The sequence below is a fragment of the Ammospiza caudacuta genome, chromosome 8, assembly GCF_027887145.1.
Source record: "Ammospiza caudacuta isolate bAmmCau1 chromosome 8, bAmmCau1.pri, whole genome shotgun sequence".
Taxonomy (NCBI): Eukaryota; Metazoa; Chordata; class Aves; order Passeriformes; family Passerellidae; genus Ammospiza; species Ammospiza caudacuta.
The window spans coordinates 41574025-41862382 of NC_080600.1; positions in this window are offsets into that span (position 1 = coordinate 41574025).

Here is a 288358-nt window from a genome sequence, read left to right on the forward strand (position 1 = left end):
CTGGAATTGGACTTTATTTAGGATATTTCTTCCCTCTTCAGGATTCCTCACTTGTTCCCTCATTTATAGTCTTGTTTTCTGCAACAGGGATCTTGATAGGGATTTTTTTTCCTCATTTCTTCACTTGATGACCACATAATTATCTGCCTGTTTGGTTAAATTCCTGAATTTGGGATCAAATAAACTCCTTGCATATAAATGAGCATATCAAGTACAAGGAACATATCAATTCCAAATCAGTGATTTGTCTTCTTGCATTACAGGCTGCTTTCTCCAAAGGCATCACTTTACATTTTGCACTTCACCAAGTGCAAGACTGAGATTGCAGATCTGGGCATTTCTGAAGCCTCCTGCTCTCCCTCAAATCCTGCAGGATTTGCTGAAACAATCCTTGTGGAGGACAACTGTGGTTGCCTAAGGAAATGCAGAATACAGAAATTTACAGCTTATCAGCAAGTCCTGATTACAGTTTGTTCTTTATTATCAAAAAGGGATCAGAGATTTCCTTGTCTCTTTCTGCTTCTGTTTTCTTAATTTTTACTCTTTTTTCTTTCTTTTCCACTTTTCTCCATTTTCTTTGTCATTTAAGCTTTCTGTAACTTCACCACTGTCATTCAAACTACTGGCAAAATGTCTCCAGAGAGTGTTCACATGTTCATAAAAAACATATTTTAAATCCATATAACTCTTCTTGACCAGCAATCTCATTTTATATCAGGGAGAGAGAGGGAGAGCGAGAATTTCCCATTTACAAAACAAATGCTCCACATTTTTCTCTATTCCTTCAAATCAGCCTTTCCATAATACATTTATGGTGTTGGTGTTGTAACATGATTTTTCAGGCAGGAGTTTCCTTCCAGGTCCATAACACAGCCCACTAAATCTTGTGGCGGGGCGATGCCGAGCGAGGAGAGCGAACAACGCCGGGCTGACAATTCTCAAAAGCAGGAGCACTTTTCTGCCAATAAAACCACTCACAGCTGCCTCCTCATTTCCTGGGGAAGTCAAGGTGTTCCTCTGGATCCTCTGGTGATCACGCCAGTGGTGTGGTGTTGTTTTGTAATCCATGCAGATCAATCCAGCCTCGTTAGCATCGCCCCGGCCTCCTTCCTGCAGCCTGGTGCCTGCCTCATCTGCCAGGGTGGGCAGCTCTGGGGGCTGCAAGTGCCAGCAGCCACAGCTGCTCTGCCTCTGCTCCTTCCCGCAGCAGGGCACTCCTTCTCCAGGGCTGGTGCTGCTCTCCAGGTGTTGGAACCCAGGGCATTCCTCTGACTGCCCTGGATGGCTCAAGACCCTGGTAAGGAGCTCAGAGACCTCGGCGCGGAGTCAAAGACACCTGTGCCTTTGATTTAGCCCATGGAAACAATTAGCAACTTTGTGTGAAGATTTAAAAGCCACAAAAAATTTGAGTAGAACGGTAGTGAATTTGTCACAGGGTGAAAAAGTAGAATTTTGGAGTTTTTAGAATGGGTGTTCAAGAGGCAAGATGGAGGAATGTGGGCTTGTCCTGTCCTTCTTCTTCTTCTTGTCCATCTTCTGCTGGGATGGTGGCACTTCTGGATTGGTTTAGGGTAGAGACAGACTGTCAAACATAGATGATGGGTATTGCAAAATTATTGTAAATAAAGAACACGTAGTTTTTAGCCAACACCATCCTGAAGACAGTCAGTGTGCCGCAACCCGACCCGCTGGACAGATCTCAGCAGGTCAGAGAAAGAATGGAATAGGTAAGAGAAAATAAACAACCTTGAGAACCAGAGCTGGAGAATCCAGACTTCTTCTTTGAGCACAAAGCTAAGAAAAAGGACTTTGTAATACCTTGAGAGCCTTTTCAACAACGACAAACCCGGGATCCAGGTGCGCTCCTTCTCCAGGGCTGGTGCTGCTCTCCAGGCGCCCATGCCTGTCGCTGCTGAGATGGGCACAACCCTCAGAAAAACACCATGAGGTTGAGAAGGCTTCTTGCTGTTTATTTTAACAGCATGCTGCCTTTTATACCTTTTTACTAAGTTTATACCTATTCATTGGCTACAGTAAATCAGCATAATGTTCATTGGTGGAGGGTGGTCTCCACCGCTGTTTTCCACACACTTCCAACTGCAAGGCCTCCTCGTTTATCTTTTATTCTCTACTGTTTCCATGCCAACAGCCCTGGTAGAGCTCCTTTCAGGGGCAAAGACAACTCTTCTCTTCTTCAACAAACTCTGTCTGGCTAACAGGCCAGCTGTCAGCCTCTTCCACACATGCCTTCCCAAATTCCAGCCCCGTTGGGACATGGGGACATCGGCCACCGGCTCTCCCGCTCCGCGTTCCTTGCTCTTTCCCAAAGTGTTTGCCTCTCTGCTGTCATGCTGCTCCTGATTGATGAGCTCCTCCCCACCTGAATTTCCAGCTTTATCTCTTTGCCCATACTCCAAAATGCACCCTGGAGTGTCCAATGGCTCTGAAGCCGTCCTGGCTTTGGTACTTTGAGCACCAGCTCAGACCTGCAAAGAGCTGCAGTCTGAATATTGCAACTTCCAGCAGGATTCAGGCACTGAGGTGATACCAGATCTCAAATTAAACACCCTCATGCTGCCAAAACCTTCTCTTGGCTTTTTGTCTGGCCCTGGTCTTACCTTGATGTACAGGGAGTTCACATCCATCATTATTCCATCTTCAGAAGAATCTGGCAGGAAAATGTGTCCTCTTCTGTCCCTCCATCTGCTGCTTGGAGGTGACAAACCTGGGAAAGGTTTGGAAAGGTGTTTGTTGGAAAGGACACTTTTTGAAGTTTTTTTCTCTCAGGAATTGCCTTGCTAAACTAAATCCTTAATTATCTCCTGCAAAGGTTAAACTGTGGCAAATTTGAAAGTTCAGTCACTATTAGAGAAATGGTACAAATTGGTAAATAAAAATGCACTCAAATCCGGAGCAGAAACACAACAGTTTTCTAATAACTAATCACAGGAATAATTCATATGCATCACCTTCACTTCAGGACTTTAAATCAAATTTAACACTATTTTTCTAAGAGATTATGTTTTATTTCAGCAGGAGGTGATGCACGATGCAGAAATGGGTGAGACCTACATCTTGATGCTACAGAAAATCAGCCTGGAGTTTTACAAAAGCTAATTTTGTTAATACAAATATATTCTCTGCACATGAAAATATCTTAATCTTCAAAGCTATACTGAGCTTCACACCATCAGCATGAGGGGTGGTTGATACACCTGGAATGTAATTTTCTTATATCTCAAGTAATATTTTAAGAAAAATATGGGGATGGACTCAGAATGTTAGTCTGAATGAGTGATTTCTGTTATCAGTAATCACAATTTTGATGGAATATGAGTCATTTACCTAAAACCTGTAGGAAAAATACATATGAATAACTGCTTCATTGCATGTTTAGCTGTCTGAAAATAGAGCCAACATTTACCAGAAATTGTTTCAATGACTGAATCTGGTGACAGTGGGTCAAACCATCACAGAGCAGAAGAGAATTCAGCCTGAGAATATTTCAGCTGAATTTGACCACTGTATTTTCTTCCCAGCTGCAAATCTTTTGCTCGCCCACAAATTTGGGGATGATTGCAACCACATTTCTCTTCCTCCAGCTGTAGAAAACCCTCAGTGTAATTCATCCTCACTGGGTCCCAGAGTAACTTCTCTGTTTTCTCATGCCTTGTGTGAAGCACAAACTTTTCAGTCTGAAAGGTGCAAATTTTGTATCAGACCAAAGTGCAATTAAAAAAAAAAATTCTCTGTTTCAGTATCAAAACTGTGAAAACTGGTAATTAGTCAAAATCCAAACAATTTGTATATTTTGGGGTCAGTAGGGATTATAACCACAACCTTTCTAACCCAAAAAAATTGTGCAGACAAAAGCATTTTATTCAAGACTGGATTCTCCTTATACACTTCATAATTTCCCAGGAAAATATTTACTTAAAAACTCCCAGGGAAAATATATTTCATGGGGAAAAGGCTGTTGAATTTAAGTAGCATTGCAAAATACAATGTTTTGACTGGCTTTCTACAGTTATTTTTTCATAACTTTTAATAATGTGTTTCACTTCTGGTTTATTCAATAAACAGCTCAATCACTTGATACTGAAATCACTCTCAAAATTTATTTCCTTCTATCAGGCATACGAACCATTTTGTTATTTATAGGATGAATGTTATTATTGTAGGGTTTTCCATGGATGTTGACTGCCCACTACTGACTGATTGCCTGACCTTGGGAAAAACAAGATTACCACCACTCATTTTAAGAGAGTTTTACCAAGAAATTAATAGAATTTATAGAGAAAAAGTGAGAAAAAAATCTAAATTAGTGGATTGCACTTGAGAATTCATTTCAGCCTACTCAATGGGGCTTGGAGGGTGGGGGTTGGTTTGCTTTGGTGGTTTTTAGGCATCAGAAGTATTTAAAAAATATGAAATTTGATTGTTTCTCTCTGCCCATGTCTACGAATGCCCTCTGACAAAAGATCTCTGGAGATCAGTGTCTGACCTGCAGCCCTGGGTCTTTCAGCACTCCCAAATTAATTCCTCTGGGTCCAAGCCAAGGTCAAACATTTCTCCTGCTGCCCAGGAGATGCTGGTCAGGATCTCCTCAATGCAAACTTTTCCCTCATCAGGAAAAATTCCCTTTTAGAGATCCTTCACTGGAGGATGCACCCAGCTGCTGCCAGGAGCTTTCCCTGGAAGAGTTCACATCACAAAACAGCTCTAAGCCTTCATTTCAGCTCCAGCAGCCAAAGGCAAAAACAGAAAAAAAAATAAAATAAATAAAAAGCAGAAGTTTGGTTTGTTTTCATCCAGGGAAAATCAGGACATGCCCCTGACATTGAGATGTCTGCCTGACATTCCAGAGAAATCCAGAGACTGTCACGTTTCCACTTGGAGCAAAAGCTTTGTCTTTGCATAACCACTCTTGGATTGGAGGGGTTATTTCAGATCCCTAATTTTATTTTTAGGACCTGTGAACTTCCACATGTCATAAGCTATAATCACTCCGAGTGTGCTCACAGTAAATTCATGCCGAAGAATGGATGCAATAAGGGAAACTGATCCCACAGAACCCAGGGGAAAAAAAAAGAAAGAAATTACAAGAAAATTAAACAAAGACACTGTTAGAGAGAGAAAAATAAATTACAAAAGCCTTGTAGAATTATATTATCTTTCCTGCTGGAAATATCTCTGCTCGTGTCTAATCTTTTTCATTATAGTTTTGTATTGGTAGATCTCAATCATTTGTTAACACTCTGGTGCAATCAAATCCTTTTTTCCCCCCTCTGTTGTTCTGTGTTGAGAAATTCCAGTTCCTAGGAAATTTCTTCCTCTGGCAGCTAAATTTCAGTAGTATTAAATTTAATTGCATGCATACTGGTTCAGCATGATCTACTTATTTCTGTAAATCTCAAATTTGAACTGATGATGTTATCAAATTCAGTGTGTAAAAAAGAAAAAAAAAAGTTTTGTTTTGTTTTAGAAAGGTCATTAATGAAAATATTACATAAAAGAAGTTCTAAGTCTGATATTTAATAATCTCCTTGAATTTTCTTCCAGCCTGTGTGTTCTTTTATTGCACTCCAGCTTATATTTGCTACAGCTGGTCCTACAGATATACCATAATTCTCACAATTTTTCTATCAATTTCTAAATTATACCACTTGAGAATTATTCATTTAAATAGTTCAAGCTGTAAATATTAGATTTTACCTTAGAGCTTTCAGTTCCTGAAAAACATAACTGTTAGACCACAAAGTCCAGACTATATATATATATGTATATACTGTAAATAAACTAAAAAGATACAAGCAAATGCACAAATTCTTAATAATTAACATCTGAATTAATTTAATCAGAGTTTTCTAAGAGGTTATAAAATTCCCGGAGGAAAATATTGACATTTTTTTGGGCCAAGCTCCCAAAGGTACAGAACCACAGTGAACTGTATTAGAAACACTTTGTGTCCGTTGTACAGATCTTTTGCAGTCTGAGTGATGCAGACTGATATATAAAAATGTAAATACTCCCTTGTTATATAAATATCAAGGAGATCTAAAACCATTCCTGATCTCCAAAGCTGAACCCCATTTTAATCCCATCCCTGGATAGACACTGTTGGAATATGTCACTAAAAATTCTTAAAATCACTGCAGTTCATCACCGGATTCTGTGCCCCCAGTTTACTCTGGAATTCTGAAAATATACATAGATTTACCATATACAAGGATTTTATTTTATTACCATTTTAATTCTGTTCTTTGGATCATTATTGTAGAACCAGCCTGCAGCTAATGATGTTGCAACTGCAGAGGGAGAATTCCAGGTAAAGATCTGGAATATTTCCCTTTTCCCCTGAGAAAAGGATGGAGCCTCTTTCCACCAGTGCCATTGCAGTTGCAGGCGGTTACAAGACATTGACTCATAAAATAAACTTTTGGTAAATTTTTTACAAAATTAAAAAAAAATATTGACCTTTTCTGCTTCGGAAAATGACAGTTTCTGACACTGGTGGAAATCCTCCAATCTTCTCATGCAAATAGGAAAAGCATCCTGTAAATTAAAAAAAAAAAATTATTCCCATTTGGGCAAGTTTGTCTTGCTAGTTCCAATTGCAGAGAGAAGCACGGTGCCTCATCTTTGGCTGTGCACGAGCATCACAAACTGCCCGGGGGACTGGCAGGAAGGGGCAGGAAAAACAACAGCTACAGCCATTTTCACATCAGAACACAGCTGTAAGGAGAGATAATAACGATGCCCTCCTTATGCATTGCATCCCTGTGCTTGGAGCTCTTGGGAAAGGTTTTATTCCTCTCTGGAGAGCGGCTGCCCACAAATCAAGCTGCGGATTATGTTGGGAAAGGGTTGTCTGCTCTTCCAAACTGGGCATCTCCCTCTTGCAGGTGAACAATGTGCAGAAAGGAAGCGCAGAGCAAGAGGAAATCAAGATTTGGATCTTAAAGCTGAGGGCAGCAAATGTGAAGGATGAAAAGTGAGTTTTTTTCTATTTTGTTTTTTTTTCTGGTTTCTCTCTAGTGAGTGAGCAGTGAAGTGGCTGAATCCCACTCTGGAAGCACAACCCCACTGCTCTGACACAGGACACATCCAGTATCCCAAACCCAACATCCAATGTTTGTCTGTTTGCCTTGCAGGAATTACAAACTCCTTATCAATAACATCAAGCTGTTCCGTTCCATATTAAAATTAAATTTTCACTAAAAGCACGCCCAGTCTGTCAATGCTGGCAGTTAGTTTTTTAAATTGAAACCAAGAAATTGCAAGATAAAACTAAAAAATTATTTTATATATCAGCCAGGCAGCTCTTTTCTTAGCAGAAAGTGCTGAATCCATACACAGAACACTTCACTTCAGGAAACACTTTGGGATTTTGGAGTCAGAAAAGCCAGAAAAGCCAGAAATCATGTTCATCCTGGATGGATCCAGTGGTCCACCATACTGAACCACTTTCCCTCAGCCCAGGGCCTTCACACCCTCCCATGGTGGTGTCAGATTTCCAGAAATACAAGTTTTCCCAAAAGTTCTTGCAGGTGAAGTGCCCTTGTTGAGCAGCACTGTCAGGAAATTCTGAGTCCCTCATAAAATTGCACTTTACAGGCAGGATGGGAACTCCCTCAGTCCCTAATTGCACACCTTGGATAACTGGTGCCATTTCAAGACTCCCAGTGGAAATTCTTGTGGTACTTTTATTTTTTCCCAACAATGAATACATTTTTCATTAATCATTTGGATGCATTTGGCATCCACACCAAGATGACTCTGTCAAAGAAAATAGAAGCCATTTATGTCCTGGATTTCCTCAGTTCCTTATTTAATTGTTGGTTGTGTTTCCTCTCATGCAACTGTTGTTGGTTTGCAGAGCAAAGCTGGTCTCTGCATTTTGCATTGAGTAAACACAAGTCTGTCTGCTGGTTCAAAAATCCTGGAGATTTATTAAAAAATAAATTAATTAATTAAAAACCCCACCAAGTTTAGCTTCATTTTTTTTAATAAAACTCAGTTTCTTCTGATCTTCATATGATAATAAACTTTCCTAATATTTTCCATTGAAGATTAATACACTTCTCTAGAAAGTTATATCTAATTTATGTGACTTTAAGGGTCATGCTTTAATAACAATGATGAAACACGATTATTACTTCCTAATGCTGAAATTACAGTTTTTACATTGTAAATTTTTCCTGCTATGCGCCCTGTGGCACTAACATTTTTATCACTCCATGTGTTTCTAGTTTTAAAACCTTTACCCCTGCTGTTTGAAAAATATTTCTCATTTTCGTCCCCTATGGAGTACAGAAATCCCTAAAGGCAAACCATTAGTGATCTTTCTGCCTTTTCCCAAACACTTATTATGATCACCAGTGTTGCTTCCACTGCCTCATTGGCTTTTGGTAAAGTATGCAAATGAGATGTTCAAAATACACACTTTTTGCAACTGTGCAAGTTCATACTGATTTATAAAATGGGAAGGCTATTAAAGTGACTGAAAATGTCAGCAAGATTTATGCATGGGTGACAAATTGTATTGGAAATGCTCATTTTTAATGTGCTGGCCTGGGTTCCTTCTCTTTTTTAAAAAGTATTGGATGTGATACACTTGCTTTAAGGCCATTTGCCCCTCCCATCTCCCCATTTGTTTTAAATAGACTCTGACAGTGGCTTTTTGACCAGGAAAATAAACAAAACTCTTCACATCGATTGTTTTGATCGTGGAAAGCAGAAATCATTTCTCTTTTTGCTTGTGTTTATCCATGGAAATATTTAGGAAAACACTTTCACCCCTCCTTTGGGATGAGACACTCATGGCCCAGACAGATCCTTCCAGGGAAAAATACCATATGCAAATACCGTAAAGATCATTAAAAAAAATCAACATGTGCCATCTACAAATAGAACAGCCACTAAATTTGCCAAACATGGATAAGGCAGACGCAGAACTATAAGAAAACCAGCAAAGAACCCCTGTGCTACAGTTGCAGGATAAAAAAGAAATATGTTATAAATCAATGAAAACACTGCAGAGCATTTCACAATAGCAAGGAAATGATGGAGGAATTTATGAGGGTTCATTTCAATTTCGGCACCGAAGGCAAAAGGAACCTTGTCCCTGATGTTAAAGAGAAAAGGTTTAGGCCCATAATCACACATCATATTATCAAATATGAGCAGTCAGAAACGGCATAAAGAAAGAAAATCAACAAACTATTGAATGTCTTGAAACACCCATACATAATCTCAGAGGTGTAATGAGAAATCCTGCTCTGATACCAACATATTTATAACCTCTGTCAACATGAACTACATTATGTGAGGGTTTAAACAAGTTAAAGCATAGCATGTGCTAACTACACCAATATTAAGGGACAGAAGCTGTGCTTTTGTGACTATTTTCTTCTGTTCCTGTGCACTGGGTTTGGTGCAAATCCCACTCCTGTGACAGCTCAGAGCAGGGCCTGGGTTTATTCAGAAATCCCAGGGCACAGGGTTTGAGCCACCCAACCCCAAGCTCAAGGTATTTAAGAGCCTCCTGCCAACAGACACCAGAGTTTCAACAGCATTTAGGGGCACATAAATGCAAGCAGAGCTTTTAATGAGCTGTTCCTCACTTGTTTTTGTTTTTAAAGCTGCACAGGAGTGAACGTAACCCGAGAGTTCAGGGCTGTGATCATTTGGGTACCCACAGCCACCACAGATGCAGTCTCCCTCTTCCCAAACTCAGAATGCTTTAAAAGTTATTCTGCAATCCTGTGCATTGAAAAATTCAATGCTGAGAACTTAATTCTACTTTTTATATTCAGATCAGTCAGTACCAGTACCATTATTGCTCTGATTTTCCTAATTAGTTCATTAAGTTGCATAATAATTGGTTTACTGCCACCCACTTTTTATGATGCTAGAACTGTGAAAATAAAATTGATTTAGGGCCTTATTCTGATCTATTATGCTTATTCACTCCCATATCCTGGTGCTTGCTGCAGGTTTTTTTCCCCCTTCATCTCTCAAAGTCTGCATATTTTTCCCTGGTTTCACTTAAAATGCAGCCCATATTCCAGTTTTATATAGGTGGGTTTCAGATGTGCATTTGACAAGTATAAACAAATAACCAAAGCATTTCCAATGGAAAACATCTGTCTCTCACCTTAGGAGGTCAAGATAAAACTCAGTGTGTGACATGCAACGTATGAATTTGAATTTATTTCCATTGTGCTAATGACATATATCAATGCCTTGACAGAAGTAGCTGGCATATTATATTAATGGGGCTCTGTCCTAAAAGTGACACTGGAATATCCAGACAAAAGCAAGAAATGGGTGGGAAGAGAGCAACTCTTTGTTGCTAGAGTGAGTAGTAGTTCAGTGTGTGAAACCCTGCCCTCCTACTACACAACCACATAGTCGTAAAAATGCCCATTCAATGCAGATGCCAGGTGCAATAGGAGAGAGAGAAATAGAATTCAGGCTTGGATTTGGGAAAAAATTGACATGATCCAAGATTTCCCCAGAGCTGGATTTATAGGGATGGCTGGAAGAACACTCATTTCTTTCTGGTCCATGATATATCCATACCCAGGTCCTTGTCCTGAGTAGTCACAGCCAGACCAGAGCAACCACACAAAGGATACAGGAGGTGTGTTTAGATAAAATTAAAATTGTTTGTGGACATCAGGAATGGAATGGAATGGAATGGAATGGAATGGAATGGAATGGAATGGAATGGAATGGAATGGAATGGAATGGAATGGAATGGGAGAGAAGATGAAAAGCAGAGGAATCAACAGGTGAAATAAATTGCTCTTCCATTATTTCTGTTGCTTCCCCAAGAGTAGAAATGCAACAAAGAATGCTTCATTTCTTCATCCATAGAAGCCCAGAATAGTTTGGGTTGGAAAGGACATTAAAGTTCATCTCATTCCACCCCCTGCCATGGCAGGGACACTTTTCACTATCCCAGGGTGCTTCAAGCCCTGTCCAGCCTGGCCTGGGACACTTTGAGGGATCCAGGGGCAGCCACAGCTTCTCTGGGCTAGGGCCTGCCCACCCTCACAGTAAAAAATCCGCTGAGTGGAAAATACACAGCAACAGCCAAAAAAAAAAAATTTAAAATGAAAAGAGAAAAAATAATGAAAAAATTTATATATTTGCTTAGTGCCTACACATTGGAGAAACTTCTGCATACTCCCAAAACCAAAGTTTCCCAAAAAAACCTCCTCCCATCTCCTCCTGTGGAGAAAACCATGGAGTTCCACACCTTGCAGCTCCCAGTGGCCCAATCCATCAGCCCAGCCCCAAGCTGTAGTGGTAGGATGAATAAAACAGAATTGGAAAGCAGCTACCAGAGGTTTTCATGAGGTTTTTGCTGCTCTTGGCCTGCTTTTTTATTTTTGGCTGTCGACTTTGCAGCTTTTGGAAAGGCGACCCTGATTTTCCCTCCAACAGCAGCGAGGAAGGGAAATCAGGTTCACGCAGTGGCTGAGTGCACCCCTGTGCATGTGCTTCAAAAGTTAAAAGTTTATTGAGATTGCAAACAGTTTAAATGTTATTGGGGATGCAATATGGTGCATTATACTCCCGTGCTGACCAGATGGCTGCCTTAAACAAACGCCACCAACGCTTCCAAGGGAAGCGACACCGGTTTGGAGGTGGCCGAGCCTTCCCTGCCAGAAATGCCATTTTCCTCCCAGGTTCCAATCCACAATCACTGCATTAACTGCTCTGGAACATCGACTCCCAAAACTTTTCTGCCAATTGTCTGCTGTCCACCCACCCTGAAAATTTCTTGCAGGCAGCAAAGCGCTGTTTTCACCAGGAATTTTGGTAAAAGCTCTTGTGGAGACACAGTTGGCTCATTTTGATAGGAAGCAGTTCTTAAAGTATCTCAGTGATGATGACTTCAGACTATACTTTGAGAACACTTAATTAGTGTTAAATAGAGGTTAAAAATAGATTAATAGGAAGGAATTCTGCCCTGTGAGGGTGGGCAGGCCCTGGCACAGGGTGCCCAGAGCAGCTGTGGCTGCCCCTGGATCCCTGGAAGTGCCTGAGGTTGGACACTGGGGCTTGGAGCACCCTGGGATGGTGGAAGGTGTCCCTGCCCATGGAACTGATCTTCAAGGTCCCTTCAACCCCAAACTTTTCTGGGATTCCATGAACCACCATCAAAACCATTTTATACACTCATGACAAACCTGAAGCACAATTTTCAAGAGAAATATTCATCTAGTGGCTCTGTGCTGCAGACCAAGGTCTGGAACTCCTCTCCATGCTGAGTGATACTCATCATACGGTATAAATACCATTTTCCAGAAAAAGGTTGTGGAAGTAAAGACCAGTTCTCACCATTCCCCTTCCCTTAATCCATTTTCCCTGTTCTCCCAGAACATGACCTCATTTGATGAACGTTTTGTCTCGATGTAAATATTTTCTAATACTGCAATAAAGACTCCATTATAAAAGTGATTGAGATGTTTCATGTAGTTTTGCTAAAAAGAGATGATTTGCACTTTTTTTTTTTTAACTGTACACTTGAAGGGAACTGATGTGATGTTAGTGCTATAATAAAAATGTAAATAAAATTCATTATAGTTCATAGATTTCCTGATACCATCTTTATTGACTCAATATTACTGAAATACGCAAAAATAAATATAAAAATTATTTTGAGAGTACATCAGAACACCTTATTTTATCATCATAAAATAATAATGGAAAATCCCTTCAGGAGAAAAAAAAATATGACATTTACAATACATGAATTTTCTTATGTTTTCCACAAGTTACATAAAATTAAATGTATATAATTAATGTTCCACTGTTTATGAGCAGCACTGCTTTGCTCTTACTGCATACAATGTCTCAAAGCCAAGACATAAAATAGACCCATTGGAGCCAATTTCCCTGCAGGATCACAACATTTTTTTATGGTTTCTTGTAACCATCTAAATCTCACCACTCGAACGGTGTTTGTCAATGAATCTTTTAGCTTAATTACAAGATGTCACACGTGCTCTGTGACCTGTGTTTGAGGTCAAGGAACATTTATATCTCACTGGAGCAAATGGAGCTGTTAGCACTGAAATGCAGCATTCCTTGTGCTCCAACTGGAGCTGACAGACGTCAGGGATCGTTTGGAATCCTCATTACAAATTGTAATTTACTCCTGGGGTGTAAGTCAGAACGGATAAGCGTGTCTCAGATTTGGGGATTGAGAGGTTTTTTTTATCATCACATCTGTGGGATCACAGAAAAAATTAGGAGGACTCGGCCTGAGCAGGGTCAGCTCTGTGGTCCAACCCAGTTGCTGAGTACTCGACCCACTCTTGCCTGGCAAACATCCAGGGGTAGAAGTGGCTCCTCTGGAAAAACTCCTGCCCTGCTTGATACCCTCGTGGGGAGAAAGTTCTTCCACCTGTGCAGTGTGAAACTCCAGCTTTCCAGGTACTGCTGGTTGTCCCTCATCCCCCTGCCCAACACAAAGTTCTGAGCTAAGGGAGGTGGTCACAGGTCACATCCTGCCCAGGATCACAGAGGTGAGGAACTGAATGGTTTTTTTGGAAGGGACCTTAAAACTCATCTCTTCCCACAGGCAGGGATGCCTCTCACGATCCCAGGGTGCTCCAAGCCCCATCCAGCCTGGCCTTGGGCACTTCCAGGGATCCAGGGGCAGCCACAGCTTCTCTGGACAACTGGGCCTCACCACCCTCATAATAAAAAACGAAGATGCAGCAAGTTCTGCAAACATATTGAGAATTCCCCCTGTGGCATCCTCAGGTCACTGATAAAGATGTTATCACCAAAAAAGCCTCAGAGAGCCCTGCAGGTTCAATCACTTCTCACAGACATCCTGGGCTTACAGCTCCATCCTCCCATGAAGTGCTGCCCTCTCTGAGCCTGCTCATCCAGACAGGTTTGGGTGGGTTGTGTTGGTTTGGTCCCAGCTCCAGCTGAAAACACACCAACTCCTTTCTTGTCCATATTTGTTGAATACTGACCCACGTTCTAAACTCTTATAGGACAACAAATTTCAGGAAATTTCAGTGAGAAATTAAAACTTTGACTTTTCTCTCTTCTTAAATAGAATAAGAAGCTGCTACTGCCTGGATAAGTTTAAGGCTGTGACTACAAACATTGTAAACTCCAGCAGTCATTCCATGGGTTACATCATATGGGAAAAGCGTGATCCTGTGGGCACCAACTTAGCCCAGGTTTGGAAACTGGGGAATTGAATCCCAGTTCTATTTTGAACATGAATTAGTCATTGTGGGGTCAGCTGAGGAATTAATCTCTGACCAGGCTCTGAGGACATAATCATGGAATTATTTAGGTTGGAAAAGCCCTCCAAGACCATGGAGTCCAAGCTGTGGCCAATCCCCACCTTGTCCCCAGCCCAGAGCACTGAGCCATGCCAGGATGGGGACTCCAAACCTCCCTGAGCAGCTCCTTCCAATGCTCAGCCTCTCCCTCATTAACACAGGCTCTGATTGAGAACAAAGTGACATTCCCAGGTAGCCTGGGCTTGGCCACCACCACTGTCCATGGTCACATCCCTCTGCTTCCCTGCACATCACAAAACAAGGCACCAAAAGTCACCGCTCTGGATTGGCAGCCAAGAATCAGAATAATTTTCTTCGGAATTATTCCAAATAAGCTCCAAAAGTCAAGAACAACACTCTCCCCATTGCTAAAACCTCAGTACAGCTGTAACATTTAACCCAGCCCTGTAATTAGCTCTGGGTACAACTGAAAGAGTCTGACACCAAATCCAGGAAAAAAACATTTTGCTTTTCTACAATGCATAAACAGGCATCTTTCTCTGTGCATTCCTCACTGGATCTTCAAGCCTCTGCCAACTTGATTACACAATTCTTAACTAAATATTTGCCAATTGCAGCTGCGATACTAAGTGGTGCTGCTTGAAAATTCCTTTAGCAAAAAGAAGAAAAACATCATTACAGCATTTTTATTTTTAGCGGCTTTTCTTTTAATAAAAAAAAATCCCTTTAAGTGTATTAGATAGCGTGCTGTAATGAATAAGAACTTAAAAAATATATATCTACCAATAATTTTATATTTATTGCACTTAATTTAACAAATTATCGCACAAACTACATAGGCAGCAGTTTTGCTGTGAAATTATTATACTTAAATGAACTTTTGACAATGTATTAATTACAAGGACATGACCACATTTATTCTGCTGATCCGGTAATTACATGCATTAAAGAAATATTTATTCAGAAACCATGTTGTGTACTTCAAAACGGGCTTTTATTGCCAGGCTACATTTCTTGTATACAAACTGCCTTCTTGCCATTTATGAGCGCTTTTCAAACTTTTACAGGGGGCCAGAAACACTGAGTAAACTCTGGGCTGAAACTTCCCCTGCACGTTTGAAAGGACCAGAACTCTCCATCAGACACAGACCTCAGGCTGGATGGAGAGGTTGGGGCAAATCTGCACAGATTTTGTCCTCCCTCAGCTTTATTGTGCTTTTTTATGGGGAGAAGAGAAAAAATAGGTTCAATAATCTGCATTTGAGTTGGCACAAATTAATTTTTGTTTCCTAGATATGAAGCTCATGCAACCCAACACAGCTGTCATTGTGAGCCTAAAAGTGCACAACATTTTCCTTGCTGGATGTGGGGATATCCCTGATAATAGAAGAGCTCTGTCATCATCACATTCCTGAGCACCTAATGAGCACCAGGTGAAATGGAAAAGCCAAATTGATCCCCAGGTTTTGTTTGCAGCTTGTGGTGCAGCCCTTTGAGCTCCACTCAACATCAAAACCTGTGAATGACTAAAATAAGAAAACCAAAGACTGAACACCAAAGGTCTTCTCTCCAAAACTGAATCAAATTTTCCTTAGCCAGTGCACATAAGCACTCAAATTTACAATTATTTTTTATTAACTTTTACTGCTACCCAGTTCTGTTGTATTTGACAGCCAGTGCAAAAATTTGAAAGATTCTCACTTGCATTACAATCTTTCCATTAAGAAACAGAGAACATCTTCTCAAAAGGAGAATGTTTCTCAAAATAAAACCAACACATTTCTGTCCTTTTCTCTCAATGGATGTTTCATAATGCCAGGAAACATTTATGGAGCCCTCAAGTGATGAGCTGCTCTTGACAGTGAGCAACAGCCAAAGGTTAGAGTTACCTGATAAAAACCTCTGCATGTTAAAACAATCTAATTTTGCTCTATAGTTGTTGTTAACTCTTATTCTATAAGCCTGGATTGGTTTTAGCCTGTCATTGCTTTCATTTTTAATGGGAACTTACAGTGCATGTGAGGAAAGGGAAAAATTTGGAATTCTGAATGAACAGCCTTAATTTTCATAACCACCCTAGCCAAAAGAAACAGTTTGTCATAAAGAAAGGGATGTAACCCATTATAATTTGTCTCCCACTATGAAAATAACAAAGCAAAGCTCTAAGGGCAACAGGCACAGCATCCCAAACATTTTTAAATGTGGGTTTAAGTTCATTCATGGTCTAAATCACTAAATTAATACATGGAGACCTTTCCTACCCACATGAAAAGATTTACTCTTGCAAATTGGAATTGTCCAAGGAAAACTGGATGTGACCAAGGTGGGGTTTGGTCACAGGCTGGACTCAAAGACCTTGGAGGGCTTTTCCAGCCTCAATGATTTACTGATTCTGAAACTAGCTCGTGCCACTTTTTCCCAGTTTTTTTGGATATTTAGAGTGGCTGCCATGTACCTGGAATGTCTGATATCTAAGGATGAGGTCAGTCCTTGTTCCTCATCACTTTACAACAACAACCACCATGGCTGACAAATTGGACACACTTTTTTTTTCACTCTTAAAAGGAATCAACCAAGTCAATCAGGCAACCATGTTTGGTTTGAGGGCAACCGCAGCCCCTCGGACAGGAAAACAAAGTCATGGTGTGATTTCAGACCTTTTCACTGCTGTAACAAACAGCAATTTTGGGTACAGGATAACTGCAGCAAGGTGGAAGCTGTGAAAGGTTATGCAAATGCAGGGAATTAGAATTCTATCTCAATGTCATTACATGTGTCTACTTAGATGCACATTTTCTGCTATGTTTAAGTTAAACAAAACACTAAATGACTGTGTAGTATGACATCTCATTAATATGTTTCTATTCACATCTGTGCCTTTAGTATTAAAAAAAATAGGCTGTTCCAGTGATAAGAGATTAAGTCCTTTAATTAGAAACAAATGACAAATCACTGTTAACCCCATGTGATGCTTTCTCAAACTTCCATCAAATATTCCCCTTAAAACATTATTAAGCACAAGTTCAGCAGATCTACTTCCTAGAAAGTGCTATTTAACAAAACCCAGGCAGGATGTTAATACTGAGGCTGAATTACAGGTTGCCAGAGCATTTCCTGCAAGGGGATTGACAGGGGATCATTTTGTTATGGGGCCACCTCCAGCGTGTTGTGACAACCAGTCATTACACCTCTGAGCACAGCACTCAGCTGTAGGTTTCTACAGGATGCAAATAGCTCCAAATGGGTTCAATTTAGAGACAGCAGATAATGTATCATTCACTTCTTTAAGGTAGAAGCTTTTAATTTTCAAGGAAAAAGAAAGAGGAGTACATTTCAGTCTCTGGGAATAAAGATCTGCTTAACAAAGCCCGCCAGAAACAAACAAAAAAAATAAAAATAAAGGAGAGTAGCAATAACTATTATAAAAATAAAAAGCTTAACTTGCTTTTCCCACTTGTCTCGGAGCCCCACAGGCTGTGTTAGCCCAGCATCCCTATTTACTTAGGATGCCACACAACTGCTCATTCCAAATCTGTGCTTTGCAACTGGTGACAAATACTGGGGAGTAAGATTTCCTATTTGCATAGCAACCCTTTCATCTCGAGTAGTCCCTACAGATTTTGCCAAGTACCCACACAGAAGATCAAAATGGAGAGCAATAATTATTGACGACAACTAATTCACGGTACAGGCACGGCAAGAGTTGAAAAAATCAGATCTATCAAAACAACAGCAAAATAAGGAGACAAAATATGTCCAACCTGCTAAGAAATGACCATATTTAGGACTCACAAGAAAAAAATTGCTAGTTTAAACCACAAACATAGCCCCAAGTATTGCAAGATTACCCATTTTTGGAAGTGCTGACTATGTTGGAAACAAAGACAAAACTCCAGGTATGTAAAAAGCAACAGGTTCACAAAGGTTTGTATGAATCTTATGGCCTTCTGTCATCTTGTTCTTGCCTGGAAGTTCCAAACACAAAATTTAAACAGTGCTATTCTCAAAGTCCACTTCTTTAGGGTAAAACGTTTTATATATAATATATATACAATAACAGGACAAGTTATTTTGTTTAATGTTGATTTTTTGAAAATATCTACATAAAGAGAGGTCAGTGGCAAATAAAATCCATTTTCTATAACTACCTGTCCATCACAGCCTTTAGCCAGTACTCCATGCAACTTTAAGGATTTCTCTGTGTGTTATTTGGATTTGGTTTGAGGGGTTTTTTTTTCTCATCCACAACACTGTGATTTAACAAAAAATCAACATCTGGAAAAGTCAGACAGAAAAAGTTTGTGCACTAACTAAAAATGGCCCAATAGGCAAATATGGGTGTTCTTGCGCAATCTTACTGTAAATACAGTGCAAAAGAGAGGTAATTGCTAATATATCATAATATGTGATGTATTTGAGAGCTGGAAATTTGGTATCGAGTGTATTTTTCTTTGTCTTCAAAGTAAAGGAAGGAATATGCAAATCAAAAGCCAGAGCGAATTAAAGGTACTTTGTAATTGACATTTTAATTATCTTGTTTGGATATTATTCATTTTATTTATTCTCCTAAATGCAAACAATTCTGGACCACTGTATAAATATTATCTCCACTGGAAGCCGTCAGTACCTCTAATAAAAACGTACACTTGCTTGGCTACCAAATCCAATTAAACTTATTTTAAACATACTGTGCTCATTGTAACAATGTATTCCTGAATAGCACACAAAAGACTTTGGAAAGAGGGGACAGTTTAACCCAGGCCAGTGAAAAGACATAATTAGAGCTGTGTGGGCTTGGCAAAACCATCGCAACAAATGAGCCCGAGGTTACTTTTGCCAAAGCCCTCCAGGCTCACTGAGGTTTTATTACAGCGAGGAGAGCTTAATTCTGGTGAGTATCAGATATAATAGGATGTAATCAAATATAAAATAACAATGATTTAAAATAAAAGGACAAGTGGGAAAGAAGAAACTGAGCCCTCCTCAATGAGAGTTAAAATACAAGCGTGTGTATTCGCTGGCTGTGTTACAAGTGGGTTCAGCCAGTGCAGGTTTGTTTGGGAAGAAGAAAACCTGGAGATGAATTGGTAGGATTAACACAAGCAATTTATTTTCTGGAAACTCTTTGTCTGGGCTTGGGCTTTGCCCACAAACCTCACAGGGATTTCTGTATCTCCTGATTACCAAACACACGCTCAGGATTTGCTCACAGGGCAGTCGAAGTTACTCAGGGTGGTTTCATCTTCAAGGGGGGTGAACTGCTCTAAAAAGGGGCACGTAAACAACTCCTCCAGCTTTGATTACCCTTGGACAAGAGACTAGAGAATGCTTTAGAAGGGTTGCAAAAGATTTAGAGCTTCAGAGGGAAGCGAGAAGCTCTTGGTGACCTTCCTGTCCTGCACTGAGCAGGAGCACTCCCACCTGTGTGCAAGCAACGTCCCCAACACTGAGCAACAAAATCCTGGAAACTGGATTGGCCTGGTGAAATCTGGAATCTTTCAGTTCAATCTGCTGAAATTAGGCTCAAAACCTGATATTCTGAGCGTGAGACAGGAGCTGGAAAGGTGGAATGTTCTCTCACACCCCCTCGTTTCGGTGGGTGCTGTGTGAAGCCCATTGAGGGTGCATGGGGAGCATCACACCCCTTCGATTTGGATGCCTAAATATAGACATGGCAACCTCAATTTAGCTCAGTTTTGGCTTTAGGCTTCAGTTGGGAGTGAAAGAGCTAAACCAGTTGTTAAACCACATCATCACAAATAAGTAAATTGGGGCGGAAATAAAAGGAAAAAAAGAAAATAAAAAAAATTAGAATCCTGTGTGATGCTATTGCAGGAATCGGGAAATCAGGAATCGGTGGGTTTGTAGCAATTTCCTTGATTCATTCCACATTTCCTCACTGGAGGGAGGATCAAGCAGCCACTGGTGTGAAGGTGAGAACAGTGCCACAGCCCTGACAAAGGATGGACATTTGGGGGGGACAAATGTGCCAGATACCTCCATCCTCCCAAAAACCACCAGGATGAGCAGGTCTGAAGCCATGCCAGCATCAACTACTGCCCAAATTGTGATCCTTATACACATTCCTGTGGGACAGAGGAATTGCTCCCAAACCTTCAGAGCCCACAGGATATTTTGCCATGAGGGACATGGCAGAGAGGCACTCTGTGATCACAGCAATCACTGTGGACAGCCATAATAATAAATAAATTAATTAAATAAATTAAATAATAAAATAATAATAATGTTTATATATTTTCATTTTCAAAGCACTTTTAAACCATCTGCTAGCAGATGTCCCCAGCAGCTGGTTAAAGAAGACAATAATTATAGCCCTGCTGACACTCAGGGTGGCAGGGATTCCTGGGGGGATAACCATGCCATTCCAGCTACACCCAGGCCTCATGGCTGCCATGGGACATTTCCACTGCCAGGTTCCATGGAAGCAAGTGGTTCTTCCCATCATACCCAGAAGAAGCACAGGAACCAAATTTTCGTGCTCTCAGACCTCCCTAATCCTCCATCCCAGCAAGAAACACTGCACTGGGAAAATGTCATAATTTTGAGGGACCCAGAGGAGAATTCAGGAATGGATTTTTGGATTTTTAATGTAGTTTTTCTTTAAATTTGAATTAGGCTTTGCAATATGCCAGGACGTCTTTTCCCATGCAGCCTCACCTAGGATCCAGGTGGAATGTTGAATTGAAATCAGAGGCATGAGCTACCCCTCACCACCTCTTTACCTCTCATCAATGAGCCCATGGATGGGAAATTTTCAAATTAAAGTCATGACCTTCCTGTGAACGCTTTTTAAATTTTATTATCACAGCTCCATGCAACTCTAGCCTTCCCTTTGAAGTTAATTAATAGTTTAGGGTTTACAAACTCCTTCACTTGCCTATTTCGAAACCAGCCACTTATTTTTGGGGAAACCAGTGCCACTGGAAATCTGGACAGCCCTTCCACCTGCAAGGAATACAAGGATGTCTCCCAAGCATTCTGTGCCAAGGGAAGGCCCACAAATTGCTGTGAGAGCACACATTTGTGAACAGAAATGTTGATTTTGGTTCTAAACACTATTTTTTGGACCTGACTCTTAAGCCTCTTGAATTCCGATGATCTCCCTGGAAGCCAACTCTCCAACAAGGAGATTGCTTCCCAACCATCACCTTTCTCCAGCCCTGATGTGGCTCCACCACCTCCCCTCACATTCAATTCCCATCCTGGCATGTAAAATAACCTGATCTTTAGAAAAAATAATTATTAAATTAATATCAATAAATAAAATTGTTCAAATTACTTGCATTCTGGAGATGCTTTGCTTTTTAGAAGGTTGTAGTCCAAACCCACAGCCTGATAAGAACCTGAAATCCCAGGGGGGAAACTCTATTTAACCCCCAGTTCAACTCCTAATGAAAGGAAACATAGAAATGTAGCTATAATTCAAGATATCGTATGGAAGTCTGTTCAAAGTTTTTTCAAAAATATAAATTACAAGAGATTATTGATTTTTAAAAAGCTTACTTCAACAATCAGCTTTCTATCTCATTCTATTCCACTCTCTCTCGTTTATTCATTTCCTTATGTAAAAGAATTTAACCAAAGGAAACTAGCATTATAATTCAATTTCTCCTATAAAATATATAATTTTATTTTGTCATAATGGCTGCTTTTATTTCCAGAGTCAGATTTTATTTAAATTTCAGTCCATTAGGAACAAAACTTGCCATTTTCTGATAAACAAAATCAGCAGGGAAGCCTCTTCAAACTAGGAATGTATTTTCTATCAACCTTTGTTCTAGCTGGTCTAAATGACAGGTATATTCCACTTTTCCTGCATTTAGTTTTAAAGATTCTATGGGGAGAAGGGTGAATAAAGAGAGTGACATTTTTAACAACAAAACTAGCAATCAGAAAAGCAGCCCAATGACAGGCATGTGGAAGAAATGGGGGGAAAAAAAAGAAAAATAAAAAAATATCTGATCCATTGCTTCGGACCACCAAATAGGACTAATATGAGTCATTAACAGAAAACCGTTAATTTTCCTCCCTGTGACTGTTGTTTGTAGAAGTGCTCAAACCTTTGAGGTTCAGTCATTTAACTGTTTCTTGGAAGGCTGGAAAAAAGACACCAAGGAATTCTTTAAAGGGAAAAGAAGGCAAAAACCTCTAAAAAAATAAATGTACATGCAGAATTGACTAAAATATACAGATTGCGGCTTAAAGCTGCTCTTAGCTCAGCCAGAAATCCAACAGGGAGATGACAGCATTCCCAACATTGTGCCATGTTGGGTTTGAGTCGCCCCACCATGGCCAAAACCATCTCACTTCCCTCTGAAGCTCTAAATTCTGAGGGAAATCCAGCCAGGAATTGGACCAGCGATCTAAATTTCTCCCAAAGGGTGGGAATTTAGATCCCTGGCCCATTCCCTGGCTGGATTTCCCTCAGAATTCCCTCCCAGTTCAGTGCTTGGCCCGGAAGGAGGTGACAATCTTGAGGGCAGAGCGAGGAGCCACCGTCTGTGCACGTGGAGCTGCCTCTCCAACCAGAGATCTGAAGTCAACATCAAAATGTTTGTTGGGTCCATGGCATTCCTCAGCCAAGCCTGGAGTCACACCACAACTGCTTTTCAACTGCTTTTGGGGGCTTTTAAAAGTTGTTTTCCATGTGTGACGGTGTTCACAGGGGTTGTAGGAGGAGGGAAGAGATGAGGCTCTGACTCCATGTTTCAGAAGGCTTGATTTATTATTTTATAATATATATTATATTAAAACTATATTAAAAGAATAGGAGAAAGGATTTCATCAGAAGGCTGGCTAAGAATAGAATAGCAAAGAATGATAACAAAGGTTTGTGGCTCGGCTCTCTGTCCCAGCCAGCTGACTGTGATTGGCTATTAATTACAAACATCCAACACGGGCCAATCAAAGATCTACCTGTTGCATCCCACAGCAGCAGATAACCATTGTTTACATTTTGCTCCTGAGGCCTCTCAGCTTCTCAGGAGGAAAAATCTTAAGGAAAGGATTTTTCATGAAAAGGTATCTGTGGCATCCTCACAACACAGCACAAGTGACCCTCTGGCCACCAGAAAACAGCAAATACCATGGATGGAAGAGTGGCACAAGTTCTTTAATGCCAAAATGGGATTTGGGAGGTTCTTCCAAGGCCTTTGCTGAAGAGAAATGCCACAATCCCATGCAGGGAATGGCTGGATGCTGTGATCCTGGGTCCAGCATTCCTGTTCCACAGTGACAAGCCAGCTTGGGGCAGTGACTCAACAGACACTGGATGGTTCCACAGCAGAGGCTGGGCAAAGGAGATGCAGGAAATGAGAAAACAAAAGAAACGAGGTTGTTTCCAGCAGAAATCCCCACTCTGGCCTAATGACTGCAGTTCTGAAGTCTTCAATCCAGTGTTGGGGAAGAAAATAACTTATACCCATTCTGAGCAGATCTGGGAAGTTGGATGCTGCAGGCAGGACCTTCTCACTGCAAACCAGCAGCGCACAGCCTTAGGATCATTTAGGTTGGAAAAGACCTCTAAGATCATTGAACCCAACCATGATTTCCCACAATCTCTAAGGCTGGAAAACACCTCTAAAATCACGATTTGCTGCAGGAGCCAAGGAGAGCAGGAATTAGCAGGTATTTTGCTAACCTAAAATGTTTCCAGACCTCCAAGCAATGTTTCTCCTGGGAAATATTAACAAGCAAAAATTACAGATTGAGCCTGTGGCCTCTAAACCAGTTTCCTTCAGGCTTTGGGAGGTGGTCGAGCCCCTCTGCAGGGCATCACTCCACATTCTCACTGTGGGAAGGGAGAAAGGCAGCTGGATAAATCCATGCTAGCACCTGGAGAATTCCCAAAATCCCAGGTGTGGCTGTGGAGGGGGGCTCCTTTGGTAGCTCCTGGAACATTTTCTAAAATCTCTTCTCTAGCACTGACCTTTCTGGTTGAAAAAGTCCAGATTCCTCTGAGCTTTGTTTTGTTTGTTCCTAATTCTGACGTGAGGATTCACAGGGTATTCCGAAAGGGGAGTGAAACGAAGGAGTTATTGCAGCCCTAAGAGACTTAAAGGATTATTTCCTTGTAAAATACAAATGACAGTTTTCCTGTAATGTTTCTCCTCCGTAATGCACATGTTAATCCGTAATTTCCTTTGCCAGATGCAGCGTAATCCTCGTCCTGCAGACACCACAGCACAACTGCTGTTGAGAAAACAGCAGCAAGAGGAGTTCATCCGTTCTGAGATGGTAAAAAACAACTTCACCAAACAAATTTTTGGGTACTCCTTGCAGCAGAAACCCAGCCTGATACAGAAGGAAGCAGCTCTTCATTCAGAGTTCATTTATCTATTAAAAAAATAGCTAAATTGGTACCTGATTTCAACCAAACTCCTTCTTCGAGGTGTGGTAGGAGTCACCCAAAATGCTGTTTTACAACAAACCCTAAATCAATGTATGGAAATTACCATGAATGGGTCACAATTCACTCATTTTGCCAGTTGCTTTTTTGCCACTTTTTAAGGATTCCTCATGCAAAGAGGAATTTTTTAATCTTATGCAGGCTCGGTAAATTAGTTTAGGAACAACATCTTAAAAGTCTTTAAGTAGAAAAGCAAATCCAGCGTGTTAAGGAACAAATCTACCACACCCCATTAATAAGTAAATAAAGGATCTGGATGGATTTGTGGAAAGGAGTGGGGGGAAAAGCTATAAAAACACACAAAACTCCATTATCAATGCATTGGGGTTTGTTTTCATTAAGCTTCGGTAGAAGATTTGGTATTATTTCCTCAAAATTATTTTTCCTCATTGTGCTATGTTGAGTTCCGCCCCTGCTATGAGAGAAGGAATAATTACCTTCCTCATTAGTTCTACCTACAGCATGAGTGCCAATTAATCTGGTGATGATATTGAGAGTGGAATCAGTTTGGGGCATTACAGAGCATGGACCCCTCCAGGAATTCTGAAGCTGGCCTGGGGTCCCCCACATCCTCACTGTGCAGGATTTTCAGTGGAATTCACCCTTTTCCAACTGTACTGAAAAAGACTTAAATCCTGCTTTTTCTAAACATTTCCAGAGAGATCCAACAGTGACACTTCAAATTCTGCTTTCTCCTGCTCCATTCTCTTTCCCTCCCTGTAGAAATTTGTGCATGAGCTGATCAGCAAACACTGAGTGATAGCAGAGCCAAGTACTGCAAAGTTCAGTAAAGTCATCCAGGTGTTTGTACCCACTCAGGTAAGGAGTGAAGGATGCAGCAACATCAATTACACCACATTTCAGTGCCATCCACGTGCCAAGTCCAGCAGTTCCTGTCCCATTTCTCCAACCACAACACCACAAAAACTGTAGAAAGAAACCCTGGCAGTATTTTGTTGTATTCAGTCTTTGAAAATCATTCCTCCCCAAAACCTCAGATTCCTCCCAGGTGAGGGAGAGACTGTCACAGACATCTTTTCATGAAAAATCCTTTCCTTGGGATTTTTCCTCCTGAGAGGCCTCAGGAGCAAAATGTAAACAATGATTATCTGCTGCTGTGGAATGCAACAGGTGCATCTGTGATTGGGCTCATGTGGTTGTTTCTAATTAATGGCCAATCACAGTCAGCTGGCTGGGACAGAGAGTCCAAGCCACAAGCTTTTGTTATCATTCTCTCTTTGCCTTTGTATTCTTAGGTTAGCCAACCTTCTGATGAAACCTTTTCTTCTATTCTTTTAGTATAGTTTTAATGTAATATATATCATAATAAATCAGGCTTCTGAAACATGGAGTCAGATCCTCATCTCTTCCCTCATCCAAGAACCCCTGTGAACACGGTCACAAGAGACCAGAGGGACACTCAGATTTTAGATTTAATTAATTGAGGAATGGGAAATAGTTGCAGGAGGAGGAATGTGGTACCAAGCCCACACTCAGCATCTCCCTCTCCCCCAAGTGTGGGACTGGCAGGACCCCACACACACCCTCGGATCTGGGGGCAAAACCAGGGAGATCTGGACAGGAATTTGTTGCATTTCCTACACCCAACAGCTGAAGGTGATATAAATAATGTAGCTTTGTGCCTATACTCAGTTTACAGCTATCCAAGAGATCCTGGAAATCTCAATATTCCCACTCCATCTCCACCAAATACGCTCAAGTAATGCACGCTGCAAAACCCTCATCTCCAGTAATTAAAGTGTAAGAAGGAATGTGAAGACACTGCATTGTCTAAAGCACCAAATTCCACAGTTCTCCAAGATTAATGCCCCATTCCTGTAACTTGGTTGTTCTTGGCTTAAGTATTCAACATAATGCTGCTCATTACAGGGAGCAGTGACATCTCTATCCAAGGGGGAAATACGGTTCAAGTCAGCTTTCGTGTTTAAATATTAGTAGTAAATTCAAATTCAATTTCACATGATCAGTGTATGTGACACTAACTACATCAAGGTAGACTTGGGGATTTCTCAGCTCCGTATTGAAGAGAATTACATGACTGAAAACTAATTAGGGAAGCACATAAAGTGAATTTATTTAGTATTCTCTTGTATGTAGTTAACTTCAAGTAATGTATCAAATTTCCCACAGAAAAGAAAAAAATGTGGCTACATAGCACTGAACAAAATGCATCAGAAATCAGATCTAGCAAATTATCCTTATTTTTCCTCCTCTTTTAAAACTGAAAATGTTTAAGCTGTAATGAAAAAATTATAATAGTGGGGATTTTTCCTCTGGAGGAGAGCTTTGGTACCCTGTCTTATGTAGGGAATTTAGAAACAGCTGCCGTGGAAGAAGAGCAAGCAGTCCAAAGTTATTTGTCTCTCTGACCAAACAGCACCTGAATTTTGCTTCCTGAGGCTCTGGGATGCATTTCTGGCAGCAGTGCCCTGCCCAGAGCCCAGCAGCTGCTCCACAAGCAGGGCTGTGGCACTGGCACCCACACAGAGCAGGATGGTTCCAGCACTGCTCAGAGCTAATGCGTGCCAAAAACCACTCCTAAATCTGTCCTCTCATCCCTCACACTTTCCTGCTGGTTATAAAAACCTTTAGGATGATCTCAGTTCCTCCGTCTCCCCTCGATGCCGTGCTGGCACACTCAGAGTCTCCATCTTCTCCCTCTCCTCTCAAAGGGTATAGAAAGGAAATAGATAAAAAAAATAGTTACCTTAAAAAAGGTAAACTAAAAACCTTTCCCTCCTCTGATCCCTGCACCCAGCAGGTCTCCTGGCAGCCAGGCTGAGCCCAGCCCTGCCTCCAGCCAGGGTGGCACTGGTGACAACACTCTACCTCCAAACACCCTATAAATGCTCCAGCAGGCTTTTGCTGCGTGTTATAAATGATAAATATGACAATAGATGTCTTATCAAGTGTTTATCTCCCATTGTCTGGCTTTGAGCTGAGCATTAAGTCTAAGTGCTGCTGGGGCTGGGCATTAACAAAGCCATTTGTGATAAATGGAGCAGCCTTGGAGGGTCACTGACACTGACAAGCTTTCCATAGGCACTTTTCCCCGTGATGTTTTTGCTCTTTTGTTTTTTACCACTCAATTGAAGTAATTGCATTGTTAGAACAATAATAAAATCTGTTATTAATTGGGAATAAACAAATAAAGCTGGGTCTCCTGAAGGCACTGAAATAAGAGGGTGATGTGGCTGCAGTGGCAAAGGGATCCATTCCTTCCACTACCTGCAGGGCTGTCCTGAAAAGCAGAGCAAATAACAATATTGCAGAGTCATGTGATGAATTATTGATGAATGATAGGTGATTAAGTTCAAAGAAACTTTAGGGATCACGACTGGAACCAGGTAGTTCCTTCAGCTTCAGCCTGGGTTTGTGGTCCTCTCCCTAGGGCCATCATATCTCAAAATAACAATATCTCAAATAGGAGCCTGACTGAACTCTACTTATTGACACATTCTGGTGAGATCTGTGGCTAAAAGCTGCCTTTTATTCCCCATTTTCCTATTTATCATCCTATGCACAGGAAATGGAATATTGAACTCATCTTTTGGGTGGAAAACCTCCAACGCACAGCCACTGCCTCCTGCATCAACATCACCCCAAATTTGAGCTCTGCTTCCACATTCATGCTCAACCATCAACCCCAGCTGGAAAATGAGGGAGCAAAGAGGGATCTCCTGATGCTGGAACCAGAGCTGGGAGCAGGAGAGGGAAGCTCAGCTCCAGGGCTGCCCATGGTTCTCCCAGGGCAGCTCCAGCTCTGCCTCCAAACACCACGAGTCACATCAGGCAAATCCTGGCCTGGGGGAGAATCTATTTCTGACTTAGGCACGCTCAGGGAAGGCTAAAGTGATGAGCAAACAGATTTTTGTGGCTGCAGTTCTAAGCTGTGTTGACTGTGGAGCGGGGGGGACCATCCTCTGGCATCAGGAGAGGATTTTGCCCACAGTTGGGAAGTCAAACTCTGCCCCTGCCAGCCTGGGAATGTCCTTCAGGGCCTTGGTGTCCCAAAAAGCTGAGCTTCCTTACTCAACTAGCACATTTCCTGAGGGACAGAAGGCTGAAGTTTGAAAAAATATAAAGGAGAACTTTCCAGCTTTTTCTTTACATGACTTTTGGTACATGGATTGCTGCTAAATGCCCAGGACTTTCCAAAATGGGACCCTACTTCCACCCTTTTGTACAAGACACAGTGATACAACTGTTATATCCAATAAAAATAGCAAAATTTAAAGTTAAATAGAAAAATATTAAAGTAAACATTTATCAATATGACACACAAGGGCCAAAAATAGGTGGGGAACAAAACAGGGGAGTTTGATTATAAAACCAAAACAAACCCCTGATTTTAATACAAACATTTCACAAATCTCTCAAAGAGAGCTCAACAGCTAATTGTTGATCTGGTGACTTAAATGTATGAATTTGTGCATTATATAAACACAAAATCAAAAGGACCTAATTTTCTTCCTAACACTGGAAATGTGCATGAGGGATTTTTTTCTCTGCTTCACAAATTAATTTTCCTGGGATTAATATAAGTGAAATAATATTCAACCAATATTTTTCTTTGGGCAAGCAAAACATTTGGCAAGAATTTGGGAGGGGGTTTTTGGTTGTTTGTTTTATTTTCTTTTACATTCATAGTCTGTGTCTTAGATATGAAAGAGCAATATGAATTTTCTGCCATGGACAACAATTTTGGGATATAATGGGATGGTTGGGGGTCTCAGTGCAGGGCCTGGAGCTGGACTTCCATGATCCTTGTGGGGTCCTTCCAGTTCAGGATACTTTATGATTCTCTGCTTTCATTAAAAAAAAAAAAAAAAAAAGTTAAATCCTAAAAACTTCAGCCTCCCAAAGCCTGATCTCAGTCGCTAGTGATGGTTCCATGCACAAAGTGTCAGGAGAAGGGGAAGGAAGGGAAAGTTCCTGCATCCCACACCCTTCCAAGCCAAAGACCAAGCTCTGCTCTGAAGGCCATTTTTCCTTCTGCAAAACCAATTTAAATTTTTTAAAAAATGTTTTTAAAATGTCTTCATGAAGATGTTTCAAATGCCACCTGACTCAGTATTGAGTTTTTTGATAGAAACAACAGATTTAGGATAAAAGGCTGTTCACAGCTTCAAAATTGTTCTTTCCACATAAGCACAGAGAGAGGGGGTATGATGTTGGACCCTATTATTCATGGCAAAGCCTAAAAAAAATAAATAACCACAACCACAGAAACCAGCCACAAATATCAGAACTCATTTCTAATTATTATATTGGATTTTGGCTAGAATATTCAACCCAGCTCAAATACTGGGTGAAAATATTAAAGTATTTTTTACAAAATATTTTATCCAGTAATTATTCCCTTGCCTAAACTCTCAAAATAAGGAACAAAAGGCTGGAAAACATGATCTGTATAAAAGTGATGCTAAGCGAGCTGGGTGACCCCAAAGGGAAGGATCAGCAGTGATAAGTTTGTACATAGATGGGTGGGAGCTGCAAAGAATTTGCTCCCTGTGTCCGCTTCAAAAAGGATAAATAGGAGCAGGCTGGAACTGCTGAGGAGGAGATTTTGATTAGACATTAACAAAAAAAAAAAGAGGCTATAGAGATTGTGGAAAGTCCATCAGTGGTGATGTAAAGAGCCAGTTAGACAAGGATCTGTCACGAAGGATTTGGGCACAGCTGATCCTGCCTCCAAGCCCTATTTCCTATAATATCTGTGCTCTTCCCTCTCTACTTGCACTGTTAATTCAGATTTTGTTCTCCCCATGTGAGAATATTGTCCTGTTTTTACTTCATTTGTAAACGAAGCATGTTCAATACTCCTATTTTTCACTTTTCTTTTTCCTGGAACTTCAGGCATCTAGAATTCACTAAGTATTTTAAAATACAAGTACAGCCTTCAGGAAATCAAAATTGTGGTTTCTCTTTATGTCTATTTTCGTTTAACAAATAGCACACATTAAAGTAAACATTCATCAATATGACACACAAGTGACAAATTAAAAACTTGATGAAAACTAAATAGAATGAGTAAATTACACTAAAACACTGAACCAAACTGGCACCAGGCATCTCAATGCCTGAAGAGTAAACTTTCTGTCCTCTGATATCTCAGATCATGATAGGGGAAAAAATAAAAAAAAATCTTGCTAAGAAACATTCCTCCTGTCCTGATTTAAACCAAAGATTAAAATGAAGATGAGAAGATGTAGACAAAGTCATTTTGGTCAAAGAACAAACAACCCATAATTCTCACAAAGATTAAATGTGGATTTATCTCCAGGATCTGTTGCTTTTCATCAGAGACGTCTTGGAAGGAAGAGACAAGAGGAACTTCAATGCAAACTGAAAACCACCCAGGAAATTTTCCTGAGCTTTGAAATAGTTTGAATGACGTTCTTGGGGCGTTTCCAGAAATAGAAATGCCCAGTGCTCAAGTACAGCAAGGAAAGCAAATATCCCTGCTGCAGCAAAATCCAAAATAGGCCTGGAGCTCCCAAACCCTCCCATCATCATTCCTTTAACCTTGTCCCTCTTGCCCGTGCCAGCTCTGGGTTCCTGTGACCCACCCAAGGTGTTGGCACCAGGAGGAACTCATGGCACCTCCGTTCATGGCCCTCCCTCAGAGCAGCCTCTCCATCCTTCCTCTCCAAAGCATTTCTTTCTCTGAGATTTTTTCCTGTTTGCCCCACACTTTCCGTTTTTCACTCGGTCCTTATACTTCCAAGTCTTTCTCACCCATTAATAATTTTTTTAAAATTTAAAACCTTCAAAATTTAAAACCTTTAAAAAATTTTAAAGGTTATTTTCTATTATATTTAGATTTCCTCTGTTATTTCTATACACACACACCATATAATCTGCCTTCTTTCTACCTTCCTCAAACCAACTTCTTACTGCAAACACTCCAATCTGCTGGAAATTTTAGCAAGAAATCAAGGCAGATTCTTGCCTTTCATAACATGCTCAACAAAAAAAGTGACGCATTAAAACTGATTACCCGAATCAAAATCTAATGGATAAATCAGAAAAATTTTGTAGATTTTAATCCCTTTCTTTACTTCCCATTGCAGCCTTTGCTTCAGGAGCTGCTCCTTGGAGTCCACTACCAATGGGATGTAAAATTCCGTCAATTAAGCTGAAGTTTAGAAAAAGTTAAGCTGCTAATTTGGTCTCTAATCACCTAACACAAAAATCCCAGTGTTTTGTAATGACATCATGCATAATCATAAGGCAGAATGGGATGCCATCTGTTTTGCACCATTTCCCTTTGTCTTATTAATCAGAACTTATTTCTGTATCTCACTTTTTCTACTCCATATAGATAGTTCAATATATTCAATACCTTTTATTTTTTAATTCAGGATTTATCTGACCCTCAGGTTCCCACAATTCCATCAGCTCACCAATAAAGTCATAATGAAATTAGTTCTCCTTTCCTCTTGCATTATTTTAGGTATGTGATTAAGTAGCAAATGATTCCTACTACCCACAAAAAAGTCATAAAAGTAAAAAAAGCATTTTTTGACATTCTTCCTCAAAAATTTTAAGGATCAAAATGATTCTCATGAGCAAAATTAGTTTAATACTTATGTAGAGAAGCTATTTCACCATTCACTGTTAGTGTTGCTTTGCTTCAACCTTTCATAATAACAAATATTCCAGATCCTGCATGTTTCTAGGAAGAAAAATACCTGATTTCAGGCAAGCCCAGAGTGTTTTTAGGATATTTGGGGTGACCACCTTTTCCTCAGCTCCTTCAGAACTCTCAGAACCCCAAAACAGCACCTGTAGAGACTCAATCCTTCCTGGGAAATGGGCACTGACTGAAAAAATACCCAATATGATGTTCCTAAACTAAAATACTGTTACAGCTTGAAAAATAAACTGATTTATTATCAATTTTCCTCTGTGGAATGTGTCCCCACCCTCAAACAGGAATATCTCCCGCAGCACAAACTCTTTCTGTGCCCACACCTCTATTGGAAATTACCGCGCGCATTGCAGCATTTCCCCAGAACAAAATAACAACATGAAGGCTGCAGAATGTGCTTCTCCAGCATAAAGCATCTGCTTTCACAGTTCATCAGGAGTTCCTTTTTTCCTCTTATGGCTTTGTGGATAACTTTTTACGTCCTGTTTAGAGGCAGCAGTAAACTGGCATTTCCAAAGCCATGGTTTGAGCAAAGCTGCAGCAGCCACAGGTCTGGTGGCTTTATCAGCCTCAGCCCCTCTCTCCTGCTTCTCCTGACAGTTTCCTGCATGGAATGCTTGCATGGAACTCGGGGGGTTGTTTTTAGTTTACCTTTTTTAACCATTTCCTTTTTATCCCCTTTACGGGCTGCTCAGCTTGCTGTACTGAGCTAGGAATTCCTGGAGTCTCATCCCTTCTCTCCTTTATTTAGGGATAAGTAGTGCAGAGAATCAGAGAATAATTTGGGTTGGAAGGGATCTTAATGCTCATTTAGTTCTAACCCTCCTTTAGAACAGGACTGTCCCCCACTTATCCCCTTTCACATGTAATTTAAATTAATCAATTGTTGTGGGGATAAATTCCAGGCTGGGAGTTTCACTGAAAGCAGCATAAGCACAGCCTCCTACCCCAAAGTCTCCTGTTTGACTCTGGCAGAGGCAGAATTGATCTGAATCTTTCAACAAATTCCGCACAACCTTTGCCAAAGTGTGGATTTTAAACCAGGCTTTAACACAGAACACCTTAGAATGTAAAATCCCCCCAACATCCTGGCAGGGCGTCGGGGATGCCGAGCACATGGACCAACTTGGAATGAGCAGAAATTCCCTGAGCATCCCCAATCCAAGCCCTGCTGCCCCAGGCCAGAGCCTCTCACTACCCTGGAAAACCAGGGTGGGTAAATTCTTGCTCTTCAACAAAGATCAGAGAGCGATTTTGTCCTGGGTTTGTAGCACTGTCCCTTCCCCACCAGTTCCTTGGGGCTTCCTGGTGGAGGAACACCACCTCTAAACACTTCTATTATTACAAAAAATAAAAATTACAATTTCACACAAAAACACAAACAAACAAAAAAAAACAGTTCACAAAATACAACTAAACTATATATAAAAAAAAAAATTTATTTCCTCCAAACACCAAAAACTCTTCAAATTCTAAGTCAAATACTCATTCAAAAAACCAATCCTACAAATCCAACCTATAAAAATCACCCTTGAAGCTCTCTCTGCCCCTACTTCCGAAATAATCTGGATTTAACACAGATTACCATCCCCTTCCCTTATTTATCACTCCCCCAGTTCTTGTGTGATCTGCAAGCATTAAAAGTTTGGTTTTTTTCAGGTCATTACTCATTCCATGGAAACGCTTTATGCCATGGCTGGGTCTCCATGAGATGTTGCTGAAAACATCCCCATTACTTTTTTGCAATTAGTTTACCACTTTTAAATCTGCTTAATAGGGGCCACGGTCATTTTTTTATGCCCTAATTTCTTTTACTGAAATGTTGTGTAGCACTAAGTCAAGGATAGGATTTTCAGTACATTATGGCATCTCCAGAAGTTTTATCAACCCCTTTAGCTCAGATCTTTGCTCCCAAAGCCTGGAATCTTGGAGCCAGCTGGCAGCCAAACTTTCTCTTAATTCTGTAATTTTAGTTAAATTAATTCTATCTACATTAATATCTGTAATTTTTACCATGACCAGTGCCAAGGCCTAACCTTTCATGAAAGCAGTTCAGCCAGTGTCTTAAACACAAATAAAATGGGAATTTTTTTATAGAAAAAGAAATTAAAATGGAAAAAGAAATCTAAATGGAAAAAGAAATCTAAATGGAAAAAGAAATATAAATGGAAAAAGAAATATAAATGGAAAAAGAAATATAAATGGAAAAAGAAATATAAATGGAAAAAGTTAAGATTTATCAAAATAAGCAATATTTATCAAAATAAGTCATATTTAGCCAGATTCAAATGTGGGGTAGACTGTTGATTTGGGTTTTTATTTTCCTGTTTCATTTGGCTTGGTTTGGGTGTTGTGGTTTTGTTTTGGTTTTTTTTATGCACTCCCCTGGCAGAAATTTTTTTTTGGGGGGGGGGGGGGAATTTATCTTTCCCAAAGAAAATAATTTAAGCTCTTTTCTTACAACAAAACCACTGTAAGTTCATCTTTGGAAAGGGTGTCTTCAAGTTAATAACAATTTCTGACTTAAAGAGTAAAAGGTCCCTTCCAGGCAGATTTTTTAATTCAATCAGACAATTCAAGGTAAGATTTCTCCCTTTGAGGATTCTCTAAAGGGTTTGGGTGTTTAATTCATTTCAACAGGTCCCTGAGCAGCAAGGAAAGCCTTTTTGCTGTGATTTATTGGCTTGTCTAGCAGCAGACCTCCCAATAAAAGCTGGAGGAAGGATGGAGCAGGGAACATCAACCAGGCAGTGTCTCCTAAGCACAGCTTCCTATTTCTTCTTTCAATTATTTATATTATTAATTACATACCAAAGCTGCCCAAGACTCAGAAGATGCTTTAAGCAGAGATGCTGCAGCCTGAGAGTCTGGTGATGGTGAATATTCCCTGGGGAATTAGGTGGATCCATGGCAGGGACACTTGGGAATAGCTAAAATTTACATTCTCTCGTGTATTTAAATGGCTTTGTCTGAATTTACGAGCTCCAGTTTCCAGTCTTTGAGAGCTGCACCTCAGTTTTGGTGGTGCATGATTTACAGGAAGACTTAGATGTGTCCATACATATTTTTATGGATACTAAATGTGTGTATATGCAAATAAAACAGCTTCATGCACCAGTTTCCATAGTTATTCTGGTTTCCCCCCATTTTTCTACGAGTGTATTTTTCTCTATTAAGAAAAAAAATAATCACATGTTGTAACTAAGAAAAGTAAATTATTTTCACCCAAAATCTCTATGTCTGATCCATATTCCCAAAAGGCAAGATGTGTCCCCAGCTACTCCAGTTCAGAATTCCATAATTCCATCCATCCTCCCCAATATTTGTGTGGCTTCTGCACCTGAGTCAGTTCTCTCTCCTTGCTCAGCCAAGGATGGATCATTACGCTCACAGCAATTAGATTTTACTTTAAATCAGCAAAAAGGAGACTTCTACCAATCCCATTTACAACATTGTTGGAGAAAATAGGTACAATTTCCAATCTCAGCCTCCCTTCTGCTCCATTGTTATACAAAATGGGCACCAAAAGCTACACATAACTATAAAATGATTATGATTTATCTGGGTATTTTGTTCCTTTAATCTATTAGGCCAATTGTCCTAATTTAACTAAGTAATTCTGTTAATTCAACTTTGGGGTTAATCTTGCTTTAAGAACACTTTTTGCTGAACAGGAAGACTGTGCTCAGCTGGTGCATTTTCTTTTCCAGACCTGAAAGTAACCCTTTTAAAAAAAATAACCAAAAAACAACAAAAGTTTCTAGAATATCATGTGATCAATAGATACAAGTACCTTCATTTTTTAAATTAGTCCACGGCTATTTTCCTTTTACTGTTGTATAAACAGGGAATTGAAGGGTAAAATAGTTAAAACTTAATGCTATAGTGCTAATGTGGCTTTTAAATCACGTCAGCAGCAATCACTGCATTATAATTAACAATTTATTGAACCAGCAATAAAATGAACATCACATTACTTCTTAAAGCAGCAGAATAAAATGGCTAATAAATAGCATAAGCCAGACAAATTGCAGAGTAATAGAAATTTTCTTAAGATTTATAGTGTGCAGAAAGATGGATGTGCTATTAGTAGGAGCTCCAATACTTGACAAAATTCTTTTTGCAAAGACATAGTTACCAGGCATGTCAGAGTTCACAAGTCTAAGTGGTTTATCCAAATTTCAGCTCGCTGCTATTACAGTGGGGAAATACTCATTACAAGGTTTTGTAACTGCAAGCAATGTGTACATTTGCCAACATTCAAACTGCTACTGCCAAAAAGACACTAAAATATTTTATAAACTGTCAAATAACAAGTCTGCTCGCTTAATCTGAGTCTATTTTCTACTTCCCAGGCAGGAAAACCTCCCAGGCCTGATCCTGGGGTCTCCGTTCAGGCAGAACATCCCTCGGACTCAGAATTCCTGAGTTCCCACCGATTTCCCGCTATGGGAAGGGCTGGGTTGGGCCTGCAGAGAGGGGGAAGAGCCATTGGGGAGGGAATGTGGATGGAGTGGAGCTGGGAGCTCTGTGAAATAGTGAAATACCTCGTTTCTCCCAGGGCTGGGGTTAGGGGAGGCAGCGCCGCGCTCTCAGCGCTCCTGCTGCTCACTCGTGTTGTGATTCCTCATGTCAAGAGCGTCTCTCTTATGTTCTGGTTTCAGCATAACAGATGCAGTTTTACATGACGTGTCACAACATGGAGCATCAACTGGAAGGAGCCTAAAAGAGCTTCATTGCCTTTTTTTTTTTTTTTTTTCCAATTTTCTTTGGGGGGAAAAAAAAAAAAAAATCCCTGCTCTGTTTTTCGCTGAAAAGTGGTGAGGGAGTTTCCTTTCCTGTAAGGAAAGGGCTTTCACTCTTTTAAATTGAGATATATCCAGCAATTAATGTCCAAATTTCAGGTTTATTTGATGTACAAATCTTGATGTAAAGTGGAATTAATCCCAGCAGCAACAATGGGGGCTGATGCACATCTTCAATAATGCAGCACTCCCTGAACCTTGAAGATTAATTAACATCCACTGACTGGTGGAAGGTGGTGTTGATTATGTGGTGAAATTGTTATTCTACCATTTTTCAAAAAAAAAAAAAAATCTAATTTCCTAATGAATGTGTTTTTCCAGCATGGAATCCTGCTAGGAACATCTTCAACCTCTTCTCTAGGAGACCACAAGGGAAGAGGAGCACCTCAGTTTTGGTGAATCCAGGAAGGGAATTTCTGGATTTCCATCACCCCACAGTCATGGCTGGGCTTCCAGCTCCATGAGGGGTTGGGAACAGATGGATTTTACCCAACTCAAGCCATTCTGTGGTGCCCATGGGTTTTAAATACACTAAAATAATAATAAAAATAAAGCTCTGCATAAATGGGTGAGCACCAGCCTGGCTGCACTGGAGTCACTATTGAAACAGTTTGAGATGGGGAGTTTAGTCTCCACAGACCAAGCAGGATTTTCCTAAGCTGAATTCAACAAAACTGGATATTTTTGCCTTTATTAATGAACTCCTCTAAAGAAAATCCCCAAGAAACACCAACAATTGCATCTTTGAGACCTCCTTACCCCTGCCCTGAGTTTCCTGTTCATCCCACACCCACATCTTGGCTCTGAAGAGGTTGGAGGACTTTGAACAGCAAACCTGCCCTGAAGATCAGGAAAACCCAGGAGAACACAAAAACCCAAATATGCAGATTCAGCCTCAGGTACCAACGTTAGAGCATTAAACTGATCCCAGACCTGCTGGGGTTTCATCCCCAGGATAAATGCCACAGCACAAAGTTCAGGAGGATGTGTTAAATATTCTTCATTTCTGCACAGTGATGGGGTGGAAAGAGGAGAGGGTATTGCCAGCCCCAACTGAAAATTCACATTTTGCAGAGTGCTGAAAAGCAAAAAGAGGTACAACCCCCTTGGACAGCAGACAGGAATAAACCAGAGCCATAGAGATGGGGTTTTCCCTAATATTATTCCAGCTGTTACTCATTGATTTTTGCAGAAAAATACAAATACTTCGTATCAGCCAAGGGAGCTACCAAGGCACCCAGTGAACACTTTTAAAAATTCTTAAGAATGTATTAAGTTGAACACCTTCCCCTTGCTTATACCTAAAGCATTTGTGATCAAGGTACAATTTCTGAAACAACAAAACTGATATGGTAAAATAAATGGTAAAAATAATGGTAAAAATAAAATAATAATGGTATAAGGAATTGAAAATATTTCAAAAGAAAGCCTTTTCTCTTATTTCAAAGTCCTCCTTCTCTTATGCCACTTCCTGATATTTTGAGGACATTAAAATTACTCTTATTAAAACCTACTGAGAAACTCTCACAAGACTTTTATTCTATGTAGATCCCATCCTTCTCTATTGGTTCTGAATAAAACTCTAAACTTCAGATAAATGTCAGACTTGAATTAAGGAAATAAAAAATACACCATAAACCACTTTAAAATGTCCACAATTACACCATATGAATCAGTGTCTGTGTTTTTCATCATGCTGAAGAAATAACTGGTGGACAAAATGGATTTTTGCTGTAAGGTCCTAAAAACATCAAATATCCACAAGCCAAGTCTGGTGCAGTTTTGCTGAAGGTGGGAACTGGAAATTCACTATATGAAAATAAATCTCTCTGAAATCCAGGTGCTGCCTCCCTTTAATTGCACCAACACTGCAAAAAACAAAGTATTTCACCATAGGAAATGGAAATCAGCATGGAAATGAATTAATTAATTCCTTCCATTAATTCCTTCCAATTAATTGGACCACACCAAATTCTGTATTATACTCAGCTTGATTCAGTTTTCAGTGAATGATTCAACAGCTCAGCCTTCTCAGAGATTGAAAGTATTTTAGAAATTTTAGCTATGCAGAGACATCATTTTATATGTATAAACACATGTATTTTTTGGAGGCAAACAGGTGAAAAAAAAAAACTGGTAATACTTAAAGTGTAGGAAATAATTGGTACAAAAAATTGCCAAGGCTCATATCTGATTCCCTTCACTGTTCCAGCTGTGGCTGTGCTGCTGGAACCCAACTAAATCCAAGGGATTCATGCCTCAAATTTGGGGAGAAACAAAAAACAAAAAAAAAAAAAAAAAACAAAAAAAAAAACAAAACAAAAAAAAAAAAATTAAAACCAAATGTGGGGTAAAAAAAAGTGAAAAATCAATGAGACACCGACCATCAGAACTCTTGCAGGAGAGGCCAACAATGATTCCCCAAAATTATATCCTCAGCAGAAAAACCTGCAGGCTTATCACAGGTAATGCAGAGCTGGAAGGGACCCTCAGGAGGATGGAATCCAATCCAGTAAAACGCCAGTGCAACCCTTCTGCAGCAGGCAGAGGAAAATATCTGTGTTTGTCTAAAAATTCATGGAAAAGTATAGGGATAACAGGGTCTGACTTCTTCCAAGATTTCCATTATTACCTGGAGAAGTTCATTAATGTCTATTTGTTGGCAAACCAGGAGGCAACAGGAATTAAAGGGTGCCCAGGAGCACCCCAAGCCTGTTAAAACATAGGAAAAATCCATCTTTAGAAGAGAAAATTAAAAATACTTGAGTGTTGTATAAATGAATGGGTGACCTCTATTTTTTTTATTATTATTTTTTGGATTTTCTTTGTAGAAAAACTTTCATGTGGAACAAAACTTCAGCCTAACAAGGCATGTAGATTTTGGAGGCATGTAAAGGTGCAGTAAATTTCTGTATTTTAGATATAGCTTAAAGGAATTAATTGAAACAAGCATTTATAATAAAGAACTTTGCTACCCTCGAATATATTCCATAAAACTCTCATAAACTGGTTAAACCAATACTTCAAGTGTCACAAGTGCTTCCTAACAGCACCAAATTTTTACACATGTGGCCCTCAGTGGCCAAGCCCATGGCCAGAGCTGTGCCTTGGCCATCACATATTTAACTTTTGGGCCACTGCAGATGGACACAGGGGAGTAAAAATAAAGGAAATGCAGAGTTTTTGTGTCTGACTTTCACATTTTTGCCACAACTGCATGGATGGGCATCAGGGAAAACACACACAGGGTTTCCAAAGATTCTCCCTACAATCTGTGGCATTTGTTGGTCAGTTCCAGAAAGAAAAGTTGAAGATCAATCATCTCCCCAAGGGCAGCACACCTCAGAAATTCACTTTAAAATGGTTTTTGCTAGGTGAGCATGTCCAGGAAAACCTTGTGGAGTGCACAATAAATGAATGTACAGAGCATCAGCTCTCCAAAGCGCCGAATAGCAAACATCACATATCAGGAAATTGTCCCACAAAGTATCAGGATCATGAAGCCAAATCAAGGAGAACCCTGGGGAGATAAAGGTAAAATCTCAGTGAGATTTTCCAGCTTTCACTGGAATACCAAAACACCCAAAATGTGTAAAATATTCCACATTTCAGGATCTAAAAACCTACATTTATTTTCCCAGTGAAGTCAAATGCTCTACCAAAGCTGCAATTTCTAGTAAAAGTTAATTCAGGGATTAGAATTTCCAAATTCAGCATGGAAGGGTTTAATTTATTATAAATTTGCTTTGGTTTTGGAACAACACACACTGGCTTGACAAGAACCTACTAAAGGGTCACACACAGGATTTTGGGACAAAAAAAAAGCTATTGAACAACTGCCTTAAAAATTCTTAGTTTCCTCTTGATGACAGTAAATAAGTGGCACAGGAGGGAAAGAGAGAAATCAACTAAAATATTTATTAAAAAAAAAAGTTTGAGCTAAAAAAGCTTTTATTTAGTTGGTTTTTTTTTTTTTTTTAAGAATCACCAAGTCTTTGGGAGGATTTTTTAGCTGCTCAAGTGATGCTGTCTCACAAGAAGTTTCATGAAATGTGCTGAAATAATTTTAATTACTTGAGCAAGGCCTGTCAGATTTTTGCAGTTTACACAAACCAGGTGTTTCTGGTGGGAGCAAATTTTCCTTCTGCTGCCCCAGAATCTCAGCCTATCTTGAAAAAGGAAAAGGGGAAAAAAAAGGAAAAGGGAAAAAAAAAAAAGGAAAAGGGGAAAAAAAAAAAGGAAAAGGCGGAAAAAAAAAAAGGAAAAGGCGGAAAAAAAAAAAGGAAAAGGCGGAAAAAAAAAAAGGAAAAGGCGGAAAAAAAAGGAAAAGGGGGAAAAAAAAGGAAAAGGGGGAAAAAAAAGGAAAAGGGGGAAAAAAAAGGAAAAGGGGGAAAAAAAAGGAAAAGGGGGAAAAAAAAGGAAAAGGGGGAAAAAAAGGAAAAGGGGAAAAAAAGGAAAAGGGGAATAAAAGGAAAAGGGGAAAATAAAGGAAAGGGGGAAAATAAAGGAAAAGGGGGAAAATAAAGGAAAAGGGGGAAAATAAAGGAAAAGGGGGAAAATAAAGGAAAAGGGGGAAGAAAAAGGAAAAGGGGAAAAAAAAGGAAAACCAACCTTTATTAAGTTTCCCCACCCACTTCAGGAAGGTGGGAAAAGCCCTGTTTTAAGGGAGGATTTGAAGGCAAATACTGAGATAAGAGTTTGACAGATAAGGGAGGCTCCTCCCAGGTTAATTCCTTATGGGCAGGAACAGCACCAGGCCTCAGAGCAATAAAAAATCTGCCCTGATTTGGGGACAGCACCAAACTGTGACCAGAGGACTCTAACATGGCACTGATGATCAGACTGAGCAGAAAAAGTCTCTTTCCTATCTCTGTCCTGGCAGATTCGATATAAAATCAGCATCTCCTGTGAAAGGAATATTGTGTTTTTAGCCACTTTTTTCCAAAAACCTAAAATCTTCCAAATGCTCCATGCTTAGAGCCTAAACCATCTGATTTTGGGGAGACCATAAGGATGGATCACATCCCAGAGGAATCTCCATGCACCTGATGTGAACCTAGATTCCGTGTAGGTGTCAGAGTTCTCACAACTCTTCCCTGTGCTCTTGATTAATAAAATCAGAGAAAAAAAACCAGAATGTTTCCAGCACTGAAAATGGTTTGGGTTGAAGGAACTTTAAAATCCTTCTTGTTCCACCCTTTTCTATGGGCAGGGACACCTTCCACTATCACAGATTGCTCCAAACCCTGACCAAACTTGAACATTTCCAGGGATTTAATGTCTACCATAGATGCTCTTAAAGAAAAACCAAGCAAAGAAAAAGATGCTACAAAACTCCCTCATTTCCAAATAAAACTTGGAAAGAAATGCATGAAGTAGACACAGAGCCACAAAGTTTTCCCAGACACTTGGAAAAACCCCATTGCCTAGGAAAAACCCCATTGCCTAGGAAAAACCCTAATCTCTGACCCTCAGAGCACAGATTTTTGGTGCAGAATGAAGTTGAACCAACAGAGCTAAAACACAAACTCTTTATTTTTTAAAAGTTTAAACAGAAGAGATGCTTTGAGCACTGCTCTTCCTGAGAGGGGTTTTAGTCCACTCTAAACCCCCAACATTTTATCATTGGTTTGAAAAGCCAGAAACAGCTGAATATTTACTAACCCAAATCATTTTATTAAGAATGTAAAGAGCTTTGTGTGTCTGAGCCCCAGTTATGGTACAGAAATATCAAACTTCAAAATCTCATCCAGACTTCCCATCCCAAAGGTTTCTTGCTGGAGCCAAGAATGGATAAAGTCCCTGAGAGAACACACCCATCCCACCAGAACTCCAAATCACTTTTCTCTACTGCCTACACATATATATGACATAAAAGGAAAAATTAAACCTTGCCCTAGATTAAAAACATTACTTTTTATATCAATTTAAATTATTGAACAGTGGGTCTAGCGCCAAAAACAAGAAATGTAGCTTTCCATGGGATTTCACAGAAAACTGACTTGCAAGGCTCAGGGATTTTTCATTGAGGAACTTCAGAGAACTACAGCAGGAAAGGGTTCTGGGCAGTGGAAAGGAACACAACACAGAAATAAAGAATTTAGCAAGGTTATTCAAAGCAAAAATATCCAGAATTCAGAAGTGAAAAAGGAATAGCAACAACAAAGCGACAAAGGCATTGCAAACACCCATAATTGTTCAGCACTGGGGAACAACTTGAAAATTCCAGGGGGGAAAATACAAGGAAGCATAAAAATAAACACAAAACCCTCAATATTATCCTCATTTCTGCCTCTGATTGCACCTACCTCTGGGAGGACAAATCCTCATAGCCAACAGCAGCAGCAGAGCAGTCGCACACCTTAATCCAAAAAAAGCCTCTGGGCAAAGGGGCTCACCTAAAAGCAGAGGCACTGATTCCTCCCAGGTGAGCTCAGCAGGTGAAACCAGCACAGCTCCCAGCTGGGGCTGTGGGACGGGTGGTGCCTGAAAAAGGGATGAAATTGGGGGGAAATGACATAAACACTCACAGCTGGGGGCTCAGAAAACTGCAACACCTCAGGTATATTTTGTCACTGATATTTCATTACGAAGTCAGAGGTTCTCACGCTCATCAAAGAATCCTGCCCAGTGTCTACGTCTTGGATTCGGGATTTTCGTTTATTTTAAATATCTGTCTGGAATTTTTTGTCAGTGATATTTCATTATGAAGTCAGAAGTTCCCACCCTCATCAAAGAATCAAGGCTAGTTGCTGCATTTTGGATTCAGGGTTTTCATTTATTTTAATTATCTGGCCGCCTTATATCCTGTTTACTGGGCACACTACCTTGAGAGGTGACATTTCTGTAAAGAAAGGAAGCAGCAGCTCATGGATTTGGATATTTCTTGCAGTTTATACCACATTAAAAATGTCCCAATTTCCTCAGCTGGACAGAGCTGGGGAGCAGGAACAGTTTAGGGCTAACTTTGGGATCTTCTGAGCCACTCCTGCAGGCTGTGGGGTACAGGTGAGCCCATCCCAGGTGGGATCCACTTGGGGCTGCTCTCACAGGTTTGGAGGTCATGGAATGGGTTGGGATGGAGGAGAGCTCAAAGCTCATCCAGTGCCACCCCCACCATGGCAGGGACATTTCCACTGCCCCAGGCTGCTCCAGCCTGGCCTTGGGCACTGCCAGGGACCCAGGGGCAGCCACAGCTGCTCTGGGAATTCCCAGTTCCCAGTGTCCCACCCATCCCTGCCCTCTGGCACTGGGAGCCATTCCCTGGCTCCTGTCCCTCCATCCCTTGTCCCCAGCCCCTCTCAGCTCTCCTGGAGCCCCTCCAGGCCCTGCCAGGGGCTCTGAGCTCTGCCTGGAGCCTTCCCTGCTCCAGACTCATCCACAGTTCCATGTGCTGCTCTGGTCCAGCATCAGGATTTGGGAGACACCATGGGGACAAGGCAGGGAAGGGTAAGAAAAGGAGATCTTTGGAACAATTATTTTGCTGCGTTTTGTCCCCAGAGAGAATCTCCAGTTCTTGGAGCATCTCTGGGGCCTCCTCAGGACCCACGCCAGAGCTTCTCTGTGCCAGGGCCTGCCCACCCTCCCAGGGAACAATTCCCAGTTCCCAGTGTCCCATCCATGCCTGCCCTCTGGCACTGGGAGCCATTCCCTGGCTCCTGTCCCTCCATCCCTTGTCCCCAGCCCCTCTCAGCTCTCCTGGAGCCCCTTCAGGCCCTGCCAGGGGCCTGGATCCTCCCTGGATCCTTCTCCTCTCCAGGGGAACATTCCCAGCTCTCCCAGCCTGGCTCCTCTGGACTCTCTCCACATCTCCACTAAAAAAGGGTGAGCAGTAAAACAAAAATTCTGAGTTGAAATTGATTCCACTGATTTCAGTGGACGCAGGGCAGGAAAATGCAGCACTTTGTGTCCAGGCTCTGCTCCTCTCAGCATCCCACAGTCCCATCCATCCATCCTGGAACCCATCTGGGAACACACTGATGCTTCAGGAGGGTGTCCCTGAGCATTTTAATTCTGTTAAGACCAAAATAATGATAAACAAGGATAATAGTTACAAAAATTCGCCCTCCCAAAAGAGTCCTAGAAATCCTAATTTACTGGCTGGTAGCTGGAAAAACAGAAATAGAGTAACTTAATAATCTGAGCATAGCAGTTTTCAGGAAGGAAAATTAACTAATTCATTATCACTTCTAATTTGCTGAGACATAGCTGCCATATTTGTAAAATCAGCAGGTTCAGAAAAAAAGCAAGTTTTTAATGAATGTTCTTTTTCTCCCCTTCCCAGATCCATAAATGATACAATTACTTAGCTCCCTCTAGTGCCAATTCCTAAAATAAATTTCCCGCTAATGACTGCACTCACCAATGTAATCATCGGAGCAAATTAAAAATTCACTTGGCAATAATTAACTAGTGAACTCTCAAAGGATGGAGTAAATTGCCATGAACCAAAGCAGAATTCAACTGGTGTCACAATTACAAAGAAAGGTCAAACGTAGGCTTTCTGCAATAACAAAAATCTGCCAGCCACGGGCACACTTTGTGGGCTTTGAACAACCCAGGCACACGTGCCAGGGAGGAGCAGCAGGCAGGGAACAGGGACAGCACCCAGAGCAAACCTCTGACATTTCCAGTCCCATTATTAAAGATTTTATTTTCAATTTCGTATTGTTATATTGAATTTATTGTTCATTTCCAGGGTTTTGTAATGTGACATTCAGAAGATGCTGTGTGCTGAAATAAGACACCTACAGTTATGTTTAAATTATTAATATTATTTTATTTATTATATTTCATTTCTATAAATTACTAAGATTTAAATTAAATAATTAAAAACTTTTAAATCTAATAATAATAAATATTATATATTATATATTAAATATTATATATCATATATTATATATTATATATTATATATTATATATTATATATTATATATTATATATTATATATCATATATTATATATTATATATTATATATTATATATTATATATTATATATTATATATTATATATATTTCTACATAAATATACATATTATATATAAATATTCCTATTATATAATTATATAACTATAATATATTAATATAGTTTTAATAGTTAAAATTATATTAATATATTATTACAAACTATTATAAATTTAATTAAAATTAATTATTATTGTAGTTTATATTACTGTGTATTACACTAATCTATAACTATAATATATATTAATGTAATTTAAAATAATTATATTAATTATGATATGATGATATGATATTATATTACATTACATTATTATATTATATTATATTATATTATATTATATTATATTATATTATATTATATTATATTATATTATATTATATTATATTATATTATATTATATTATATATATCTAAAATCATATATCTAATAATAAAACCAACAAATATGTATCAATAATAATAACAGTACACCCAGAGGAATTCCTGTGGTCATCCAGATGCTGGAGGAAAAAGGCTCAACAAGGACAGGAAGGTTCCTCATCTTTTATTTCTGCTGTGCTTACACTCTAAGTTAAAATAACCCCCAAAAAAACCCTAAAAACAGATTATTTGTAAGAATGTTTGAGGGTTTCTTATCATTGTGGGCTGGATGTTCTGTTCCCTGTTTCTGGATTTCTTTCCTTTGTTTCCACACACAAGACACTTCAAGAGAAAGGATTTTCTGAGCAGGATAAAGTTGCTGTCACCTTTTATTTGGAGTTTTAATGTTGTGGCCATTCTGCAAACACAGGGGTGTGAGGCAGGTCAGGCTCACCTTGGAAGAGGTGTCATCTGAGAAGGGGTGCAAAAATTCCCATTTGATGGGCACCTTTTGGAAAAAGCATCTCAGGAAACTTCCACAGGGCTGGGATGGGTGGGATATTGGCAGGAATTTTAGGGTGAGGGTGGGGAAGCCCTGGGATGGAATTCCCAGAGAAATGGTGGCTGCTCCTGGGGGTGTCCAAAGCCAGGCTGGATGGGGCTTGGAGCAGCCTGGGATGGCGGGAGGTGTCCGTGCCCACAGAAGGGGCGGAATGGGAATGAACTTTAAGGTCCCTTCCAACCCATCCTGGGCTTTTGTGCTGATCAAAACCTTTCCAGCCATCACCTCCTGCGCCTTTCCAGGCTGTTCCAGCTGCATTGCTCTGCTGTTTTGGGAAAATTTTCACCACATGACAGTTTCTAAAAGGACACTCAGCCCCCTGGGAACACCACCCTCGGGCTGTGCTGTGGAAACTGAACCAAACATTTATATTTTAAAAACCCCAAACGAAGCTTTTTCTTAGGATGTGAAGGACAGGGGAGTCCACACTGCCAAGTGATCTGATCCAGATTTCAGTCTCCCTTCTGCAGGAAAAATGAGTCTCTGGTAACAGAAATTGATTTAAACGTCCCAGTCATACAAGCTATCTCAAAATATTTTTAAAACTATGTGAATTATCTGGAAATATTTATGCCAGGGTAGAATGGAAGAGGAAAGGAAAGGAAAGGAAAGGAAAGGAAAGGAAAGGAAAGGAAAGGAAAGGAAAGGAAAGGAAAGGAAAGGAAAGGAAAGGAAAGGAAAGGAAAGGAAAGGAAAGGAAAGGAAAGGAAAGGAAAGGAAAGGAAAGGAAAGGAAAGGAAAGGAAAGGAAAGGAAAGGAAAGGAAAGGAAAGGAAAGGAAAGGGAAAGGAAAAGAGGAAGGAAAAGGAAAGGAAAAGGAAAGGAAAAGGAAAGGAGAAGATAATCCATAGCAAAACATGTAAACTTGATTCAGAACAAAATTTTAGATAAATTCCATTTCCTTGAAAACCCACAGAATTACATTTTCAACCTCCAGAGCAATATCTCACACCAAATAGCCTGTAGGTGCTACTGACAAATGATAATTATTTTAATCATGTGTTTTCCACATTGTATTTTTATTTGTGTGACCACAATACTTAATGCGCCAATATTTACAATAATTATTACATTAAATTATAGTATTAGGTATTAAATATTAAATCTTTTATTTTCCAAGTGTTTAAGGCAAGGCTGGACAGAGTTTGGAGCAACCTGAGATAGTGGAAAATGTGCCTGCCCTTGCAGGGGTGGGATGGGATGGACTTTGAGGTGCCTTCCAACCCCAACCAGTTGGGATTCTGTGATTCAATAATCCTATATATGATTATTTTTATATTTATAGTCCTTATGTTATAAATAGTATATTTTCATATATTATCATAACTTTTATATATTATAATACTTTCATATATAATAAGTCGCACATTTCAATGGCTCCTTTCCCTGGACAATACTTCCATAAAATAAAAAAGCAAATTAAATCAACAACAAAAAGCCATCAGTGCTATTAAACCACTGATAAATCCACCACATCCCTGCCAAGGGATCAGTGCTCCCAAAAACCCAACCTGAGGGACTGTTGAACATAATTCTGTTTAAAAGGAAGGCGCTTTGGAGATAAATCATCCAGCGGGAACTTCTAAATTCTAAATTTCTAAATTCTCAATTCCTAAATGCTGCTGAAGCAGCACCTGCAGCTCAGTACAAAGATGCTCAGCCCCAAATTAACCCACCACAGAATTATTGGGATTTATTTGCATGAGGAAGGAATAATGGGGATTGTGCAAACTGCAGCAGGCAACCAACCTCCAGCACCCAGAGCAAAACCTAAACGGGACTCAGCTGTGGGAGAGCAGCACAGGTTTGAATTTATTTCCAAATTGCTGATTATTTCAAGACTTGCAGCACATGTTTCTCTTTCCCATGATTACAAGACAAGTGGCCCAGTATCATTTTTAAAGGCATTACAAAATTTTCCATGGATTTTAGTGGCTTTACAGGCAGCATAACTCTGGTGCTGTGTGTAGTAAACACACATCAAAGGTGCTTTTAGGAATTATCATCATCTGATGAGAGGAGCTGTTTTAAAAGCTCTGCCTCCACTCAGAGGTTCCCACTCCCACTGCTCCTGCTGCTGTCCCATCCCTGGGTTGGGATAAACTTCCTGAGATTCCTGGGATCCTTTGCCTGCCAAACTTCAGCACTATCCTTGAGAGTCAGCAGCACAAGGGGGTCCTAAGGCTGCCCAAACCAAATCATTCAATCATTCAAATCATTAAATATTCCTTGATTTAATAGATTTAATAGAGCTCTGTCTGCACTTTGTTCCACTTGAAGCCATCCCCTAAAAAGGACTGCTTAGGAGCACTACAAATCAGTAGCTGGCGATCTCTGCATGTAGGACTACCTAAAAAAGCACTGGAATTATTTATTTTTTTTAAAGGCAGCTTCTTCAGGCAAAGGGAAGTGGCTGCAGGATTTAATTTGCTCTGCTTTGATTTCTTGTTTCTTTAAACTTTTGCCAAAGGTGATGGGAATGCCAGATGCACATTTTTTTGGTGCACTGTAAAATCCAAATAAATACAAGTAGCATATGCTTGGGTTTGGTGTTTCCCCTATGAATTTTTTTTTCTTCCTGTGGAAAAAGCAGTCAGTAGGAAAATAGGTATTTCCAGTCAGTCATGAGAGCAGCCACAATGAGGATTCAGTAAATCTCTCTTAAAACATCACTTACAGAGGGACTGGGAGATGAAGAGATATTTTCCTGCACATGAAGAGATTTGCAATCAGTGGTTTTCTTTTGTGCTGCAATTGATGCTTCCAAAATTACATTTACTGGAGCACCGGTGTTTAATGTTTCAGACTGAAAAAAACAAATAGGAATGAGCAAAAACAAACAGAGTGGAATTCTCAGATGTTCAGATTTCATACGAAGGTTCTCTATGGCTCACTGAATTCACAAAGTACTCAAAAATAACTCCTAAAATATTTGTTACAGTGGTCTGAAGGTTTGACATTCATTCACTATATAGGAAACTGAGATTATTCTAATATAAACTTCATTAAAACTGTCCAGGATACCTTAAATCAACATTTGCAAAGCAGAATATTTAAAAACCAGCAGTTATAATTAGAGCATCAGTTCATTATATCTGCATGTACAGCTTAAATTCCTTAAATTCTTGGAATATTTTTAAGCATAGCCTGAAGTACTCAAAGTTTTACACCACAAGAAATTTCTACTTACTGGAAAGGAAATCAAATGTGGGTTTGATTAATTGATGTAGTCACATATTAAAAACTTTTGCTTTCTTATCCATTAAAAGTAACACTAATGAGCAATGGCTGTGACCTTCAAGGGGAGAAGCCACGTGTGCTCCAACCCCTCAATATTCACCACCCAAATTTAATCTTTATAATGGACACCTTAAAAGGAATCTGATAGGAAATACTAAGAGCTGCTCCAAAAGTAAAACACTTAAGGAAGATTTTGATTAATGCCTCGTGATTAATCAATTGATTAATACAGTTTTCAATACAGATGTGAGGACAGTGTCTACTTTAATCAACCCTCCTGAACACGGTGAAGACAAATGATGCATTTTTTTTTAATGTCGATTGAAAAAACAAAAGGCCATTTTAGCAGTTATGTAAATTACAAGGCAAACCTTCCTTACAATGCCCAGATTTTCCCTTTTACAAAAAAACCTTCCACACAGGAACTGTTAATTAGGTAATTGTCATCCTTTTGGGAAGGAACTCGCTATGAACCTAAAAGTAGTCCCACTTTCAGCCAAATGAGTGCACTTCTTTAAAGAAATCGTTTTAGAATTGCACTATAATCCATATTTAAAGTCCCTCTCCCTGATATTTCTTTAGTTCTGAGACTGTTTCTAATTTGTGATTATGCTTTCCACCATACTAAAACTGAAGTCTTTATTCCAGTCAAAAATAATCACCCGTAATTACTGTGACAAAGTGCCCAAGCTGTATCATTGTGGCCATTCCGACTAATGATATTGTATTAGAATGCCGAGCAATAGACTTCAAATGGAAAATATAATTATGTGCATTAGTTTGTCTAAGCATTTATAAGATCACATATCCATCAGTTATCAGGTCTCATAAAAAAAGCCATATATCACTGTCACTGCTGGTTTTGTTATTGGAAATGGGGGCTGTTGTGGACTCGGCTGAGGATGTGTGCCTCAAATTCCACTTTTTCTCTTGTCCAGTAAATCCTTTAGAGCTGAACTCCTGTAAAATGAGCAGAATTTTCAGCTGGTGGCACGGGAGCAGATTACTTGACAATTTCACCACAGCTTAACTCAATGTTTAAGGTGCCAAATAATCCTGGGGATGTGTTTGGCTGTACCGTGCATAAAGTGGTTCACAGAATCACAGGATCTTTAAGGTTGGAAAAGCCCTCCCAGAACATAAACTCCAAGCTGTGCCTACCTTGTCCCCATTCCAGAGCACTGAGTGCCACCTCCAGGAATTCCTGGGACACCTCCAGGGATGGGCACTGCAAACCTCCCTGGGCAGATCCTTCCAAGGCCTGACCACTCTTTCCATGGAAAAATTCCTGCTGATGTCCAACCTGAGCCTCCCTCAGGAATTCTCCAGCCCCTTCCCCAGCTCTATTCCCTTCTCTGGACACATTCCGTCCCCTCAATGTCTCTTCTCTTGTCAGGAGGGGCCCAGAAATGACGCCAAGATTGGAAGTGCCCCAACAGTGGACAAATCTTGCCGAACATCTTCATTTCTCCTGTTTTCAGAGTTAAGGAATCACCTGAGCACCCTCTACACCCTCTAAGCATCCTGAACAAGCTGAGCACCAGCCCAACTGCACCTTGGCAGATCTGCAGTTCAATTCCACTCAGCTCTTACTCAGCATGGTTTCCTTTGCTTTGGAAAACTAAACTGTTTAGGAGACTGTTAGGGAGAATCCTTTCCAACCTAAACAATTGCATGATTCCATGTCAAGGAGGACACATGGAATAATGGAACAACAGGATGGTTTGGGTTGGAAAGAATTTTAAAATTCATCTTGTTCTTCCCCAACCCCTTCCATTGTCCCAAAACCTTCCCAACCTGGTCTTGGACATTTCCAGGGATCCAGGGGCAGCCACAGTTTCTCTTCTGTGCCAGGGCCTCCCCACGTATCATCACACAACAAAGTTATTACATCACCTATTTCTACACAACAGTGATGAGTTACTCTCAGAAAAACATAAATAACATTTTTTTCTCCCTCTTTTTTTGGGTCATCTGAGCTGCATCTCTGTGGTTTTGACACCCTGCTGAAATAACACCGCGCTGCGTTTGGTGCCAGTATAAATTTCAGCCATCCAAACCAGGCTGTGTATTTGAACTGACAAAGAATAAATTATTTGCATCTGGCATAACTGATGGCTGTGTCAAAGCCCTGGCATATAATTCTTAATCTTATAGATGCCTGTTTACTTGTGCATAAGATAGCAGTGCTGAGTCTCTTCCCAGAACAATATCAAGTTATTGCTACGGGCGAGCCTGGAACTTGCAGGGAGAGCCACGTGAAAATTCAGCCATGCTGGAGCAGCCTGAGAGGGATGTTGTGGATCAGAGCTCACTGCTCTGCTCTCCCCCTCTGTGCTCCCAGGAAAATGGGAATCAGAGCGTGCCAGGCGGGCACGGAGCCGCAAGGGTTTAAACTTTGGCTGTTTAACTTTGCTTCCATGGGCTTCCAGGACAAGGAGAATGTCATTCACACTCCTCCATGGGCTGAGAATCTTCTGGGATAATCTACATGCTGTAATACAAGATAATTTTTAATATGGAAGCTATCTTTCAAATGAGCAAGGATTTGGTTTTTGGGGGGTTTTCTTTACAGTTAGGTTTTAATTGATAATGGTTTTATATGTTCAGAAAGAAAATCCACCAATGCAGACCTGGAGATGTTTAGGATACGTTGGTTTTCAATGAGAATTTTCACTGATTTTTATTAATCCTGTAGTTTGTGATGGCTGGGTTTATCTGATGTTGCGTGGTTTATGTTTATATCTATCTATATCTATATCTATATCTATATCTATATCTATATACATTTATAATTTTATTTATATTTATATTTATATTTGTGTGATTATATTTTTATTTATATATTTATATTTAGTAGCCTATTGTATTTGATACTCAAATATGTAACAAAAACCACGAGAACTACAAGTTCTCAAAGGAATCTTCATTGCACCCCACCTGATTTTACCCCAATAAAGACCTGGGTCATGATTTGGGAAGATGAATAGGCCCTGAAATTCCTGCCTCTTTATTAGCAGAATTAATTTTAAAGGGTCAATGTACATCCTAGAAAATTTGTCTCCTATTAAGATGTCCAGATGTTTTTGGTCTCTCTGTCTGACATTCCCACCATCAGAATAAATTGTATTTCCAGCCTAATGCAATAGATAAGAGAGAGGAATAAATCTCATCCAGTTCAGTTGATAAAATTAACATGCTGATGATATTTTAATGTTTCCATATAATCAAGGGGAGCATGGATCATGCCTCCACCAGTTCCAGTGTAATTCTCTTCTTTAATCTTTTCTCTCAAGGAAGGAAAAATGGAGCATTAGAGAGGATTATGCAGCCAACAGTGCCCCAGTCTTGGGGCGAGTCGTTCGTGGTGCGTTCGAGCGGCTTTGCCCCAAGAGATGGGGACAGCGCCAGCCTCATGTGGTGCCACCGTGTCCCTCACCCGTCCTGGCTGCTCCTGGGGAAGCTCCACTGAGCTGGAGAATGGCATGAACACCCCAGAGCCACTCAGCCCCCAGGTGACCCCAAGCACAGAATCGTCCTTGGCGCACGCGGAGGGAACGGGAGCGGCTCCGGAGATGGAACCCAAAACCGCTGGGGGAGGAAACCGGTACGGGAAATAAAACTGACTTCTGTGATCAAGGGCAGAATAAAGACAGCAAAGGGAAAGGAGATGGGCATGAGAAAGGAAAAGGAGAAAGGAGAGAGAAAAGGAGGGGAAGAAGAGAGGAAGGAAAGGGAAAAAATGGAAATGGAAATGCGCAACAGAGAAAGGGGAAAGAGGAAAAAGGGAAGGGAAGGGAAGGCGAAGGTAAGGGAAGAGGAAGGAAGGGAAGGGAAGGGAAGGAAGGGAAGGAAGGAAGGGAAGGGAAGGGAAGGGAAGGGAAGGGAAGGGAAGGAAGGGAAGGGAAGGGAAGGGAAGGGAAGGGAAGGGAAGGGAAGGGAAGGGAAGGGAAGGGAAGGGAAGGGAAGGGAAGGGAAGGGAGAAGGAGAAGGAAGAAGAGAGAAGGGAAAAAAGGAAAAGGGAGAAAGGAAAAGGGAAAAGGGAAAAGGAAAGGGAAAGAGAAAAGGGAAAAAGAGAAAAGGGAAAAGGGAAAAGGGAAAAGGAAAAGGGAAAAGGAAAGGAAAAGGAAAAGGAAAAGGAAAGGAAAGGAAAAGGGAAAAGGAAAGAAGAAAGGAAAAAGGAAAAGGAAAGGAAAAGGAAAAGGGAAAAGGAAAGGAAAGGAAAAGGAAAAGGAAAGGAAAGGAAAAAGGAAAGAAAGGAAAGGAAAGGAAGGAAGGAAAGGAAAGGAAAGGAAAAGGAAAGGAAGGAAAGGAAAGGAAAGGAAAGGAAAGGAAAGGAAGGAAAAGGAAAGAAAGGAAAGGAAGGAAAGGAAAGGAAGAAAGGAAAGGAAAGGAAAGGAAGAAGGAAAGGAAAGGAAAGGAAAGGAAAGGAAAGGAAAGGAAAGGAAAGGAAAGGAAAGGAAAGGAAAGGAAAGGAAAGGAAAGGAAAGAGTGGAAAGTGGAAAAGAATGAAAAGAAAAAGGAAAATAATTAAAAGGAAAAAGTAAAATAAATGAAAAGGAACACTCTGAAAGGAATCTCTTGAATTTAAGTCCTACTTTGTAGAAATATGGTTTGTGGTGGAATTCTTCAGGCAGAAGAATGTATTTGAAGGGGTTTGAAGACCCAATTTCCACTACATTTGATGCTGTCTGGGGATTTCACTGAATCACAGAGCCTTAAACTCCTGGCTTTAGTCTGTACTGTTAGAAACATCAAAAATGCATTCCCTTCACATATTTGCAAGGGAAACATTCATCAAGTCCAGGAATAAATGGGACACATCAACAATCAGAATATATTCATATAATCTCCCTACTGTGTGTACTCAACTTCCTTTGGCATGGTTAAAAATAGAAATGTTAATGAGGAAATTAGTGTAACATTGTTATAAGTTATTGCAACAATTGTATCATTGCTACAATTACTGTACACATGGTTAAAAACTAATTTAGAGACAAAAACAAAGAGAGACTGTCCAAAACTGAAAAATAGGGAAACTTCTTTTTAATAATATGAAAAACTTGATTCCAAAATAATTCTTGTTTCTTAGCAGGTGGTCTGTGAGCTGGGCAGAAACTTGCTCAAGAGGAAGGGAAAGGCAGAGGCGACACAGAAATGGTCCTGCTGAGGACACAGCTTTGCTTTAGCCAGTGCAAGATCCAGAGACAACCCAGAGCAATTGCTTCAAACCACCTCCAGAAGGAATTTCTACAAGGAAGGATTGTTAAACATTGGAAAGAGCTGCTCAGGAGGTTTGGAATGCCCATCCCTGGAGGTGTCCAAGGAATTCCTGGATGTGGCACTCAGTGCTCTGGGCTGGGAACAAGGTGGGGGATTGGGCACAGCTTGGATTACATGGGTTTGCAGGTCTTTTCCAACCTCAATGATCCTGGGATTTCCACATCAGAAAAATGAGACAGCAGAGACATGTTTTGGGGGTGTAGAAGGATGAGACAGAGGATACACGTTTGAATCTCACATCCTATAAACCCTAAAAAATCACTCCTATTTTCCTCGTGGTGAGCAATACATTTGCAATTCCATCCTCCAACTCAGAAATTAGTTCTTTTTCCCATGGAGAATGGTCTCCATTTGCAGCCACTCACACTGGCCAATAGCAGGGTGCCAATGTCAAAATTTGCAAACTTTACAGGATTTCACCCAAACCAAACTTCCAGCAACTAGAACACAGCATGCTCTTAGAGCCCTAAATGCCACCTCTGGGCTGATACCCCAGACCCTGGGAAATGAGTTCTTTATCCTGTGGAAATGGTCTCCACTGGATACCATTTGCAGCTGCTCACACTGGCTGACAGTGGAGTGCTATCAACAAAATTTGCAAACTTTGCAGGATTTCTCCCAAACAAAACTCCAGGAACTAGAACACAGCATGCTCTTAGAGCCCTAAATGCCACCTCTGAGCTGATACCCAGACCCTGGGAAATAATGTTTTTTCCCTATGGAAAATGGTCTCCATTTGCAGCCACTCACACTGGCCAATAGCAGGGTGCCAACGTCAAAATTTGAAAACTTTACAGGATTTCACCCAAACCAAACTTCCAGCCTAAATGCCCTTAGAGCCCTAAATACCACCTCTGAGCTGATTACCAGATCCTGTGGAAATAACTTATTTTTCCCATGGAATATAGTCTCTATTTCCAGCCTCTCCACTGGCCAACAGTGGGGTACCAATGTCAAACCCAAAAATTTGCAAACTTTGCACGATTTCTCCCAAACCAAAGCTGCCAGCAACAAGAACACAGCATGCTCTTAGAGCCCTAAATGCCACCTCTGAGCTGATACCCAGACCCTGGGGAAATAATGTTTTTTCCCTATGGAAAATGGTCCCCATTTGCAACCACTCATACTGGCCAATAGTGGCGCGCCGATGTTGAAATTTACAAACTTTGCAGGATTTCTCCCAAACCAAACTTCCAGCAACAAGAACACAGCATGCCCTTAGAGCCCTAAATGCACCTCTGAGCTGATACCCAGACCCTGGGGAAAATAGTTCTTTATCCAATGGAAATGGTTTCCATTTACAGTCACTCGCACTGGCCGACAGTGAGGTGCCAACCAAAAATTTTGCAAACTTTGCAGGATTTCTCCCAAACCAAATTTCCAACAAATAGAACACAGCATTCCCTAATTATCACCTCTGAGCTGATACCCACACCCTGGGGAAATGACTTTTTTCCCCATGGAGAATGGTCTCCATTTGCAGCCCCTCGCACTGGCCAATAGCAGCACGTCAATGTCGAAATTTGCAAAGTTTGCAAGATTCCTCCCAAACCAAAGCTGGAATTTCCCCAGCTTTGGGCAGAGGAGGAGACGCACCAAAGCCGTGCCTGTCCCCCGGAGCTCTCCCACGTGCCCAGAGGTGCCCAACACGTGTGCTCAGAGCTGCGGGGGCAGAGTGCTCACCCCGAGCTCGTCAGTCACGGCTCCGGCGGTGATCTCAGCGCTCCTGGAGCGGCTCAGACGCCGCGGAACCGCTCGGAGCTGTCAGCACATTTCCAGCAGATTGATGGCTCCGAGGACCTCCAGTGTGGAGGGTAATGTTAAGGATCTGCAGTTACTCAGCTGAGGCTGAGATGAGGGATGCCTCCTTTCCAGGCCTGGTTATTGAATTTGAAAACCCTCATAGGTTTTGCTGTCACTGGTGTTGCTGGAAAGGGACTATTATAGGGATGAGTTAAAAAGGAATGACTGGGAGAAGAAGCTTAAAGGAAAACGAAGATGTATCTTTATGGTTTTCAGGTTAAGGCAGCGACAAAAAGATGAAGTTTCACTCTAAAGTAAAAAAAAAAAAAAAAATCATTGTGTTAGATTCTGGTCCTTAGAACAGCTTTTTTTTACAGCCAAAACCTGGAGAAGATCAGAGTGGAGAAGATCAGAGCCAAAACATATTTTGTACAAAAGTTTACCCTAAGCAGAGGCTCACCATGAACTGAAATGCAATTTCCATATTCTGTTTCACTGACTTTATTCTATTTCATAATGAGTAGCCTTCAACACTAGGTAAAAAATAATTAAAGATAGAAAGCAGGCTGTAAATAAGTGCCAAGTCATAGAAACATTAAAAACCAGACCAACCCCAAAAAAAAAAAAAGAAAATCCACCAGTTTTTTTTAACTTGTTACATTTGAAAGGAAAAGAACTATAGTTTATCATACAATTACCCTTCATTTTCTGTATAAAATCATTTCTATTCCTGAAATAAGATATAATATTAACCCTCTACCTTCCCAATCCCACACATTCCTTTACTTACCTACCTACAGGTCCTTGAACTGATCATGCTGCACATGTTCAACGTATCTTGGTATAATTAACACTTTGTGCACCTTAATGATTATGAAATGTCAAAAAAATCAGAATGAGAACTTATGAAAATCTTGGAACAGCAAATTTAATTCTTAAGTGGTGAACCTGGCTGTACATCTGCAAGTTTGTGAGAAATGTGGTTCTAAAAAATAATATAATCCCGAATACGTATCTCTCACACCTGGGACTGGTTTCTTTGCACCAGCAAGAAACATATTTGTTAAATTACAAGTACATTTTTCGTTAAGCAGTGGGAAGTAGCCAAAATAGTCTGGTATAGGTGGAAGGGAAAGCTTCCCCCTAAAAAGAATAGTTTTGGAAAGCAATCTTTTCTGAACTTTCATCTGTGACGTAAAACCGAGGGTTTTCAGCTCATTTTGATGTTGCTGACTGGGAGGTCCATGGGAAAAGCAGGATTTAGTGAATTTTGTTGGGAATTGGATGTTTAAATTTCTCCTCCAGAGGTAGGAAGAAGGCTGCCCCTCTCTTCTTCCAACTTCTTGGAGATATTTTATTTCTTCACCCTTTATCAGGCTCCCAGTACCTTAGATTAAACCACTGGCAGGATTTTGGTAGTTCCAGCAGGGCACTAATTATCCACAAAATGGACTCATAAATTCAGGGAGTGATTTATTGCTCTGGGATCCCTCCTTCCCTCTCCAGCACTCCTGGAGCACAACCCACTCCTGTTTTCATCTGGTTTTTCAGCCAACCAAGACCCTTTGCAGAACTTTAACTTCTTCAGTGAACCAGTGATATAAAACCTCCCCTGTAAAACAAAAGGTAAAGCTGCTCACGAGGATTTTTTTCCTCTTCTTTTCATCTGTCAATGAAATATTTAATGAATCAATCAATGGAAAGTCTCTAGGCAGGAGGGTTCTAAACTCACTGCCATAAGTAGGCATTTAATTTTGATTTACTGAGGTGGTTATTGCTTATTAATCAGATAACATTATGAAAGCTGAGTACGTGTGTGTCAGTTGTACATTAATTAGTTACTAAAGTAAGAGAAGCTAAAGAGCACCAGGAGCTGCTTCCATGTCCCCTGAATTAATTTAATTACAAGGAAAAAGTTCCAGAGCACATTCTTCCACTTGGGTAACCATTCATATGAAAACAAATTGCAACAAATAGTGAGGTCTTCAGAAAAAAGAATCAGCTTCTGGAAGTCACATAAGCAGCAGATAAATGTAAAAAACTTCATTGAAAAAAAAGTCAAGTAATTTCTTTGTCAACAGGTTTATCAAGTGTATGCAGAAAAACCAGACGTTCCTTATTTTTCAGAATTATCCACGCTGTGACCTAGGAAAGTTTGATTGTAAAGGACATCCCATGCTAAGGACGGATCACCTCACAAATTCCCAATTCCCAATAATTCTCAGTGGCCCATCATATCTCGATACATTTTCACTTTCTCTTTAAATATTTTTTCTGAAATATTCATTGGGCACCGCTCACCAATGGAAAATACCCAATATTGTCAGTGCTTTGCTCTGCCAGCCAGCCCTCACTGCTCCTGCTGCAGGGAAATGTTCTGGGATCCATGGATTTATTCCCAGGGGTGAGATTCATCCCCTCGCTTTCCTCCCTTTCCCCACCACTCTGGTTTATGTTCCCTCTCCAGCATGGGATGAAACAAACTTTCTAAATTTAATAATAGTTCTGTAAGTTTTGGAAATCTGGCTGTTGTGAGAAGAGTATTTCTTAGAAAGCACACACATATTTACACTTAGCATTATTTAAATAATAATTATTTAAATAACTTGCTGCAGCTGAGTGTTAATCCCAAGGAGTAATTCCAGTTTTTTCCTGGTGCTATCCCAATGCAGGCAGGTGAGGAGTTTGCCAGGTTGGTGTTTGTCCTCCTCTGTCACCTCCTGCCCATCTGGGCCCTTTCCCAGTGCCAAAGCCAGCACCTTTCCACGTCCTGGGAATGTAAAAACAAAAAACAAGCAACAGCCTGGGTCATGTGGTGACAAACACAGTTCAAAGTGCCATTATCACTCCTTCTCGTAGTGATAATTAATCCCATCATCGTTATCATAATGAGAAGCCACGTTTGGAAAATGCTGATAGAAAACCTTCAATGTAACAAATACAGTCACTCACTGCCCCTTCAGCCTGAGGGATTCTTGCATTTGCTGTTGATTAGCACAGAGTCTTCCAAAGAATTTTTATGCCCCAATCCAAACTTTTCTAGTGTCCTTATGTCTCACATCATGATTTTTTAAAATGTTCCATTCTAGCATGAAGTGCCAGGATTGCACTTTCGTTCATTAATTTGTGATGGATCTTTAATCAAATTATTTTTTTCCTGATTTCTCTCCTCTCCCAGTGACAAAGGAAGACAAAAAAAAAAAAAAAAAAAAAAAAGAGAGATATTGTCATGGTTTAACTTCAGCCAGCAGCTAAATCCCACACAGGCCACCTGCTCCCTCCCTCTCCATGGGATGGGGAGGAAAACTGGAGTAACCTGAATGTTAGACAGGACCAGATTAATAATTGAAATAAATTATGTTAATGATTTTATTATTAATAATAATAATGAAGAGGGAGATGGGATGGGAAGGGAAGGGAAGGGAAGGGAAGGGAAGGGAAGGGAAGGGAAGGGAAGGGAAGGGAAGGGAAGGGAAGGGAAGGGAAGGGAAGGGAAGGGAAGGGAAGGGAAGGGAAGGGAAGGGAAGGGAAGGGAAGGGAAGGGAAGGGAAGGGAAGGGAAGGGAAGGGAAGGGAAGGGAGAAAAAAGGGGAGAAGAAAAGGGAGAAAAAAGGGGGGAATGGGGAGGGGAAGGAGGGGAAAAATGAGGGAGGAAAAAAAGGGAAAAAATAGGGAAAATGGAAAAAGGGGAAAAGGGAAAAAAGAAAAAAGAGGAAAATAAATGGGAAAAATGGCAAAAAGGAAGAGTGAGCTCTGAATTGCCATAATTATAAAAAAAAGAGGTGGCTTAGGGAGGTGACCCCATGTAATGCCATGGACTGGCCCTTGATTCCAAGCCTTCCCACTCTAGCCCCTCCTGCAGCTGCTGAAGACAGACTCCCCTTAGCACAGACTCTCCTTTCAACTTTTCAGACATCTTTATGAACATTTGAAGCTGATAAATAACCCGAGCCTGTCCCACAGACACTCCTCTTCTGCAAGGCTGATAAGGAAAATCTAAAGTACATTAGATAAGCTCTGCATTTTTAGAGGCCTCAGATTTGTCTCCAGTTTTCAGCTCACCATTGGGCTGTGCACACTCAAAATGAGGTGTGTGAAATCCAAAACTCCCTGTAAATGACCCAGTGAATCCTGAATTTCAAAAATATTTGTGAGATCTGTCCTGCACATACCATATTTCCATAATCTATAGATCTAGAGATAGGGAATGACCTGATACGGGTGAAATTTAAGCCTTGCACAGTAAACAAAGGTAAATTGGTTGATCAGAGGGGCTTCTCCCAGTGCTTTTATCTCTTCTGGATATATTAATTGGCTGTACACATATGCACAATCATTACATGACAAATTAAAAAGGGGCACATAATAAGCTTGTCACCATAAATCATACAATAAACATCTGAATGAGAAGATTTAATAAACAATATGTCCCCACAACAGCCTCATCCCCTTCCATTAAATCCATAATTCCCCTAGGACTGTTCTATATTCCCAATTCCTGATTGGGAATATAGCTATGCATTATCTACTAAAAGAAGCAGAAAAAAAATAAAAAAACACCACTCACCATGCCTGGATATGTCTCTTTCTCTCACATTTTGGTCAGGCAGTTTGCTTTCTGTGGCAAGAATTCCAGCCTGTGGCTATTTCGGATGGAAAATGGTATTCTCCTACATGAAAATTCCCTTCATTTTAAAAATGTTTCTAATTTGCATCAAGAAACTCAGTGAATGGGTGAATGGGATGTTCCCAGGGGATGATCTCCTTGTAGACGGTTACTCTGCCTTTTTAAGGCCGACAGCTTGGATTTGGGATTCCTGCACCCCATAGGAACAGGGATCATTCCCAACCAGCTTCTCCAACAAGGACTGGTGCACATATTGCAAAATGAAGTTTCTTTTTCTGCAAATATTTTGCTGCAACAAGTTCTGTCTTTTCTGGAAATAAACCACTTTTCCCAGCCTAAAATTCCCCAGTACATGTTTTCCTTTAGAAAGAAAGTGGATGTTCCTCTGGAGAACACAGTGGGATTTAGACCTTTTCCTTCACAGCACTCCAAAGTGACTTTGGACAAATGGCTGTTAATCCTACGCTGCTCAGGTGTCAGAACTGATCCCATTGAACAATTTTGATAATTAATTTGACAGAGGATGCGACTAAAGCAATTAAATTGTTTTTCCTGACATGAATTTGGAAGGCAGCAGCAGCTCTGAGGAATTTCAGACGACAGGTAAGTGAAATGATCTGGGGACTTCAATGACAGACATAGGATAACATTTAGGAGCACAAAACTTCCAGTTCAGGAGTTTAGGAATGAATAATTGGTGGTTTTGAGGTTGTTTTTGGAAATGGAAGAAGAAGATTTCATGATGTGCTGAATATAAATAACTGATGCAACAGCCCCATGAGCTCAAATGGTGGGTTGCATCTTATGATGGGGAAGGAATAATATTCTCATTAAAAATAGGAGAATATTCCCATTATTCTACAAGCACCATGTTGGAGTGGCCTAGTGCTGCAGACTGTCCACAAAAAGGAGGAAAATTCATCAAAATATGGTAAAGGGATACTTGGGAAAAAGTCCAACCTCTCTTAAGGGATGAGAAGGAAAAAATGTCTTTTATTTAAGCCAGTAAAATGAATGAAGATTTGGCTACAAGTAGTTTAAATCACTAGACAAGGTTGGTGCAAACATGAACTGGCTACAGATAAATTCAGGGTATTAAGAGAATATTTCTGAAGGACATCTTAAGTAAGGAGAAAGGTTTTCCCTTGGTAGTCAAACAAATGACTTTAAATGACAGTGGTCACTTTATAAACCCAATTCCATTGTATACTTCCCTGGAAAATCTGGGAAATTTTGTAGCCTTTGCTGTCACTGTGCTGTCATTGAGTATGTTGAGCATTTCTTGTCTATTCCATGACATTGGAATTCTATTCCTGACATATTTGAATAGATATCTCAAAGTGAAGTGTAAATGCAGTTTTGAGATTCATATTATTATCACATTAAACAATAAATATGTGTTAAACAGCCTGTTTTGTTATTCCCACTCATTCTAAACACAGGGTGCAGCCCCCCCCCCCCCACATCCAGACAAACTGCAGAGACAGTCCAGGCTCTTAAACCACATTTTCTTATGCTAAAACCCTCCATCTTTTGCAAATAACTCATCTGATTTCCATGATCAAAAAGAACTGGATAACACTAAATTATAACAACAGCAATCAGGGGCATGGGGAGCAAGAGGATCCTCAATTGCAGCCCATGCATCACTCAACAGCCCCATAGAAGAAGAGATTGAAAAGCACATCAATTCACGTAACTTCCTCCAGTGCCCATTGTCCTTTTCAGTTCCTAATGATGCTGAAGTGTCTCCATGATTAAAATTTAAAGGTTTCCCGGTAACCAAGTAATTTGCCCAAAACTCCTTATCTAGCACTCACCACGAAGACTCTGATTTTAATATATCATTAATCAAGCTCCAGCCAAGTTTACTACTGATACTTTCAATTACAGAGGAACTAACTTCATTCTTCTCAGTGTGGCAGTGAGAGACCACTTCTCTGATTAGCCACAGCCCCTAAAAACAGATGGATAACAGGGCCGGGCTGGATGCACTTTCCTGAAGGAACTATTTGTTGGGAATTACGATTCAGCAAACAAAATTGGATCACTCTGCTGCAAGATAATCTTGAGCCAAATTTTGAGCCTAATTGTAATAAAAGCCGTGAGGCGGTTTCGAGTGTTACGGTGTAACAATAACGTGGGGCTTGATGGAATGGAAATTGACACCACAGCGAACCAGGCTCCAAATACCCGCAGATTTCCCACCACAAACACCCCCACAAATGGCCGTGGTGCCTGTTTAATTGAGGCACATGAATAGATCCACCATCTTCAGCAGGACATCTCGTGCTCTAAAGCGACGCACGTGCGTGAGTGATTGCAGGATCGGTTATCAGAAAATGATCCCCGGTACAGTTTATAAGAATTCCAACAGATTGCAAATAGCTATGGTTTGTCACACAACATCTGGTCTCTTCTCTCCACAATCAAATGGACAAATGGAAATAACAATACAGGCTGGGAAATCGCAGCTTGGAAAGAACAATTAGAGGGAGAGGGACCCCTACCTTACCCTGCGCAGTGATGGAATTTGCACGGGGCTGCCTGGCTCAGCTAATGAAGAGTCAGAGCTCGTTTGAGCTCCAGTGTGACTGCCACAAAAGAAATATTTAATACTGAACTTGTTCCGACAGCTGCAGTCAAAATTTCAGGCAGAATGGGATGGTCCTGCTAATGCCCCAAGAAAAACTTTACCTGTTCTGAAGGATCGATGTCCAGTCAAGATGGGTGACGAGATGGACAAAATTGTCATGTTTTATATTACATAATATAAATTTAAATAATAATTTAAATATATCAGCTATTTTCATTATTTATATACCTATATATTATTACTACATTGACTATATGGTTCTGAATGCAGCTGGCCATTAATTCTATTTAATTCACCTAGAGAACATTATAGCACATACCTTTCAAAATTGCAGGACCTGTCTCAGCAGCAAAATGAGAGGGACAGGTAACAATTAACTTGGCTGTAATTTAGGAATATCCAGATTTGTGTAATACAATTTAAACTGAAAGTATATATGTAAAAATGTTGAGAAAAAAAAAAATAAAAGAGGGTGTTTACAATAAAAGCAACTGAGACAGATTTCCATTGACAGCACTACTCAGAGTGTCTGGATGGCACCGTCTGCTGGTAAGTTTGATTATCTGGTGAAAAAATCAGTTTGATAGTTAAGAAAAGAGCAATGAAACATCTGAGTTTCCTGTCATTCAAACCCAGCCTCCACAGAGGAGTTGAGATTCTTCACATTAGTTAAATAAAAGTTTGAGCTCTAATGTAGAAGCCTCTTTTACTTAGAGGAGAGACATTTCCATGAGGTAACACACTTCCTCTATGTCGCTGTGCAAAGAAGTGAGATTTGGGTGTTTTATCAAATAATGAGTAAATCTGCTCTTTTTGGAGTGACCTCAGCACCAACCTCCTCTCTGTAGAACATCAGCACATCTCTGAGAGCAGTGAAGTCAATGCAACATCCAGGCACGGAACTTCACGTTTTTTGGTATTCATCCAAAAGTTCCCACATTTCTGCTGCTTCTACTCTTCTTTCAGAATTTTTTCTTCCCCAGAAGTAAGTGGAATAGATAAGGCATACAAAAGGAAAATAAAACCACTAAGATTGTTCCTGAAGCTCTCCTTCATCCCAAACACAGTAATACCTTTTTGGAAGATTTACAACGTTAACCAATTCTTTTCTGTCAAGTAGCAATTTTTTGGCAGATCCCTTTTGCATGATTCATGAAGGACCAGTAAAAGGCTAATTGTTCAAATTAATTTGCGTAAATGACTAAGCAAGAGATAACAAAATTACATCTGCACTTGTTTGGCAAAGATTCAATAGCAGTGGCCCTGTACTGCCAGCTGCTTCCAGACAACACTCTCGCAGAAATTAAAAGCTACAAATATTAATTAATACACTTTTTTGGTACGTTAATTTGCACTGAAAGGTTCCGGAGTACAAAACTGCTGAGAAGATGAACCATGATAATTAGAATTAATGGGATGGATGCATGTTTTTTGCAGCTGAAGTTTTAAAAACCCATGAATGGAACTGGGAACTTGGAACTGACATTCTCATAAATCTCTATGATAATGCTGCTATTAGTATTAGAGGGATTAAGCGCCGTGGCTCCGGCGTTATCCATCACATGACACGTTGTATCCCATCTGTCACCGCCACCGCGCCCCAGACGTGAGCGCTGTCCTTGAGGAAGCCGCCAGAAAAAAGCTCTGGGAGCCCAAGGAATTGCAGGATGGATGGATGGCTCAGCCCCCTGACTCCCCAGCAGGAATAATGGCCGGTGCTCTGTTCCTGTCAGCTCAGGGCTTGAGCAAATACTCCGGCTGTGCTTAAGTTAAGTTAAGCTAAGCAGCCTGAATTGGAGATAAATCAGCAACAGATGAATGTCACCGATTTTTATTGGTCACTCCTTCCCCTCATTGGGAGTTGGGTGGCTCTGGAACTGGTTCACCCCAACAATTTGGCATTTTTGGGGCAGCCGGCACCAAGGGGGCTCCACTCATTGGGCATCGAAACAACAAATAATTTTACATGAAATCACTAATTAGTTCCTTATCACTTGAGCAAATACTCCGGCTGTGCTTAAGGTAAGCTAAGCAGCCTGAATTGGAGATAAATCAGCAACAGCCAAAATGTCATCGATTTTCATCGGTCACTCCTTCCCCTCGTTGGGAGTTGGGAGTTGGATGCCTCTGGAAAGTGTTATTACTGGGGTTCACCCCAATAATTTGGCATTTTTAGTTCAGCGCCACTGGGGCTCCACTCATTGGGCATTTAAACAACAAATAATTTTACATGAAATCACTAATTAGTTCCTTATGAGTTGAACAAATACTCTGGCTTTGCTTAAGTTAACTTAAACTAAGCAGCCTGAATTGGAGATAAATCAGCCAAATTTCACCAATTTTTATTGGTCACTCCTTCCTCTCATTGGGACTTGGGTGCCTCTGGAACTGGTTCACCCCAATAATTTGGGGTTTTTTGGGGGCAGCCAGCACCAATGGGGCTCCACTCAGGGCATTGAAACAATAAATAATTTTACATGAAATCACTCATTAGTTCCTTTACCTGCTTCACGATGTTATCTCCTTATTTGCACAACGCAAATCCCCTTCTCCATGTACAGTATTTGCAGGGACCCTCGTGGCAGGGAGGAATGATGAGGAGGACTCCATCTTATCAGAAGGCTAATTAATTACTTAATTATACTATATTATTCTAGATTATATTACAGTATGTTATATTACATCTCAACTGAATCTGCCAAGCACCCAACTCTGCACACACTGCACAGAATCTGGTGACTCTCAGCCAACAGTCCCAACACACACAAACACCTGGCCCTGATATGCCAAGGAAACAAAACACCATCACTCTGGGTAAATCTCCATCTCGCATTCTACTTTTGCACAAACACAGGCACAGCAAATTATAAGAATTGTTTTTCCTTTCTCTGAGGTCCAGAGAATGTGAAACTCAGAAATATTCTTGGGAAGTCGTGCCTTGCTTTTCGCTGTGAAGAGAAATGTGGCTACATCCATGGAAATACTGTTTTAAGAAAACAAATTTTTAAATGTGCCCTGTCTTTAAATTTTGCCTGGAAAACTAACTTCAAATTTTATCTTGGGGCTTTCCAAACTTGTAAAAAATTATTGTATTTTAGATCCTAAAAATACTTCACAGGGACACAGATATGAGACTACTCTTCCCATCTCACTAATTACTTTCAATGCTAACGAAGGTTGTACAGAAGGAAGTTCCAAGCTTTCAAAGGTAAGAAGTTCTTAAATAACATTTCTCCTTCTATTTTGAATGTTGCCTGTGCACACAGGCAATAGAACCGGTGAGAAAGGCTGGACCAGAAGGGGGGTCTGAGAAAGACCAGGCAGAGGAGATTATCCTGGGAAGGAGCACCATCCTCACCCTTCCCAAAAAACACCCCATAGTGTTCAAAGCCTCCCAAAAAAGCCAACACTAAGGAACAGCTAATAGAGAATAGGATCCGGAATATCTTCCCCTTGAGTATTTTGGTAGGAAAACCCTCAAAATTATGTGATCATAATTTATTAGAATTATTAGAACTTATTGTTGGTGGAATTCTTGGGGGGATGCCTTGTGCAGGGCCAGGAGTTGGAATTCCATGATCCTGAAGAGTCCCTTCAAACTCAGCATATTCTATGATTCTGCTCATATTTTTATTCCTTTATTCTGAATTATTGGACCATATAGAATTATTGGATCTTTCTAAATTATTGGATCCTTTTCCTTTTGTACAACAACTCGGCTTCTATTCACCTACATGGTTTAAAAAAAAAAATTAAATAACAACTTGTTATGTCCCTTCTCTGATGACATCATGGAATAAAATAAAAAACTCTCCTTGCCCCTGACCCCGAGCATGTGGGTTGTTAATTTTGTGCCGTCAGACTGCTCATGGTCTCACAGCTCATGAGAACTCAACCCAAATCTTCCATTCCTTGGATCAATCACAGAGCACAGCAGCAAGGGTTGGTGCCCAGCTCTCCAAAACCAGATTTCACTGCCCCATGCGGCAAAAAAAAAGGCTGAAAACCACAAATTTTATTAATCTATCAGAGCTTATATTTAGAGCAATAATAAAAATGTATTATAATTTATTATTGACTGTGAATTATAGAGCATGTGAATATTTTTCCTCAACAGCTGCATTATGCTTATGCTCCAAAATATTCATCCAGGTGGGCAGAAACCATTCAGCCTCAGAAATTAACACATTTCAATTAATAACATGAATTAAGATCTTTTTCCTTTCTGTATCCTTTTTACCCCTACACAGAGATGTGAGACAGAATTCACAGAATGTGCTCTGTGAATCATGTGGGGTAAATACACAAAGAGGCTTGGATACAACTTAAATCAGGGATTAAAGAGAAAACCAAATAACCACAACTCCTAAATAACACAGGAAGAGAAAACAAGATCATAGAGAAAACAGGGTGCAACACCAAGCCATTCCTAATCATTTAAATTGTTAAAAAGAAAATAAAATCTGAGGGAAAAAAAATATAACATCAACAAAATTTTGCATTTCTGTAGCAGAAAATCCAAAGCACTTCATCGACGTTTCTGTGGGTTATGATCCTGATTTTCCCAGTGGGATAATCATCATCACAACAGCTTGGAAAAAGGGACAGGAAGGGGTTAAACTTTACCCAGAGCACAAGAAAATCCAGTTTCAGAGGGAGGCAGAGCCCCAGCTGGATCACAGGGCTGGTCCAGAACGTTCCATTGGTGGAGGGCAGGGAGGACCTGGGAACAGGGTTTTAATTCTCATTGCAGCACGTGGAGTTTGTGGAATTGGGGAGCCTGCCAAAGATCAGCTGGTGCTATCAGGAGCTTGGTAGGCATGGAATTTCTCTGAAATATAATTATCACCTCTGTGCTGTCCCATTGAAGCAAAGAGAAACTGTGGTGGCTGTCATGGACTTTGCTTTTTCTGTCCTTAATCAGCACACTGGGCTTGCTGAGACTTCCCAAAACTCTGGATTTTGGGTTTATTTTTTGGTGTGTGACTGGTATTTTTGGTATTTTATTCTGGCTTTTTTTGGTGTATAATTTTGGGAAAACTTTCACCTTTTTTATGCTGCTGTCACTTCTCCCTCAGAGTCACATCATAAAACCAATTCCTGGCCATTCCTGACACTAAAATTCATGCTAAGAGTAACTTGAATAGCTTAATTATTAATTAAATGAACTTCCTTTAGGCTGTAATAATAGACCAGCATTACTAGAAAGAGTACTTAAATTTGCATTTATGGCCCTTTACTGAAACCATTTGCTTCCCTCGAGACAATTCTTCTTTCTTCCATCTCATCAGTCTCATGGCCCAGCACAGGGCATCAAACCTGTCATTATCAGTCTGGGTCTGATTGATACAGAAGATTTTGGGAATATTTGGTATTTTCAGGGATCCAATAGCAGTAAGTAGGCAGCTACCACCCAAAGTTAGGGGAATTTTGTGCCACAGGGCAGATAGGAAAAGTGGTCACTGAAAACATATCATACTACCCTCACCCATAAAGCTCTTGCAATTCTGAGCAGATTGATAAATCAAATTTGAGGAGAAGGTTGACAACCATCAACCATAAATAAAATAATAAAAATTAAAATATGCAATAAACCACGCCCAAATGAGAATATGCTGGGCATCAATCTCATTTCCTGGAAGTCTTTCAGTGACCCTCAGAAACAGCTCCTGGTGGCAAAGGGACAGTGCCAACCTGAATTCCTATGTGGAGAATTCAGACAGGGAGAGTAGGAAGCATCTTAGAAATCCATTCAGTTTTCCAATTTTGCAGTGCCTCCACAAGAGCACTAAAGGAGCATGTGCAGGTTCCTTTGAGGACAATTCCCCCTGGACATGGCACTGAACTCACCCAGGGCTGGTTTTCTTTCTCCACATTCCTTCATTTTCCCCCTAGGAAGTGGAATTACAACAAAAGAGCTGCAAACCTGCACCACAGCCATGCTCCCCTCCTTCCTGCTATCCAGCAGAGCTTGTTCTCTGCTCCTTTACTGGGATTTTATGGGGCACCCTGGTGACTCTGTAGCACACCCTGTTTGTCATAAATAAAACCAGGTGGGATCTGCAGGACCCAACACCCTGTTGCACAAAGGATTTCCACAGAAAGTCTGGGCTTGGCATCCAGGTGGAGGCTTAGATCATGGAATCCCAGGATGGTTTGGGTTGAAGGTTGGAGACCACCTGTCACCCTGGTTTTCTAGGATTTTCTAAGCCTTCTGATGTTGACATTCTTGTAGTGAACTTTCCCACACACTTTTTCTGTAAACAACTCATTGTTTTTCATTCCTTTTGGAGGAAGAGAGATTTGATGGACTGTTGGTTTGATCTGTGGCATTGCAGAGGTGGTACTGTCACCTTCCAATCCACTGTCACCCTTGTAAAACTATAAATAGTGGAGTCAGAGAATAAAACTTCCCTTTTTTTTCCTTTCACCTGAAAGCGGTGTGTGCCTGTGTCCTTTCGTGTCGATCTGCGACAACCACCCCATTCCACCCCTCTGCCATGGGCAGGGATGTGGGATCTCAGCACCTCAGGACGGAGGTGCAGAGGGACCGAGACCACCCTTGGGGGGCTCGGGAGTCCTGGAATGTTGCCAGAAGTGTCTGGTGGCTGCACTTTGATCCTACACAGGAGACAACACCTGTATGAGGATGGGAGGATTTCACTGGGTGAATGGTGAAGGGATAAGTTAGTTAAAGTGTAAAACACAGGGTTTAGGATTTCTGTACAGGGTGTCTAAAGAAGTAAGATGGAGGAATTGGGGCGTGTCCTCTTCTTCTTCTTCTTCTTCTTCTTGGCCTCCATCTTCTGTGGTGATGGTGGCACTTTGGGATTGGTTATTACTAAAAGTGCGCCGGTTAATAAGGGTAGAAGGTATTGGGGAAAAATGATAAATATTGTACACGTAACTTCGGGTATAAAGATAAGTGACCACCCCGGGGGCTTGCGGAGTGTGCCCATGGCTGACTTGCTGTGCAGACCTCTGTCGGGCTGAAAGAAAATCTTTTAGATAAACAATTAATAAACACCAAGACCAAGACAAGATCAGAAGTCTCTCCTCGTCCTTTGAAGTGCCGGGCTCTTCAAGGCCACCTAAACAGCCTAGACAGCACAGAAAACTTACAAGTGGCATCCCTGAGATATCGCCGAACATAAATCAGCAAAGAGAAGAAAAACCTGAAAGTTACACAGGGACACCTTCCACTGTCCCGGGCTGCTCCTGACCAACCCGGCCTTGGAAACTCTCAGGGAACCTGTCCCTGGACTTTTTAAAGGGATAAGAGTTGGTGTTTCATCATGTTTTAGCACAAATATCTCTGTCTCAAACACGTTGCTCTTCAAAGAGAAACCCCACAATGTCACTGAGCAATAAACGAACGTTCCAGGTCAACGGTCTCACACAAAATTTGCACGTGCATTTCTGCTTGCGTTCCTTTCCCTCTAAATGTCCCTGCCTTGCTTGGGATATTTCCACAAAGGAAACAGGAGAAAAGCTGCAGGAAATGAAGCCCTGTGTTTCTCCAGGGAGCAGCTGTGGGTGTCAGAGGGGCTGCTTGATCCGAGCAGCTTACACCATATCAGCCCCGTCCTGCAGGACCCTGTCAGGGGGTGGCGAGGAGAAAGTGATTTATATTTGTGCCTCAGACATCCTAATTCCCTCATGCGCAGTTTCAATGGAGAGAGAGACACCGAGAGCTTTAGAAATGTGTGGCTAATTATACATCTCATCAAATGCTCAACACTTAAACTCGTGATGAGCACAAAGCACTTGTCTGCTCCGCCACCTATCCCCTTCCTGGGATGTCCTTTTTAATGGTCTCTTATGTAAAGAGAGTTGGCTGCTTAAATATTTGAAGTCTGCCAGTTTAAAAGATTTAAAGTATTTTTAAAATGCAGAATAGATTTGGGTTTTGTGCGCTCTTATCGTTCAAGAAAAACCTTCGCTGATACTTTTTTTTAATTAAAAAAATCCCTTTGGGCTATGAATGCCAAGTTTGAGCCTGGAGGGAATTTTTATTGCAGATATAAACCCCTGGAAATCAGAGTATGTACACATCTACCACCGAGCCTGATAAACCCTTGACTGTGACACTGCTACTGAGGGCTGCTATAATATCTGATGACAAAACTGACAGATTACTTCTGATGAGAATGTGGAACCCTTTTTGTTTTTAACTTGACCCTGAAGACATGTCATAACATTTGTAATATCTGCAATAAAGTGTCAACCATACTGCTCTAAGACTGCTGGAGCTTGGAGTTAAGCATTCAGTTTAGTGCTCCTACAGCTTTCAATCTCAAATAAAAAAGGACTCTTAATTTCCTTTTGGACAGTCCAAGCCCAGTAGAACTGCACTAATTTGTCTTGGCAAATATGAAGTGGTAGTGGGGAGCATGACTGCTGGAGAGGAAATCCAGAGGAACAGAACAAAATAAAACAAACCTATCCATCATCTCCACATAAACGGGGGATTTACAGTTCAGCAGGAACGATCTTGAGAGGGGATGGCAATAAAAGGAGTGTCAGTGACCACCTCAGTGGCAGGGCTGGCTGGATTTCAGGCTAGCATTTCACTGTGACCCCCCAGCTGCACAAGGTTCAAGTATTTTGAGGCTAAAATAAAAATTAAAATATCAGGGGTATCTCCCATCCCATGCGGTCAGAGGTGATGCTTTGGTTGTTCAATTAGGAGACAGGAACTCCCTGGATGGGTCTCCCCAACCCCATTATCTCCCAGGATTTGGCCTCCTCTTGACCCACATTGGGACCAGAGCCCCACCAGGGTTTGGAAAGACCCCTGAGATCACAGAGCCTCACCACAAAGGATGGCCATAAGAAAACCCAACCTTGCTGTGGATGCCACATCTCCTCCTTGGCTCAGAGACTGCATTTCTAAAGGTGCTCTGGACCAGAGAATCCCCACTTCTCTGATAATCTGGTCCCAAAATTAATAGCTTGATAAAAAAGTAAGCACCAGGCACAGGGCTGTGAAAGACAATATTTTGCTGCCACTAACAAGGGTTGATTTCTTTGTCTAAGTGTACAATATAGTCAAACTGAGCTTTATTTCCCAAGAGACGAGATCCTTCATTTATTTGTGCAACTTCCTCAGACTTTATATTCTTGTGTGTTTCAGGACTTCAGCAGTTGCCTCCTTGTAATATTTCAGCTTTTAAGCTGTTTTCTTGCCTCACTGAACTCACATAAGATACATCTGAAAGCTTTAGTACAAATTTACTTCGAATAAAGTCTTCAATTCATTTTCATGGCACCAAAAAGACAGCTTTAATAACTGCAATGACAAATAAACTGGAAATCATTCCAGGCCTTTTCACTTAACTGACAAGTAGAACGCTCTCATAATGAGCCGCAGGTTTTACGTTTTCTCTTTGACCATAATAGCTTCATTTAAGAGCGTCAGACCCTGACACTTCATCATTTATCTACATTATTTCTCATCTTCTTTCAAATAAATTATGGAATACTAGACTGAGCACATAAAAACAAAGTGACTTGTTATCTGTAAACAGCAAGATAAATTGTCCAGAAGTTCCTCATTTAGTTCCTTTTAAATTTAAGGGCAAGTTATTGGATGTACCTTTTTTTTTTTTTTCCCCCATCCCAATTTTTTGCATTTTTTTACAGCCATCTTATTCTGTTGCCAGTGGCCTTTGTGCAGCCATCCAAAGCCTGATGATAGTGCAAAAGGCATAAAATAATTCCATTATCCCAAGGTTGGACAGGGTAGCGCGGAAAAGAAAAAATAAATAATAAAAATATTGAAAAACCAAATCAAATAAACAACTTCCATGGATATTTCTCTCCATCTGCAAAACTCCTCATCTGTAATACATCTTGTCAGCCTGGCAAATGTGACACATCCAAAGTAATGAACAGTGGGGCTGTGAGTGTCCTCGCCCTCAGAAGGAGCTGATGTTTCCCGCCAGCCAAGCCCCCCTTCCCGCCTGGAATACATTAATTCCTGCCCCTGAGCTCACATTCCCTCCATTTCCCAACCACACTGTCCTCAACACAATTAGCAACCTTGCTTTTGTGTTTTAATTAGCGGTGACAGAGGAAATCTAGAGAGGTTGGGTTTAAGGACGCCCCGTGTGTCCCCAGCGCACTCTTCCTGTGGAAATGACATTTTCCCAATTTTGCCGTTTTCCCAAATCACTTTTTCCCAACATTCCAGGGTGGGGAGAACCCCCAGAGACCGAGCTCAGTCCTCAACTGGAATTTTTAGAGTCCTCAGCACATTTAACCCTGCCGGGGGGGGGATTCTTTGGACAATTCCTGGTTTAGGGACAGGGAAATGGGCACATAGGGCATCTCCAGCAGAATTCCCATGGATAATGTCACCATGATGTTTTCTGAAAAATCCCTTCTGAAAATTCCCCAGGATTTCTTCTCCTGGCAAGATGAGAAGCCTCACCTTCTCCATGTTTTGCTCCTCTGGAATCTGATTTGGAGAATTGTTTACCCCGCAGGTGAAATGTTTTAATTTAATGTCCAATCACAGCCAGCTGTGTCAGACTCTGAGTCTGTCACAAGTTTTTATTATTCATTCTTGTCAAGCCTTCTGATGTCTCCTTTCTCTTTCTTTAGAACAGTTTTAATATATAATTTCTTTTAATATAATATAATATAGTATCATAAAATAATAAATCAACCTTCTGAGAACTTGGAGTCAGATTCTCATCTCTCACCTCATCCTGGGGACCCTCACAACACCACAACAGATAAATCCAACAGCCTCACTTCCAGCTGGTTTAAGCCTTATGTTTCTAGACAAAGTGAAAAACAAAAAAGCAAAATGTAGGTAGGAAGGCTTCACAGACTTGTCCCCCTTTTTTTTTCCTTGAAGGATTTCTTTAAAAAGAACAAAATTACAGTGGGAATGGATTCCCTGAGTGTTCCTCATCCCCAGGAGAGATTCTGTCACTCACCACTGTCCTTGGGAAGACAAATTATTGGAAAGGGGATGAAAAACTGCAAAGGACGCCCCACCCAAAATGGTGCAGCTCTTTGGACTTTGGGTTTTGGTGGCAATTTTAGACAAAACCTTCACTGAGCTGAGACATGAGGACATTCCTTGGGCTGGAGCCAACATCCCAAGGTTTGGGGACAAACTGAGCAGTGGAATCACAAGGGTTATTAACAGGTGAAAAAATTCATTAACAGGTGAATAATTCACACATGAGATCCTCCAACCCCACAGAACAGAAAGGCACCTACATCAGGAAATTAGGGGACTCTAATTTTCTGATTTTTGAGGCACCATCAGGTGGAACTGGCACCGTCCCTTTGCCACCAGGAGCTGTTTCTGAGAGTCACCAAAAGACTGCCAGGAAATGAGATTGGTGCCCAGGATATTCTCATTTGGGGGTGGTTTATTGCATAGTTTAATTTTTAATATTTTATTTATGGCTGATGGTCGTCATCCTCCTCCTCAAATTTGATATATCCATGTGTCCAGAATGCCAAAAGTCTTTGTGGGCACTGGGTGTGGGTGAGGGTAGTTTGGTATATTTTCATTTCCTACCTGCCATTCCCACCATGGAGCTGTGGAATTCTGAGATTCCCAACCCCACAGACACAGCCAGAATTACAGAAAATAAATTGGCATGATCAGAGAAGGGTTTTCATGGGACTCCTCTGCCATTTAAGGTCATATCTTAACCTGTTTGAATTTCCAGGTAATTTTCCTGCCAAGGTTTTTTCCTTTCCCTCTCCAAATCCTGGCACTGTGGGCACCCAGCCATCCTGCAATTCAATCATGTTCTCTGTGCAGAGCAGGCAATAATCAAATAAAGACAAAAAATAAGAGTTTAAGCTGAGGTTCCCATCAGCTGCAATTCCATATACATAACATTTTAATTATATCTCATCTCCAGTGTAATAGTTAGAGATGCCATTTGATACAGCTTTTTTTTTTTATTATTATTATTTTATTTGAAAAATTAACTCTAACTAAATTAGCAAAAATAAAGTAGTAAAAGTTAATTGGGAATTATCTACTCCAAAATAACTCTTACTGGTAAATGCTTTGTGTGGTTATAAAAGGCTGATAAATATAATTGTATTTATGTTATGAGTATCATGTTTAATTTACTGTACTTGGTTGTTAGACAGCATTTTATGCAGGCCTCATAAGTGAGCTTCACATTATTGCTTGTACTGCTTTTAAAACAATAAAATCACCATCAGATGCAGCACATGGGAAATGCCCAGACTGGAAACAAGGTGATCCAGAGAAATATTTGGGATGAGCTGCATCTGCCTGAGCTAAAAATCAGAGTTTTTAGGATGGGTTGTGCCCAGTGCCCATGGTTTAAGGACTGGGATGATTTTTGAGATCCATGGGCAGTTATAGCCCAGTGCACAACAGGAGGAAAAATGGGCAATTTCTCCTTTTTTAAAAGATTTATTCTTCAGTTAATGCAATTTTGGTCAGATGTTTTTACATTCCAGCATGCACAAGTCAGGGCAGTTTATTTTGTGGGTTTCTCTGTTTGCTCTGGTTTAGGAGCAGACTTGAGGCCGTGCCACTTTTCTGTTGCTGTTATTAAAAATTATCCACAAAAAGCATTGGCAAACTTGGGAAGACTGGAAATCTGCACCTACTCTGTGCTTTTTCATACCATTTACACTGGAATCCTGTGCCTACTCTGTGCTCTTTCATACCATTTAAAATAAAGAGAAACCCTAAAAAGAAGGTAGAATTTCTCTTTAATAAAGTTAAGACTTAAAAAAAACCCCCCAAAAATCAAAAAAAAATGGTCTCTGAAAAAATAAAAGTGAAATCCAGGCCCTGATCTCTATGGAGCAAATCAGTCCCAATCTCAATACTCTTAGTGACATCCTCAAAGTAGACAAATAAAGAGGGAAAACAGTGCTGATTTTTGTTACAATCTTAAGATTTTCCCCATTATTTTTCTCATTTCTAAATAAATATCTTTGAATGCAGAGTCCTTGCAATTCCCAGTGACCATGAAACTCTTTAATTTCCATCATTGATGGGTGACATATGGAATGGATAAATTAATCCATCCCTTGATTATTTGGGAGAAATGTCACAGGGCACCACGCTTTACACTCTCCTCTTGGTCACCATTTACTGCATCCTCCCTCTGGACAAATTTCCAACATTTAAAAAAAAAAACTCTCAAAAATTAGTATTATTATAAAAATAATTCATATTTAATGTTCATATTTCCTTTTAAACCAAAAATAATTCAAATTGAATGCTTGTATTTCTTTTTAAACCACTGCAGCCCACAAAAAGCAAAATCTGAGATTCTCATGCAATTACAGCAGTGGGGCCAGAACACAAACTCTACAAAATGAATATTGAAAATTCCAAAGCACATGTGGATCTGGAAGATTTTAGGCAAAGAATCCAACCAAAAATCCTCTCTTTGGAGCAAAGCCATTGGCAGCAACTACTTTTTTTACTCTGGAATACCAGAAAATCACCATACATTTTTAATTAAAGAAGGAGAATGTTTCTCTTCAACTCCCCCAAATCTCCTCCAGCTTGGCCTGGTTTCTGTTATTTCTGTTCTGGATACATGGCTGCAAGATTTATTGTATCAGATTAAAAGTAAAGGCTATTAATGTCAGATTCCACAGGGATTTTTCGTTAAGGCTTCTTGGTTTTACTTTATTTATAAATTATCATCTTGAGGCTTGTAAAAAGGGCTTTCCCCCCTCTTATCCCAATGACATTGTAATTTATATTGCTGCTAGTTTCATAGGAGAATTCAATTAAGAATTACAATTTGTTTCCTTATAACAGCAGCTAAACAGGGGCTGTGTCTCTACACGCAGGCTATTAACAGATTTTACACTGTTAAGAGTGCCAAAAAAATAATACACTGTGCACCAAAACCTTTAAAAAAAAAGTTCAGCCATTTAGTTTGGGTGGACACAAATGTGATTGTGCAGCTTGCATGATATTTACCCAACTTCACGGCCCAGAATCTTGTACTGAGATTTTTGACTGCTCTAGAAGAAAGATAGAAAAAGTTCTGTAGAGTTCACCTCCCTCTGCTCTCATTTGAGGTGACCTGCTTGGATATTGGGATGTAATTCTTCCCTGGAATGGAATTTGGAATTCCCAGAGCAGCTGTGGCTGTCCCTGGATCCCTCAAAGTGTCCAAGGCCAGGTTGGACAGGGCTTGGAGCACCTTGGGACAGTGGAAGTGTCCCTGCCCATGGCTGGGGTGGCACAGGATGAGCTTTAAGCCCCTTCCAACCCAAACCATTCCATGATTCCGTCATGTCTCGAGCCTTGCAATGCCATTTTCCCAAAGCCTGGGTTCACAAACCCTGCTGGTGTTCCCTTGACTTTCTGCATCAGCAACCCTGAGATATCTCAAGGCATAAATTTACTACTTGATACAAACAAAGAGGATAATAATTAACCAAGAGCAAAAATTCCAGGGAAAAGAGAAAGGAAACTCTTGTCCCATCCAGTCCCAGCACGAGGCTGTAAGATCTCAGGTCCCAGCCAAGGCCAGAGAACACAGAAATTATAGACACATCTGCTCCAGATGTTTGAGTTGCACTGTGCACCAGCATTTTTCACAATAGCCTGCAAAAGTTTGCATTCCTTCCCTACAGCAGGTTGGTTATTATTCTTATCATTTCTGCTGAAATTAATGTTCATTACAGGGACTAGATGACAGCTGCAAAGATTGAGAGCCTTCATTTGCTGCCAGACAAATGATGCTGGAGCAGCAGCAGCAGAGCAGGTTTTCCTCAGTGCTGTGCACATCTGCACAAAATTAGGGAATCCTCAGCGTGGGAAGTTTTCATGGGCATGGTTGGAGCCCTGGAATGGCCACACCAACCCATGGCTGCACTCAAGGACTGGGGAGGGTACAACCAAATGTTGTCTGACATGGAGCACACAGAAAGGAACATCCTGATCACCCAAATTCTACAGTAAACCCAGGGACTGGAGAGAAAATTATGGTTTTATATGGCTTTAAAGTCATTTGGGAACACAGCATTTTATAGAATCATGGAGACATTTGGGTTGGAAGAGCCCTCCAAGACCATGGAGCCCCAGCTGTGCCCCATCCCCAGCCCAGAGCTCTGAGTGCCACCTCCAGAATTCCTTGGGCACCTCCAGGGATGAGGATTCCAAACCTCCCTGGGCAGCTCATTCTTGTGTTCAACTGTCAGAACCCAGGAAATTCCTCTGAGCCCCTGACCAGGGGTCTCCGAGACTTTGGCACAGAGCCCAAGCCCCCTGTGCCTTTGATTTAGCCCTTGGAAAAAACAATTACCAACCTTATATGAAGGATTAAAAGCCTCGAAAGTTCAAGTAGAATGAAAGTTAATTTATCACGGGGTGAAAAAGTAGATTTTTGGGGTTTCTAGAATGGGGGTTCAGGGGGAAAGATGGAGGAATCTGGGCATGTCCAGCCTTTCCAGCCTTTCTCCTTCTTCTTCTTGGCCTCCATCTCCTGCTGTGATGGTGGCACTTTGGGATTGGTTTGGAGTAGAAGCTCACTGTCTCACACAGGTGATGGGTATTGGGCAGTAATTGTAAATATTGTACATGTAGTTTTTAGTATAAAAAGTAACACAAACCTAGGGGCAGGCAGAGTGCCTCTGTCTGTGCTGCTGAGCAGAGCTGGGCTGGACAGGAGAAAGAATTTTATAGATAAGGAACAATGAACAGCCTTGAGACTGAGAAATGAAGAGCTCTGACTCCTTCTTCGACCCCTGGGCTGGGAAAAGAGAATTTCTGACATATCTTGGGGTCACTCTGACCAGCAGAGATTCTGAGATTTAACAACACTTCCAGTGAAGAAATTCCTCCTGATGCCCAAGCTGAACCTCCCCTTGTGCAGCTCGAGGCACAAACCCTCTTTACCTGTCACTGCCTGGGAAAAGAGTCCAACCCCTCCTTCCTACAACAAACATTTACCACAAAATTCACAAACCTCTTCTCACACGCCATAAAAACACTGATTTTTTTTTCCTGTTCTGACACAGCCAAAGGTGCCTCAGACACGGGAATAAGGCAGTGACAAATGAAGTGATTGAGTCAGGATGAGCTTGGCAAGGTAAGAGAGCATCAGTTTCCCTTTCCCTGTTCAAGCTGTCACTTTGCTCCTGCTCCCTGTGTTTGCAGCATGAAGGATCCCTGTGCTTCCCCGAGACAAAGGATGGGCTGGGAAGCTCTGTCTTCTGAAGTGATGAGTTAAAGAACACCGCAGGAGTACTTGCCAAATCATACCACCATTATTAATTCAGGCATGATGAAAGTGTTCATTTTAGCTATAATCATGTAATTCATCAAAATACTACTAGAGCATATCATTGGGAACTATTACACTGATAGAGCACCTTATTGCACCTTCCCCCAAAGCAGGAAATGGAGTTTTTGATGCTTATCTGCTGAAAAGCAATTCAGTTTGGGATTTTGGAAGTGCTATCTTATGGTACAATAAAAAAAATAAACAACGTTTCAAACATATTTTCTTGTACTTGGATGATGTTGTTATTATGTTTGGGGGTGATTATCTCCAACGATGAAGTTTAAAAATGGTGCAGCACTGAAATGTTGCATTTACCCGGTGCTGAAGGAACTACTGGGTTATGAATATACAAAATGTGAAATTTAAATGCAAATTTTTCAATCTGCCCACTTTTAAAACAACCTCAGAGGCCAGAATCTGGCTGCCACAAGATAGGGGAGGTTTTGGAATTTTTTTTAATGACAAACAATACTTGTAAAAAAACTGTATCCTATGATAATTCTCAGGATGTTCAAAGGAACTTGGGCTCTGAGGCAATGGCAGATCCTGATCCCATCATGATTACCCTCATGCTCTGACTCCTGAATTACAGGAAAAAAAACCAAATAATTATTCAGGGATTTTTTTGGTTTTTTTTTTCTTCAAAGAAATGTGAGATTCAGTTGATTTTATGGATTACCTGTGGGTGCCACAGCTATGCTGATTGAGGCACCTCAGCAATTTCCAAAGAACAATTAACAAGGTGTTAATTGGTAATAACATTAATGTTATTAAGGTTAACATTATGTTACTATATACTGAGTCCACAGAAAAAGCATAATAGTGAGCAGGACATGAGTAAGCGATACCCAATGTAAAGCAAATATCTCACCAATCCATAATCTGATGAAAGAGATTATTTTCATGGATTTCATATAGAGCAATAAAAAATTAGGATGGGAGTCAGTTTTAGGGCTTTTCCCTTCTTAAATTTTTTAAAGGAAAAATAAATAGACAACTTTCATGGCATGGCAAGGTCCTTAACTGGATACATCATTGTAAATTAATTCCATTGTCAGCTAATTCCAATGAGAAAAAGCACAGAGGAAGCTGAACTGCCTCACTTCCTTGGACCTAACTGTGGAGAAAGCTCAAACAATTAAAAAAATTATAATTGTCCATATGAAGAAGGCTCCACTACTGCAAACTTCCTTCAAGAAAAAAGATGGGGTCTCAAGTCATTTGCAGAGGGCAGAGATGTGTAAAAACTCTCCCAAGATGAAGATGAATACAAGGATTAATGTAATGAATGAATAATGGGGATAATTCTAATATATTAGAATATAAATTAGGCCTCTGTATCTGGAAATCAGAACCACAGTTACACATCCAGCTCCTGTTTTTCCTCTTGGTGTGGGGATTTTGATTTGTCTTTTAGTGCCTAAATCTGCTTCTACACTAAATGGATGAGTATTTTAACTCCAATATGAACCTTAATTCCACTGGCCTATAGTGTACAGGTCTCCTCCACAGAACCCTCAGAATAATTTCATTTATTACAAATGTTTATGAAGCAGCCCACTTTTACATGTGTTTATATTAAAGCTGAAGAAACAGTAAATTATTGTTGGAAGCAATGTTTTATGTTGAATATTCAAGTAAGCTAATAACATTTACAATTCTATTCAGTAATTATTTGAGAGTAATTAGGAGTTAATGGCTACCAGTTTATAGCTATTATAGCACTCCAACTTGGCTTTTATGTGATCCTTTTTGTTTATTTTCATTGTAATTGTCTCTGCAACCCCCTTCTCCTCCACTCCTCAAAGAACTCAAAATCCAGGGAAATTAGTTGGCCACAGGAAAAAAAAAAAATTCTTTCCCCTTCAAGGAAGCTCTTTCAATTCTCCAGCTGCAAAAGTGATTAAATTTAAGCATATGAGTAATTATATGGAGTGATTTATTGGGATGAGCAGGAGTGGAAGGTGCATCCACACATACCTGGCTCCTCCAGGATTTTACATTTCGTGGAAAAAGGGACTAAAAAGGGGCTAAAATGGGACTTCTGTCCCATTTTCCAGTAGGAAATGGAGATTCCATTGCTGCAGCAATCCCACACCAGGAGGATGAAGGAATTTCACAGGAACGTGGATGCAAAATGAGGTTTTCACAAGATTCCCTTTGAGCAAACTCCTAAATTCTGCAGTGGATCCAATGAGGTTTTCACAAGATTCCCTTTGAGGAAGTTCCTAAATGTTGCAGTGGATCCAATGAGGTTTTCACAAGATTCCCTTTGAGTAAACTCCTAAATTCTGCAGTGGATCCAATGAGGTTTTCACAAGATTCCCTTTGAGTAAACTCCTAAATTCTGCAGTGGATCCAAGGTTTTCCACGGCTCAAGGAGTGCCCAGGAGTGGCAGCTCTGCTGGAGCAGCACATCTGGGCTCGGGACAAAGGAGCTTTGCAGCCCAGGCACAGCTCCACAGACACACCCGTGTGGCACCAGCTTGGCAGCAGGAAAAAAAAATACAAAATAAATGTATAATTACTAATTTCATGCTAAAAAAGAAGCTTTATATGTCAAACAGCAAAATCCCCATGGAGCAAAATATAAAGCCAGGCCTAAATTAATTACACTTGGAACCAGAGAGTGGGTTGGGATGGAAGAGACCTTAAAGCTCATCCCATTCCACCCTTGCCATGGCAGGGACACCTTCCACTGTCCCACTGGCCTTGGACACTTCCAGGGATCCCAGCCACCACAAATCTGGGAATCCCAGCCCAGGCAGGAATTCCCAGTTCCCAATGTCCCATCCATGCCTGCCTTCTGGCACTGGGAGCCATTCCCTGGCTCCTGTCCCTCCATCCCTTGTCCCCAGCCCCTCTCAGCTCTCCTGGAGCCCCTTCAGGCCCTGCCAGGGGCTCTGAGCTCTGCCTGGAGCCTTCCCTGCTCCAGACTCATCCACAGTTCCATGTGCTGCTCTGGTCCAGCATCAGGATTTGGGAGACACCATGGGGACAAGGCAGGGAAGGGTAAGAAAAGGAGATTTTTGGAACAATTATTTTGCTGCGTTTTGTCCCCAGAGAGAATCTCCAGTTCTTGGAGCATCTCTGGGGCCTCCTCAGGACCCACGCCAGAGCTTCTCTGTGCCAGGGCCTGCCCACCCTCCCAGGGAACAATTCCCAGTTCCCAGTTCCCAGTGTCCCATCCATCCCTGCCCTCTGGCACTGGGAGCCATTCCCTGGCTCCTGTCCCTCCATCCCTTGTCCCCAGTCCCTCTCAGCTCTCCTGGAGCCCCTTCAGGCCCTGCCAGGGGCTCTGAGCTCTGCCTGGAGCCTTCCCTGCTCCAGGGAACATTCCCAGCTCTCCCAGCCTGGCTCCAGAGCAGAGTTCCAGCTCTCAGAGCTTCTCCATGGCCTCCTGTGGGGCCATTGAGTGGACCAGGCTCCTGACACAAAACGTCCTGCACTGCACATCTCCTACAAGTTGAAGCAAACCCTAAAACTTGAGGATTTGGGGCCAGACATTTTTAACCAGGAAATTTTCATTCCATTCAAGGAAAACTTTCAGAAAAGGGGAAGAAAAAAAAACCAGCAGAAAAAAGCTGAAGGAACCACATTTAAAAAACTTAGAGGAAAGCCAATATTTAGCTCCAAAACTCTGTTTTGTTGCACTGAACTTTTGGAGGCAAAAACTCTGCTCTGCAACCCAAGCTTCTCCATATCTGTATCTGGGAAAGGAGCCTCAGGAAACAGAGCTGCACCTTCAGTCAGCAGAAAATACTCTGGATAAAAGCCCAAATTACAAAAAACAATCAAATAAGGTGTGGCAAGAGTGACCCCAAAGCATCACTGCACTGAGGGGGACAGGGGACAACAAAGTGACAGGAATAACCATGGGTTTAACTACTCCTGAACTTTATCACTAGGCTACATTTTGCTGTAAAATAAGCTCACTTGTGTGGGGGTTTTTTTTTTAAATCATTATCTAAGCTCATAAGCAATATTTCTGAAAGAAGAGACTGGTAGATATAACAAAATAATGATGAAAATCTCATTTGCTTAATAAAATTCCTTTGATTTTAAATCAAAAATGATCTCCATCCATTTGAACTTTAACTACCTAATTTTGTCTTGCATTTCAGATAACACACAGTAAATGCAATTTGTCATCATAAACGTATTATTATTTAATCATATGAAACTTTTGGTTTATCTCGAGAAAATATTTATGGTAGTTTTAATACAGGGGATCCATTCTTGACAGAAATGATGAAACAGATTTATCACCCTTGACAAATTATATTGCAAAACCTCCTCTCCTGGCTGCTTACAACAAGAATATTAACGACACATACAACTGGAAAACCACCTGTGATCCTCATTTTTTTAGGCTCAAATCCCCTTTTTCATGGGCACTCCACACTACTTGGAATGTGAGTTACTTAGAAGAGTAATTCTCTGAGTGACTGAAACCTGTAGCCCTTTAAATCAAACTAAGCAGTGTTTTATTAAAGTGCCCAGCAAATCAATCTAAATCCAGGGATAATAAAGCCCTAATCAGGTGGTAGAAAAAATAATAGGTTGTCATGCATGAGGAAAAATAGGCAATCATGGAATGTTTTCTTTAATTAGGTTGTGTAAAGTGGAAGGACTGAGTAGGAACTGGCAAGACATTCATCATGAGCAAGGTGGGAAATTATTGAGATTACTGAGGAAGGAGAATTGAGTGTGAAATGCTGAGATCTGACTGGACAGAAAATTAAAACTGGTTTGCTGCTCGTGTCACTTGCATCCCCTTGGCAGGTATGGCTTTTCCAAGGAGTGGGAATCCAGAGACTTCTGCACTTTAAAGGCCCCAAATAACTCCTTCTAACTTTTAATTGTATTAAAAGTTCTGTCTGTGTCTCCCAGAGTGGAAATTCATGTCCAAGGAGTTTTAGATGGAAAAAATCACGTGGAAAAATCAATGGCTACTCCAAAATAAAGTGGTTACTCCTCCTATCCCTGGTCACTCAGACATTGTCATGTATTGGAGCCACTTTAAAAATCACAAACACCGTGAAGGAGATTATTTAGGCAAGCAACAGAATTTCCTAAGTTAAGGGAAATGTTTTAGCCCATTAAATAACTATTACCATCATTGTTATTACAAAACTGTTTCTGAGCCATCCAGTGCTGAATTCACAACTGTCATGCATAAAAATATCAATAGAATTAAGGCAAAGTTATTAATAAGCTGAAAAATAATATCCTGGAGCCTTCTAGAGACTTTCTAATTAAGAAATTTATAATGCACTTTCATTTAGGCAATACTTTTAATACCTGTCCTAAGTTTTAGGCAGCACAGGATACACAGAGAACTCCTGACTTCTTCCCAGCTGGGACAACTTTTCAGTATCACCAAGACAAGGGGTGTCTGTCCTCTCTCATATAATTTAGAAAATTATAATTTTGAAATTCCATATTTATAAATGTTATCCAAACAGGTTTGGGTTTTTTTTTTTTTTTATTATTGGCTTATGAGGGAGGGAACCTTGACTCTTGCCGCTCCTTTCTCTCACCATTCTGTTTGGTGGAGTTTTCCATGACACAAATGCAGAGAAAATTCCTAAACACCTTTAATTTTGACTTTACTATCAAAAGCTGCCTCCTCCTAAAATCACTATAAGAGCAGAAAACATTTTAAACTTAGGCTGATTTCAAACCTGTCTTCTTTAAGGCAAACTTTTCTTCTTCTAGGTTCTTCAACCCTCTCTTCTGTTTCATGACAATTGCATCACTGTCTAACACCTCCAAACATTTTGCTCAGCTGAGATCTCTCTATTTCCTTGTAAAAACTGCAGATGAGGGGCATCCACTAATGAATTACACTCTACAGATTTTCTTGGAGTTCTGGAAACTGGGAGCTCCTCAGCAAAAGGCAACAGAGATGTTCTCCCACTTCTGAGCCAGCAACTCCAGAAAAACAAACACGAGGAAGGGCAGGAGTTGACAAATCAAAACGTGATGTTCTTGTCAGATTTGTACACAAAGTTTGTTCAGAGAAAGTCTTCAGGAAAATAACTGAGTTTGAGCTTAAAATTTGGGATTGTTCCTCTCCAAAGGAGCATTCCCTGTTTTCCCACCGGAGTGCTAAAATGGTGGAATAATTGACGAATGGAGCTGTGTTCCCTTCTCCGTTATTTTAAGAGTAAATAAAAACGCTTCATAGAAGAATTTTCACATCAAAAAGAAGCTCCAAGATCATTCTCTCCTTATTAACCAGGCTGACCTCGGGGCTGGCATTGAGGATTTTCTTGGGAGGCTGCTCAGGTTAGGGATGTGAGAGACCGCCGGGTTTGGGATCACGGACCCGTTCAGGGTGGGAAAGACCTCCAGGACCATCAAACCCAAGCCAGTGCCACCTCCAGCAGCACAGAGCCACAAATCACTTGTCACCAACTTTGATCCACCTTGTTTCAGGTGGTTTCCCCCTCTGTGTCTATTATTTCTGCCAAGAGACCCGTGAAAATTAAATACAGCCCCCATCCTTGCTCGAGTGACCCGGCGCTCCATCATGCCAGGGCGTAATGGCAATAAATCATTTCAGCTTTAATCTATTGTTATTGATGAACCTACAATTATTTGTCATCTAATATGCTGAAAATGATGACTAAAGAAATAGATCAAGTTTTTTTTTTTTTCTCTTCTCCCAAGTACGGCATTGATGGATTGTATCCCTAAACTGTTATTACACTTATAATGTACTCCTCTGCTATGACAGCACAGCTAGTTTTTTAATCATTCCATAGTAATCAACTTAAGACAACACAGCAAGACTCATAACTCATGTTCTTTTCATTTTTGGCAGTGATGGGAAATGAAAATGTTTTTATTCTTTTGAAATAATTCTTACCTGACTGGGCTGAAGATTGCTTTAAAATTGTAAATAAATGGTTGTTTATTGGGCTGGAACTGAAAAGTGACACATTAAAATGCCCGTTTCTGAAGAAAAAATAATAATTTAGGCCTGAGTGGAGCTAGAGTTGGTTAAAGAAATACTTTGTTTTCCTTTTAACTGGTTCAGTGCTAACTGAAATCTCATTTACTGGTTAAGTGATACAAGCAAAGCTTTAATTTTCCCGTTTAGGAGCAGAGATAGTCTGCAAACACAGACTGGCTCAGGAAAGAAATCTCAGGGTGCATTTTCCAAAACTCCCTTTGAAAATCTGTGGGCTTGGGAGCCACTTTGCACTTCCAGTAACAACTCAGAGGTAGGACACAATCTAGAAATTGTCATAACCAAAGTCTGGCAGATTGACTGGAACATGTAAAAATCTCCTGGAAGAGGAAAACCTCAGTCATTCCTCCAGGAATTGTGAGGAGGGGAAGATCAGATGCTGCTTTCTGGGCGTTACCTTGTTCTGCAAAATGCATGCAATGTACAAGAGGAGAAAACACTTCAGGAAACTCTTTCTTGATTTAAAAAAAAAGGTCTGGAAAAACCTGGCAACCCTACCAAAAACATACACTAATAACAACAAATATTTTAAAATAAACCAATGGTAACTCTGTCCTGATTGGTTTATATATAATTATATATATATTTATATATTTATATATATATATATATAAATGGAATTAGTCCAATTAAATTGATTAATGAAAACCTTTTGAACTACTTTCTTGCCCAACAGCCTCTGCATTCTTCACAGCACCTTTCCTTCACTCCACATTTATCTCCATACATTTCTAACTATTTCTGTGGCATTTTCAACCACTTTGCCGTGTCATATCCTTGGCTGAGCAAAATCCAAACTCCTTGCTCGCTCAAATGAAACCACATCCAAATTTTCCTGACAACCATCATGACCAACTGTTTCCTTCTTGACCTTTGGCAGAACCAGAAGCAAACCCTGCCAGCCCAGCTCTTCCTCTGCGCCTTGTCCATCTTTGGGGGTGATTAAGGTGCGCTCTGCAATCTGTGTGTGAACTTCCTGGTGGAGACACAGCACAAAAAAACACCATAAAATAATAATTTTTAAAAGTATTGTAAGGGGAAAGTAGAGCAACATTTGCCACACACAGGGGAGAGCTGCAGGCAGCAAGTCCAAGCTCTGGAATGGCTCCAGCCTCACACCTCGCCCAGGGATCAGCTCTATCCATGAGGAATTGGGATAAATTCCTTCCTGTTCAACAGCTTTTCACCAATCCTTTGCATGGCCTTGATGAAAAAAGAGAAAAAGGTCCGGAAAAATTTGGCATTGCAACCCTACCAAAAATCATCCACTAATAACAACAAAAAAGTCAAAATAAATCAATGGTAATTCTGTTCTGATGCATTTATATATAATTACATATGTATAAATGATGGGATTAGTCCCATTAAATTGACTAATGAGAACTTTTTAGATTACTTTATTGCCCAGCAATTCCTATACAGCCCTGTGATATAAAAGACCTCTTCCTAGAATGAGGAACATTTTCTTTTCCCTTAGGAGCCCTCATTTCCCTGCCTGTTCTGGTTGGATTTCTCAGCCCTCACTTGTTGCAAATGCCTGCAGCAATTTCCATCACTTCACCTCTGGTGCTCACTACAAAACATTTATTTATCGGTGCACAGCAGTGGGGCAGCAGAGATCCACTCCACACCTCCTTACCAACAAAAATAACCAATTCTGGAGCATCAATTATCACATCTGCACCAAAAGCAGGCAGCACTCAACTCCAGAAATCGGCTTTGGTGACTGAACGTGGGGAAAACCATCAATCATGCCTGTTTTAATGGGAAATGACTAACAAATAATTAATGGGGAATGTTACACTTAAAACAACAGCAGAAAGACCCAACAAACAACACCTAAAGTGCTGCCTGTTTAGCCACCCTTCACACTGAGCTCTATTTGCTTTTCCCCTGAATTTACTTAGGGAATTATGGATGTTGCTAACTTGCTCGGATCCCCTTGCCTTCAGCCATCATTATCAGTTATCTTTAGGGCTAATAATTTTTCTTAAAATCATGACCCATTTGATATCTTAAAAACAGCAGCATTAATTTTCATTTGTCACAGAGCAGGGTATAAATTGGCTAAATGATAATAGCATTCTTCTCAAGTAATCAGTTCTGCATGATTAACCTAAAGATTGCCAAAATATTGTTTACCATTCATTTGTATCCCAGGCAAAGGGGAGCCACGATCCATGAGTTAGAGAAGGATTAATTTAGGGCCTGATCTGTATTAAAACTTGCCATAATGATTCATAATCATCTGACTGGATATTTATCCTGACAAAACCCTTTCATTTGAGGAACTCCTCATCACATGACGCCCAAAAGCCTCATTGCTTCCTCGGGCTTGATACACCACAGAAAGGCAAATATGGGTTTGGGGTTGGATTTGGGTTTTTTTATGGACTCCTAACTTTTTTCACTTCTTCATTTTATTTTCTTGCTGCAGGAGGATGAAGTCGATGGTCTTTACCACCATCTAGTGGATTTAGTGATTTACAACAAGCCACAATTATATCCAAAAAATAGGAATAAAAATATTTAATCTCTAATATATATGGAATTTGTCCATTTTATGGTAAATATGACATTATTTCTCACATTGTGTGCATTCATGTGTACTGTGGCTTGTAATACAACACTATAAAAATGGACAAGAATTCTGAATCAGTGTCTCACTGATAGAACAGGAAAAAATTATCTCAACAGGAGATTTAGTTTGGATATTGGGGAAAATTCCTTCATGGACGGGTTGTCCAGCCCTGGCACAGCTGCCCAGGGCACTGGTGGAGTCTCCATCCCTGGAGGGGTTTAAGAGCCCTGTGGATGTGGCACTTGGGGACATGGGGCAGTGCTGGGGAATGGTTGGACTGGACGATCTGAAAGGGTTTTTCCACCCTAAACCTTTCCCTGATTCCACTTTCTCCTTTTTAAAATGCCTGGTCACTTTGTCCCTCAAGCAGGAAAACCATCTACACCTAAACCACACCTTTTAATGACATTTTTTCCCCCTATTTTATCAAAATAGATTCCAATCCCACAAAAAAAAAAAAAAAAAAAAAAAAAAAGACTTTTCATGTGGACACTGCTGCCCATTAGCTGGATGTGGGAAAGAGGAGGGAGTTCTCCATGCTGGATTTAGCAATGAAGGTTTGGATGTTCTTTGTGTTACAGGATCCAGAGATGATTTTTGAGACAGCATTTTTGGATTATATTCCTTTATCTGCATATTGGAGAAAATACCTCCATTAGATAAGGAGATCCTTCCATGGTGGAAAAAGTAGAGGAGGTTTGACCGATTAATAATATTTTTTAATTAAAGAATAATTGTTCGGCAGTTATATAAACCTGTTTTTCTTTCTCCACATGCAGCAGGATGGATCTAAATTGATTCCTATGCTTTTAATGACACCACAAAACATGGACCAATATTTCATCCCTGAAGAACCAAATGGCCCAAGGACTTGTCAGATTTCTTCCCTCAGCAAAGGGATGGGCAGCACCATCTGCACTTCCCTCTGACAGGGTGTTTTGTGATACCTGAGAGGTCAAAAATGCACCACAAAACCAAATTAACTGAAGATTTCCTTCCAGGTTGCTCCAAGCCCCATCCAACCTGGCTTGGACACTTTAAGGAATGGGACATTCTCCACCTTTCTGGAAAACTTTTGCCAGTGTTTCACCACCCTCACTGTAAAACCTTTCACATTCATATCTAACCTAAACCAACCCTCTTTTCATTCAAAATGCTTAATTCAGCATTTTAAATTTTAAGATGCCGAGTTACCAGCAACGACCCAGCGCTTTATTTTAAACTCTGGCCTTAAAAAAAAAAAAAAAAAAAAAAAAAAAAAAAAAAATCTAAGTGAAGCAAAAGCCCAGAAGCAGCCTCTCTCATCGACAGCCAGCAGAGGACTGTGTCCTTCCTGGAGGGAGCTCCTTGGATTTTGCACCTGAGTGAGCCCCAGCTCAGGGTCAGAGTCACTCAGCTCTGGGTGACTCAGTGCTCTGCCTGACTGCCTGGCAATCTCCACAGGGTACAGGCCCATCCACTTGTGTGCCCCAATTAGCACTGCTAATTGGGGCACAAAATCTCTGTAAATCTTTTTTTTCTCTTTTTATTTTCTTTGGTTTTTTAAATCAACCACCATTCTGGGAATGGCAAGTGGAGGGGCCTGCTCTGCCCTGCCCTCAAACGTGGCACAGAGAGAGGGGAAAGTTAAAGAGTTGGGAGAATCATGGAATTCCAGGGTGGTTTAGGTAGGAGGGACTTCAAAGATCAATTTTCCACTCCCTGCCATGAGCAGGGACAGCTTCCACCATCCCAGGCTGCTCCAAGCCCTGTCCAGCCTGGCCCTGGACACTTTTAGGGATCCAGGAACCACCACAGCTGCTCTGGACACCCTGTGCCAGGGCCTGCCCTCCCTCCCAGCCAAGAATTCCTTCCTAAAATCCAATCTAAATCTAATTTTTTTCAGCTAAAATCCATAGCATGCGGATAAAGGCAGAACTTTTCTGATAATATCAAGTTTCATTCGTTTTTCTTCAACAATCCAGAAGTGTTTTTGATGAAAATGTGCAGGGGAGGGCAGAGGTTTAAATACAACTACTGCAGCTGTGTGCCAGATTCCACAGGTACTGAGTGATACAGTGACTCTTTCAGCATCAACATTCTGATATTTTCACACAGAAATAGCCCTTCAGATGCCATTAGCATGCATTAATATTTGTTTTTAACCCAGACTTGTAAGTTTGCTTGTATAAAATCAGGCAGAAAAACCTTTGCACACACAAAAATCACCTCACTCAGAATCAAGTGGTACTCACTGGATCATTGTTGTGGCTTCACTCCAAAGACAATCCCAGATTGAAATATAAATATTTATCAATTCAAAAAGGATATGCAAAAGAAACAGCCTAGAAAATGACATGCATTTTGCTTTTCTATGATGCCATTTGGTAACACTGTAAAGGAATTATTGTGCACTCCTCCAGCTAATACACTGCCCATTGCAGAAGTGTAAACTGAGTTTATTGTGAAATATTATTATAATAAAAGAACAATTACCTCTTCCCCAGAAGCTTCAAGCCTAAATCACCTCTTGTGCTTAATTCAGGATGATGTGAAAAAAACCTCAATATTTAGAAAGGATCATGTCCCACTGCTCCAGTCAGGAGCTGAAGGTACAAAACCAGGATATTGACAACTTGAACTTGTTATTTGTGGGTGTTATTTCAGGGTGACTGAAGCAGCACAAGGAAAAGCACTTTATCTATGGAAAGTTTGTAAACATCCTGCTCCAAAGGTTTCATCCCAACTGGACAAGATGAGACAGGGAGAAAGGGTTGGTCCTGAGAGTTCAACCTTAAAAACCTCCTCTGTTCCACTTTCCATGAGCTTTTTACCTTGAAATAAAAAATTATATATATTTTTTTTAATCTTTATATATAAAGATATAAAATCAATTAAAAATAAAAATAAATTATATACAATAAATATATTATATATATTATATATTATATATTATATATTATATATTATATATTATATATTATATATTATATATATGTATAATAGATATAATATTTATATAAAGATTATATTGAAAATTATATATTTAAAGGCTTTTTAAAATCTTTATATATAAAGACATAAAATCAATTAAAAATAAAAATTAAATAAAACTATCTGCTTTTATGGCTCTATCCTAAATGACAAGAAGAAAAAAAGTTTGCTTCTATTTTATTGGGACTTTATTTGTCCATTCCGTTACACTTTGAATAATCAGGCTCACATACACGGCTATGATGCCAGAGGAACAAATGCTGAGCCAAAACACACAGCCAAATAATTTTCCAAATCCCACTTTGCAGGTGGCGCCTCTGGAGCATTTCTCCATGGCACCAGGTCCTGCTGCAGCCAAAGTGCAGGAGGGATTTTCTGCCCTCTCTGAATGATCACTCCTGGGAAAAGCTGAATCCAGAGTAGGTATGGAGGCTCCTGGCCCTTGAGATGAGCCAAAATCCCTTTGCCATGGATTTGGGAACAAGAGATTGACTCCCCATCCTCCCCTGAGCAGGCACATCCATCCCCACCAGGGTCCATGGATTTGTCCCCTTTTCAATCCCACACAAACACAGCCAAATGCTTCGGGAGATGCTCAGCAACAGGAGGACAACAAAATCCCAAGAAAAGGTGGATGGAAGGCATTGCAGGGCTGCTTTGGTCCCAGGAAATACCTGTGGCTTCCTCTGGATCACACCCAGAGCTCCAAGTTTGTGACACTGGCGTTGCCGTCCTTTGTCACCCACCCCTTCAGCACCCAGAACTGCACAATGACATTTTTTATGCAGCTTGGGTGAATTATTCCCACATCCTCGACTGTGAAATAATTACCACGTTGCTGCTGCTGCAGTCCTTGTGTCACTTATTCCAGAGGGATAACAGGGACCCCCAGCTCCAATTCCTTACTCAGGATTCATTTCCCAACCACGCCAGGTTGGGATGCTTGGGAAGTGGGAAGGTGTGGGAATAATTCACCCTGAGGTCAGAGGGGTCCAGAGACACAAGGAGGTCTCCCAGGAGCCATCCAGCAGATTTTCACAAAAATCTATCTCATTTTATCTCTCAAATTGCCCCAAGCCCCATCCAAACTGGCCTTTACCACTTCCAGGGATGGGGCAGCCAAAACTAAAACTCTGAACTGAACTTCAGAACTCAATTCCATATTCTGAAATAATTTTTTTTTAATTTATATGGAGAACAATTCTTTCAGTAAAGCAAAATTTAAACCTTTTTTTTCCCACAGAAAGAAAAAAATCTCAAAATGGTTGGAGTGTGATACAAAGGAAGGAGCTGCAGGAACTGGGTGCAACTGAGAAGGAAAAACTTTTGGAACAGTAATTAGTATGGAAATAATCTTCACCCACCCTATGGAAAGCCTGACATATGCTAAGGTCAGGCTCGTGCTAACTCAGAAAATCTTTTCTAAGCTGAATCCTTAGAGGAGGATGATTTAAATTAATAGGTACAAATACCCCCAGCTCCCAGTGACTCCAATCAAAGGGAGAGGTCAGAGGAGAAGAAAGAAGATTGGAAAAGGCACAGTTTGACCCGACAGCATCCTCCTGATGTGTGATTTTGGGGTTGCCCTGTGCAGGGCCAGGAGCTGGATTTGATGATCCTTGAGGGTCCCTTCTGACCCACAACATTCAATGAGAGGGATAAAGAAAGGGTGCTCCTTGAAAATCCAATTTCTGGGCACACAGATGGAGGTGAGGAACCGTAAAATCAGCATTTCTATGCCAGATATTCCTGGCACGGGATATTTGGGAAAAACAGAGAGGAGTTCCAGGGCTCACACCCTCACAGCAGGCTGGCAATGCCCTTTCTCCAAAGTGACCTCCAGCCAGCACCACCGAGGGCACAGACAATCCCAAGGGAGCTGCACAGGTCAGTCTGTCCTGGTGACTCCAGCCCAGCCCCTGTTCCTCCTGGCAATGCCAAACCCTCTGCCTTCCACACAAACCAGGATTTCCTATGCAAATCCTGGGAATGCCAAACCCTCTGCCCAGCCCCTGTTCCTCCTGGCAATGCCAAACCCTCTGCCTTCCGCACAAACCAGGATTTCCTATGCCAATCACATGGGCAAGAACGGATCCAACAGGACAGAGCTGATCAATGACAGCACTTCTGTGGAGGAACCCTCCTTGGGGAAACTCTGGGCCACAAATAATTCATCTCCCCTTTATTAAATAATTAGATATTAAGAGAGAAGCACTGATTAGGCTGCACTGCTGTGATAATGTGTATTTTCCCTCTTGACTTTGTCACCGAGGTCACCAAAGCACCCAAAGCCAAGGAGGAGAGAGGGAGACAGAGCATGGGCATGGCTGGAGAGAGAAGCCTTTCATTAACCTCCCTGATCCCCCATAATTTCACGTGTCAGCAGCTAATCAGCCACTCACTGACATCATCAAGGGACAGGGAGAAAAGATGTCCCCAGGGACCGATCACTTCTCACAGGAGAAAATCTACGCTTGCACCAGGAGTGTGAGTGGATTTTGCAGATAAATAAAGTGGGTTTGCATTATAATCACTGCCTCAATTTATGTTTATGCTGTTGGCAACAGTGATTTACATCCAGCATGATGGAGATCGTAGTTAAGGGAGACAGCCCTTGATACCCAACCCTTTCAGACTTTGCCTCATACTTTGTCACTTAAAAAACACAAGAAAATCATCTCCTTGCATAGCTTTATTAGTGCCACTGCTTTGCCAGGCAGAAGAGGAAATTTAAGGGATGCTGCATTTTTCAGAGCTGGATTCTAATCATTCTGTATTTCCTTAATACTTTTATCCTGAAAGATTTTGTAAATCTAATCAACACAGCAGTTAATTCATCTCCAGCCAACAGGAAGTCCCCTCTTAGGCAGGGTAGAGATGTGTCTTTAACAGTACCACCAAAGGGCAGGGACATGGGGGGGGACACCAGGGCACAGCAAATGATGCTGGCCAGGGGCTCTGGGGTTACAGACCTGAATTTCCAGGATTACCTGGGATCTACAGATAGACAAACAGATTCTGTGTCCTTGAAAATGTTTCCCAAAGGAATGTGGTGCTGAGGGAGAAGGGAATGTCCTGCTGAGCATCCCTGGCTCTGCCCAGGAGCAGTGGCAGCTTGTCTGTCTCTCTGTCCAGCCTGGATGGGATTTTATGGGGTCCCAATGTGATGCCTCAGGTTTGAGATTTTATATTTTTCAGATTGTGTTCTGCTTTAGTGAGCAGCTCTGAGCTTCACATTCAGCGTTGCTGAGCTCTGTGCACAGAGCAGGGAGACAAAACAATTCCTGCTCCAGCTGGGCACCAAGGACAAATGAGCCAAATCTCAGCCCAGGAGCACAAACCCCGTGGGCTGCAGAGAGAAAAACAAGCAGGGTGGGACTGCAGGGGCTAAAGCTGCAATGGGACAATGAACTGCAAGGTGCAAATGGAGCAGAGCTGATCCCAGGGACAGACCCCGGCAGCGCTCGTGCATTTTGGGGCCATTTTGGTTCATCTTGGGCGCAGCCCTGGCTGGGCTCTGGTGCTGCCCAAGGTGGATCCATGGAGGAGATGCTGTGAGTGAATCCCTGCTTTATTCTTTAAATCTGCCCAGCCCCTGCTCCAGGGCAGCCTGGACAAGGCATCACCTGGAGCTGCAGGAGTCTTCAACAAGGAAGAGGAAGAAGCAGGGACTGAGGTGCCTCAAACCCCAAAAAGCAGCCTTAAACCCTGCACCACTTTCCATGGGGATAAATGTTATATTTGGAAATACAAAATATATTCATCCATGTCTTTCCATGCTCTAGGCATCAATTTAACAAAACCCACTCTTGATCATAAAAGTCTTTTCCATCCCAGATGATTCCACGACCCATTTGGAAAGCCAGAGGACATTCCCTCACATTTCCCTTCTTGTAGCACCCTCAAGTCCAGCTCAGCACCATGCTGCACAAACACGAGGCAATAAACCAACAATAATCTCAGATATCTGTTCCTTGGTCGTCATTATCTCATGGATTAATGGATTTGTGGAGCTGGACCTGATTTTGCAGGATGCTGGAATTCCTAAATCCTGTTAGCTGATGCCCACGTTTTTGGTCTCTCATTAACCATCCAGAAGGAGAAATCCCATGTCCCCATATGGAAAAATGCCTCCTACCCCAACTAGGCATCATAAATTCATAACTAACACATCACTATCAACAATCTCAATAAAGACTTTCCATATAGCCAGGTTGGCTTGGATGTGGGAGATTGATTTGCTTCCAAAAGAATATCTAAAATTTAATTAAAATATTGCTTAATCATGGTTTAAGTGCAGAAGAACCTCAACTTGCAGTCCTTCAAAATGGGAAAACAGAGATTCCTGCCCTGTACTAGCAAAGAACTTGGAAGAAATATAGAAAATATATTATGGTATGGGGGAAAAAATGTGGAAAAAAATACGGAAAAAATGGCTTTGGAGTGTGAGGAATACTACTGCAGAATTCTACTTGGAATTGGCCATTATTTACCACTGGAATAGATGGTGCCCTTACAATAACCAAACAGATCTTACAGAGTAGATTTCTCTTGGTTTTTCTGATTTTCGGAGAGTTATAAGCTAAAAAATAACTCATTGAGTCACATAACAGAACTGCTTAACAGTAATAAACCAATGACAGCCCACATCACTGAATTAAGTAACTTTACAAACACACTCAGGTGATAACACAAAACATATGCACTTATAACAACTGCAAAACAGTAGTGGAAAATGTTATTTTTGTAAAGAGCTGCACCTCCTTTTTTTTGGACTGTAATTATATTTTTCCAAATATATTGATATGGAAATATAACTATTCCAAACTCCATTTTTAGTAGCACCTCTGCTCTTGGCACTGACAGATTCTGCACCTACTCATGTTTCTCACCACACAGTCCTAACCTGGAACTGAAAATGCTGGGAATTCAGAATTCCTCCTTGGAATCTTCATTCCAGTTGCTTTGTTGGTCACAAATATTGGAATTGTTGGGGAGCTGTGCCTAAATCTCTCTGTTCTAGCTCAAATCATGAGCACTAGATTGTAACACAGACAAATCAACACCAGAGCCAGGAAATTACCTCTGAGGATCAGCTGCCACCAATACGTTCAAACCACCCCAAAATCAAAGGGGAAAGAGATTTTTCCTAATATTGAGAATATTTCCTCTTTAATTTTGAATGGTTTTTGTGAAGCAGAACATCACTAAGAGAAAAACTTTTGCATCTCTCCCACGATTTTCATTTACTAATGCATCCATTTCTTCATTTTTAACTCCAACTATGCTGCAGAATTCAAATTTGAAATAAAACAAATAAACAAAAAGTTATATTGCTTTAATTTTTTTTTCTAGCATGGTATTGATTTATCCTGTCCTAGAGCTAATCTCTACTTATTAGGAGGGGGTTTTTGCTCATATTTATTTCTCCTACAAGGTTCATTTATAAATGAAAAGCTGCATTTAGCCCAGTTTTACTTTAATTAAAATGGTTCATAATTGAGAATAAGGATTTTTGAACCCCATTTTTTCTCTGTGGTGTGGGTATCATCTTTAGGCATAAAAACAATTTTAAACGATCACATCCTTAAACAAAACTTACACAGAAAGAGAAATGAGCGATAAATAGAGCAAGGTGAAAATGGGATTTTCCAAGAGTCATTTTTACCACGGGTCCATGAAAATGAATTTGCCAAATGCAGCCCAAGGTTCCCCAGGCTTCTGAGGTTGCCATGGGATAGGAAATTTGGTAAATTTAAATATAAACAATATATAAATTCTCCTCATATGCAGAAGCTGCCTCTGACACAGCCTCATTATACAGTTTGTTCTTCTGGGGAGAGAATAACTTTCACACCTAAAAATATGCACCTTCAGGTACTAAATGTTAAATATCTCCATTCCCACCTACCCCAGCATCACCAAAATCTCTCTTTTTGCTGTTATCCACCTACCCTGAACTTACCAAAAAGCTCTTTTTTTGCTGTTAGTGCTGAGAAGAGAACACAGCCAACATTGTAATTTTAATTTTCTCGAAGAATCCCCGGAAAGATGTGGAAATTATTTCTTTCAAGGCACTGAGAGCTTTGTTTGGCTTTAAACCCAAAATCTGGGCTTCAAGAACTCCTGAATGTCAGCACATCTCTGATTCCCAAAATATGTGGTTTAGGGAGGGACGTGGAGCCTGTTTCCCACTCCAGGATAATTCCAGCATTAATTTTCACCTCTAATTGTTTCCTCCTCCAACAGCCCCACGGAGAGGGACTCCCAGCCCTTCATTGCACATAACTTAGCACAGCATTAAATTTGCCTAAATTGTGCTCCAGCTCTGCCACACTGCTGACCCGTCAGTCTGTAAACAAATACATTTGTTCTCCGTGTATTTATGTTTTTGTCTTCTAAATGGTGAGAAAATGAGCCTGGAATCTTCATATTGTAATTGTATCATCAAAGCCTGTTGAGAATACGATAAAGTAACCAGAAGTTAAATTATCAATAAGAGTCATTTATTTTGCATTTTTATTTTAAAGAATACTTATGAGAATTGTGATAAATTAGCGGTGACAAACTACTTCTTGCAGGCTGATTTTGTGTGGAGAGTTTAATTAAACATTGCAGCTGTTTATCTCTATGGTGATTAAATTTTCATATGTAAATTACATGTATTAAGATCAAGATACTTATGTAAATGTCACTTGCCTTAATGTTTTGTGTTACTGTTATTAACTTCTCACCATCAGCTTGTAATCTTCTTGTATTGCATTACGCCGCCGTGCACGACATGACTAAAATAAGTAGATTTATATCTTAATAACAAACAAGTTTTTAAAAAGAACATCTCGCTATGTAATTGAGATGTAGATTAAAAAAAAATAAAATAAAATAAATAAGTGAGGGGGAGCTGCTGGAAATTTGATTGGCTTGAGTTGTGTTTGTGGCACTTTGGGATGAGGTTTGGGGATGGGCCCGATGGCCTTGGAGGGGCTCTCCAAGCAGAGCAATTCCATGGGTGCCTCCCAAATATTGTCTGCAAACAAGATTTGAACTGGGAAGCAGAATTTTTACACACAGGAGCGATTGTGTTACTTCCACTGTAGGGGAGAACAGGATAATTTCACTGCATCTGCCTGAGAGCAAAAACTTCAGCTGGACACCAGAAAACCCACTCAGAATAACTCTCCCATCTGCTTAGAGCAGCTGAGGGCATCATGTCTTATTCTGTGTTGCCCCCACCAATTAAAAAGTAGGATTCTATTGTAAAACTGATATGCACACTTTCTAAACAACAGCAAACCAGATCTATATTTCAAGCAGAGGAAAAATCTTAAGATCCACCCACATTCATTTCCAACAGTCATTTCCAACCCCTAAGAGGTCACAAGTATTTCTTTAGCAACAGAACTTAAAACTCCTGGATCTTACAGTCAAAAGAAAAAAATTACTGAGATTTGCCATTTACTAATTTTTCTACCTATTTTTTCTACTCTTGCTGTACCCTGATGAGTATCATTCTTATTCCCTTTGATGATAAATATTAACTACAACTTGGAATAGAGCTATAGGAAGATCTGATCTTTGTTATCAGACAGAGGGAAGTTCTGAATACACAAAGTTCCAACTCTAATGCAAGGAAGACTTTTCATTATGCCAGTCATGCTTGGAGCCTTCAGACAGGCAGACACTCATTGATAGCAGGAAATCAAATTCATCGTTTGCAAAAACAAATTAAGAGCCCAAATTGCAGTAGGCAATACACAGAAAATGAGATAAAACCACTTGGGATTAATTTCTGTTGAGGAATCCATAGGTTCTGTGGGATCTCAGAGTCAGCTCTGGCTTCTGTGATGGGCAGGAAGAAAGGGAAAAATCACTGGGATGCGGGGGCTTCATCTTCCCCCACTGCCATCCAGAGGGCACATCATCCCCAGGATCTATTGCAAAGCACTGAAACACTTTGAAGTTGCCCCAAATTTAGGCTGGATTTTAGGAAAAAGTTTTTTATGGAAAGAGTGATAAAGTACTGAAATGTCTGCTGGGGGAGGTGGTGGAGTCACCATCCCTGGATGTGTTTAAAAAAAGCCTGGATGTGGCACTGGGTGCCAGGGTTTAGTTGAGGTGATAGGGCTGGGTTGGACTTGATGATCTTGAAGGTCTCTTCCTGCTGGAACCCTGGCTCTGAGAATTTCAGATTTCTGTGCTGGCAGGCACTGACCCCCAGGAGAACACTGCACTGACCTGAGGCCGTGGAGAAGCTTCCAGAATGGAATGATGGAACTGGGATTGTGGGTGTGGGGTTTGGATAGAAGTGTGTGATAGCACAGGGTGGGAAACTCAGAGTTTAAGGGTTTAGAATATAGCAATGTATATAGAGCAAGATGGAGGGTTTGGGAAGGAAGCCGCTCCTTCTCCTTGGTTTGGGTGGTTTTGTGTAATTGGATAAAAAGTCCTCATTGCAGGACATGAGTGATTGGTTATTGGGTTAAATTGAAAATAATTGAGATGTCATTTCTTAATTGGACAGTTTATCCTTAAAAGGTCCTGTAGAGAGAGAGATGGGGCTTCATTTTTAGAGTCTCAGAGTGAAGTGCTGCAGAACTCAGGGTTTGTGAGACTGTGACAGAGATAAGAACTGATAAACACCTGAGTCCCAACAAGAAATACCATCTCACACATTTAATCCTGACCCTGGCAAAAAAAGAAACAAAAGATCTGCATCTTCCAATCTGGTGATGCTGTGAAATATCTGTGTGGATGTTCTGATGGGCAAATCAAAGCTGAGGCTCAGAAGGAGTTCAGTGACTCTCTCAGTGCAGTGTGCTTTGAAGGAAGGGCAGCTGGCACAGGGAATTAGCAGATACTTTAATGGGCACTGTCCCTCAGTGCCAAAAATTCCATCTGATGAGAGCCTGATTTGTACTCTTAGGGCGTCCCAAACAGATCTCCCCCAACAGCTGCAATTCCTAAACCCACCCTGAGTTGCCCTTTTATTTTAGAATCTTCAATTACACCCCAAACACATTTTGGGGATTAAATCCATTTCCTTACAGAATTTTCTATTTCCAAATTTAAAATAAACAGTATCTGTGCTTTAAATCCACTCACATGTTTAACTGCTGGAAAAGTGGCTTTTTTTTCTTTTCCCAGCACCAGATTTCAGGTCTTGCCAGAGGATGTTTGCAATGTTTAGACTGTCCTAAAGTCCTTATCCATGGCTTGAAGCTCCCACAAACCCCAACTCTGTTCTGCCTCTAACACATTATTCCAGCCTTCATATGTTCAGCTAAAAAGATGAGGGCAACATTTGGGAGATTACCAACCTTCCACCAAGGAATAGGATGGATTCTTGAAAGTGAGTTGTTCTGGAAGGAATTGTTGCTGAGTCCCACTCGCTCTACTCTGAAGAGGCACAAGAACAATCTACCCTGAAGACCATTGAAAATTTACCTTTGAAATTTCTTTTTCAAGTTAAAAGTTTTGTGGGGTTTTGTTTCAGTGGGATAAATGCCTGTGTTTGCACCTTTTTCCTTCTCATGCAGAAACTGCTGTGGCAGAAGAATGAACCTTTCCAATTTTCATAGGTAGCAACAACTTCAATCAACTGGGAGTTGGATAGCACAGCATGTTGGGGTTTTCTCTCCTGCACAGTGCAAGTCTTTGATGGGAAACTCCAACCTGTGACATTTTCCCATCTGAAACGGGGCAGGACTTTTACAGCTGCAGAAAGACCTAATCCAGACATGGAAAACTGGTTCTGAGTGCCTTTTCCAATGTGGGAGAAGCCACCCAGGCTACCAAGGGGAAAGACAATCACAATATTTTCATTTCACAGATCCTCCTTCACCAGCAGCTCCATACTCAATGGATTTCTTGGACATTAAAGTGTTTTTCAAATAAGTGAAGGATTTGTCCTTGCATCCACCAATGGATTCATTTTCTATCTCTGTTTGCAGCAGTTCAGGCTGGAGTGCCCTGGTTTATCACCACCACAACCACGGCATGAAAAACGGGGTGTGGGACCATAAGGAGACAGAGACAAGAGGAGCAGGCTAATTGTGTGAGGAAAGCTCCTGCTTCCCCACACAAATCTCACTCATCATCCCCATTCGAGGAGAAAGGGTGAAATATTGTTTATGGGGGCTTTGGAAATTACTGCATTATCCTAAAGATTGCCTGGATCTCTGCACAGCTCTTAAACACAGACAGCTCGTGATGGAGTTCACCACCAGGCATTTTTCTTCAACAAGAAAACCTACTTGTGCTATTTAAGTTTAGTTTGCCCTAAAATTTCCTCTATTCACTGGCTGGCTGTCTACAGAAAATAATAACCCTGAGTAATGATCATAGCCAGGACAGCTGGCAGCAGGTCCACCACAATTACCAGAAGTAAATTAGAATTATTAAAATAACAAACACGGGGCCACCGATGTTATACGTCTACATTTAATAATGGAACTCAACGGTGCATCTGATTCATGAACTACATTTATTATTTTAAAGCCTTTTCTTTCTTACCAAATTAAATATTGATGGATTATCCTCTCCAAATCAGTCGGTGGATTGGATTCTATTTATACAGGTCCTAAAAATTCAGCTTTAGAGCAGAACTATAAAGAGTCTCCTGTCTCCCCGAACAGTAAAACAACTTGCAGTTCATTTTTGCTTGTTGCTGCCCTCTCCACAGCGCTCTGTTTGGAAAATGAAATTCCAGACTTAAAACCAATTTGCCAGACAATTTCATCAAACACGGTTTCACCTCCTGTTGCTGATTTAATCCAAATTTATTTAAGGCCACACTTGCAAGAAATTTCAAGTTCAAGTTGTCAACATCTTTGCACCCACGTGAACCCTAATAATTTTAACATGCACAGCCTCCCACAGTTTTAATTTTCAAGGGCATTTCAACACCTCTCTGCTCCCTGACATGCTGGGCTGTGCCCCTCCTGCCTCCTCCCTTCACACCATGATTATTTTAATCAGACAACTCAGAACAGATTGAACACGTGTTTACTCCACTCCAGCATGTGCACAGTGTTGTAACGAGCCTGGCTTTATTTTTAGATCCTAAAAGTGAATTATGCAGTACATGGGATCAGGAGAGAATTTTTAAGCTCTTACATTGGGTGGGTTTGAGGAGGAATTGCTGACACACATCACGCTGCCTTACACAGGCAAGCATTGTCAGGGCCATGCATCATCACATTTTCTGTTCATTTTTTTTTTAACCAAATCAACCCATTTTCGGGCCACTGTTCTCCTCAGTCATTTGGCAAAAGGCAAATATCAGTTTAATTGCAATAATTGAAAATATATGGAGATCCCTGAGCTGCTCAGAAGGTTTTCTTTAGAGGTACAAGAAAAAGTTCAATTCTCCTTTACCTATCCAGCTACTTGGTCATCAGCCTTCCTCTATCCTTTATGTATGACAGAAAATACATATAAATACTTTAACGTTTTATGCCTACATATATAAAAATTATAGTTTCTCAATATTTTAAAGAAAACAATTCCTAAACGAAATTGGTAACAAAAGCAAAAAAAAAAAAAAAAGTAAAGCTATCTATTCAAACACCAAAAATTACAAGTCAGGTACTCAATTTGCATCCACTCTCCTTTCAATTGATTATTCTGGTTTCAAATGACCCCAAGTAATTAAGGAAGAAGGAATATAAAATTCAAGAGAACCCTAAAAAAAGCTGAGAGATCTTCAGGCTATAAATTGCTTTTCCAAACTTCACAAGAGCAAAAGGGATGAAGAGGAAGGAAATGCATCTCCTCTAAAATGATTCAAAAATAAGGATTTACACTTCCTGTAAAAGAAAGTGTCTCCAGATTATTTTCACTGTGAGAAAAACCCTTCCAACCCAAACTATCCTAGGATTCTACAAAAGTTTAAAATTAATAGAGGAAGGGAAGAGCGGTCCCTGCAGCTGGAACTTGAACCCAATTTTGGTGTCAAATATTGTGGGACCAATCAATCCAAGGAGCTGGTAGAACAAAACACACCAAAGAGCTGAGCTGAGCTTCCAGAAAAAGGTTCTGCACAAATTCTGGGGGAAACACTGTGAGTCTGGGAAACAGCTTGCTGCGAGAACAAGTTAGAGACTCTCAGTCTAAAAATAAGAGTTCAACAACAACTTGCCACCGTGTAAGAGCACTAATAAAGCCCAGCCTTTAAATACCAGCTCTCCAAAACGGGCCACACACAGCAGGTCCAACAGGATCCAGCCTACCAGGGAACACAACTTGGCTTTTTCCTCCCTCCTTCAGCAGCAATATAAGGCCATGGAGACTCCCACACTCCCTCCTTGACCACTTCAACACCTCCAGCCTGCTCCTCTGCGCTTCCCAGAATATCTGGGGATTTTCCTTAATTAAATGGTTTCACACCATATTATCTGTGGTTAACACAAAACCAAGCTTTGCTAATTTGATCTCCACACGTCTGGCACCATTTGCTCAGGCTCTGGCACCAGCTCTGAACATGGCCTGAGCTTGACTTCTTAGGGTCAGTCCTAAATCTTTCACAGGAGCCTCAACTGTCCCTAGACAGGGGTTGAACAAAGCCCAGCATTAGGACTCAGAAAGCATCCAGCTGAATTGTAGATTAATTAGATAATCATTAGTTTTTCATAAATAGGCATCATTTCTCAAGAAAGTTTGTCCTTCCAGTGAGGCACTGGAGAAGCAGCAAATTTGGGACTTGATTACCCTCTTTTTCCCCTCTTCCATGCTCGCCATTCCCTTCTTTGTTTCAATCCTTGGCCATTGTATGTGAACAGTTCTTTTGGTCTTCAAACATTTTTTTATTGCCATTCCATCATGAATTTTTCCCACTTTCCTGCTGCCCATGTTGAGCCCCATGCCCTGAATGGCGTGAGGCTGTGCACATCCAATGTGGGCTCCCCCAAACATGAGGAAAAATCCAATTTGTCCAACTTTTACTTCAGGTGGAGACCTGGATTCCCTCTCTTTGACTTTTAATCTCTCCCTTTTGTAAATTTTCAAGTGTTGATGCCAGGTTTGCTGGTTAGAGCAAGAGGAAGCAACCTCAAGTTTTGCCAGGGGAGATTAAGTTGGATATCAGGAAAATTTCTTCCCTCAAAGGGTTGTCCAGCCCATGGCAGTGCTGGAGTCTCCTTGCCTGGAGGGATTTAAAATCCATGTGGATGTGGCACTTGAGGACAGGAGTGACCTTGGCAGTGCTGGGCAATGTTTGGATTCTATGGTCCAAGAGGGTTTTTCCAACATGAATGGTTCTGTGATCCTCATTCCCTGAGGATGCTAAACCCAATTTTACTGGTTTTGCATTTCTCCAGTCCAAACAGCCACTCTGCATTCCCATGAGAGCTGCTCCCTGTCAGAAAACAACCCAATGACACTTGAAACTCGTCCAAACTCTGGTTTGAACAGCTGAGAAGTTTCAGGAGTCGGATCCTTCACCAAAACCTCCCCAGCGAGTTGTGCGAGCACCCAAAATAACAAATCACTGAAACTTTGAGCTGGGGGTGTCATTCCTGACTGCTGGGGCTGAGTCAAAGGGAGCCTTGTCACCGACTCCCAAGCTCCCATGAAGCCAGCCCTTTGTGCCCCAGCTCCCCAATCAAAATTCCACCCAGCAAAAGTGTGAAAATATTTTCAGTGTATTTATTAGCACCTCCTCTCGCTCAGAAGGCAAACAGAACGACGAGATCTCAGGAGAGTGAAAGACAGAATATTAGCCCCCTGTGCTGCCAGTGCTCCCAAATTTCTGCCAATTCTTGTCACTCCCGACCCCGGGCGGCCTCACGCGGTTTTATTTAATCAGCCCATTTCCAAATCCTTCAGAAAAAACAAATGAAGTTAAATAACAAATAGCATAAATATTTTAATAGGCCTTCACATTACCAACTGCCAGACCAGCTGTCTAAACTGCAAGAGTTTTGGTGGTGTGGGTTTTTTTTGGGTTTTTTTTTTGTTTTGTAATATACTTTAATTTATTTTTTTTACAAAGCAGAAACACATACGTCTGTGCCTCCAAAGGCATCTGTCTCTGCAGTGATCCCTGGCCTTGGGCACTATGGCACAGATGCTCTGTGGGGACACTTGGAGGGTGCTGGATCACAGCTCTGCAGCCTCTCCACGCTCCCATGGGAAGAGGAAAGAGGAAAAAATTACTCCTGAGCTCAGTGTTAAAAGCTCAGATTCCTCCCTGAATAATTCTTGTCAGAAAAGAAGATGGAAAACAATTCCAATATTGTGTATTTACCTGCAAACCAATAAAAAGCAGCTTTGCTGTGTGTGGAAAGCCTGGTTTTCCACAGCCATGATCCCAAAGAGCAGGTCTGACTTCATCCAGACAGTATTTTGGGAATTTGGGCTTTTGTGACAGCCTGTCCCTGACCCTGGCAGGGGTTGGAGTGAGATGAGCTTTAAGGTCCCTTCCAACCCAAACCACTCTGGAATTCTAAACATGAGGAAGAGGAGGCTTGGAATCCCACATCCCAAAAGGACCGGGCTCAGGGAGAAGGGGGTTGAGTACCTACAGCTCAGTATTTAATAAAATGTTCATAGAGAGAAAGGGGCTTTGAATCTGTCAGTGAAACACCTGCTACTGAATTAAAAATAAAAATGGACAATCTTAATAAAATGCTCCCAAGCCCAACGTCTTCCTAGGCAAATCTAATTTTAAATATTGTGAAAATAGGAGAGAGGAAACAGTAATTTCCCAAAAGAAGCAAAATAACCACAATTTAAGAAACATAATTGATGATACAAGTTTTGGCTATGAAATCTGAAAAGAAACAGTCTCACCCCCTTATGACACTAAAACAGTGAGAGGAGGATGAAAATTCCTTCTTCCTTTTGTATCTTATCTAGGCTAAACTCCATGAAAATTCAGTTTTTAAAGACAGGGCTAATTCCCACTGACTGCAGAAGAGAGAAGCGCTCACCAGCTGAATTTTAAGGAAAAAAGTTCCACTACAGAAACTGGAAATGTCCCATGGAATGGACACCAAGCAGACCCAGGTTCCACACCATGAAAGTGCACAGGGATAACCATGGCCAAATTCTCAATCTAAACAGAAAATTCTGAAAATACATTTTAGATATCTATATTTATATAAATATCTAAAAATATTATAGATATCTATCTATACAGATATCTATATATAGATATTTAAATATACTTTTAGATAGTTATTTATTTTAATTATTATAAACATATAACATTATTTTACTTTTACATATTTACCATATCATCAGTTCATATATAGTGTGTCTATATATGACTTATAGACACACTATATATACTGCTGTAATTTAATTAATATTCAGGAAGCAGCAGGAGTTGATTGCCGAATTTTGTCCTATTCTGAGCACACCGATTTCCATTAGGAACACTGATTTTCCTAAAACACCATATTAATAACCTGCTGCCTGTTTGCTACAAGTTTAAGTCAAAAACTTATTTGGAGCCTTGGGAATAGTTTAAATTCACCAAAAAAATTCTTTGAACACTTACTATTGCTTAGCTTGAAGTTCTCTAGAATTCTGCATAATAGAAATATTGTGATTTTTTTGGGATTAGATTCCCGGAATGGTTTGGGTTGGAGGGAATAGAAGAGCTCAGCAATGTTTTCTCAGCCCTTCCAGCAGTGCAAAGGTCCCTACACAACCGTGTGAAAACTGCTGGTTTTGGGAGGAAAAAAGGGAATTTGGGGTTTTTCTTGCAGAGGAAGAGGATGAAGTTTGTGTGATGCCACCACGCGAGGGAGCCCTGTCCTCAAAAATTCACACATTTAGGGGCGACAAAACAAAGCGGGAGCGAACCTGCATCTCCAGGGGGATGCCAAAAACCAGAGCCCCTGGTCCTTCACAAACCCCAAAATCATCCCAACCAGGCCATGCGAGAGTTGGGAGAAAGGAAACCCTCAAATGGAGAGAAAAAAGGACATTTTTATGCTATTCTCGTTTATATTTGAACAGAGAAAAAGTTTAGAGTTAAAACAGTGAGGTGCATTATATCTGTCTGAAAACCAAGATAAGCTTATAATATCAATCAATCTTTGCCTCTTTCACAGGCAAAGAGCAAGGCAAAACTGAGCCTGCAAATATGACAGGCATAAAACTTCTATATTTTTCCCCATAAATTATGTTGCTGTCCCCCAGTGAGTATTTTGAAATATCCACACAAGAGGGTTTAAGCACACAGCCCAAACATCTCCCACCAACCTAATCTGACATAATTCTTTACCAAGAAGGGGCTAAAGCAGCCAAGGTGGTTTTCCACCACACAGCAATGTTTACAATATTTAAATCACAACCTAAATGAGTCAAATTGAGCTTGCCGTGGCATCGTGATCCTCCTGTCCCTGCTGCTGTCATGTGCACTGAACATGACCTGGGGTTCCCATGGAAAAGGGAATTGTAATCACAGCCTAAAACGCCATCAGCAGTGAAGGGAGCTGGATGGGCTTCCCACAGCCCTAAATGCACTCCTTCCTGATGTCAAATATTCAATTAAAAACCTATACAAAAATTTCCTGCAAAACAACATTTCCTGCAACCCTGCGCCAGTTGTGTGGCAGAAAACCCCACAGTCAACTTGTGAATGCCCATCCACCACCACAGAGATGTGGCTGAAGGGCTGGCAGTAAGTCATGAAGTTGAAGATGGTTGAAGGTTTGGCACAAAGTCACGAAGCCAAGGGTTGCCAGCAGCACTCAGCCCTCACAATCCTGCTGGACACAATGGGGTGCAGAGCCAGCACCTCGCCAAATGTCAGAGCCCCAAGGCTGGGAAAGACAAGGCCCAGCAACAAGAGGAATTCCTGTATTGGAAGATGCCACAGAATCATGGAATGGTTTGGGTTGGAAGGGACCTTAAGGATCATCCAGTTCCACCCCTGACACCTTTCACTACCCCAGGTTGCTCCAAGCCCCATCCAACCTGGCCTTGGACACTTCCAGGGATCCAGGGCCTGCCCACCCTCACAGGGAAGAATTCCTTTCCAATATCCCTTTAACCCACTCTGTGTCATTCTGAATTAATTCCCCCTTGTCCTGTCCCTCCATCCCTTGTCCAAAGTCCCTCTGCAGTCTCTTGGAGCCCCTTCAGGCACTGAACCCTGCTCCACCCTGGCTCCTCTCAGAGACATAAGAACAGATTTTACTGAACAAATTTGAAAAAGAAAATTACCAATAACTAAACCCATAATTTATCAAGATTCTTCCTGAAATGCTAAAATACAAGACTATTTCTCCTACCTCACATCCCTCCACGGCACCTTTGTATCACTCCAGATGTTTTGCAAACTCTAATTATAACAATTACTTTCAGGAGGTGTTTTCGCACCGCAAGCCAAAACATCAGGGAACATTATTACACACCTGTCCCCAGTCTCTCACCTCTTTTACAAGGGCCACATGATCCAAAAGCTTCAAGACAAAACATCTGAGACTCAGCCTCCACCCACACCGGGCTCCTGTGCTCCCTGACTGCAATCCACGCGTGCCGACACAGGCAGTGGAACGGGAGACGAACCAGGGTCTCCCACCCAATAATTGCCAGGAAATGGGAGAGCCTTTGAGCATCCTCCTCACAAGGGGTCTCATTTTATCTCTTAGCTTATATTAACTAACTTAGTCTGGAATTAGAAGGGCTGCAATCCCTCTGATAAAGCAACACAACTGCGTTGCTCTTCCCTTCTTGGCTCCCTGTGTTGTACCACCCATGTCCCAACGATGCCTCAGGTTTGGCTTTTCTATTTTTCAGGCTCTGTGCTGCTTTAGTGTGCAGCTCTGAGCTTCACATTCAGCCTTGCTAAGCTCTGGGCACAGAGCAGGGAGACAAAACAATTCCTGCTCCAGCTGGGCACCAAGGACAAATGAGCCAAATCTCAGCCCAGGAGCACAAACCCCGTGGGCTGCAGAGAGAAAAACAAGCAGGGTGGGACTGCAGGGGCTAAAGCTGCAATGGGACAATGAACTGCAAGGTGCAAATGGAGCAGAACTGATCCCAGGGACAGACCCCGGCAGCGCTCGTGCATTTTGGGGCCATTTTGGTTCATCTTGGGCGCAGCCCTGGCTGGGCTCTGGTGCTGCCCAAGGGGGATCCATGGAGGAGATGCTGTGAATAAATCTCTGCTTTACTCTGGAACACTGTCTAATCTCTGTTCTAGGTCATCCTTAACAAGACATCAACAAGGATCCTTTGGGACATTTAGGATGTCTACAGATGTTCAGGTGTTAATATGAGTTTAGCACCTTGTGAAGGCAGCACTGCATGCCCAGGAAAGAATGGAAGGTAAAACCTTCCTTGGATCAGCCATGCACATTTCCTCCTCACACACATTGGATTAAGCCCTCAGCGCCTTTTGCTCCTTTTCTCCTAAAATATGATTTGGAAGAACTAAAAACTCGACAAAGAAACATCCTCATGGTTCCCTAAAATCCTGTTTCCCATTTTTCTGAATTAACCATTAAGAACATCAGCAGCACATCAAGCCCTCCATCCCTTGCCAGACCCTCAGTGCCCCAGGAGCTCTGCAGGGAGCTGTCCCCACACTGCCCATCCCTGACCACAGGGTTGGGAAGGGATGCTGCTCCCACCATCCCACTGAATTCCCGTGGTTTCATCCTGGCCAGGAGTCATTTCCTTGGATGGCAACAGGGGACTGAGCAGATTTATACAGGTCTGGGTGGATGTGCACACAAATCCCAGGCTGTGTTTCCCTCCCTATGGCCATCCCACTGCCTTAATTCAGGACCCGAGGGAAGATGGGCAGCAGGACTGGCAACACCTCATAAATCAAAATTCCATGAAGTGACATCATATCACCGACGTATTTTATGAAAAATTCTTTTTTGCTAGGATTTTTTCTCCTGAGAAGCTGAGGGGCCTCAGGAACAAAATGTAACCAATGATTATCTGCTGCTGTGGGATGCAACAGGTGCATCTGTGATTGGTCTCATGTGAATGTTTCTAATTAATGGCCAATCACACTCAGCTGGCTCAGACTCTCTGGTCAGTCACAAGATTTTATTATCATTCCATTTTTTTTGATGAAATCCTTTCTTCTATTCTTTTAGTGTAGTTTTAATATATCATTTTCTTTTAATACAATATATCATAAAATAATAAATCATCCTTCTGAAACATGGAGTCAAGATTCTCATCTCTTCCCTCATCCTGGGCCCCCTGTGAACTCCACCACAACATCAAACTGCCATCAGTACCTGGAGCTCCTTCCCAGAGGAGCAGTAAAAGTAGGAGTAACAGGCCTCATGGACAGGGATCTTTTCTTAATTCCATCCTTTCTTAATTTCTCCACATCTTTGGAACTGTCCCAGGCCAGGTTGGACAGGGCTTGGAGAACTCTGGGACAGTGGAAGGAGTCCCTGCCCATGGCAAAGTGGAATGGGATGAGCTTTAAGGTCCCCTCCAACCCAAACCAGTCTAGGATTTTAAGACTTTCTGATTCTACTGCTCTCCCAACACACCAGCCAAGTATTTCTCTAAGTATTCGCTTAGCATAAGGCCCAGGAATTCACATCTCACAGCTAGGAATGGGAAGCCAAGGTTGGAGACCTCTCAGATAATCGATAAATATCAGTGAAATCTGTCCCTCACGACAAGGTCATTTATGTAGATATTGAAATACTAATTAAAAGCCTCCAGAAATTTCATTTACACATCTATCCAGAGCTCCTGTTTGTCTGGGAGCTAAAAATAAATAGATTTGTTGACATTTGTAGATAATGACTGCTTGAATAAAAGAATTTCAGATCTGAAACATCTCAACTTTACTGAGAGGGTCCTGGTACCATCACCTGCCACAGTTTACATGGATTTATCATTTATCTCTCAGAAACAAAAATTACACTTGGTAAAATCAGTAGAAAGTAAACAAAATATAGCCCATGCTTTAAAAAACCCACATAATTACACAAAGCATTATTCAATTTTTAGTAAAACATAAGGGCTGCTATTGCAGCAGATTTTGCAAAGCATATGAAGCATAATCATTTAGCATTAGGTTAAGTTGGATTTTTACATATCTTAAGAAACAACACCAAGAGAAAAAAAACTTAGGAGTGAAACACCCTCATTCATGCTGAACCAAAACTTTCAGATGTCTAAAACATTATTTTAAATAATTTTTTCTTCACTTATTAATGGAGTTGCCAGGTCTTCCATCTCCTTACAATAAACCTTAATTCTGGTTAGGTTGGAATTGAAGGTAAAGTGTTCAGCACTGCCATGGATCAGATTAAAAGTGGCTTCTCTTAACCAATTCTACTCCTTCCAGAAATGACCCTTTTGGAGAATATCTTTTTGTTTTGTTTTTTTTTTTTTTTTTTTTTTTTTATTAACTGCTGTCTGAATAGCCTGCTCAGACTACAAAAGACAAACAACCCTTCCCTCTCCCTGTAACAATTAGCAGCCATGATAAAGCTCCAATTTCCAACTCAGTTAATTTAGCATGTCAAAAAGCAATCTTTGCCTGGTAATTTCAATGCACTGAATGTCACAGAAAGGCCAAGTGACAGATTGCTGCATTTCAGTCAGAACACTCATCCTACTAAAAATGTAATCGCTGATGTTCAGATCTCATTTGATATGCACTGTACAATATTTGGGTTGGGGGCAGCCTTTGGCATCTTTTTTGCCCCCCTCTTGTACAATAAAAAAAATTGAATTCATGTTGCATTCCGAGTTCTACCATCAGTTTTGATAATCACGCAGACAGGCAAGCCTAGACCACAACACTTCAATGGAATTCTGAGTTTACCTTGAATAATCTGGAATTGACTCCTCACAGAGCAATTCTGACTTCAGGCTCAATAACGCTGGTGAGAACTGAAAGTCTGATTCCCAGCCACACTCAGGAGGCTGCAAAGTCCATCAAAAATAAATTAAAACCCTTTACCAACCATTAGCATGCCCCGTGTTTAATCACACTCCTCAAACTCCATCACTGCAGGATGGAGAGGCTCCAGCTGGAAGCTGAATTTCAGGGCTCTGTCATGTGCCTCGTGCCCCATTTCCAGCAAGCTTTCCATGAATCTATTTGTTACAAATTATTTTGATGTACCAGCAATTCATTTGTCTTCCTTCCCAAGAATAGCTTCATAAGCTCTCCACATTCCAAATCTAAATAACACATATGCTCCATGTTTAACAAACTCCAGTTGGTGCCTCATATGTGTACTTTTCCTTTTTATTCCAAGGAAAGGGCTGCAGAGCACTGGGGATCAGGCACCAGCGTGGGTGAACTCCCTGAATCCCTGCTTCTCAATTGTCAGGAAGCAATTGACTGAAATTGGGAGGAAAAAATGATTTTTGTGACAGGCTTTGAGAAGTCAGAGGCTCCAAAACTTTTCTCTTCCAAGTCTCCTGTGTCTATCAGATGCTCAATCAGGCATGTGGCATCTCCTCTTTGCAGTGCCCATCATGGGTGTCCCATGGCACTCTGAGGCTGGTGACTTTAATTTACACTTCAGGTGTGAAGGAATTTGGATAAATGATTGATTTTTTTGCCCAAACTGGATAAATTTGGATTGGATAAAATCGGATAAATGATTGATTTTGGTGGTGAGAAAAGGAGCTACGCTGGGGTTGAGTTACAAGAGTGAGATCTAAGGCACAGCCATTTATGCAGCAGCTTGTTCTGACTCTTTTTAATATTTACACTAAATTCTGGGTCAGCTGGAGTGGTGGGCAGGAGATCAAGCCCTTGATGAGGCATTAACAGCATGTCCACACCCGTCCATGGGAAAGCAGCAGAGATTATAGAGATTATCTCACTTCAGGCTCTGCTTTTCCCCTTCCCAGCTCCCCCACCTGACCTGGCACACCTGGAAAGCCCCACCAGCAAATTAATTAAGGATTAAGATGAGTCCTGGATGGAGACAGGACCCCTCTGAGCCTCTAGACACCGATGTATGGAAAGCAGCATTGGAAACACAGGTGTTTCCACCCCAGCCCTTATGAATCCCCTAAGGAAGTGCCTCCTGCACAGTATCAGATCATAAACAGTAATGAGCACTTTAATTAATATCACCCCACTGCCAGGGAGAGATATCATATGTAAATTCAATAAATCATGGCTCTTCACAGGCAGCATGGATGCAACCTAAAAGGGTGGTCTCAATCCCTAAAATTACCTCAAATTCCCTGAGTGTAAACACAAATCTGCATCCAAATTCCCTTCCCAACTGGCTTCTTAATACAGATCTCCTCATTTAGAATAATTTCTATTCATACTAAAAAGTTTAAGGTTCAGGGAGAAACAGTAAGAAAAAAGAAGAGTGGAGGAATTCCCATAACACCCCAAGATTCACAGGGAAATGTTCTTTAAGCAAGTTATTTCCAAGAGATGGCAGCCAGAAATGCCCATTATGTTTTGTATTCTTTCTGGATGGGTAAAAAGAACTGCACCTCTAAGTAATAAGAAAAACTTTAGTTCATTAAACAAACCTTAAGGGGAAGAGCAAATGAGAAGTGTTTTATATTCAGTGTCATCAATTCAGCTGAAAACATGTTTGTACCACTCCATGAAATGAATGCTTTTTATAGCGCCGTTCCTGCCAACGTTTGCCTCATGAACATAATAAAATTAAACATGTAAAACCAGCTCTGGAGATGGCAACAAATAAATTCCAGAGAAGCACAAAGTAACACACATTCCTAAACAAACTGTTTGTGGAATAAAAGGAGAAAAAATAGGTGAAGTGAGGAAACAATCATACAGGGGGTGACTGAATTCATACAGAGGTCAGGGAAAGGGATTTTTCAGCCTTTCTTTTTCAATGTGTTTCTGAAGCCCCAACATTACAGCATCGGCAGCACCACCCCAGACCACAAAAGTGATTCATTACAGACATTTCTGCACTTGATCCACTGGTGGAAGTCACCATGGAACAAGGCTCAGCTCCATCCCCCAAATGTGGCCTCACACCACCGCTAATCCTGGTGGCCATGGAATCATGGATTCAAATGGAAAAGATCTTTAAACCACCTTTAAATCCACATCCACACAGATTTTAAACCCCTCCAGAAATGAGAACTCCACCACTGCCCTGGGCAGATGATCCTTTTGGGAATAAAGTACTCCAAATACCCAGCCTGAGGCCTTTCCCTCTCCTCCTGTCCCTGGAATCCTGGGAGCAGGGCCTAACCCCCTTGGCTGTGTCCTCCTGTCAGGGACTTGTGCAGAGCCACAAGGTCATCCCTGAGCCTCCTTTTCTCCCTCAGTCACTCCTGAAATTCCAGCTGGAGCTTCCCTGGACAGGGATCCTTGTCCCAAGGGACAATGAGCACCAACCACAGCAGGATCACCCCAAGGACTCAGCCCCAGCTGCTGCTGCCCGTGAGGAAAGTCAGGACCCTTCCCAAAGTCTGCCAGAAATTCAGACAAATGCTCATATTTCTATTTTCTATTCTTCAGCAAAACAAAAATAATCCAGGTTAAAAGGAGGATGAAGGAGGCAGTTTCATTTTGGGCTTTTCTGTAGGTTGTTTTTGGGCTAGAACAAGCCCATCCCTCCCTCCACAGGCAGCAGGGACAAGGACTCTCCCTGACTGCCACCCAGGAGAGCTGAAAGGAGGCACACAAAGCACACAAAGCCCTCCAAAGTTATGCCACAGTCATCAAATACCAGAGGAGTTTGGAAACCACTATTGTGGCCCCGAGTAGGAGCAAACCTCTCCAAATAAGGCAGCATTTCTCCTCCAACGTGCAGGAATTGGCAGCTCCCCTGCTGGAGTTTATGTAAGATTTCTCAAACAGATCAGCCAACTAACAAATGTCAAAGAGCCTGCCTGCCTTTGGAGGGACTTTCATTGCAGGAGGGGATTCTGGAGAGGTTTGGAGTTGGGAAATGAATTTCCACGCTGCCTGGATGGAGGTGAAGGAGGATTCCAAATAATGAGTGGTGAACTGATGAGGAATGGCCATGTTGCCACCTCAAAGTGTCCCCTTCATGTCCCCATATGGGTAATTTGCAGAAAAACGGGCATTTCTAGAAAAATGGGGGTTCAGGATTGCATTACAGCAAAGGATCAAAAAGCAACATGGCCTGACAAATATGAGATACTACTGGGACAATCTTAATACGGAAACAAAATATTCCAGAAGGGTCTCAGGTCAGTATTTTAAATACTTAGCTATGTTTACTTACCTCAGAAGATTGACAGAGAAAATTCAGCTTCACTTTCCAGCAAAAGCCTGCAGGACAATTACTTAAACCTTACTGGAAAGGAGCTCTTAAAACCAGGCTATCCTGGTTAACCAAGACATGATATGGCAAGTGCTTAGCAACACTCTTTCCCAATTTTTTTAACCTCCACCAGCCTCCCACGGAGAATGACAAGGAGTTATTACCTGCTGACAATGAGCTCTTTCTTCTGCTCCTTGTCCCATTAGGCCCTGATCTCTGCTGCTTCTGCACAGAAGGTATTTTGAATATCTAAAAACCTAAAAGACGTGATTGTATGCACAAAAGGCTCCTCAGAGCAGGGAGGGTTTGGGGCTCCTGTACACAAAAAAAAACTCAGAATAAAAGGACCCAGCTTGTTTTGCCCCTAAAGTGTTCAGCATTCCAGATGCAATTTCAGATTTCAGCAGACTTCAGAGCAATGGTTGCAAAATTTATTTAATGAAATATTTAGGGTTTAGTGAAATATTTAGGGTTTATTATTTTATTGTTTATTAAGCTGCCTATCAGAATTAGTGAAGTTGATACTTGCATTCACTTAGGTATTTTCACTTTCTGAAGAGCAAATCAAAATAAGCAACAAACCACTGGCACAGTCCAATAAGACAGAAAGAAAATCCACATCTGTGGGATTGGAAGGCTCCAGGCACACCTATGGCTTTTTTACCTTAATATACAGAGCAAGAAAGTCAGAGTCCAGATCAGCATCTGTTTCACTGCCACATCTCAATCCTAAAATATACTTACACACAGCAAATTAAAAAGGAGCCAGAGGAAATCAGTTGTTTAGGGCAGAGGCTTTGATTCATGGTCGCAGAGGAAAGGTAAGATGGACTTTCAGCAGGGTTTGAAGGGACTAAACACAGCAAAACAAGGAATATGTTTAATTCCACTTTTCCCACTTGAAAGCTTTTCTCACACCACACATAAAGACAAACAGCTGATGGCAGGAGAGAGAAGGGCAAAACACATCTGGGAACACACAAGAAAAGGGTTTTATTCCTTGCCTCCTTCTCTGCAAACTCCACTCTGGTTTGATCATCCCTTCCAGCAGCATGAGGTCAGGCCCCAGCTCTTTTATGGGGACAATTAATAACTCTTATCATCACTTGATTTATCTCTCTCTAACATGTGTGCATCACATGGAGATGGACTGGGTGAGTTATTACCTTGTGGAGCCAAGCAAAGAATTTTGGTTTTACTGTCCTGAAGTTCTGTTTCCCAACTTGAATATGAAATACCACAGATCTATATTTCAAGAGGGACACAAGCGATGTCTTTGCCTAAACACATGCCTGATTTATTATTCAGATTTATAACTGTACTCTCCTCATTGTTTGAGTTACACAATTTTTCTCTGCTGAAAAACAAGGATTAAATCTTAACCACAATGCCTTGAGATTTAAGCCTAATTTCCCCATGCACCACTCTCCTGCCTCCTGCAGCCCTGGGGTTCCATGACTAAGTTCTTCCTGCTGCCACAAACTGACTTTTCAAACAGGAGATTTCTCTTGTTTGGCACATGCACAGAATACCACAGAATCCAATCATAGTGTCTGCACTGAGTAAATCTTTGTTGAAGCCCAACTCCAGAGGCTCAGGGCACCCTTTTCCTGCCCAGCTCTGAGGGAGGCAGAGAACAGCAGGATTCCTCCCAGGACATCTCTGAACCAGCCCCAGAAAAGGGCCGCTGAGCCAACAGCCTTTCATGATTCAGCATTCAGCTCCTGAGTTACATTTGATGGAAAATAACTCCCAATATAACACAATCAATCATTGCATTGCACAGAGGAGTTTTCAGCCCAAAAGTGTCTTTTCTGTACAACTGGCAAGGATAAATGGGAGAAAATTTCTGATACCTTTTCACTTTCATGACCCTGAATATTCCCCTTTGTCTTCAAGTCCAGAGCCAGCTGAAGACAGAGAAATTAAGCCAAGGAGAGCTGAGCCATAACTCCCCTTCCATGGCTGTGGTAAATACACCAACTCTGGTTTATTGATTCAAAGCCATTAATGAATGTCAGTGGACAAACCATGAAGATTTCTGCAGGTCTACATCTAAACTGGAGTTTGGCATCCCAAGATCAAATAAAAATGCAAGAGTAGGAGCCCTCCATTGAATTTATCAGAGTTATTCTCTATCTTGACAGCAGCAGCTGTAGCCAGCAGCAGTTCCATCCCAATCTCCATCCAGGAGGTATCAGTATTTCAGTCACCCTGACATCCTGGGAAACCTTCACTGCCAGGTAAAACTCAGATAAAACTGAGAATATCACAGCAGAAACACCCAGGCATCTCTGAAGTTGAATAATTTTTAAAGTTGGAGGAGTCAGGCTCTCCCTGAGGGTCCCAGAATAAACTCATTTTCCCCAGCCCACACAAAGCCAAACCCATCCTCAATGGAAACTCTGCCTCCTTCCAGACCAAGGTCCCCTCTCAAGCTGCGCCAGGAGAGGTTTACATTGGATACCAGGAAAAAACTGTTCTCTGAAATCGTGGTCAGGCATGGAGGGCATTGGCCAAAGCTGTACTTGGTGATCCTGGGGGTCTTTTCTTTTCTACCCTCAATGATTCTGTCATCCTGACAGCTTCCAGAAAATCACCAAATTAAACCTCAGCCTGAAGGAGCCTGAGGAAAGGCACTCAAGTTATTGATTACACTGAGCTGCAGAACCCTCTCCTTCTGCCAGAATTTCTCTGTGAGAGGGCAGAAGACAAAAGCTTTTGAGAAACCCTCCTTGCTGAATTAAATCTATTCCCTCTGGGCATTTGCTCCATCATAAAGATATATTTTCATTGCAGTCAAGATTCAGCCTTTTCCAGACTTTATTTTCCATCCAGTCAAACTCATCTGCAATGATTAATAAGCAGTAAAATAATTTAAGAACAAAGAATAAAAGCGTATTTAAAGTTAAGCCAAAATGTAAAGCTAGAGATGGTGCTTGTGTCTGTTAACTCAGAAATTAATCTGAGCCTAAAGAAAAGCCCATGGCAAGTTTAATACTTCAATTACAGTTTCAGAGAAGCAGAAATAGCTAATCCAACATATTCCATGGTGCTTTTCTGCTATGGACACAGCTTCCAACATGAACCTGATACACAAATGGGGCAATTACAGCAGACTGGATTTTCCTTATGAGTATTTCTCGACCAAGTTACTTTTAAATGAGATGTTTTGATGTTTCCCACAGACCTGAACCATATGGGAATCAAGAAAGCATTAAAAAATGAACAGAAACCCTGCTAATCAAAGGTACAAAACATATAAAGCTCCTCTGAGCTACAATAACCCTGTGGCTGCATGAGCTGCTGGATAAACAGAACAACCCAGATAAAGAAGAACTGGAAAAGGGATTAATTAAATCAGAAGCAATCAAGACATATTAAAAAGATTTCTAGAAAGAATAAATCAAATCACAAATACATTATTATGGGGTCAGCAGTGCTATTATGGGAAGGATTGGTCCCTTCGTGCTCATTCCCCAGGTAATCAGATGGGTCACAGGACTGAAACATCCCAGTGACTCCCAGGCTGGTCCTTCCTAAAGCCCTTCTAGATGAAAAACTGATATTTTTCAGGGATTAAAAGCACACAATATCCCATTAAAAGACCAGAATCTTTCCTAAGCAAGAGCGAAGCCCCAAGCGATGCCTAAGACAGGTGGATATTATCACAGCATCCTCCCTGCAAACCTTCATTTGCTTGCAAGTCAAAGTCCTGAAAGGATTTCTGACATTCCCAGGGAAAAGATCTCAAGTCAAGACTTGGCTCAGCAATTTAATTCAGCTTGTTTTTGTTGTCTCAGTTGTTTGTTCAGTATTTATTGCCAGGCTTTGTTTTCCTGCCACCTCTATACCCACTCCACTGCCCTTGTTTATCACGTGGCTCTCCACACTCTCATAATCCTCTGAGCTTCCTTTCAAGTAGATTGGGGGAAAAAAAAAATTTAAAAAAAATCACAGTATGAGTTCATGAAACAATGTATGAATAAGTCATTTCCTCCTTTAAATACACCTCTGAGTAAATGATCCAGAGACTTTTCAAGAACCATTTACATAACAGTCGCTGATACAGGCTTCAAATTTTCATGTCAATCTCAGGATGGCATTTTAAATCACCCCATTTTCCTAAATGAGGTGAAAGAATTTTAAGAGCAGATTTTTGCCAACTTCTAGACCCCTTCTTTTAGACCCAAATCTTTAAATGGTGAATTCTCCTCATCCCTCCCCGTTTGGGGTAGAGCAGAAATGTCAGCAGTGCTCTGGGTGTGTAACCTATAATCCAAACACAGTTGGGTGCTACTTCAAATACATTTTCTTTTACGACTACAAATGCCATAAATTTCAGCAACTGTCAATCCCACTTCACAGCCTGCAGCTTGAAAATAAAATTTGGAGGCTTTGCTAGATGTGAGTAACCATCTACTGCAGTACTACTGGGAAGACACCTATGAATCACAAGATGCTCAACTAGTTGCAAATAAATTTAGGTAATTTCCAGGCAATATTCATAGACAAGTAAACAAGAGAGTGGAATTGGATTTCTGAGGTGTTGTGAGCACACCCATCCTTCCTTGGGCTCAGAAACCAAGAACAGGCCCAAAGGTGAATCTGTCCCCCAAATCTTGATGGAGTTGGAAGAGCGGTGAGGAATGTGGGGGGCAGCTCTGCTCCCAGGGAACAAGGGACAGGAAGACAAAACAACCTCAAGTTATGCCAGGGGAGGTTTAGGTTGGATATTAGGGATTTTTTCCCAAAAGAGACACCTGAGCAGGGCAGTGGTGGAGTCCCCATCCCTGGAGAGATTTCAAGGCCATGTGGATGTGGCACTTGGGGCAGTGCCTGGGAGTGGTTGGACTCTGATCTAAAAGGAGTTTTCCCATGTGACTGCGATCCAGAGAAGTTTCTGGATGTGGTTCCTGCAGCAGCAGGATTGCTCTGAAGGCACCAAGGGCCACATGGGAATCCATCAACCCCATGGGAATCCATCAAGGGGATCATCACAAGCTCCATGTGCTGCTCCAGGGCTCTGGTGGGAATTTTTCCTTGGCCTTGGGATGCTGTAGGAATTCCCTGGGATTTCACAGATGGAGCCAAGGACCACTCTGCCAGCCTGAGAACAGGAAGCCAGTGCTCAGATGGGCTTCTCTTGGAATGTCTTGGCTCTCAGAGGTCTTGGGGCACAAAGGGAAGGGCAGAGATGGAGATTGGGATCTCTGACACAGTGGGAATCTCTTTGGGGGCTGGCCTCTACATCCACAACACTCCTGATTAATTTTTGTGCTGAGGCAGGAGTTTGGGCAATGGAGACATAAAAGAGCTCATCCACAGCAGCTGGCACTTTTGTTTGAGTGCCCTGAAAGAACCCAGGGGTTGGGAGCCATAAATTCCCAAAGGTACCGCCACATTTCTTTTTTTGGCACCAAGTCCAAATGCCCAAAATGAGAACAGTTGACTTTGATGTGCCCCATGAGCAGAGGCAGCACTTGTGACCCTGAGAGACTCCCAGCCCCAGAAAAGCCCATTCTTCAAGCTCACTGGAAAGGTCACAGCCTTGGAGGTGTGGAATCCAAAAACACAACGTGATTTAGAGCAGAGCTGGAGGAGAAACAAAGCAGCCAAGGGAAGTGGCAGGAAGGCTGAACTCCAGGAATAAAGGACACGGAAAAGGCAAAGGGAGCTCACAAAGGGAATCTGCAAAGAGTCAGGGGGTGAGGATCTGTGACCCTGAGCACTGGGGCACCCCAGCTGCTCTGAGAGGAGCCCAGCAAGAGCTGAACTCCATCCCTTTTACCAGCAGAATTCCATTCAGAGCTCACCCCCACGCTGGGCAGCAAACCCTGGGAGGATTTCTCAGACAACCTACAAGCACCAGGCTGAGAAAAAGGACAGCACTGCCAGAGGAGAGGCAATGCAGAGAGACGATGTGAAAAATCAGGGAATAGAAAAAGCCGGTGTCAAAACCAGCAGAAATCAGAGCCCAAGTGCCTTTTTCTGGTAGAAATCATGGTTTTAGCCAATTTCAACAGGTAGTGGTGCCAACTGTGCTGCACAATAAACACTGGAGAAGAGGCTTTGGAGAACATACCCGTCACCACGGCGTGACATGTTAGTGCTGCCTGCTTCCCAGAGTGAGAACAAACAGCAAAATCCAACTCCTAATGAAGTCAAACAACCCAAAAAGGAAAAGAGCAAAAGGAAATGCTCAGTCTGTCTCTCTCCCCCATCACCAAACACATTAGCAAAATGGAGTGTTCATGATTAATTCACATTCTTTTCCCACCGTCTCTCCTGCTGGAGCAGCACAAAACCCAAGCTCATTGTTCCTGCTCTCTGAGGATGCAGGAGCTTCGTGGCATCTCTAGCAGAGCTCTGGAATTTTTCCCAGCAAGCTCCAGGATGTCTGCAGGGATTTCACCTGTTTGGTGACGATTCCAGGGTGCCAGTGCCAGGAGGGGATTTGTCAGAGCTCTGCAGAGGGCCCGGCACTTGCTGCCCCTCGACCGGCACAAAACCCTACAGCATCGCTGTAGCCATGGTATTTTCTGAAAAATCCTTTCCTCAGGATTTTTCCTCCTGAAAAGCTGAAAGGCCTCAGGAACAAAATGCAAACAATGATTATCTGCTGCTGTGGGATGCAACAGGTGCATCTGGGATTGGTCTCATGTGGTTGTTTGTAATTAATGGCCAATCACAGTCAGCTGGCTCAGATTCTCTGTCCAAGCCACAAACCTTTGTTATCATTCATTCCTTTCTATTCTTAGCCAGCCTTCTGATGAAATCCTTTCTTCTATTCTTTTAGTATAGTTTTAATACAATATATATAGTAAAATAATCAATCAGCCTTCTGAAACATGGAGTCAGATCCTCATCTCTTCCCTCATCCTGGGACCTCTGCGAACACCACCACACATCACATTATTTTAGGGCTCAAGGCACCAAAATTAGGCCATAAAAACTCAGAGAGTGCAGATCTTTACAGCACTGAGATGGGCGCCATGGCTGGATAGAGAGATAATTAGAAGTTAGTGACAATTTGCACAATGTAAAAGGAGAAAAAGGCTTTTCTTTTAAAAAGAAGAAAGCTAAAAACGCTTCGACTCTACTACACTCCATAAAAGCCAGCTTTTTGAAGCTATTTCAATTAAGCCCAGCAAACTCTTCAAAAATCTTTCAGATTGTTCCAGATCTCACCTGACTCTGTTCTACATTTTCAGGCAAGGGGAATAAAAAAAAAAAAAAAAGTTATTTTACTTTGAAAATCTACATAATTAAAACCAGCACTGTCTTCTGATTGATAAAGTTTCAAGTGACAGCTTTGCAGCAAGCTGCCTCCCACACAGAAGCAATTTGTAAAAGCCTTTCAGAGTTTTATGTAACTGAAAAATCCGAGTTGCTTTCATCCAGGTCTTTCTTTCCAGCCCCAGTTTAAATGCGGCTGCAAGGAACTAACTGCAACAAAGAGATGCCTGAATATAAGATTAATTTAGGGAGCAAACATTTTGTCTAATGATCAGGCACCAACCGACAGCAAAAGCTTTTTCTTGTTGTTCTTTTGTATTTGGCAAATTTTGAAACAATTTTATCTTTAAAGCCCAACTTAACCCGAATTTTTCAAGCACAACTGGTCACAAAACACTTTTGCCACCAGGTCAAATGGGCTTTTAAGTTTCCCTGAGAGCAAAACCCAAATGAACTGAAACAACAAAGGAATAAAAGACGACATTAATTCCTTCCCTGGGCTGGTGAACACAAACCTGTGTTTGTTTTTTCAGCCATGCAGCACCTCCAGCACTAGAGGGAGTACCCAAAAAAGCTGAATATTTCCTTCAGCAAAACCTGAGCATGGGTTATAAAACTCGTCTGAATCCACATATTCTCTGAGATATTGAAAGCTGGTAGGGATTACACAATTAATTGCTTATAAATTCACCTAGTGGCTTTTAAGAATTGAAGCTCTTAGGAAATAATCTAAGCCTCAAACCCCTCAAGGGTTTGAGTATCAAGGGTATCAGCCCCACCAAGCATATCAAGAGTTTTTAAGGTAAAAAAAAAGTAAAGGTAATACACAGTAAAAACAAAAAAAAATTAAAATAAAGTAGTCGAATCAATGTTGACCCAATACAATTCAGGAAAACAAATTTTTGTTAAATGCAAATATCACTAGTGGGGTTTTTTTCCCTAAAAAACTGATCTAGCTCTTATAACCAAATTACTGTAACATTTACAGGCCAAGCACTGTAATGTCCCACATGCAGTAGAAAGTGAGTGAAAACACTGAGTACTGAAAAACAAGAGAAGAAAGGCATCAAAAAGAGTAAAATACTGAGAAAATGTGAAGATATTTCTATTTTAGCACTGTAGAAAATGGGGAAAACTTGTAAAAAACTTTGTAAAACACTGGAAACGATGAGAGGTTTATTTTATGTGGCCCACATCTTTGTCCTGTGGGTTTGTTTGGCTATTTGCTGGTTTTTGGTTTGTTTCTTTTTTCCTTACCCTTCCTTGTATGTTGTGACTGTGACTCTCCTGGAGCCCCTTTAGGGCACTGCAAGGTCTCAAACTTTATTCCCAAATACCTGAACCACTGTAAGAATTCAGTGTAATACAACAAACCAGCCCATCCACCCACAAATTCCTGGCCAGAAGAGACTCAGACCTTCCCTCTGGTTCCCTGCCCTGGTGAGAAGACAATCTCAAGCTGTTTCCTGCAAATCTGAAGGGTTTTGTTTCCCACAGCCAGCGACAGCAGCCTGAGTGATGGGTGAAAACCCCCAAGACAGCAAACCCCGAGCACCCTTTGCCGGGCACATTTCAGTGATTTGCTGCTTCAGTCAGACTTCTCTCTTTTGTTCCAGCTCTGTTGTGATCTCTCAACACATCCAAGTATTACTTAATTCAGGAGTTTGTCACATAAAAGCCATTTTTGTTCTTCTTCAGAGGAGGTTTTCATGAGACATTTGTTCTTGCTGGGGAGCATTCTTAAGAGGAAAAAAAAAAACCCTATATTAATGGTATTTTGCAAACCAGAGTGCTAAATACTTATTAAACCTCTTTTTTTCTTTTTTTGCATGTTACTTGCTAATGGAACTTGCTTTATCAACCTTCCCATTAAAAGAGAAAGTAACCACTGCCAAAAAAAAGGGAGAAATTTGGAAATTCTGCCTTTCCTCCTTGTGTAATTTTTTCTCATTGTGTGTGACCCCTTCAAAGGGCGAGCGTGGAAAAAGAAAATATTTGTGTGGCAGCAATGGCCCCATGTCTCTGAGGCACTTGCCACACTAGCTGCAGGGATCAATCTCCTGTTACAGAGAGGCCGTGCCTGCAGAGCAGCCAAAATGGAATTTTAATTCAGGCTCAGCCATGCTAAAGCCAGGCAGGGCTGGGGCATTCCTGGGGAAAAACAAGGGCTCCACAAAAACCCTGCTCTGAGAACGGCCTTGGCAAAGTATTTTACATTTCTAATTTCTCTGGTTAGCTTGAGTCTGAGAGAAAACATCATCCTTGGAAAACGCTTCTCACTATTTCGTCTGTGTTTCCTGTTACCTTTTGCCACCTGCTGGCTCAGACTTTGGAGTTTCCCAGAAAAAAACTCATTCCCTGTCCCCTTCCATTGCCTTTATCTCCTCCAAGAGTTCTTCCAAGCCAAGCAAAGATATTTTCCCTTTATTCAGATTCCTGCCCATCCATCTGTGGGATTACGGGGATAGAGCAAAGACAGGATCTCCCACATCCAATAATTTAAGTACAAACCACCACACATCCAGCCCAGCACTGTTTTTTTTTCTTGGATTCAAGCATGGAAGCAAATTTCTATGGGTTTAGTACCCAAAGTAAGTCCCTGAAGGGTTTTTGGCCAAACTGAAGATGAAAATATAATAACATGAAGTACCTGAGCCCTCAGAAGTCATGAAAATTATTCCAAATTAAGCCAAAAATAAAAGGGAGAACTACTTAATCAACAGTTTGGTTTATTTCAGTTGATGCACTGAAAAGCCCAGAACCTTTCTGAGAAAGAATCTTTACAATCAAGGAAATTTTGTGCTTAATCAACAGCTCCAAAAAGAAATCCAGTGTCAAAATAAACTCCTGATGTCCTCCTGACACCCAACATCTGGGGGGAAAAAGGCGGGGAAAAGCAAAGTCAGCTCAGCCTCAATATTTTCACTGCTGGTGCTTCCCAACAGTTCTGAGCTGTTCTCTGGGAAGATTTTGCATCTCCCACCGCACTTCCAGGTGCACAAGGCTGGGCCAAGCCTGTTCCAGGAGATCATTTCTCATCTTTTTATCAATTTTCATGCACAAACCAAAGCAACTGTTCCTTGTTCACCAGGACAGGCGGCCAGAGAAAGCTCAGGGCATGTCCATGACTCCAAACCATCAGGAAAAAAAATCATTGAACTTCCTTTGCTGTCCTCCACATTCTGCCCTGAGCTCCTTTGCTCTTGGAAACCTCTCTGCAATCAGGGATTTCAGCAGCAGAGATAAAACTGCCTCTGATTTTCCATCAGATGCTTTTCAAAACCTTGTATTCATCAAAAACCTGGAAAACTTAATCCACCTGAGGTTGTGCTGAGATGAAAAAGTGATTTTTTTTTTTTTCTAGACTAATGAGATAATTTACATTTTTGGTAAATTTAGAGAGTGTAAGGACTAAGCCTATATGGAGCTCAGAAATTATTCACTTCTCCTATCAGAAGTCAGGACCAAAACCACTATAAATTTATGTTCTCCGTGAGTTTTCCAGGATAAATGGGATGAGTCTGACCAGTTGCATCAAAGCCTGAGATGGGCTCTGAGCTGCACCACAATATCTGAGCACCGAACACTGTGAGGAACAAGAGGAAAAATCCAAAGCAAAACAAAAATGTTTTTAAATCACTTGCATCAAAAGGAGCCTTTGCTCTCAGGTTATAGACACAGAACATCCTTGTTGTCACTCAGCTGTTACACAACTTCAACTAAGCACTGTTAATTATCTAATACTGAGCCACTTCTCCTACTTCAAAGTCATTTTCCATCCTATTAGTTTTTATATCAGAAGTCATGCAGAACTGAGTCTATTTATCTTTTGCTCTCTGGTAGAAGTTGGAGTTTCTTAAAGCTCAGACCTGAATAAAATCTTAATACCCCTCTTAATTTGTCACCCATCTGAAAACTGAACTTGAAATAGTTTGTAGAAGCTCTTCCACACAGGTCTTTTGTTTTAATTGAACTTTTCTTTTTCCCACAGGAAAGCTAATTTAGTATGACTTGCCACTATGAAAATTGAAATTCTTGGGCTAATTAATTTTTGTACCTGAAAGTGAATATTACTTTTCTTTTTTTTTTTTTTTCTCAGTTTTTAACACCTCCCTCTAAAAAGTACAATCCTTGCCACGTAAAAGCAAAGGAGAGATAGAAAATTTCCAGGAATTTGAAAACTTCACAGGAATTAGAAGGTTTTTCAGGAATTACTTTATAGGATGATAGAAGTTTTTCATCTCTACAAGCGGCTGAAATATATATATATAATATATATATTATTATGTAATATATATTATATATCTAAAATCTGGAGGCAGTGGGAGTTTCCATTATAGAACTTTGGCATGGTGGGACAGGAACACATCAACTTTCCAACCTTATTTCCATGAGTAAAAAGCAGAAGACCCATTAAAAGGAATTTTTAGAGGCAGAGATGAGATATACTGGCTGCATTTCTTGATAAATCCCTAAGAGCTGAAAAAAATCATTTTCCCATTTGGCACATCAAAGGGATGAAGTTCATCCCAGGAGGACCAAGGAGATGACTTCAAGCACATTGGGCTTTGTCACCAGAATGATTTTATTGCATCATCTGGCCCTTAGATATTTTGCTGTTCTTTTCTTTCATCTACAACTTCCTATATAAGCATTTCTCCACCAAAATAACCCTGTATTTTATACCAAACACCACAGACCTTCCTGTTGTCCATCTCTGCAGCCATTCCTCACTCTGGATTTTTCCCCTAATCACAAAACAACACCTCACTCACTTATATTTGCCAAGAGCAACTTCAATAATTACAGTAAGCCCAGAAATAAATTGAAATCGCTTACATCACCCATACAGATGGCTCTGTGCAGTGTCCTGGATACAGAAGAGGTGACATTCCACAGCCAGGTGGGACATGGGACTTCCTGAAGGAGCAGGGCTGGAGGATGTTCCCCACATGCTGTTCCCAGCAGGATTTGCCTCCCCACTTTGTTTTCCCCAACAAAGCACCCAAAAATCTTACCAAGGCTATTTAGGAGTGGGACAGAGCCCAGGGTGGAGGGTAATTGGAGCAAAGCCTGATGAGGAGCAGCTGAGGCTGGGGAAAATGAGGCTCAGGTGGGACTTTATTGCTCCCACCAACACCTGACGGGAGGGTGCAGCCAGCTGGGGATCAGGCTCTGCTCCCAGGGAACAAGGGACAGAACAAGAGGAAATGGTCCTGAGTTGCCCCAGAGGAGATTTATGTTCAATATTGGGAAAATTTCTTCACTGAAAGAGTGACCAAACCTTGTCACAGCCACCCAGGGCAGTGGGGGAGTCCCCATCCCTGGAGGGATTTCACAGCCCTGTGGATGTGGCACTTGGGGACATGGGGCAGAGGTGAGGAATGGTTGGGCTGGATGGGCTCAGAGGCTTTTCCAGCCTGTGTGATCCCAGGACTCTGGGAAACGCACGCAGAGTTTCCCCACATCCCAGCTGCGCCGTGTCCCTCAGGGATGGATGCACACCATAAGCTGCAGAACAGTTGTTTTCTTTCCCGTGCACACCCTGGAAGCACAAAACCACTGTTTTCTGTGCTCCCTTTCCCTCTGCCCTTGCTCATCTTTCCACACCACGCATGGTCTGGCTGAAAGCTTTCACAGAATTAATCTGAGACTCCAGAACAGACAAAGCAGCACCTGCTGAACGTGTGACAGCAGCACTGGGCTGGGGATCAGCTCATTGCCCTGCCTCTCATTCCTCAGGGCTTTCCAACCACCAAACCTCCATCCCGCAGGTGTTGAGAGTATTTGTGGAAACCCAGACTGTGAAATGGGCACAAGCAACACCCCACGGCTCAGACACCGCAGTCATTCGGGTCCAGTCTCACACAGATTTCCAAGGATAAAAGTTTCAGCCTCATATTTTCTGAAAAAGAAAAAAAAAAAAAATAGGTTCAAGCAGCCTGAGGAATCAAGGCTGCTGTGAGCCAGGGGGGTAGCATTGTATTTGTGGGGTGTTCAGATGAAGGAAGGAAGGAGTGATGAATCTGACTCCATGTTTTCAGAAGGCTAATTTATTATTTTATGTTACTATATTATATTAAAGAATACTAAACTATACTAAAGAATACAGAATGGACACTTACAGAAGGATAAAAAGGTAATAATGAAAACTCCTGACTCTTTCCAGAGTCCTGACACAGCTTGGCCCTGATTGCTCATTAAGTTAAAACAATTCACATGAAACCAATGTAACAACCACCTGTGGATAAACAATGTCCAAACACCTTCCACATGTGAGCAAAACAGAGAAGAAGCAAATGAGTTGTTTCCCTTTTTTTCTCTGAGGCTTCTCAGCTTCGCAGGAGAAAAATCCTTCACCCAGAATTTGCTCCTGGGAAGCTGAGAAGCCTCAGAGAATAAGAGAAAACAATATTATCTCATTTTTCTCTCCTGTGTTTTGCTGCTTTGGAATGTGGTTGGAGATTGTTTATCCAACAGGTGATTGTTTCATTGGTTTCATGTGAATTGTTTTAACTTAGTGACCAATCACTGTCCAGCTGTGTCAGGGCTCTGGAGAGTGACGAGATTTTAATTAGTATCTTGTTAAGCCTTCTGATGTATCCTTTCTCTATTCTTTAGTATAGTTTTAGTATAATATAATATAATATAATATAATATAATATAATATAATATAATTATAGCTTGCTAGAACATGGAGTCAGATTCTCAATTTCTCCTTCATCCTGGGGACCCCAAAAATACCACATACCATCACAAACCACTCCCCAAACCCATTTTTCAAACATTTTTCCCAGCTTGGGAGCTGCACTTTTGCGTTGGAACACAAACCTGGCAAACACACCCAAGCAGGGTATTTATGCAGCTCAGGATGTCTGAGGCAGCAACAGATAAATATGACTTTTTCAACTCCAATCTTCATGTTATAAAATGAACTTTTCACACATTCAGGTTTTAGGGAAAGAAACACCATGTTTTATCAGTGCATCCTATAAATGGAGATGCACATGGAGCACCTCATCAGCTGAACATTCCAACAAATCTTCACTGGCTCTCCTTCCATTTGAACCATTCACCCATAAATTATCATCTTCCCCAGTCATTTTTCCTGTGGTAGGAAACATCTTTCTGAATCCAAGTATGGCAAACACAATGGCAAATGCATGAACTAATGAGGTTTACACTTATTAAATTAATCAGAATTCACAATACATCAATGTCCAGGCCAAAAACAACTTTTGAGACATGACAGGAAATGCAGATATTTAATAAAAATGGGCAGGGAAGTTTTTGAGGACATTTTCTTTTCTGTTAATTTCTTTTCTGAATTTTTTTCTGTTAATTTCTCTTTTTCTATTTTTTTTTCTGTTCTAACCCTCTCCAGCACCAGGGGAACCTCACAGGAACAGTGAGCTCACTCTGGAGCACATCCATAACAAAACCTGCAGCTGTTTTCCTGGATTCTGTTGTGAAAACAGACTTTTGGCAAAACATTATTATTTTGGAACTCTGCAAGGACATTTCATGTTGCACACTGCAGGTATTTTTAATCTTACAAAAAACGTAATATTTTAATCTTAAATCTTACAAAAAAAGGTGTCTTTGTCTTGGAGATTCAGTTTTCCAGAGACATCCATCAAGCATCATGTCAGCTGCCAAGCATAAATCAATTAACCTCTGCTGAGTAATTCTTTTTAATTACTTGAAAAACAAAACCCTTTAGAGGTAAGCCTGTGACTTTTTTAGGGTTTTTAATAAGACATTATTTTTCTGTTTATGTTGGTCTGGAACCTGGTGGTTTGTAAGTGTGTTTTCAGCCCTTATAAATAATCAGTAATAAATAGACACCCATAATTCAAGGGCAGCCCGGGATCTGTCACTGCTCTGCCTGAGCAATGTTTTAAAATGCACCAGAGAGATGCTTCTGTTCTTTTCCAACCCTGCAAGGGGAAGAAGTGACACCTAAGGCTATGTCTACATTATTTATACCACTTTGATAGATTAAATCTTCACCACAATGCTTGAGATTTTCAAACATGCCTGAAAATGTTTAAAGATTCCACAGGTGCTCTTCCCGAGTGCAAACAAAGGCTTCTCTTTGTAGTGCAGAAAACAAAATTAAAATGGAACAAAACCCTGGGAGCTGTAGGTAGTGCTTCCAACAAAATCCTTGACTGGACATGTTGGATTCGTTTATTTTTAACTCAAATATTTTTGGAACTCAGCAGAGCAATGCCTGTATGAATGTGGGGTGTGGTGGGATGCAAGGGCCACATCCAGCACCTGCTGAGCACTTCCAGAGGTGCTGACTCCACCACCTCCCTGGGCAGATGATTCCAGGGTCTCACCACACCTGCAGGGAATATTTTGTACCCTGATATCTCATCTGAACCTCCCCTGGTGGAACCTAAGGCCATTTCCTCCTGTCCTTTCACTTGGGAGACAAGAGAAGAGCCCAACCCCAGCCCACTCCACCTTCCTGCCAGGGCTCACTGAGGTTCCTCCTCCTCTCCAGAAAACCACTGACATTGATTTGGTTTCTATTTCTTAAACTTAAATAGATTTCCAAATCTGGAGGCAACCAAGAATTAAAATATTAAAAACCTCTAACCCACACCTGAGTCACCATTAGGGTTCGAACAGTCTGAAATGAATTCTCTGCTAAACTCAAAATACAACAGAATTAATGGAACAGTTTGGTCCTTGACTTTGCAGCTGAAGTTCCTTTAAGATCTGTAACATCTCAAGTGGAAGAAGATGTCAAAATATTCTTTCTTTTGATCACTGTAAGCTAACAATGACCACTGGATTTTCATTCCCTATGTCTTCGCGACCAAAACAAAAGGCCGGAATTTGAAGCCTCACTTCAGCCTAAAATTGCTTTAAACTGTGCCTTCTGAAATAGATGTCTTCCTTCTAATTCCCAAGGAGTTCACAATCATATTTTTAGAAAGGCAATTTGGAATTTAGCAAATACAGATACTTAGAAATGTCTCTGTACTTTCCTACTTTCACAAAAAGACATTAAGGTCATATATTTTTTTTCTGGAGTGGAGATGACTTTGGCGTGGATGTAACCATGGCTACCCCACTCGAAATCAAACCAATCTGCTGAATTTGGAAGTCACAGAAATGTAGAGAATGCACATGATTTGATCCACAATAATTGTGACTCAGATTTTTGGAAAACCTTCTCAGTCGCTATTCCCAAATAGCGAAAGAGGAGAGACCAAATCCATCCATGGATCTCTTCGCTCATTTTGTAGCATCCACTCCAAGATTGCCATCACCCTCAACCCTAATTTTTCTTTGAATTGAGGTTTTACCAATCTTTCCTACCTCAAACTGTGCCAGGGGAGGTCCAGGTTGGACATCAGGAGGAATTTCTTCATGGAAAGCGTTGGGAGGTTTGGAGTCTCCATCCATGGTGGTGGCCAAGAAAAATCTGGAAGTGGCACTCAGTGCTCAGGGCTGGTGACAATTTGGGGATTGGGCACAGCTTGGACTTGGTGACCCTCAAGGTCTTTTCCAAAATCAGCAATCCTGAGATTCCCTGACCAGTCTCTAGCCAAAGGTCTTTATTTTGTTATTTATTTTGGTTTTTGTTTGCTTCTCGCCTCACCAGAGACACCGTGAACTTCAAGAATCAGAAATCTGCCCCCCTCCTTTCAAACTAAATAAGCAGAAATGAGAAAAAACAGATGTCATCCGAATTATTCAGGTTAGAAAAGCACACAGCCCTACTCTGTGCTTTGTTCAGTCAGCTCTGCTCTTATTTCAAAAAGGTCTTACTACAGAAACCGGGGCTCTTCAAAATCTGAGACTAATAGGGGTGAGTGACAGGTATATTCATTTCTGAGGAGTGATGACACTGTTTTAAATATTTAATGCACTGAAAAACATATGGAAAGAAAATAATATGAAGTTGGCTTTTGCACAATAACACCATATTTCCTGTCTCTTTCCATGTTGCAGCCACATTATAGAGAGCTGTAAAAGAAGGAAAATGGCAGATTGCAAATCAGTTATCCTGGTGCTACCAGCTTTCAAAAAAAATAATTTTTCCCCTTTTTTTTTCATTTTTCTAGTGCAATCAATAAACAGGCCATGGCCATCAATCTCCCCACCACAGAGCAATATTTCATTTCCAAACTGATGGCTCCCCATGATGAATTACAGTCATTAGGAAGCATGACAGCCTGTTAGAGTGCCTTCAGCACATGTGCAAGTGGTGCTGACAGAAGAAAGTGGTTGTATTATTATTATTATTATTATTATTATTATTACTATTATGTACTATTATTATCTTCATTTGGGGTCACCACAGAATCCCCAAATGGTTTGGGTTGAAGGGACCTTAAAGCTCATCTCATTCCAACCCCTTCCAAGAGCAGCAGTGCCACCCACACAAAGATGTAAATATTACCCTGAGCATGGATCATTCTGGACAGCCCATCAGAAACAAATTTAACTTTTTCCAAACATTTAAAATGACATTTCAAGGGTTTTTTTTTTTTTTCCCTGATAGATATTTTGTGTTTGCAACAGCTGGATTTGGCAACCTTCAAACGCAGTTTTGTGGTCACGTATTTGGATAGGTCACCACTTAGCTTACTAAAACATGAAAATCAATCAAAAATAAAAGTATCTGCAGAATTTATCTCCTCTCCAGATACACTGGAACGTCCACAAATACAGGATTATGACTGCAAATGGAATTGGAGCTTGGCATCTGTGACTTAGCAAGACAAAGAATACTCTTAGCAAATAATTACACACGTAATACAACTGAGCTCAGCAACGCTGAGCTTAACAGGCTGCCAGGAGTCTGAGCTGAGCTCAGTGGAAGTGGCTCCCTGTGCCAGGGAAGCAGAACAGCTTTCCCAGCTTTTGAGACCTTTCTTCTCAATCTTTTCCTGCGTAAAAGCTTTTATTTTTATTTTTTTGCTCCTGCACTGGGAGCAGCACACGTAAAAGCGAGGCGTCTTCAGATGGGAATGAAAATAGGTGCCTGTAATGCCTTTAATGTCACAAAAATCCACCCTGGCAGGAGGCACAGGCAGAGGACAGACAGTGCAAATGGGGATTGGGGCTGGAGGATTCATCCTCTGGAGCAGTGGGGTCAGCAGGAGGGAGAGGTGAGGTGGGAGAGGGAGCAGAAACGGAGAAAAGCCCTGGGAGAAAATTTAGTGAAGGCACAAGAAATGGTGGAAGGGAAGTGAGGGAAGAAAAGCTCCCCATCCTCCCTTTTCATTCTGAGCCATCCAAAGCTGAGATTAGAGCTAAAAGCATCCACTGACAAATTTAATGGTCTTCAGAGCCGAAATGCACCTGGACACCCTGTGGTGCTCCTGGATCTGGGAATAAATACCAGCTCCAAAGGAGCTGCAGGTGATGGCACAAAATGGGAGCACACAAACCCCAGGTAATGATTAACATAATTATCATTGTTTTCTGTGCTGTCATCTGCAGGGGATCATGAACCTTGAAAAATTCCAGAAACATCTGAAAGTAGGAAAGGAAGTTGAATTTTAAGAAGGGAATGAAGTTGAAATTTTTTTGAGAAATGGGAAAAATATGCCAAACCCAGAAAGCAAAACAGAAGAGGGAGGAAATATGAATGATAAATTTGTGCTGAAAAAAAAAAAAAAATGAGGAGGCCATAGCTAATTATCAGAATTTAGAATAGTATTTTTCTCACTGGATGCTGGGAGGGGCTCCAGGATTGCAATCGAATGATGAATTCCAGGTGGGATGTTCAGAAGTAATCAAAGAGGAGCTTCTGACAAATTAATAGGGACTAAATTGTTTATTTTGTAAAATCTTGGAGCGAACACGAGTTTTGAAGTTCTCACCTATATTTTGCTCAAGTTTGTTAAATCCAGAATAGTTGCTTTGGGGGGGAACTTCCCACTGGAAGAGCAAACAAGCAGCATGCTCAAAGGAATGGAGAGTAAAGAATAATTTGGGTTGTGGTGGGCACAACTCCGGGACCAGATCGGCTGTGAGCATAAATAAATACATTTTAAAAATAAAAAAATAAATAAAAAAATTAAAAATAAAGAAATAAAAATTATTTTTAAAGGATTAAATAAATAAATAAAATAGGGATGGGTACAACTGGAGTGCTCAAAAATCAAAGTTTAATAAAGGAAAACAAAGGGCACACAACAATAAATGTGCAGCAACATTACAAACAGTAGGGAGCTACTCCAGAAAACAATGAAATGAGGCAAACCCGAACTTATATAGAGGGCAGGGAACCAATGAACAAACAGAAACAGAAACCACACCTTATATAGAACACAAGACTAACCAATCAGGAAGCAGGGCTCTTGACATGACTTTATATGGGATAACTTAATCTGCATAACTGCTCCCATCATTCCTTTCTTGTTACCTGACCTGTGGGGAATGGGGCACCCTTGCAGGGCATGGTCCTGCTGGGCTCATGGCAGATGTCACAAGGAGATAGCCCTGGCAGTGTCCCAGGCCAGGCTGGAGGGGACTTGCAGCAACCTGGGACAGTGGGAGGTGTCCCTGCCCATTGGGTGATCTTTAAGGCCCCTTCAACGCAAACCGTTCCATGATTTGCTGAATTTCATCCGCCCCTACCGAAATGACTTTGCTCCATGCATGTCCAAACCTATCAGAACCCAGGACATCCCTCTGGCTGTCCTGAGCAGCCAAGACCCCTGCCAGGGAGGTCAGAGACCCTGGCACAGAGCCCAGGATGCCTGTGGGTTTGATTATGACCCATGGAGCAAGTTACCAACCTTAGATGAAGAGCTTCAAATTACGTAGAATGATAGTGAATTTATCACGGGGTGAAAAAGTAGATTTTTGGGGTTTTTGGAATGGGGGTTCAAGGAGCAAGATGGAGGAATCTGGGCATGTCCAGCCTTTCTCCTTCTTCTTCTTACCCTCCATCTTCTGGGTGATGTTGGCACTTTTGGATTGGTTTAGAGTAAAAGCTCACTGTCTAATATAGGTGATAGGTATTGGGCAGTAATTGTAAATATTGCACATTTAGTTTTTAGTATAAAGACATAACACAGCCCTGGGGCCAGGCAGAGTGCCTGGGCTGTCCTGCTGAAAGGACCTCAACTGGACAAGAGAAAATATTGTATAGATAAGGAACAATGAACAACCTTGAGACCGAGAACTGAAGAGCTCTGACTCCTTCTTTGAGCACCGGGCAGGGAAAAGAGAAATTCTGGCATTTCTCAGGGTCACTGTGAGCAGCTAAAGCCCTGAGACACAAACCCTGCTGAAGAGAAATTCTGGCATTTCTCAGGGTCACTGTGAGCAGCTAAAGCCCTGAGACACAAACCCTGCTGAAGAGAAATTCTGGCATTTCTCAGGGTCACTGTGAGCAGCTAAAGCCCTGAGACACAAACCCTGCTGAATTCCCCCACTCCACCTGCACTGACTGACACCAGGAAGCCCAGCCCGGGGCAGGCTGCAGATCCCAGCACAGAGCTCTGTACTTTTCTCTCTGGTTCAGCAAGAACCTCCTTGGAAAGACAGGAATAACACAGCAGCTGTCAGCCATTGCAAGTGCCTCGTCTCCTTCATTCCTTTCCATTTTCCAGCTGGATGCAGTGACCCACTGGTCTGCAGCAAGAACCTGCTCTGGGCACTTCTACATCTGCAGCACCCAAACCTGGAGATTTCCATGGCCTGAAGAGCAGATTCAGCCCCATCCAGGCCAATATTTCCTCCTGTTCCAGAACCTTCCTGCTTTTACACTGCGACGGATCCGAGCCTATTGCACTTTTTTTTTTTTTTTTTTCATCCCATGCAAGCTGCCATCTTGTGAGGAAGGAGGAATAAACATATGGATTCGAAATATGTTGGAATAATCACTTTCTGCACTGATACTTGTCTGTCTGTGTAGACATCAGAGAACACATAATAGTAGCTTTGTGCATGCTGTGTTATTTCACACCGCCTCCCATTTCACACGGAAAAGGCATTTGACTTTGTCTAATACAGCCTGGATTTCTCATGGATTTACCACCCAGAAGAATCCAACTGTCTTAAGCAGCCTGGTTTATCTCAGCAAAAAGACTGGAAATTGAAAGTATGGAGTGGTAAAAGAGCATCAGTGACCAATGGCCAATGAACATAAAGGTCACAGACTGTGCCTGAGGGCACACTTCACTATTTTTTCAGGAAAAAGGGAAAAGAATCTTGCTAAAGAGTTATTGATCACTTATGCCCTTAAAACTTACACTGTTCAGACTTAAAATGATATAAATTTAGAAATACCACTGACATAACTTTATTAGAAGCCACGAAAAATCCATAGAATAACTAAGCATGACATTTAAGGAGCTCATTTAGCTTTCTTAAAGACCACATGGAGCAAATTGCACATGGAACAACAATGCAGGGATTTATATCCTAAAGTGATTTGGATATTCAGACAAGAAAGAATTTGAGGAGAGGGAGAGAAGTAAATGAGGAGCAGAGACATTCCTCTGTCTGTTCTCCTGCATGATTAATAAGCAAATTACATCTCCTCTCTTCCTTCTCCAACATTTTCTGAAGCGTATCTGGTCTTTTTGGGAATCTATCTTAGTATGCCAAGTAGCTGCCAAGACTTCCACACTCTCCATGCAGATGATTAAACTGGTCAAAATATTGTTGTGTGAAAAAATGAGTAAGAGGATAATGAATCCTTGGATTTGGAGTCGTCTGTGAAACCTCAGAAGAAATCTGGCAGCAGTGGGGAACATGCTCAGGATGGAAGGGAGAAGGGAAGGGAGACAGGAGGTCTCAAAAACAAGCCCTGCATCAGAACTGCTCAGGGCTCTGTGCCTCTTTGTAGCTGAATTTATGCAATTGTGTTCCTGTTTTTCATGTGCCCATTGAATAAATGTGGATATGAAGGAACGCAACAATTTTCTCACGAAAATCTACCCCTGAAGTGACCAGGTTCACCATCAAGAGTTTGAATTAATTTGTGCTGTGTTCCCTCTCTGGAAGGACAATGCCATGAATTTCCATCAGTGTTTTTCCAGAGCCTCTGGTACGAGCATGGCACACCCACACCACTTCTCACCTCACCTTTCCTCACCTGAAAAATGGGAAAGACCTGCTGGCATCACAAGGGCTTTGCTTTAATTAATTAAATCTTCCCCCAGCAGAGCATTCAGCTCGCAGTGCTATTATTAACATTATTGAGGTGCAGATCCTCCACACTAATGAGGATCCTGGCAGGATGAGCAACTCCATGGCTACACATGGAAAATATAAAAGTTTTGGGTTGGGCTTTGATCTGGGTGTGCTCTCATTAATTAGAGCAAAATATTTCGGCACCTGAAGGGGGGACAATAAAAGAGCTGGAGAGGGGCTTTTTGCAAAGGAATGGAATGACAGGACAAGGGGGAATGAATTCACAATGACAGAGGGCAGGGTAAGGTGGGATTTTTGGAAGGAATTGTTCCCTGGGACAGAGGGGAGGCCCTGAGAACCTGTGGCTGGCTGCCCCTGGATCCCTGGAAGTGCCCAAGGCCATGGACAGATGTGTCATATTGGAAATAAAAGCAGAAAAATTCACCTTTCCCTGGCGTGTTTAGAGGAGCTCAGGTGTGATGAGGAGCAGATGGGGGAGCTGGGAAGGGGCTCAGCCTGGAGAAAAGGGGGATCAGGGGGGCCCTTCTGGCTCTGGACAATTCACAGGGGTCTTAGGATGAGGGAAGAGATGAGGATCTGACTCCATGTTTCTGAAGGCTTGATTTATTATTTTATGATATATATTACATTAAAACTATACTAAAAGAATAGAAGAAAGGGTTTCATCAGAAGGCTGGCTAAGAATAGAAAAGGAAAGAATGATAATAAAATCTTGTGTCTCGGACAGAGAGTCCGAGCCAGCTGGCTGTGATTGGCCATTAATTAGAAACAACCACATGAGACCAATCCCAGATGCACCTGTTGCATCCCACAGCAGCATATAATCAATGTTTACATTTTGTTCCCGAGGCCTCCCAGCTTCTCAGGAGAAGAAATCCTAGCAAAAGGATTTTTCATAAAATGCGTCTGCGACAACTCTCAGCCAACAGCCCCGACACACACACACACACCTGGCCCTGACAGGCCAAGGAAACAAAACACCCTCACTCTGGGTGAACAATCTCCATATTGCATTCCACTTTTGCACAAACACAGGCACAGCAAATGAGGTAAGAATCGTTTCCATTCTCTGAGATTCAGAGGATGCGAATCTCAGAAATACTCCTGGGAAGAATCGTGCCTCGCTTTTCTCTGCGAAGAGAAACACGGTGACACTTGGCAGGGAATGCTTGGACTCTCTGCTCTGAGAGGGCTTTTCCACCCTCATCCGTTCCAGAGCGAATCCCAGATTCTCTCCCCTGTGCCTTTCCAGGGGTCCAAGGCCAGGGAAAGCCCTGTGATCTGTAAATGCTCCCCTCACAGCCACGCTCCCAGCCTGATTTCCATGCTGACAGTTTCGCTCCATTTGTTGAATTGTAAACCATGGAAAGCTCAGCAATAAAACGTCTGCAATCTGGAGCAGTAATGGGAGGAATGTCTCATAAACAAGATAAGTTGTTTCTTGCCAATATTGTTACACTTCATAAATACGAACTCGAGTCTGTTTTGCGTCTCCTAGATCAGTAGCAGACTTTTATTTTAATTAAACACAACATATAAAATATTCATTTAAAAAACAAACATCATTGTTTTAAAGACATTGTGCTAAATTAAATTACAGAGCTTTTGCCATCAAGTTCTTGCACAAAAGAACAATTTGGAATTGAGTGGATTGAGACAGCACAAGTGTCCATCAAGAACCTGGTAGCTGCCCCATGAATAAATAAACTATTTCTATTTCCTGATAAGTGCTTGTATGAACCCAGTCCAATTCCCAGAGACTTCTCATTCCAACTGGGGCTGTAATTAAGGAAGTTTATCACCTGGCAGCGAGGAAGATGCTGCAGCACAACTCCTGAGTTTTCACTTCCCACAGACATAATTTATGGTCTCATTTCATTAAATTAATGCTGGGTGTCTTTGACAGAGCCATTTTCAACAGTCTCTGCCCCAAAAGTACTTTAATTTTGAGATTTACCCCTGCAGTTTGAGGGTCTCAAATAAAACCACAATAGGTTAGTTCAAGCCTTATTCAATACAAATGTGATTTCTCGTTTAGTAACACGAATCCAGCTCCTGGGTTTAGCTCAGAATCCAAACACATTTCTTCCGACACAAGCCTCAGTGATGACATAAATTACAGAAAGCAAGTTTTTAAACTGGCAGCAAGGAAGAATTTTGGGAATTGAGAAGAAATTAGCCAGAAACAGCTGAATACTGAATTTTCAGTAGAACCAGCAGCCCCCAGCCATGGCCTGGAAGGCACCAGCCACACATTTCCTTCATGGTCAACGAGGAAAATTGTGTCCCTCAGTCATAAATCTACCAAAACAGGAATAGAGAAGGCAGGACTTTATTCAGAAACTCCATAGCTGAGAGCAAAACTCAGCAGCATCACACCACCATTCTGTGCCCTTAAATAAAAGTTTAAAATAACTGAATCTGCTCAATTATGGCTTTTTCTGTGTGACACCAGGGTGCAACACAGACCAGTAGCCAGAGGCAGACTGGCCAAAGCTTTATGTTGATTTAATTCCATCCTTGATCCAGGAGGAAAATGGAAGGAATAGGAAAAAAGAAGAAGCAGCAATTATGTCCTGCTATAATGTCTGGCTTGTGTGGAATTTCAGCAGAGAATAAATGGTAAATATGAAAGTGCTCAAGTTTTGAGATGCACCCGTGTCTTGGGTCACTAAAAAACAAGATGTGATTTAAATACTTACTGCTCAAGTTATTTTCCAGAAGGGAAGTCCTCAATCAGAGCCAGCTTCAGGAAGATGAAGAAGAGATGAAATAAAATCTCTGTCCTGTCAGGCTCAACAACCTGGAGCAGTCTCAGGGTCCTCCAAATCTGGGACAAGGGAGGGAAACTCTTTTTTATATATTTTGAATTTTTTTAAATTAAAAACAAACAAAACAATCCATGGGCTGATTGGGGATCACATTCTCAAAAGGGACTTTCACACCCTTCCTTCCTCAGGGATCCTTCTCTGGGATTAGCCTTATTTTAAGCCTTAAATCCACCTTTTTCCCAAGGGAAATAAAAAAAAAGAAAGAAGAAGAAAGGATGAACAAGATAGATTTAAGGCTTGAAATTTTCTGGAGAAATATAATTTTCACCAGAAAAAAGATGAATAAGAAAATGCACAAACCTCAGCCATCACCTTTACTCCAGGTCTGATGTCTGATAAATTACATCATTTACCAGGGAATAAATGCAAAAAGAGCACAAAACACCCTGTTCTTCACATGCTCATCTACTGCAGGAGTCAGCTTATTTATTTTCAGTTTGCAATTTCTAAACTTCAATAACTGGTTCTAATAAGCAAGAATGTAGTTTTTAAATTTTTTTTAAGACCCTATTCAATTTCCTGTTATTTCCTGCGAATGAATTGTTTTTATTAAAAGTAGAGCTGGTTTTGGCAACAGGCTGGATGCTTTTAACTCCTAATAGAGACTTTCCCCAATCTCTTAATTTGGCAGAGCCCATACTTGCATTCCAAATTGCTTTTAGTACCTCTACTGATCCATTACACACCGCTATGGTGAAAGAGTGAAGTCACTTTAGCTTATTTTATAATACTGTAGAATTTCTACATTAAATAGTTTTTAAAACACAAACCACACTGGGAATATTTCTATTCCGGGTCAGTTTATATTAAGAAAAAAAAAAAAACAGCACAGGAATAAATTACAGGAATAAAAAAGTGGCACTGATCAGACCAAGTATTGGATGCAGTGGAGATGGAGAAAAGGGATTTTTTTTAATTCCAGATTGAGGAGGAATCTATAAATTAGGATTCCTTCCTGATTTGTTTTTTCGGTTTTGTTTGTTTTGTTGGTTGGGTTTTGGTTTGGTTTTTATTTGGTTTTTTTGGTTTTTTTTTTTTTTTTTAAAATTCAAGCTTACCAAAATGTAAATTCAAGCCTGGAACAAAAGCTTCAAACTCCTCATGGGAGATCAGGGTGAGTATTGAGTGAACTAATTCAGGCTCTGCTTCCTGTAAGCCTGAGACACAACACTCGGTGCTTTAATCACACAGCCATTTATTTTTATAAAATGCAAAATTACTAAATTGGGCTGATAGTCAATCCATCACCAAACTGGGCAGTAAATGCTCTTCATATGGATTCCTAGTCTGGGCTGTTTCCTGATCAGTATTTCCCTCTAATGAAAAACTTTTAATGCTTTCAGATTTCAAGAAAACAGAGCGATAAAAGTTGTCAGTTGAGTTCCCTTTGTAGCCCATGAGATGTGAAATCACCAGGTGGATCCTCTCTGATTTCCTTAAAACCTGGGTGAGATTTATTCAGAATAAATCCTCAGCTGTAGTGGCTCAGAAAGAATGGAGACACATCAATTACCATTGCTCCTAAGTGGGCTCTAAGCAAATTCAGCTTTTCCTCTCCTTTTTCCAAGCTGTGCTGGGGTTGCTGATGGACAATCCCACTGCCTGGGGAGTGATGCCTTGTCCAGGCTGCCCTGGAGCAGAGGCTGGGCAGAGTCCCAGAATAAAGCAGGGATTCACTCACAGCATCTCCTCCATGGATCCACCTTGGGCAGCACCAGAGCCCAGCCAGGGCTGCACCCAAGATGAACCAAAATGGCCCCAAAATGCACGAGCGCTGCCGGGGTCTGTCCCTGGGATCAGCTCTGCTCCATTTGCACCTTGCAGTTCATTGTCCCATTGCAGCTTTAGCCCCTGCAGTCCCACCCTGCTTGTTTTTCTCTCTGCAGCCCACGGGGTTTGTGCTCCTGGGCTGAGATTTGGCTCATTTGTCCTTGGTCCCTGTGGCACTCACATTCTCTGAAAAAATTCCTTCGCCCAGAATTTCTCTCCCGGAAAGCTGAGAGGCCTCAGAGAAAAGGGAGACAATAATTATCTCATTTGCTTCTCCTGTTTTTTGCTCGCATGTGGAACGTGGTTGGAGATTGTTTACCCACAGGTGATTGTTTCATTGGTCTCTGGTGTGAATTGTTTTGACTCTTTGGCCAATCTGGGCCAAGCTGTGTCAAGACTCTGGAAAGAGTCGCAAGTTTTCATTATTATCTTTTCAGCATTGAGTAAAGTAAGTATCCTTTCTGTATTCTTTAGTACAATATAGTATAGTATTTTTTTAATATAATGCAGTATCATAAAGTAATAAATTAGCATTCTGAGAATGTGGAGTCAGATGCATCATTCCTGCCTTCATTGGGGCTTTCCCTTCAAATACAAGAGATCCCCAGCTGGAGCAGGAATTGTTTTGTCTCCCTGCTCTGTGCACAGAGCTCAGCAACGCTGGATGTGAAGCTCAGAGCTGCTCACTAAAGCAGCACAGAGCCTGAAACATTGAAAAGCCAAACCTGAGGCAGTTGGAATTCCAGGGGCAGGAGATGTGCACTTCTCCCAGGACCACAGATCCATCAGCAAGGCACCACTAAACTCCTCTTTGGCTGACGAACACAGAATTCCAGGCTCGGTAGCCCCAAAAAGGGACTAAAATGTCTCAGTGCTAACAGGCCTGTCCAGACCCCTTCCACTTCTGCACATTTTTATCGTCCCACAGAGCTTTAGGGAGTCACCACCTTCTCTAATAAAAGTCTGAACAAAAGCTGGGCTTCTGAAGGATTTGTTTCAAAGGGTTGGCTTTGTATGACCCAAGCCTCTCTGTTCTCCTGAGCAAACACCACCAGCCAGCCCCTCACTCTCACATCTCTCCTTTTCCACGCTGACCAGGGAAGTCTGAGCCTCCCTTGGATATCATATTCCTCACAAATCATAAATATTTGCATTGTGTGAAAGAAGTGACTTGCTGGATGGATTTCATTTCAGCGTAAACCCCAAGGATTATTACTGGCGTTGCCAAACAAATTCATATGCAAATCTTTGCCACCTTAATTCAGCACAGCAAGAGCTTGCCCAGGCTGAGATCCCTGAGGAGTGGCACAGAATCATGGAATTATGGAATCATTAAGGTTGGAAGAGACCTTCACGATCATTAAGCTCAAGCATCAACTGACACCACCACGCCAAATAAACCTGTGCTGGTGTTTAACCAATTTTCTGTGGAGAAATTGTCCCTAATACTCAACCTGGACCTGCCCTGGTGCAGCTTGAGGCTGTTTCCTCCTCTGTCCCTTGTTCCTTGGGAGAAGAAAGGCAGGAACCTGCAGGAAATGCTGATAAACCCAGGGAGATGTTCCAGCCTTGGATCTGAGCTGTGCTACCGAGCCTGCAATTTCCCCTCCTCACTGCAGCAGCCTTGTGCTGATAAAATCCAATTGGAATAAATCACTCCTTTTTTTCCTGATTGTTATTTATCTGGAGTGGCTGAGAACTGTGTTTTTGCTGATCTGAATGAATTGCTATTCTAAATAACAACTAAATTAACTTTGGTGTTTCCATTAGCATAGTGAGAGCCTTGAGCTGGTTATTTTATAATCACTCAAAACTGCATTTTTATTCAGCAGCTTTATCATAACATTTTCCTAAACTAGAACTTGCACAGCATTTAGCAAACTGAGGGAAGTTATGAATGTCAATATCAGTGGTAGAACACAAGCAGAAAAATTAAAATCTAACAATTATTAAGGTTGGGAAAGACCTCCAAGATCATCATGGCCAACCTTCAACTGGATACCAACTTGTCAACTAAACCACAGCACAAAATTCTGCTCATTTTTGAGTCTCTACTCATTTTTTGGAACACTTAAATTCTGTCCCATTTTTTTGGGAAAATTTTTAAAACTTTTTTGGGAAAACTGATAACCCAAAGTTATCAGCAGGTTGTGCTGACAAATTATTGCTGTAAAAGTTCCGTTCACCAGGGAATGTGTGAAGCATCCAGGTGGAATGAAGCGTGTTGGGAATTCCTCATGGAACGTTCCAGCAGGTGTGTGAGCATGGCCAAACCTCCTGAGCAGTGGTGGGAACATGGAATTTTATTATCACACCACTTAGGCAAAACAGACCTTTAGAAAAATATATCCCCAAGCTTTCTGCCAATTTAAACGCTTTCTCACACGTTATAACTGTTATTAAAAATGCTTCAGCAAGTCCCCAGGTATCCTTATTTTTCCCAGATGTGCCAAATATTCCTCAAATATGCACAATCCTAATAAACAGCCACGTTTCTGGTGTAAATTCATGGAAACCTCTCACGGTGCTCAGATGGGATCCCTGGAGCTGGTAATTCCCAGCATCATGAAATTAAGGAGCAACCCTGATATTTTTCAGCTGGACCAAAGTCCAGCTCAGCACCATTTCCCAAAGTTAACAAAATTTACTTCCATCAATTCTAAATATATGTGGGGCTAAATATAGCAAAGCTCAAGTTGAAAAATCACGGCTAAAGCAACATACACTGAGTCTCAGTCTGTGCACCAGCTGTGGGGAAAAATGTGCTGAAAAGTAGAACATTTCGTCTCTTTTCATTTATCAAACATTCAGTTGCAAACACACAGTCATCTGTTTAAGAAGAGCTGAGAATCTGTTAAAATTATTCATTTGATGGTCTTCTGAATTTAAATCGCAATTTTCTCTGGAATTCACATTCTCAGGTAACTCTTTCTGGATAAATGCTTTCAATCAAAAAAAAAAGTCTTTTTTTTAAATGTACTTTTATATTTCAGCAACAATTTTTCATCTATTTGTTAATGTATAATTTATTTGTTAACATGAGCAATGACACTTTTCTAGACAGTTGTACAACACGTACCTACATCAGGATACAGATTAATGAACCAACCTAGGTGCTGGGATAAATTCAGATATCCATTTATTTCTTTTTTCCCGTGTTACCATAGATAAGGGGGTTGCTAATGCCATGTCAAATTTGACATTTCCATCTCTCCCAAAGAAGGATTTTGTTGTTTTTCCAATTCACCATGCATGGATCTGTGTGAGGAGGAATAAGCACCCAGGTAGAGTCCAGATGAAAGATTTTGGGCAGACCTAGGATTTTATCATTTCTTTCCTTTTAAAACCTGCAAGGATAGCAAAGGATGGTTGGAAATGGTGGCTCTCTGTGAGCCAAATCAAACTTTCACTCTCTAGAACAGTTGTCTGGATTGAACTGATACTGTGCAGTCTCTAAAGCCAAGACTAAGAGAGGTTTTTGCTTTTTCTCCTCACACACTCCCATTCCTTCAGTGGCTGTGTCCTGTTTGAGCCCCACTTCTAATCCTCCTCATGATCCCTCCTTCCTTTCTTCCTTGCACATTTTGCTCTCCTTTCCCTCAATAGTACAGACCTGTGGTTGTCCTCTTTCATCTTTAAAATGCCTGATGCTACCATTGACGCTCCCCCCGTTGCCCTTTTGTTTTTCCATAATTTTCCACCTTTTTTTCTATTTTTTTTCCCTCATTTTATCTCCTCTCCTTCCTTTTTTCCAGAGATCTCTGCTGCTGCTGCTTTGCCATCTCCCTCTGCCATCCTCCTCCAGGTTCCCTCCCTGCAGCTCTCCTGAAGAACCTCCCAAGGACCACAGCAAATCTCCTTCACTTCTCCAACTCAAAACCACGATTCCACCCATTTTTTTTTCAAACCACGAATCACCTAATTTCCTTGCCAGCTTTTTTTTTTTTTTTTTTTTTTTGTTTTCCCCTGACCTAATCCTCCAAGTCTCCATCTCCTTTCTTCCCCCCCCTCCCTGCTCCCAGGAGGGGAGGATGTTCCTTGCAGACACCCCTACATCGCATCTCTCATCAGCAGCTTTGACGTCTCTTCACATTTGAGGACACCCTCCCACTCCGCTGCCTCCTCATCCTCTGTCAGATGCTTCCCAAAAAGCCGCGGCGTTCCTGGTGACAGGAAAAGGGTTCAGCAAAGTGCTGGCACCCGAGGGCTCTGCCAGTGAACCTCCCACAGCCCCGGGACAAAAATAAACAACAACAGGCAGAGATATGGCTCAGCAACCATATGCTTGGGGTTTTTGGCTATCACCAAAAAGAATGGGAGGCTCTGGCTCCTTGAGAATCAAACCACCCATAAAGCAAAAAAAAAAAAAAAATAATTATCATCCATCGTGCAGATAAGCTCGAAGCCCAGACAATCTGATGAAGTGCATTGGCTCGTGTTTGTTAATTCTTGGAGAACTATTTTTGATTGTTAAATTGTCTGTTAGGTTGTTTTTCCTCCCAGCTCCCAGCCCCAGACAGCTGGAGGTGTTTAAAGGAAAAGTAATGTGCATTTTTTTTCCACAATATGGAGAATTCCTATTCTTATATTAGTTTTTATTCTTAGAAGCTTGAGCTGAAATTTGAGTTCCACTGCAATGCTTCCACTAATTGCCTTGAATAATTCAAATTTTACCACTCTCAAGGGCACAACTGGAGCCAGACTGTTCTAAGCCATATTTGTTACTCTGGAGCCAACAAAATAAGTCCGTTTTATGTTGTAGAGCATGCTGAGCTTAAGTTACATTATTTTGTTTGCTTCAAATTTAGACAAGTGAAAAGAAAAAAAAAATCACAGTGGGTCGACTTTGCCAAGGAGCCCACCAAGAAACCCAAAAGAAGCCCAGTTCTACTTTGAAAGCAGCAGGAACACGTCAAAAACCGCAGCATAACACTGAAAATTGTCCTTTGTGGAAGAAAATTAGCAAAGGCCTGAACTGTGGGATCTCTCTATTTTTGGCTCAAGAGAGAAATTCTGAAGCTGCTGATGATTTGAAATGGGTCCTGAAGAGAAGGAAGGAAGGAAATTAGATTTTTTTTTAACTTACAAAATTGTCTTGCCTGTGTAATAACACTGAGCATGACTGTCACTCCGAAGACATATTAGCTCATTTAGGTAATTAGTGTGAGCAGCATGTTTCCCTGCTTATTCCATTCAATTATAGGGTGCTCACTTTGTCATTACTGGAGTATCTTAATGTGACTTGTAATTAGTGTAATTACAATCCAATGTTAATTATATCTGCCACTTAGACATAATTTTATATAGTAATGGTCTTATTCTCAATAACCTTATTATGTTGTTTATTCAAACAGGAATTTAGCCTTCTTTCATGCGTCAAATATAGAGATTACAAAAAGTACTGCCTGTCATTTTTGTAGTTATGACTCGGGGAGCTTCGCCTTGCAAAATCATATTTGGGGCAATCAATGAATGGAGCAAACCAAATTATAGGCCCTGGTTATTAGAGACATGCTGAACTCACAGAAATGATTTGCACAGGAGGCACATGAAGTCATCCCGTGGTTCGTGAGAGCCTCACAGAGAGGTCAGGGGCTGTAAATTAACCAGGGAACAAGAGATGGGACACACAAAGTCTGGGTGCTGCTGATGGTGCTGCTCTTATTAGCAGGGTAATAAACTAGCAGGAGTAGAAGTGGCCAAAAAAAAAAAAATCCTGGGAAGATTCCCAGTGTAGGGACACCTTTTTGTACAGGGATTACACATCTGATGAGCAGTTTTGATTTTTCACAGGTTTCCCCTCTCTGATCAACAGCATTTTTGGGGTACAGCCACACTCTGGGTTTAGTTCCCAGGAAAGGAGTTTTGAAGGGTCTTTGCTGATTCCTGAGCTTTGCTTCCCAGTGTGGGAATGGATTTCTGCTTCTTTTCCTATAAGGAAGTGCTGGGAGAGCTGGGAATGTTCCCTGGAGCAGGGAAGGCTCCAGGCAGAGCTCAGAGCCCCTGGCAGGGCCTGAAGGGGCACCAGGAGAGCTGAGAGGGACTGGGGACAAGGGATGGAGGGACAGGAGCCAGGGAATGGCTCCCAGTGCCAGAGGGCAGGGATGGGTGGGACACTGGGAACTGGGAATTCCTGGCTGGGCTGGGATTGCCAGAGCAGCTGGGGCTGCCCCTGGATCCCTGGCAGTGCCCAAGGCCAGCCTGGATGGAACTCTGGGACAAGGAAAATGTTCCTGCCCATGGGACAACCCAAACCATTCTGGAATTTTATAAGGAAAAACTGAAAGACGTGTCCCAGGAAAATCCTTGGTGCCCTGGCACTGGGTGCTCTCCCACAGCACCAGGCAAAATGGGATTAAAATGCAGGAAATGCAGCCAGAGGGGTCTCAGCACCTCCTTGCTCTTACCCCACCACTGGCCACCACGGCCAGTCAGCAAAGACAGATTCCTTCTGTAAAATGAGTTTTTTTAGGAATTAACCCCAGCCTGGAATTAACTCTCTGGAAGCAAAGTGCTCTCCAGGCCAAATCCCACTCTGCCCCACGCTGCCTTACTGCTACCTCAAATGGCCACAGTGAAATATATTTGGATTAAAAAGCCCTAAAAGAGCCACGCCAAACAAAGCAGATATTTGTGCCTCCAGAGAGGCCCACCAGGACAAGTCCCACATGACAAACATCAGTCCTGCTATTTAATGCACAGTGCTGAAATGTTCCATAAGAGCCCCAGAGCAGAGAAGGGAATTTGGCAGCTCTCCGGGAGATGGAAACCAAGATCCTCCTAATCCCCCTCTTTTACTGAGCCTGAAAGGGGTTTCAAGCTTTGAGCTCTCTCTTTGGAGGCAAATGAATCGCGCAGATTTCCGTGGCTCACGGTGATGTCCCAAGACAGCTGCCAGCTCCCAGGAAAATCATGGAGTTTCACAATGAAAGCGGAGAGTCAGTGAAAATAAAAGCAAATCGGGGTATGGACACCAGGGATTGATGCTTAACCCAGCTGGAAAAGCAGGAGACCAGGAGACGTTCTGCAGTCCTGAGGGAGCCTTAGGGAGAAAATCCCATGGGGAGCTGAGCCCCCTCCTCTGGATGATCCTTCCATCCTAAACCACTCTGTAATTCCATGATTTTGTGAACTATTTGATCACTCTTCCATGCAAGATTTTCCTTAGTCCCTTTATGTTTCTTCCACATAAAATGAGATTTTTTTTTACCACTAAATCTTGCGTTTGGTGGGTATGAAACCTGCTTGGATTCTCTTTCTTTAAAACTATCAGGGACCCCAGAATAGTCACTTTTAATGATCCAAAGGAAAAGTAAAAATACTTCTTTTTGTTGTTTTTGAGGAGTCACACAGAACATATCAGGATTAACAGAGTTCTGAAATTTTATGGTTATTTTAACCTTATTTGGTAATTTCATATGTGAAAATACCTCAAATCTAACACCAGCTTCATGCATAGCATTGCTTACTTAGATATTGCAGCATTAGGTGATCAAATATATCAGTTGGTTATACAGTAACTGTAATTTATTGTTCCTGCAATACAAATCTTAATGGCACTTCTGCATAAATAGTGTTTTCCCACTGGCTGCCAAGTAAATCCTATTTCTGCCAGTAACACTCAGTAAGCTGACATTTCTACCTGTTTCACTTGCTTTTTTTTTCCTGATTTCTTAACTCAAAGCCCATCTCCTCAGAGCAGGCAGTGGATTTAGAACTCCCCAGTCACCAAGTCACTCATTCCTCACCTTGTGCACTGTGCCACCACACCAGGGCTGCAGCAATCACCATTTGGATTTTATTGCTGAAATACATCAGCAAAGGCATCTCTGGAATGTGCATTCAGACCCAGGAATTAACCATTAACCAGCAGTTTTCCTAACAAAGCTCTCCCAGTCTTTCGGTAGCCGAAAGGCCACGGCAGGAGGAGCAGATCTGCAGTGTAGGAAATGTCTTTTCTCTCTTCCTAAACCAGAGCAAAGTCACCTGTCAGAACAGGTTGTTCCCTACATTTTACTGGGGTTTGTGGTCAAAATAACATCCCTTCCCTCTGCAGCCAGAGGAAAATTCTATCTTGGAAATGAATTCAAGACAATTGATCCAGGCCAGGCTGGGCAGGGCTTGGAGCACCCTGGGACAGTGGAGGTGTCCCTGCTCATGGCAGGGGTGGCACTGGATGAGCTTTGAGCTCCTTTCCAACCCAAACCAGTCTGAGTTTTTAAGTCTTTCATTTCCAAGCAGAATTTTCCTCTGGCTGGACAGTGCAGGGATGTTGTTTTGTCCAGAAATCCTAGTATAATTTAGGGAACAGCCTCTTCTGAGATGTAACTTTGCTCTGGTTTAGGGCAGCAGGTGGGAAGAGAGAAAAGACATTTCTCACACTGCAGATCTGCTCCTCCTGCTGTGGCCTTTCAGCTACCAAAGGAGTGGGAGAGCTTTGTTAGGAACACTGCTGGTTAATGGCACACCTATTTTCAGTCCCAGAAAAGACTGGGAGCTGGTTCCCCCATCCATCTCCTCCCTGGATTTGTTTCCCTTTGAGAGGTCACTCTTGAGCCCATTTGTGCTTTTCCACTACCTGACCAGGAAAGACACCCCAGGCAGCCCCAGGATGGATTTCTGCCCTCCACAAACCTCCCCAAACTGTGGGATTTGTCCACCCTGGAGTCCATCTGAGAGAGGCCAAAGATACCAAGGCCCATCCACCTCATCCAAGGATGGAGCAGGCTCCACCATGGTGCTCCTCAGGAAGGTTTCCTCACCTGCTGCCATGAGATCTCCACAGAAGAACTTTTCACTCCAGAGGGACTTAATTCCAGTAATTAACTACCTTAATATTAAAATCAGTTTCCTCATTTTTAACCAACTCTTCCCTGCTGTGATTTTTTGCTGTCATTACTCATGTTCTATCAACAAGGGGCATGGAGAAAAAATTGTTTCTTTCCTCTTCCCAGATCTGAGGATTTATTGTAATTGGGCATCCTGAATGAGAGCGCAGAGCAAGGACTAAATCTGTGAAGTTTGAATGGCCTCTTGCTTCTTAGGGTCTCCCTATTCATTCCTGCAGGTTTCCCTCTGCACCTTCTCCACCCTAAAGTCCACTTTTCACAGAATCACCAAATCATCCTTAGGGCTGGAAAAGATCTTTTAAGATGGAGTCCAATCAGCATTGCCAAGGTCCCCAAGTGCCACGTGGCTTGGGAATCCCTTCAGGGATTTCACAAGGGATTTCCTTGGTGGAAAAAAAAATTAAATTAAATCCAGGGATTTCATTTCCATTTTTTTCACCAGGGAAATCCAGGGATTTCATTTCCAGGGACTCCACCACTGCCCTAGGCAGCTGTGCCAAGGATGGACAACCCTTTCCATGAAGGAATTTTTCCTAATAACCAACCTAAACCTGTCACCCTGTTTTTTTAAGATTTTCTAAGCCTTCTGATGTTGACATTCTTGTAGTGAACTTTCTCACACACTTTCTGTAAATAACTCATTGTTTTGCATTTTTTTATGGAGGAGGAGAAAGTTGATGCACTGTTAGTTTGTCCAGTGTCATTGGAGAGGTGGCACTGCCACCCTCCAACCCACTGTCACTTTTGAAAAACTATAAATGTTGGAGTCAGAAAATAAACTTCCCTTTTTCCTTCACCTTGAGAGCAGCGCCGTGCACTTGTGTTCTTTCGTGTCCTGTATTGACAAAACCTTTGCTGGTTTAACTTGAAGCCATTTCCTACATCCTCTCCTTCCCAAACCTCTTCCTGTCACTCAGACACCCCATCCAACAGCCTCACCCCATCCCTGCCTCCCCATGCAGCCTCTCCATACCCAGGATGTCAAGGCTGAAGCACCTGATGGATTGGGGCAATTACTGTATCTCAGACATACAAGTCACACTAATGCACAGCAAATGCAGCTCGCCCCTAATTACAGCTGCAGACATGGACATTTGTTTTTCTTAGTAATTAAAATGTTCTATTGTGCTTAATACTGTTATCTGTATTCTTTGGTTAAGTGCAATTTAATTTGCTTTAAGAAAGCTGGGTATAATTTAAAATGAAAAATGTTTCCCTTCTGCTATTTTTTCCCCCCACTAATGCTATTGTTTGCCATGACTGCAGATCTGGAACAAAGAAACTTCTGAATTTGTTCTCCAAGTTTCTGGAAGGCGATGCTGTTCCAAAACCAAAATAAAAACCATTTATTTGTGACTGATTCTGGAGATTTCCTGGTTGCTAAAGCACTTGGTGGGATGAAGGAGGTCCCTGAGGCATTTCCAGGGCAAAGGAACTTTCACAAGAGGGGCAGAGGCTGCACTGGGGTCCCTGGGGTCCCCTGGTCATGGCTGAGGTGCTGTAAGGAGAAACATGGGCTAGAATCATGGATGGGTTGGACCAATGGATGTGTTGTGTTGGGTGGGATCTTGCAGATCCTCTCATTCCAAATCTCTGTAATGAGAAACATGGATTAGAATCATGGATTGGGTTGGATGGGACCAATGGATGGGTTGGATTTTGGATTGGGTGGGACCTTGCAGATCCTCTCATTCCAAATCTCCTGCCATGTGCAGGGTCACCTCCCATGTGTCCCCATTCCATCCCAACTGTCCCAGCCCCATCCAACCTGGCCGTGGCCACTTCCAGCCACAGCTTTCCTAACCAGCCTGTGCCAGGCCTCACCACCCTCACAGGGAAGCATCAATTATTATTAATTAATTCAAGAACAGCTGACAGAACTTCCCTTAAGCCCTCTAAGTTTCCCTGCAAAAGGGGAAACGTTCTTGGATGCTCCACATCTGAGAAATAAAAAATCCCAGTGGTGCTGGAAGCGGCTCGGTCCCACATCCACCTGCACAAGCAACCAGAAAACTTCTCACTCATCATTTTTTAACCCAAAAAACAGGTGGGAAGGTCTGCAGGCATAAATTTGCTCTGTCATTAAGGTTGCTGCTGTTATTATTTGGCTTGTCAGGGCTCAGAAGGAATTCCTTCCCTGCAGGAAGTGGTTGTGTTTCTTCTGTCCCCTCTGGAATCATCTCCCCCAGGAGGATCCAGGACAGGAGTCACAGGAAGGAAGGAGCAGTGTTCCAGCAGCAGCAGCAGCTCAGGTGTTGAGAGTTTTTTGCAGATTGAGGAGTTTTTGTTAGACAAGGGCCATATTCAGCCGATGCACAATCCAGCCTGCTTGTACTGATGGACAGTGGTCACGTACACAAACAATGAATAATGGACATATTCAGAAATGGGGTCGGTATATCCTTGAAAGGGATACAACAAGAAGAATCATCAGGACTCAGCAAGTTTGGGAAAGTCAGAAAAAAGTAAACCATGAGTAGGCCTGACGAGCACAGCAAGACATGTGAAAAATTAGGTGATCCAATCAGCATTCTAATTTAGACACGTGAACAGCCAAGATTAACCAATCATGTATTAGCCAGAGACGCGTGGACAGTAGAGATTTATTATAAATATAATCTTTTTAGAGATAATAAATTTGGCTTCAGTGGATCACGTTGGTCGTGGTGTGTTGTCCCTGAACGTGCGCGTCCTGCACTCAGGGATGAAGCGCTGCAGCCTGTGGGACTGGCTGCCCTCTGTCCCGCACTCCCCAGGAAGGGATCCAGCCCCAGGGCTCCAAACCACACTCTGGCTCGCTCTGTTTCTGGAGAAAAGGGTTTTTGTAAACACCACGGGGCTCTCGAAGAACGTCCTGGCCGGGCTGTGCTGCGCAAACAAAGCCCTTTCCAAAGCTCCCTGCTCAGCCTCGTGCCAGCAGCTGACTTTCCCCATCTCACAGGGTCACAGGAACTGGGAAATTGTGAAATCGCCCCGCACAGATGACCTGCTTTAATCCCAGCTGTCATTTCACACACTCTAGGAAGGATGGAGCAATGTTTGAACATCATCCACTCCCTTCCTGTAAATTCCTCTGCTGTTTCTGCTCCTTATCTCAAGCTGGAGGATCTCAAACTGAATCCGAGCTCCTGCTCTCCCTGAATGACTCATTAGGAGAGCACAGAAATAATGGTGCCAATGCTCACTCAAAAGAGGTCACAAAGTTCTGCTCCAGAACTTTGGTTCTTTAGCTCGAGATCTGAGTCTTCCCCAGCCCACCTTCCACACACAGGTTTGGTGTTGTCAGGCTGTAAAATATTTTGAATTTCAAAGCAGAATTTTGTTCAACATGAAATACAATCCTATTCAAACCCAAATTTCAGTATCAACATTATTGTTAAATGTTATACTATACTATATTATACTATATTATATTATACTTTATTATATTACACTATACTATATTACACTATATAACACTATATAACACTATATATTATATTATATTATATTATATTATATTATATTATATTATATTATATTATATTATATTACATTACATTATATTACATTATATTACATTATATTACATTATATTATATTTATGAAAGAGGTTGCCCATTCCTGGAAATAATCAAGGCCATATTGGATGTTGTTGCCTGCACGTTTTTTCTCAAATTTAGGGAGACCCAAACCTTGCAAAATAATAAACATCACAAAACCTCATGGCACAGAAACAGAAAATTGAGGGAGGAGAGTGGTGGTGTTAATTCAGAATAAACCTTCTTCCTCCCCCAGAGAGCATCCCGAAACCCACACGGTTAATGAATGAAGTGTGCATTAGTAATGAGGATAAACCAAGCAACTTTGGGTCATTGCTGTGAATATTTCACACTATTTAATGGCAAAAAGGTCAACTTTCAAACAGAGAATTTTAAAATGCTGTAAGAATCTGTAAAATCAATTAATGAATTTACATTAATTCAATGCCAATTAAGTACATTAATTAGTACAAATTAATTACATTAATTAATGTAATTAATAACTGTAATTTCAGGGATCTCAGTGTAGTATAAGCCTTTCACCAGGGTCTCTTTTTGGCTGTTTTTCTTTGCCACTCTCCTGTGACTGTAGCTCCTTGCACCCCAGCACCCTGAACCCATCCCACAGCTGAGAATTTGCTCCACTTGCCACTCTTAAATCCTAAACCACAAAGGCACAAACAGAATTCATTTCTTTTCCTGCTTTTTGGTTATTTTTTTCCCCTCCTGGCAGACAAACCCTTGCCAGAATTCTGCATTGCTGCACTGCCCTGGCCTGGGGTTTCACTCAGCCAGCTGACAAACGCTAAAATCACAACTTGTGCTCTCAGAATTTAACATGTGCTGTTAAACTCTGTTCAAAATCCCCATTTTCCCTTGGGGCATGCAGCCATGGAATGCAGAAGCCCTCCTGGTCTGCATCCACCTGAACACCTCTCTTTGTCCTAAGAGAAACAGATAATACAATTAATATATACACAATTAAGCATAATTAATAACCCAGCCAAAGCTCACTCCTCTAAAACCAAGTCAGATAACCCAGCTCTGCGTCAGGCCCCATAAAATACTTTGAAAAGCAATATGTACAATTGCAATTTTCCAGCAGAGACCCAAACAAATTAGCAGCTTGTACTCCTCTGTGCTTTGCTAATAATTTGTTTGCAGTGCTGTAATGAGGGGCAGGAAATAGTAACAGCCTAATTAAACTGGGGTGGGTGGGGAGCAAACCATCAATCCTGCTTAGCTGCAGCTCGGTGGGCTGCACGCCCCCTGTGCTGGCAAGAAATTATTTTTGAAAAAATAATAATAAATTAGAGGGCTAAGTAGAAGCAGAGTGAAAATGGCTTTGACCTGGATTGTATTTACACGAGTTATTTATCAAAATCTTTATTAAGATTTTGATTTAACTGCCTGATGTTCCATCCCACCACAGAGAACAGTGGATTCACCCCCAAACTTACTGATCTAAATGCTGCGTGGAGGACCAGGGCACAGAACAGAGATGTTAAAAATTAAAATTTAAAATTGCAAAAAAATTTAATTTAAAATTAAAATTGCATTAAACCAGTATCTCCTTCCACAGAAAGAGTTTTGGGGACCTGCAGAGAACATTAAGGCTTCTTTCAGCTGGACTCAATAACCCCCATTTGAGGTGAGAGCTGCACCTGAGGATCTCCGTGCCCATCCTGTCTCCCAGCCACAAATGGTTTCACTTATCAAGGAACAAAAAAGGGTTAAAGCTTTGGAAGCTACTTGAACATGAAGTGAGCCAAGCGTATTTCACTAAACACAAACCCAGAAGAACTCTGCAATGAGATTCCAGAAGCCCAGTGTGTCACGAGACTGGTGACACAAAATACCCCTGAAGATACCCCTGAATTAACATTAAAAATAAATAAAATATCCCTGAATTAAATTAAATCTCCAGCAGAGCATTTGCCCTGATCTCCCCAGGAGCCAGGCTGAACTTATCTATCATTTATCTGATATTAACATCTATTTATTTCCAAACTGAGCTTGCAGCTTTGCTCATTACACAGAATTTCTTCCAAATAAATAGATCTGGTGCTAATAAATCCCCTGGCTTGCAGTCACTGGCACAGCAGGTCTAATATCTGATGTAAATAATGTATTCAAGATGTTCCCTTAAATCAAGAGTTAGACCACGGTGCTGAGACTCCTGCCTGAGGGCTCTAAACCCCTGTGTAATATTAATTATAATTACCTCATTAAGCTGCTGCTTTAGCACCTTTACACCAAAGCAGTGCCACTGAGGGAATTTGAAGGAATCCCCTAATTCCTAAAGTAAATCATGGCAAGGTTGGGATCTCTGCTCCTGAAGCATCCCATAAGATGTCCTTCAGAACCTGTTAGAGACAGACACCAATACCAAAGAGCTGAAAACTGTGGGGAAAAAACAGTAAAAAAAGCAGAGTTTATTATGAGGACAGTATTAACAGGGATTATTATGTTTTCTTTTCACTGTTTTGTCCCCAAATTTTTATTTTTAAGCCAATATCTTCTTGGGATCATCTTAGATCTGCGGCGAAGCTGACACCATCTGTCAAAAATGGCATCAATTTTAGGGCAGTAGGTCCAAAAGGACCAGATAATCCTAGAATTCCTAGAATTCCTAAACTGCCTGCTGTCAGGGAGGTTGTGGCATTCCCAAAAGTGGGGCAGGGAGCAGTGGAGGGCTGACCACGTGTGGCCACTCAGCCGCCACACTGCACAACATCAGCTCTCCCAGCTGAACCTGGAACTCAGCATCATCCAAGTTTTGTGCTCAGATGCCTCAAAAACTCTCTAGAACGATGTTTCATGGAGAGTCTTGTGTTTGTGACATTTTTTCCCATTTTATGCCAGTTCAGTCCCATTCACACAAGGATTCTCCAGTGGGAAATGCCCTGACAATCAAGAAGTTTCCACCATCAAAATACAGGAATTAAAATGCAGCTCTCATCATTCTTCTACTCCCAGTATTAAAATGGAGAGGGAAAAGGTGCTGCCAGGAGAATCTGGAACACTACACACATCCTTACACCCAAAAACTGCCTGAGAACATTGGTTGGGAGAGGACATGTGAGTGTCTCATTGACACATTAATCACCAGTTGTGGGTCTCAGCAGGTTTAGCCTTCAGTTGAAGATGTAAAGCTTTCCATAAGAAATACCAGGAGCTACCTGCTTAATCTGCTTAAACTCTCCATAAGAGGCCTTATTTCCATATTTAAGTGGGTTTTTTTTAAATACAGAACTCTTATTTTGCCATGGTCAGGATAAAGCACTTCAGGGCCCCACACTTAATTTATAGACCAGAATGTGAACATTTCCCTGTGGTTGTGTCTCATTTGGGGTGAAAACACAGCAGGAAGGCCCTCTACAATATAGGATTTTATATCCATTATCTATATTGTTTTCCATTTCAGTCTTTGCTTTTCCCAGCCCTGGTTTCAGGAAGGAATTGTGCTGGCATGGGATGGGATGAGGTGAAAGCCAGAACCATCCACAGCCCCAGGGCTCATACCAAGACACAAACCCAGCCTGAAAAGCCACAGGGATATTTGAGAAGCCACCAGGTAAAGGCTGAACAAAGAGCCCTTCTCAGAGCTCTCCCCACAAAGAGGCCAGACCTAAAGGGATCTGTTCTCACACGAGGCAGACGCTCACAAAAATACACATTTTCATTCTCTTTCAACACCATGCTCTTCTTCACAGCTCTGTTTTTAGGGTATTTGTGGTGTTTCTTGAGTTATCACACACCTATCAGAGATGCACCTCTTCAGGTCTGGCACATATTCCAGCCTCGAGCTGGAAAACTTTTCATACTTCCCAATCTCTCCACATAAAACGCAGGCAGGCACAAGAACACAAATAAATACAATTAAATTCTGGTTTGATAAATGAACTCTTTGTCTTCTGAGCATCTTTTTGAGCGATGATTTGGGGGTAAAAATGTGAAATACTCAGCTCTGAACCTAGCTGTGTCAAACTTATTGCCAAGTGTAACAAAAGGCTCCTGTGAAACATAACTCTTCTGTGGAATATACTGTAATTGTACTTTCTGAAAGCAATGTCAAATCATTGACATCGACTTGGTGTTCCACGGGAAAAGTTACAATATATAGAAGCTGTAAATTAGACCCTAATCCAAACTTATCATTATGATAGTTGCTAGACAGACTATTTGGGTGCCTATTTAGCTCTGTGATTTTCCCCATTCCTTTTCCAAGCTGTTGTCTTTCCCTCAGATTTTCCAAACTGGATTTTCCAATAACCTGCACCATAAATGTATGTTTATGTACAGCACAGTAAAGTCAAACTCAAGCCAAATCACAAAATGCAAAGTCTCCCAAGGATTTATGAAGAGAAAAATCAGGGTCTGGCAGATGAAATCCAGGTTGCAGGAATTTGGGCTGCAAGTTGCAAAGCATCTTCCTGAAAAACAAAAGCCCATATAAGTTCCAAACTGAGCACTTGTCCCATTTATCATATACATTAGCAAATCTTTTTAAAATTCATCTTGTCTAATTCATGTTTTTTTTCAAATACAAGGAATAGCCCGATCTGTGTTTGCATTAGTGAGTGCTGACACCCAACAGCAGCATCTCAATGAAGCAAAATATTGGTGCTGAGTGTCTCCAAGGTGCCTCCCCAAGACCAAAACCATGGACATGACGCTTCCAACCCAACCTAAAACACTCCTTGGAAAGCTGGAGGAATCCTGAAAGGTTCAGGCTGAGCAGATGCTGGTGTGGAATGGATTTACAGGCAGAAATTCCTGCAGTGAGGGAGCAGGATCTGGAGTTCTCCTGGTTAATCGTTGCAGACATTTTTCACAGAAATCCTTTCTTTCAGATTTCTGTATCTTCTGGGAAGCAAGGGCCCCCAGAGGGAGAATGTAAACAATTGTTATCAGCTGCTGTGGAATGCAATAGGATGCATTTGTGATTGGTTCATGTTCCATGTTTATGGTTAAGAGCCAATCACAGGCCAAGCTCTCTGGGACACAGGGACAGAGAATTCTCTTGTTTTTGGATTCTTTCTTGCTATTCTTAGCCTAGGAAGCCTCTGCAACTTCTCTCTTTATTCCTATTAGTATAGTTATAATGTATTATATATCATATATCAATAAATCCAACCTTCTGATCAAGAAACAAGATTCACTGTCCATCTCTCACCCTCAGCGACCCCATGCAGGGCGCTGTAATAGTTAATCACCATCAGATGTTGAATGTGCTCATGATCAGCTCCTTTGGTGCTGTTTCATACAGCCACCACAGAGATTGCAGAGGGAGATTGTGCCTTCCAGATTTTAAAAGGATGATTGTGCCTTCCAGATGGGAATGAAAACACAGCAACACTCATGAGCAAACAGAGGACCAAAAAATAAAGAAAAGCATATTTCCCAGAGAAAACAAGTTCTTGTTCTCTTGAGGAGCCTCCCTCAACTGCCATGGCTATGACAACAAAGCCAACTTTGGAGATAGATTTAAGGGAGATTTTTAATATGATGGTTTGGGGGCGTTTTTCTTGTTTTACTCTTCCTAACACAGTCCCGTGGCCTAATTAGCACAGGCCAAACACAGGCAGGAGATGAACCCCACCTCCAATTCCTGATATCTGAGAACTTCCCAAGTTGGAGACACATTTACACAGCAGATTTAAGACTGCAAATTCACAGAGAGCATTTACTGAGGAGAGAACATTTATTTCACAGAGTCTGAGGGACATGCTGACAGCGCTGTGCCTGCTGACATCTCCCTAGAATGCATAGGTCCTTTCGGTGGAAGCTGAAGATGTCCTCCTTCAGATATTCCAGAGAATATCTGGCTTCCTTCAAGATCCCTGGAAGCGTCCAAGGCCAGGTTGGACAGGGCTTGGAAGGATCTGGGATAGTGGAAGGTGTTCCTACCCATGGAAGGGGTGGCACTGGGTGATCTTTAAGGTCTTTTCCAGCCCAAACCATTCCATGATCCCTGCTAGAAAACAGTTTTTCCATCCCACCCTCTGGTAAAACCTCTCTCAGCACTTTTCCACCTCAATTGCAGTGTTTTCCATTGGGTCTCTGCTGGGACCATCAGGACAGAATTTCAAACCAAGAAGCTGCAAATGTTCTCACACCTTGGCTGTATTTTAACAGTTGAAGTTTTGAGGTTGGCTCAGTGCATGAAATCCAGAATCCGGAGGGAAATACAACAAGGGACACGAGTCCATGTGCCCAACAAACCCATTTACCACAGTTTTGCCTAATGTGGACTCTTTGCTTCTTTTTTGCCAGGGTCAGGATTAAATGTGTGAGATGGATTTCTTGTTGGGACTCAGGTGTTTATCGGTTCTTATCTCTGTCACAGTCTCACAAACCCTGAGTTCTGCAGCGCTTCACTCTGACACACTAAAAATGGAGCTGTGTCTCTCTCTCTACAAGGCCTTTTAAGGATAAACTGTCCAATTAAGAAATGACACCTCAATTATTTTAATGTTTAATCCAATAACCAACCACCCATGCTCACAATGTGGACTTTTTTATCAATTACACAAAATCAACCAAACTCATGGAGAAGGAGAAAAAGGAGAAGGAGAAGGAGGAGGAGGAGGAGGAGGAGGAGAAGGAGAAGGAGAAGGAGAAGGAGAAGGAGAAGGAGAAGGAGAAGGAGAAGGAGAAGGAGAAGGAGAAGGAGAAGGAGAAGGAGAAGGAGAAGGAGAAGGAGAAGGAGAAGGAGAAGGAGAAGGAGAAGGAGAAGGAGAAGGAGAAGGAGAAGGAGAAGGAGAAGGAGGAAAAGAAGAAGGTGAAGGAGAAGGACAAACCTCTGCCCTAAAACCTCCATCTTGCTCTATATACATTACTATATTCTAAAACCCCAAAATCAAAGTTTTCCCCCCTATGATATCACACACTTCTATCCAAACTCAATACCCACAATCCCAGTTCCATCATTCCATTCTGGAAGCTTCTCCACGGCCTCAGGTCAGTGCAGTGTTCTGCTGGGGGTCAGTGCCTGCCTATTACAGCGGCCTGAGTGGGTCGCTGCTGGTGAGAGAGAGACGGTGAATCTTGTTTCTTGAATCAGAAGGCTTGATTTATTAATATATGATATAATACATTATAGTTATACTAAAAAGAATATAGAGAGAGGTTTGCAGAGCTGCTAGCTAAGCTAAGAATAGATAGAAAAGAATCCACAACAAAGTTGTGTCCAGGGACTCAGTCCCCTGGCTTGCACTGGTGATTGGCCCTTAATTATAAACATAGAAAATGAGCCAATCAAGGTGAATCCTGTTGCATTCCACAGCAGCTGATAATAATTGTTTACCTTCTCTTCGGGGGCCCCTGGCCTCCCGAAGACGCAGAAATCTGAAAGAAAGGATTTCTGTGGAGAAATGTCTGCGACACCTGCCAGCACAGAAACTCTGAAATTCCCAGCACAGAAACTCTGAAATTCCCAGCACAGAAAGTCTGAAATCCCCAGCACCCAGGGTTCCACCAGAACCCCTCCATAAGTGACAGTGGTGGCTGAGCCCCAGATCTCTGCCACACCTTCACAGCCCACGATGCTCCTCTCACTGCTCCCCGAGCCTCCCAGCTGCATCCTCCCCACTCCTAACATTTAGAACAGCTGAAAAGCCGCCAATTTTTTCTTTTTTTTTTTTGAAGGCAACCTATTTCCAGAACTGTTTCTCTACCTCAAGATGTGTAATTTCTCCCAAAACACCCCTCTGGAGCAGAGCCCAGGACTGGCAATATGTTCCCCAGGAGCAGGGAAAGGTTTACGTTTCAATACCTATTGCACCTGTCACCATAATACCAGGCATTTTCCACCCACAGCGCAGGAGAGAATCCAAACTTCCTGTGGGATGTGCAAAACTCGCTCTCAGCCTTGGGAGCCGTCCAGGCATGGTTATCAGGAAGAGAAAAGCTATTTCTGCTGGCTTGCAGGAATTGATGGCACCATTTAATGTCTTGTCTTTATATGCAAGTGTGTCTAACCCAGTTTCTCCACAGCTGCTGTGACGTAAATAAATTCAGTATTATCTCCATTTTACATTGTAGGGTGGAATATAAATAGTCCTGGAACTTGTGCCGGGCATAATTCAGTGTTTAAGACATTGAGGACAATTCACCCATAGAGCTGCCTAACACAACACAAAATATTTGACCTGCTTCAGGTACAGCAGGACAAAAATATTGTCTGTGATCTGTAGATCTCCCAAAGTAGGATGGTATTTCTGGGGAAAAAATGTCTTTGGGTTGATCGTTTTTTTATCATTGTAAAATGAGGCTTCAAAGGCTCGTTTAGAACAGTAAATCCCTACTGCAGTGATCAGGAAATATTAGTATATGTTATACACCAAGAAGTCCTAAAATATCTACACTTGCTTTACAGAATTAGCTCCACTTGAATGGTAACTACGTGTAAAATCCTGATTTTTTTTTTTATTTCTGCACATCCTATTACCTAATCAGACAAAATCATTTGCTCCACAGCTGAATTTACTAGAGGAAAATATCTCTTGGTACCTATAATTTTACCTCAGGCTCTCCCTCTTAAGGTAGCAGTGTTTCAGCTGTGGGCTGGAGTGAAACTCCATCATTCCCAGGAAAACCCAATCCACCCTTAGAAATACCTAACCCAGAAAAGGAGATCCAAATCGAGAGGGTTTTTTAACCATAAATACAGCTTTGGGCAGCAAAACACCTCCTATTTTGTTTCAGCAATAAATCACTTCCCTGACTTGCGTTAGTAATGAGATTTTTAATCATGTGGATTGAACATATCCTGGAGTTAATAAAAAAGTATGGCTTCCTCTTTATCTTTAATAAAAGATTTGTACACTGCTCAAATGATCAGTATTACGTTTTTAAAGAACCTGAGATTGATGTTTTCAATTCTCCTTCCTATTTTTCCAGGCTTTTATAATTCAAAGGTAATACAGGGAAGAGTTAATAATTCATGAGGTAATTTTAAGGCTTTTATTCAGAACCCTTTTGCCTATTGACTTAAGGATGTGCCATAAAATATCCAGGTATTACTATCCCAGCAATTTGCAGCTCTGCACAGATGAAATCTCTGAATTTATGCAAGTCAGGATTTGTGTTTAAGAATCAGAGCACATCATTCCAGCCTTGGAAGGGTACAGGGGGAGGAAATAGCTTTCCAGCACTATTTAAACGAGAGTATTTCATGTCTTCACACAGTTCTGCTTTTTCGCCCTTGTTTGCAGGTTTATTCTTGATGGAGTTATTTTTGCAGTTGCCAAGAGACAAAGGAGCTGGGGGAATATTTTAAAAAAGGTAAATTCTGCTGCACGAGTCCTGGGCTCCCACCTGCACGAGCTCCACACCGAGCCCTCCGCTCTGGGAGAGCTCAGCTGGACAAAAAACACAACAACAACAACAAAAATGGGCTTGTTTGAGATGAAAACGTCAAAAGTGGCTCCCAGTTAATACAATCCAAGAATATCCCACGTCAGTCACTAATGGATGCAAAGCTGGTGGTGCTGGGATGAGGCAGGGAGGGACAGCAGTGTCCCCACAGCCTCTCTTGGCACAGAGCAGCCACCTCTGAATGCCATTCCACGAGCTGGCTGCAGAATTCATCCAAAAATTCCTCAGAAAAGTGGAATTTTAGATTGTGCCTGTCACTCGTTTGCAATGAAGAATGGAAGTGAAAGTGGGGTTTGGGGGTGCAGTATTTGATTCTTGCAAATTAATTTTTTTTATTAAGAAAAACCAAAACCCAAACCTCACTTAATTTGTTATTTAATCTTTTCCTCTCAGAGTTGCTCATCAGAGTGTGTGTGATAACCTCTACAAAATACTGGATTAATAATAGCCAGGCTTCAATGCAAAATTTGATATTGGGCAGGAATCGTTCCCTGTGAGGGTGGGCAGGCCCTGGCACAGGGTGCCCAGAGAAGCTGTGGCTGCCCCTGGATCCCTGGAAATGTCCAAAGCCAGGCTGGATGGGGCTTGGAGCAGCCTGGGATGGTGGAAGGTGTCCCTGCCATGGCAGGGGTGGAATTGTATGGGCTTTAAGGTCCTTTCCAACCCAAACCTCTCCATGATTCCATGATATTTATACAAGGCCTTTTTACCTACTTTAAATAACCAAGGCATTTTTACCACTGCGTGTTCTACTTCCAGCTACTGCAAAGGAATCACCCATCTCCCACAAGGCTTCAGGGAATGCTAAGAAACAAGAGTAGAGAGTAATGAAAATTGGTGTTAGTTAATAATTCTACCTCTAAGATAGAACACAGAGCTCAGGTGAGCACTGAGCCATCATTCACTGCCATGAGAAATCATCAGCCCCACCTTTGTCAGCATTTCCCTACATGGACAAACAGGAGATCCCGTGGCTGCTCCTTTAAGTTTGCCAAACGGACCCAAATTTCAGCATCCCAAGGAAAACGATGTCTTCATGAATTTATAGTGACATCAGCTGGATTATATTTCATTTCAGGCCATCTCTGTGCTCCAGCCTCTGTTCTCCATCCAGTTCCTGTCTCTCTCTGAACTCCTCTTCTTGGTTTGACCTCAGAGTCCCAAAAACTCCTGCCTAAAGTTTCCTGCATCTCTTCTGCAGCTCCAAAAATGCAAATTGCTGTCAGGTTCTTCAGCTCCCTCTGAGAGACAGGCAGCATATGTCATGTGCATTATTCAGAGCTTTCCATGGCTGCTTTTCCAGGGAGGTTTAAAAAGGAACAGCAAGGCGTGTGTCAAACCCAAAGCCTTTGCCACAATCAAGATAATCATGAAGTGACATAAAGCCTAAAGCTGGGCTAGCACAGGGGTTTGTTTCTAATGAAACAGGAGAGCAATGCAATAAATTTAATGTTATTTTAGCCAGACAGGACTGAAGGTGCACTTTACACAGCTGAGGTCTTTTGTACATGAAACTCAGAGGAAATAGTTCAAGAGGAACGTGGAAAATGTAGTTTTTGTCGTCCTGAGGAGCAGGAAAACCATGGCAGTGAAGCACAATGAGAGCAGTTTCTTTGCGCTCCGCTAAAAAACAAACACATTTTCCCTGTAATGAGTGGCCTTCAAAATCCTGAGAGCATCTCCCACTCTAGAGAGGAGCAGAGGAATTTCACAGTGGGCTCACAAATCCTGGGAGCTGCTGACATTATTCCTCTTGGTCACACAACCATATCTCCAAAAAAAATATCCTGGGAAAACCCAGACTCACAGAAACACCCCAAGGAGATCCCTCCTTACAGAGCCCCCTGGAGATTCTGTCACCTGCATTTCCACAGCAAACAGAGATAAATAAATTGCTCAGAATCATGCAAAGCCATGGATAAAATTCAGTGCACAACAGCAAACAAGCTGTGTGAGTGGAAGTGTAAATTCTGTGATCCTTGTTCATGCTCCCAAAGATTCAGTTTCTGTGCATTTGTTGAGCATTATTAGGAACAGCCCAGCCAACAAAGCAAACCTCAAATCCTGCCCTAACTAAGGTTAAAAAAAAAAAATCCCAAACCTTTGAGTGACTCCTAGCACTCAGCCTAGAAGTGCCTGCCAGGAAAAAAGGGAATTTTGGAGATGGCATCTCATCAATTTTCTTCATTTGTGTCAGAAGTTGAGCAGCTGTCTCCTTACCAGACTGAAGTGGAGCCAAAAACTTTGTCAGGCAGCCGAGGAAAAAAGCACTTCAGAGGAGCTCATCTCCAAGACCCCAAAGGGTATCACATTTTGGAGCGGGCATGTGTTAATATTCCTGCCCCAGTATCAATTGGCAGAGTTCTGCAGCAGGAGGGGGGAAAAAAAGGCTGCTTTGTTTGTTTACACTGCCTGCTCAGGGAAAGCAGGATGCCACACATACTTGAACGGCCGAGCTTGTTTGTTTATTTATTTACTTATGGCCAGCAAAAGGATTTGAGCTTTATCTTCCCTGAGCTGGGGAGGAAAGTGAAATATGATGCAGCTCCATGGATGCACCTGGACTTTGTGAAAAGTCCAGAAAAAGACGGGGAGAGAAAAAGGGAAAAATTTTTCAGCACCAGCATCTCTGTTACCAAAAAGGAGGAAAATTTCTCTGTTAACATCACAAAGCAAGCAGAGGTTTTGTTTTTTAATTAGGCTTTATTTTAAATGCAATGCACTTTTTTCTTCCATTAGTTGTCACCGAGTTAAGGTATAGAAATAAATATATAAAAGTGAGCTCTCAGCATTATGCACTTCTCACAATGGCAAAGTCATGGACTGGAAAATTTCCTAAAAATTCTTTTAGGGGGCACAGCACACAGAGTGGCAAGCAGAGATTTCAGTATGGAATGAATAATCCCAGTGAAATCCAGTGCCTGAATCATCTCCCAGCCCCACAGCCTGGGATGGTGAGAGACTGGGAAAGCCCAGCTGTAAATTTGTGCTTTCCTCAGCCCGTGCTGGGCTGAGGCTCCTCCAGGGCAGCCCTCAGAGGAGCTCTGTGCACCCCAGCAGGGCGGGTGTGCCGAAGGCAGCCATCAAATTCCAGCAGTTATTGCACCAGGAGCTCTGCCAAGTGGGATCCAGCAGGGGAAGGCACAGTTTGATCAAAGTGAGAGGAGTTATTGATCTTACTTAATTCAAGCCAGAGCAGCAGCCAGGGAATTCACAGAACTCACAGAATCACCAGATTGGAAGAGACCTTAAAGATCATGGAGTCCAACCCAGCCCCAACTATCCAGGCACAATAACCTCAGCTAAACCCTGGCACCCAGTGCCACATCCAGGCTTTGTTAAACACACCCAGGGATGGGGACTGCACCACCTCCCTGGGCAGCCACTCCAGAACTTCATCACTTTTTCCTAAAATCCAACCTGTATTTCCCTTGAGGCTGTGTGCTCTGGTTGTGTCAGTTCCTGCAGACAGAGCCCAGCCCCAGCTGAGCACAGGCACCTTTCAGGAGCTGCAGAGTGATGGGGGCACCCCTGAGTCTCCTTTTCTCCAGGCTAAACAACAAAGGAGGTCCTGGCACCCTCCTTTTGTCATCAGAATCCCAAATGTCCACAGAGCATGGCAGATAGAGGGGTCTGACTTCTCTCAAGACATGTTTTTGTGATCCTTTTAACATAAAAAGGTTTTGTCCCCTTTGTGTGTGACAGTTCCACTCCTGAGCAGATCCCACTCAGCAGGTTCTGGGTGCCAGGAGGAGACAACAACCAGGATTTGCTGCTCTCTCCCTGTGGGATGAGGTTCCCTCAGACCACAATTCAGAGCAGGTGGAGTCTGCACCTGCAGCCATGGCACCACATCGGTTAATCTGATTTTGATAGAATGGTTTGGATCAGAAGGGACTGCAAATCTCATCCAGTCCCACCCCTGGACACTTCCACTACCCCATCCAACCTGGCCTTGGACACTCACAGGGATCCAGGAGGATGAACCCGTCACTTATCCACCACACAGATAGAGGTGCCACACACAAGGTCAGAATTAATGAGAATAAATCAAGGAATAAGCAGACATTCAGATCCTCCTTCACCAACCATCTTCTCTCAGCCAGCTTTTCCCCAAAATGTTTATTTACTACACAGCCAGGCTTTTGGCAGCCTTCCCACTGCAAAATGTGCTTCCCAGATATTACAAAGTGAACTCCAAACGAAAAAAGGCTTTTTTGTTCTTAGGCCTCCCTTTCTTCCACACAGATACCGGTTCAGAGCTTTGCCTTTAAGGCACGATTTTACCCAGAATTTCTCAAATACTCAGTTAAAGAGAGATCAGTCCACAGACCATTGCTCAAAACGAGATTTCCTACGTGGTCTTCAGCAAACTACTTTAAACAGACATTCTGCTTCCTCTATTTATCGAAGCAATGCTTCCTTACTTTTCACAGGTCCAGAAATACAAAGAAAAAAGGAAATAATGTACATGAGAAATCCTTGTATTTCTTGCATGTTCAAATAACATTTTTAAAAATCAATTGAACAAAGGTCAACAAGTTTTGGCATCCAAGTATTGCATGATGGCAAATAAAAGATGTTTAGAGCTAGGCCGAAAAAAGCAAAGAATAGAAAATAATGGTGATGTGAGTGGATGATGTTCCCCTATTTCTGTGTAGAATCATCAGAGAACCATGGAATGGTTATGTTGGAAGGGACTTTAAAGCTCATCTCATCCCAGGGCATGGGCAGGGACATTCTCCACTATTCCAGGTTGTCCAATCTGGCCCTGGACTAGAAATGCATATCTATTTTATTATATTTAGTACAGCTTATCCAATCTGGCCTTGGACTATATATATATATTTATATATACATACATCCAACTATTTTTAATATTATTTATATTGATATTATCTATGTTATTGTTTATATTAATATTATCTATTTTATTACATTTAGTCCAGCTTGGCCACTCTGGCCTTGGACACTTCCAGGGATATATATATATATATATATATATATATATATATATATACATACATATCTGGCCTTGGAATATATATATCCAAGTATTTTTAATACTATTTATATTCATATTATATACTTTATTATTTATATTCATATTATCTATTTTATTATATTTAGTCAAGCTTGGCCAATCTGGCCTTGGACTAAAGCTATCTATATGTATACACACATCCAACTATTTCTATTATTATTTATATTAAAATTATATATTTTATTATTCATACCAATATGATATATTTTGTTATATTTGTTCCAGGTTGTCCAATCTGGCCTTGGACACTTCCAGGAATATATATATATGCACATATCCAACTTTTGTTAATTATAATTTATATTCATATTATCTATTTTATTATATTTAGTCCAGGTTGTCCAAACTGGCCTTAGACTATATCTATCGATATATAAACACATATCCAACTATTTCTATTATTATATTAAAATTATATATTTTATTATTCATATCAATATGATATACTTTGTTATATTTATTCCAAGTTGTCCAATCTGGCCTTGGACTATATAGATACATATATGTATATATATATATATATATATATATATATATATATATACACACATGTCCAACTATTTTTAATATTATTTGCATTAATTTTATCTATTTTATTATTTATGTTAATATAATATATTTTATTATGTTAATATATTAATTTATGTTAATATAATATATTTTATTGTATTTAGTCCAGCTTGTGCAATCTGGCCTTGGACTATATATATACATATATGTGTATATATATATATATATATATATACACACACACACACATATCCAACTATTTTTAATATTATTTGCATTAATATTATCTATTTATGTTAATATATTTTATTGTATTTAGTCCAGCTTGTGCAATCTGGCCTTGCAGACTTTCAGAGAAATATATATATATATATATATATATACACACACATATATATATACATATCCAACTCTTTTTCTCAATGAAGTTCCAGTCACAATCAAGATACTTATTTTAACATTTCATTTTGTTTTATTTTATTTTATTTTATTTTATTTTATTTTATTTTATTTTATTTTATTTTATTTTATTTTATTTTATTTTTTCTAAGCCCTCTCAGAAACCCAGCTATAAAAGCAGACCAGTAAGGAAATACTGTGGTTTATCTCCTTTCCCTGCAGCCCAGCAGAGCCTGTGAGAGCCTGGACTCTGCACAGCCGCTGCTGGGCTGGGAGCTCCTGCTGACAGATTCCCGGGCTGCCAGCGCTCGGTGATGAAATGCAGGAGCCTCCAGCTGCACTCCTGGGGCCGGTGAGGGCAGGGCAATGTGAGGACTGGCAGCAGGCTCTGGCAGATGAGCTCCTGTGCAGATGACACCAGGATTCTGCCAGGCTGACGTGGAAGTCTCCTCTTGATTTGTTGTTGTTGTTGTCGTCATCCCAAAGCTCCTGCTCGGAGCTCTGCTGGGCTCCCAGTGCCTGCTCTCCCGAGTCTCCTGTTTGCTTCTCTGACTCTGCAAAGTGCTGGGATGGCTCAGCTCTGCTTATATGGAATTGACATGGATCAGGGTTTGTTCTGGAGAAATTCCCCCTTTCTCTTCAGTATTTCAGTGCACTATCCTGTGATGGTGTTTGCAGGGTCTCAGCACAAGGGAAGAGATGAGAATGTTGACTCCATGTTTCAGAAGGCTGATTTATTATTTTATGATATATATATTATATTAAAACTATAGTAAAAGAATAGAAGAAAGGATTAATCAGAAGGCTTGCAAGGAATAGAAAGGAAAACAGAATGATAATAAAATCTTGTGACTGACCAGAGTGTCCAAGACAGCTGACTGTAATTGGCCATTAATTAGAAACAACCACATGAGCCAATCACAGACGGACCTGTTGCATTCCACAGCAGCAGATAATCATTGTATACATTTTGTTCCTGAGGCCTCTCAGCTTCTCAGGAGGAAAAATCCTGGCAAAGGGATTTGTCAGAAAATATCATGGCTACACTATCCCATAGATGTGCCCTAGATCATTTCCCTGTTCAAAATAGCCTGGAATTCACTGCAAGGGATCCCCTCTAGAAACAGCTTAGGTTATTGTGCCTGGATAGTTGGGATCTTGCAGACCACTCAGAGAGAAGGAAAAATTCCTTACTGAAGACAAAAGGAGCTGATGTGCAGTTCCAGCACTGAGTGCTGAGCTGGCCTGACTCCATCCAAAGCTGGGTGATGTGGGAGGCTCTCAAAGAAATCACAGGAATAAAACCCCAGACTGGTTTGGGTTGGAAGGTCACCTGGATCCACCCCCTTGCCATGGGCAGGGACATTTCCACTGTCCCAGGGTGCTCCAGCCTGGCCTTGGGCACTGTCGGGGATCCAGGGGCAGCCTCAGCCCAGGAATTCCCTCAAAGTATTGCATCCATCCCTGCCCTCTGGCACTGGGAGCCATTCCCTGGCTCCTGTCCCTCCATCCCTTGTCCCCAGTCCCTCTCAGCTCTCCTGGAGCCCCTTCAGGCCCTGGAAAGATCTCCTGGATCCTTCCTTTCTCCAGGGGAACATTCCCAGCTCTCCCAGCCTGGCTCCAGAGAGGCTCCAGCCCTGCAGCAGCTCTGTGGCCTCCTCTGGATTTCCTCCAGCAGCTCCGGGTCCTTCTCATGCTGGAGATCCCAGGCCTGGACAGGATACTCAATTAGAATTTGAATTATTATTTATAATTTTTCTCCCCCTTGAGCTCTTTGCCACCACCACTGAAATGTTCAGCTGAAATCTGTACCCCAATTTAAATAAGACACAGAATCAGGTGACAAAAAAACTCAGCTTAATTTCTCATGGTTGTTTTTCTGATGCTGCTCCTGTATTTAAGAAGATCCCTTATTTGGATTTATTTAAAAAATATATAATATATTATATTAATTGTATTTATTATATTATATATGCAATATAATAAATCCAATCAAACAGCATAGGATATCACAGGCATTTTAACAAAGGTTAATTGTGGTATTAACTGTTCTCCCTGTACAGACTTCTAATGTGAGAAATGTTTCACACATTTAAAGCTGCCTTTAATCACCAGACCTCAAGGCCACACTTCTCATTCCCAGCCTAGTAGCTTCCACTAGGATAAAATACTGATTTTTTCCTGAGAAAAGCTCAGTCTTTTTATGAACAATGAAATACTATTCATTGAACAGACACAATTTTAAAAAAATTGAATTTCTGGGAGGTTCTATAATACCTTTAAGAGTAGGAATCATCCACCAAAAATTTTCAAGGGAAGCCTTCAGGTTATTGCTCACAGTAAGAAATGGAGAGAAAGCAAAATTCTCTGGACTCCCAAAATAACCCTCCCTCTCTCTTTTGCTGTCTCTGATTTTTGAGGGAGAAAGCAAACTGCTTTGCAATAGATTTGCATGAATCACAGCACCAAATGCACAGGGAGCTGTGATTAGGGGTGAATTCCTGCAGGAGGGAACGGGGAATCACCTGCACTGAGCCTGTGCCATGAGAAATCCAGGGGGAAAACAAGGAGGTGCTTCCCTGAGCCCTGCTCTCTGTGCCAGAAACAAGGACAGGCCAGGGACTTCAGAAAAGTTAATAATTAAACTGAAATTATTCTCAATATTTCACTTGATTTCAAATTCACAGCATCTTCCTCACCCTTCTTTGGGATCTTGATGCCCTTGTGTAGGATGGGAAAATGTCTCTTGAAAGTGGGATGAAAATATCCAGGAGAAGGGTTTGTTTAACAAGAGCCCGAAGCAGGGAACAGTTCATTCCCAGCCTGTTTCTCAAGACAGCAAACACACAGAATCATTTCTGATCCCCCTCCTTTTTTTATCTTTTTGAGAACTCTTGCACAATCTGCTGTTCCCCAGCAAGAATTCACCACTCTCAAGCCTTGTTTTTCTATTCATCCCAAAGCTGCAAGTTTCAAACTCTGCACGTCATCCTCATCAAATCCTACACAGAAATGGGCATTAAGTGTTTTGTTTACTCATAAATTGGCCGAGCCACAACAAAGAACAGAATGTAAAGAATGAACTCCCTTTGCAAAAGTCATTCAGAGCCAAACAAAAGCCTTTACCTTCCCCAAAACAGATTTTTCCAAGTGGGCCTCCTCTCTTTCTGAATTGCTCAGCATTACAGGGAGCTCTCAGATAACTCAGAAACATTTGAGAGCCAAGCTGAAAACAGAAGGAATGAGAAAGTTCTCCTGCATCTGATTTTTTTTTTTTTTTTCATTAAAAAGGCATTAAGAAAAGATGGACTTTTCACCAGTGCACTGTGAACAAGCAGCCTCTTTGCCCATGACGTGCAGGGACCTGCGGGATGCAGGCTCCTTCCAACTTCCCCTGGGCTGTGGCAGCTGGATGGATCTGTTTCCACCTGCTCTCCCCATTTGTCATTCCTGAGGTATGCTGCAAAAAGCCAGGTTAGCTCCAAACTGTCAGCCTGGCTGCAGCCAGAACTCTTCATTTTTATTATCTGATCACATCCCTCCGAGTGCTCCTTTCATTCCTATCCCCACACCTCTCCACCCATGGAGAACAGCTGGGGTTTGGGGTTTTTTTCAAATGAAAATGCTCATTTTTAAAGCCCTTAAAGGAAAGCCACATGTGGCCAATCCTATGGATCTGCTCCTTCCCCACTGCTTGCTCCAGGACTTACAAACTCTTGTGGTCCCTGAGGAAGGGATTGTCCAAACATAACTGCAGAGACCAAAATGCTTCTGAAAGAGATTAAAACCTCATTTAAAATGTGAAAAACCCAATCTCATTAAAAATGTTAAAAATCTATGTCCCCAAACCCTTTGGAAGACTGGCTGCCTCCATCTCCTGTGGTGGTATTGGAAATAAAGCTGCCAGAGAGATCTTCTCCCATTCCTCCCGAATTTCAGGGGGCTAGGAGAGAGTGGGTGTGGGGAGGGAAGGTATCTCGAGTACAAGAAAGGATGATTATCAAGTCTAAAGAGAGCACGTCATAAAATGAAGAAATATAAGGCTATTTTTAAAGCAATTATTTTGTTTTCAAGCTGGAAACGTGCTGCAGTATTCCCCCTCTGCTTGGCATTCCAGAGGAGGTGTTGCATTTAGCTACAGCAAAATCAATTCCCTGGAAGAGGAGAAAACTGAAACACTGGCAGCAACATAGGAAAGCAGAAGAGGAGAGTTTTGTTTCTTCTGTTTTGATAGGGAATTATGTTTTCCAAACTTGATCAGCTCCCAGGCCCAGCTCTGCAGTGACAAGCACAGCGATTCCCTGCGAGGGTTTGTGCAGAAGGCACCCCTGGTACCTCAGAAAAGCGTCAGTTCAGAGCAATCCCTTCACCCCTCATCCTGCATAATTTATCCAGGCATATTCTGGAAGTTGAGAAACCTCTCCAAAAAGTTAGAAAGATTTAGGAACTTTTGGGGAGAAAGAAAAAAAAAATAAATAAAAAATGTGACCTGTTACGTAAACCTGTATTTTAAGAAGTGAACTAGAGACAGGAGGAAGGATCACAGGGGTTGGACACATACCCAGCTGTCCCAATTTGGCGGAGCTGTTTTAGCTGTCAGCGTGTGAATTCTTAATGTGTGATGATTATAAAGTAAGGAGAGAGAGCTCTGCTCCCTCATTGGAATTATTTTGCCTTTTTCTCCAAGGAACAGACCCAGAATTTCTGCCCCAGCTCAGACCCGCACCTCGAAACCCCTTCCAAACATTAAACCTTGAATATTGATTTATTAAGATCCAAAGTGATAAAATCCTGCTTATCCCAGGCTCAAATTTTCCTGACACCTCCACTAATTACACACCATAATGAAATCCCAGAAGCACTGAAATAATTGTTCCAGCAGGAACTCAGCCAGCAGAACACCTATGGAAGCTTCTTTCCCTTCACTCATCACTGTGGGAAGCAATCTCAGAGTCCTCTCCAAAAACCCCCTCAAACAGATGTCTTGCAGCACAGCAAGACATGATCAAATTCAGACTTGGAGAGAGCATGTTCCAAAATCCCTCGGAGAGAGAGTTTTGCCAGGCACACCTTATCACCCACAGGAGAGGGAGGGGGTGCAGGGAGTGCACCTTCGCAGGCACAGGGGGCACACACAGGGAAAAGCAGCTCTGTGACCTGTCCACATCCAGGTATGACCAAAACACTCCTTAACCCTGAGAAATACCCTTATCTCTGCCTGGAGATAGAATCTTGGGATCATGGAATTGCTCAGGCTGGAAAAGACCTCCAAGATCATCCAGTCCAACTCTTCCCAGCACTGCCGAGGCCACTCTGCCTCATGTCCACAAGCACCACATCCACAGGGCTCTGAAATCCCTCCAGGAATGGGGAATACACCTCTGCCCTGGGGTGCACAACCCTTTCTGTGAAGAATTTCTCCTCATGACCCCCCTGAGCTGCCCTGGGCCAGCCTGAGGCCGTTCCCTCTGCTCCTGTCCCTGTTCCCTGCGAGCAGAGCCCGACCCCCCGGCTGTGCCCTCCTGGCAGGGAATTCCAGAGAGGGAAAAGATCCCTGGGGATCCTCCTGTGCTCCAGGTGAGCCCTGCCCGGCTCCCTCAGGGATTCTGCAGCCCCTGCCCGGCTCCCTCAGGGATTCTGCAGCCCCGGCCCGGCTCCCTCAGGGATTCTGCAGCCCCTGCCCGGCTCCCTCAGGGATTCTGCAGCCCCGGCCCGGCTCCCTCAGGGATTCTGCAGCCCCTGCCTAGCTCTGTTCCCTTTCCTGGCCCCGCTCCAGCTGCTCAGCCCCTTGCTGTGAGGGGAAAATCAAAAAGTGGGAGAAAACATGAGGGGAGGAAAAAGTGAGGGGAAAAAGAAGTGATGCAGAGCTTTTCCCTCCTGGATCCTCTTTTTCTCTAGGCCAAGGCCTTCCCAGCTCCCTCAGGAATTCTCCAGCTTCTTCCCCAGCTGGGTTCCCTTTAGGGTCTGTCCTGTCATCAGGGGACAATCAAGAAGTGAGAGAAAATGTGAGGGGAAAAAAAAGTGAGGGGAGTTTGGGGAAGATTCTGCTGCAGAGATTTTCCCTTCTAGATACTCCTTTGCTCCAGGCTGAGCCCTTCCCAGCTCCCTTAGGAATTCTCCAGCCCCTTTCCAGCTCTGTTCCCTTCAGGGTCTCTCCTGCCATGAAGACAAAATCAAAAAGTGGGAGAAAACATAAGGGGAAAAAGAAGTGAGGGGAGTCTGAGGAAGGATTTGATGCAGAGCTTTTCCCTTCTGGATCCTCCTCTTCCCCAGGTTGAGCCCCTTCCGAGCTCCCTCAGGGATTCTCCAGCCCTTCCCCAGCTGGGTTCCCTGCCCTGGACGCACTCAGAAGGAGCTCAGGGTAATCTCCAGCCCAGGTTATGGATGCTCCATGTCCCTACTCTCCCTTGGATGCCTGACAGAAGTTTCCATGCTGGGAGCATCCAGGACAGCTGAGCCAGAGCTGGAGCAGCATTGGGAATTGTCCCCAATGGATGGACCAGGTGGCCACCAGCCCCAGCTCCTGCTGCCTGCGCACCCAGCTCCATTACCAGGCAATCCTGAGACAGATTCACAGCTTTCCCAAGAAAACATTTCCAAGTGGGATCGATTTTTTTTGCTGTTTTAAAACCAACATTAGCAAACGCGACTGCACGGTGCGCAGATCTGTCAGATTTGTTCTCAGCTGCAATCCTGAAACGTGTCATTATCGTGTGCTGTGTGAGCAAAGCTGGGCCTGGCTGCCATGTGACTGAGCTCTAAATTAGTTTATGGGTAAAGTTCCTTCCCAATGTGCTCCATCTTTCACTCCATCTTATCTTAATGAGCTCCTAACCTCTTAAAAATAAGTTACTGCCAAGGAGGCTAAATACAGGGTATTAAAGTCTCCAAGAGAACCACAGGGATGGATGGCCCTGCTCAGGTCGCTCTGCTCTCCTTGAACACAACTCCTGCTGCTTCCACGTGCACTGGAAAAAATAATTTCCACTGCATTCATTGTAAAATTCATTTCTGATTACAAGGTCGTGCTATTTTTTATAAAATAACTGTGGGAAACGATCATCTGAAAAATGTGCATTTCTCCTGGCAAAACCCCAGGGTTCCTGCACTTGCAGCATCAGCATTTTGGTTCTGGACACCTTTTTAAAAATGAAAATATGACTCCATGCAAAGTGTCATAGAATATCCTGAGTTGGAAGGGGCCCACAAGAATCATCAAAGGGTGACACCTGCCTTTGGCACGGGATAATTGATTTCATCCCAGAACAACCCCTTTCACCAGGAACTTCTCTGGAAAGAGAAATCTCATGGAATATCATCCTGCTTGGGCTGAAAGTGTTCCAGGTGTCTCCAGAACACACCTGAGGACATCCTGAGGGTGCCACAGGCACTGGGATCTGGTCCCTGCTGGGATCCAGGGCATCCAACACCCCCATGGGCACATCCATGGGCAGCAGCCCCTCTCCACCCTGGAACTGAAGCTGCCTCCACTGCCACACTCAGCCAGAGTGGCAGCACATTTTATATGAAATAATTATGTCATTTAATCCCCTCAAACCCCTGGATAAAGCGCTGTTTGAGAAGCCAGGGGGCAGCCCACAGACCAGAGGCTTTGCTGGATTTGTGCCTTTCCAGAAACAACTTGTGCAATTTTTGAGCAGAGAGATGGAAAACAAGATGTGGAATTCTGGACTTCTTTAGCAAGGGTGCTCCAAGGGCTGGAGCCCCTCTGGAGCCAGGCTGGGAGAGCTGGGAATGTTCCCCTGGAGCAGGGAAGGCTCCAGGCAGAGCTCAGAGCCCCTGGCAGGGCCTGGAGGGGCTCCAGGAGAGCTGAGAGGGACTGGGGACAAGGGATGGAGGGACAGGAGCCAGGGAATGGCTCCCAGTGCCAGAGGGCAGGGATGGATGGGACATTGGGAACTGGGAATTCCTGGCTGGGCTGGGATTGCCAGAGCAGCTGGGGCTGCCCCTGGATCCCTGGCAGTGCCCAAGGCCAGGCCGGACACTCTGGGGCAGTGGAAGGTGTCCCTGGGCATGGCACTGGATGATCCTTAAGTTCTCTTCCAACCCAAACCATTCTATGACACGAAAACAGGAGCTACTCCCACCCCGTGTGCATTTAATGTGATTTTATCACTGGGTTATTAAAAAAAAAGAAGATAAAAAGTCATTAGAATTTCCTTTTAAACCCCCCAATTTCTTGTGCTCCACAGCTGGGCCGTAATTCATGTTGGGAGCTGCAAGAAGCAGGGGATGTACAAACTGTCTCCCACACCCTGTCTGCTCAGGAAACTCATTGTCATGTGGAATTAATTACTTTTTTCTTTTTTTTTTTAAATACATATAATTTCAAGGTCATGGTCCAGCATCTCTGATTCATGGTAATAAGGGTTGCACAAGAAGAGAACAGTGTAGAGCAAAGGTTAATTGAAATCCCCTTCCTAACAAAACCCAACTGGAAAGCTGCTGCTTCCAGAGACAAATCCCTGCAGCACTACTGATCTTTAATTCCTGATTGAATAAATTCCCAGCTTTGGGAATTCGGTGCCTTTGGACAAGAGCAGCAGGAGGCAGAGAGGGGAAGCAAAGAGCTTTCCCAGCCCTGCAGCCCCTGGGATGCTCCTGGGCTGTTCCAGGACAATTCCTCAATGTCACACACCAGGTTTGTGGCACCTCCACCCTCTCCCCTCCAGCCCTGGAGTTTTCAGGCAGTGTCAAAAACCCTGAGATCAGAACTCTGTGCCAGCCTCAGGGATTTAGAAAGCAGAGGCAGCTCTTGAACTCCCAAAGTAGGAGACAGCTTTAAAAGAGCCCTTTTTAGCTGCTGGGTTTGATATTTTGGGAGTCTCTTTCATACCAGCGAGGGCTGGACGTGCCCTTTTGTGCCACAGCTCTGACCACTGGGGATTTGGGAAGGATCCCATACCTGACCAGACTCCCAGCAGCATCAGGAGGTCTGGCAGCCACGAGATCGTGCTAAAAAAGTAAATGAGATGAGAAAAAAGCAGCAGAGGAGGAGAGGAAAGGATGGAAAAGCGACGGGAGAGTAACAAAAGGGCATTTTCTGAGCATGAAGAATGATCACAGAGGCCAGAACTGAAGCTGCTGCAGGAGTTTCTGATTAAATCCTGCTATGTTCCAAAGTGCTGACGTGCACAACTCCAAATGGTTTGGGGAAGATATCAATCTGATGGGAGCCCTTCCTGCAGGGTCATTTGCCTACTTGCCTTACTCGAAACCTTGGCTCCTGCACAGCTGCTCCGAAGGGCTATTGGGAAAGGCACGTTCCCAGGCTCCCCAGAAACTCGGGATTAAAGGGAATTAATTATTGATACAAGTCTCTGCTCTGCGTGTTTGCCTTATCAAATAATCTGTAGCTGTGCCTGTGGCACGGGAGGAGCACATCTGAGATCTTTTAATGATGCAAAAAGCTCCTTCAAGGGGCAGCCAAGGCGAGCAAGGCTCCTGCTCTGGCCTCCCTTCCTGAAAAATGAGGGGGGAAATTAGAAGTGCAAATGCTATGGAAAAGTTTTAAAGAGTTCAAAGTTCCCAGTTTCTATCAGTAAATCATTGGGGTGGTGCTGCCTGCTCTGGTGGATGCTGACTTTGTGGGATAATGCATTTCCATGGCGAAATCCAAATATCCTGGGCATTTGGGGCTGGGGTAGGCTGTGGAAACCAACTCCAGCTCCCTCCAGCCACTCCACTTTTGGCCTGGGATGTGGTGTCTGAAGCTGTGCTGCTTTCTCCTGCTCTGAGCAGGCAGCAGAGGGATGTGGGATCCAGGATCCAGGGATATGGGATCCAGGGATGTGGGATCCATAGATGTGGGATCAGGATCCAGGGATGTGGGATCCAGGGATGTGGGATCAGGATCCAGGGATGTGGGATCCAGGGATGTGGGATCAGGATCCAGGGATGTGGGATCCAGGGATGTGGGATCAGGATCCAGGGATGTGGGATCCATAGATGTGGGATCCATAGATGTGGGATCAGAATCCAGGGATGTGGGATCAGAATCCGGGGATGTGGGATGCAGGGATGCTCTGCACTGTGCACCAATGCCATTAGGTGGTGCTTGAAACAGAAGATTGCAAGAAAGAAAAGCAAGAGCTTGTGTGCTGCCCAGGCAGCCTGCTCTATAAATATTTTATTCTAACAATTGAAAAATGAAAAATAAAACCATCAAAAATAAAAAAGAGAGAGGGATGGAAAACTTAAAAAAAAAAAAAAAACCTCATTCTAGGATTCAGTATCCCATTTAAAAATCTGATTTCTAGGCCTTGGCAGAGCTGAGTAATAACATAAATAAATAAATAAATAGTCAACTCTTCCTGCTGCCTGGAGCAGCTCTGCTCACACACACACAAACACTCCCTTAAATCAGCCTCTGATATTTCTGTGCTCAGCCAAACCTGCTCATCATGCCTCAGATCCCTATCTCCCTCCTAAGCTTGATAACTGGATTTCCAGTAAGTTTTGAGTCACAGATTGAAATACTATTTAATGCACCAGCTTGAAGATGGGTTTCCAGGAAAAACTGTCCAAGGAAAAGCTCACCAGGAGTTGGGAAGAAGAAGTCTTGGTTCAGCTTGGGAAAGCAGAGCTGCCTCCCTTCCCCTTCTCTGCAAACACCTCCAGGCAGCAGGTAGATATTTATATATTTACACATTTTCACAGCTTCCCTTCAGAGCTGCACTCATGGCAAATGGCCTGTGCTAAGCACTGACAAAAGTTCATCAATTAAATAATTGCATCCTATTAGATTTAACAGCCACAGATAAATTTGTGCCTCCAGTTCTGTGTAACCCTTTAGAGAATTCCTGACTTCCTAAACCCTCCTAAGATCCAGGAGCTGGATCCTTGTGGGGCCCTTCCAACTCAGGATTTTCCAGGATTCTATGAAAAAGCAGCTCTTTCAGTTCTTTTTTTCTCCAGCTCCTTTATAATTTCAATTCTTCCATTATTGAATTATCATGAAATAGTGAATATTCATTCATTATTCATGCTCTCTGTGCCACTCTCGATTTTATAGCAACTATATTTTAACAACTCTCACAGCAAAGGGCAGAATGGCTGCGGATGGAAAAGAAATACAGAATTATAGATCATGGAATCATTAAGGTTGGAAAAGCCCTTAAGATCATTGAGTCCAGCTGTTCCCCAGCACTGCCCTGTGTCCCCAAGTGCCACATACACATAATTTTTACTTTCTTCAGGGATTGGGAGCAGTGCCAGGCTGGACAGCCCTTTGCATTGTTAATTTTTCCCTAAAATCCAATCTAAACCTCCTGTGGCCCAACTTAAAGCCATTTCCTCTTCTCCTTGCACAGATACTCTCCAGGAATTGTTAATGAAGATACTTATCAACCTAAAATTTGCTTATGCACTGCACAGAATAATTAAAATAGAAATAGTTTGAGAAATTTGGGGCTTAGCAAAGACAGAACTGCTTGTCAGATGTGTATGAGGACTCAGAGATCATAAAATGAGAACAAAGCAGCATTCCCTCTTCTTCATGAGTTACCTGAAACACTGTGAGGTGGGAGGGACAAAATATATAAAAAGGGAGGCAGCTGATCCATTTTCAAGCCTCTCTCGTTCCTTTTAGTCTTTAGATTTCACATAAATATTTCTTTAAATGCACACATCTCTGTACCAAAACTACCTTTTGAGAAGCTTCCAAAACTTGGCTTTTAATTAAAGCCATGAAAGTATAATGCTCACACTGAATAAGTATCAAAAATAGAGACAAAACTGAGAAAATATGCAGGCATTTTTCTTGGGGTTTGTCAGGCACTGCAAAGACAATTAAGTTTCTTTTCTTCACTGTACATATAATACTCAGAAGTGAAAGCTTAATTAACTTGTCAGAAACTCTGGCATCTCTTTTCTTGAGCTGCTGAACCCACCTTCCCCACAGACTTGAAGGGAAAATAAAAAAAAAAAAGCCCTGAATGCTCGAGCTGAAATACCTGATCATGCATGACATTCCTGTCCTGTTGCACAGTTTGTCTGTCATTACCAGAGGGTTTTTTATCCATCTGGGTGAGCACACTCTGTTTCCATTTGTCTGGGAATGTCTCAGAGCTGTGACTGCTCCCAGACGATGGCCCCAGTGCCGGAGCGGTGGGATGTGCTGCCACTCATTCCTCAGGAAAATCCTGCAACTTGCACCAAAATGTCCTCGACCACCTGGGTCTCCCTGCCAGCTCAAGGCCCTGAGCTCTGCTCTGAAGCTTTTCTTCTTTGGGAAAGAGAAACTTTTGTTTCCCCTTGACACCAATTCCCCATCCCTGGGCGGATTGAAAAGGTGGAGGGATGTGGCATTTGGGGACAGGGCTAGAGGTGGCCTTGGCACTGATGGGGGAACACTGAACTCCATCAGAGAGGGCTTTTCCCACCCTGGTGACCCTAGGATTGTACATCCTCACTTTTCTGGGGAGACTGAGTGGGATTTAGGTGCAGGAGGAAGCCGAACCCCAAAGCAGAGACCGATTCCTGCTGCTCTGTTCCCTGCTCTGAGTGGATATTCCACATTTCTCCTGCTGAGCCCACGGCCAGCCGTGGCCAATAAGTCCCTGTCAGCAAGCCCTGCCTGGATCTGTGCTCAGAGCAGCTGGAGGAGTGACTCCTGACCCTGCTTCCAAGAACCAGGAGAATTTTAGTGAACAGCAGGATCCTGCAGCATCCCCTCCTTCTCCTTCCTCTGCCCCACACATTGCTCCAAAGGCCCTTCCTTCAGCCAAGGTTATCCTCACAAACCTAATGCCACCACTTCAGCTTGGCACGTGCAAGAAAGTGGCTTTCACGTTTTTAGGGGATTTTTAATGCAGTTTTTCAACCTGAGCTCACTTAAGTCTGAAAAATATCGTACTTTATCCTGCTGTAATCTCCTCTCCAGGATCTGCATGTTTAACCAAAGAGCAAAGGTCCAGGTGCTTCTCTGCATTAGTAATGACCCGACGTCTCCTCTTCAATAATGCAACGCGGGCCAGGGCACAGCAGCCTTGAGCTCCCTCATTTTAAAAATGGATTAAAACTCCCAGGCAGCACAAGGGAGCAGAAATTGGAGGGGTTTTTCCAAGGTGATGCATTCCTGGCGTAATTTTTCACCTCCCATATAAATCACCATCTTTAATTCTCAGCTAACTTTGCTGCTCTGCTTCCAGCACTATCCCAGGTTTTTGTGAGCTCTGGGATCTGGCTCTTCAACAGGAATTCCAAGCCCAAGCAATCCTACATAAAACATCCTGTTGCAAAACCCTTGTCTCTTCTGATAGATATTAAAACCAAACACACACAGCTCTCAACCACCCCACACAAGTTCATGTTTCAGGTCTTTTTTTTTCCCCTTAAAAATAAAAATAAATTTAGATTTCACATTCTCCAGACACTCACACAGACCCAATGTGAGAGTTTTCAGAACAATTCTCTCCACACAAAAGGGAGCTTTTCTGCAATGCATCATTTTCTCCTCAGGCCTCTCTGGGCACTACTGGTGGCTTGGAGAACACCTGGAATAAGGTGGAATAAGGCCCCTGTGTCTGGGTTTTTTGTGGGGTTTTTTTGCCTCTACAATGACTTCTTCGGTTTGAAGTGTGGCAGCTCTCAGGAAATTCCTGGTTCTGATCTCCACACACCAGGACAGGAGCTCCAGCAGCTAATGAGCTCTGGCCCCATGTCTGTATTTATCAGCTTAAACCAAAACCAGGCAGTGGGATGGAACAATCAGTGGGAATAAAACACACCTTGAAGGTTCTCCAGGAAAAGGAAGAACCATCAACTCCCTTGCACAAACTCCTGGGGTAAAACCCTGTATCTGCACCTTTACCACGTGCCCAGGAGGCTCCACCTTCCTAAACCCTGATTTTTTTTCTCCTCTCTGCACAATCTAAACTCACAAATGAGCCATTTTCCTGGATGAACATAAACACAAATCCCTGGGTGCTCATTGGGAATTCTGCCCCCGCTCCCACCAGCATAGGGCAATAATCCCCCATAACAGGTTTAGATTAGGAATGGCAGCAGTATTAAAAGGGGCCTCTGGAGCAGGGGAACATTTGCTGGGAGTGTGGGCAGGGTGTTTCCCACATCTGTTTTGCAGGTATTAATGCTCAGGAGGCACAGTGGTTTGTAAGGGATAACAGCTCCTGCCTTTTCCCTGAAGCCAGCGCTCTCCTGCCACCTCCCTGTCCCTCCAGAGCCACAGAACCTTTCACTGCTTTCCTACAGCTCCAGGCCCAGCCATAAAACACATAAAACCCCCCAGCTGGGACACAATTAGTGCTCTGAAACACAGGGAAACCACATCTGGCCAACGAGTGGGGAGAGCCCAGGGAGTGCTTGACTCCAAACCGAATCTCCAAGGGGGAGCAAATCTGTTCCTGAGCCTGCCTGAGCTGTGCAGTTGCGTTTTGGGCTCTCCCCCTGCTTTTGAGCCTGCCTGAGCTTTGGGGTCTCCTCCTGAAGTTGTGCTTTGGGGTCTCCCCTTCTCCTATGCCTGCCTGAGCTTTGCAGTGCCGGGATCTCAAGCTGCTCAGAGTGACCCTGAGAAAAGTTCAAAATTCTCTTTTCCCAGCCTGGCACTTGAAGAAGGAGTCAGAGCTCTTCAGTTCTCGGTCTCAAGGGTGTTTATTGTCAATAAAAAATTTTCTCCTGCCCTGCCACGGTCCGTCCAGCAGGACAGTTCCAGGCACTCTGCCCAGGGGTGGTGTTATCTTTTTATACTAAAAATTACGTGTACAATGTTTAAGTTACTTCCCAATACCCATCACCTGTGTTAGACAGTGAGCTTCTACTCTAAACCAATCCAAAACTGCCAACATCACAGCAGGAGATGGAGGCAAGAAGAAGAAGGAGAAAGGCTGGACACACCCAGATTCCTCCATCTTGCCCCCTGAAACCCCATACCAAAAACCCTAAAAATCTACTTTTCCACTCCGTGATAACTTCACTATTATTCTGCCTAAACTGTTGTGGCTTGCTGATCTTCATCTAAGGTTGGTAATTTTCTCCACGGGTCACAATCAAACCCACAGGTGTTTTGGGCTCTGTGCCAGGGTTTCTGAGCCCCTGGCAGGGGTCCTGACCATCCTGGACTCCCAGAGGGATGTTCTGGGTTCCCACATTGCAGTTGTGCTTTGGGCTCTCCCCCTGCCCCGTTTTGTGGGTAAAATGAACGAATCTGTGCCTCCCAAGCTGCTGCATAAATCCTGCTCACATCAAGGCTGGCTCTGGTCCCACGCCGACAAATGCCAACCCCAGTGAGGTGTCTGTGGTCAGAGCTGAGGCTTTTCCAAACAAGCCTGGAGGTGTTTGTTCATCAAAGCCCAGAGCTCCAGCCAGGCCTGCTGGAAACACAGGTTCCCTAACATCCAGCGTGCCCAAAACATTGAAACTTCACCAAAGTAAACTTGGACATGTATTACTGCGACCTGAGTGGGCCGCAGCTGGTGAGAGAGAGACGGTGAAGTTTGTTTCTTGAATCAGAAGGCTTGATTTATTAATATATGATATAATACATTATAGTTATACTAAATAGAATATAGAGAGAGGTTTGCAGAGCTGCTAGCTCAGCTAAGAAGAGATAGAAAAGAATTTACAACAAAGTTGTGTTCAAGGACTCAGTCCCCTGGCTTGAACTGATGATTGGCCCTTAATTATAAACATAGAAAATGAGTTAATTAAGGTGAATCTTATTGCATTCTACAGCAGCTGATAATAATTGTTTACCTTCTCTTTGGGGGCTTCTGGCCTCCCGAAGACGCAGAAATCTGAAAGAAAGGATTTTTGTGGAGAAATGTCTGCGACAGACATGGGAAGGGAAAATGTTTGATACAGAAATTAACTGTCCTGGAGTTGCTGTTCATGTTTTATGGAGATTATTCTGCCTGTTACACTACTGTATTTTATATATTTGTTTGTTTATTTATTATTAATTTAATATATCTATCTTTTATATATGTATATGTAAATAAAAATATGTATAAGCACAAATAAATATAAATATAAATATAAATATAAATATAAATATAAATATAAATATAAATATAAATATAAATATAAATATAAATATAAATATAAATATAAATATAAATATAAATAGCAGTGTAACAGGCAGAATAATCTCCATTTTCTTTTTATATATATTATATACATAAAATATATAATATACATAATTTATATATATATACATATATATAATTTTTATATATTTTATTTATATCTAAAATAAAATAAATAAATTTTATTTTTATATATAATATATATAGTATAATATATATTATAAGTATATATATACATATAGATATATAGATATATAGAGAGATATTTTTTTTTTTTTCTGTGTCTATCAGACCCCCCCCCAGCACTTGCTCCAACCTCTAAGGACATATTTGGCCTAGAAAAACCTGCATTTTGGGAAAAAAGATAGAATCCAATGGCTGAATATCAAAATGGACTGACAGACCCCTGTGGCAAGGAGCTGATTTTCTCCTCACAGGCAGAAATTCAGTCCCCAAACCTTATAAATTCAGGTTCTGCGCTTGGGATGTGACATCCAACTACCAGTAAAAATACACACCCCCCTAAACAGCTTATTTGGGGTTAGAAAGTTTAGAAAAAGATCTGGCAGTGGAAATAATTGATCCCTGTGTGCCCAGGGAATGGAGTTTTGTTGATATTTGTGATTCAGGGGTGGAACAGGAAGTTATTCATTAGAGTGATGGAAACAAACAGGGCAAACAATTCCACCAGTTCAGCTCCCCAGTTTGTGTGCTGGTGATTTTTAAGTTGTGTTTGATTACGTGTGTGCAACGCCTGTGAGCAGAACCACAGAATCCCAGAACCATTTAATTGGGAAAAGCCTCTAAGTGCCTCTCCCAGGGCTGTGTAAAACCTGAGATCTCCTCTCATCTCGCTGGGGAAACACCACATTTAGGTTCTGTTTATCCCACATGAAACTCCCTAGCAGGGCATTCAAACCATGCCCCCACCAGGACCCACACCAGGCTGGGGGCAAAAAACCCAACAACAAACCTGCAAACCTCAGGATTATTGTAAAGAACGTGTTTCCATACACAAATAAATCAGCATTTCAAACGCAATTAGCCGTTTTAATTAATCTGAGCTCTTATTTGTTGACGTGAGCAGCACGCTGGTGGCAGGAATGTGGTTAAGGAGCACAAAAAAAGGAGCTGGGATGTGATTTACAGCTTTCCCTGCTGGGATTGACACCCACAGCAAAGCCCAAGCAGAGCCAAAAGTCCAGAAATGCCTTTTGTCTTTTTTTTCTACCATTCTTTAACAGATATGTCACTGAAATGCACCCTTGTGGCTCGAGCAGCTACACTTTGCCTTTCTGTGGTTAATTAGAGCAGCAGAAATCTTGCAAAATACACTGGCAAATATCTAAAAATCTTGGTGACTCACAAGGTTTGACCAGTTCCTTTCATTTACTGATTCATGACAAAGAGCAGGGGGAAAAAAGTGGACTGGGATGGTTTTGGGCAGAAAAAAAAATTGTTTCAAGATGAGTTTGATGAAATTCTTTGAAGTGATGAGTGTACCTAAGTGCTGTGAAATGCTGGTGGGAGGAGGTTTGGCTTTGTCTGCCACAGAATTTGGTACAAAATGTTATAAATACAAAATGCATAAATATAAATGTAAATATAAATAGAATATATAACATATATAACATGTAATATATAACATATAAATTTAATTTAACTAAATATAAACATAAAATTATAAATATAAATAATGTAATTAATATAAATAATATAAATATCAATCATTTGTCTCTTAAAATTAGTCCTGTACAACATTAATAACAGCACCAGCCACAGTATTTACATCCAATTCCTCTTGTTTTTTTTCTCTCTTGTAAATAAATATATTGAATGGAAAAGTGCAGGAGAATAAATATCTTTTGTAAAAAAAAAAATTACAATATTTACATTCAATTCCTCTTGGTTTTTTCTCTCTTTTAAATAGTTATGTTGAATAGAAAGGTGCAAGACAATAAATATCTTTTGTAAAAAAATACCTATTTTGCTTCATTTTTTAACTATTGTAAAGTGCTCTGATTTTTCAGGAATATTTATGGGGTTTTTCCTGAGAAAAATACTTTTTTTAATGTTTTTTTTTTTTCTGAAAATCTTTTGATCAAAGTTTGGACTTGGAAATCTTGGAGGTCTTTTCCAACCTAATGATTTTAAGGCTTGATTCCATTTGTGCTGTGCAGGAGGGAAGGGAAATAAACTTGCAGAGATGTAGTAAAGAAACACCTTTTCTCCAAAACAAAAACCCTTTTGACCAATTTGGGAGAAACAAGGATTCCAAGCAGCATGAACTGTACAGACAAATAAAGACATTGCTGACATTTGTCTACAAAACATTTTGCAAAAGGCATTTCAGATGCAATCCGAGCGCTGAAGGAGCACCAGCAGTTTATGTTTGTTATCTCAGAAAATTCTCAGTGAAAGTGTCAGCTCCAAGAGGAGGCTGAAGAAATCTGCTCCAGACTCCCAGAAATGACTGAACCAACAGTTTTTAATTGAATTTCAAACGACTGCAGGCGCCTTTCGCTCAGCACCCCGTTCCACGGAGATCCAGTTGGATCTAGGTAATAATCAGATTACTCCTGGGTTTCTGCCTGGAGCCTGGCAAACGCTGCCAGGAGGGAATATGCAACATGTTGTGGGGTTAAGGAAGCCTAGCACGGTGCCAACATCACACTGTGACATTGCCTGCGGAGTGTGAAAGGATTATATCCTGTCTTAACATACCACTTCCCCCATGCCAGAAAACGGGAAAGGCTCTAATCACCCAGCAAGTATGCGAGGCACTAAATATAACCCCAAATATAAACCCAAAGCCCTCGCTGCTGCTGCTGCAGGATCGAGTTTCCCTTCAGAGCAGCTCTGCTCCCAGCAGCGCCTCTGAAATTTGGGGCTGGAGGTTCTCATATTTATGGCATCTTGGTGATTTCCAGATGAAATCAGACTGGAAGGAAAGGAGCAGAGGGTTGGTGTTGGGTTGGTTTTTTTTTTTTAATATGAGCCGTGCAAACTTACTCCAGGTCTGGGTTCTTTCCAAGTCACGCATTACTAAACAACAAAGATTTGGCAGCCAGATTTTTTACAGCTAATTTTTTTTCTTTCTTCTTTTTTTTTTCTTCATTCTGGCTGCTTGAGTCAGAACTGGATCCTAGCTCTGCTCGCCTTCGTACGTACTGGGTCTGCAGCAGGAAAAGTAGGTCAGGGAAGATAAAAACAAGAGAAACCAGGACAAAACTGTGCCCTTAACAAAGTAGGAGGCAAAGCAGGAATTTTACCAGGGCGAGGAACTCTGGTGGTGCACAAGGACAGGGTGGCACGAGAGCAGCTCAAGTGAGTTACAGTGAGGCCGCTTTTATACATTCCAGCAGGGAATGAGGCCACTTTTATACATTCCAGCAGGGAATCCTGGGGGTGGAAACACCTTTAAGAAACACCTTTGGGTCACAAACCCCTTTAAGATCATTGACTCCAACCAAAAACCAGCATTGCATAGGCTATCACTAGTCATGTCCCCAAGTGTCACATCCAGCGACACCCTCCAGGGATGGGGACTCCACCTCTGCCCTTTCCATGAAGGAATTTTCCTGAATATCCAGCCTAAACCCTCTCTGGAGTAACCTGAGGACATTTCCTCTTCCTTCTCCTGCCTTGGGAGCAGAGCCTGACCCCCACCTGGGCACACCCTCCCTTCAGGGACTGGAGGAGTTGAGGAGGTCCTTCCTGAGCCTCTTCCGTGCTGTCCTTGAGTTGAAAAACTTTGAATTTGGCACCGTGGTCACTCAGCGCTGCTTTTCCCACCCCTCCCAGGGCTGATTTGCCACTCCAAAGGGGGCTCATGGCCAACCACGGCTGATGAGCCATGGGACAGGGGGGTCCAGCAGGTCCTGGAGGCTTTGCTGAGGATCTGGGTGGCTCCAGCAGGTCCTGGAAGCTTTTCTGAGGAGCTGAGTGGTTCCAGCAGGTCCTGGAGGCTTTATTGAGGAGTTGGGTGGCTCCAGCAGGTCCTGGAGGTTTCTTAAGGCTCAGGGTGGCTCCAGCAGGTCCTGGAAGCTTTGCTGAGGAGCTGAGTGGTTCCAGCAGGTCCTGGAGGGTTTGCTAAGGCTCAGGGTGCCTCCAGCAGGTCCTGGAGGTTTACTGAGGACCTGGGTGGCTCCAGCAGGCCCTGGAAGCTTTGCTGAGGAGCTGAGTGGTTCCAGCAGGTCCTGGAGCTTTCTTAAGGCTCAGGGTGGCTCCAACAGGTTCTGGAGGTTTACTGAGGAGCTGGGTGACTCCAGCAGGTCCTGGAGGGTTTGCTAAGGCTCAGGGTGCCTCCAGTAGGTCCTGGAGGTTTACTGAGGAGCTGGGTGGCTCCAGCAGGTCCTGGAAGCTTTGCTGAGGAGCTGGGGGGCTCCAGCAGGTCCTGGAAGCTTTGCTGAGGAGCTGGGTGGCTCCAGCAGGTCCTGGAGGTTTGCTAAGGCTCAGGGTGGCTCCAGCAGGTCCTGGAGCTTTCTTAAGGCTCAGAGTGGCTCCAGCAGGTCCTGGAAGCTTTGCTGAGGACCTCTGTGGCTGCTCAGCCCCAGGCTGAGGAGATGAGGCAGGAGCACTGCAGATATTCCCATGGAAGTGTGGGACAGTGGTGCCAGGGGCTCACCACACCAAAGCACAGGGAAATGGGAGCATCACATGGGAAACCATAATGGAGCAGAAGGAAACAACAGATCTTTGATGTTTCTTATTTTAAAAAAGCCATTATTAAAATAAGAGACTAAAAAAGTAGATTTTTTAATGCCTTTTTATGCTGGTGAAAATATTTGGCCAGGGTACGTCATCCCCTGCATCTTGATTTACTTAAAGTGTAAATGTGGTGACCTTTAAAAACTGGAACAAAATGTGCTAGGGAGGTTTTATTGTTTTATTATAGAATGATCGAAAAATACAATTGGGAAGAAGAAAGGAGGCACCTTTTCTCTAAGTAACCATTAATGCTCATGCCCTTTAATACTAGCTATAATTTAAATCTAGTTATAATTAAAGTCCTTAATTTTCTCCTTAAACCCATCTAATCAATGTTACACTTTCTCCTCTACTTTTTGTTTTCAAGAATTAATCAAATTAATGTTCCTCCTAAACCTGCACATTTGTACTCAGTTATGCTACAGCTGCTTCTGATAACATCATTTCATTTCCATCTGACCTCTGATCAGGCAAACAATTTTAAATAGTGCCAAGGAATATATATTATAGCCAAAAAAAAAAAAAAAAAAAAAAAAAAAAAAAAAAAAAAAAGAAGCAGCTATCATAATTACAAACTAAAGATTTAAGACCTCCAGAATTGCATCAGACATTTTCCCATTTGTCAGTAAATCAAAATAGTGTTTCCAAATCAGACTTTAAAGGCAAGTTGAAATAGCTTCAATAATTTGCACTTCTTCCCAGAAAGACTTAAGCCACCCACAGGAGAAAGTCAAAAAACCAACGGCTGCAGCAGAACTTGATGCCTAAAAAAGGAACCAGAAAGTCCTGTCTGGATGGAAGTGGAAAAGGCCAATTAATGAGCAGACAGAACAAACAAACATGAACATTATTGGTAATCTGAAAAGCCAAATATACAAGAAGAGCTCTTGAATATCTTTGATATTGTACTGGTGATAAAGATGGCTACTAAAATAAATAAAGACATCTCAGTAAAAGTTTCTTCCATCTTTTCTTAAGGAGGCTGTAGATATTTCCCAAGTGCAGCTTCCCCATTTCCCCTGTTCAACACTTGCAACACTTCTGCTCTGATAATCAGAGTGAGGGACTTGTGCCCATGGAGAAAAATCTGCAATTGCTGAATTGGGTCAGATGAATCCAGGTGCTGTTCTATGGACTAGATCCAGATGGGATTTGGGATCTTTGGGTGCTGGCCCAAAAGAACACTGCTTCTTGTTTCAGAAGAGGTTTCCTAGATGTGTCAGCTGGTCCAGGAGCAAATCCAGCAGGAATGGACAGTCCTGCTCCCCTGCTCTCACTCACCTCCATGTCCCCACCATATCCCTCCAGCCACTCTGACCCCTCCACAAGTCAGTTTACCTCACTAAACTGGCAGTAACTTTAGACAGCAAAAATAGACACATTTTCTACCAGCTCCTGTCCTCAAGCAGTGGGAAAAAATGAGAAAAAAGACAATTTCCACACCAGGTGGAAAAGAAGACATGGTAGGGGCAAAGCTGTGGTGGCCCCTATAATTTACAGGCGTGTTCTCATCACATTTTCAGAAGTAGGCAATTTATCCTTGCAATATAGCAAATCTGCTCAACATCTGGCTATTTTTGGTTTCTGCTTCATTTTTTTCTCAACCTAAAAATAGAGTTGTTGGACCAGCTCTTGCCACCCAAGTGAAACTTCCTCTCTGAAGCCATCCCTGAAACAAAGCTCTCCTCTCTTCAGAGACAGAGGCAGCTAATCTTTGATCTGAGTGAAACCAGAGGCTCAGGCCCTGAAATTCAAGCCAAACACAAACAATAAAATCAGCAGTAATTGAAATATCAATTACAATAACAGCTACTTGCAGCAACATTGCCCATTTCCACGGTCTTTTTACATCAAAAGTTCTCCGGCTCTTTACAGCAGCTCTTTGAGGCTATGAAGAGCAGCCAGATCCTTGTGCAAATTTCGGGAGCTCACAAACACACAGGGTGCCACCAAACGGAAAATCTAATTTCAGATAGGAGCTGGAAGTGCCTTTGGAATGAGAAACTCAACGCCGATGCCAAGAAGATCAATAAGAACCAGGCGTCGCTTAAGCTGTTCCCCTTTACGCCCATTATTACCGCTGACAGGTATTCCTTGGGTTTTGATTTTCTTTCTGGGTGATGGAAGGAAATGTGGCAGGAGTTGGGGATCCAGGGAAGAGCAGGTGTTTGATCATCTTTTGGGGGGTGAGGGGAAGGAGTCATTCCCAGGAGCAGGTGGTCCCTGGGGCCTGTCAAGTGACTGGATGGATGTGGCCGTGATTGACAGCTTCTGTGCTGGCTGTCAGGGGGGCTCGCTTCAGCGGCAGCAAGTTGCCAGGGACATATGGCAGAAAAGGGACAGCCAAATTTTAGGAGCACTTTGACAATGTAGGCTATAAAAATACCTTCTCTGGAGCTTCTGGTGCTGCTGGGAGGAGGCACGGGAGGGGAGCGGAGAGGGCAGGGTACCTGAGAGCACCCTGAGCACAGAGTGAGGCAGAAGGGAGATCCCAGCAGAGGAGAGACAAGCTGGAGGGTTCCCAGAGTGACTGTCCCAATCCCAGGGCAGCCACACAGCCACCTCCACCCCACAAGGAGCCCTGTGCTGTGACCCACAGCCACCCAGGATAAGCACATTGCTACCAGGAAAAAAGACGTGGCAGAGGATTTCCTGCTGCTCAGGAGCCTGAGGATTCAGCTGGGAATATCCATCTCAGAGGGCACGGGGCTGTGGCAGGGCTGTGGGAAAACTGGGGGGGAAGAGCACCTGTGTAGGGGACAGCTACTCTGTAGGGGACAGATCCACTGTAGGATACAACACTTGTGTAGGACACAGCTCTGTAGGACACAGATCCTCTGTAGGACACAGCCTTACAGGACACAGCCCTGTGTGGGATACAGCACCTGTGCAGGACAAGTCACCTCTGTAGGACACAGCTCTGTGGGACACAACACCTGCAGGACAAAGCCTTATAGAACATAGCATCTCTGTAGGACAAATCACCCCTGTAGGACGCAGCTTTGTAGGATACAACATCTTTGTAGGACACAGCTCAATGGGACACAGGCCTGTGTAGGACACAACACCTGTACAAGACAAATCACCTTTGTAGGACACAGCCCTGTGGAATACAACACCTTTGCAGGACACAGCATCTGTAGGACAAAGCCTTATAGGACACAGCATCTCTGTAGGACAAATCACCTCTGCAGGACACAGCCCTGTAGGATGCAACACCTTTGTAGGACACAGCCCTATGGGACACAGCCCTACGGGACACAGCCCTGTGTAGGATACAACGCCTCTGTAGGACAAATCACCTCTGTAGCACACAGCCCTACAAGACACAGCCCTGTGTAGGTCACAGCCCTATAGGACGCAGTCCTGTAGGACACAGCCCTATGGGACACAGCCCTGTGTAGGATAAATCACCTGTGTAGGACACAGCCCTACAGGACACAGCCTCACCTGTGCCCCACAGGACAGCAGAAGGCAAGAGCCACAGGCAGAGCAGGGAAATCCAAGCAGCCCTGGCCCAGGGCCAGCCCCAGAGCAGCCCTGCACCGAAGCTCCTGCCCCACACACGGCACTCCCAGGGCAGTGCAGCCCCACAAACAGGAGTTTCCTATTTCTTTTAATTAATAGAATTTGCCCCCGGGCTTTTGGGAGCGTTCAGACAACCATTGTTGCTGGTGTTCCCACACTTTCCCTTCCCCGCTGCTCTGCTGTTGCAAAACTCAGAGACAATGACACAAAACAGTGAGAGTTCAGAAAACCCCAGGAATGTCATCGTCTGTCCCAGGAACTGCTGGGGCCCCTCTCGGCCCCTGCACAGATGGCACCTCAAAGCCTGCAAATGTCCCCACCAGGCCAGCACTGAGCAAGCTGCTGGCACATCCAAATGCCTCTTCTTGCAATTTATATTCTGCATGGGTTTTGAATGCTTTATCAATCTCGCAGGAGATAACATCCAAACAAACAAGAAAGGGGTTTAATGATAAACCCTATCAGAAGATGTTATCTTTCAGCTGTTAAATGCTGCGTTTGGCCAAAGCAGATGGAGACAGACCCGAGATATGCATTTGGAAATGAAAAGAAACACTGACAGTGGGCTGATTACAGTGATCTCAGTGGATGACTTGCATATGACTGTGACAATCCTGTGAATACAGAGATTATCTTGCAGGGATGGATTATATATTATTACAGTCCATTAGGTCCATCTCCTAAGTCTCACCATTTTAATGGCCCATTTCACATCATGCAAATATTGGGGGAAAATACCCATTTCCTCTCTTGCCTTTTTCAGCATTGTTGATCCCCAGACTAAATTTTTCCATGACCAGTGAGAGAAAACGTGTATTTGAGTTAAATGAGACTCAACAATTCATTTCAGCAGTGCACAGAAAGCAATCACACCACCCTACCTATAAAATCTCTTAACAGGTCCTGGGATATTCCACCACAGAGCACAGGAGCTGATGGAGGAGCAGTGGCTCAGCCAGATCGATTTATTGCAATCCTTGAAGAACTGAGGGGTCTTTCCACCCTTAAACACTGGTTAAAATATGAACTATGAAGAAATGGAGGGAAGAGCCTCTCCAGGGCTGAGCACCACAGAAAATGGGGAGCAAACCACCAAGTTTCTCCCTGCAGGGTGTTATAAAAATATTTCCTGCAGCTTCTCTCCATGAGAAAGTCAGCAAAGTCCCTGAGTCTCTCCTGGTTCCTTGCCAAAGCCATATGAAAACACAATTGTTGCCTGATTTCAACATATAATGTGACACGGGCTTGATAAATACCGGGCTGAAGTTCATAGGCTTTGGAGAGATGTTTCATTGCATGTCTAAAGGGCTTGATCCCGTTCCAGCTGAAGTCAATGGACGTTCTCTCATTTACCACAGGACGAGGCCCCAAAGCCTTGAAGGAATCCAGCCCTGCTGTTATAAAACCCAGCCTCTCGTGGCCAGAAACGTTCCAGGCTCTTGAAAAAGCCAGGCTGACAAAATGCAAATCAGTCACTTGGTGCAAACCCACGTTACAGCCCAGCACAAACCATCTAATTCCATTTCCATCTCCTTTGCTGCTGTCTCTCTGCCTGCATGAAGCATTTTCACTGCAAGGTTTTTAATGTCCTGCAGCTGGGTCTGCTGGAAAGGGCTGCAGGACATGAATTTAGGGCAGCAAAAGGCACTCTGAAGGCAGGCTCAAGTACTGAGCACTGCAACATCTCCTCAGAGGTTTGTATTTGATTGTTGAAGAAGCAGTTTCAATGTTTAAAAACCAGATGCAACCTTGAACTGAAGTTCCCTTGAGCTCATTAAAAAATTTATTCTCTAATATGAACCCTTCACTTAAAAGAAATAATTTTAGGCCTATATTGGTTGTGGAATTCCTTATGAGGATTCCTCCTAATGGGATGTAAAGAGCTTTTTCTCATGGCTGTTGAACAGACCTGAAATTAGGAACACCAGTTAATTGGAATATTGTTAAAAGTAGGTCCACTGAAAATAAACATTTATGTTCTAAACTCTGACATTTTGCTTCTGCCTTCTCTTGGAAATCACACCATGAAAAAGAACTTCTTTCCAGTAATAGAGACATAATCTGAACATCAAAGAGTAAAAGTGCAGCATCCAGATGTGGAAATGCCAGCACATCACACTTGGAAGATGCAGCAATCCCAAATTCTGTTCTTCCTTTAATCAGAAGTCCAACAAACCCCCAAGATTCTGATAACAAATTATATCCTTTGGGAGAAATCTCTTGCTCCTGCCACTGTACAATCCATAAATTTGACAGGAAATCAATCAGTACCACTGCAAGAGCATTTTAAAGAAAATCCCTATTGAATTCTTGAGGAAACTAAAGAGAATACCAAAGAATCAGAAATTCCTAGCCTGAGCTCCTTTGGAACAACCTCCCAACGGTTTCTTTCCCAAATCAGAAACATCTTTGGAAATGAATCAGATATTTCTCACACATTAGCACTGCCTTCCCCCAGTAACAATAAGGACATTTCAGCATGACAGGGATAAACTTTGCTTTTTTGAAATCCTGCAGATTCCCAGAGACATCAGAGATGATGGCAAAAAAACAACTTTTGGCCACGGCATTTGGGGAGAAAGCAAGAATCAACACTTTTAAAATAATAACCAGGTCATCAGATCCTCTCCTTGTGACGTAGATGTTGATATCTTCCAAATTCCTGCCCTTCAAAAAACACGGAGGGAATTGGGATTGTTCAGCCTGGAGAAGAGAAGGATCTGGGGTGACCTAGTTCTGGTTTTCCAGTACCTGAAGGGAGATGACATGGGGGAGTGGCTTCCCACTAACAGAGAGTAGGTTTAGATGTGATATGAGGATTAAATTCTTCCCTCTGGGGGTGGTGAGGCCCTGGAATTGTCCAAGGCCCAGCTGGATGTGGCTTGGAACACTCTGGGATAGTGGAAGGTTCCTGCCCATGGCAGGGGGGTTGGAACTGGGTGATCTTTAAGGTCCCTTTCCATCCCAATCCATTCTGGGATTCCATGGAAGAGCTCAAAACACCCCTCACAATGGGATATTCAAATCCCTGGACCAGCAGCCTGGTGGTGGGAGGATTCCTCTGCTTTTCCTTGCGCTGCCACGTGATAAAACCAGAGGAATAAAAGGAGAAAGGTTACGAGCAAAAACAGCTCTTGAGGATCACACCTTCCACAGCAAGTGCTGGAATCTGACCTTGCTGCCAGGACTTGGTGCTTTTCATGGCAAACAGTGACACCAAAAGTTGTTAAAGTTTGCGGCTCGGTGTCAGGACTCTCCAGCTGTGCCCACACGTGGTACAGATCCATCTCTGGTGAAATTCACCTTGAGTTCATCCTCACACAGAGGTGAAATCCCAGGGAAATATTTAGGGGACAAAGCCACCCTGTCACCAGTTCGCTGCTCCAGCCACTCACCTGGAGATGGACAATGCCAGGGTGACCTCCAGGAAGGCGACAACACAGAATTCACAGAATCACTGGGTTGGAAGAGACCTTCAAGATCATGGATTCCAACCCAGCCCCAACACCTCAGCTAAACCCTGGCACCCAGTGCCACATCCAGGCTTAGTTAAACACACCCAGGGATGGGGACTGCACCACCTCCCTGGGCAGCTACCCCAGAACTTTATCACTTTTTCCTAATATCCAACCTAAACTTCCCTTGGTGTAGCTCAAGGCTGTGTGCTCTGGGTGTGTCAGTGCTGCTGCAGACAGAGTCCAGCCCCAGCTGAGCACAGGCACCTTTCAGGAGCTGCAGAGTGATGGGGGCACCCCTGAGTCTGCTTTTCCCCAGGCTGAGCACCCCCAGCTCCCTCAGGGCTTCCTCTCAGGGTTTGTGTTGTTTTGTTTGAGCTGCTCCTGACCAAACCTCCCCAAAAGCCTGGCTGGAGGCTGTGCAGAAGGGGACACCACAACCAGTTCCACCCAGAACATTTGGGAAAAGAGAGTTGTGGGGAGGGTGTCCTGCAGGGCCTGAGCCTGCCAGCATGGGGGAGGATGTTCCCCAAGGATCCTCCAACATTCCTGTCCTTGCTGGCTTCCAGAGGGAGCCAGACATCCCTCCCCAAAGAGCTGAGGCACACAGGAGAGCTGAGAACCACCGACATTTCAGAGTGTGGGGGGACGGCCAGGACAGTTTCATTACTTCCACACTGGAGCTGATGATATTTTGGTCGTGCAGTTTTGGATTTAGGCACTGAAGTCTGCCTCACTGCTAAATCCTTTTTTGGATTTGGCCTTAAAACCTTATGTTCAGCAGCGTTTGTTTTATCTTCGAGACTTAGAACACAAGGAGAATTTGGCTTGACTATTTTCTTTCTTCATTCACACGAGGAATCCTGTGAATTCATGGGGATGGAAATATGATAATAATCTCTCCTTTAAATTCATCCCCATTATGGGACACTGAGGCTGCACAGCCACGCAGAGCACAAAGGAAGAGCTTCTCAGTTCAGGATGTCAAATGTGCCTCCAGATTTCTTGGGTTTCACTGCAGCACTGAACTAGACTTTTGGTAGCAGAATGTGAGCTCTTTTAAAAATAGTTTAGACAAGACATTTGGTAGAAAATGTTAAAGCATATTAACTAGTGAATAAAAACTAACACAGGAAAATGTACTTTCTAAGCTATGGAGCTGCTGCAGTCGTGGCTGTGTGAGACCTGTAACTCCGTCTCAAAAGATTTAAGCAAATTATACATAATGGGCCAGCAAATTTTATATAATGAGGCCATTTCTGTTCTGTTTTATACTTTTCTTTTTAATTCATTGCATAAATGTAACAGAGCAGAAGTCGCTGCTATATGCTTATTTTATTTGTCTGTCAAAGAATAAGAGAAATCAAACCAAAAAATGCATTCCTCAAAGCAATTTGATCATAAATATTTACTGGCAGGGCTTTATTTAGTCTGCTGAAACAACAGACACGAAATTAAGAGCACCTTGTTAATTAGAAGGCTTTTGTTCAAAGCTTTGGAGTAAAATAAGTAATTCTAAATGTGCAAGTGTTTGCATTTAGTCAGTGTATATAAAAACACACAGTTTTCTCCAGCAGGGAGCTGCAATCGGAGCACGCATCCAATTGTGGCTGTTACTCCACAGAAATCTTTACATTTTTACAAGGACGGGCAGAATATACATTTTTAGTGAATTCAAATGATTTTTGTTTTTAGAAAAACTGTCAGAGATTTTTTCACCAGCGGGACGAAATAGCTGCAGTGTGTTCAGCACTTCCACAAAATGCCTCAATTTAGGGTCCTCCAGACTCACAAAGAGAGCGGCCAAAGGTAATTTGGAAGAGCTGAGTGGACAAAATCCCGCGGGAGATTTCTTTCTGGGGGAAAGCTAGAGCAAGTTTCTGAAGTGCAGTGGAAAGTCTCTTCAGAGAAGTGATGCTGTACAAGAGGAGAAGCACCAGATGGCAAACTGGCAGAGTGTGCTGCTCTGCCAAAACGAGCGTGTCAGGAGAAGGAGGAAAGTGGAATCAGACGAACGGAAGGAGATAAGGAGTGATTTGATTTGGAAGCACAAGAGCTGTCAGGAGATGAGGAGGAGTTTGGCTGAACTTTGTGGAAGTGAGAAGCTTCCTGCAAAGCAGGGCAACGAGTTTGTGCTCCCTCAGTGAAAAGGGAGCGCTCTGTGTGCTCCCAAGGTGGGCTGAATGTGCTCAGAATCCCAAATTGTGGCTCGTAGAGGAAGTTCTGCTTCAGAATGGGGTTATTCATTCTGAGTGCTCAGAAGGAACCTGGCTGAACCTGCAGCTCAGGGCAGGTGACATTACCCAAACCCCTCCAGCTAAGGAACCAACAGTGGAAAAAATAAATATTATAAATATTTCCCTGAATGCAGCAGGGGTGTAAAATAAAGTATCAGTGAGGACAAGGATGGGCAATCCTGTGACAAGGGAATTAATGCTGTAAATACAAACCAGATCTCTCACTGCCCCCGTTGCTGATCCCAATTCATGGGTTAAGCCTCGCATAGAGAACAAAATAATTGAGTTTTTTGGGGTTCTGCATCAATTTAGTTCAACAAATGTGGGCACCCGTGCCAGTTCACAGCAGCCACTCCAAGAGTCATCACCAGCACTCCTTGTCCCCCCTCCTTTTCAGTCTCAAGAGCCCCTGATAAATGAGAGCATTCACACACCCACTTCATCTCACAAAACAACCTCTTTCCCCTATCAGAAGGCACTGGGATTTCATAGACACGTTAATGGCACATTTACAGACATGAATAGGCAGAAATAGACATCCACAGGCTGGGCACACATGGAGCTTAGAAAGTCAAACCAAAACATCCCAATGAGGTTTACAGGAAGCACTGACTAAGGGTATCAAACAGCAAAAAATACTTAAATGATGGTCCACTCCTAAATTCTTAAAATATGTATAAATACAACATTTGGAAATCTATCTCCTGTTTACATTTAGAGCCACAGAAACAGAATTGTTCAAGTTGGAAAAGCCCTTGAGATCATTGAGTCCAACTTAACCCAGCACTGCCAAGGCCACCACTAACCCTTGTCCTTAAGGGCCACAAAATTGATATTTTCTTATTTTTTCAGAGGGTAATTATTTATTCTATCTGAAAGGTTTTTGGAGAAAGCTAGTAATTTGGTTTAAGAAATATAAATTACCCTTTTGAAGTGTCATGAGATGAAAAAACTCCCTTGTAATTTCTTTTTGTAATTCTAATTTTTCTAATGAAAATCTGTTTAGAAAGGCAGTGAGAAGACTGGTGAAAGTGTAATTGAGATTAGCAGAAGTTAACAGAAATCATGTTTGAAATACAACAAATTCTCATTGCTGTTGTGTGTTACTACGTATGCCTGGCCTTACTAAAACAGGAATTCTTACCAAAAATTCCAACCCACTTTTCTGTGATTCTCCTAATTATTTTGGCTTGATTCACACTCTGTACTGTCTCTCCAGTCAGTCTTTCACCTTCTGGCCTTTGCCATTGACCTTTATTTTTGCAGCAGCCCTTTGCTGGAGAATCCCATCCCTCCAGCACCTGTCCAGCTCCTCCCTTTCCTGCCCAAGAACTGCAGTGGCTCGGAGGGAGCTGCTCCCTGCCTGCCCTGCAGGCTCCAAGGAGCCCCTGCCCAAGGTGAATAAATGCAGGAAAGTGCCAGGGGGAAGAATAAAGCCAAACAGTGCTCAGCAAAAGCTCACCTCGAAGGAAAATCTCCTTTCTGCCACGAGAAATGTGAATAAACATCAACTTGTCATTCGTGTCCATGGCTAAAACTCAGCTAGAGGCATTTGGGACAAATGGTCCAAACCTGAGCTCCTGAGATTTATTCCTAAAATTCCATTTATTTGTGCTGCAACTGACAATTACAGAGCCACCACATCATGGAATCATTTGGGTTGGAAAATCCCTCTGGGATCATCAAATCCAAGCAGTGCCTGATCCTCACCTTGTTCCTTGGACACCTCCAGGGATGGGGACTCCAAAATACCCTGGGCACTTCCAATGCTTTATCAATTTACCAATTAAAACAGCAGGATCAAATCCTCACTCAGAACCATCCCAGTTTTCATGCTTTTAGAAGTAACAAACTCTGGTAGATAAAATGTAAAAATATACCTTATTTTAATTCAAATATATTTTATTTCAGATATATTTTTTATATTTTTAGTCACAATATACCTTTGTGCATCCATATTAATTACTGATTTATAGTCCAACAATCCCCAGCTCATTTAATGCATGGGATAAATGCTGCAATGTTATTCCAAATTACATTTCACCTGGAAAACAACCCTGTGAGGCAGCAGGGAATCTTTGGGATAAATACCAGGAGGTGCAGCACTGTGGCTCCTGCTTCCCTGAAATCATTAATGTCACTGAGTCTGAAGGTGGATCTTAGCTCAGAGGAGTTTTTGAAAGGTGAAAAACCTCAAGTGTTTTTCTTAGCTCTGCTTCAGCCCATGCAAGTTCACACACAGGGAGTATCTGAGAGATCTAGAAGGGAAAAAACCTTTAATCAGGATTATTACAGATGACAGAGGAAAGATTTCTTTAATTAATGGTCCTTGCTGGCAACCTGTGCCACTGTAAAATTAGCTCCAAATTTGTTCTGCCATGTTTATGGGCTCCAGTTCAAAAATCCATGGAGTGTGGAGTGTTTTACAAGCTCCTGCAGCAGCTCAGAGAAGCAGGTGGTTGGACTCAGTGTGAGGAGAGAATAAATGCAACCATTTATCTAGAACAATTTGCAACCCACCAGGAGAGCTCAGATACCAAAGCAGGGAGAACCTCAGGATATCCAGGGAGCAGCACAGCTCCAGAGGGGCTGGATTTGCACAGAAATCTGCAAAATAATTCTGCTGCCAGGGAGAAGGGAAGGGGCACTGCACACCCCAATTTACCTCTCCCAAACCTCCTTTTTCCTGCCAGCTTTTTATCCAGCTCTCTGCTTTTGACATCGTTAATCAAGTCTGTCAGGAGCTCTGCAATAGTTAATTAACTAATTAATTGCTTTGCTCGCCTGAGTGAAGTGGGAAGCATTGCCAAGGCTGACTTTGTTTATCACAGAATCCAAGAGTGGATTGGGTTGGGTTGGGTTGGGTTGGGTTGGGTTGGGAGAGACCCTAAAGCTCATCCCTGTTCCAAGGTGCTCCACTGTCCCAAGGTGCTCCCAGTCCTGTCCAACCTGGCCTTGGACATGCCAGGGATCCAGGGGCAGCCACAGCTTCTCTGGACACCCCGTTCCCAGATTTCCAGGGATGCCAAAAAAATACATATTTTTTTTCCTGGTGACAGGTGCTGCCAGTCTTCCCATCACAAGCTGAACTTTTGTGGATTTAGGTTTTTCTGTTTCGAACATCACAGCCACCTGGAGCTTGTTCTCATGCTTTCTTCCAATATTCCCTTTTTGAAATGAAGCATTTTTCCTGCTTCAAGATTACTTTGAAAAGCTAAATTTAGCCCAGCAGAGGTTCTCACCTCGCTGCAATTCCTCTCCCTGCTGCACAGGTGTCTTCCCAAGGATTGGGAAGTCACCAGGATGGGTCCCCAGAGCAGCTGCTGGAATCTGTGACTGCAGGAATAACTGGTACAGATGCAGGTGCAGCTGCAGAGCCATCAGGCACCACGAACAAGTCCTTCAGGGCTGATAAAACATGCACTGCATCTGTTCCACACAAGGAGGAGGCACAGAGTGAGTTCATTCCTCGTTTCTCCTTTTTTCCACTTTTCCTTTTTTTTTTTTTTAAAGTCCAACTGAACTCGAAATCCATTTCCACTCATCTGTTGTTTGGTCTTCTAAGCAACTTGGCTTGATAATTTTGTGTTCCTTAGATCTGCTGCAGGGCAGATTGTTCTCAGAGTGCTTAAAATTCAGTCCACGAGGTTTGAGGGGCTACTCCATGCTTTCTCCAAGGTGAAGCACCACATGGAAGTTGTGCTATTGGGATTCTGTATTTTTTTCCCAATAATGGAGCATTGCAGGTGAAATTGAGGCAGAATTTTAATGTATTTCCAGCCCCCTGGTAATGTCAGGCCTGGAGCATCATCTTGCTCATCTTTTGTTTGATGAGGAAAAGCTGGGGGAATTGGGATAACTCAGCCTGGAGATGAGGAGCTTTGGGGTGAACTCATTGTGGCCTTCCAGAACCAGAAGGAGCCAGCAGAAAAAATGAAGAAAAACTATTTACAAGAGTTTTGAGTGACAGGATAAGGGAGAATGGCTCCCCACTGCCAGAGGCCAGGGACAGATGGGATACTGGGAAGGAATTCCTGGCTGGGAGTGATGTCTTATCAAGGCTGCCCTGGAGCAGGGGCTGGGCAGAGTCCCAGAATAAAGCAGGGATTCACTCACAGCATCTCCTCCATGGATCCCCCTTGGGCAGCACCAGAGCCCAGCCAGGGCTGCACCCAAGATGAACCAAAATGGCCCCAAAATGCATGAGCGCTGCCGGGGTCTGTCCCTGGGATCAGCTCTGCTCCATTTGCACCTTGCAGTTCATTGTCCCATTGCAGCTTTAGCCCCTGCAGTCCCACCCTGCTTGTTTTTCTCTCTGCAGCCCACGGGGTTTGTGCTCCTCAGCTGAGATTTGACTCATTTGTCCTTGGTGCCCAGCTGGAGCAGGAATTGTTTTGTCTCCCTGCTCTGTGCACAGAGCTCAGCAACGCTGAATGTGAAGCTCAGAGCTGCTCACTAAAGCAGCACAGAGCCTGAAACACAGAAATGCCAAACCTGAGGTGTCAGGAGAGTGGGCAGGCCCTGGCACAGGTGCCCAGAGCAGCTGTGGCTGTCCCTGGATCCCTGGAAGTGTCTAAAGCCAGGTTGGACAGGGCTTGGAGCAGCCTGGGACAGTGGAAGGTGTCCCTGCCCATGCCAGGGGTGACACTGGATGAGCTTTAAGTTCCCTTCCATCCCAAACCATTCTGGGATTTTTATTAGGCTCCTTTTTTTCAGAGCTGTCACCTTTCTGCTGTGTTTTGTTTGTTTAATTCAAGCATTTTCTGGGCACAGGATGAGACGAGGGAGCCACAACAGCACCTTTGGACCTCACCATTTATGAGATTCTTCACCTTGGAGGTGTCATTTCACCTTCTATTCCCCATTTTATTAATCTCTGATCACCCCAGGAGCCATTCTCACATTGCACTGCAAACACAGCCAAGCAGCAGCACGTGGGAGAGAAAGGTTTTTTCTCTGGGATTCTGCCCTAAGCGCAGAACAATATTTCTGTCACCCAAACCCCTCCCCAGGCTGCAGGGACAGCAAATTCCTTGTGTTCCAGGCCACGTTCCCTGAAGGGTATCACGGAAAAGCTCAGTGCACACCAGGCCCACCAGGTTCATTAATATTTAGTCAGTTTAATGTCCCCAACACAGCAAATGAACAAGTGGGTCATTGATCCAGCCTGGAGTGACTGCCTTGGCATAAGCAAACAACATTCAGGGCAGCACAATGCAATTCGGGGTGTGCTGCTAGGAACAAAGAGCACAGCCCATATTCCTAGGGAGCTGTGACCCTGGGAACAGCCTGCCAGGCCCCATGGGCCTGCAGCTGAATGGGAGCTCCCAGAAAAGACCATCCCTGTCCTTGGGAATGCAGGAGAAGAGAACTGCCTTTGTCCAGCAGGGCCCTTTCCCACCATCAGGTCTGACCTGGCCGTGTCTCCTGCAGGAATTATACAGAGAGAACAATGAGCAGAATAAATGAGTCAAGAATGAGACTTGCATGTGGTTTGGGGGAGTTTTTTAACCACCTTCTTATCACAGTAGAAAAAAAGTGTTTTCCTAATATATTATAAAATGAGCCTGGCAGACAAAATATCATGGAAAGGAAGTAAAGAGATGATTTATCTGTAATTAGAAAGATTTAAACTCACACTTTTTTTTCTGTATCTTGAAGAATGACAGAGATTGGAATCAACAACCTGGATAAAATAAAGATAGCCCTGTGCTGTCTGTAATTTTTCCTACCCCTGGGATTTGCTTCACTTCTTTCCATTCAAAACTTTGCTATGGGCTTGAGATAAATTCTTTACTTCAATAAACTCTGTTCTCTTTTTACTCAGGATTTCCATATAACCCTTTCTTTTCCTACTACAGGATGAAAAAGCATCTAGATCATAGTTTGTGTCTAACAATTACTCAAATCTGAAAATGTTTTTCCTTTGAGGTGATGAACGAGGGGTTTTTTCTGCATTGGGAAACAGACCAAGGCCTCAGTGATTAAAAGACAAGAACCCCAGGATTAAATATGTTCCATACACAGATTTATCTATCAAACCTCTCTGCACACACGTGCACACACTGACAACATCACTCAGCCTCACACCAGTGTGAACAAGTTTAGCAGCCAAGCCACATTCCATTAAAAGGAGTTAATTTTCTGCAGCCCCACCACTTAGGAATTTCGTTTTCAGTTAAATCCAAGCACTTTGAGATTTAAAAAAAAAATACAACAAAACTTTTCAAACCTCATAGCAGCCTCCTTTCCAGGGCTCACATGAAATGGCAGATTTGGGGCCCTTGTCATGGTGATCTGAAACAAAATCTGCTGCTCTTTAGGGCCTTGGATGGGGAAAGCAGGGCCTGAGAGCACAAATAATGTGCTCAGGGAATTTGGCAGGAGGCAAAGATGTAGAAAAAGTCAAGCAGATGTAGGGGATGCAGGGCAGTGCTGGGCACAGGGTCTGATGGTTTCAACTTGTTGTTTTTAACCAAAATTTGCCATCAGCTTTAAGTGCCCAGAGTGTGAACAGAGCACTTGTGAGTCCAGCATGGCAGGGAAAGAGCAGAGGAGAAAGGAGAGCGCAACATCCAGCACACACTAAAGATTAAATATTGCTTCAGTCTTCAGTTATTAATTATGTTTGGTACTTAAAGAGAAAAGGCACTTGGATTGTTTCCTCAATTCTGGTCATACTCCAGTTATTATATTCTTATGTATTTATGTTTCATTTCAAGAGAGAAAAATTGTTTTAAAACTAAAGAAATCACTTCAAAGGTTTGCAGAGATCGCTGACTTGGACTCACATGAGAGCACATCATTTGTCCAGCCCCTCATGAAAAATACTTGACATACAAAACAAAACAAAAAGAAAAATAACAATTCCCTCAAGAAAACACATTGTTCAATTTTCAGAAAAGAAGAAATGGTGCTGGCATTAAAAACTCAACATCTTTACTTGATGAAGCTCCACTTGTGCACCCAGAAATATCCCAGAGATCCCAATTCATCCCCAAATTTCAGATCTTTCCCTTGGCTCCCAGACTATTTTCTGTGTGAAATCACCCAGGTGAGGGCTGCCTGCTCCTGGAAAGTTGGGGGGGTTCTCTGGCCCAGCTGCTGTGCAGACACTCAGTGTCTGCTGTCTGCCCTGCAGTGAAAACAAGCTTGGTCCCACGTTCCAAGTGTGATTTTGCCATCTGTCCCTGCGTTTGCAGGGCTATTTTCCATTTCCAGCTCATACCAAACAAATTCCACCTCCAGCACCAGGAGCACTTCAAAAGGGATCATGTGCACGGGGGAACGTGCCTGGGAGTCAGGGGGACCCTGCATCTGTTCCCAGCTTTAAATCTTGTTTGGCAGCGTGGCATTAAAGGGGATCCGTGGTACCGCGTCCAACAGGGCCGTAAAATTCCCAAATTCCCTCATCCACGGTTTTCCAGGCTGTGAGCACCCCACTCTCAGCTGAGGGGTGGGAAATTGTGACAGACAGGTCGTGGCTCTCTGTGCAGGGGGAAAGGGTAATAAAAATAGGCTGATCTGAAACTGCATTAGTTCCAGGAATTTTTAGTTAATGGTGGCTGAAAACGGAGAATCTCCAAGCATTTCACACACATCTGAATTCTCTAAGGGGTTTAGTGTGAAACAGATTTAAAAAGTAGGATTTTTTTCTGGTTTTCCCCTTTCCTAGGGCTCTCTCAGCAGTGCTTCATGTGCCTGTGAACCTGAACAGAGGAAAATTAAGGTTTTTTTTAATATATAAAAAGCAAACCAGAGGCTGATTTGACACATATTTAATCCCCCCAGCCCTCTCTGAAGGGGGAACCTCAGCCCTTGCTTGTTCCTCCTCCCCCAAAAGCAGAGCCTGTGCAGAGCTGCCAACTCTCATTCTTTTGGAATGAGACACTCTCATTTATTGTCTCAATTTCAATCTGCCCCAGGCCCAAAATAAAGGCAGTCACCATTGATTGCAGGAGGATATTTAGAAACATTCCAATTCTTTCTCAGCCAATTAGATGACCATAAATTGGCAACTCAGTAAATTTCCTGCTGGGGGTTTGGCTGCTGCACCAACACCTCCTGCTCCCTTCACCCAAAATTTCAGTTTTTGACAAAATAATACATAAAAGGGGGTGGCAAGTGGGACAAAGGAATCTCCCTGCCCTTCAGCAAACTTAAAAATGTCCTACCACGTAGAGGGAATGACGCAAACAATATAAAATAAAGAACTATAAAATACTCCTGATTATATTTTGGAACAATTTCCCCTTTGGTCATGCAACTCCTCGGGGAGAAAGAGCAGAACAAAATAATAAATTCAGCTACACCAGAGACACAACTTCTGCCCGTTGGAGCACTTTGATGTGCACACAAACAAGTGCAGTGCAGATGCTTGGCTTTTCCCCTTGCCAGCAAGCTCCGAGCAGATGGGATGGAAGGAGGATTCCAAAAGGGCTGCACATAAGGACAGAGATCCCCAGAGGTGCTAATAATCCTGATTTTCCTCTGTGAGATGCTGTGCCTCAGATGTTTGATCAATAACTTCACATCTGAGCAACTTGTAGGATGCAAAGCTGGGTTGTGTTTTAAAAATGCCACCAATAAAAGCACTGGGCAGCAGCACTGAAGAAAGATCTGTGCTGGAAGACAAAGTGAACTTAGAAAGAGCATCCCTTTGGCAAAATAACTCAAAAAAGACAGGGAATTGAATAAAAAAAATATAATGCGATTTGAAAAGCAGCTCCAAATGGCCCCAGCAGCAGCAGCTGGGCGTGGAAATGTGGACACAAAGCACAAAAACTCACGTGTCTCCTCCACACACATCCCATGCAGAAGCAAGGAAATAAAGGAGCTGTTTCAGATGTTGTTCAAGCACTCTCAGCATTTTCTCTGCTATTTTAATCATGTTTACTACAGTAATGCCTGAAGAGCCAAGCATGGAGAGACTCATTTGGTGATATCGAGGCATAGTTAAGTCCCTGCTTTATTTTCTAAGCAGATGCTGCTCATGATTTTCCTGCTCATATTTGATCATTTCTTCAAATAACAGCTATAACTGAGAAAAGAATTGAGAAAACATTCTGTGACAGATTTTCATGTTCTGGATTAACTGGAAAGCATAATCTGGTCCTGGAGTCGTGCTGTCGAGGAGTGATTTGACACATCACTCCCATCTAAGTGCTGCTTTATTTCCTGCCTGGATGGGGGATCAAACACTTTTAACTGGACATAATCACACATGGATGTGAGGCACTGCTGTGCCAGGGATAAATTGCATTTTGCTGCTTGTGGCACCGAGGCTTCTGTCCCAAGGACTCATTTAAAATGCAGCACAGCTAAAGAAATGCAATTTTCCACCACATTTTGGAAATATTGGCACACGTGGGGAGAGGTCAGGAGGGTGCTCAGGGCACCAGGTGAGTTCTGCATCAGAGCCACCTCTCCTGGATCTTTTGGGGATTTATTTGAACTAAACTCCACTGGTGGCATTAGCAGAGAAGATCTGATTTCAACAGATGACGAGCCCATTGCAAAAGGGTTGATACCGTGATTAAAATAGCTCTTAAAATCAACTAATTATTAAAAAAAAAAGAAGCCAACCCAAAAATGAGCTTAAGATTTATGTTCCATCTTCCTCAGAGCTCTTTTCCTCCAGTGCATTAATCAAGCTAAAAGCAGGGCAGGGATGGTTGTTTGCATAAGCCGAGTCAAATATATTTTAGCCGTTGCTGTTGAAAGAAAAAAGAATTATTTTGCAGGAACCGAAGCTCAAACGTTATAATACATGCAAAAAAGGCAGCCCAATTAGATTCCTTTATCCCCAGCATATGGCAGAGAGGTACAAGCTATGCACTAATGTCTCTGCAGAGCTATTTTGGGCCGGTATGAGGCTGCAATCTGAGAGGAGTGGTGACAGATCCACAGGCACAACTGGGTTACATTCGTCAGGGATGCGCCTGGAGAGCTCCTCCCAGCCAGGAACTTCACAGCGAGCTGCAGAAACTTCCCTCCCCAGTGCCTGAGCTCCTGAAATTTGCTGGAAAAGGAGAGGGCAGGAGGAATGTTCAGTGGACAGCAAGCTTCAGAGCGGGGAAGTGTGAGCAGTTCTCACTGCACAAACTGGGAGGTGACATCAGCGACAAACAGTGACAAGACCTCTCTTTATCTCTTCACAGGCTTTTTTCCCTGTAAAGACTTTATGTATTCAGGTTTAAATATTCAACTTTTGCGTGCATTAATGTCTCTGCTTTAGTCTAAACTTGGTTTAAACTTTAATCAGCAGGGAGAACGCACTGAGCCCTCTCAGCATCGGTGCTGCTTCCAACACTCGCAGTTTGACAGTGCAGCAGGATAAATTTCTGAGGGATGGATATTCCATTTATACAGGAGTAAACAAGTTCTTTCAGAGAGGCAGCTTCAAAGCCTTGTAAAAACCTGCAAAGAAATCCGAGTTCCTCTGAAAACAGTGTCAAAATTCCCAGCAATTTCGATAGGGAGAGAGGGCTGGAAACAAATGTTTAAGATCTCTTCCAACCCCAACCATTCCATGATTCCAGGATTCTCAGACCCTGGAAATTCAGCAGACAAGCTCAGAGGCTGACCTAAATAATCTGTGGCTGATAATCTGCAGGACAGACCTTGTTTTGCTTTGATAAATTTTTTCTGGATGGGGAGGAGAGGTCAGGATCAGCAGTGGCAAGAAGAGGATTCCCAGTAGGAATGAATGGGCTTGATTGTTTTCCTTGATGATGGACACACAGAGGGTTTTTACCTTGTTCTGTGTTATCCCTTTTCCTGATTATCTTGGCAAAGACAGAACTTTCCCTGCTCCTTTGTCACTTTTTTCAGCAGGGGAAGTCGCAGCCCATCGCTGTCTCCATCTCTAGTTAGGAACACGTTGGGAAGCAAAATAACCAGATCCTATTTCATCCTTAAATGAAACAGGTTTAAATACATTTATGGAATGTCATCCAGCTCACAGGAGATTGCAGGGGAGGAGAGGGGGAATATTTGCTGTGGCTATGTTCACAGGGGTCCAAGGATGAGGGAAGAGACGAGGATCTGACTCCATGTTTCAGAAGGTTGATTTATTATTTTATTATATATATTATATTAGAACTATACTAAAAGAATAGAAGAAAGGACTTCATCAGAAGGCTGGCTAAGAATAGAAAAAGAAAGAATGATAACAAAGGCTTCTGTCTCGGACAGAGAGTCCGAGCCAGCTGACTGTGATTGGCCATTAATTAGAGACAACCCCATGAGCCCAATCCCAGATGCACCTGTTGCATCCCACAGCAGCAGATAACCATTGTTTGCATTTTGTTCCTGAGGCCTCCCAGCTTCTCAGGAGGAAAAATCCTAAGGAAAGGATTTTTCATAAAATGTGTCTGTGACAATCTGCAGCTTGGGATGATCGAGTGCCAGAGGGGTGAGGGCACAGACCCCCATCCCTCCATGGCTCTGCCTGCAGTGAGGGATGGGGCAAGGAACAGCAACCTTTCCCCGTGGATCCCACAGTCTGGGAGCAGGGATTGTTTGCAGAACAGCTTCTGTCCCTCCCAGAGCAGCAGCTGCACTCCAGCACATCCCTGAGGGATCAGGGAAAACGTGATGGCAGGTACTGAGCACCCCCTGCTCCTGCTGGGTTCAGTGTGAGATGGGAATATGGGATTAAAGAGAGACAAATCAAACTGCACAACAGTTCAGAAACAGAAAAAAAGACATAAATCCTGTTTGCTCCAATTAAATAACTTGATAATTATTCTGTCTGGATAACTTTATCCCTAGGGAACAGCCCCTATCAGCCCAGGTGCCCCACACTGCACCACGAGCCTTTTTGGGATTTGTAAGCAAACAGCAAAACCAGTTCAAATGTGAATTGCTGCTTCGTGTGTGAGCTCAGAGAAACAGAACTGCTCTTTTCCTTGTAAATGCAAACCCAGCTTTATCTGTTATTGATGCCAAGGAGTCGCTATCTGCGCATCCGTTTGATAAAAACATCACAACTTTAATTGCTAAATAATCTTGTACAAGGCAGGGTTATTCCGAGTGCCGAGCTCTCTCTCTCACTTCAGCTCCTCAGAGGGTACTTTCTGGAAGGATTTGCATGGCAGTCAAAGCATGCAAAAATTTATAAATACCAACACAGATGCCAACATGTCGGGAGAAATGTAGTTATAACATTTGAAAGCTAGGAAGAAATTAATGTTGATCCTGATTGGAACAGTCACTATATTTGCAGTGTCTGGAGATTTTTTTTTTTTTAATTTAAAAAAATAAAACAACAACAACAACATAAATTATGTTTGTATAAAATCCTCCATGTCCCAAACTCCATTTCTTGGCCCCAACATGACAGTGTTACAGGAAGAGAAGAACAGTTTATTTAAAACAGTTCCAGGATTTAAGGCTGAGCTGACATAACTAATTTTTCCATCCAAACATTGCCGGCTCCAACACAGGCATCGGCTCCAAATCAGCCCTCCTGGAAGTTGGGCTCATGCTAAGAGCAGACAGAACTCATGTTCCTGCTGGTGGGATTGCACAAATCACCACAGGCTGAGCAAAAGCAGAGCCTCTCCCCAGGATCCTCTCCCCAAAACCTCCTGGTGTGGCTGTTTCAGACTTTAAATCACTCCTGCAGCACCTGAGGCTGTGGAAACTCCCTGGTGTATAAACAAAACTCTGTCTGAGAGTGCAGGTGGAAGGAAAGGGAAATTTTCTGCACAGCAATGCTCTCAAAAGATTTAAAATACTTCATGCCTACTACTTAATTAATTTCCTAACAGAGCACTTCGTGCTAGGGAGAGGGATGAAGGGATGAGGAACAAAACTACAGGATTTACTCACAGCCCAAGGCAAACTGTGAAGAGTCTCCTGTGTAGTGCAAAAAAATCCAGCATCAGGCTAAAACAAACTCTTTAGATGGCATTTGGGAAGGAAGTGTTCCCTGTGAGGGTGGGCAGCCCTGACACAAGTGCCCAGAGAAGCTGTGGCTGCCCCTGGATCCCTGGAAGTGTCCCAGGCCAGGTTGGACAGGGCTTGGAGCAACCTGGGATGGTGGAAGATATCCCTGCCCATGGCAGAGGGTTGGAAATGAATTAATTTAAAGGTCGCTTTCAATCCAAACCATTCAAGGATTCCACAAACTTTGATTTCAGCATTTCTAAACCCTTCCTCGTGTCACTGCTAACAGTTTACCATGTTAAGAAAGCTGCACAGAGAGAAACAGAATAGCACATCTGGGAAAAGAAATGGAAATACTTACCCCCAATTCCTGCACACCTGGGAAAAGAAATGGGAATGATGACCCCCAATTCCTTCCCAGACAGGTGAAGCTCTCCTCGTTGGCAGTGGGAATGTCCCCATCAGTGCTGGCACACCAATGGCAACGCTGCAAGAAAAGCATCCCCAGACTGGGGTAAAATCAGCCAGATCTGCCTCCCACAGCCATCACAACCACAGGGGGACAGGGGTTTTTTGCCTTTTGTCATGAATTCAGTGCCATTGCCTTTTCCCTCACTTCAGTGCCAGGTCTGCAGGGAGCAGGGACAGCTGAGCCACAGCAGTGTCAGGACACATTAGGGCTCGTCAGGGCTGCTCAGACTAAAGCCTTCAGGACTTGGTTTTGCTGGCAAAGGTGAAAACTTAGTTTAGCTTCTAATGACTTCTCATCCACCCAATAGAATCCCCTGAGTTAAACAGAAAAAAAAAAAAAAAGGCAAACACAAAAATTTTGGAGTTTTCATTTTCTCCATTTCACCTTTTCTGTCAATGTAGTCCCTCTACCATCTTAAACCCAGCTTTGATGAAAAGAGCTAAAGGTGACCCTGATGCACTGGATTAAAGAAAAACTATCACAATCTCTCTGTTTTCAGTTTCAGGTGTGCTGGAAAACCTGTAAGTTTAGGTGTAAATACTTTAAAGCCATTCTGATAAACAGATTTAGGTGACACAATATTCTGCAGGGCAGGCTGAGACAGAGCCTCTATTTTCTCTCTCATGTTAGGGAGAATTGTTAAAAAGCTAAATTTAAAAAAAAATGCTGATAAAAAGCTTAAATTAAATTTTATCTTAGCCAAAGGTGGAGATCAGACCTTTGAAATTGGAATTGCCTTTATAATCTGCCCTGGGCTTTGGACAGCTCTATGGGATAGGGATGGATGGGGACAGAGAGTCCAAGAGCATCACCAGGGACACTGCCAAGGTGGGCTGAAAGAGGGTCCTGGGCCATGGGCAGGAACTGGAAAGAACTAGGACCCTCTAGAAATATTTTTAAATAAAAATCTTTATGAAAACTAAAATGCTTTTCCCTGGCTCCTGCCAGACAGGGCCTCTGGGCAGCCCCTCAGCACTGAGCAGTGCCACCAAGAGCTTGTTCAGCAACTCAGTTTGTCCAAGACCATGACAATCTACAGAGCCTTTCTAAATGAAACAAGCAAATAAACCCAGGCATTTCTGATCAATGTGTTCCAAAAGGGATCCATAAAGATCACGACTTCACATTTTCACCAATACATCAATTGCTGTGTTTAAATTTAAAAAGCATGTGAGGTAATGGAGTCTATATCTTACTTTGAGGATGTGTCCAAACAGAAATGAGATTTGCTATGCAATAGCAAGGGGTTATATATTGATTTTGGAAGCCAAGCTCTCCATGCTTCTCTACAAACATCACGCATTTCACAAAGGGCTTGTTGCTACTTACATTGCATTAGGGATGGAGAAATCAGTTTGGGCAAAATGTGCCAAAGCTGAAACAAATTCCAGGTCTGAGAAAAGTTTGGTCACTTCTTACCACTCTCATTCCTTGCTTGTGTTCAGTTCCAGGTGGAATCCAGAGCAGTGAAATCCTGGGAAGGTCCCTGCTTGGATGGCCAGAAGCAGGAAGCAGAAGTCATAGAGCTCAGCTTGGTCCTGAGCCGGAGCTTCAGAGAGCATTTGGGTCCAGAGCCATTCTTGGGTGACAGCTCCATAAACATCTTGAGCAAACACATCTTAGGAAGTGTTCAGCCACTTCTGGCTGCCCTGGGAAGCTGAGTGACTTTGAAAAGACAGACAAAGTTTTGGGATCGTGTCCATGTCACAGAAGTTTGCAGCAGAGATCTGCTGGATGAGGTTCATCCTCATGATCGCACAGTGCTTTCCTTTAAAGAGCATCATCACACCCCTGAGCCACTGAACATTCACTTGCTGCCAAACACTCAAAGGCACACACTCCAACCCTAAAAAGGAATCAGAAAATCTCGCCGCCCCGCTCGCTTCGTTTCCCCAAATGTTATTTTTTGATGGAGCTCTTTGAAGCTCAGCTTTTCCCCAGAACATCCTGGAGGACAGAGAGTGTCAGAGCAGCCCATCCACACATCTGATTGTCAGCTCTGAACCCAGAGCTTGGTGCAGCGTGGCCATGAGATCCCTGCTGTCCCCTAAATAAAGTTCCCATCTCAATAGTTCAAAGCCACGGTGCCATATGCTAAATGACACGAATAACTGCTTCATCTTTATAATTAACTTCAACTCTCCTGACTTGTCTGCCTGCTTGGTGGTGTTTGGCGGCTTCTCCCCAGCTTGGTGTTATCAGAACTGTGCAAATCTGTTTGGAAATTTCTCCTTCACCAAGGTCATCCCCACTAAGGACCAAGCAGGAGAAAGGCACTGATCCCAATTGCTTCCCCTCCTCAGTTGGAATTCTCTCCATCCCTGACACCCTGGTTTCATCTCCTTAAGCCAGTCCATAATCCATCTCAATGGCTCTTCTCCTAAGCTATTTTTAATCTTAAAAAGCCCCATTAGACTGTGGTGTCACAGGCAGTCTCCTGTTCCTTTGAGACAAGGACTGAAATAAAGCAGCTCTTCCCTTCTTACGTTGATAATTGTTGGTATTTTCAAAGATATTTTGGGGGATTTATAATTTATTTTGGGGATTTTTCCCTTCTTCCCTTTCACTCCAGTGAAGCCACACACAAATATCTAATTTCTGCCTTTTACTCTTTCAAAGAATCACAGAATCCCAGCATGGTTTGGTTAGAAGGAACCTTAAAGCCCCCTGCCATGAGCAGTGACACCTTCCATGCTCCCAGGCTGCTCCAAGCCCCATCCAACCTGGCCTAGGACATTCCAGGGATGCAGGGGCAGCCCCAGCTGCTCTGGTAATTCCCAGTTCCCAGTGTCCCATCCATCCCTGCCCTCTGGCACTGGGAGCCATTCCCTGGCTCCTGTCCCTCCATCCCTTGTCCCCAGCCCCTCTCAGCTCTCCTGGAGCCCCTTCAGGCCCTGCCAGGGGCTCTGAGCTCTGCCTGGAGCCTTCCCTGCTCCAGGGAACATTCCCAGCTCTCCCAGCCTGGCTCCAGAGGGGCTCCAGCCCTGCAGCAGCTCCGTGGCTCCTTTGGATTCTCTCCAGCAGCTCCAGTACCTGCTGATGCTGGACCCAGATTTGGGAGCAGCTCCCCTCTATTTCTGCTATTTCACCTTCCTGCTCTCCCTGAGCTGGACCTGCTGCCGGGGAACCCCAAGTTCTCCTCTCCTCATGGCTCTGCCTTCAGTTCCTTCATGGATTAGCACCAATTCTCCCAAAAAACATTGATATTTTTCCTGCTTTCTCTGCTCGTTGACCAGGAATTCCTCAGGACAAAGCAGTCCCCAAAACCACATTGGATTTAGCATTCCCTCCCTTCCCTTCAATCCTTTTTAGTTTTTCACTGAAAATATCCATTTCCAAGTCACAAACTTCCATTTTATCATTTCCTTTGAATAAACTACACTTCTGGTTTTCTCTTGCTCTCTCTCCCCCCACTTTCCCTTATGTCCTCATTTCCCCATGCCTGAACTTCCTCCTCTTTTCAGCAGCAAATGTGAGGAAAAGGGGGAAAAGAGGTGAAGTGGAGGCAAAACCAAACATTTGGAATATTTTCCCTGCGAAGGCACAAATATAAAGGCATTCTCCCCATTCAGCAAGAACAACAGAAGGAAAAGCAATTGAAAATATTCAAGAATTGTCACAATTTCCTCATTTTTAACCATCCCTAGAAAATAAAAGGGAGCTATTCAGCCATGAGTACATTTCACTGAAGTGACACTTAACAATCCAAAAATATGGCATTTCATTTTGCATTTCTCTCTGAGCAGGAGATAATTTCATCTGTGGCTGCTGCAACAGCTGCACTGCTCCCCAAAAATTCCTTGTTCAAGATGAAATTTTCCTTGCATTTTGGAGATGAATTTTCCTTGTTTGAGATGAAAAAGGGGGTGAAAAATCATCCTGGATTCATGTTTTGGGTGTGTTTTTTCCTTTGGTTTAAAGTCAGACTTTCACATTAAAAAAATAGTATGAAAATTAATTTTCTCAGCCAAATGATATCCAAATTGAAATGCCATTTTCTTTATCCATCTGAAGCCAAAGATGGATTCTGTTGCCACAAAACTGGAATCTCTTGCTTCCCACATCTGGGAAATCACCTGGGAAGTGCTGGACACTGACAATGCCTGCTGACTCCACATTTGGACGTTAAGATCCAATTTTTAATCAATCCATTGAAAACAATTACTGGATCCAAGTCCAGCTGCTGCTCTGCCAGAGAAGAGAATCATTTCACCTGTTCCACAGTGGGGTTTATAGAATATTAAATCCTTCTCTTTTGTTTCAGTCACTTTTGCCAGGAAAGGAGGGAAAACCAGGGAAAATCTCAGTGCAGACACAGCAGATCACTGGCACAGCCAAGGAGGGACTTGGGGTGAATCATGGAATTGCTGAAGTTGGAAAAGACCTTTTAGATCCTCTAATCCAACCAGTATAAAACACTTGTCCATTTAACCATTAAAATGAGCCATGTTTTCTTCTAGTTCTTGGATATGAGGTGAGGTGGAAGGGGCTGGAAAGGCGAGCCCCACAAAAACTCCCTTGGCTTGAAGAACTTCAAGGTTCATCTCAAGGTCTTTTACAGGGAAAAATAAAATAAGCTGCATTTCTAAATTAAAACAAAAAAAAATCACCTAAGTAAAGAAGTAAATATTCTCTGTATTCTCTAATCAATTGTGTGTGGTGTAAACAGCAGTCTCAGAGCAGCAAGGCAGAAAGGTTCAGCACAATCTGCAACATGTGTCCTGGAAAATATCCCCTTTAACTCTGCAAAACATTATCTTTTAATGGCACGAGAGATCAGCCATAAAGTTTCGCTTTAACCTTGTTTCCCTTCCATGCGATTTTTTATTTACTTAGATAATATTAAATATTTGATGCCATAAAATGTGTTCCTGACCCAACAGATCTTTAAATATCTCCTTTTTCTGACCGATATCTGTGTCTCTGTGTGCTGGCCAAGTTCAAACCCAGTCTAAACAACTTCCTGGCTTCACAGTGCATTAAAACAGCTGCCAGCCCTGTGCTTTTTTGCTCTATTTCACAGTTCCAACTGCTCCAAAAGCATTAAATTTCCACTCATGTTTAGTAACAGGGACGTAAATACAAAAATGTTCCATAGTATGGAGACATCCCCATATTTTTTGGTCTCTTACTGTTTGAACACTTCACTAAACCGAGCAATACATTCAATTTCCAGTAGAATACGACAGGGATGTGCATTATTTTTGAGTGAGGGTATAAGTTGATGTGATATTTAAGCAAAGATGGCTGCATGAAGATTATTTCCTGGAAATCAATATTCCATGGGGGAGAGCTGATGTCTCAAGTACATGGGAGAGTCATTGACTCCAGCTGCCTGTGACGTGGAAAATAGTCTACATGGAGGCTGTTGGGGCTGGAAATGAAAAGTGTGGGAATATGGATTTTTATATGCATTATGGAGTTCACAATTGCAACACTCTGCTTGAGACAATCACAGAAAATTAATGTCCTGAGTATTGCACACGTCACTGCAAATCTATTCCACAGACTCACAGAATCATTAAGGTTGGAAAACAGCTCCAAGGTCATTCAGTCCCAGCTGTGCCCAATGCCCACCTTGTCCCCAGCCCAGAGCCCTGAGTGTCACCTCCAGACTCCCTGGGACATCTCCAGGGATAGTTACTCCAAACCTCCCACTTTCCAAAGCATTACCACCCTTTCCATGGGGAAATTCCTGCTGTGCCCCCCTGAGCTGCCCTGGGCCAGCCTGAGGCCGTTCCCTCTGCTCCTGTCCCTGTTCCCTGCGAGCAGAGCCCGACCCCCCCGGCTGTGCCCTCCTGGCAGGGAATTCCAGAGAGGGAAAAGATCCCTGGGGATCCTCCTGTGCTCCAGGTGAGCCCTGCCCGGCTCCCTCAGGGATTCTGCAGCCCCTGCCCGGCTCCCTCAGGGATTCTGCAGCCCCGGCCCGGCTCCCTCAGGGATTCTGCAGCCCCGGCCCGGCTCCCTCAGGGATTCTGCAGCCCCGGCCCGGCTCTGTTCCCTTCCCTGGCCCTGCTCCAGCCCCTCAGGGTCTCCCTTGCCGTGAGGGGAAAATCAAAAAGTGGGAGAAAACATAAGGGGGGAAAAAAAATGAAGGGAGTCTGAGGAAGGTTCTGCCACAGAGCTTTTCCCTCCCGGATCCTCCTTTTCTCCAGGCTGAGCCCCTTCCCATCTCCCTCAGGAATTCTCCACCCCCTTCCCAGCTCTGTTCCCTTCAGGGTCTCTCCTGCCATGAGGAGAAAATCAAAAAGTGGGAGAAAATGTGAGGGAAAAAAGAAATGCAAGCCCCAGGGCCTTCTGCTCACTTGGGCACACCTGTGCTCATGTCCAGCCACTTTCACCAGCACCCCCAGGGCCTTTCCCAGCTTTCCATCCCCTGTGCCCCAGCCTGGAGCTGCAGGGGGCTGTTGTGACTCAAAGGCAGGACCCAGCACTTGGCCTTGGCTCATCCCACAGCTCCAGCCTGTCCACATCCATCTGCAGAATCTCCTGCCCTCATCCCACAGCTCCAGCCTGTCCACATCCCTCTGCAGAACCTCCTGCCCTCATCCCACAACTCCAGCCTGTCCACATCCCTCTGCAGAACCTCCTGCCCTCATCCCACGGCTCCAGCCTGTCCAGATCCTTCTGCAGAACCTTCTGCCCTCATCCCATGGCTCCAGCCTGAACACATCCCTTTACAGAACCTCCTGCCCTCCAGCAGCCCAACACCCTCACCCATCTTGGTGTCAACAGCAAATTTCCGGAGGGTGCCTCAATCTCCTTGTCCACATCATCAATAAAGACAATAAACAGGGCTGGCCATGGGCCCTGGGGACACCCCTGGTGATGGGACACCAGCTGGATGTGGCACCAATCCCAAAGTCCAGCCAAAAGCCATTTCTCAACCAAGGGAAGAGTGACCCTGTCCAAGCATGGCCTGCAGCTCCTCCAGGAGATGTGGGAGATGTGTCCAAGGCCATGCTGAAGTCCAGGTGGACTCACCCCCAGCCTTTCCCTCCTCCACCAGCCAGGTCACCTGGCCATGTAAGGAGCCCATGAATGCTACAGCTCAGCCCTATTTCCATAAGATATTGGTGATGTTTGCCAGTATTATCTCCATGAGGTGGGAGCCTAAAAAAGAGCAGTGGGTGTAGGCAGATTCCAGGGATGTTCTCCTCAGTGCTGCTTGCATCACAGCTGGAAGAGCAGATGAGGCAGTGGCCAGGTCCCAGAGTCAGGAATGTGACAGCACGGCCCAAGGCCAGCTCTGAATTGCACGCTAATTTTTTTTTCTTGTTGTTAATTACAAACGTTTCTGTATTGGGAAAGTGGGACGCAGTTAATGTGTAATTAACTCGTTTGGGCAAGTCCCAGCCCTCTGCTGAAGACTCCACCTCCTTTTATCTGATCCATCCACGCCCTTGAGTGCCTGCGCTGCATGGGATGCGTGGGATTGCTCTGATGGCAGATTCCCAACTTTACATAATGTAAACAAAACAGCTCCCTTCAGCAACTCCTTGCCTCCCCTGTAAAATTGCTTCGAGATCCAGGAGTGCAAGAAAAATCAAGCTGTGGCCTATAAGGCAGAAGAAAAGAAATTAAATCACTTTTAAAAGAAGGTCTCCGGGGTGAGGGCAACACCAAAGCAGAGAAATTCCAAGAAAGTGATTTTGTGCTGTTTAAAAAAACCCAACAAACTCAACCAGCTGAACCCAAAGCTCCCCAGTGCCAGGGGCAGTGCTGGGAAGTCTGAACCCACAGCTGGTTCACCACCAGTAGAAATAACATTTGTTCCTCGCTCTCCAGCCGAGCAGGAAATTACACTTGGGAATCTGAAAGTTTTCAAGATGCCTTAAAAGTGTAATTAGGTGTACAGAATGCCAGCAAGGATCCTCCATGCTCAGAAATGGAGATTTGCAAAGGCAGAAGTCCAGAAATCCTGGGCACAAAGCTAATTTAATGTCTCCCTGGCCGCTGAGCAGCCCCAGCACTGGGACAGCAGAGGCAATAACAAAATTCCAGCGAGGATCCATCTGCTGAAGGGCTGAAAATGAGGGATACTCCCTGTGCTGAGCCAGGCTGCCTTTAATTAGTGAGGTGTTAAGGCACCTGAGTAGCAAACACAGTCACATCTCCTGGCTCTTCCCAGAGGTGAAACTGAGGGGATTCCAGTCCTTCCCCTCATTCCCAGTTAAAAGAGGGTGAAGCAGCTCCTTCCTCATTAAACCAGGCAAGAGCAGATGGCTGGAGCTGGGTTTGGGGACCCTCCGAGTGACAGATTTGAAGAGCAAGCCCTGGGGTGTGCAGGAGGGCACAAAGGGCTCTGTGCAGCAGTTGGAGATGGTTCAATGGGAAGGACATGAAGTTTTCTGCAAACTGGAGCTGTCTTGCTGTGCTGAAGCTCTCCCAGGCAGCGTGGGTTGCTCTGATCCCAGCAGAAACATGGGGAGGAGCCCCTGGAATGTCCAAATGGCAAAAGGAGATGTCCCCAGCTGATCACCCCTCGCACAGGATCGCTCCCTGGTACTGCTTCCATGTTTTCATATCGCTGCTCTGGCACTCTGAACATTTGTCTTTGGCACTTCAGATATTTCTGACTGCTTTCTCAGCCCCTAGTGCTGGAAGAATTTTACCTAAAAAGTGAAGAGAAATTCATTTTTCCTTTCCTTTTTTAACTTTCCATAGTCTTGGCAGCAAACTGTGTCATGATGATGTTGGCAACAACATATTTGTGGCAGAAGGAAGAAAGAGAATCATAAAATATATGAAAGAAAAAGTTGACATTTTAATGAAATACCTTGTAACTTCTTGGAAAAAAGTTATTAAAATGCAGTCAGTTTATAGCTGTTTGTACAGATAGGAGGAGGAGGAAACTTGCTCCTGAGGCCTGTAATAAAAATCGCTTGTTACCCAAAAGTAATAATGGCTAGAAATTATTTTCAAAATTCATTACTGGAGAGAATTTTAGATTTGGGACATTCTGGGCTTTTCTGATTGCTTGAAGATTGCTGGCACATGCCTGAGGTTTGGGAGAGCAGCCTGCCACGTTCCTCAGAAGAGGGAGCAGAATGATGGAGCATCTCCTGCTCCTTCCCAACGGCTACCGGAGCTGGCACTGGCTGCTCACTCAGCTCCAAAGGAGAGAGTTTATCTCAAACGCTGCCCTGCCAGCCATGGAACCAGAGAATATCCTGAGCTGGAAGGGACCCGCAGGATCATCAACTCCAATTTCTGCCAGTATTCCCAGCCCCTGCAAAGGTTCTGCCTGCCTTTGGAGAAGGAAGGATGCCGCTCTGAGCACGCTCCAGTCTAGGGATTCCTCCTTTTTTTGTCTTCCTTCCTTCCATCCACTGCATCTAACCTCTGGAGCTCTCATTCTAATATGTCATAAATCCCAGGAAAAGCCTCTTGTTGCAAAGCAAGGTGGCTCTGGCATCAGCTGCACCAGCTGAGGATAACAGAGCATCCACACCTGGATGTTCTTCACAGAACATGAACATTCCCAGACATGGATTTATGGAAAGAGTGGAGCACTGGCAGAGCTTTACTCCCATCTTTTCTTCCCCCAAAACTGGGCTGTATGTAAAAACAAAGGACAAAGAGTGATCACTGAACTGTCAAATACATGGGACAGTCGCCAATTAATGTTCAAAGCAGGACCTCAGGATCTCCCTGCACCATAAAGGGATTTCCAGGCCCAAACAAACCTGCTTGGTTTGGTGCGTCCTGTCTCACCTTTCCAAAATGAATTACAGGTAAATCTTGGGAAAATTACACTTCCCATCCATTTTGGCTACAGATGTAGGAAGGACAGATGTTGCTTTTACGGATGGATTCTGACATTTTGATTTAATTCCAAGCCAAATAAACTCCCTGCTGCATTTAACCAGACTCCATGATGAGGAGCTGAGACATTTCTCACACAGTTTGATATCACAAAGCAAACACTTCCAGGGGCAGCCACAGCTTCTCTGAACCTTTCAGTTTTATTATTAGAAGATAACAGTTCCAAAAAATTATCCTTCAATATTTCCAGGACAATGCTTCATGCCCACAAGCAGAGCAACAGAACACCAGACATAAATTCTCCACAGTAGAATAAAATATTCTATACTCTGGAGCAGCAAAGTGCCCACCCAGCACAGATACACTTATGGGATTCTGGGGATTGTGTTCCTGCCTGGAGCCATAAAAGCAGAACAGAAATAGAGCACAAAAAGCAGAACCCTGATCAATTATTGGCCCTGCAGAATCCAGGCTGCTTTGGCAGATCAGCTGAAAATCTCACAGCCTGGAAAAAGGCCTCGGTAACCAAATAAATTTTCTTTTATTGGCAGCTACTGATAAAGATTTCAAGCACTGGGCTGGATAGAGGGAATTTAAATGCACATTGAAAATGAAAACTCTGGGTCACTACCACGCTGTGCTAATGCCAGTTTGGGAAGGCTTATGTTATTTTTGTGTCATTTGTGCTTTGTTCAAGAACTTTCTTATTAATTATCGCACAAACTTCAGTTAATAATCAATTCATGCCACAATTATCGTATCAGTTCTACTGCCTAATTAAAAACTGGTGAGTGATTGGAATTCCAATACGGTGATACAGGCACAGGCTGCAATCCTAAACAAACACGAGTGTGAAGTTACTGAACAAAAGATTATCTAAGCTTTAATATCAACTGGCAAAACTCTTTCCCTCTGGATCATTAACTTCCAGCCCTATTATTACATACAAATGCCCAATTTCTGCTAATTCCCAACGCTAATTCCTTTTAATCATTATTTTGTATATATTGTGTTAAGGCTTTTCACTTGTTTACATTTGCATAATTATAGCAATTGTCTTCTAAGCTTCACTCTGCTGAAATCATTCTAATTTGGGATTTAGCCCATTTTTAAAGATTAGTTGACTTGTGTGGAGCAACATATCTGGGCTTCGTGCTGCCTGGATCTCGTGTGAGTCAGAGCAAGCACAAGGAGCAGTTTGGAAAGACCAGAAAGGGACAAAGAGGAATATCCACATTTATGTTCAGCAAAGATGTGAGTACAACACAGCAAACAGAGCTTCTCTGGGATAACCTTTCCCTGATGGATGTGGGAATATCACTCACAAAACACTGGGCCAGCAGTTCGGATGCTCCTGAGGAGCTGCTCCTCTGAGGAACTCCTACTTCCATCTGCTCCTGCTTGGAAATCATTTGGTGCTTTGCCCCTCTCTCTGCTCAGAGGACTCCTTGAGTGTTAGGTGCAGTTTTGGGCACCCTAAGATAAGGAAGATGTTAAACTATGAGAGAGGGTCCAAAGGAGGGCACTGAAGGTGGTGAGCGGCCTGTGAGGGGCCTGTGAGGGGCTGAGGGCTCTGAGAGGAGCCTGAGACCCATCCCAGCTCCAGCTTCCTGGGGAGGGGAAGAGCAGGGTGATCTGTGACCCAGGGAATGGCTGGTGCCGTGCCAGGGAGGGTTAGATTGGATTTCAGGAAAGGTTCTTCCCCCTGAGGGTGCTGGCACTGCCCAGGCTCCTCAGGGAATGAGCACATTCCCAAGAGCTCCAGAGCATTTGGGCAACACTCCCAGGGATGCCCAGGGTGGGATTGTTGGGGTGCAGAGCTGGATGATCCTTGTGCTGCCTTCAAACTCGCCATATCCTGATTTTCTTTTTTTTTCTTTTCTTGTGTTCCCACTAAAGCAGCTCCAGCCCAGAGCCGTCCCCAGGCTCCGGCAGGGAACAGCAGTGAGGACTCATCTCTCTCCTCATCCGTGGCCTTATCTTCCTTTAGTGCTCCTGTTATGCCTTGATCATCCATCAGCCTGACTGCTTCCCTGGCAAGCTTCCTGCCTCTGATCTGCTCAGAAAACTTTTTGTTAGTAGCTTTTCCACATCCAGTAAGTGCTCGGAATCTGCTTGGCTTCCCTTTCGCTTTTAAATTGAGAGGCTGCATTTTTTTCCTTTAAAAAAAAAACACCAAACCAAAACCAAACCTAATAACTCCTTTGTATGTCAGTTTATATTTTCTTTTTGGCATATCTTCCTGAAAATAATTATGTTGTGCATATTTGTGTTGAGTAGTAAAATAAGTTGTTGCCCTTAAAGCATCTAAGCCGCCTACAAACATATTCTCCTCTTAGCTGCTCCTTTAATTTCCTTTTAATTATCTTCCTCGTTATTAGGCAGTTCCTCTGTAGGTACATTGATTTTTTAATGTATTTTTTCCCCCTCCTACAAGGATCCTCACTGTTGTGATGACTCCAGGCTGGCTTTTTCACACACTGGTTGAAGGGGATGAAGAACTGAAGTACCTGAGGAATTCTCAGTGCCAAGTGTTTTATTGTCACAAAGTGCCTGTGGAATGGAGCACCAGGCTGTGGCACTGTCAGCCTCAGCAGGGATGACCCAGCTCACCCTTCCTGGGCTTTTTGTCATCCCTGTGGCTGTTTTATCACCAGGACCTTGAATTCTCCCACTGCTGGGAACTGATGTCTTGAGTTTTGGCAATTACTATATAATTTATATCTATTATTATATTTCTGTTTCCATGATCCTTCCACCTCAGGATATTCCCTGGTTCTCAGATTCTGTCCCCTCAGCTTTCACACCTGTGCTGGTCACATCAAAGCACTCCCAGGGCTGGGGCTGATCTCGCTATGTGTCCCCAGGTTTGTCACAAACACTTCACATTCTCAACCATTTCCAACCTGGGCTCCACCTGACTTTCTTCCAGAATAAAACTTCCATGGCTTCTTCTTTCCAGGATGTTTTATCCTGAACTTTATCCTGTCCATATCTCCTGGCTTCCTTTCACTTCACCCTCTTATCTGTGTAATTATTAGTGCTGGGAGAGCAGAGCTCCTCTCTGCTGTAGGTTATCTATATTTCAAAAGCTTCTCATCCCAATACCTTCCAGAGACTTTTCTCTGCTTTCTGCCTCTCTCTCCCTGCCCTTTGAAGCTTCTCAGCTCCCTTTCATGTGCTGCCAATCCAACTTTCCTCTTTCCATACCTATGCTCTGAAATATGCTGCTGTACACACGCAGATGAGATAATCTGCAGCTTATTAAAAGCAGAGCTATCAAAAGACCATCAGCAGCGCTCAATAACACAAGGCAGGGGCCCTCAAATTTTATGCAAAGGAGATATTAAGAAGTTGTTCCTTTGAGAAAAGGGATGAACTGATGTTTGGGTTGTGATCTGTTCTGTGTAGGGTGTGATTTAGGATAAAAACAAAAAACAGAGTGATAGCTTAAGGATGAAACCCCTTCTTGGTGCCTAAAAATTCCTGGACGTCATGTAAATAGGCATTTTCTCCATAATCACTCCTAGAAATAAGTATCATTTTCCTTTTCAAATGCTGTAGCAAACTGAAGCATTAAACTGCGTGGTGTTTGTATCCTGGCTGTGTTTCCTTTGCTTTTCCAAAATAAATGAAAAATGATTGCTGCCCATTTCAGTTACCTGTTCCTTGCCCAAACATCTGCTAGATCAGAGAGAGGCCAAAAAAATTAGGCTATACCCACTTAAAGTTTATTTTAGCTTATTTCAGGGGAAGAGCAAAAAGGGGAATTAACTCTTTGCTGGCTGCCCATGTCTAGAGTGGGTAAATCAAAGCAAGGCTCTTCACAGCCCAGACAAACCCTGCATGTTCCCTCCATGTGTCACAACACCTTTTAAAGCAACTTTAAATGTAGGACCTCTGATAAGCATAATTTCACTTATCTGGGACTCAGAGGCAGGAGGAGGGAAAAAAAAAAAAAAAGGCACTCAACTCTTTTTGCATACAAAACAGTCCTCAATAATTTTTTCAAAACAAAACATCAAATGAGTCGGTTCCCTCAGATGTTGCAGATGAATGCAGTTGTCACCCTGCCAGTGTGGGAGGATCTTCTCCCCAAGCCTGAGCAGCAGCAGCAGCAGGGACTGGGTCCCTTGCAGGCTCTGTTGGTGTGCACAGGCTGATCTGGGGCTCTGGCCCCTTTCTTCTGTCCCTGCAGGCTCAAAGTGCACCAGCATCTCAAAGCCTCTCATCTGTCACTCACCCAGCAGCTTTGCTCCTCTTCAGCTCCAGGCAGTGGCAATTTGTGTAGGTGAGGGAGGGAGGGATCCCTCTAATGGATTTCTGGTTTAAATCAGGATATTTGGGGAGATGGATAAGGGGTGGAGGACCAGGAAGGGCTCCAGGCACAGGGACAGGCTCATGTCCCACACAGCCTCAGAGATGGAGATCCCTTCCATATGAAAAAAAAAAGAGTCAAATAATTTGTTCTTTTTGATTTTTTCCATGTGAATGAACAAAAGCAGAATTCAGTAGCATAGGATGCCCAGAGAAAATCCAGTGGTACAGGATGCCCAGAGAAGCTGTGGCTGCTCCATCCTGGAATGTCCAAAGCCAGGTTGGACAGGGCTTGGAGCAACCAGGGACAGTGGAAGGTGTCCCTGCCCATGGCAGGGGATGGAAAAAGATGATCTTTCGGGTCCCTTCCAACCCAAACCAAGATGATCTTTCAGGTGCCTTCCAACCCAAACATTATTCTGTGAAAAATTTCTACAAAATGCTGTCAAAAATTCACACTTCCAAATCAAAAATTATAAAATAATCATTAATTTCATTTCTTTTTTAGTTTGCCCCAGCTCTAAGGCTGAGTTCTAGGAATTATCTCTGTGATTCCAGCAGAAGTCTCTGCCTCTTGATCAGAAAATGATTTCTGAAAGAAGGATATAATGATGCAAATGAATCAATTTGCAAAAGGTCTGCTCTGATACCGAACATACATAAAATATACATGAGCTACCCTGAATAGCAACTGTGCAGTTAGGGAAGCAATAAGTGTAATTATCATCCTGGATTACTTAAAATACAAAATGGCATCCAATTCCAGTAGCCAATACAAATGGAATGACAATTTTGGTTACACATAATGCTTTTTTGCCTTTGAATGGGAGATAACAGATAAATGCAAAATGCAAATCTATCTTGGTATGAAGTAAATTCTGATTTAAATATGATCTGTGGGACTGCAGCTCTTGCTGCTTTTAGATTTTAGGGAACAGTTCACTGTCCTGCTTTTGGAGGAGAAGGGGAAAGAAACTAAATTCAGGGTTAATTTGTATTGATTTTTGTTAGATCTCAATTTTGAAATTTATTTGGATAAAGTATCTTAGAACAGTTACAATAATTACCAGGACAAGAAATTAAATAGGAATTCAGAATACCAGACTGGTTTGGGATGGAAAAGACCTTAAAACCCATCTAGGGGACTGTGATTTTGGGATTAAGGACAATGCTCACCACTGCTCCCTCCTAGCTGCCCCTTCCAAGGTGGATTCTCCGAAAATAATGACCTGGCCAACATCAATAATTAACAGATCATGGAAAGATGTTAAAATTCCATCAGAAAGCAGGATTTGCTCTGTGTGTCACATTCCAAATGCACAAGCTGCATCCTAAGGATGGCTATTACTGGAGATAAATATTAAGATCTCTAATTATTATTTGCTGTACACCTCTGCAGTTATAACATCTGCTTAGTTTGTGCCTCCATGGGGTCCCTCTGAGCTGGGGAGAAAATATCCCTGTCGTATTTAATTGTTTGAGATAAAACTCCAAACCTCCCAAACAGAAATTCTAGGGAATTCCAGAGCTGGCTGGTGTTTGGAAGCAGAACCATGCACAGGTCACAGAAAGCAAAGCTGCAGGGTTTGTGTCAGCTCAAAAAGCCACAGAGAGCTCACAGCCCTGCAGGACTTTTGTCCCCAGCCTCAGTTTGAAAGGGAATCCACGCTCAGGCTGGAACAGTTGCACAGATTTGAAGCCATCAGGCTGCTCTCAATTTAGGAAAGTTCTGCCCCTCCCACCTCAAAGTAAAGTATGAGGAGTCACAGACTGTGAAAACGGGAAGGATTTGAAATGGGTAACTGCAAGTCTCAAGTTTCTGAAATGCAGCAGCACCAGTTTGGGTTAAGTGAGGCTTTTTGGGGAAATGAGCCCTATCCACAGAGCCCCAGATTTCTGGATATTGGAATATTCCCTTTAACCACTGCCCTGCCCATGGTCACTCGGCAAGTCCATCCTGGGAATGTGCACAGAGACCTTTCCAGCTGTGCTCTTGAACCCCAGCTCCTCACACCAGACCCGCTGAACTTCCCACCTACACCAAGTCTGTGCTCAGCATCCTCAGAAATCCAACCAAGATTGTGCTCAGCATCCTCAGAAGTCCAACAAAGTCTGTGCTCAGCATCCTCAGAAATCCAACCAAGATTGTGCTCAGCATCCTCAGAAGTCCAACAAAGTCTGTGCTCAGCATCCTCAGAAATCCAACCAAGATTTCAGGAAGTTCTGAGAGGATTAAAAGTGGATCCTGCTGTGCTGGGAGGTGATGGCAACCCTATCCACAGAGTCCCAGATTTCTGGATATTGACCTTTGGAAAGATGGACAAATTGGGATATTCCCTTTAACCACTGCCCTGCCCATGATCACTCAGCAATCCCGCCCTGGGAATGTGCGCAGAGACCCTTCCAGCTGTGCCCCTGAACCCGAGCTCCTCCTGAACTTCCCACCTGCACCAAGCTTGTGCTCAGCTGTAGCCATGATATTTTCTGGAAAATCCTTTCCTTAGGATTTTTTCTCCTCAGAAGCTGAGAGGCCTCAGGGACAAAATGTAAACATTGATTATCTGCTGCTGTGGGATGCAACAGGTGCATCTGGGATTGGGCTCATGTGGATGTTTCTGATTAATGGACAATCACAGTCAGCTGGCTCAGACTCTCTGTCCAAGACACAAGATGTTATTGTCATTCCATTCCTTTTCTATTCTTAGCCAGCCTTCTGATGAAATCCTTCCTTCTATTCTTTTAGTGTAGCTTTAATATAATATATATCATAAAATAATCAACCAGCCTTCTGAAACGTGGAGTCAGATCCTCATCTCTTCCCTCACCCTGGGACCCTGTGTGTGAACACCATCACCCTCAGCATCCCCAGAAATCCAAGCAAGATTTCAGGAAGTTTTGAGAGGATTAAAGTGGACCCTGCTGTGCTGGGAGGTGATGGGCAGCCCAGCAGGGAACGTTCCTCAAAGGGATGGTTTTGTCCTAGAAAGCAAATCCCTCCTTGGCACAGTGGGCTTTAATCTGCCCCGCTCAGTTCAGGATTTGAACAGAAAAGCAGCAGCTTGGCCCTTCCACACACAAACAGAACAATCCAGGAATGCAGCAGGAGAATTTCTTGGGGATTTCTGCTGTTGTTCTTTCTCCTCGTGCCCGTGTCTCAGCAATATTGAAACCCCAACGGGGAAAAGGATGAAATTCATTAAATGCCTTGTATAAATCATGGATTGTTTTGCTCCCTCACTGACTAAGAAGTTAAAAAATAAATGAGTGTGCTTTGGCAGCTCTGCACGTGGGTATCACCTAGTTCTGAATAACATTTACATGATTTAAGAACGGGCCAGTCCCTTGAACTAAAAATGTGAGTTTAGTGTTGAATTAAAGAGGACTAGAAATAATTAATGCAGACATCCTGAAACAACAGGATGAAGGGCTAATCCTGCTATACTTGGAATTACAAAAAACTAAATCATTTTATGTAGCTGTCAAACCAGTTTACTCGAGGGGTGAAAGAAATGCTGATTTTTTTTTTTTCCAGTTCTACACTTTTCATTTGAATATAGGTCAGAGGTTTGAGTGCTGAGTAGCAGGGGATCAGAAAACCAGTTGTTTTCTAGGAGAAAATTCAGGCAGTAGGAAAGGTTAGAAAAATTCCTTCATTGTCTACTCTCAACTCCAACATCTGGAATGCAAAAGCACTGAAAACACAGAATTTGGAATTATTTTTTTTTTTGTGGTGCTCCTCTCTTCAACATTAACTCAAACATTATTTGGGTTCCTACTTCTTCCCGAGACTTTCTAGGTAACTATGGGAATATATGGAACAAATTTCCTGCTCTTCTGTCAGCACTTCCCAAATTCCCACTTTCTCTGGGCCCTTGTGCAGCTCCTGCTCATGCTGATATTGCAAGTTCAGGCCTGTGCATGATTGTTGTCATTAGAGGAAATATTTCTAGCAGCCACATGATGGGTTGGGTCACGATGCTCCATCCTGGAAACGTTCCAGGCCAGGCTGGATGGGGCTTGGGGCAACCTGGGACAGTGGAAGTGTCCCTGCCCTGGCACAGGGGTGGAATGGGATGGCCTTCAAGGTCTCTTCCAACTCAAACCAGTCTGGGATTCTGAGCTGGATGGGAATGGTCTGTTAAATATATTTTTATTTCTAAAAAATAGAAAATTGAAAGAAAAAATTTCATTCTGCATGACACAGAGATTTTTCTGATTGGGCCAACAATTCCAATTCCCAACTTATTTTATCTTGGAAAATAAACCATTTTCAGCCAGCTAAAGAAATAGTGTTTTGTTCTCAGTCAGTTCTCTGCAGGCTGCTCCCCTCCCAAGTTATCCCTGAGACTCCAAACTTGAATTTTCTGCCCAAATTCTCTGCACTCTGATAAACTTGTGCAAGGTGGGTGCCATCCACGAAGCCGAACCTTTGCTCTGCCAAAGCCAGTGGCTCATTTGGGATGGGGGTATCCAATATCCAGGGGGACATTTTTCACCCAGGAATACGAAATGTAAACTCCCTGCACACGTGTGGAGCCATCTGGCACCAGAGCTGCAGCTGGAACACACAGAGGCAGCCAATTGTCATCACCTGAGCTGCCAACTTGCAGCAAAAAAAAAAAACCCAGTCAGGCTCTTTCCAGGCAGCAGGAATGTTTGTGTGCTGTGGGAAGGGAAAACAGAATGAGAAATCTCTGAGGAAAGCCTAAAACAGGAAATTAAGAAGGCCCCCTTAACGATGCACGTGGGGTGGGAAGGAGGGAAGGCAGGACTCAGCACATAAAGCTCTTTCATGAAAATGGGAACAGGCTGGTGATGGAAAGAATAAAAACATGGCTTGTGCTGGGAATGGCGAAATGGAGCAGGGAGCTATAACCCAAAGTCTCACCACGCCATAATTCAGGTGTTGCAGCTGCAGTTTGACTAAAAATAGTGAATTCCTCACTAAAGGAGAGCATGATTTCCATGCTGAGCTGTTGGGTGCAAGAGAGGCTTTGTCAGGTTTGTAACCACAAAGATAAGCACCTGTTGCCTGGGGAAATACAGCAATTTCCTACCACCAGGACATTCCACACTCACTGAAGGGAGCAGCAAAAGGCAAAGAAAAAGTGAAGAATGAACGTGGTAGCTCAGGGCTCATTGAGTGGCTGGTAAAAATAATTGGGAAATACCAGATTGGCTTTGTGTAAATGAGGAAATGGAGACAAACCCAGAAAATGAGGCTATTTTTGCCTCATCAAACAAACCGACAGCAAGAGGAAAGGAGATTGCTAGAAGATAAATTTTTGAAAGTGCTGTTTATGTTTCTGGCCATCTGAAATGATCCCCTTTGATTTATCGGTGGAGGATCTATTGCTGCAGCAACTGAAGTGATGATAATAGGGCAGGAAAAATGTTGATGCTGTTATTTGGTGACGGATTGAGGCCCCATGGACCCAGCACGGGGATTTGTCAATGTGAACTTTGCAATTGATGCTCCTGGAGGTCTGTCAACAAAGGGAACTGGAGGAGAACAGCCAGCACCTCCCACTGCTGAGGTGCACAAGGGCTCCTTCAGAGGGATGCTTTAATTAAGGATGATTAATTGCAATGGAGTGGCCACTGCAGCCATCCCGGCCTGAAATTCCCTGTAATCCCAACACCACCATTCCACCAGTTCCCAGGGTTTTATTTACTAATCAATTGCCACAGTGATGTGATTTTTCCAGCTACCTATTCTCCCAGTTTATTTCATCCCCTGAAAATATTTGGCACCTTTGCATCCCTCAGAGGGAAATTCCTTGATCTGCGTAAATGCTTATTTTTGTGTCCTAAATTGTTGCACAAAGAAAGACCTTGGCAAACACTGGTAAAGAACTACTATTAGCAAAGATAGATGTCTTGCCACCCACTGATCCAGCCCATGGAGTGGCACCTGCATTTTTTTCAGTTCATGTGGTTGCAAAGATTTCTACTAAAGGTACAGATATGAAGAAAAACAATGTCAAAGTACCGTGTTTACCAAGCGAAGGATTGCAGCCACGTGACAATCCTCGAGGACTCGGGAGCCAAGGCACTTGTCAATCTGCATTTCTGGAATTTCTGCCCCTTCTTCTCAATTATGGAGCGGGGCTTTAACACACAGAGCCCGTGCCACTGCTGGTGGTGCTCACTCCACTGAGCAGCAGAGCCAACCCCCGGCTCCCACACTCCCGTCACGGCGTGTGAACCTCAGCTGTTGTTTTTATTGATGCTGGCAGACAAAAGGATAAAAATAATCATCAGAAGTGCTGCAACGAGACAACAAATAAAGGATTTGATAATTGTGGGTAGAGCTGTCAGATGGATGTTGGAGCTGCCAACAGATGAATGTTGTGTTGTGGTGCGCGGAGACCCTTCGCGTGTTGTCAGACTTTGCAACAATGAGGAGTCAAACAAAATAATCAGGCGACAGAATAGGAATTTTTAATGGCTCCTGTGGTGCTTTGGTTTGAAATTCTGTGTCCCTGAAAGACAAGGTTGGGGTATTTCCTGGTGTCACTGTCCTGTGCAAATCACTCTCTCCATCAGAAGGCAGTGAAATGTTTGGACCCAAGCTCAGGTCCCAGAAGCAACAAGCAAGAATTGCTCCTTCCTCGGCTGGGGAGTCCTGCTGGGCTGCAGGAGCAAAGGTGATCCACGGATTTGTGCTGCTGAAGCACAGAGCTGCCAGTCCTGCCCTTCCCTCCCTTCCCTGCAGCCTCCTGGACGTCTCCCATGAACCAGGTCAGCACGAGCCAGTGGAGAGCTCAGGAGAAAAGAGTTCTCTGCCAGGTTAAAACCACAAGAGAAGGATCTGACAGGGGCTGGAGGAGGGAAGGTGGAGGAAAGAAGAGAAGAAAGCAGGACCTTTCCTTCCTGAGGGGACAAGCTGCAGGAGTCACATTCCTTTAGCCCGGGCTGCCCACAGGGCTGACCTGACCTGCTCCAACAGAGCTCAGCCAAGCCCTGCCTGTGATTATAACTCAGGTGGCTCTAAATGGTGTTCAGTGCACAGTAAAAACATCATCTGATGGGGAGAAATTCCACTGACCCATGTTCACCCACACCCTTGGACATCCCAGGTGTCCCTACCCACAGCAGGGGCTGGAACAAGATGAAATCTCAGGTCCCATCTGACCCAGGCAGGCTGGCATTCTCTGATTCTCTGATTTTCTGATTTGTGTCTCAGCTAGTGAGAAAGACAAATATATTTCACCTCCTTAAAAGGAGCAACCCTTACAGCACCAGGAGTTTCTAAGCAATGACAAATGGATTAGCAGAACGAACGGCAGAAAGCCCCAAGATGGATTTTCTGGGATAGGAAGAAGAATTGGAGAATCAGCAGAAATTATTCCATACCTCAACTAAAATTTGACATTCGGGTAACTAAACCAGAGCAATCAAGTTATGCTGTGAAAACTAAGAAAGGCAGAGGAACTTTTTCTGCTCTGTGATTTTGGCTCCCCAAATGCCCTCCCATGAGCCCAGGGAAAAGCATTCCCTGCCACCAAGTGCCCTGTGGGGTCACGCTGAGCTGCACTGGGACAGCACAGCAGAAACACCAGCACAGAACTCAGGCAAACACCAGGCAGCACTGCCCTGCATTCCCAAGAACTGTCACCCTGGGAAGGGAACACCTCAGCCTCACAGAAATCCCCTGGTCACTCCCAGCACCTAAAGGTCCCTGCACAGAAGGTCAAACTCAGGCTGCTGACCCCAAAAATCCCCTATTAGCACCCTTAAACTGCTCCGGAGTTACTCCATGATTTTCCTAGGCACCGATAGGGATCTCCTGCTTCTATTTTGGAAAAACCAAATAAAAATAATGCAGAATTCATTTGAAAGGAAAAGCAGCCCTCCATTTCCATATTACCTGCCATGCAGGAAGTAGCTGGTTTTTACTGCAGGGAGCTGGGAGCCTGAGGATAAATAAAAAAATAGGCACAAAGAAAGAGAGGAGATGAAACACCCAGAGCTTGCTGGATATACATCCAAATTATTTAAAGGAGGCGCCAGGGGAGGCTCTGCCTTTGAGCTGGAGCACAATTAGCTGGGAGATGAGTGGCACCTCAATTCCTGAGCTGGGGTTACCCAAGGCAGGCACGAGGATCCTCCCTGCTCCCGTCTCCGCAGCCTCCCGGCGGCATCTCGCTGGCATCTGCGTCCCTTCCCCTGCCAAAAGCCCTTGGCACTGCTCTGCAAATCAATGGCAAGGAAAGGCTCCAAGGAAGGAGCAGAGAGAGTGGGAGGAACCCGAGGTGAACAGCACAAGATGAAAGAAAAGTGGGATTGAGGAACGGCTGCGATAAGAAAAAGTCCGGGAGAAACTAAAGAGGCTTCGCAGGTGTCTTGTGAGCTTCTCCCACGGGCAGAAATCTCCCTGCTGGCTTCTCCCCGGGGATTGTTGTGTTGTTTTGGGCTTAGGTTTGGGGATTTTTCAGGTTTTGGGGTGGCAGAGCTCATGGGGTAGCAGGCAGCAGAAAGGAAAGCAGCACTTTTGGAAATCTCTGTGGAGAAAAGGGGGATCTGCGGGCTCAGTCTGAGGGTGATGGAAATAGGGGTGGCCTGAGCCACTCCTGACACCTGTCACCCATGGAATCATGGAATAGAATAGAATCATGGAATTAGAAGAGACCCATCAAAGTCCAACTCCATTACTTTCCTCCTTCACCCCTAACAAATCCCAGGCTTTTTGCCTTTAAAGCAGGGCCTGGCCCCTTAATGCTGTTCAGGTTCCTTACAGACCACGTTATCTGCCAATTAACAGAGGTATTTGGTTCTTTAAATCGGCTTTGTCATTGAAAAATTGAACACTTCTGGATCCACTGAATTTTAGATTTTAAATTTTAGATTTTATGCCAAGAACTGAAAAGCTCTTTGCTCTCATCTGGAGGTCAGGTGTTAACCCACATGTTCGTACTTTGCTACACACTTGCCTGAGTGTGTAGCAAACCTTGATATACATGAGGGTAAAGCATCCAATATTTTTTAAAGATCGCCCTGGTTCCTTTGGGATGTGGAATTTCAGAGCCCACTCAGGCAGAACTTTATTCGTAGAATCCCAGACTGCACTGGGTTGGAAGGGACGTTAAGGATTATCCAGTGCCACCCCAGCCATGGGCAGGGGCACTTTCCATGATCCCAGGCTGCTCCAAGCCCTGTCCAGCCTGGTCCTGGTCACCTCCAGGGATCCAGGGGCAGCCACAGCTGCTCTGGGAATTCCCAACAATTCCCAATGTCCCATCCATGCCTGCCCTCTGGCACTGGGAGCCATTCCCTGGCTCCTGTCCCTCCATCCCTTGTCCCCAGTCCCTCTGCAGCTCTCCTGGAGCCCCTTCAGGCCCTTCAAGGGGCTCTAAAGTCACCCCAGGCTGAACAATCCCAAATCTCTCATCCTTCCTAAGTACATGGAAAATCATTTCCCTTGCCTGCTTTGCACCAAAAGCATCCCAGAGCACCAAGGGCATCTCTGTTCCACCCAAAGCTGCAAGAGGCTCTGCTGCCCCGTGAACCCGGCCAGAGCCAGGCAGGTCTGACTCCTCCTGCCCAAGCTGCCCCTGAGAGCAATTAATGAGCCCTAATTGATCACTCCGTGGCGGGCTGGCCAATCCCAATCATTCCAGTTCCTTCCAAACCACGCCAGGATTGCCCTAGCGCTGCTGCAGAGCCTTGACACAATGATTTACTGCCAGTGCCAGTCACTGTGTGCTGAGGGGCTGCCTGGACATCCTCTCCTGCAGAGTGGCTGATACCCTGCAGCACCGACAGCGCAACAAACAACTCCTCCAGAAAGGCAGAAATGTCCTGGCAACTCAGTGCCGTTAACCCCTGCAGCTCCAGCGCCTTCCCAGGGCGCTGCTGGCCTTGGCTGCGCGGCACAGGGGAAGGACAGCAGGGAGCTGCCAGCTTGGGAGTGTGAGCTCTGGAAGCTGAGAAGGTGGGAAGTTGGGGAATTCGTTCAGAGCAGCAAAAAGAAAAACGAAAACCAAAAAACAATCAAACCCCCCCCCCCCCAAAAAAAAAAACCAACAAAAAAAACAACAACTCCCCCCCCAAAAATTAAAAACAAAACAAAAAAAACCCCAAACAAAAAAAAAAAAACAAAAACAAAAAACACAAATAAAAACAAAACAAAAAACCTCACAAAACCACAAAAAAAATCCACAAAAAAAAAACACAAAAAACCCACAAAAAACTTACAAAAAAAAAACAAACAAAAAAACCCAAAAAACAAACAAAAAAAACCAACAAAACCACAAAAAAACAAAAAACACAAAAAAAACACAAAAAACCCCACCAAAACCACCAAAAAAACCACAAAAATAAACCCACAAAAAAAATAAAGAACCCCAAAAAAACCAAAAAACAAACAGAAAAAAACCCAACAAAATCACAAAAAAAACCACAAAAAAACCAAAACCCCCCACCAATAAAAAATAAAAACCCAAAAAAACCCAACAAAAAACCCCAACAAAAAACAAACAGAAAAAAAAAAACAAAAACAAAAACAAAAATAAACCCTACAACAACAAAAAAAGAAGAAAAAAAACCACAACCTAACCCCAAAAAATAAAACCTCACAACTTTTCAACTTGACTCCTGAGTCACCATGGAGGGGAAGTAGTATGGGAGATTTCTGACAATTTTTGTTTTTTTTTAGTTTGCTTCAGGCTTTTAATGTTCTCAAATTGAAATTAGAGGAAAATCCGGGGATTTAAGTATTTCCTTAGGCATTTATTTAATTTAATTACTTTATTTTAAAAATAAATCTATTTTTCTGAGTGAAATTGCAATTCCAGTCAATAATATTTTGTTCTGTGTAATATATGGAGGTCTTGTAGTGAAAGGACAATGGGGAATGGCTTCCAGAGGGCAGGAATGGATGGAATATTGGGAATTCCTGGCTGGGAGGTGGGGAGGCCGTGGAATGGAATTCCCAGATTTGCTGTGGCTTTCCCTGGATCCCTGGCAGTGCCCAAGGCCAGGCTGGGCAGGGCTTGGAGCAGCCTGGGACAGTGGGAGGTGTCCCTGCCATGGCAGGGGTGGCACTGGATAATTGTCAATGTCCCTTTCAATAATTTTCAATGTCCCTTTCTGTGGGATCTCAGCACCTCAGGATGGAGGTGCAGAGAGGCCGAGACCACCCTTGGGGGGCTCGGGAATCCTGGAATGTTGCCAGAAGTGTCTGGTGGCTGGACTTTGATCCTACACAGGAAATGACACCTGTATGAGGACTGGGAGGAATTCACTGGGTGAATGGTGAAGGGATAAGTTAATTAGAGTGTAAGACACAGGGTTTAGGATTTTGGTACAGGGGGGTCTAAAGAAGTAAGATGGAGGAATTGGGGCGTGTCCTGTCCTTCTTCTTCTTCTTCTTGGCCTCCATCTTCTGTGGTGATGGTGGCACTTTGGGATTGGTTATTACTAGAAGTGCACCAGTTAATAAGGGTAGAAGGTATTGGGGAAAAATGATAAATATTGTACACGTAACTTAGGGTATAAAGATAAGTGACCGCCCAGGGGCTTGTGGAGTGTGCCCATGGCTGACTTGCTGTGCAGACCTCTGTCGGGCTGAAAGAAAATCTTTTAGATAAACAATTAATAAACACCGAGACCGAGACAAGATCAGAAGTCTCTCCTCGTCCTTTGAAGCGCCAGGCTCTTCAAGGCCATCCCTGGGCCTTTCCAGGCCACCTAAAACAGCTCACAGAAAACCTTACAAGCCTAAGCAGCCGAGAAACCGAGCAAGTGGCATTCCCTGAGCTATCGCCCTCCGGTAATAAATCAGCCAGGAGAAAAAGGAAATTTACACCTTTCGACCCAAACATTCTGGAATTCTGTGGCAATTTCCTTCATCCAGCCCAAGCCTCGTTCTCCCGTCCCATGGCTCCATCTCCAGCAGGATCCATTTATGGACAGAGCAGAGAGAAGGAATGGCACTGGTTGTGTTTTTAGATTTTAAACAATCAGCCTGTGCGTGTTTCACAGAGTGTTGGGAGTTTTCAATTTCACTCTGTAGGGAAAACAAGTATTTGGTGGAACAGAGCTCTCCCCTCATTTTCCTGGCCAGAGGTTTCACTTTTAAGCCATCCCAGCCACCCATGTACAACCAAAGGCATCAAAGCACAAACACAAACTGGATCAGCTTGCAGAGCATTTGGTCCCTAATTTTTATTTCTCTAAAAATATTGGTAACTTTTTTTTTATCCTGCCTAACACTGATTTCTAATTTCCTGCCTCTGGGACTCTGAGGTGTGCTGGAACTTGGGAAATTGGGAAACTTGGGGAAAAAAACCAGGAGAAGCTGTGCTGAGTTCCACAATGCCTTGATCCCAGCTCTCCATTTTCCCTCTGCTATCCATGGGTAAAGCCAATGGAAGGTGCAGAGAGCCTGAACAGAGCCAGGGAAAGAAATCTGCTGCTAATTGGCTTTAGGCTGCAGCAGGGAAACCTTTCTAGATCTCCCTCTAGGCAAAGAGGAAAAAGGAATATTAGATCAAAAACTGAGCTGAGCATGTACAAGCTGGTGCTGTGGCTGATGCTGGAGGATGGCAGAGGTTCAGAGTGTGTGAGGAGAGAGATTCCAACCCACTTTGAAATCTTCCAGGGGAAGCCTTCAGTTTGAGCCCATAAACACTCCCAGTGACAACCCACAGACAAGCCAGAAGATTAGGAGAACACAAGTAGGGTAATTAATCTCACCCAGACACCAAAGCTCTGTGAGAATTTAGAAAATTAATGATTTGTTCGTGTTGATGTGGCCTCCTTCCCTTGCTCCAGTTTTCCCAAAACTTGGGCATCGAGCACGCTTTGCAAATCATTTTAACCAACAAGCTGCTGCAAACCAGGCACAGGAAAAGTAAAAAAAAAAAAAAAAACAAAGCAGGGGCCACAGAGGTGGATTTGGGAGGAATAATTAGAAGTATTTCAATTAAATACACACAGTGAAGCCAAGCAATACCTATGGGCAATATATCTGTCAACACACACGTGAAGGATGTAAACAGAAAGAATGGAAAGGAAAGATTTAGTGCAGCTCGCTGGGCATAGCTGGGAGTGGTGTGATTAAATTAAGAAAGATAATTCAGGTTGAATTTGAAGAACAGCTTCCTGACAGTGAAAGGTTTCAGCTTCAAACACGCTCCCAAGCAAGCAGTTAATCCCCACTCTTTAAAACATGACTGGGCAGGAGCCCTCGTACCTGCACAGTGGGGAACAGGGGAACTGCTGCCAGAAGATGGATTGGGAAATGAAATAAGTCTTTAATTTCTTTAATGTCTGTGAATCTCCCAGTGGGGACAAGAAAACAGAGAGAAAAAGAGTCAAGTGGGAAGCAGAGAGGCAGACCCGTCCTAAAGTCAGAGTTCACCGGATTTCTTGGAGAAAATCGTTTAGTGTTACTGTAAAAGAAATGAAAAGTCATGCCAGGCCAAAGGGGGTGAAAGCGCTGGGTTGGAGCTCAGCATAACCCTGGAAATTTGTAATCAGAGAGACATGGAATGGGTTAGGTTGGAAAAGGCCTCTAAGATGAGTGAGCCCCAGCATTCCTCAGCAGTGCCAGGGCCACCACTGCCCCTGTCCCCAAGGGACACATGTCCATGGCTTTGAACAGCTCCAGGGATGGACACCCCACCTCTTCCCTGGGCAGCTATGCCAGTGCCTGGCCACCCTTCCAGAGAAGAGATTGCTCCCAGTATCCCATCAAAGCCTGCCCAGGCACAACCTCAGGCTGTTTCCTCTCATCCTGGTTGTTTCCCTCAAGGTTTCCAAGCAGCTGTTCCTCAGTCCACGGCAGCACCTCTCTGGTCTTACACCTATTTTCCTCTTCCAGCAAGCCTCAAACTTGGGTTGAACAGCTCAACTTAGTGAAAACTCAGCCTCAGCCTCACTTTTCTAGCACCAATCCAGCAGGGATGTGTGGATCCCTGTTCCTTTCCCCCCTCCATCCTCCAGCCAGCTTCTCCCCATCCTCTCCCCACCACCATCCCAGCAAAAAAAAAGAAAAAAAGAAAAAAAGAAAAAAGAAAAAAGGGATGAGACTTGCTAAGTCTCATTATCCTGCCACACAAATTAAATCAACTAAGGAGAGGCAAACTGAAGAGCTTTGCCCAAGGTTACAATCATATTCAGAGGCAAAGCCAAGACTAGAGTTAGAATCCTGCTTTCTCCTGGAATGTTTAGACTACAGCTCCTGCAGCAAATGCTTTCACACTTTATAGTGTTTACTAACTTCATAATGTCTGCTCACACACTGCTCTGCCTGGAGGAGCTGCACCAGAGGGAATTTAATCGATGGGAAATAAATGTCATTATTAGGAATTGGGTAAGGCAGCACTTAAGAGATAGTTGGGCAGATTCTGTTGTTTCAGGAGAAGGCCAGCAGTTTTGGCATTGCTGTAAGGGTGAAAAAAACCCCACAGGGATTATTCAGGCTTCACTTGGAAGTCCTGGAAGTGCAAATCACCATCCATCATCTTTATGGTGCATCACATCACCTGAGGTATGAAGTAATCATCTAAAAATGCACTGCCTGACACGGCCATGGTTACAATCAATAACCCCCACGATTGGAGAACGTAAAGGAAAATCTTTTATTCTTCTGCTGCCTTGTTTTTATACAGAGCCCTCCATTATCAGCATGGCACAAGTGCAGGACTCACCTGCCAGGGATTGAAAACATCATTTTAGAAATAAAAATCTGATTGGCTCTGGATTAACTCTGGAACATCAAAGATGCTTCAAGCACTGTGCTCTCCATGTCTGCACACAGTGTTTGCCAAGTTCTTGTTCATAGATGTGCATTCAAAAATATATGGGAAATGGGAAATCAATGCCATGTTCCTGCACCAGCAACCCAGGGGTCTCAAGTGCCAGCTCATGCCCACTTGGAGGTGATTCCAGCCAGCATAGCCTGGGAAAAAATGGGAACTGCACAGGCTGGAACAACTAATGCACCTTAAACCTAGGGGTTTGTGCCTGCAATCCAGCTCACACAACTGGGGCTGCCTCCCCAAGGGAATCTCAGGAACTGGGTTTGGAAGGACACAAAACATCACTTTAAGCACCCATGTTCCATGCAGGATCCCAGGAACATCATGGGCAAACAGCCAGCATTCCAAAGGTTCATCACTGAACTGCCACAGACTGGTTCTTAAGGGGGAAAATGAAAATACATAGAAGAATGTTCTCCACGTAGGATTAACACACAGGCACGTCAGGCTGTAAGTTGAAACCACACCAATCTGAGTTAAATGCTATATATTATATTTTATATTGTGTTTATATGAGTACATGATGCCTGAGTGCTGTGTTTTTTAGGGAAGGGCCCTCCCCTGCTGCTTTTGGAGAACTGGGGCAGGCAGGACATCGGTGGGATTGTGCTGCAGGGCTGCACAGAGCATGAAAACATGGATTGGGGCTGGGATGGGAAGCTCTGTCTCTCCTTTTACTTATTTCTCTTTTTAAAGGTAAAAGGCACCTCACAGAACCACAGAATTATTGAATAATGGATTATTCTGTGTGAATGGACCTACATGGAAGGGACAGCTCCCACCACCCCAGGTTGCTCCTGGAAATCATCATCCCAGGAAATTTCTGTCTCAGAATGGTGTTTCCCTCCTGTAACTTTTTCACACGTGATCAGACTCTCTCTCTCTCTCTCTCTCTCTCTTTCTCTCAGTCTCATTCTTTTTTCACTCTTGCAAAATACTCCCAGCTTCAATTGCAGCGTTTGGAGCCAACACGTCTGGCTGGAGCTGCTCTGTCATTCAGAGTCTTATTATGCAAATAAAACATAGACAAGCTGTAAGTTCCAATTGAATCCAAACACCCCGGAGCATCCAATAAATGGAGACATCTAAAAAACAGAACTCCATGGATGGCACACATTTGTCATCCAGCTGAGAAATCTGAGATAGGGAGATGAATAAGAGCAAATTTACAAATGTCAAGAAGCTTCAGGATCCTTTCCCCCATTTCTGTTGCTTCAGGGAAGAGTTGAGACCCAGGAATACAAAAAAATCCCCTCATGGAATGGCAAGCTGTGTTTGCACTTCTTTCTTTCCCTGGAAGCGGATCTGGGGAACAAGGGGCTTCACTTGGGAGTTGTTATTTTTGCAAATATTTCTTAGGTTCCCAAATCAGAGATGAACAACTTTAACAGATCCTTTCCAAACTACACTTCAGCTGCCTTACAAAAAGAAATTAAAAAATTAACCAAAAAAAGAGACAAAAATCAAGTATTAAACATTTTCTTAATGCTTTGAAAGCAGGATTATCAATAGATCATGGACTGAGGCCTGTGCTAGAATAACCAATATTTTAAACAAATAATGAGAGCCACAAAATATCAATTAAGGTTAATGCACAACGGAAGAGATTCTAATTAATATTTACAACTTAGCAACAACCTGTTGTTAATATTGAAAATATTAACAAGGAAATCACCAGTTTCTAATTGGTAATTTTGAAGAGGTCAAAAGGCTTCAAGCAGCAAAAGACACTGATATTCCTGCCAATTTAAGGAAAAGTCACACTGAATTTCTGGATCTGTTTGCTCTTTTTACAGAATTTTTATCATCACAACAGGTCTGAAATGTACATTTAGAAGTGAAACAAGTTAAAGTTTGAAATGCAGCCTTTCCATGCTGCAACAGGCTTGGAACTGGCTGGAATGTACCACCAGTACAGACCAGTCCCTAAATCCCATTAATCCCAGTCCAATGACCAGGTTGACTGTGGCATTCACATTCTCTGGAAAAATCCCTTTGCCCAAGATTTTTCTCCTGGGAAGCTGCAAAGCCTCAGAAAAAAAGGAAAACACTCCTTATCTCATTTGCTTCTCCTGTGTTGTGCTCACATGTGGGATGTGTTTGGAGATTGTTTACCCACAGGGGATTATTTCATTGGATTATGGTGGAATTATATATATAAAAATAATATATATATCATTTGACATATTGGCCAATCAGTGCCAAGATGTGTTGAGAGAGTCATGAGTTTCATTATTATCTTTTTAGCCTTCTGTCTGTATCCTTTCTTAGTGAATCAATTCCTTTTTTCCGAACGCATCTTGCAAAATAAATCCCCTTAACTTATCCTTTAGTATGGTATAGTTTAGTATTCTTTAATATAATATAGTATCATAAAATAATAATTTAGCCTTCTGAGAACATGGAGACAGATTCACCATTCCTCATTCCTTCCTTCTTTGAGACAGCCTGCAAATACAATAGTTGTCCACTCCTAAGGTCTCTCCAGCTGCCCCAGTCCCAGTGGAGCTGGCAGGGTCTCCCAGGATGGGGGTTCCTCCCCTGTGCTTCCCCAGGTACCAAAGCCCCTCCCCACAAAACTCCTCTACATTAGCTCACCCCTGCTGGTCAGACCAACGCTCTAAATTATTAACAACACGAAGAATTCCAAGCTCCATCCCCTCAGCTGCCACAATAAATCAGCAGAGCCCCGAGTGGCTGAGCAGCCTCAGCTCGTCTTACAGCAGATGAGAGCAGGGCTTTGTCTCCGTTTCCTCCAGCGCCTGCGAGGCTGCTCCCACTGGAAACCTCACAGGGCACCAATTAGCTGAGGGAATTTTTTCACACATTTTGTTGTCCGCGCTGTCACGTTTCCCCAGGTCGTCCTCGGCTTCCTACAACTGCCAAATGAGGGCTGTGATATAAATACAGAGGGGAGATAACATCAGATTCCGAGATTATTTGCTGTCTCCAGTGGTTTTCCCCTCTGGAACAAGGCTGCTGATATCCCCTCACCAGGGCTCGTGTGCATTTCACTGTCAGCAGTGACCTCAGGAACAGGTGGTGCCTTGGATCATTACTGAAAGCAAGTATCCATAACAATAATTTCAAAACACAATTTAGTTTTTTTTTTCCCAAGCATATTCCACATGCAAAGAGGCAGAAGGGAAGTGTCTTGTGTTTACTTTTACTGGAAGAGCGTGATGGACTGGTCCTGACATCACTTTGTTTTGCAGAAGCTCACTCAGATATAATTACAGTGACAAAGAGAGCCACCCTCCCTCGGATGGGTGCCACAGCAGTGCCAGGGAATTCAGGGATGCCTGCACGCAGCCAAAAGGGTTTTATGGATTCCACAGCAGCCTGAGCCTGCACCAGCGCAAGGCCTGGCGAGATCCCAAAAGGTGTCAGCACTGGGAATGCCTTCCCACTGTTGCTTTGTACTCAACCGGGAGCAGGATGTCCCATCAGTCATTCATTTTCCAAAAAATAAAATTAAATTTAAACCATCAGTGGCCAAGTAAAATTCTGTATAAAATTCTGTAGTAAAACTCTGCTCGTAGCAGAAAGTGGCATTGCAACAAATATAAATTGTTGCTTTTGATAACAGCAATTATAAGCAAATTTAATCACTTTTGAGAAGGAGAATGGGACTGAAACAAGTTTCTGCTGCAGCATCCCAGATAAGACCTCCCACATCCCCCTCAAGAGCGAAGGATCCTCTCCCTTCCTCGTCTTACACAGAGTTCAGTCTCTTCCCCAAAGCAGCAAACAGCCTCAAGTTGCACCAAGAGAGGCTTAGATTGGATGTTCAGGAAAATTCCTTCATGGAAAGGTCTGTCCAACTCTCCACAGCTGCCAGGGCAGGGGAGAGTCCCCATCCCTGGAGGGGTCTCAAAGCTCTGTGGATGTGGCACTTGGGGACATGGTGGCCTTGGCAGTGCTGGGGGCTCGATGCTCTTGGAGGGTTTTTCCACCCGAAACCATTCCACGTGCCCTTCCCCTGCCTCCTCCCAGGAGGCACGAGTGCTGGCACGACAGGGAACATTTATTACTCTGTGTTTGCACAGTCCACAGCAAGCAGAGACCTCCTTCTGGACGAGCTGGAGGTTGTTGGAATAAAAGGATCATTAAGGAATTAGGACAGCATTAGAACTCAGCTGGGCGCTCACTGAGGTGTGGCTTCATGCTGGCAACCTTTGGTTTAGTACTAGATTGTCCCATTATCTTCACAGAATGTCAAATAAGGCCTTTGAGACAAAAACGTACCAAAAAAACTTGGGAAAAAAAAGGTGTAAAATGCTGAATAAAAATCATTAAAAATGTGAGGCTTGAAATATTCTGATTTCACCACCATCTCATTTAATGAACTCCGAGCATTTCCCAAAGGCCCTGGTGAATTTTCTCTCCCTGACTTCCTCCAGCCACTAAAAGCCCTCCCTGGGATTGACAAAACTTGAACTCCAGTGTTTCCCAAATTGGCTCCTTGATGGTTTTGCCTATTGTGTAGAGGACAGCCCTGAGCTTTCAGGCTTTCTCTCTCTTTCATTATATTTTTTTCCTCAAGAATGCTGACTTTCATGAATATTAAATCCCATTTCCCAAAAGCAGCTATTTATTGAGCCTGTTTGCCCTTTATTACCCAAAAAACAGAAAGCTTGTATTTCTCCTCGCTGTGTAAAGATGCTTCCCAAGTAATCCAAGACGCTACTTTCATGTTTGTTCAATAAGTATTTCAAGATGTTGCTATTTTGATAATGTGCTGACTGATACATAATTCACAGCGATGCAAAGTTTAATAATATCTCCCAACTCTGAGGGAAAAGGAGCTCTCAGTGCTGAGCCCAGCTCTGGAACAAAGAGCTTTTCTGGTTTTTCTGGTGAAAGGATCCAGAACCACTGTTCCCCAATGCATTTCCTCCACTGAAGGAGGAAATAAATCAAAACCAAACCAAACCAAAACAAAATAAATCACTGGATTCCTGAGCTCACAAACACATACACAAACACCTCCTGCAAGGGAGGAGGATGGAATGATCCCTCGTGGAGGAGATCCCTGCCCAATCTGCTGAGGAAGGAATTGCTCAAACACGGTTCCACCCACCAATCCCTTCACTGATTAATTGTCCATCAGGAAGGATTTTAACCAAGAATTCTGACCTGACCTCTGCAAAGAAATGAATGAAAGGATGAGAATTATGGATGACAATGTCATTTCCTGTGTTCCTTGGAGGCTGTGCACTCAGGAATGTTTGCCTTTCAACACCTGTTCCGGGGTTTAAACCTGCTGGAAATTTTCACAGAACCACAGAATCCCAGAATGGTTTGGGTTGGAAGGACCTTAAAGCTCATCCCAGCTATAAAGCTGGCCGTCAACTTTGCAGTTTTACTCCCTGCCATAGGCAGGGACACCTTCCACTATCCCAGGGTGCTCCAAGCCCTGCCCAACCTGGCCTTGGACATTTCCAGGAAGTCAACAACCTCCTTTTTTGCTAATGAAAGATATAAATTTGCTAATGAAAGATAGAAAACAATTTATCTGCCTTTAAATACCTGCCATTAAATACAATAATAAAATATCCCTTTAAAATATCCCTAATAAAATATCCCTTATTGCTTCAGTTTCTGGGATTTTCAGAGCCTTCATGCATTTTTTCTCCTAGTCTGGTAGGAAGGTATCTTTCTCAACATTTAAAATATAACAAGCAGAAATTTGGGGAATTCGCCCCTTCCACAAAATCAGAACATTTGACAGACAAGGTCCAACTTCTGCCAAGCACAACCAGAAACCCAGGTGGATTTCTAAAGGAAACCTTTCTCATCTCCAACCCTCTCCTCCGGGAGATTCCATAGCCATCAGGCAGGATAGCAGTGTGAGAACAATCCGGATTTCAGCACCTGATGCTGTCCCACAAGAAGAGCAAAATATTTGGAGAAAAAAGTAAAAACTTGTGTGACACTGGAACATTGTGTGAGCGCCTGAACTTCATCCCACCAGCGAGGTGACACCCTTCCCAGCAGAAACCCTTGGAGAAAAAAGTAAAAACTTGTGTGACACTGGAACATGGTGTGAACACCTGGACCTTGTGCAACCAGTGAGGTCACACAATTCCCAACAGCAACCCTTGGAGAAAAAAACCAAAAACTTGTGTGACACTGGAACATGGCGTGAGCACCTGAACCTCATCCCACCACTGAGGTCACATAATTCCCAACAGCAACCCTTGGAGAAAAAAAAACAAAATCTTGTGTGACACTGGAACATGGTGTGAGTGCCTGGACCTTGCCCCACCAGCGAGGTCACATAATTCCCAACAGCAACCCTTGGAGAAAAAACCCAAAAACTTGTGTTACACTGGAACACGGTGTGAGCACCTGAACCTCATCCCACCAGCAAGGTCACCCCCTTCCCAGCAGAAATCCCACCAGATCAGGGCATGGCTTCACCCTTGTCCTGCCCGAGCTGTGTCCCGGCCGTGTTTGGAGCGCCGGCTCGGGGCGGGATGCGGGAGAGACGCGATGTTCCCGGCTCGGCGGTGCCAGCGCGCGGCTTTTGCCTCCCTGCTCCAGCCAGGGAGCCCCATCTGTGCCTGGGAGTCCCATCTGTCAGGCGGAGATGATTCCTCCTGCAGATCCTGGTGCTCGGAGCCACGGGAAAGGCAGCGCGGCAAAGAGGAAGGAGTGACGAAGGCGTTTCGAACACACGGCGATCTTTCCGCTCAGGGGGTTTGTTTTGCAGGATGCATTCAGGAAAAAAAGGAATTGATTCATTTGTAAGGTGAAGGTAGGGGGAGAAATAAAGAGGTGAAACTCCAGTCTCGCTGCTTTCCTTGTTTCTGTCCACAGTTCATCTCATCCTGCTTTCAAGGGACTGGGGTGTCTTGGCATCCACCCTCAGATTAAATCTATTTCTTTGTGAGTGGAGCAATAAATCAGGATGGGCTTTACCTGCTGCTCCAGCACTTTTCTCCTCATTCCAATTGCTCACCCTCCAAATGCCTTTTATCAATCTCACTAAAACAGAGCTTAAATGAAACAGAACTTGGACAACTACACAGAGGGATCCCTTCCTCTCCCTACCTATGTGCAGAGTACTTTACCTCACTAGCACCATTGTTTGTAGGGTTACAAATCCAATTTACATACCACTGTGGGTTTGCTGCTACTACAAATGCTGCTGCCAATGAAAGTATGGAAATTGGGATTGTAAATTCAAAAAAAAAAATCACCTCTGAAGGGGTGGTCAAGCATCCAGCACTGGAAAAGGTTGCTCAGGGAAGTGGTGGAGTTGTCACCCCTGGAAGTGTTATAAAAATGTGTGGATGTGGCACTTGGGGACACGGGTTAGTGGCAGCATTGGCAGTGCTGGGAGAATGGTTGGACTCAATGGTCTGAGAGGTCTTTTCCAACCTGAACCATTCTATGATTATCATTTAGACAAGCAAAAAACCTGTTCAGTCAAAGCAAATTTTTTTTTCACATCTTTAACTCATGGCATGTAATGGCCCCTCTGTAGACTGCCAATTGTTCCATAATTACCAAAACATTCCAGTCTCCAGCACTCCTCACCCAGGAGCCCTCAGGAACTCCTCTATGGTACCAATCTCTCCCCAGCTGTACATTATGAGTGAGCAAGATGCAACAAATTAAAGAGTGGTTTGAGAACATTAAAATGCCAAACATATTGAAAAATGCTAAACAAAAAATCTGGGTCTTCTGCCTCTCTGCATGAATCACTGCCAACGACTACAACCTGATCTGTAACAGCAGAAAATTACAAACAGGAAAAAGGAAAACAAAAAAAACCTGCCTTGAATGAGCGAGCCCCGCTCTCGCTCTGCTGCTACGCCAAGGAGCACATTAAAATGGAAATGGGACTAGCAGAAGGACAGGGTCATGAGGAAAACAAATGGGGACAGAGCCTTCAATCATTCACAGAACAAATATCCCCGTGTCACAACTCAAGGGAAGCTCATTTTCCAGCCATTCCAGTAATCAGCTACGCTAAACAAGCCATACTTTATACCCAAAACTGTGTAAAATTACCTAATTCTCCCATTATAGGCAGGAGGATCTATGTATAGCACGGAAGGAACGAGCCCTGGGTGCCCTTACCAGACTGTGCTCCGTTGGCAGTGTTGTGTGGGATAAATCTCTCCTCCTCAGAGCTCTCTCCCCGCTTCCTGAGCTTCTCTTATGCAATGAGCACTAAAATAGGAGAGTTTTGCTTGCCCTTTCCCAGCTGTCTTCCCCCAAAAACCCTGAAGGATTGGGTAATACCCCAAGCCTCATTTAAAGCAAAGAGCTGGGATTGGGAAAGGTTTATGCCCCACTGTGGGGATGCAGGGATGGGGGGGTTGGTGCTGCTCACCTGACCATGGGTGCAGAGGATTGGGACCAGGGAAGGGCAGGGATGGAGCTGCTCCTCTATGACAAACAAAAATTCCGAACCCCGTGGATGGGATTTCCAGCCTGGGAAGAGCCCAAAGCTTTCACTGAAAGCCTGAAATGGTTTGTATAAAGACAGATCTGTGGCAACAGCAGAGCTGAACAAAATCAAGCTGAATCTTGGGCCAACATCTGACCACATTTTAACTTAAATATGAATGCTTACGTCTGCAGAAGAGAGAGATCCAGGGAGAACTTAGAGCCCCTTCCAGTGCCTAAAGGGGCTCCAAGAGAGCTGGAGAGCGACTGGGGACAAGGGATGGAGGGACAGGACATGGGGAAAGGCATTAATTGTCACTCTTTGTCACTTGGAAGCCAGCCCCCTTGTCCTGTCACTCCATGCCCTTGGAAACTCCTCTCTTTGCCTTTGACTCAGCAAAATGCTGTCTCACTGCCCAGCACCACGTCCGTATGATCATCCCAAGGAGACTGTGAATGTGCAGCTTGGGGCATCCAATCCCATCAAGATTTCTTGGCTAATTTAGGAAGAAAGCACTTTGGGTGCCAAGCAGCAGAGTGTACCCAGGACAGACTGCAGCCAGGACACACGGCCAGAATGAACAAACAGCCTTTTGGTGGAGAATTGCAAATAATGATGGGCTTCAAGGTGCCTAAATCATAATTCTCTTTCTATTCCCAGAACCTACTGGGCGTTGTTGCTGTGAAGGTTAAGGATCCACAGGATTCACTGGACATTTTGACCTTGGAGCCATGGCCCTGCGTTAATGCTTGTCCTGCTATTCAACTCTTGCCCCAAAATTAGGTGCTCTCCAGCCCCTCACAAAGCTCATTGACACAACTCAGTGGTTTAAATCAGTGTTATACAAAGACTGGATCAGAATCCTCAGTGAGGCAGGATGGAAATCTGCTCCATGGAGACTTGTGATTGCTTCAAGAAAGATGACGAGGAGCACAAGACTTTGGATTTAGGGGAAAAAAATTCACTTTGTGTAGCGAATTTCCTGTCTTGTTTTCCTTTCCCATTTTTATTACTTAGTAAGCATTCAGGAAAAACTGGATCTTTGCTTTTGAGATATTCTGCACCTGCTGTCTCGCCTACAAAAACGCTGTTTTCAATTCAAAGCAATAAAACACTGCAATTAATCTAAATCACATCATTACGGTTGGAGCCGAGACTCACAAAATTGGCTCCCTCTACCTCAGCGTGCACCACTTATCTTATTTTCCCAAATATTTTCCAAACCCATTTTGCTGTTCTTTCCACTTGGAATGTGGTGGGTATTTGATTGTTGGTGTGCTATCCATTTGGGATTGGATGGCACATAGACTTCAGGGCTTGTATCCTGGATGCACAGGTTGGGATGGAGACACATCCCTGCATCCAGGAGAGTTCCAGTTGAAAAATTAAAGCTGGGAGAAATACCAATGGAACTAAATTCCTTTAAAAAATGCTCCAAAAGGTGTTGAAGAGGCCTCCAGACACTGGTGGGCTCCTGGTGATGCTGAACATCACATCAAGGAGCTTCATAGAAAATCTCCATCATGTCAGAAACTCAACAACCACCCACAGGGAACGCTCAGGAATGGGCTGGGAAAAAAGCCCACACATTGCCATGCCATTCCTGGGCAGCCATGTGTTCTCTCCATGGGCAAGTTCTGTGCCACTGATGCCTCAGGTTTGGCTTTTCTATGTTTCAGGCTCTGAGCTTCACATTCAGCCTTGCTGAGCTCTGTGCACAGAGCAGGGAGACAAAACAATTCCTGCTCCAGCTGGGCACCAAGGACAAATGAGCCAAATCTCAGCCCAGGAGCACAAACCCCGTGGGCTGGAGAGAGAAAAACAAGCAGGGTGGGACTGCAGGGGCTAAAGCTGCAATGGGACAATGAACTGCAAGGTGCAAATGGAGCAGAGCTGATCCCAGGGACAGACCCCGGCAGCGCTCGTGCATTTTGGGGCCATTTTGGTTCATCTTGGGTGCAGCCCTGGCTGGGCTCTGGTGCTGCCCAAGGTGGATCCATGGAGGAGATGCTGTGAGTGAATCCCTGCTTTATTCTGGGACTCTGTCCGGCTCCTGTTCCGGGTCAGCATTCACAAGGCATCATCACAAACCCAAAATAGGAGGAGCTGCACCCAAAGAGTTGATCCCGTGGTGATATTCCACAATATCTAATGTATTGTTACCTCATGTTCCATTTAAAATCCATTTGCCAAATAAAATGACATTTTTTACCATCTTCTTGGTAATCCTACATCAAAATCTAGTCAGAGATAACTTCCACTTGTGTTTTCTATTTCTGGAATTCCATGGATGGTATTTTTGCGGTTTTTTCAATAAATTAATTTATTGACTCCCACGTTCTCTGTTCTTGAAACAATTCTTACCAATTCTGCTTCTTGCTGTTATTGAGATACAAACAGTTGGACAACAAATGCACAGTGATAGAAAATAAAGATGAAAAGGCCTCCCAGGAATTTCCATTTCACTTTCCAAGCAGGAATTCTCTCCAGAGCTTTTCAGACCCACAGTGGAAGGACAATTCCACCTGAAGTGACACAAATAAGTAGGGAACAGAGATGCAACTCGTGGCTACCGGAGGAATGAATCATTCCTTTTATCAGATTTACTATCAATCATTCCTTTTTTATCAGATTTCCTATCCTTACTTTGAATAAACTTTGCCAGCTTGCCTGGACTCAAACACACAGACAAATTTTTATTGTGGCATTAGGAATGAAGAAGTTGGAAGTTTGTATTAATGAGCTTGAAAGCAGAAGCAAGAGAGAGACTGTTCAGTGCAAGATCCATTGAGTAATGTGCAAGGAAAATAATTTTATTCCTCTTCTTCTCAGTCCATGCAGGACAGGGCATAGCTGTGCCAAAAAAATTTACTTTTATTAAAGAATTATCAACTGAAAATTGAAATGTGCTCTGTGGCAAAGATCCCCCACAAATAAGCAACATTTTTCAGACTTCACCTTTTGAATAGTGATAAAATTTCTGAATCCCATCCTTTGATATCTCCCAAAAGTCCTCAGGTGGCAGCACCAATTTATCCAGGTTTTTGGGTCCCAGGTTTTTGTTACACTCCTCCCACCACCAGGACAATCCTTCCACTCCTTATTTCCAGCACCTTCTTAGGTCTCTTCCCTGGGCCCAATCCATCCTTGTGCCGTGTTTCCCATAAGGAATGGGGAGAGCAGGATGATTTCCAGTTTGGGTATAAAAAGCTGTGAGGAATAAGGAAATTGCTGTCCATATCCTGCCAGAAGGGGGAATAAATAAAGTGCTGGGGTGTAAGGGATGAGCCACCTTGGCCACATTGGCAGAGGAAATGAGCTCCTCTCACTCGCACATATTTCTCTGATGGCTCCTCCTGACACTTTTGCTGAGATCACCAGAGGTGTTTTATGTCATTATATGCTCATTTTCTCTCCACTTGCTTCCTTTAATGACATCAAGACTCTTCTGTTTCCTCTGCTGTCCAGATTAATATCTTTTCCTGCTATCTCAGATCTCTGAAGCAAACTTCTGCTCCAAGGATATTCTGGGAAAGAACAAACTGTTTAAATCCCAAATTTCCATTTTTCCATTGAAAGCTGAAATTTTTCTCCAGTTTGTGGATTTCTTTTGGGGTAAAATATGTTGTAGAAGCCAAAACTTTAAAAAGAAGCCTTTAGCTACATCTTTTGTAGAGTTTGCAGGAGATACTATGGAAGCGTAGTCTGGGGAGAGACATGCTCTGGAAGCATAATCTGGGGATTTGTTTTAGGGAATATCCTAATTCAAACTAATTTTTTCCTTACATCATCAAAAACAAGAAATCACAGAGTCACAGAATGATTTCTGTTGGAAGGGTCCTTAAAGCTCATCCAGTCCCACCCCAGCCATGGGCAGGGACACCTTCCACTGCTCCAGGCTCCATCCAGGCTGGCCTTGGGCACTGCCAGGGATCCAGGGGCAGCCCCAGCTGCTCTGGCAATCCCAGCCCAGCCAGGAATTCCCAGTTCCCAATGTCCCACCCATCCCTGCCCTCTGGCACTGGGAGCCATTCCCTGGCTCCTGTCCCTCCATCCCTTGTCCCCAGCCCCTCTCAGCTCTCCTGGAGCCCCTTCAGGCCCTGCCAGGGGCTCTGAGCTCTGCCTGGAGCCTTCCCTGCTCCAGGGGAACATTCCCAGCTCTCCCATTTGTTGTTAAAATGCAGATAAGGAGCAGAAATAGGAGGAGCAGAAAATGAAATAAATGAAATTCTTTTGAGAGAATAGAAGCAACCAATTAAAAAAATGGCCTCCACACCAAAAAAACCAAACCAACCCAAAAATATAAAACTAAAAAGGGGATTATTCCTACTATGAATTGAGAAAGTCATGAGTGACACTCAGATATGGGATGGATTTGGGTTTTCCTCTGTTGCAAAAAGGCCTTTCCAGAAAGCCCGAGTGCTCTTTGCCACATTTCTTGGAAAACAACAGCTGTGTTTATTCCAATAGCAGGATCCTGATGACTTGATGATAGGCTAATCTGCTGGAATTCCAAGTGTGACTGTCCTGCAGGAATCTCTGCCCAGCACCACACAATTGCCCCTGAATGACACAAGTCCTTGGAGAGACTTCCTGGATGACACAAATCCTTGGAGGTACTTGTGGCCGGGCTGGAAGGTTTCCCTTATCCCGGTTAGTTCCCTGAGTTTCTTGCACCACACACTGTATTTTTTCAGGGTTTTTTTTTTAATAATTCCCTCGTGCATCAGTGTCAGGAGGTAATTCCACAACATAAACAATTTCCGTGCCGTGCACCCCGACCAGAGGGATGGAGGCAGGACATTGAATTATAATGGCAACAAGCTCCGCATCCAGGAAATCAGGGATATAAATCCAGCGGGACTGGCAGCGCTCTCCATGGAACAATACAGACACAGTGCCTCAGCAGGCGGTTTACAGAATATATCAAACGATCCAGGAGGAAAGCAGCCATATGAAGGCAGCTGAATTAATGCCATGGAGGCAAGGAAGGAGCTTGCAGACAAGTGCCAGATCCATGGCTGCTCCACGCTGGAGGGGATGCCCAGAAAATCACAAAGTCTTGTGTACTCAGCACTTCTACTAAAAAGGGGAAACTATGAGTAAATAGCGTTTTCTCTACTCCTCAGCTTTGTGTCACTGAATAATATTTAAATATAAGCTATATATAATATAGCTAAAGTATATAATATAATATAATATAATATAATATAATATAATATAATATAATATAATATAGCTTAAAATAGCTTATATTTAAATAAATTATTTTATTTATAATTACATATATTTAAATATATTAAATATATTAATATAATACATTGTAAATATATATTATATAAATCAAATGGACATAAAGACTACAAGGCCAGGTTGGACAAGGCTTGGAGCAGCCTGGGACACTGGAAGGTGTCCCTGCCCATGGCAAAGGTGGAATGGGATGGGCTTTAAGATTCCTTCCAACCCAAACATTCTCGGCATCTGGGACTCTGTGAAACCAGCTGGGATTGGGAATGTGGAGTGAGGTAGAAAAGGAACAGGGACAATGGGATGAGGAAGGCCCCGCTGGGCACCACAGCCAATGCCACAAGAATGCTCAGAGGGGCAGGGAGGGATGCAGGACACACAGGGAACCAGGCAACATTTCCACACTTCAAACTCCTTTTTTAAACCCACAGCACATTCAGATCCACTCCCAGGCCAAAGGCATCTTAGTTTCCTTAGCCGCAATTTAGGTAATTTGGGGAAAATGTTAATTTATTCAGAATTTATTGCAGAGCTGTTCCCTGATCTTTCCACCTGCAGTACTGCTCCCTACAAAAATGCAGCTCTCCCCTGAGACATTAAAAGCCCTTTGGGGAGCACCAAAGATTCCCTGAGCACAGCCAAGAGCAGGACTGCAAGGCAGTGAAGAAGGAGGAGTTCAGAGTTTCCAGCTCCACATTTAATTTGATATCTCCACCCTCAGCCACCAAGAGGTCTGGAACAGAGCAGATCCCCTGCTTCAAGACCAGAGAGCAGTGAGATAAAAATCCAAAGTAAAGTGAATCTGGGCCCTGCACCCAGAGCCCATGAGAATAATGATGAATCACAGCCTTTGGAGCACGTGCACCTCAGCTCTGCTCAGCCACAGCTTCTCCTCCTGGCCTGCCCCACACCTTTATCTGCTCCATGTTTTACACACCACAGAGTTTATTACAGATGAGGCCACTGCACAATTCTGAAAAGGCCAATACATCATCTCCCCCACGTAAGGAATACATGATCTCTCTATAAAGCCATTTGCTATTTGTTTGGTGATGCCCAGTAATGATTTCCTGCTTCCTTCCAGGTCATTGATGGAAACATCTAGAACCAACCTCAAAGTTTCCCTCAACCAGGAATTTATTTCTCAGTTATCATCTCTTTAAGCTCCCCTTTGAAACAATTGCCAGCTCAACTTATTTAATATGTGCCAGATAAAGATTTATAGTTCTTAATCAACATTTCAAACAAGCTCCACTTCAAATGTTTTATTCAAGTTTAGGTTTATTCCAGGCTCTTTTTCAGCCTAACCTACACTCTCAAAAAAATTAAAAATAGAATAAAAGATCAGGTTGGCTTGACCCTCTCCAATTTCAAAACACCCCATTGACTGGCCATTTACTGCTCCCATTTATTTCTTTATTCATACCATTTTATAGCCCTTCCTATTATTTTTTTTCTCTGAATTCAGGAAGCAATTTCATCTCTGCTTTTGTCTGTAAGTAGGTATTTAATTACATAGCCCCAATCTGCATAGAAATAGAGCCACTTAATCATTTCCTTGCCCATCTTCAAGACATAACTCAGATTGTTTTCACACTGAATCCCCAACCAACAGAGCATTTTAAAGCAAAGCTGATATATTCTTGTTTTCCAATATTACAGACTGGTCCTTATCTTACCTCTCCTAGAACAACAATAAAATTAATCCTAAATACCCCTAAAAAACCTAACCAAGTGGTGATTCAAGAAAAAGAGATTGATTTATGTGTAGTTGCACATAAATACAATCCAATCAATGCAGATGGTTCTCTCCAAGTGTATTATCAGTGCTGATGGACTGAATAAAATCAGTGTCATTTTCCCTCACATGACTGAAATCCTCTTGGCTGGAAAATTAACCACAAGTAATGTCTTTGAGCTCTCCAGATTGAAAAATAGGCAAGAGATTTCTTCTGCATTTCAAATATGCAGCCAAAAGAAGCTCAAACATTTACATAACTAAAGTATGAAACACCTCAGCTCCTAAAAATCAATAGGATGCCCTTAAATCAATTAGAAAATTTCCATCCTCGTGGTGCAAAATGGGTCTTAAATATTTATTTCTAGAAAGTTTTTATTTTCATAGTTATATCACTGCACCCCATAGGGCTGACTCTCCAGACCCCCAGAAATGGGATAATTTCTGCAGTTTCCTGCTTCTCTCCGAATCCACCACACAGTCCCAGGGTTTAGCTCCATCAGCTCCCAGCTCTGCTCCAGCCCAAGGCCAAGCCAGGCTTGGCCACCTCCACCTGCACCAAGTTCTTCATTCTCTCTCTGGAAGGGCCATGCAGATAATCAGATAATTCCCTATCCTCTCTCTAATTAAAACGCAGATGACCTCAGTGCCATGGTGAGCGCTCTCAGTTCATTACTCATCTCTCAAACCACGTCCCCCATCCATTATTTCTATTCAGGAGCTCTCTCCAGGCACTCTGCAGGGATGGAGCTCTCCGGATGAATTGCTGCTTCTTCTGAGAGCTGAGCTGAGACTCTGAGAGCTGAGACTCCGAGAGCTTTCCCTACTCATCCCCAGATCCCTTCCTACACAGGAAACTCTACAACTGCTCCAGCCACAATTTGCTTCCAAGGGAATTAATCCTTGCGCCATCTCAGGCACTGGCAATCATTGACCAAACCAAGGCTCAGGTGGGATTTTACCTGTGGTGGAGTTTGCAGCAGCTCCGTGAGCTAAAGGGATTGTTGGAGGGACCACAGAGTCTCTCCTCACCAGCAGGGATGTGAGAAAGGCTTCCACAGAGCCCTGGGATTATTTTTTCTTGTAATTTTAACATTAACATTACTGTTCTTCAAGAAGGTTTATAAAAAAGAGGAACAGGGATTTTTTTTACGAGGGCAGATATTGATAGGAGAAGGGGGAACAATTTTAATTAAAAAGTGGAGATATTTAGATGAGAAATTAGGAAGAAATTTATCACTGGGAGGGTGGGCAGGCCCTGGCACAGGTGCCCAGAGCAGCTGTGGCTGCCCCTGGATCCCTGGAAGTGCCCAAGGCCAGGTTGGAATAATCTGGGACAGTGGGAGGTGTCCCTGCCATGGGTGACACTGGATGAGCTTTAAGGTCCCTTCCAATTCAAACCATTCCAATACTTTCATTCTACAACTCCTAAAACATTATTTTTCACCTTGGTACTAAACGCCAAGGGAACAGCAGCCCAGCCCCCAGAATGGGAAGATTCAAATAGTAAATATGAAGCTCTTCCAACATCAGAATTTAAAAGCCAATTGGTGTTTCTTAATGTCATCAAGGTCTGGGCTTCTGCTGCTCCTGGAGAAAGCCTGGCTGGCTGAACTGACATCTCTGCTCGAGCCCTTTTGCAGCATTGTAAAATGAGAATAACCAGTAATACAATGTATATTTATACTATAATTTCAATCATTAAATAAAATGTCACTGCATACACACAGCTGCTTTTTGGAGAGCAACAGTAATTTCCTGCTTTTCAATGACTTGAACAAATGTGGTGAGTTTTATTTAAAAGTCTTTTTGCTTGTTTCTTAATTGGTGAATTCTTGTGCCAAAGCACCCAAACAATTCGGAGAATTGCAAGAGAAAACTGAATTAACTTTCAATCACTCAGTGGCACAATATGCCTGTAGGAGTTGGAAAAGCACAAAGGCAGGCAGTAATCTCCTGGTTTCCTTCCTGCTGGTAATCCTGGGCTGCCTTGGAGAGGGTTCTTGCACTCAAGGTGGAGCAGCTGACAAGAGCCCAAGAGTTATCTGTGCATCCTCTCGGAGGTGATGAAATCAGATTGTCACTGCCAGAACTGACTTTCCCACATTGTTGTATTTTTATAACCCTAAAGCACCTGTTTTCTTTGCAGAAAGGGGAAAAAATTCCTTTATGGAAAGTGATGACACTGAAAAAAAAAAAAAGGAAACATTTCCCAGTGGTCCTGGCCCAGCAGGAATTCCCCAGGAATGGGAAGGGAAGCAGAGACTGGAACTGCCAGGACTAAATTATGTCCTAAGCCTTCAGAGGCACCTGAAATTTATAAAACCCGCAAGTTTACAAAATCTGAATAAAACAGGAGTACCTACTAACATTCAAAAATTTAATAATTAAATGATTACCCTTAATATAATTGCCTTTTCCCCGTTTCCCATGGAAGGCTTGGCTCTGGGTTAATATCCATAAGAGGTGATTTTCACTCCCTGGAAAGATTTACATCTGATCACCAGAATAGTACAAAGGATTTCACACAAATCCTCCTAATTTACTGTGCATACATCACTGCCATCACTCTTCAAAAGAACTATTTTGTCTGCTACTTGCAGCACTCTTTAGCTCACACACACACAGATATATGTATTTATGTATGGGAAATACGTGGAGTTCCTCAGCAGCTTCCTAAAAATACAGCTCATTCAAATAAAGCTGCTCCTGTGGGAAATGCACAAATATTTGGGAAAGGCAGAGAGGAGGGAGATTCAATCATGGTTTTATTTATAAGTATTAAATTTGGACATTTGAGAGGGGCTGTCCAGTGCAGGGGACAACTGGCAGTGGAGGCAGTTGTGGAAATGGTTTGAGTTTGTTTATTGGTTTTTAAGATTTCAAAATGCAACATTCTCAAATTCTGAAAGATTTCCTATCCTTTGGTACTGGATTCATTCATAGGCCAGCCAATGAAATCTGGATTTGAATAAGAAAATAATCCTAATGAATACTGACAAGAATGTTACAGATCTGTCTTGGCAAGGAGACCAAGGGCTTGGACAGGAAGTGTGACAAGCCACTTATTTCCTATAATATTTTGTTAGTGAGATCATTGGCAACAAAAAGGCTCCAATTAATTAAAATCTGGTGCATGTGCTGAAACTCTAGGTCGAGGTTATCACAAAATTCATCTGAGCAGAAAAACAAGCAAGAAATTAAGACCCTGAGCCCTTTCCTCAGTGACACATCAGATTTCTAATGTCATTATTTGTGCCCTTCCTTATTCTGATTCCACACTCATCCAGTGAGGCCCTGAATAAAATAAATAACCTTATTAATTATGTACAGACAGGTTTTGTTGATTTCATTAATATGTATTGAATTCTGTGTCTCCACGTAAGGTCAGAATGGAGAAAGGATTTCTTTTTATTATTATTATTATTATTTCTGTTCTGGGAGTTTGTCCCAGTGATGTGAGGGGGAGATACATCCATGCAGACATTCCCACCCATATTTCCACATGGATGGACAGACCAGCCTCAGGATATTTGCAGCATCTGGTTAACAACACCCAAAATTATCAGTCAAAATACAAATAATGAAAGCAATGTGGAAATACCCATCCTCTTTGGAGCAAAAAATACCATTTTTACCATTAATTTACCATTACCAACATGCCACCAAACATGACCTGGCACATAGGAACTTTGGGGTTGGAACTGGGCGAAATTTAAGGTCCCCTTCCAACCCAAACCATCCCATGACTGATTCCATGGACACATCAATAGGAGCAAAAGAACCTTCAACTGCTGTGTTCAGTCCTGCACAAAGGAGGTGAAAAAGCTGATAAAGTCAATTTTTCCAGGTGCTAATTCTGGAAATGCTGCTGGAGAGGAGAGGAGAGGAGAGGAGGAGAGGAGAGGAGAGGAGAGGAGAGGAGAGAGAGGAGAGGAGAGGAGAGGAGAGGAGAGGAGAGGAGAGGAGAGGAGAGGAGAGGAGAGGAGAGGAGAGGAGAGGAGAGGAGAGGAGAGGAGAGGAGAGGAGAGGGAGAGGAGAGGAGAGGAGAGGAGAGTGAGAGGAGAGGAGAGGAGAGGAGAGGAGAGGAGAGGAGAGGAGAGGAGAGGAGAGGAGAGGAGAGGAGAGGAGAGGAGAGGAGAGGAGGAGGTCGATCCACCCCTCTGAATTTCTCTTCTCTTCTCTTCTCTTCTCTTCTCTGCTCTTCTCTTCTCTTCTCTTCTCTTCTCTTCTCTTCTCTTCTCTTCTCTTCTCTTCTCTTCTCTTCTCTTCTCTTATCTTCTCTTCTCTTCTCTTCTCTCTCTTCTCTCCTCCCCTCCCTCCCCTCTCCTCTCTTCCCTTCAGACAGCTATAATTTATTAAGCAAACACCTGGCACCAGCAGACAAAACTCCAAGTCTCTGTTTTTCTCATTACCACTCGGGGGAGAAAGTCTCCAAGACGAGCACAAAGGTAAAGGGATCAATAGCGGAGCAGGAGGAGGAGGAGGGCAGCTCAACCACCCTGGTGTCCCTCTCTGCCCCCAAAGCTGCTCCATTTCATCTCCCCCTCATAGCTGTGCCTAATCTGGTCCCACACAGGTGTTCCCAGGCCGTTCTGAGCTCACCTGGAGTGACCTGAGTCTGGTTTTAATTGCTTAACAAAGGTAATTTTATTAGCCAGATAAAGATATAGGAACAGTAATAAGCTGGCTTCGAAATATCAAGAGCCTTTCAAGATTGGATTTTTAGTTAGCTTGCTGCTCTTTCTTTAGGATCTAATTGATTTTCTTGACATCTCTTTAGCCTGGCATCCTGCCTGCCTAAGTACTTTATCTGACCTTCAGGCTCTTTGCCAGGTATCGATCCCATCCCTCCCGTGGCTGGGCTGGAGCTGCTCTCCCAACTTTGATAAGGGCTAAAACGTCCCCAGCTCCAGCCAGACAGGAGCTCAGCGGCCACCAAATTTCTCTCATCCTGCTCTGCCTCTCTCCTTACTCTGAGCAATGCTGAAATCAGATCCTAGGCAGGCCATATGTGCTTGTATTCCGAATTTCTCTTCCAGGAAATATTTTAGCGAAAAAAAAAAAAATACATCCCAGAGGGAAAGTGTTTAGATAGAATTCTCAACTAAGAGCTAAAATAAAGCTTTTCTTAAATAGAAGCAAACTTGAGCTGTTAAATAAAATATCAAAACAAAAAAAAAGGGGGGGGGGGGGGAAAGAAAGTTGGATTTTTCAGAAGCATCTCATGCCCCCAAATCAATTAAAATATTTTGGGTTTTCCAAACCTTAAAGAAAGTAAAAGGATAGGGGTTTTTATCTTTAATAACACTTCCAAGACAGCAATTTATTATAAATACTAATGGCAAAGCACAACACAAAAGGCAAATGGGAAATGAAGACTGAACATAAAACTTGCTAAATTATTGCAACAACAGCCAAGGTTGATTTTTCCCAGATCCCACTTCCCTCGTGCAAGGCCTTGTAGCCACGTTTTTAGAGCCATTAAGATAAGATTGCTATCAGCTGTTTCCTCCAGAAGTTTTATTGTGGAACGGCCACAGCACGAGGCAGAAGGGAGCACATGGATCCTGCCCTGGATGGAGAATCCTAAATCCATTTATGTCTGCAGCTCATTAAAATGGCAGCACACAACACAAGGTTTGGGGCTTGGAGATCCACAAGAGCAGCAGCCAAAGCTCTGAGATGGACAAGGGGGTTTGCAGACTCCATAGAATTGTTTAGATTTTGCCAGAAGAGTTTTTTAAACATTTTTTTGGTTGGTTTTATACCCAAAAAATGCAGTGAGGAGCCTTGATTTCATGAGGAAACTCAAGACTCAGGAAGCAGTGGCTGAACCCTGAAATGCTCTTCCCAACAATGGAATATTTCAGTCTCCCTAAAATACTGACAATGATTTCTGCAGGTAAACACATTAAAAATTGTATTCAAGGACTTGTTAGAGAGCAAACAAAACAAAGAGAGAAAACAAATCAAATACCATGGAAGGCAAGAGCCATGGTGGGAAGGTGCCCAATATGGGCAGAACTGCCCTGGATGCAAAACATTCACTAAAATATTCTGAATTTATATGCTCCTTGCTCAAACAATTAAAATAGATCCAATTTCAAAAGCTAGGTTTATCAGCCTCCCATGAAAAAATAGAGATCAACAGGAGCGTAAATAGAGGTACTTGAATCCCAAAGGGCTTTCTTTCTCTTCTTCTAAGAGACAGTAAACTGCACTGGGGGGAAACTTCATCAAGGAAAATCAGGGATTTTTCAAGTGATGAGGAAAATGGTACAAACAGCCCATCCCACTAAAGGCCTTTTTCAATCCACCTTGGTCACATCTTGCCCTCAGATGTTTAGGAAGCATCTTCACCTGCCCTCAAAATATTCTCTCTCCCCACCTTGTTCCTACCAACCTGGAAAGAGGCTTAAAAAGTCCTCTCACTTTATCAAGGCTATCCAGAGGGATAACTGAAGTTACAATTAAGATTTTGTGGACTGGTGCACTATTGAAGTCCATTTGGCCTCCCTCCCACGAGTGCCAAGCTGCTCCATAGAGGAGCAGGACAGGAAGACGCCGCGCAGACGCTTTGGCACGGCCCCAGCAGAGCATCAGATCCTGCAGAGAGCCTCTGGGAGCCTTGGCTGAGGCTGCCTGAGGTCCTGGGTCATAAAACAAATGCATCTGACAGGGAAGTGAGCGCTGAAGTCAGGGGGATCAGCAGAACTGGAGCACTGATGGATGGGGGCTCTCATCTCACAGGGACCCAGCTCAAGGCTCCCCTGCGCGTCCCAGCTCCCTCCTGCTGCAGGAAATTCCTGCTGGGATCCCTCAAATTCTGCTCAGCTGGAGGAGTTGGAGATAAGGAAGGTGAGGAAGGATCCTGCTGAGCTCTAAGGGCCCGCTGCTCCACATGGAAAGGGAAAATCCCACAGGAATTGCCACTAGAATGGTCCAGGCAGGAGCTTGACTGGATGCAACCCCCAGACTTCACAAAGAGCTGTTGCACTGCCCACTGCTCCAACTTAAAAAGGAAAATCCCACAGAAATTGCCATGGGATTGGTTGCCAGGCAGGAGCTCAGCTGGATGTGACATCCCAGATTTCACAAAGGGCTGTTGAAGTGTCCCCTGCTCCACCTGAATAATGAAAATCCCACAGAAATTGCCATGGGGTTGGTCCCCAGGCAGGAGCTCAGCTGGATGTGATGCCCCAAACTTCACAAGCAGCTTTTGAAGTACCCACTGCTCTCCCTTAAAAATGAAAATCCCACAGGAACTGCCATGGGATTGGCCCCCAGGCAGGAGCTCAGCTGGGTGTGATGCCCCCAGACTTCACAAAGGGCCATTGAAGTGCCCACTGCTCCACCTGGAGAATGAAAATCCCACAGGAATTGCCACGGGATTGGCCCCCAGGCTGGAGCTCAGCTGGGTGTGATGCCCCCAAACTTCACAAACAGCTTTTGAAGTGCCCACTGCTCCACCTGGAGAATGAAAATCCCACAGGAACTGCCACGGGATTGGCCCCCAGGCAGGAGCTCAGCTGGGTGTGATGCCCCCAGACTTCACAAAGGGCCATTGAAGTGCCCACTGCTCCACCTGGAGAATGAAAATCCCACAGGAACTGCCATGGGATTGGCCCCCAGGCTGGAGCTCAGCTGGGTGTGACCCTCCAGCCTCCCCTGGGAGCAGCCAAGGAACTGGGGGTGGAGAGGGAGGGATGAAGATGTAAAGGCCGTTCTGAAAAGTGGGCAATAGTGACTGTTGCTCAGCAGAAATCTGGGTTAGGGAACGTGGTTAAGTGGGACATGGGGCCAGCAGGGGTGGCAGAGATGTGCAGAATCTGCTTTCCTTATCTTTAGGGAGGGATTAATTTGCTTTAGTTGCAATCAGCCTTTTTCCCTTGTAGGTGCTGACATTTCACCCAGATTTCTCCATTTCTGTGGGGATATGGTGGATTTGGAGGCAGTGATTTTGGTTTATTATTATTGTTACTGACACCAGCTGAATAAACCAGATTCTCCAGAAACTTTGCTAGGGCTGGAACATTTCTTTATCATCAATGACCATGATATTTAGTGCCAAAAATTTTTTCTCCCCTTTCATCACAAGGTATAAGATTTTCCAAGCTTTTACTAAATTGTTTCACTGAGAGATAAACAATTTGAGAACTTAAACTCTATTTAGTTGTTAAATCTCTAGTTCACAAACCTGGTCTAAAATGGCTTTTTCCTCTCTCTGATAATGCTTTACCTTTGGTTTAGTGAATTTTTAAGTATAGGCTGAACATGCTTTTTAGCAGAGATATCACTTAAGGGAACTTAATGGAATAAAACTTAAAATTTGGTTATTATCTCTACATCATACAAATGTGAATTTTCAAGCTGAAATTTCTGTTCTTAGAGAATCTGCTCCTATTTCCGATTATTTATCTTCTCTGAGACATTCCTGACTTTGCAGGTCTCATTTTTATTGGGATCCCACCCTGCTCTAATTCCATGCTACCAAAAACCCTCTCAGAACAACACAATTTCCTAACCTGATATATTTTAATACTTGTTTTTATATATTCATCATTTCTTAATTACTGATTTTATTTATTTCTCGTTTTCAGGATCTTTTACAGTGATGTTTCCCAGAACTTGGAATTTCCTACATATTTTATTTTCAGTGAAGGTCACCTCTTACACAGAACCTCCTCAATACATTATTTAAAACACAAATATCTGACACCCACATTTGAATGTACAAGATTTGAGGTGAAACTCATCCAGTTGAGTCTGTAATGACACCATTCCCCTTTTCCATAGGATGGGATATTGGGATAATGTTTATCCAGCTTCAAAAGGAACAAAAATCACTCAAACACAGATATTATTTAAAAGGACTGGAAAGAATTAAAATACAAAACATTTCCAGGTGCTATTTCCCTTTTCAGGACCTACAATAGATTTAAATATTATAATTTTTAGTCAAAATAAAAACAGCAACAATGCCACGGATGCACTTTTGAAATCCAACACAAACCCAAGCAAAATTCCTGATTAATTTTGGCAGGAGCAGAAGTTTACTACACAGAAAAGGAAGCAGCTGAATATCACTATGAGGATACAATTAATAACTTGATTACATCCTCACTTCTTTAGAATCTGGCTCAGATTGGGCTGAAAGCATCCTGTAAAACCACAAAGGGATTTTTCCGCATTATCCAGTGCTGACCCTTGAGGTGCCTTGGCCTTGGGTTGGCTGGAAGGAGGTTCCAGATTAAAGGAGATTTATTGAAAAGCCTGTTCAGCTCCTGCTTCTCTTGCAGCATCCTCAAAATGCATGTCTATATCTCTTTCATGGTGACTGAATTTCTCCCCAAAGAGAGTTTGATCCATAAAAGTGCTGCTTTAATCATCATTGACTTAATGATTCCTTTGCAATGTCAATTAAACGGGATGAAAAATTAAACCATTTACAGAACACGAGGACCTTTTAAATTACACATTTCAAAAATATTATTTAAAATTCAAGTTATATAATCCTTTTAGAACTGTCAAAGAATAATGCTGCTCTAACATTTGACTCATTACTCATGCCAATGCTTGTTGGAACTCAGAGAGTTGGCAGATATTTAAATACCAAACTCAGTAGAAATGAAGAAATTAGCAGGGTGCAACAGCAGAATGAGCTGGTGCTCTGCAGGAGGGGGGCACGCACCAGGCAGGTGACAAAGCCTCTTAAACATTGCATTTTACACTGCTAATGTCACAGTAAAGCCCCTAATTATAGAAAAACTTTGTATTTCTGTAAATTAAATCATACACCCAGCGTGGGTTTCTACTTTTGTTCCTGGAAAACACGGTGAGCCATTTAGCTGGGAATATTTCTCCTCCTTTCAGCTGGTTTTTTCCCTCTCCATCCCTCCTTCCCTACACCCACACCTCTGAATGGGGGTTTTACTCTCGACTCGTTCATTTAATTCTCTCAGAAAGTTCCCTCCATCCTGCTGACTGCCTGGAGCAGCTCTACAATCCCACATTTTCCACTCCAATGTGCGGGAGAACATTTATTTCAGCACCCAGCAGCAGCAGGGAGAGCCATCACCTCTCTCTCCTCGCTGCTGCCTCTGTGATGGGAAAAGGGGTGAGATGATCCATCAGGGACCTGCAGGAATGTGGGATTTCCCCTGCAGGGAAACACATCCAAATCAGCCCAAAATCACACAAGAAAGGCTCCTTTGGCCTCTCCCCACCCAGCTCCAGCTCACAGGGGCTGTCATGTGAGTGTCAGGGGGAGCCTTATCATGAAGGGAACCAAATAAAACCCCACAGCTACGCTGGGAATAAAGGGCACCATTCATGGAGCTGCTCCTTTTCCCAACAGCCATCACGCAATCCCATGCAGGAGTTAGCAGGAGGCACTAAAAGAAGGGCAGCCTGCCAAATTGCCAGGATAATTTCCGTCCGTCGGCGCCGCCAGGGAGCTCTGTCAGGGTAAAGTCCCATGGCACCACCAAAACCCCCCCAGACCTGCTAAATCATCAATACCCTCTGGAAATGGCTCTGCCCCTTCCCTCCCTCCACCTTTTATATTCATGGATTTGTTTGGAGGTATAAAAAATACACAGGAAAAGCAGAGATGCCCAAGAATAAAGGAAAACCCCAAACCAAATAATCCTAAAAACTCCCAATGGACAAAATTTCCTTTTAATAAATAGATTCCCTCAAAGCTCCTCACTTGTGCCAGTCTATCAGCACAGGGTGCTGGTTGTCACTGATTTAGGAAATGCCAGTGGGTTGGGACTGATGTAGCATCATGGAATATGCTGAGCTGGCGGGGATCCACCAGGATGATCCAGTCCTGCTCCTGGCCCAGGACATCCCAAAAATCCCACCCTGTTCCTGAGAGCATTGAATCCACCAGGATGATCCAGTCCTGCTCCTGGCCCTGCCCAGGACATCCCAACAATCCCACCCTGTTCCTGATAGTGCTGGATCCACCAGGATCATCCAGTGCTGCTCCTGGCCCTGCCCAGGACATCCCAACAATCCCACCCTGTTCCTGAGAGCATTGGATCCACCAGGATGATCCAGTCCTGCTCCTGGCCCAGGACATCCCAAAAATCCCACCCTGTCCCTGAGAGCATTGGATCCACCAGGATCATCCAGTCCTGCTCCTGGCCCTGCCCAGCACACCCCAACAATCCCACCCTGTCCCTGAGAGCATTGTCTTAGCTCTCCTGCAGCTCTGGCAACCTTGGGAATGTGCCCATTCCCTGAGAGCCTGTCCAGTGCCCCAGCACCCTCTGGGGGAAAAACCTTTCCCTGATTTAGGACATAAATCCTTGAGATATCTCCTAAACACACAGGAAGGAGCAACACAAATACTTTGGAATTTGTTTTCAGTGTCATTTTCCCAAAGCCAGACTTTTTTACCTTCTGTGAATCATTAGCAATGAAGACCACTGCTCCAAAGTTCTCAAGCTGAAGAAACATTTTTGTTGTTTCTGAATGAACACTCAATATTTTCGGTCTCTTGGGACCAGAGGACTCCCAGGTACCTCCTAGGTGGGATTCATTTTCACAGGGAATTCCACTAAAGCAGATAATTCTACTTTACTGAGACACAAGGGAGGTTCACAAACCATTCTTCTCCATCACCTCGAACCCTGCAGTTTGATAATCCAAATTCAAAAGCAACAAGCTCATGAGAGACCATGAAAGAGAGGATGAGCTGTGTTAACCACAGATTATTTCTTATTAGCCATTAATGCCTTTTCTTTCCCCTGCAATTTTTCCAAGAGAAGATGCTGGATCTTCCTAAGACACTGAAAAGATAAAATAAAATAAAACCCACTCGATATTACACCCAGCTGGGGAGGAGTACAAAAGGCAGCTCAGCACAGGGAAGGTATCACCAAGAATTTAAGCTTTTTATTTTTATAAGCAGAATCAGGAAGGTTAAATGAGGGGAAGCCTCCAAACAGTGGTGAAAATAATTTCAGAACTCTCCCAGCCGTATTTAAACAAGAGGATGGTAACAAGTAATTTCTCAGCAAGGAGTGATAGTGATTTCTGATGTTATCACAATTATCGAGCCATTACTAAGAGATAAGCCAATATATTGCTCCTTGTTGCTCTGTGCATCATCCTGCTGTGTAACAGCCACTTATTTATATATTCCTCACAAACAGCATTGGTGTTTAGAAGCTCATTTTTTTCCCAGTGTTCTCAAACCCTGCTACGTGCTGAGCTCCCATCTGAGTAGCCCCAACCAAAACCCATTTTCACAGGAAAATTCAGCAAGTTATTTGTAACTGTGGGGCAATATCCTCAACTATAATTACCATTCTTTAAGGAGAGAAAGAACAGAAAGAAATAAATATCACCCTAATTATTTCCTAGCCCAACTGTGGATTTTGCAGAAGATGGTTATTTTAAACAAGGGGAGCATCTTGCAGCAGAACTTTATTATTATGAGTTCTAATCATCCATCCTGTCACCCTCTGGGAGGTGAAACACCTCCAGGATAGGTTTAAAACAGGAGGTGTGTGATGTCTCAGCTGCTCACAGAGCAGCCTCTTGGTTTAAATTGCTGATGTGGCTGGGTTTGATCCATGATCCCAGTCCTGAGAGAAGAACATTTCCCTTCTGCCAGTCCTGCCATGGCCTGGTGAGCCCTGGCAGCAAAACAGAGCAGGCTCCTGGGGCCAGGAGATGCAAGAAACGGGTTTGTCAAAGTTCTTGTGCACCAGTGTGATGGTGTTCTCAGGGGTTTTCGGATTGGGGAAGAGACGAGGATCTGACTCCCTGTTTCAGAAGGTTGATTGATTATTTTATGATATATATTACATTAAAACTATACTAAAAGAATAGAAGAAAAGGTTTCATCAGAAGGCTGGCTAAGAATACAATAGGAAGGAATGATAACAAAGGTTTGTGCCTTGGCTCTCTGTCCAAGCCAGCTGACTGTGATTGGCCATTAATTAGAAACAACCACACGAGACCAATCCCAGATGCACCTGTTGCATCCCACAGCAGCAGATAATCAATGTTTACATTTTGTTCCTGAGGCCTCTCAGCTTCTCAGGATGAAAAATCTTAAGGAAAGGATTTTTCATAAAAGATGTCTGTAACACATCAGCAGCTTGAAAGGGTTTGTTCTGATGTCTGAAACAAAGCCAGCTCAGAGCAGCACCTCTGAAATTTAGCTCTTATCAGAGTCGTGCTGCAAACACATCCCAGTGTTCACACCATGGCAGCTCCATCCTGCACCCAGGGCCATTTCTGGACAGGTTTCCAGAGCAGTTTGTTGGAGGTTGCTCCCAAAGGGCTGAGGTGCACCTTCATTAAGGGATTTCCATGGTGCACCTCATGTTTTGGGGAGGCGCAGAATGAAAAGTGTTTTACAAGAAATAATGACTTTTAGCCATAATGTGACAGCTGGGAACAGGCGCTGCCGTCCAGCGAAGGACCAAGGGGCCCTGTCCCTGTGCCCAGGCTCATGAGGCACCTCTGGGTGCTGTGTCCAGCTCTGGCTCCTCAGCACAGCAGGGACAGGAGCTGCTGGAGCTGAGCAAGGGCCTGGAGCAGCTCTGTGCCCAGGAGAGGCTGAGGGAGCTGGGGCTGCTCAGCCTGGAGAGGAGCCCCAGGGAGAGGGGACTCAGCCCTGAGTGTCCCTGTCTGTCCCTGGGTGTCTCTGGGTGTATTTCGGTGTCCCTGAGTGTCCCTGTCTGACCCTGGGTGTCTCTGGGTGTCCCTGTCTGTCCCTGGGTGTCTCTGTATGTATCTCGATGTCCCTGGGTGTCTGTCTGTCCTTGGGTGTCCCTGGGTGTCTCTGGGTGTCCCTGGGTGTCCCAGTCTGCCCCTGGGTGTCCCTGGGTGTCCCTGTCTGTCTCTGGGTGTCTCTGGATGTCCCTGGATGTCCCTGGGTGTCCCTGGGTGTCTCTGGGTGTTCCTTTCTGTCCCTGGGTGTCCCAGTCTGTCCCTGGGTGTCCCTGGGTGTTCTTGTCTGTCTCTGGGTGTCCCTGGGTGTCTCTGGATGTCCCTGGATGTCTCTGGATGTCCCTGGGTGTCCCTGGGTGTCTCTGGATGTCCCTGGGTGTCTCTGGGTGTCTCAGGGTGTCCCTGGATGTCTCTGGGTGTCCCTGTGTGTCTCTGGGTGTCTCTGGGTGTTCCTCTCTGTCCCTGGGTGTCCCAGTCTGTCCCTGAGTGTCCCTGTGTGCAGGAGAGGCCGAGCAGGGCCAGGGTCTGCTCTGGCACCCAGCAATGGCACCAGAGGAACAGGCAGGAACTGATCCCAGCAATTCCCCTGGCACAGGAGGCAGAACTTCTGCCCTGGACAGGAACCAAGCTGGAACAGAGCTCAGAGAGGCTGTGGGGTCCCAGATGCTGTCTGGACACCATCCTGTGCCACTGTGGTCCCTTCCAGCCCGGCCCATCCCAGGATTCTGTGACCCAGCAGCTCAGAGGGGCAGCCCCAAAAGTGATCAGAGTGAAGCTGCTCCGTGAGTGGAACATCCTGGAGAGGAGCTGGGTGCCCAGGGAGGTGTCCAGGGGAGGAGCACAGGATGTCCAGGGGAGGCCAGGCTGGGAGCAGAGCCCCTCCAGCAGCACCTGGAGCTCCCAAAATCAGGAGGGTTTGCAGTGCCCAGAGCCACCAATCCCAAGAGTGGGATAATGGGACAGGGAATAGGGAATTGCCTCCCAGGTTAGGGATGGTTACAGGGGCAGGGAGCACTGGCAACAAACTCTTCTCTAGCTCAGGAATGATCATCAGCACTCAGGTCTGACCACACTGAACCCAGCCTTTCTCTGCCTGTGAAACACTGGAGGGTTTTTTCCCCCATCTGTTTTAATTAATCTCATTAGATATGAATTAACAGAATATTGCTGAAGGAAATATATATTTTTGTTCAGTTCCAATAAAACCTTTCCATTCTCTGGGTGAAGTGTTAAATATTTCCAAGCCAAATATTTAACATAAACCCCCCTTCCCATTCTCCCATTCCAATTGTCAATACAAACACTCCTTTTTCCCAGAGTTAATGGAATTAATGTCACTTGCTCAGTCAAGGGGCATTGCAAAGCCTGGGTCTTATCTGTGACGTGCACAGATAAACAGATTTACAAGGCAGGAGCTCCCATGGCACCTTGTCTTTCAAGGTCACAAGTCCCACTGCAGAGGAGCCCATTCCAAGACGCCCTAACAAATATTCCTCAATCAAAGCTAACAGAACAGATTGATTTATGTATTCACAGAGCCTATGGACATGCCCAAAATATCAGCTGGGATAATTCTATTTTAAATTTCATTTAAATCCTGCCTGTTTTGCCACACCTCTGTCTGTCAGACAGCACATCAAACAATCAAACAATTCCTTTGTCTAAAGTTATCATCACTTCTTTTTCTAGGATTCAAATGAAAATCCAAGCAGAACAAAAATAAACCTAATACTTGTTCTGTTGGTTACATTAGACTGTATCTAAAGCATGAAACCAATTGTTCATATATCTGGTTTATTCCTGCAGTGAATGAAAAGAATTATTTCTTTCAGGGAGCAAGATCCTATGTGAAATATAAGTGTGCAACAGCACAAGCACTGTCAGGCTCTGCTCTGCCTCAGAAACCCTTGCCCTTCCCTCAGTGAGCTGCTTACAAGACACAAAAAAATGAGATTAACAAATAACTGGGAGGTAATGCCAGTAAGGCATCCTGGAAGACTTTTCCATCATTTGTATGATAATGAACACCTGCCTGTGGAGCTGTATTTCTCCTGGACATTTGCAGCAACTTCAACCAACAGAAAGAAAAAGAAACCAATTTTGTGGCCATCTATGTGGAGTGCCTTAGACTGAGGAGCTACAACTCAATTTTCTAAACCAGTTTAAAAACTCTATTACGACAAATTTCCTTGTTAAAAATAAATAAATAACCCAGCATGTATAAGCTGAAGGCCTTTTACAAGCTCTTAAAAACTGTGCTATGGGCTAGATCTTAGATTAATGTTTGTGATGCACACTGAAAACCTGTAAAGCATTTATGTAATTGCTGAGCATTATTATTTTTATTACTGCAACAGATGGAACCAATCCATCTTCGTAGATAATATCTCATAAATGATTCATTATTATTCCTTTAACCTAAAGTCTTTTATATTTTGCAGATCCATGAGAAATAACTGTTAGGAGGCTCCATGCATAAAATAGTACATAAACTACCTAATGTCTTGCAAATGTAGTGGCCTTGCTGATGTTCAGGCCTTTTAATGTTCACATGGCTGCTGTTCCTCTCCCAGTCTGCTGCTCCTCCTCATTTTCCAGCACTGCTTCCCAGGTGATGGAAAATGTCACAGCAAACCAGGGCTAAATGGCAAATGTGGGCCAGAAAAACACAAATATCTCCCCAAAAATGCAGAGAAGAAGTTAATAACGTGGCACTGTTGGCTTTGATTGCTGAAGGACCAGAGTTCTGTGATCACACTGCCCATCCTCCCTTGGCCCAGTAACTTTTGGGCCAATTTCAATGCAATCAGGTAGAGGTCTCCCAGACATCATTTCCCATCAGCCTAACGAAGACTGATGGCTGGCAAAGGGCAAAAATTGGTGCTGGCACTGGGAAAAAAGCTTAAATGGGAGTCATCAGTCCCCCTCAGGCCACACAGTCACTCAGACAGAGCAGATGCCACCTCCTGCCCACCCCAGAGCTGACAGACAGCCCACTGGTGATGCTCTGAATGGGGAAGAGCTTGTCTAGAAATGTATTAAAGCTTGGCACAAGCAAAATAACCATAATGATATCAGTGAGTGATGAGCCCAGCATTTTAAATGCGAAAAAAGCTGATTTACACATCAAAAAAAACATGTCTTGGATTGTCAGAAGGAAACACACAGAGAGAAATTAAACACATCACATCTAAGTTATTATTTTGATACTGACCTTGGAAAAATCAATGGCTTAAACAATTCCCAGAGCCCAATCTGAAGGGCCAAATAATCCATGGGATGGTTTGGAGCACACTCAGTCTGCTCCTTACAGACAGAACAATAATCCAGTGTAACAGGAAAAGCTCATTGCAAGTGATGAGCCCTGGTGTGATATCTGAAATATTTATGGGCTTTATCAACAAAAAAAATTCATGTTCTCCATGTAATACAGACATTTTGGATGGGAATTAAAGGTTATTCTGCTTACTTTTGCTCCATGAAAGAGAGATCTTGGTGATCTTTTCCAACCTGAACAATTCCATGATTGAAGAGCCCAGCTCTTTCCAAATCCTGACTCATTCCAAAACTAAAAGCCACAGCACCAGGAGCTTTCACCTGCTCCCCTACCTGTTAATTCTTCCCACCTTCACTAAGGGAAGAGAAATAATTTTCAATTCTATTAAACTGCCAACCTTTAAAACCTCCTCATCACTCCACTTCTTACAGAGGAGTTCTATTCATCATTTACACATATTTACTCTTGCTGGAGAGACGAGTTTGGAGGCTAAAAGAGAGAACTTTGCCACCAGGCACTTTGACATTTGCTCTCTTGTGAAAATGTTGTAAGGAGTTACTATTCCCCTTGGAAACCACATGAAAGCATCTCTTGAACAAGTGGAGCTATCTCTGACTTGAAAAGTCCCATGTGATCCCAGCCATCCCACTGCCAACCAGCTTCCAGCCCATTCTGACTCACAAAAAAAAAGTGAGCTGCCTTGAAAGCTCGCCTCTAAAAATCTAAATTCATCTCCAATTTCCATGAAAATTCATGCAAAAACACAGTTTTCAATCCCCAAAAACGGAAAGTCAAATGTAGAATAATGTGTTTTCTAAGCAGCTTCAAATTCCAGGTTGGAATGAGAGGGTGTGGAGCCAGATCCTCCTTTGGTCAAAGCCTTGGGATGACAATGCCCTCCTAAAAATTCTTTCCAAAGAGGAATCCTACAAAGGGCAGGGTTGAGGCAGCCAGTAAAAGTCAAATCCTTAAATCCTTCATCTCTGATTGAGTTGTTTAATATTCCACCAGAAAGACTGCCTTTTATCAACTGACCTCTTCAAAATAATTCCTTTCCCATTCCTCTTTTCAAATAAAAGATGCATTCCCTATAAATTCCCTATTCTTTTTGTGAATACCTCAGTTAAACACCACGAGCTCCATTTCACTCCAGACCCTTAAATGAAATTACTTTGCTGTCAGGAGAGCAAAATTTCCTCTAATTCCAGACAATCCCTCTCATGAAGGGAAGTTTAAAAAATCCCTTACAACTGGCACCAGGTGACTTTTTACAACGTGGGTTTGATGAGTTATTAAACCAAGCCCTGCCTAGGAGGACAATGTGGCAGCAGAACTCCACTTTTCCCAGTGTTTTCCATGTTTTCCATGTTTTCTGTTTTCCATGTTTTCCTTGTGCTCAGCTGTCCTTGTTGAAGACTCAAGTGGCTCCATTACCACTCTGGCCTGAGTGTGCACATTTTAATTTTATTACTTGGAAATTTTTTTTTCTTTTAATTTTGTTACTTAGATAATTTTTTTCTTTTAAGAGGTTTTAAAACACAACTCCCAGCTGTTCAACATAACGAGGTTTCATTTACAAACTTCTAACGAGCACGAGGGCAGAAAGAAAAGAAAAATCCCAGCTTTAAAACACACATTATTTTACAGCAAGGGAGAGAACAGCAAGCACTCATCTGAGGTGATTGGTTAGGATGACAGCTCTGCAGTGAAATATATTTTCATTTCAGGAGCCCCACAGCTATTTTGAATTTAATTGCATGGAAGACCACAAGGATTTCTTTCTCAAACACAAACCCAAAGCCTATCAGCAAAGAAACAACTCTTACGTGCAGGAAACCAATCTTTCTGAAGCCTACCACCAAAGAAACAATTATTACGTGCAGGAAACCAATCTGAGATGTTGAAATGGGTTAAAAGGAACCAAAACGGCAAAATAATGAAGGGAAGTGTGACTTTCAAGCATGCACCAAAGCGGGGTAAAAGGAGAAGTTTTAAATTAATTTATTAGCAGGGGGACAGTTGTGCAGGAATAATGTTCCCATATGGTTAGGGAGAGGTGCAACAATGGGAAAGGAGGGGTCTTCCCTTCTTTTTGTGTCCCTGAGAAGCAGAAATAAGATTTAAAACACCTCTGAAGGTGCCCAACCTTGCTGGAGGTGGGCTCAGGGACGTGGAGGGCACCAGGTTCAGAGAAACTTGTAGCTGCCAAGAGAGAGAGAAAATGGGAATTACGTTTTGCAGGTAAATTGGGGCATGTTTCAAAGCAGAATAATGAAAAAAAGACATGAGATTGTAAATTAATTCTGCAATGTCTAATGCAGAAAATGTTCCCCCTGCTGGGTCACGTTACAGGACACTGAATATTTGATAATTTGGGAGCAGGGAATGGCTGGAGAAATGGGAAAGAGAGGGATAAAGGCAGGTAATGAAGGGTGGGTCTGCAGATAACCCACTCCAGAGAAAAGGCGTGAAATTAGAATTGCTGAACTAGGGGGAAGGAAACACAAGTTACTAAATTGTGCTACTCTGACACTTCCCATTCTCAGAGAGCACATGAATCACGGAGAAGGCTGAATATTTGTCACAGCTGTGATTTCAGCATCAAAAAGAAATAATTTTAGCTCCGATTTTAGGGGAGTTTCCAGAAAATCTGTCAGTTCAGCCAACCGGATCCTAAACTTCTCCACGATCTTCTGCAAGGGGAACTTTCTTTGGGGTTGGACCCACAAAGGAACTTTAGAAACCACCATGGTGACCACACATGGTCAAGGGCTTTGGTGGCTTCGTGGACCACCCTGAGGTGTCACAAGCTGCATTTTGATGGCTATGGGTGCTTTTAAACTGATGTGTGAGCTGAATATTTTTAATTTCAAAGACGAAGAACCGCCAGCAATACAAAAATATCAAAATGCTGAACCACAGCTTTTCGGTTTGGATGGTAAAAAATGATGCCCTTAAGTTTTCTTCTCTCCAAAGCAGTGGGGTTTTATTCTTGGCAGTGACAAAACTCCAGTTCCACCCGCAGTCCTGACTCACTGGGAGTGTTTGGGAGGGGAAGTGGCCTAGCTCCACGAGCCTGCACTAAGAGCTGTAGCTGGCAGCAAAAAGGAATGGTTTATATTCCAAAGAAAAAAATAGGATTCTGGAGTAAACAAACTATTTGCAAGTTCAGATTGGATTTTATAGCAGAGCAGAGGAGATATGAAACTTGGAAAGTATTTAAAAGCTCAAAGCAAAATATTTTATGTGAAACAAAATGTTGCATTCAATTCAAAGTTAATAGTTTCTGCTGGGGAAAAAAATGCCAACAATTCTGATTTTATTTTTCAAAGAGAATTTCTCTATATTACTCTTACAAACCCTGCCAAACACAGGCACACACATGAGTATATCCAAATTTTAACCCACATGAGTCCAGGCTGGCTTCCCACATTTATTGAAGCATGAGCTGATGCAAACACTTGTATTTTCCCAGATTCCTGCTACCACCCAAAACTGAAAAATTGTTTTAGGTCACTATAAAATTTTAAGAAGGAGATTATGATGGGGGTTAAATGAGCCCAAGGTGAGCTGCAGTGGAAGGGAGGTGTCCTGCTGGCTCCCTCCTTTGCTGGGCTGCCCACACTCCGTTTCTCCTCTCCTGCCTTTGGCATCTGTCTCACTTTGTGGTGAATCAGTGCAGCAAACGAGGCAGCAAAGAACCAACTCTCCCAAAAAAAGCGAGTTGTTTGCTTTGAGCTGAGCTCCCTGAATCAGCTCCTCACAGGGCAAACGAGCTCCGGGATCACATGGCTTGGGCAGCAGAAGGAAAAAGAGACGATTCTGTGATATCTGTGTAATGTTTTTACATCAGCTGAGTTTGGAGCTGTCTTGTAGAGAATCTGAGACCTTACAGCACTCTCTGTTTCAGTTTTCTCCTTTCAGGTACAAATCATCTGGTTTTATGCCCATTGGGAGAAGGAAAAAATGCCCAAACCTTCCCACAATTTGAAAATTTCTCAAAAGCAATTACAAGGCAATTCATGCAGCTGTTTCTGGAATACAAAGGAGGCTAAGACTATTCTCAAATGTCTTTTTTGCAATAGCTCATAGGTTTTCCTTTTTTCTCTGTGAACCTTTATTATTGGAGCTCTCCTTCTCCGGCCCTGTGCAACCAGTGTTTTATGGATAAAGCCTCAGATTTTTGCTGCAGGCTCATGTTCCAGCCCCACTGGAGGCTCAGCTGGCACTGCAAGGCATCCCCAGCTCTCATTCCCACAGCAAACTGCTCAGGGAACGGGATTAAAACTCCTAATATCCCCCAGGATGACTCTCAGGCACATCCTTGGGGACTGATCCGTCAGCTGCTTCACAGCTTGTGTTTAGCAAATACATTTTTTCCTGTGGAAATCCTGCCTAACAGGTTAAAAGGGAATTTTCCTTCTTTTTTTTTTCACTCAATAACCCACAGCAAAAACTGAAGTGTGATGGTAGAAATAGCTAAAGCTGACCTGAGACCCCCCCCCAGTCCTCCTTTTCATCCCCAGCACCTTCCCTGCAGCATGGGGAACTCGGGATCAGACCAAGAGCTCCACTTTGGAAAGCTCAGCCTGAAAGGAGGAGAGAAAATCCCTGCTCAGCCTCATCCCTGAGCTGATCCACTGGATCCCCATCCCAGGGGAGGTGTGGGAGCGTGGGAGGAGGTGGGAGGACAGGTCTGGCCCCTTCCACACTTTCAGGAGCTGCCGGGAAGAGCTGGTCCGAGACAAGAACGTTCACAGGAAACCTTCCGCCTAAAATAGGCGTTGTTCTTCTACACCTCCCACTGAACAGTGGGTACAAGCCAGGAATACAGACTTTGGAAGCGGATTCCGAAGAGCTCTGAGGAATGCATCAAAAAAGTCCATATGGTTTTGCCAAATCAAGTGTGCAGAAACTGGGTAAATTTAGCCGAGCACTGAGGAGCTAAAATTTGTCTCGTTTGACCCAAGTGGAAGGAACGGAGTCATGAGGCTCTTAGACACAGATCCATCTGACTGAATCAGCTTGGGGAGGGCAGAAATTGATGAGTAACACATTATTTCATGTGTGGAAACAAAAGGACACCTCGGCTCCCAGAGGAGCGCCGAGGAACAGGAAAGCAATCCCCAGACAGGTCTAAATAATACGACTTTCTCCAACATATTTAGGTGGTGAAATTCCGAGTGACAAGCGCTTGGCGCTCCGACAGCTGGGCCCACGGCTCCCAAGTTTTCCTCCTGTAGTTCCAAAGAGTGAAAGCTTTGTTTGAAATGGAGGTGGAAATTCTTACAATGAGACAGGAGGTGAAAGCTCTGAGGGGAGTGACGCGTTGCTCATTGTAAAAATCGCCCATGCTCCAAAGAGTGAGGTGCCAAGAAAAGAAGGAAAGGCTTCCCAAGGCAGGCTCCCAACACCATCCTGTTTCCATCTGCACTGGGATAGCTCAGCCTGGCACTGCTCATGCCATGCTCCTGGAGCATCCTTTAGATTTCCCAGCCATATCCCAAGAACATCTCTCTGGAGCCTTTGGAGGCTGTGCTCGAGGTCAGGCTCAACTCCATGAAATTCCAGTGGCCGAAATTTTCCATGCATCAACTTACAGGAGTAAACCTTGACTAGGAGCTTCTCCCTCACCTCAGATCCTGGGCTCTTTTAGGCTTCTTATGACAAGAAGGACATTGAGGGGCTGGAGTGTGTCCAGGGAAGGGAATGGAGCTGGGGAAGGGGCTGCAGCCCCAGAAGTAACTGAGGGAGCTGGGAATGGGCTCGGCCTGGAAAAAAGGAGGATCCAGAAAGAAAACTCTTCATCAAAGCCTTCCTGAGACACTCCTCACTTTTTTTTCCCCTCATGTTTTCTCCCACTTTTTGATTTTCCCCTCATGGCAGGAGAGACCTTGAAGGGAACAGAGCTGGGAAAGGGCTGGAGAATTCCTGAGGGAGCTGGGAAGGGGCTCGGCCTGGAGAAAAGGAGGATCCAGGAGAGAAAAACTCTGCAGCAGAGCCCTCCCGAAACTTCCCACACTTTTTTTTCCCCTCCCGTTTTTCCCACTTTTTGACTTTCCCCTCATGGCAGGAGAGACCCTGAGGGGCTGGAGCAGGGCCAGAGAAGGGAGCGGAGCCGGGCAGGGGCTGCAGAATCCCTGAGGGACCCTGAGGGGCTGCAGAATCCCTGAGGGAGCCGGGCAGGGGCTGCAGAATCCCTGAGGGAGCCGGGCAGGGGCTGCAGAATCCCTGAGGGAGCCGGGCAGGGCTCACCTGGAGCACAGGAGGATCCCCAGGGATCTTTTCCCTCTCTGGAATTCCCTGCCAGGAGGGCACAGCCGGGGGGGTCGGGCTCTGCTCGCAGGGAACAGGGACAGGAGCAGAGGGAACGGCCTCAGGCTGGCCCAGGGCAGCTCAGGGGGCATTTTGGGGCAATTCCTTCAGGAAAAGGTGCTCAGGTGGAGCCCCCATCCCTGCAGGGATTCCACAGCCCCATGGATGTGGCACCTGGGGACATGGGGCAGCGCTGGCCTTGGCAGTGCTGGGGAATGGTTGGACTCAACAATGTTTGAGGGTTTGTCCAATATTTATGATTCTTTTATTCTCTGATTTCTGAACACTTCCTGCCTCCCTCCTCACCTACCCTCTGTGACCAGAAGCTTCAGCAATATATCCCTGAATTCCCCCTGGGAAACAGGCAGATTAGGATCCTACCAAAACCCCTATTTCTGACATTATTGCCATGTCAAAAGAGTGGAGAATAATCAACCACCACACGCAACAAAGTGTCCCAAATTCACACAATAAGAAAAAGTGCAACCAGAAAAGGAAGGGCAAGTTAAGCACCAATGATAATTTCAGTATAAGGCAATCATTTATAAAGTTAAAAACAAAACAGTGAAGGGCAGTATTTGTGTAATGGGAAATACAGGTGTGAACACATCTACAGGAAAGAAACACATGAAAGTCGTTTGGTGATTGAACTTGTAGAGTTATCTAGAAGATATTCAAAGATTTAAAGCTCGTTTTTAGTCACACTAAGCCAGTCCTTTCCATGCACACAGAAATGTAGGAACCTGGTGATGGAACACCCAGGATGTTGTTGGGAGAGCGGGGAAATTCCAGCGTCCAGGAGCTGCAGGTGAATCCTGGCACTAACAAGTTTTCCCATCCAAACCTGCACTTTTACAAATCCTCATATATCAAAAAATATGATTATGTTTTTCAAAAACATCAGCCCAAGGTTCTACAACTTTCACCCTCCTCTCTTCCCCCTCAAACCTTTAATTAAGCCTCTACTCTGCTTCCAAGCAGCAGCAGCAGCCTAATGGCTTCAGAATATTTCCTTACAAACTTCAAAACACCCAGACTTGCTGTGAGTTGCAGGCTTTGAACACGAGCTGCTTAAATAATCCCTTTTATTTTTATTTATTCTTGAAAATATCAGATTCTAATCCTCTCTAACCACTGCAATAAAAAAAAAAACTGCACAGCTCTTTGGAATAGTTTCCTTTTTTGCCACTTTAGTGAGGAATCTATGTGTAACTATGCAGGATTTGTTACTTGAAAAGTGTTCACAGCTGCAAAAAAAGAAAAAGTATAAAAATGGTTTTCATCAGCAGATCTTAAGGAACTTTTACAAAACCCTGTTTCTAACAGATGGGGAACCTGAGACTCAGGCAGGAACTTCCCTAAGTCACCCAACAAGGTATTGCAAGCTGAGTTTCTGCTGTGTGAGCATTTTGCTCTTGTGGCCCTTTAGGACTACCCTAAGAGACCCCCAGGAAAGGTTTTAAAATAAAACCAGGTTTTATGGCATCAGATTGAGAGTTTTCTTTGGTGGGAGGGAAACACCCCCTTAAAAACAGCACCTTGGGAGGATGAGGGGAGGAGAGAGCCTGGGGCAGTGTAAAAGTAAATCTGCCACTATGAGTTTTGAATTGTTTTGCACAATAAAACATTGAATTCCACAGTGGTTTGGGGTAGAAGGACCTTAAAACTCATCCCATCCTACCTCTGTCATGGGCAGTGACACCTTCCACCATCCCAGGCTGCTCCAACCTGGCCTTGGACACTCCAGGGATGTGGTGGCCATGGACAGACACCTGAATACAAAACAGGAATTTCTACAGCTGTAGGAATTTTCCTGTATTTTAAACAAAATTCGTATTTTTAAACAGAAATGCAGCAGAAGAGAGCTTGGTGTTTCACATCACCACAAGCAAACATCACCTTCCAGCTTCAAGGTAAACTGGGTTTTGAGCAGCTGAAGGTTAATACATAAATCTGTATTTTTATTTACTGTTGTAGAACATTCACGGCAGTTTTCTAAAAACCTCCACTTATCCTGCCTGCAGTGCTGTGCTCCCCTCAGATTCCTCTGATGGATTAATAGAGCACAGCCTGCTGTGAATGCAAGACACATTTCCTCACAGATTTGTTTGAAATATAAACTCGGGGCTTAGTTTGCTAAACATTTGTTTTCTTCTCATTTTGATATTTGGAAAGAAAATAGATAGCTCATAATTAGTCAAACATTCACTGGAGAATGAAATAACCACCAGTCCCTTTAATCTGTTGTTCAGAATTCTGCAGGATCTGGAGCTCTATAAATAAATCCTTGCTTGCTCTTTTTTATATTTGTACCAGTGCAAAGAAATCCTTGACTCTAACTCGCTAACAAAGACTTTAGCACTGCATTCTGAGGTGTGAACCAACAAGGAAAGTTATTATTTTTTATGACTTGCCCGTTTAAACAGAAGGAGGCAAAGTCTAAGGCATTCAGATTTGGGACATCAAAGGAAGCGCTGCTCCTTGGCAGATATTTAATAAGGGATCCCAAGCCATTGCCCAGCTTTCCTGGTGGTCTGAGGTCACAGTTTAGTATTTCAAAGGCTGGGAGTGAGGAGATTTCCATCTGCACGTGACTCCTGGCCTGAAAGGGATCTTCAACAGCTCTGGAGGTGGCAACTCCAACGTCCTGCCCACCTCAGCTTATGGGAGAAGCAGGAACACTTGCAGAGGGATTTCAGATGGGAATAAACCAACACTTCCAGGCTGAGCACACAGCCACTCAGCTGCACCATTCTTTTTATACATCTCGGTGGGATTTGTCCAGCTGGAAGTGTGCAGGAATTACAAGGCAGCTCCCAGCAGTTGCTAACTTGCAGCAGTGAAAATGGAAGGTTTGAAATAATTGCCCACTTTCCTCTGACACAAACCAATTCAGATGTTTTCAAAGTCCCAGTGACAGGCTGGAGTGCAACACTTCAAAATTGCTCTTCCAGCAAGTGGGAAACTGCTTTAATAAAATTTAGGGAACCATTGTGAGTTCAACAGAATAATCTTCTACTCTAGACCTACTTGAACACCTGAGAGGCAGAATAAATATTGAACCAACAGATCTGGGAACTGACTTGCTGGTACTTCATGTTCTGGGGGATGGGAAAGCTTGATGTTGTTCAGCGTTAAGTTCTGTCCTCATTTCAAACACACTGAAGAAAAATTCTTGAAGTCTAATGAAGTTGATTATTTTTCAGCCCCTCTCAAGTTTGTAACTTCGGGGTGCCAAGAGGGTTGTGCTGTGGTGAAGGAAATGAAATTCCTGTGTTACACAAATACTGCAGGGCAGGAGAAAGGGGTGGGAGATTAGGCTGACCTAACTCATCTATCACAGAATCCCAGAATGATTTGGGTTGGAATAAACTCCAACATCACAATCCAACTCTGCCATGGGCAGGTACACCTTCCAGTATCACAGGCTGCTCCAAACCCATCCAACCTGGCTTTGGGCACTTCCAGGGATTCAGGAACAGCCACAGCTTCTCTGGGAACCTGTGCCAGGGCCTGGCCACCCTCACAGGGAAGAACTTCACACCAATACCTAATTAAAATACTTTTTCAGCTTAAAACCATTCCTCCTTGTCCTATCACTACCTGCCCATGTAAAAAGTCACTCTCCTCTAAGTCCCTTCCCATGCACATCCCCTGTACCTGCCACCCAAACCAAGTCACTAATTGAAAGATTATTTCTGGTCTGTAATAAACAGCAGACATTATTCCCATTCATTATTTTGTATAAAGAATGCAGGCCGGTTTGTATTATTTATGGGAAATTAGAACATTGGGGGTGTAAAGAGTCTTCAGACTGGAAATCTGTCCGTTGCCTCACTGAGTAATTTGGTGTTTGCATTAAGGACTTGCTAACATTTCAATCAAGCAGAAGAGGTGATTACACGAGGTCTCTGCCAAAGAGGTTTAGTGGCTCCAAAACCTGAGGGCAGACAAAAGCCCAGGAAAACAAATAACCAAAGTGTGTTTTCCTAAAGGCAAAGAATTCCAGAAGCCAGGAGCACGGAGGGGTCACACTAAACCTGGCAGAGGGATGGCACTGAGCCTCTCCTGCCCAGGTCTGCAACACCAGGCTGGGACTGAGGCAATAAATAACCCCAGACAGGGACAGAACCAGGTCCATAAGGGATGACATTTGGGATTTGAGAGGTTTGGACACCTAGGGGAAATGCAGAGGGTTTCTTTCCTCTCGTCTCCATCATTAAAAACTTCCACAACTGCGTTCATTTGTGCGGGATCTTTGAAAAAGTCTGATTTTCTTTAATGTTTGTGGGATCAGACAAAGGTCAAGGTAACTGTGCCCTTCAAAAATAGGTATTTTAGGATTATGAGGACGCTCTCATCAGCTCTTCAAGGTACAGAACTTCTGGGCTGCAGGGCTGGTCTGAGAACGCCTTGGGAGGAATGTCCTGCAGTGATTTCCATCAGCCAGTTGATAAGCTTCCCACAAACACCATTCCCACAGGAAAAAGACCTTTTGAATCCCAAGCAATTTTGGAACATCACCCAGGAGAAAGTATCACACGGCGCAGATTCCAGAGCAGTAGTTTCAACCCCTGGGCTCTGTGAAAGAGAAATCTGTCTGTGGAGAAACTGGGAAGAGCTTTTTCTTGCACTTTGGTGTGCATGATGAGGAGCTGGAACCATGAGAGGGAAACACATGGGAACAAAAACCACGGTGTGGACAACAGGGAGCAGGAGCAAACATCCATACCCATCTCTGCATGGTCAGGACCTCCACTTGTACCCAAAAGATCTTTACAGGGCACCCTGAGAGCGGACTTCATCTCCAATCAGTTCAAAACAAACAAACAAACGGGAAAACATGGACATTCTGACACCTTCACCTCTTTTTTCAGCCTGGTCTCACCTGACACACCCTGAGCCAGGCTGGCTCCATGGCTTAGGACAGAACCCCCTGCCAGGACTAAAACATCCTGAAATTATTATTTCCCTGAGCTGAACCAACATTTATCAACCTTAAAGATGTTTCCCTGAAAGAGCACTGGGGTCTACCTTGTCCTGAAGCCTTGGGATACAGTGGGAATATCAAATGTAGCAGCACCAGGATATATCACAGTTGGATTTCGGATGGATTTGGGGTGTTCATCTGCACCACTGGGCAAGGAGATGGCACCAAACACCCCA